This window comes from Cryptomeria japonica, chromosome 3 (assembly GCF_030272615.1).
Source record: "Cryptomeria japonica chromosome 3, Sugi_1.0, whole genome shotgun sequence".
NCBI classification, from domain to species: Eukaryota; Viridiplantae; Streptophyta; class Pinopsida; order Cupressales; family Cupressaceae; genus Cryptomeria; species Cryptomeria japonica.
This window is the reverse complement of record NC_081407.1, coordinates 99,972,815-100,261,172: the sequence shown is the minus strand read 5'-3', so window position 1 is coordinate 100,261,172 and position 288,358 is coordinate 99,972,815. Positions and strand designations below refer to the sequence as shown.

Below are 288,358 nucleotides of genomic sequence, written 5' to 3'. Positions count from 1 at the left end.
GTGATCATGCCCTCCACCAGGGGCTTATGGTCCTGGTTTATAAAATGCTAAAGGGGAAGTGCATCGAAAAGCCTATTAAAGGCAAAAATGCCAGAGATGAGACTACAGAAAGTAAGGATAGTGGTTTCAACTTTGATTCAGAGACCGAGGGAGAGTCAGAGGAAACTAGCAAAAAAGGGAGGATTAGGGCCAAGAAGAGGAGGATTCTTGTGGAATCTGAAATGTCAAATTCTGAAACTGAATCCTTTGAGGAAAAACCTGTTAAACAGAGGAAAGGGAAAGCCACTGGAAAGAAGGCTCAGAAAAAGAACACCAAAAAGGGTAGCAATTCTGATTTCAATTATGTTCTGGTTGAATCTGAGGAGGAGGATGAAGAAAATAAGAGGATCGATAGTAAGGACAAAGAAGGGGAGGGTAATCCGGTTAAGGACAATTTGGAGACCGTGAATACAACTAGTCTGCATAAGGAGGAAAAAGGGGGTCAAAGTGATAGTGGTGACAAAGATACTATTAAGGCCTTCTGTGAGACCATTGTTACTATGGTGAAGGATATTAACAATTTGAAAACTAATACACAGGCCATGGTAAGAATTACAGTTGGTGACAAGCCCTTAGCGGAGCATGTTAAAGAGTTAGTGGTCATTCTGCATAATGGGGAAGCTATTGAATGTATGGTTGGAAAAATCTTAGCAACGGAAAAAAAAATCAATGAGATGGGAGATAGAAATGAAATGGAAAACAAAATGAAATATTTTGGCAGCAGAATTGACAGGTTGGAGCACAACGTCAAGCAAATTGCTGATCAAAATTTCCAAATCCTCAAATCTTCGATGGACAACATGAACATCTTTATCAACAGGTTCGAGAATAATGTAGAGAAGGATGGTGATAAAGAGCAAGTGAACAAGAAGGGTCATGAAAGGAGGACCAGAGCTAACACAAAGAATAAGGACGACATCGAAGGTCGTGAGCTGGAGGATATGAAGACCTCAGCGAACAACATGAAACAAATGGTTGCTCACGCTGAGGAAATTCTGAATAGTATTTAGTTTCAGTTGTTGTCCTTGGTTCAGTCTCTTTGTTGTCTTTGTACTTTCCTTTTGTTGTCTCTTCCGAGTTTTTAGTGTAATGATGTGTTAAATTGTCCCCTTCCGGTGGGTTCCTTTTGTCTTTTTGAAGTGATCAGGCACTTTTTTTAGCAGTTCTATTTTCCTGGCTTGTAAACGGTTCGGGTACCTTTCAAATACCTGCTTTTACTTAATCAAAACTATTTAATAGAAGAATAAATATTAAATATTTATTTAGTCGCTCATAGCCAATTTTTATGTGTATGCAATCATAAATAATGAAATTGAGAATCTGTTTCAACCTGTTTGCAATGATCTTTGTTACAACCTTGTATACAGTATTGCATAGTGCAATAGGCCTGAAGTCCCCCATCTCTTGAGGGATGCTCTTTTTTGGGATAAGAGCATGGAAGGTGTGATTGATAGCTCCCAACATAGTCATCCTCTTTCTTGACTCTTCCACCACCCGATGAAGACATTTCCCTAAGATGCCCCAATATGATTGGAAAAAGGCTGCAGGAAAACCGTTAGGACCAGGGGCCTTATACGAGTTAAGATGGAAGGTTGCTTTCTTAACTTCCTCCTCATCAATGCATCTGTATAACTCTTTGTTTTGATGTTTAGATACTATCACTGGGATGGAGGCTATAATCTTATCCCTAGCAACTCTGTCCACTTGATTACCCCTATTTAGAATGGATTCAAAAAATCTTACTACTTCATTATTGACTTCGTCCAGGATGCTACGATCTGCATTCTTTATTTGTTAACGCTTTTGTTTCTATTAGCTATTGCTGCTCTGTGAAAGTATTTGGTGTTTCTGTCTCCTTCTTTGAGCCATATCTCTCTTCATTTCTGCCTCCAATGAATTTCTTCCCTTTTCATAATCTCACTGAGCTCGTCTTTAAGCAATTTTTCCTTGAGAAAGTCATCATTGCTCATGCCATTGCAAATGACAACTTCATTGATTCTTTCAAGTTCATCCATCACCCTCCTTTTTTTCTGCAAATATTTCTTGAAGTGTTTCTGGTTCCATTCTTTGATCTTCATTTTAATGTACTTCAACTTCTTACAAAATTTATACAATTGTGATTTATGTCCTACATCAATCTCATTCCACCAGACTAAGATCAAACTTTGTAGATTGGGGTCCCTGCACCACATCTTCTCAAATTTGAAAGGGATGCCCTCTCCAGGGTGGCATGGGGAGATATCCAATTGAACAGGGTAGTGGTCAGAACCTAAGAGAGTAAGGATAAGGGCTTTAATCAGGTGATTCTGTGGTGTCCAATCCTCGCACAACAAAAATCTATCCAATATTTTTGCAATATTGGAGAAACCCGCCCTCCTATTTGTCCAGGTAAAAACACCATTCTTGGGGACAATGTCCATAAGTAGATTGTGGTCAATAAAATTTTGGAAATCTCTTTGGACAACGTTGGGTCTCTGAATATCACCCGCCTTCTCTTGATCATTTAGGGTTGCATTGAAATCCCCAACAATGATACTTTTTGCCCTATTACATCCATCTAGTTTGCTTGAGATGAGATTACACAACTCCCTTTTTTTTAGAACGACAGTGGGCCCATAGATATTGAAGATAAAGAAGGATTCATTGCAACTTAGCAGAGTTATTCTGCATTGCTTCCAATGCTTCCCCTCATCCACTATTTCTCCTTTGACCAATAGTGGATTCCAAATGATGCCTATACCTCTCAAGGCACCCTTAGCTTCCACAAATTTCCCATTCCATTGCCTCCACAATCACATTCACTTATCAATATCTGATCTATTCCACTTTGTTTCTTGAAGAACCCAAATGTCTCCTTTTGCCTCATCAATTTGATGCTTGATCAAGTGCCATTTGTCAAGGGCATTTAATCCCCTAACATTCCAAGTCATGATCCTCATTGCTGCTTGGGAAGAGGAGCACCCTTCCTTGTTAAAAGTTTGGTTTGTCTAGCAGCCATTTCTACTAGTTTCAACATTGTTTTGTTTGATTTGCAACCTCTCCTGCCCATGGGCTTGATGTTGGGCTTGCTGATTTTGGACATAGAGACCTCAAAACCTTTCTTGCTGCAATCACCCAGTTCTTCAACTTCCCCAACATCTTCCTCCTCCTACTCTGATCCAAAATCCTCATCCCCAATCTCATCCTACTGAAATTCCTCATCACGAGTATATGTGCCTTCCTCCCGATCTCCTATGATGTGCTCAATGTGCATGCATCTTACCTTCTATAGAATCTGATTCCCAGATTCAAATCTAGCCACGGTGGTCCTCTCTTCCTTATCCCCATTGGGGAATATGGGAAACTCCTCACCATGTGAAGTTGGCAGGGTCTTCATCTGTGATTTTATTTCTGATTGAAGGGATTTTGCCTCCTGAAGTAGTGAGTACAATTCTGCCATGTTGCCTTCCACTGATTTGTTTGCATGAATCTGGGCTAAGTCGCTATGATGTATAATCCCTTTACAAGATCCATGTGAAGGGATGACAAGGGTCTCAAAAAATCCCAAATTTTCCTCAACCAATAATTTCCTATGGGGCACAACGTTGTCCATCATATCATTCATTCAATCTAATGATTTAGAATCAGGGGGGGAACCTTGCTCTATTCTTTGATCCTATTGTCTACCTGTGGCGAATCAAGAATTTGTGTGCATGAGTATGCTTTGGAGATTCTTGCTGACACAACACACTCCACTCCAATATGCTCCCTCGAAAAACATTTAGGACAGATGAACATTTGGTCTTCTCTGTCAATTCTTTGTGTCCATACCTCTCCATTGCCCATGATCTTGATTTTATCCGACACGCTTGAGATTTGATCAACATTAATGCAGATCCTTGTAAAAATTCTCCAGATCATGTCTTCCAGAATTTCATCTATAGATATAAAGGATCTGAAACAATTGCTAATTTATTTCAAGGCCTCGGTATTCCAATATTTTGATGGTATATTGTATAGCCTTACCCACATCGGACATTCAAGCAAAATGTGGATCCTGGGGTTGAAGTTCGGTCCCCAGTCTATTAAATGAACTCCAATGTCGTCCAACATATAGGGACCATTGTTAAGGGTTTTCCACTTGGGTGAACTCACAATGTTGGTTCCCACTTTTTGGTACATCCTGGTTTTTGCTGAAATCATACATTTTTAAAAAAATATTACGATTTAAGCTCTAAGAGGTCCCATTTGAAGTAATTAATTGAAGAGAGTTAGATCAAAGGCTCTTAGATCAAACTTTTTTGGATATAACCTCTCTACTTCTAAATCATACTTGTAATGGAGTCCCCTTTGCATCTATCAAATGCTGATAAAACACCAATTTTACATTAGCTTTTGGGGGATTAAATGAATTCATTTAGAAGTTTTTAAAAAAAAAGTATTTAGTCCTTATTATAAGCTTTCAAAATAGTATAATTTTTAATATATTTTGTAGACACCTAAAATTGTCATGTCTAATTAAATAAATATTTTATTTATTTAATTATCTAAGCTTAATTCTTCTATTAATTAAATAAATCTTTATTTATTTAATTAATTCATATATCCTCTTCTAGCCTTATTTCTTATTTAAATAAATACATTTATTTATTTAAATTATCCTTTTCCTAAATTAAATAAATATCTTATTTATTTAATTATCCTACTTCTTCTATTAATTAAATAAATCTTTATTTAATTAATTAATTCATTAACCTTTTCTACCCATGACACATGTCATTCATCTCTTAATTCATACACTACCTACCCCTTTCATTATTTTATTATTTCCTCTACCTACCCTCTAATCATAGCCAACCTCTTTTTACACCTCTCAATCTTATCCCTCCATTTCATATAGTGTTTTCTATATAAGGAGATGCTTTTTTCATTATCAACCCCCCTTCCCCCCCCCCCGTTGACTACATGACTACACTACGCTTTTGAACATAGGTGATCCTACTTGCAACCACATTTTCGTTCTTTGTTGAGCTTTTGTGCACACATAAAATCTGAGAGCAAATATATCAAGCAAGATCAATGGAGATAGGAAGAATGGAGATCCAAACCCTATTGGACATGTGATGGTATAATCTGTGTGATTTCATTTGATTTGCATTGTCTTAGGTAATCTTCATATGTTATGGTGGATCTTTGTTGTTGTTAGGCTAGGGTTTTGTGGTTGAATTCATTTAGCCTTTCAATATCGTTATTATTGTTATCCATTTTCACCACAAACATTTTGGCGCCCACCGTGGGGCATGGATTTTTGTTAGATCTATGTTTTTTGCAGATTTTTTTAACCCTATATTGCTGTTTTGTAAAACAATTTGGAGAATAACCTTGTGCAGCTAGGGTTTTGGACACAAAATCAAGATCTTGGAGAGATTTGATCATATCTCACAAACAGCTTGAAAATTTTGCACCAAATCTTTTTTGCAAGTTGAAGAAAGTATCAGGAGCTGTCAATCCAAAATTTAGAAATTTTGGAGCACATTTTCATTTTCTATGAATTTTTCATGATTTTTCATAAAAAATTAATTTTGAGAGCAAATGAGAGAATTTTTTGGATTTTCTTACATTTTTGGAAATCTCTCATAATTATACACAGGATTTGTTCTTTGTGATTTTAATTTTGATGCAAAATATTTCCCTAAAAATCGGATCTTTAAAAATTAGGGTTTTTCCTTATTTTGATCATATCTCACAAACGGCTTTGAATTTTGACATCAAATTTTTTATGCAGGTCAGGAAAAAATCACAAGGATTCAATAAAAATTTCAAATTTTTTTGGATCACTTGTTCAATTTATATGAATTTGTTATGATTTTTCATAAAAAATTAATTTTGAGAGAAAATTAGCAAATTTTTTGGATTTTCTTACATTTTTGGAAATATCTCAGAACTATACATAGGATCTATTCTTTGTGATTTTAAATTTGATGCAAAATCATTTCTCAAAAATCAGATCTTTGAAAATTAGGGTTTTGCATTATTTTACTCGTATCTCACAAATTGCTTGGATTTGTTGCAGAAATTTTTTTATACAGGTTTGGAAGACCATTAGGACTCTCCAGTAAAAATTTTAGATTTTTTGGATCGATTTTGCATTTTATATGAATTTTTTATGATTTTTCATAAAAAAATAATTTTTGGAGCAAATTAGCAAATTTTTTGGATTTTCTTACGTTTCTGGAAATCTCTTGAAATTTTACAAGTGGTATTTTTTTTATGATGAATCAGATCTTGGAATTGGTCAACAGAAGGCATTGTTGAAGGCCCCTATTTCACAAAGTTTTTTGGATCTAAAATTTACCTAACTTGTGTGCTTGTAGGAAGGGGTGATTATTTCAAATAATCCAAACTACTAATAAATCTTTGTTGCAGGTCCTTGGCAAGGGTTTTTGGATTTTTTTTGTGTGCCTTGTTTTCATAGACTAGCAAACACTTCAATTGGTGTACTAAAATTGAATCATTGTTTTTTGTGTCTTGAGCAATATGCTCTTTTTGTTTAATCTTTAGAGGGTTTGTCTTTCCGTGTGGTCATTAGGACTACTAGTGAGAAGAGAACGACCCAAGTGGTAGCGAGGAAAACCCACCTCTTCCGAACCACTATAAACAACTGTATTCATGGTGAAAACTATGGATAACGTGTGCTGATTAGTTCATACCGACACTATGTCTCCCCATAAACCCGTTTGATCAAATTTATTTGATCAATTGTAGGGCGTAACCCCTACCGGTTGAGAGCCTTCTGTATTTACAGAGCTGAAAGTGTCGCATGTATGGCCACACGAGCAGATGCCCTTACTAGCACCTTTTTATTTTAGAAGCCAAAATCCTTCTAGTTGTTGAGGCAGGAGGTCGAACCTCTGGTAGTGACCCACACACATATGGTTCTTAGTAGAGATACAAAGTTCGCCACGGGGAGTTTTCATGGGGACTGATGCTTGGCTGACCTGAGAAGTGAGTGTTGAGGGTGGAGCCAATGAGGTCAAGCATCTAAGTATCCGCTCTGAATAGCGTAGCCTCAAGGATAAAACCTCGTGTGGGATCAACAACTATTGTCTTGGCCAGCCATAAGAATTGTGCTTGACTTATTTTAAACATTCAAAACATTCAAGACCAAACAACAAAACATTGTGTCTTTTGTGTTTTCAAGTGTATGCAAAACATTTTTACATCAAACAACACACTTTTCTTGGAGTCATTTTGAGTCTAAACACTTGCAAACATTGAGTCCTCATCAACATTGTGTCCTCTTGTCATGAAAAACAGTCAAACATTCAGATTTGGTCACAACCAACAACTTCACAAATTGGAAAAATTTTACAGTCCAGCAAACAAGAGCAATCAGTTTCAGAATTCTTGAGCTTCCTAAGCTATCTCTTCAAGTTTTCATCTAGCATTCAACCTATCTTTGGGTCTCACAAAGTCCATCATTGCTTTACATCTTGCATTAAATTTACATTTGTCTAAACTTGAGTCAAAAGGTCACTTGCTTGTCCTCATCATACTTTGTCAACACACTACATACAACAACATTTTGCTAAGTGGTCCCTCATCAAGATCTATCACCTTTGGGTCTCATTTGGTCTTACTTAGAGTCAAGGTCAACTTACCTCATCAAGAGAAACTATCCTCTCTTTGGAAGTCACACCTACTCTACTACATACATACTTGGTCTTACACTTTGGACATTGCAAGTACACTTCAGATTCATATACATTCCATCCAACCCTTGGTCTTCCATACTTTTTCCATTTTCATCTAGTTTCACACATCTCAGTCAATACCTAGTTCATGGTTGAAACCTGTCTTCAAAAATCTAGGAGAGAAACTAAAGAGGCTCAAGAGTCCGCAAACATGAGTTCTTATGAGTTTGACAATGATATCTTTTTCAATTCTGATCATACTACATTACCTGACATGGATGCCTATAGAAACACTCCAAGTGTTGATAACATGGACACTACAAACAACAATGATACACACAATGATGATATGGACAACTTTTCAGTACATTCAGCAGATGTGGAAGAATCCATTATGGATCCCCGTTTCAATCGATTGGTTGAGGAAATAATGAGGAGGGATAGACAATACTTCTTACAAATGATGGCACAAAGTGGAGCCAAGATACCTCATGATTTTGACATGTCTCAAATAATGGAAAATCAACCTTTGCAACAACCTCACTCCAACATGGATCAAAGGAGGCCTAATAGTGGAGGCAATAGAAGACCACATCTTGTGCCTGAATCACCATCATCTTTGTTTCAAAAACCAGAGGTCCCACATACACATGGTCAAGCATATGATACCCACCTTCGCAAACAATTATGGAAGTCTTATGCAGAGAAATATGCTCAATCACGTATCAATGCTAAGGATTAACCACTAAAGCAATTGGATATTCAAAGGCATGCTCAAAATTTGGACATAAGGAAACCCCGTGTCAAATTTGGGGGCAACACATTAGAACATGACATGCCTTTAGAGTATGGTATACATGGACAAAATAGATATTTCATTCCTCAACATGAATCTATACCAAGTGGTCCATATATGCAGCATCACTATTGACCTCCTCCATATGAACATGTGTATGATCAATATCATCCATATATGCAACATGCTTCTCCTCCAATTGATGCCTCAAGCATGGGGTATGGTCCAAGAAGTCGATCTCCACCGAAGAACAATTTGGAACAACAAATCAAGGACTTACAAAAGAAAATGGAGGACATAAATACACCGAAGCCAACATACACAATGAGAGACATATGTCCTTATCCATTTGACAAGAGCATTCCAATGCCTCCTTTTCCTACACACTTTGTGACGCCTAAATTTGATAAGTATAGAGGAAAAGGGGATCCTAAGGCACACATAAGACAGTTTTTCACAGCTTGCATTGAGATAGCAGCAGACGAGACATATTTGATGAGATTATTCCCACGGAGCCTAAGCGATCAAGCTATGGAATGGTTCTCCCAACTTCCACCTAGAATTAAGTCATGGGGTGACTTAGCAGAGGCATTTATTCAACATTTCTCCTACAATATAGAGACAGACATATCAGTCACTACTTTGTGCAACACCAAGCAAAAAGAGGGAGAGTCTTTTGCATCATTTTTACAAAGATGGAGGAATCTAGCCAACAGATGCTCTTGTGAAATTCCACAAAAACAAATGGTAGAAATGTTCACCCAAAATGTTAACAAAGAGATTGGTTATGACTTAAGGAAAGCTTGTTTGTCCACCTTCAAGGACGTCATTGAAAAAGGCTTAGCAACAGAGAAGGTCCTAATTGAACAAGGAGTCATTAAGATATTCAAGGAAAACAAAGATGACTTTAAAGGAAAAGACAAGCCAAGATTTTGGAATAAAAACAAGAACACAGTCAATGATGGTGTTGTTGATGCCAATACAGTGTGACCCAAATTCATTTTTTTCGGATCAAATCAGGTGAATACTCAAACAACTTCTAAATCACGAAGGAAGTACACTCCATTGGGAGAACCACTTGAGTCAGTTTTCAAAAAGCTAGTGGCAAACAAGGTAATCACTATTCCAGATTTTCCTCCATATGAACCAAAGGTTAAACCAAATTGGTGGAATGATGATGAATATTGTGAATTTCATAAGAGCAAGGGTCATAAGACAGGATATTCCCATCGACTGAAGAACATCATACAAGATCTCATTGATAGGGGTGACATTGAGATTGAAGGGCACTCATCCAATCAAGAACATGAGATGTTTAAGGAACCATTCCCAAAACATGACAAAGGAAAAGCTAAAGTCACAAATGATCAAACCAACTATACCAGAGCATCCTACAACTATGACTCAACTATCAATCACATCTCGATGGATAATTACGTCTCTACCATTATCATCAAGGACAAAACCCCTGAGAATTCTACCCAGAGACCCAAGATCGTTCTGAAAGGTGTTGGATCTTCTTCCGAACCTACTTATAAATGTCATGTTACAACCCACCAAGGTAAATTCACTTGGCAAGGTGCTCTAGCTAAAAACACCACTTCCTCATCAACCAAACCTGAGTATGACCTTGTAGAACAGTTAGGGAAGACACCCGCGCTCATCTCCATACTTGAACTCTTGCGCATATCCCCCGCACATAAATCCATTCTTGACAAAATCTTGAGAGAAACTCCTGTCCCTGCTGATCTGAACGTGGACCAATTTCAAGCCATGGTGGGATACCTTTCTGTTCCACACTCCCTTACATTCACAGAAGCCGATGACGCCTCTGTAAGTCAGCCACATAATGCACCATTACACATTGAAGCCTTCATACACAAACATAGAATCAAACGAGTCCTGATAGATGGAGGAGCAGGTCTAAACATTTGTACATTGAGCACTATTAAACAATTGGGATATTCTGATAAAGCTGTGAATTCTACAAACAAAATTACCATCAAGGCATATGATGATGAAGAGCATTCATCCAAAGGCACAGTCACCTTGCCTCTCAGAGTTGGGCCAGTTACGAAGGATGTGGTTTGTCAAGTCCTAGACCTTGATCTCACATACAACATACTCTTGGGACGTCTTTGGATTCATGAGATGAGTGCAGTACCATCTACATATCATCGATGTATCAAGTTTCCACACAATGGAGTTGAAGTGACCGTCAAAGCGGATCCAAATCCATTCATATATTGCAACAATCTGTGACCTATATCAGAAATAACAATTCCAGTCAATCGAGAAGCTATTCCTTCATCAACATATGTGGATCCTGAATCATTGAAAGCTTCGACATCAACACAAGCAGGGATCAAAGAAAAATTCAAGTTTAAAGACCTAGGATGTGGTGAGTATATCTTTCATGTTGATCAACTCCCACTATCTCCTAAGACATTCAGTTGACAGGAACAACCTACAAACAATTTGCAATGCCAAGGAATTGGGTGTGAACCACCTAGTGTTGTGGCTACTAAGTCTGAATGCAAATCTCCTCTAGTGGTGCAAGCATCTCTTGATATCAATAGTCCTAAGAGTGGTTCCAACAAAGAATTTATTGAATATATCGCCAGCCCTCTTGAGAACTCACATAGCCTTACCATTTCATCCACTCATTCCATTTCCACTCCTCCCCCAGACTTGGATCAACAAGAATTACAAAAGCCCTTACTCATTGGGGATCAAGAATTAAGCTTTGAAAATAAAAATAAAGAAAAGTCCTTCAGTCCAAATCAAAATCAACATCTATTGGACTCCACAAAAATCAAAGTCAAGGATAAAAATCCTATGAAGAAAAAAGAACAAGAGATGATCTCCCCTAATATCAAAATAACTGGGGGCAAAAGTTCTACAATTTTAAGTCAAAAAGCATACTTGTTGATCCTAAGTCTCCATCATGCTATCCTACTTTCACTTCTTTTCACAATCATAAGCCTTTATAACTCATCCACTTGTTCCACACATCCTTTCCCTTTTGGTGATACATCATGGACCTTTAATGGAGCTTCCTTGAAGGACTTTGTTATTAGGGATGCCCAAACTTCTTCAAGTGACACGCATACGGGCCTACGCAGTCCACACATTAAAAAGTCTATCTCAGTTTCTTCATCAAGGAAGGCAGTCACTCGAGCTACACATCATTCAGTTAAGGAACAATGCAGTTACAATCATAAAGTCAAGCCTCACACATTTGAGGTAGGTGACTTAGTTCTCAGATAAAATCCTAAAAATCAGCAAGATAGAGAGAAGAAGGGCAAGTTCGAACCAAACTGGCTTGGTCCCTACATTATCACAACAACCTATGGATCTGGTGCATATCAGCTCTCAACCACAGAGGGTGAACCTTTAGAGGATCCTATCAATAGTATGCACCTTCGCAGGTTTTACACATAGCTCTTCAGAGTACCCCAATTCAAAAATATAAAAAAACCAAAAAATTCAAAAATACAAAAAAAATCATAAAACATCAAAATTGTTACTTGGTGAAAACCTGACAAATAGGCGCCTTGTGACAACAACAAAAAAATCAAAAAATCAAAAAAGTAAAGAAAAACATTTTCGTCCAACGGTGAAAACCACTTCGGTGGCACCCTGAGCAAGTACCATGGTGAAAACCGGATCACCGGTGCCATGCATAGAGACATTGCTCCTCCCTCCTTCAGGATTCACTTTCATCCTTTCACTTTGCACACACTCACAACCTCTTCATCCATAATAAACTTTACACATTCCCACCATGGCTTGTTATTGATCTACCCAAGATTGGTTAGCCATTCATAATAATCCTTTCCTTTTCATCCCTTTCCATCCATAATAAATCAGTTCCTATCTGTGGCTAAGGCAAATCCCACGTCTAGTAATGGGTGTGGAACTGAGAGCATCACATGTTTTCGAGGAGTACAGTTTTTTCCAATTTTCTTCAGTCTATCTACGCACAATCCATAATAAAACAACATTTGCATCGCGGATCCACAGTAAATTTTCGCTTTCTCCGCAATAAAGTATCAGTTTCATGGATTCAGTCAGTTTCAGATGAGACACAACAACAACAATGGGCTTCAACAAATCAAATCTTTCAACAGACTCAGACAACATATGGTTCAGTGCTATCTATCCTTTTTGTGAAAGTAAACATTATGACCACAATCAAATAACTTATATAAGTGACAAGAGACACTAAACTTGAGGACTACAATGGATATTGGTGCCGAGTCTTGGTGTTATTTTGATTTTATCTTTTGGTGACATGTCTTTTAGCTTTTTCGGGATGTCTCTAACTAGAGATTTTATCTCCAGGATGTCTTTGACTAGAAAAGCGAGGATGGGATATTGTCACCTATTTTTCTTTTGCTGTCTATGGATTGTCTTTTAGTAATGCTATGACTTGTCCAAGGATATGAGGACACTGTAAGTCTAGTATGAACTGGGGCATTCCTTGTTTGTGACTGTCTTATCTCCATGCAAACGGGTACAATGACTTTTTGGGTCGAACATATGCCTCGATTATCATAACCTACTTGCCATAATAAATCTCAATGATGATAACACACAAGAAACTCTTTCACTTTCATATCTTCTATCTTTCATCCCCCTTTCTTGATTGACTTCCATCGTTCTTCTTGAGTCCATGTAGCCTGCTATCACATGACTGAATATAATGACACGCCAAAAATATTTGCATTTCATGTAGTTTGCACCTGCATTATCACATGTTAGTATTTCATACATACATATAGATATCACAATTGCATCACACCTTGCACACAACACATATTAGCACATTTTACATTTTCATCATGTAAATAATCATTTGCATTATCATATTCATTTGCATTTCACACATTCACATTCACATTCACATTCACATATGCATAACATATTAAAAACATAAAAGGACAAAAAAAAATATTGCATTTCATCATGCACATATCTGCATCCATATCATAAGAATTACATAGAAACATACATCACATAGGTACACATGCATATAGCTGTCGCAAAGATGAATCATGTCATATATATATATAATCATGGGTGTCATGATACAATGATGTCAAAATACATATGGCTACACAACCAATCCTCGTCTCGCCCTATCCGGACAGAGGAACCCACTGATCTCTCCTCCTAGCACTGCTGGTAGCGCCAATCCTGTCTGTGTCATCGTGTCCCATGCCACGTGTCCAACCCTCATCTCCAGTCCTGGATCCTGAAACACTCGTCGCAGTGCATCCCTATCTCCATCTCGATCGTAAGGAGCTAACTCCCCATCGATCGATATCCTCATAATCCTATATACATCCTCTAAGGTGACTGTCATCTCACCCATCGACAAATGGAAAGTGCAAGTCTCTGAGTGCCATCTTTCAGCCAGTGCAGTTAGCAACCCCATGTTCGCCCGAAACTCAGGCACATACATAATAAATCACAGACCCATAACCTCAATGGCAGCTCAGTCCTCAAATGTCAGCTCTGGTTGTAACCTCTGAGTCAATGGGAATTTCTCCCGTGACTCCAGCATAGGCAAATACTCCTGCAGTCACACAAATCAATCATCTCAGTCCTAGTGACACTCACTGTTCATCACAGAGCGTTGCTATTTATCCTAGTGGTACTCCCTGTTCATCACAAAGTACTACATGTTTTTGCACTCACTGTTCATCACAAAGTGCTGCTCATATTTTAGTACTCCCTGTTCATCACAAAGTACTATATCTTGGTATTCACTGTTCATCACAAAGTGTCTTGATCTATCCTATCCTAGGACCTCTGCTTGAGTGAATCCTCTTGAGAAGTTTCCTAATTGGCAACGTATGTTCTATCACAGAATTGTCAATCCTAGCCCTATTTGTTATCCTAGTCTTCCCTAGAGGACCTGCTTGAGTGCATCTTCTCAGCAACTTATCCAATCGACAACGTATGTTCATCACAGAACTGTCGATTTGACCTAGAAGACACAAATTCACATTTTTGGACACAAACGTGCTTTCATGACATAAACGCTCTTTTAGACTGCACAAATGCACCTGGCACCAACACAGACGCACCTACATGTTTTTGACATTTTTTGGACCCTATTCTAAGCGTATTTATTACTATACCTAGCATGCATTAATGACAACAATAAATGCATCAGAGTACAAGGAGGTTTTGTGGTACTTACTGGCTCTCCTGCCTCTGTTGGCCTCTGAAATCGACGAACATGATCGAATCTATGCACCAATGCCATTGCTGCTGACTGTTGCTACTCTATTCTCTCTCTGCACTCTGATCTCTTGGATGTGTAGATGACAATGAGGATGTATTTCCCTCGTGGTCTATCTTATAGACTGCCCTAGCCCTCGTTTCCCGAGTCAGTCTTCATTATTCCGTGACTCTGTCACTTTATCTGGTCAGTCCATTCTAGCCATTCTTTCTTATTGAGAGATTGTTTGCGATCTTTCTAGACATTTTTTCATTCAATCTCTCGAGGGGGCATATCATTCCCATCTTGGGGCAACTCTGTATCAGTTCATCTTATCTTCTTTGAAACAACGCGACAAGCCGCATTATCTCAAAGAGGGGCAAAATGTAGATACCTAAAATTGTCATGTCTAATTAATTAAATATTTTATTTAATTATCTAAGCTTAATTCTTCTATTAATTAAATAAATCTTTATTTATTTAATTAATTCATTTATCCTCTTCTAGCCTTATTTCTCATTTAAATAAATACATTTATTTATTTAAATTATCCTTTTCCTAAATTAAATAAATATCTTATTTATTTAATTATCCTACTTCTTCTATTAATTAAATAAATCTTTATTTATTTAATTAATTCATTAACCTTTTCTACCCATGACACATGTCATTCATCTCTTAATTCATACACTACCTACCCCTTTCATTATTTTATTATTTCCTCTACCCACCCTCTAATCATAGCCGACCTCTTTTTACACCTCTCAATCTTATCCCTCCATTTCATATAGTGTTTTCTATATAAGGAGATGCTTCCTTCATTATCAACCCTCCCCCGTTGACTACTTGAATACACTACGCTTTTGAACATAGGCGATCCTACTTGCAACCACATTTCCGTTCTTTGTTGAGCTCTTGTGCACACATAAAATCTGAGAGCAAATATATTAAGCAAGATCAATGGAGATACGAAGAATGAAGATCCAAACCCTATTGGACATGCGATGGTATAATCTTTGTGATTTCATTTGATTTGCATTGTCTTAGGTAATATTCATATGTTATGGTGGATCTTTGTTGTTGTTAGGCTAGGGTTTTGTGGTTGAATTCATTTAGCCTTTCAATATCGTTATTATTGTTATCCATTTTCACCACATACATATTTAATTTCATTAATATATTTTTATTTTATTTCTTATGAATGTAGGCTTTTCATCAAACATGAACTTCTTTGTTCAATGCAATGGAAAAAATAGTAAACTAATTCAAATTTTTTTGAAAAATATCTATGCACTAGGTATTGATGTCTTCTTTCTAACAAAAAAAATAAAATTGAATTTTGATATATATAGAATAAGTTATGTGTTCAAACATACACCTATATTTAAATTATAATTAGTCGGATTTCAAAACTTAATAAAATAAAAAATATTCAACGTATCACTATCAAACCAACTGCATGCCCTGGGTATTAATGTTACAAACCAAAATTCAAAAGAATTAAGTTTTTATCATTTATTAAAAAAAAGTTATGCATTTCGAGATGCACATCGCTCTTAAAAATGATGTTTGTTGCAAAAAACTACTTTTTGAGAGAGATGGAAAAATCAATAAAAATTAAAAAAAAACAATATTTAAAATCTACAAACAAGACGTTACAAATCACTAGTTTACATCATCTTCAAATTCTTAACAGTTTATAAGTTATAGGTGTCTGAAAATGAAGGTTTTTTTCAAAATGTTCATCTAAGTGTCAAAGTTGTTCAAAAAGTGGGACCCTGTATTGTGAGTTCACCCACCTCTCATTTCCATCCGGGAATTCAACCAAAAAGTAATCATTGGGAGGCGAACATGACCTAATCCCTTCCCCCCATTGATCTCTACACTAGGTGGCAAAGTTGCCCCTGCCCCAGTGTCCCCCACCCCATTTGGTGAAAAAACATATGTTTCGAAGATCTTCCCTAATTTCATTAGTTCTGTTATCATTCAAAAGGATTGTCAAAATGGAGGGGTCACTCACCTGGTTTTGAACCTCCGTTTGTTTCCAAGAGCATTCACCAGTGTCTTTGGGATCTCTTTTTTTTTCTTTTCCACATTTCGCTTGTTCGGGCGACGATACCTAGATTCTTAGATCTCCAATTGTGAACCTGATTCACTTTTGGAATATTTGTTTGCCCGAACCACCCACTCCTGCCTTTAAACCCCTGCTTTTGAAGATGCTCAACTACACTAACAGTCATAAAGGTATCCTGATTCCTTAGGTTCTACTGCGGGAATGGCCTCTGTCTTGGCCATGAAGGCCCTAATTTTTCTAGTTGTCTCTGCTACCTTGCGCTTTGATCCCTTCTCCGGGACAACCCCACTTGATGTAGTTTTGGAAGAAAGGATGGCATCTGTCAACCCATATCCCCCTTTCAAAAACCCATTAGGCCGTTACTCCTTTGCATGAAAACCTTCCTATGGCTCTAATGGGTTCAGAGGTCTTTCAGAGTTCGCAACTCTTTATTTTTCTTTGGCCACCAGATCACGAATGGTCTCCATAGGAATGCCAGCCTCTACTTCGTGCACCCAGATGCCAGTGCCACCAAGCTTCACTCCAAGCCCAACGCCATGCTCAGCTTCACCTTCGCCCTGTTGCACCCTCAGAAATTGCTGCCGATTCAAAATTTTGATAGTTCGCACCATCGAATTAATGATAATTATATATGTACACACTATACAAGATTTTACAAAATATATAACATCTTTAAATATAAAGTTTTATTAATGTCTTCTCTATTTACCTATCGGCTACCCTTGCAACCCCAAGACTGCAAGTGCTAGTTTAACCTGCTTAAATTTCTCTCAACATGATAGTTTCATTCCGAAGTGATTCACTCAATTTTTAGTTTTCTTGAACATAAGGCTTTTAAGTTCACGTTACGCCACTGCACTTTAACCACAGTAAGATTTTGGAGGGTTCAATCGCAGTTACAATTCAGGCACTTCAGTTACATACTTCTCTTCATTTCCCACTTTATTTTCTTTGTATAATATAAAAATCTGACCAGGTTCAAACCAACTAGCTCTGTTCCAAATCCCTCGCTATACAATGTGGAGCACAGGTGTAAGCTTAAGTGATACGAATTACGTAGAATAAAGGGCCCTCAATATGGGCCTGGGGCTTATAGCGGGCTTCAGTTGCTCCTTTACGCTATGGCTTATGCTCATTCTCTTCTCTTCTTTTACATACTCCTCACCAGTGAGTGAAGTTTTTCTTATTTTTATGCAAAATTGCTTACTTTCATTTTTTGTGCATCTATGCATTTTTTTGGTTCTTCATAATGTTGTTGCTGTTCTTCTTTATATTTTGAACTGGCAGTGACTGTTCCATTAGAGTTACCTGAATGAGAAAGGTTTTGACATCTGGTTTATTTTAGCTTCTGTGAATAAAGATTTATTGAAAGATTGCTGCCTGTTCTGCCTGTAGACTAAGAAGTTATTGAAGTTGCTGTCTGTTCACGAACAATTTAGTTCAATTTATAATAAAGATTGATTCCCGTTAACTAAGGATTTATTGAAATCGCTGTCTGTATTCTAAGAAGTTATTGAAGTTGCTGTCTGTTCACGAAGAATTTTGTTAAATTTATAATAACGATTGATGCCTGTTAAACTAAGGATTTATTGAAATCGCTGTCTGTAAACTAATAAGTTATTGAAGTTGCTGTCTGTTCACGAACAATTTTGTTAAATTTATACTAGCTTGCAAAAATTATCAGGGACGAATGCTGTCTGTTAAGGGAAATTTATTGATTTGACCGTCTGTTAAAGGAGGGTTTATTTTATTTGTCGTCTGTTTACGCGGAGATTAATTGATTTTGTAGTCTGTTTAAGGATAATTTATTGATTTCGACGTCAGTTAACCTAGATTTAGTGAATTTGCCATCAATAAATGGAGATTCTATAGAATTTTCTGTCCACCGTCGGATAATTGAGCAAAGTTTACAAAAATTCCGAGGTCTGTCATTTTATTAAACGAAGGAAACTGTCTAATTACCAATAATTTGTTGATATTGCGATCTCTTAACGAAGAATTTACTAAAGTTAAAAATATTGCCACGTCTTTGCAGTCTTTTAATTTGACTTAATATAGATTTTGTCACCTGAATGTTATGTGAGGGGTTTGTTGGTTCTTTGCAGTTTCTCAAAGTGACAAGCAAATTTTTAAAATGAAGATTCCTCACCGTTGTCAAAGAATTTGTTAGAACTTTTGGATATTTTTAGGTCTAGAATAGTTTATTTCGAAAATTTTAAGAAATTATTTATGAAATTGATTGTCCTATGGATATTTAATTTTTTATATTTATTTTTAAACTGTCATCTTAAATTTATATTAATAATATTAACAACAATTTTTACAGTTAAAATTTGAGAAAAAAATTGAAGACAAATGTTAAAAAAATTTGTGGACTTGAAAACAGTCCACTGCTACTTATCAGACTTTTTATGTTCCATTTATGCAATGTAATAGCTTTCGACACTTGAATAGTACATTGGGATTCTGTGGTGTCTATTTTGGTAGTTCCTTTAAACTTGTTTTGCAATTTTTTTTAATAAATGCTCTGATAAGTGATGATGAATAATTTATTCATGCAGTCTGCTAACGTGGAATGACCAGAATTCAAAATTTTTATAGATTTTATTGGTGTATTTAATTGAGCTCAGTTTATAAATTCAACTTTATCGATGTCTGTTAACTTAAAATAGCAAGGTCTTTGTCATCTGAATGGTATGTTTGGTTTTGTTGGCACTGTTCTTTGTAGTTAGTATTGTTCCTACATTTGACCTGAAAATAAGAAGAGTAACGGAAAATTTACTTAATTACCATCTGTTAACCTAGAAATTTGGAATGTTTAAAATATTTCTAAATTTTTTCCACTTACTTAGATTAATTTAATACAATGTTTCCCATTTTGAAAGTATATCAGGCTCTCTATTGGTCTGTTCTTTACAGTTTTGCTAAGTAAGGAGGTGAATTTATTTAAATTATGCTGCTGTCTGGTAACCAGAAGTTTAAGTAAAAATAAATTATAAATTATAATAAATCTTAGAGGTTCTTGCACATTGTTTAAATATTATACTCTTTGAATAGGTATGGTCTTACGTTAAGATTTTATTAATGAAAAATTTGTTTTTTAATAATAAATAATGTTTTATTATTTTAAATTTATGTATTTTTTATTTTTGTTGTTCATTTATTTAAAATTAATTTAATATTATTTTTTATTAATTTTGGGGAGTTAAACATAACTATTGTACTTGGAATTTATTAAATTTTGAATCAAATATTTCTCGTGATTATTACAAGTCTTTTTAATTTATGTTGTGTTATTTTAAACTTGTAATGGGGATTTTATTTCCCTATTACAAGTCTTTATGTTCCTTTATGTTTGTAAAACTTGTATTGGGGATTTTATTTCACTATTACAAGTTGTTTTGTTATTTCTTTTTGCTCTTCTTCCTTTGAAACCCGAAATTGTTCAAGTGAAGGAAAAGTAATGCAATTTAAAACTTGTAAAGGGGTTTTAAAAATCCGATTGCATCTTTGGAGGGCACATTTGCTTGTAGTTGGAGAGGAAAAACCCGATTTGCATTCTTGCTCTCACAAATCTGATTTTTGTGGCATTATTCCCTTGAATCCATCCCACATTCTTGCTATGCTGCTGGAGATCGATGGTTGGTGCCACGTTTTTGAGATTCAACAGTTTTGGCAAACACGTTTTGCACACTAATGTGAAGTATTTAGCTCCGTTTTTGCTGAGTGTTTTGGGTGCCCATATTCCGCCATTGTTGCCACATTTGCAGCTCATTTTGCATCCTTAATTTTCTTAGGAAAAAAGAAGCTTTATTAGAATAAGGATTGTGGTTTGTTAATTAAGAATTTATTGAACTTTCGAATCTGTATTAGACCTTTTATTACAGACTGTTTAAAGTATTATAATATTGTATTTTTAATTGGAATAAGCTTATAAAAAATTTACAAAGTATCACTGAGACAGCATAAAACCAATAGAAATGGAGCAGCCACATCTACAAAGGAGATGTAGGCATGTACAAACACAAATGACTGTGCAAAGAAGGCAGATATATAAGCCACAATGCATTGATCTGAACAATGCCTTGGCAAATACCAGACAAAGCAGTCTTGAGAGCATAACAAGAAATACAATGTGACATTAACACTGCTGTAATCAATCCATACCATTGCTGTGCTGGAGGGCAGTGGGAACACATACAGCCCCAATCAATACATAACACTGATATGCTGGAGGGCAGTGGGAACACATACAGCCCCAAAGAGAACAGAAAAAACTTGTAGCAGCTGTATACCAGTTCATGAAACAAAAAATAGCTAGCACTGAACAAATTTAAGTTTACCACTTGCTGTAGACGCCTGGAGAAAATGATCTGATATGGATTGTGTTGCTGGAGACAAAAACTTTTCCATGAGCTGGGTGAGAAGAGCTTCGGCCTGCTGTTTGATAGCAACATTGCTAGTGCCCTGTTCAGTTGAAGAGATTATAAATTTCATTTGGTTAAGAAGACTGGATCAAATGATATGAATTTCAATCTCACGTGGGGAACAGGAGTGAGATAGTGCAGGAAAACATCTGAACTTCCAAATACGTTTAATGATGGTAAGATGACATGAGCTGGAAATTGTGTTATGGGAAGCTGATAAACCAAGAAGAGCGGCTTTCCAAGACCAGGGGCATTGAAAAAGGGTAGGTATGGAGGCAAAAAATGAACAAAAAATGAAGTCCATAAATGCTTAGCATGGGGACAGAACCAGAAGCAGTGCTTGAAGGATTCCTTTTTGCCGCAGAAGGGACAAGAAGCAGGCTGACAAAGGAATTTGAGGCGGGTTCCAATTGGGAGTTTTGCATGCAAGAGCTGCCAAGTTGTAAGTTGTGATTGAGAGTCAGCTTTAGACTTCCAGATTTGCAGACTAAGCTTATTCCAGCAAGCACATCTAAGATTACATTTCCAGGAAGCATTACGTTGGTGGGAAATGGACAAGCTAGGCACAAGTTGAACTTGTAGATAACTTTGAGGGGGAAAGTTCTGAGGTTGCATCTGCTAGGCCACCTCCAGTGCTTAAGGGAATACGAATGGCAGTTGGAAGAGATTAAAATAACTAAGCTGGGGGGCACAATTTTTTTGTATTTCCAACACAACACCCTTGTCTCTATAATTTAAGTTGAAACACTGTTTGATTTGTCCCGAATATCCAACTGAATTGTGAGGAATCCCAAAGATCACTGAATGTTTGGATGCCTTTCTTGAACAGGCATTTAGCTTTGAATTTTGGAATCATGGCAAGCGGGTTGTTATTTTCTTGGATCAGACGATTCCACCAAATTGAAGAAGTTGCAAAGCTTGATCCATGGCTAAAGGATTGATCATAACAAGACAGCTTATGGGAAACCAATTGCCAAGCTTTCCAAATGCAATTGAGAGGGGCTGATCCGCGGAGCTTAAAATATGGAGCTAAAAGAATCTTGTCATACCAATGCAAAGTGTTTTATGTTTTACCAACAGTAGCTGTTTGAGTACGGTATCGAATCAGGAGCTTCCAAGGCAAATCCCCTTCCAAAGATCCGCTAATCCATTTAGCTGAAAGACAAACTCCTTGCGAGTGAGGATCAATAATGCCCAATCTACCCTTCTCCTTTGGGAGAATACAATGAGACCAAGAGGTAACTGGCATGCCTTTTCTATTTCCCCATTTGGACCAAATAAAACTTTGTATAGGTTGCGTTAGCTGATTGTAGTAGGGTTTAGAGGGCAGCCAGCAAGAAGAAATATAGACTTGACTAGCCAAGAGAATTTTATTAGCTACCTGAATATGCCCAACCATAGACAAAAAGTGATTTGTCCAAGATAGCAGTTTGGATTTGAATTTGTTCAAAAACCATCTCCACATATCTTTCAACGGAAATCCAATTCCAAAAGGAATGCTAAGGTATCTAGTCATGATGCCATGTTTGATTTCTTTCCATTCTTTTGGGATCCAAGGTAGATGAGGGTTGGGACGTGTCATCCAAAATTCAGTTTTGCACATTGCTAATTGAGAGCCAAAAACTACAAAAAAAATAATCAAGGGTATCAAATAGATTATGACATTCATCAATAGTATTTTGAATGAAGATCATGCTATCATCAGAAAAATAGGAGTTAAGAGTAGCGTAATTACCTGGAAGAGTGATGCCATGAATGAGGTGATTTGATTGGGCGTGATGTAGAAGATAACCAAGGGCATCAGGTGTAAGGACATGAAGGAACGGGGTGAGAGGGCAGCCTTGGTGAATGGATTATTGTAGATGGAATTGAGGAGAGAGGGTTCCGTTGATATCTATTCTTGCATTGGCATCCATGAATAACGTTCGAACATGAGGACAAAAATTTGGACCAAATCCCAATCATTCAAGCATTTCAAGGATAAATGGCCATCTTATACGATCATAAGCCTTGTCAAAGTTGAGTTTGAGAATCAAAACATCCTGGGCCGTTTGTTGAGTCCATTTTGACAATTCCCAAGCTAGCACTAGATTGTCTAGAATAAATCTGTATCCAAGGAACCTAGTTTGTTCTGGTCAGCCAATCTCTTGAGAAATGGTTTTGATTCTTTTAGCTAAGGCTTTAGCTATGATTTTGTAGGAACTGTTTAGCAAGGTTATGGTGCACCAACCATTTACAATATCTTCTTGCTTCCCTTTGGGGATAAGCTTGATAAAGCTTTGATTGATATTTGCTCCTAAAGACCCAGTTTCAATGACCTCAAGAAAAACATTATAAAAGTCATCTTTGATATAGGGCCAAAGTGCATGGTAGAACTCCATAGGTAGGCCATCCATCCCTAGGCTCTTCTCCAAAGATAATTGGACATAACCTCTTCAACTCATTTAAGGTGATACAATGATTTGGTATAATATAGTTTTTGGGATTATATTAAAATCTATTAATAGACGATTCACAATTTATTAACAAATCTTGATTAATTTTTATTGACAATAGAAGAGTTCATTTGGGATTATATTAAAATCTATTAATGATTGATTAATTAAAATTTATCTAAGTTACCGGTTCGGGATCGGGCACCGGTTTGGGTTCGAAGAACCTGGTATGCCGGTACGGCAAAATTTTGAAAAGGGGTTTGGGTTTGTTTGGGTTCGTTAGTACAAAAACATGTAAATTATATATATATGCAACCTATAAGCATGAATTAAGATTAGCATGTCACATAGCATCATATAAACAACAAAACTGACATAAACTTGTAATCGTAGCATCATGATCATACCATAACAGCATCATATACATCAAGTCTAATATCAAAATGATAAAATATTCAAGTATCATTGTTTCAACTTTCAACAATTTAAAGTTTGATCATTAAATGGATTCAAACTAAGAACATTCAAGTTTAATTTTTCAAATTGAGGACCTGGATTTTGCTGGCAACGCCCCCAACGCGGTCTGGGGGCAGCGCCCCTTGCGGGGTCGAGGGGCAACGCCCCTTGTAGGGTCCCGGGGCAGCGCCTAGGGCGGGGTCGAGGGGTAGCGCCCCCACCGCCAACACCAAATCACAACCTTCAAACCCACACGGAACTCCATGGCGTGCATCAGTTTTCTGTTTTTTTAAGACGTCTAATTTTCTGCTTTTTAAGGTTATAACTTTCACTTTTTACAAGGCGGAATTGAAAAAAAAATTAAATTTGCATTGTTTTTTGACTTTACGGGCCGCCTAGCCGCCCAGGTTCGATTGGGTCCGCTCGGGTTCGGTTCGACTCTGGGTTTTTCGAACCCTGGTCGAACCTAGGTCGAACCGGACCCGTACCACGGACCCGGTCGAACCCGGACCCGTACCAGGGGGCCTAGAGGCGAACCCGGTAACCTAGAAATTTATTAACAAAGATTGTTTGTTCAAGGGGATGGAAGAATTAATTCTCCTCCAATCTAGAGAGATAGTATAAAGTATAAAATGGCAAACCCCTCTTGCTGGTTGGCAGAAATTGAATCTCAATGGGGCTAAGAGAGGCAATTTGGGCACTTCTAGTGTGTGTAGCATTATCAGAGATTTAAAAGGTACCATGATCCTTCATTCAAAATGGAGGTGATTTAATGATCCTTTTCACTGCCATTAGAACAAGAGGAACTCTTAATTTGAAAATCAATAACATTCTACACGAGCTGTGGCCTAATGTTGACCCCTTGCATCATTCTCTATCTAGCATGTGTATAGAGAAGCGAATATGGAGACAAGTCAGCAATAACATGGATGGTTTGGAGTTGTTTGGCGCCACCTTTAATTTCCCAAATCCTACGAACATGTGATTTTTATGATACACAATAAAATATTTTCTTAGTTGTAATGACAATTAAGATTGGTGGTCGAATAAGATATGTAGATATCACAATAATTTGATTTCCAATAAAGAATTGTACAAGATTATTTCCCATAGCTCTCTTATGGCAATTGATGAAGTTATTTGGCTCTCACTTCTGCATTGTTGGCTTTGTCTCTCCTTACGAAATGTTTGCTACAATGGACACCAGTGTAAGATTAAATTCTAAGAAGAGGTAGATTACTTTTGTGGGAGTTGTCACTGTTGACGTTTTTTTAATGACTACGTCGAACACAGAATAAAGTTGCCTAATGGTCACTTCACTCTCTCTTGATCAAAGTACGATTGCATGCTAAGATTGCAGAAAGTTCAAACAATCGACCCCAAGGTTCCTTTATGTTACGGACGTGACTCAGTTGGTTGACGTGTTTGTTGGTAATCCAAGGGGCCTTACGTTTGCATCATTCTTTCACTTATTTGTTGTGGCTGGAACTCCATCATCAGATATGGCAATTCTGTGATGCTTCTACTTCGGATGGACTAAAATGAACTGAAAGTAAAAAGGAAAGGGTTTAGAAGGATCTAAATCTACTCCTAAGGGCAGTGATAACAATGAATAGTGCTTTGGTGGACAAATTCCAAATAAACCAAGCTCTGCTTCGCCAAGCTCAACTACAACTCTGCAAGAACCAGTGCAATCTTCTGGGGATGCTAGAGGATTTTCAAATCGAGAAAGTACATTTGAATACCCAAAAACGACGCAATCCAAACGACTATCCACAATCGAACTTAGCACAAATTTAAGGGGCTCAGACTAACTTTACACTGCAAGTCTCAATCAGCAAGATGCAAAAAGTATGAATCATGGAAATTCATCAGACACCATTACATTCTCCATTGAAATCAAAACACTTCACTATTTCTACTCTAAGTGAGGAAGGTGAAACCATGCAAGTTTTGAAAAAATAACTTTAGTGGACACCATCAGAGAACAATGTTTCACTATTATTTTCTCAAAAACTTATTGCAACAATTTCATGCAAAGCTCTCTCCTTTGTTCCTAGGCGGCATTTTGACTTGGCCAAGGAATTCATGATTTTCAAAGTTTTCTGTGAGTCATCCATTTTAGCGCCCTCCCTCATGTCTAGGCGCTATTTCTCTCTGTGGAAGGAATTCCATTCCTTGCACATCTTCCCTGAGCATTCCATTTTGGTGCCCCTCCTTGGTGCTAGGGCTCATTTTGCTCTTGGTCATGGAATTCATACTTTTTCCATCTCTCCATGCATACCTGTTGATGTGTCTTTTGTACACGACCAAACACAGAATAAAATACCTAAAGGTACCTTATCCTCTCTTGAATAAAGCTTCTTCGAATGCTGAAGACTTCGCCGAAGGATCAATCGGAGCAGCTCCAAGGTTCTGATATGTAGGTTCTCTACTTGTGGATAATCACCGGTGTTCATTGTGTTTTCTGTTTCATCAAGGGGCCTTACGTACTTTCTATGAAAGCTAGTTCTTGCAACTACTTTTTCAATGAGGAACTAGATTTTCCTAATATTAAATAATGTTTCAAAAAAGGGCAAAAGATAGGGGATTCGAGAAGGCTTTGCTAAACTAGGCCTAAGAATGACTAAATGGGGAGTGATCTTGGTGAAACTCTACCAATTTCAGTATCGCCAAAGAATAACTCTACTGGAATTGGTGCGATCTTCTAAAGAAATTCAATGATTTTCGAATCATCAATGAAATGGATACTATCAATAAGATACACATCAATATCTCAAATAATGATTGAACTCTTAAATTATTTTAATATCTCCAGTTGACCACACAAGGCATGCTTACAATTAGTAAGGGGCTAGTGGTTTGGACTATGAGTCTTACCAAAAGATCAAACACAACATTCATCTAGTTCTAAAATGTAAGCACTTATCTCCACTAAGAGTGATTCAAGAAGATAAACAACCATGTAAAAAGCCACAAAGATTGCAATAAAACACCATAACTTAAATATTTCATTGATCTCATAGCAAAATATAACAACAATTGTTTAACTTTCTCTCTTCACTACTTCTATCTCTGCTGCTAACAATCTTATTATTCTTCTCTCTTTTCTCTAACTCTTTAAAATGAATTGAGTGAGGGCTTATATAGCACTCTCAAATACAATGAACAACCTGGATCTAAAGAAGATCAAAGGCTGAGATTTTGACACCTAAACCCTAATTAGGGTTTATTACAAAATAACCCTATTTAGATAAGTACTATCATTCCATAGCCAATAGAAATTGGCACAAATAACGAGGAAACATAGCCCAATAGGAATTTAATTGCCACATCATTTCATAACAACTTTTCATCTAGAATTTTGTTCCCTTTTCTATGTTCTTTTCTGGCATATTCAATGAATTTGGACGTAAACCCTTCAAATTCTGCAATGGGAATCTCATGCAGGTTCTTCATCCGCTCCTCCAAGTGAAGGACCTGATCAAAAGCTGCAAGAAGGGTCATCTCCCATCCATGCTCTAGTTTTTTTGTTTTCTCGATCAGGAACATAGTAGCATACATCTGATCTCGCTGCTTTTCTGTGATCATGTTCTCTTTGCAAAAAATAACCTTGATCCTATCTTCCAATTCTTGGACATCCACATCTGTTTCGATCTCTATTCTTCTGTCAAGGATTGTACATAATACATCAAACACCTTATCCTGAATAGGATGGATAGTATCTTCGACTCGACTGCATTTGCTATTGATGTCCTCGAATAGAACTTCCTTCATTTGGAGTAAAGTTGACCATTGTAGAAGATTATGGGTTCCTCCATCAATTATCTTCTCTTGTGCTAAAACCTGTCTTGATGTCCTTCTTACCACCTGTAATACAGGGATGACAATATCTCTAGTGTGAGTGAAGGCATCCACAGTCACTACTAGATTATGAATTATCTCAAGGACTTGGATATCTCTGTGGATTGTCTTCATCATTCTTGCTACAAACTCCATGGCTACCTTGTAGGATCCATCTATCCACGTACGCATGAGTTGGGCTAAGTTCTTCATCTTTTCTGCCTCATTTATTGACTCAGGAGGGAGTGCCTGCAAGGGTGAGATTGTTGGATCCTGTCGTCTTAACAGTTGATTAAGGTGGCTAAAATAATTCCTCCAAGCATCAACCTCCTTTTCCTACCTCTTATTTTTTTTTCCATTTCTTCCTTTAGTTTATCATTACTAAATCGGTTGCTTCTTTCATAGCTTGCTCGGAGGTAAGTGGACCAAGATCAAAAGTCTCTAAATCATATTCTTCTGCCATAATCTCATCTTCGTACTTGTCCACTGCTGGTGTAGCTACCTGTATCTTCCTGGATCCTGCATCATCTTTAATTACTTTTGACATCTTTGTAGCCTTCTTTCTTTCGATTTCTTCTTGAGAATTTCCTAGAAGACCTTCCAAATCAAATACTTGCTCTTCATCTTCAACCACAACTACCCTCGTAAGTCTTTCTTTTACCCAATCTGGAATGGAAGATTTTCTCTCCCTTACCTGTATTTCCTCAGGTAGAGGTCTCTCGGCTTTGAAAGGGGATGTTGCTTCATCATCGTTCTTTTCTTCTTGTTGCTCATTAGCACCAACTTGGAGAGGAAGAGACTGACTTGATGAGTGCTGAGGTGTTCGTCTTTTGCTTTGTTTATTATTCTGCACTGTGGATTCCATAGACTCATCTACTTCATACACCTTCTCTCTTTGATCCTCTCCTTGACTTATCTCCTTTTCATGTCTAGAAGAAGTACTCGATGGACGATCATGATTCACCTTTTGTTTCTTCTTGGATGGTTCTCTCTTCTCAGGTCCCTCCTTTCTCTTTGACCCCTTGGAATGAGAAGTGTTCTCACTTACACTTGCTTCTCCTTCTTCTGTTCTTGCTTCTAGGTTGAATGTCATGGCTATATTTTGTTCCTTCAATTTTTGATGTTGGACATCTACCCATTTGCGAGTACAACTCAAAACTGGGTCCATCAATGCTCTTAAGTCTGCAACTTCTTGTTCATCCCAATCTATCTTTACTTCCTTGTCTTCCTTCTCATAGGAGGATTGGAGATATCTACCACTGTCCTGTGCTTGGTCAGCTACTCTATAAACTTTCAATTTCCTGATAAGATCCAAAGGTAACCTAGAGTGCATCTTCCTTTTTACTTCTACATCATCCTGAACATTCATCCAGAAGTCCTCTACTTAAAACACATGCCTGTACTTCTTCCCAACTGTCTCTTCCATATGACCATTAGGATCAAAATTCCCTCTCGAGGCGAAGGATGTAAATGAATACAAAGATAGTTCCTTTTTTGCATCTTCGGCTACTTGAGAATTAGGACACAATTCAATTGAACTTCCCAATGAAATAGGTATGGCGATACCATTCCCATGCTTATTGTTAGGGTTTCAAGCAGATCCGAAGCAAATATGAACTAACAATTATATGCAGATTTAAATATGAAAGATAAAGAAATAAAACAGGACACAAATAACACAGAGATTTAACGTGGTTCACCCAGAATGGGTTACGTCCACCATACACAGCCGTCCAATCTTTCTTATTATCCAACAAAAATAGTACATCAACCTTACAATGCCTTAAGCATCCCAACCGCTTATAACATGCGTTTTTAGGGCAACAAACAAAGTTGGCCTTTTTAGGGTTTTATTACAATGTCGGTTTTCATCAACGAAAAACGGCAAAATTTTTTTTCAAGGGGGCTGCCGCCCCGAACCCCCACATTTCTCAGGGGCTGCCGCCCCCGAACCCCTGCCCGGGGCCCAGCCCGGCCCCGGACCCCAGCGAGGATACATGCTGAGTGTACAGTACTTTGCTGATCAGTCGCCACATTTCAACAATCTCCCACTTGGAGACTAATCAGGCTCCACACCGAACAATCTCCCACTTGGAAACTGATACTACATGACACCACTGTACATGCAACATCCGCTGGATAAAACACTAGGACTTGACTGGTATAAATTCCACAATTATCAATCAAGAAGACCAACAGAAACTGATGAAGAAATCAGCTTCTCCTATGGAACTACCTTTGTGAACATATCGACAGGATTCTCACTTGTGTGAATCTTCTCAAGCCGTAACTGACCCTCCTCCAAAATAGTCCGGATGAAGTGGTACCTGAGCTGAATGTGCTTTGTCCTTGAATGAAAAGTAGAGTTCTTTGCAAGATGAATGGCACTCTGGCTATCAGTATACAATGGGCTATCCTCTTGTGTCTGACCCAATTCCTTCAGAAAACATTGCAACCAAATCATCTCCTTGCTGGCTTCTGTAGCAGCAACATACTCAGCTTCAGTGGTTGAAAGTGCAACAACCTTTTGCAGCCTAGAAATCCAACTGATTGCAGTTCCCCCTATAGTAAAAACATACCCTGTAGTACTCCTCCGTGAATCAATATCACCCGCCAGATCAGAGTCAACAAATCCACTCAGAGCAACATTAGATCCTTTGAAACATAATGCCTTCGTAGTAGTTCCTTTCAAATACCGAAGAATCCATTTCACAGCATTCCAATGTTCCATACCCGGATTACTCATAAACCTGCTCACAACTCCCATTGCATGTGCAATATCTGGCCTTGTGCATACCATTGCATACATCAGACTACCAACAGCTGATGAATACGGGATGTTAGACATTTTATTAACCTCTTCCTGTGCCTTTGGGCACATCTCCTTAGTCAATTTGAAATGACTAGCCAAAGGTGTACTAAGTGCTTTTGCATCCTGCATGTTAAATCTTTTCAACACCTTCTTTATATACTCACTTTGGGACAAATTCAAGGTTCTATTTTTCCTGTCCCGTGTAATCCTCATACCGAGAATTTGCTTAGCTGCACCCAAATCCTTCATAGCAAATGACCTGGCTAATTTCTGTTTAAGATCATTTATATGTTGCATGTTAGACCCAGCAACAAGCATGTCATCAACATAAAGCAACAGGATAATATAACTGCCATTATCAAATCTCTTAAAATATACACAATGATCAGAATGACATCTATGATAACCGTGTTCAGCCATGAAACTATCAAATTTTAAATACCATTGTCGGGGTGCTTGCTTTAGGCCATGCAGACTTTTCTTCAACCTGCACACCAAGTTCTCCTTACCTTTGACCTCATATCCCTGTGGTTGCAACATGTAAATTTCCTCCTCCAAATCTCCATGGAGAAAAGCTGTTTTGACATCTAATTGTTCAAGATGTAAATCATCTGCAGCCACAAGACTAAGTACAGTTCTAATTGAAGTCATTTTTACAACTGGAGAAAATATTTCATCATAATCTATACCCTTTTTCTGTGCAAAATCTTTTACCACAAGTCTGGCCTTATATCTTTTCTGACCTCCTTCCTCCTCCTTCAGTCGATAAACCCATTTGTTAGGCAAGGCTCTTTTTTCTGCAGGTAAAGGGACTAAGTCCCAAGTCTTATTTTTCATCAAGGAGTCCATCTTCTCTTTCATGCCTAGTTCCCACTATTGTTTGGCATCTACTTGCATTGCTTCTTCATATTCTTCTGGTTCACCAGAATCCGTTAATAAAATAGAATACAAAGAAGGAGAAAATCTTCAGGGGGTCTACTTGTCCTCATAGAACGTCTAACACTTGCAGGAGTTTGTGGGACAATCTGTTGTTGCTGAGCATCAGGTACCTGTGGCATTTCATTTTCAGGAATCTCATCCAACACCACATATTCTTGTTTGTCCTGTTCATGCTTCTTTTCCTGCATCTGTTCTTTATACATAACCTTCTCATTAAATATAACATCTCTACTTCTAATTATTTTCTTATTTTCAAAATCCCATAACCGATAGCCATATTCATCTATCCCATATCCAATGAAGGTACATTTCTGAGATTTAGCATCAAGCTTGGTTCTGTTTTTTTTATCAACATGGACAAAAGCTTCGCAACCAAAAGTTTTTAGAAAAGAATAATTTACCTTTTTACCAGTCCATGCCTCCTCTGGAATACCACCATCCAAAGGGGTTGAAGGTCCTCTATTTATCAAATAGACAGCAGTGTGTACAACATCTGCCCAAAAATGTAAGGGCAATCCAGCATGCAATCTCATGCTCCTCGCACGTTCCATGATAGTCCTATTCATTCTCTCTGACACACCATTTTCCTGTGGAGTTCCTGGAACTGTCTTCTGCTTTCGAATCCCATTTAAGAAACAGTAATCTTCAAATGCTTTGCTGCAATACTCACCTCAATTATCCGATCTGAGACACTTCAACTTTTTTCCTGTCTCATTCTCAACCAAAGCTTTCCATTTCTTAAAAGTTTCAAAAACATCTTATTTTTGTTTTAGGAAATATACCCATGTTTTTTTGGTTGAGTCATCAATAAAAATAACATAATAACAAGAGCCACCAAGAGATGATACCTGAGCCGGTCCCCATACGTCTGAATGTACAAGCTCTAACTTCTCACTCTTCTTCTCTTTCCCAACCTTGAGAAATTTGAATCTTTTCTGTTTACCATAAACACAGTTTTCACAGAACTCTAAATCAATCTTCTTTAGTCCTAGCAATAGATTTTTGGAGTGAAGGATTTTCATCCCTTTCTCACTCATGTGCCCAAGCCTATGGTGCCACATTATCGAATCTGTTCTTGCAACATTTATTGTTGTTGTCCCTGCAGTAACTTTATCTGTAGCAGCTAAGGTAGAGTAAGTGTTACCAGTACACAGATATAATGTGCCTACCTTCGCACCTTTAGCTACTACTAATGATCCTTTAGTGACCTTCCACATATTGTCTGAGAAGGTAACTATGCAACCTTCACTACCTAGTTGCCCTGCAGAAATTAAATTTCTTCTTAAATTAGGAACATGTCTTACCTCCTGCAGAAACCAGTCATTACCATTCTGCAACTTGATCTTTATCTTTCCTTTTCCAACAATTTGACAGGGCTCATCATCACCCAAATATACCTGTCCAAAATCACCTTGAACATAATCTAAAAAATATTTTCTATGGGGTGTAGCATGAAATGAAGCCCCAAAATCTATTACCCAAGAATCATTAACATTATCCAAACATAAGATTAAAGCATCTTGTAAAGTATTACTTGCAATATTAGCTTCCTTACTGTCATTTTCATTTTTGTCTCCTTCTTTGTTTTTCCGAGACCAACAGTCTTTCTTTAGATGACCAGGCTTTCCGCAGTACCAACAATCTTTTTTTCCTCTAGATTGAGAGCGTCGTTTCTTTGACTTCCCTCGCGACTTCTCATTCCCAGGGCCTTTTCTTCTTTTCTTTGATCTTCCTTTGTTCTCCACATTCAAAACACTACCTGATGATGTTGAAGTCTCACCTGTGCTTTTCCTTCACATTTCCTCACTTAGGATAACACCAACAATATCATCAAATACCAAAGTGTTTTTACCAGAGACAGAGTTACTTACAGCCATAACCAAGTTATTCCAGCTTTCTGGCAAAGAACATAAAATCAAGAGAGCCCTAACCTCTTCTGCAAAGATAATTTTTACCGAAGACAATTGACTAGTAATTGTATTAAATTCATTTAAGTGCTCCGCTACAGATCCTCCCTCACTCATTTTCAAATTAAACAAACGCTTCATAAGAAATACCTTATTCGAAGCTGAGGGTTTCTCATACAACTTAGCCAATGTTGCCATCAAATCTACAGTCGTTTTTGTTTCTGTTATATTGAATGCTACAGACAACGCAAGGCACAATCGAATGGATCCCAGTGCCTTTCTATCTAAAATGTCCCACTCTTCATCTGATATTGTGGTGGGTTTCTTTGCCTTTCCTTCCAATGGCCGCCACAAATCCTTTTGATACAGGTAATCCTCCATCTGCATTTTCCATAACTGATAATTCTGGCCGTTAAACTTTTCAACCTTGAATTTGGAATCCTTCATTGCTCCCACTCAAATCTGAAAGTCCTGCCAATTTATAGAAAACCTCGCTCTGATACCAATTGCTAGGGTTTCAAGCAGATCCAAAGCAAATATGAACTAACAATTATATGTAGATTTAAATATGAAAGATAAAGAAATAAAACAGGACACAAATAACACAGAGATTTAATGTGGTTCACCCAGAATGGGTTACGTCCACCATACACAGCCGTCCAATCTTTCTTATTATCCAGCAAAAATAGTACATCAACCTTACAATGCCTTAAGCATCCCAACCGCTTATAACATGCGTTTTTAGGGCAACAAACAAAGTTGGCCTTTTTAGGGTTTTATTACAATGTCGGTTTTCATCAATGAAAAATGGCAAAAATTTTTTTCAAGGGGGCTGCCGCCCCCGAACCCCTGCCCGGGGCCCAGCCTGGCCCCAGACCCCAGCAAGGATACGTGCTGAGTGTATAGTACTTTGCTGATCAGTCGCCACATTTCAACACTTATGTCTTGATGCTTTAGCACAAGTTGCCAACTGTCTAGTCACTTCAAGTAATATTATTCTATCTGTAGGATACCTTGGCAACATATAAGGAGGTGAAGGACATCCATGGACCTTGATGTAGGTGAATTTTGGAAATTGGATGAACCATGCACCATGTTTCTTCACGAGCTCCTTTGCTTCTGGAGACAGTCGATGGTGAATCCCTCCTTGTAACGTCCTAGTGATATACATTGTGAAGGTGTCATTGACTAGCTTGTAGTAATTCTTAGGCGGATGGTGCAATTGAGCATAAGAATCACATACTCTTATCTCTCCTGTCCCTCTCCCAACAACTCCTCTATGTTGTAGCCCTGCATACTCAAAACATCTGACTAAAGAATATATAACATATGAACTCATGTGGAATGACTTAGTAGGGACTAGCTTCCTCAACTGCACATCTAGGTTGTTGCTAATAATTCTGGCCCAATTGAACATTCCTTTTCCTTGAACAATCACTTGTATAAAGAAGAACATCCACTTGTCGAAAAAGAAGGCCTGAGAGGCACCTATAACCGGATTGAGCATGGTTATCAAGTCTCTGAATTCCTCTTGGAAATCAATTCTGTGAGGCGTGTTGGGTATCTTATTCAAGCGAGGCCTACTCTTGAGTAACCAATTCTTATTGATGAAGTTCAGACATGCATCAGGGTCATCTTCGTAGACAGACTTAGCTCCTTCTAAGCTCTTGTAGATTATATCTCTCGGCTCTGGAAGATGAAAAGCTTCACTTATAGCTTCTTCTGAAAGATAGGCGAAGACAATTCCATCCTTGGCTACAATTGTCCTTGAATGTGAATCATAGTGCCTGGCACATTCGATCATTAGCTCATGACATCTGACTGCGAGAGGGAAGCTTGCGGCCTTGATGATGCCACTCTCAATTATCTTCTTGGCTATGGGTGATGGCTTGTCAATGTAGGGTGCTTCTCGAAACTTCTTCACATTGAAGTTTCCTAAGTTGGTGTCTCCAATACTGTTCCATTTGGATACGATCCTTGTCTCCATGTCATCATTCTTTTGATCTTCTTTAATGAGAGCTTGCCGGGTAGCGGATCCACTTGCCTTGGGGGCCGCCATTTGCTACCTACAAAAAGGCTTAAGTTAGGTTCAGGTATAGTACCCTAGCTAGGTCATTTGAGATCTTTTAAAGAAACAATTGAACTTTAATTTGAAAATAAAATGATAAACCTTTAAAATTATGAATTTTCAAATTGACATCACCTACAAATCAAACTAGATTATTGAAGACCTAACCTTAAGAAGATTGACATATAAATTTGAATCAGATCTTCAATACATCTTCAAAATCAGATTGTACATACCTTATCCTTGATTTCTAATTATCAACCTGAAAAGATGGATAAAAAGGTAGATTGCTGCTGGATTCGCCTTCCTTCCAAGTGATATTCAAAGGGGGTCAAAAGCTTCGGGTCTGCACCTCAGGTTCGCCTTTGCAGATTCAGACCTTGACCAGCCTTCCTAGATCAGAAATTTGTCTACACCTGCTGCAATTCGCTCCTCCAGTTCTGCTCCTCGAATTCGCTTAGGAAGAAAGTATGAATGAATGATTAATGCTTGCAAAATTTACTTACCTTTATAGGGCGCTTTCATCCTTTTTCCAAGAGGCCGACCTCTTAAATAAACAAATACAATTTAAAAAAATCCATCTCTAAGGTGGCCGACCTAGCAATAAAGCTTAAAAAAAATATTCTTAGGTGGCAAAGAGTGATTTTTTTGAATTTTAAAGCTCAAAGATCAATTTAGCCCATTTGACAAGTGTTTAATCAAGGAGGATTTGCATTATTTATTCAAAATGAGGTTTGATTAGCAATTTAGGAGAGGAATAATGTGTTTTGAATGTGACTTGCTTGTGAATCTTTTGAAGAGACATAGGCAACCCTAGGAGATGTTGAAGTTTCTTCAAGATTTAATGTTTGCCATTTTACTCCATTCACTCCATCTTTCCATTATTTCACCATCTTGATCCTTAACCTTTCAATGTTCTTGCCATCATGAACTTGCAACTTGCCTTCAAACAAGGTGAAAAAAATAGGGACTTCAGAGGACTTCGCCCTGGACCCTTTGGAAGGGTCAGGAGCGATTTTCATGATTAGGTCCAAATTGCATCATTTCTTTACCCCAAATTGCTTACCAAGGCAAGTATGCACTAGTCTTCTCTCTTCCAAGGCCTAGGAATTCATATTTTAGCTTCTATCATGAACAAATTAGGTGATTTTGAGAATTTCGCTCTGGACCCTTTGGAAGGGTCAGGAGCGAAATTCATAATTTGCTTGTTTTCCCTCACTTAGCTTCATTCTTCATCCCTTAGGTTATTAATAACAAGTCTTTGGCCTTTGAAATTGATTGGGAATGCACTAGCTTGTAGTCTGGAGCAAGGAATAGTGTTTAGTGAAGAAATTCGCTTTGGACCCTTTGGAAGGGTTAGGAGCGATTTTCTTCCTTTAGGTTGAATTCTACTTTCTTCTTACCTTGCTTTGTCATGATTTTCACCTCTGGATTCCTCTCTCATGAAGAAAACACTTGTTCTATCCTTAGGAAGGACTGAAAGGAGAAATTCACTCAAAACCATGGCTAGGGATAGGACCTATTTAGGATTTCGCTCTGGACCCTTTGGAAGGTTCAGGAGCGAAATCCATGCTCTAGCTCAAAATCTTCATTTTGGGTGTTCATAAGCCACTCAAAGGCATGCCTAGGGGTATCTCCAAGCTCAATTCACCTTGGTCAATGTTTGTCTTGACACAAAATTGGAAGAAAAAAGAGAAATTGGGAATTTCACTCTCGACCCTTTGGAAGGGTCGGGAGTGAAATTCATATTTTGAGCTCATTTCTTCATTCTTTCAACTCCAATCTACCTCAAAAGGCAAGAATACATCATTCCACTTCCATCCATGCCATAAGAACCAAGGTTTTGACCTCATCTAAAGGGGAAAATAGGTGTTTTCAAGAATTTCGCTCTGGACCCTTTGGAAGGGGCAAGAGCGAAATTCATGTCTTGGACAAAATCCTTCATTTCTTTCGCCTTCATTCATTTCCTAAGGCAAAAACATGTCAATCTTCTTCCAACTATGCCCAGGGAACTAAGATCTTGGTCTAATCAAGGAAGAAATGGGTGTCTTCTAGGAATTTCGCTCTAGACCCTTTGGAAGGGTCAGGAGCGAAATTTATGATTTGGCTCAATTCCATCATTTCCTTTGCTCCAAAATGCCTCCCAAGACAAACATACACTAGTCTTCTCCCCACCAAGGCCTAGGAATCCATCTCTTGATCTTAATTATGAGCAAACTAGGTGATTTTGAGAATTTCGCTCTAGACCTTTTGGAAGGGTCAGGAGCGAAATTCATGATTTGCTTGATTTCCCTCACTTAGCTCTATCCTTCTCACTTTCTTTTACTTGGACTCTCATCTTTGGATCCCTCTCTTATGAAGGCAACACTTGTTTGACCCCTAAGAAGGCCTGAAAGGAGAAATTCGCTCAAAACCATGGCCAGGGACAAGACCTAAAGAGAATTTCGCTCTGGACCCTTTGGAAGGGTCAGGAGTGAAATTCATGCTCTAGCTTGGGATCTTCACTTCTAGTGATCACAACTCAATCAAATGCATGCTTAAGGACATCTTCAAGCTCAATTCACCCTAATCAATACTTTGCTTAACATAAAATTGAGAGAAAGAGGAGATTTTGAAAATTTCGCTCTGAACCCTTTGGAAGGGTCAGGAGCGAAATTCACATTCTAGGCTTGATCTCTCATTTCTTGAACTCCACTCTCCATTGCAAAGCCAATATAAACCAATCCACCTTCAACCACGCCATAGAAACCAAGGATTTGACCTCATCTAAGATAGGTGTTTTCAAGAATTTCGCTCTGGACCCTTTGGAAGTGTCAGGAGCGAAATTCCTACTCTAGGTTGATTTCTCACTTCTTCCATTCAATCCACCTTCAAACTTGATCAAACTCACTTCTCCTCACCACAATCAAGTCTATTTGCCATCCACTTAGCTCAAAATCCTTACTTTTCAATGTTCTAGGCAAAATAGAGGGTTAAATTGGGAATTTCACTCTGGACCCTTTGGAAGGGTCAGGAGCGAAATTCCTACTCTAGGTTGATTTCTCACTTCTTCCATCGTCTCAATTCACCTTTCAAAGGCAAGAACACATCAAAGTCATTCCAACCATGCCTTAGAAGTCCAAAACTTGGCCATAACAAGGAGCAATATAAGGGTTATGTGAATTTTGCTTTGGACCCTTTGGAAGGGTCAGGAGCGAAATTCATCCTTGAGCTCATTTCTCACCTTTTTTCACCTTTCCTTGGCTTGGATATAACTTCTCAGGCCTCCCCCTATCATCATCCAGTTCAAATTGGCATTCACTTCAAGATTTTGTGAAGAAATAGGGTCTTATATGAATTTCGCTCTGGACCCTTTGGAAGGGTTAGGAGCGAAATTCCTCCTTGTGCTCAAATTTTGACTTCATTTCCCACATTTCCTCATCCAAATGAGTGTTTTGCCTTCACTAATGCCTGGGAATGAGCTAGTTCCTAGTTTGGGTCAAGGTGGAGTGTTTTATAGAGGAATTTGCTCTAGACCCTTTGGAAGGGTCAGGAGCGAAATTCCAATTCTAGGCCCAATTTTCCTTGAGATTAACTTGACTTTGCCTTAGACTCGATCTTTTTGATGCATTTCCTTTCATCTCCTTGCAAATTTGCTCAACCAATCTTTGACTTAGGTGAAATCTTAGGTCCTTTGTGAAATTTCGTTTTGGACCCTTTGGAAGGGTCAGGAGCGAAATTCATGATTAGCTCGAGTTTCTTGACCTTTTCCACCCATCATACCTTAGATTCATCTTCTTGAGTCTTCTCTTTGTCATTCAAGTCTATTATTTGCTTACTGGCTCCATTCAATTGTCTCTGACTCGACAGAAGACAAGACTTTGACCTAAAAAACCTACAACTTTGACCCATCCTGACTCAAACCCTTCAACTTCTTTGCACAATCTATACATTTTCCATCTCCTGAAAGGCAAGATCCTTCTAAGATTACATCAGTGTTCAAGGCAGACAACACATGACTTTCCCAAGCCCAGGTCAAATTTGGTTTTGAAAGAAACCCTAGGTGAGCTCTGTGAAGGAAACCCTAACCTACCCAGCCCAGGCAACCACTAACTCACTCAAAACACCTAGCAAGCAGAGGAAAAACTAAGCTAAGAGAAAGCAAGACCAAAAAATAGGAGGGGGTCCCCATCCTGATGGGGCGATGTGTGAAATGGTCACAACAATACCCTACTTTGGCGCCATGCAAATGTCTTGGACGGATTTTTCTCTTGGTCATGGAATTCATACTTTTTCCATCTCTCCATGCATACCCTACTTTGGCGCCATGCAAATGTCTTGGGCTGATTTTTACTAGGAAGAAGGAATTTTGACCATGGAGGAATTTTCCTTTATCAGAATATATATATGAAATATAACATTTAAGTTTAAGTGGCATCTTCAATATGTGTTTTTCCTTTCTTATACTTTTAAGTTATATTTCATATATATTGTCAGGATGTTTGAAAGTGGTTTCAGGTCCCTAGTAGCCATAATGCAAATTTTGGATTTTGGAAGATCTTTCAAATTTTCAGACAGCCAAATTTCAGGCCATTTTCGGATCAGGATGACATTGGTGGATTGATGTGAATTTTCAGACTTATATGATTTTGCATTGTTTCTTCTTCTGGAATAGGAGTTCTGTACTATACCATTTTTTTGATCCAACTTGTTTGCCTTTTGACTCTTCCGGATTTAGAAATGGTCTTTAGGAACGTTTAGTCTTTAGCGTCTTCAAAGATATTCAGCTTTCAGTGTTTTCCTGTGAAAATCCTGCCAAAAATAGATTTTCCCAAATAGTAAGTGTTTCAAAATGTTAGGGTTTGGACAAAATAGGTCAGGAAAGCACTTACTAAAAATAGAAACTTAGTAAAAATAGAAATTACTAAAAATAGTAAGTTTGATTTTTGGCAAAATGACGACATTCCGGGGCTCAGTAAAATCCCTAAAAAATAGGAACTTTCTAAAAATAGAAAGTTGCTTCGTTTTCGCCCAAATTTTACTGGGAGGTTCCTTGAGGGGTCCTGATTCCAGCGATATGTTTAGTTTTTCCAAAACCCTAACAAAAACCCCTAAAATCTAGGACTAAAGGCAAAAACCCTAAAATTGACAAAACATGCCCTAGACTTCATTAAATTTGCTCAAAAGAAAAGCAGACTTAATCAATATGACCCCCAAACACTTGCAAAGAAGAGAGACTAACGAGACTGCTGCGAAAAAGACCCAAAAAACAAAGCCAAAAGATCGGAAGGGCCAAAAAAGTAGGGGGTCTCCATTTGCAATGGGGCGATGTGTGAAAACGTCACGACAGTCACAAAGGTTCATTTGAAAATGATGATGCAAATGAAGGTTGGCATAATTTTGTTTGGCATACATTGAGTGCTCGGAGACAATTTCCTTTGTTTGGATCATCGGTATAGTGTAAACATAATCATAGTCACCATGTTTGTAGGGATGTCGTTAGACATTAGTGAAGACAAGGTCGTGTGTAGTTGCTGCTTATTTTCAACCCCCACTTTTTTTCATGGGGACCCTAGCCTTACTTTGGCTAGTAGCCACTGCTCAATATTTTGAGCAACAATTTGTGGAGTTGGTGGCCCCATGAATATTAAATTTTGTTGTTTATTTTTAAGCAATCATTTTAAATTGTATTTTGTGGGAGTTGTCACAAAGGTTCATTTGAAAATGATGACACAAATGAAGGTTGGCATACATTGAATGCTTGGAGACAATTTCCTTTGTTTGGATCATCGGTATAGTGTAAACATAATCATAGTCACCATGTTTGTAGGGATGTTGTTAGACATTAGTGAAGACAAGGTCGTGTCATTTTAATTTTTAAGCAGTAGCTACTCCATGAAAATAGGAAAATATTCCAATTTACCTTTTTCTCGTAATAAAAAATTTGCATGGAAACACTATAGCTGTTTAAGCAAAAATTGCACTTAAGCAGCCACATGGGAAGATGGGGTAAGACCTAGGTAACACTTAATTCGAAAAGTGTTTTTAAACACTCAGAAGAAATAAAGTTAATTAACGAACTAAAAGAAGGTGCTTATAAAGGAAAGTTAAGCACTCAAAACAAATCATCCATTTGTCATTGTATTGAATCTATTTTTAGATCTAAGCATTCAAGAATGAAAATCTTTGGCGGGAGATGAAGAGGGAAAAAACCCTCTTGGCTTCATTGTGGAGTTGAGGATGAACATTCTCTTTTCCTTGGTGGTTCTATTCATGGATCACATTTGAGCTTATTGTTGTGATTTTTTTTATTGAAACGATATATTTGCAAGCAAGCCATCATAGCATCAAATTGTTGGGGTTTGGAGATTCTATACTGCCACACCTAGTTTATGCTTGGATCCACATTTGAAATCAGACATTGATAAGAAGATTGACAGGGTTTCTAAGCATTTTCACTTGATAAGTAGGAGATATTTTCCATAGCAAGTCAAATTATGATATTGCTATGAGGATTCAATTGTGTAGTTTTAGAGTCAAACACATTGACCCATGTTTCATGAGTAGTGGTTCACAAGAATGAATGGCACATTTAGCACTCATTGCATCTAGGTGATGCTCAAAGAGGTGAAGCATTGGGCCTTCTCGAGAGGTCACCCATCCCAGTTTTACTCTAACTCAAGCGCGCTTAACCATGGAGTTTCCTCCAAGGTTTAGCCCACTTATCTTGCTACCCCATTTGCAAAACCTTCAGCAAGTCTCGTGCCTTATGAACCATTCATTATAGAGCCTCTTTAGCTCATTAAATTGACAAGTAGGAGATATTTTCCATAGCAAGTCAAATGATGATATTGCTATCAGGATTCATTTGTGTAGTTTTTGAGTCAAACTCGGTGATCCATTTTTCATGAGTTGCGGTTCACAAGAACCCATCTCTCCCCCTTTGACTTCAGTGGCAAAGGACAACAAGATTGGTTTTCTTTCTCCAAAATGACCAACTCTCCTGCACTTAATCTGTAATAATCCCGTGTGATCTTTGAAGCAAATCAATCAAAGAAATTAACATCGTCCAAAGGCATTCCAAGCTTAGGATGTCTCATGTATTAATCAATAAGAAATAAGGCTATGGCTGCCAAGAAGAAAATAGTAAGTTCTCTCAAATGTTGATTAGATAGTGATAAATGCATCGCTGTCCAAGGAAAAGATACAACAGATCAATCAGAGGCAAGTAATTGTCTCATACATTATCGCTGTCCAAGGAAGGATTGCCATGATCTGGCATTAGTTACTTAACTAATGCCATATTTACAAGGAAGGGGCACGATTTGGCACTTGTTTGCAGAGGGTTATGGATGTTGAGACACAACTTCTCACATTATGTCCCCTCGTGGCACATTTAAGGATGATCACGAGTTCTTCCCAAGGCATCGAATATTTGTCTTATATATTTATTTATACTTGCAGTGCTCAAGCGAGCCACAAGACAATCGAGTGAGAGGAGCGTGATTAACCATTCAATTGCTAGGTTAAGGACGCATGCACAAAGGAGACTTCTAGCAGAGATGGCGTCAAGGGTTGCATAAATACAAAGATATAGCAGGTAGAGAACAAATATCATATTTCAGATCAGACTCATAACCAATCCAATCGCATGATCATAAGGAGATAAGTCAGGGACAACAATCTTACCAAATAAAGATCCGAATCTATATCCTTGTAACAATAATACAATCAGTGGATCCCAATAATCTTAGTACATTCTGCAGATCCATTGCATATTGAAATTTATATCAGATAAGAAGGCTCTATTATCGCATTTTTCATATTCATACAAGACTCATGAATTTAGCCCTTCTTGATTTAAGTATTACATAACAATAATTCCATTACACAATTCCACTCACCCTAAGAATCATAAGCATAATTGTCTCATTAAATTATAAAGATAGAAGAGATCTCACAAGGGACATAACAAGTGTTATCAGAGCTGGTAAACCTGCCAGCCTATGAAGGTATATGAATGAAAGGGAGAGAAGATACTATAACAGGGAGATAAGAAGACAGTGGAAGCTGGCCTAAGTTCCAGAAGGAGAGACAACCTCCAATATTTTAGGTAGCCACCAAGGATCTGTTCCAAATACCAGCCCTAACAGTCCTGAATCTCGAAGTAGTGAACAAGGAGGTAGAAACGTGGGAGATAGAGGAGATATCACCAACCGTATGAATCAATTCATGGTAGAACAAAGAACTATTCAATAGAGAATGGCACAATTATTGGACATGTTGACTCAAACCATGATAAATACAAATAACAATAACAACCAAGGTGGCAATAATGGAGGCAATGATGGAAATGGAGACAATTCAATCAACAATAGAACTCCAAATTGACATGTTCCTACAACTAGTTCTAGACCAATGATACCTACTTTCCCACCTAGGGTAGAGCATCCTGAAGGCAATGAACCTACGTTGGTGGATTTACAAGATCAATTCCACCAAGATTGGATAGATGGAGGGTTGCAAATTGATATGTCCTTCAAAGACTACATGGATTTAAGAATGAGAAAATCTTGCCCAACAGGAGTAATAGAGACAATCACTTTGATCTGAGGAAAATTGGTAAGCTTAATTTACCATGCTATGATGGTTCGAGGAAGACCACAACATGTGTTTGGGTTCAAAAAGTTGACACATACTTCCAACTCAATCCAATGCCAGAGGAAGAAGTGATCAAGTATGCTGCCCTACACGTGAAGCATATATGTCTTCAATATTTTGATTTGTATGTCCCAGCTGTTAATTTTAAGACCAGACAGATAACAGTAAGCAGAAAATAACAAAGAAAACACACATAACACAGCAGTACCCTGGGAAAACCTCCCTCTTGGAGGTGAAAAACCCAGCAACAAGTTTCAGATGTTTATCAGGCAATAATCAGAAGTGATTTTACAATATGCTTCAGCACTTGAAGCTGTCAACACATAATGGACAATAATAGATTCAACCTAGGGAGTGAACTTATCTGCAATTCGGATGTTGCTGTCCCAAAGATGAAGTTCGCTGCCCTTTAAATGGAATATGCTGACCTCCCAAGGTGATAGCAGTGCTTCAGATAAGGTTCGCTGAGCTTCCAATAATATTCGCTGTCTTCTAATATTGTTTGCTGTCCCCTGATTGTGTTCGCTGTGCACTCAATGATGATCGCTGCCTTTAGATGATGTTTGCTGATCTCTGATCATAATATGCTGATCGCTGAAGTAACTCCAATGACGATCGCTGCCTTTAGATAATGTTTGCTGATCTTTGATCATAATATGCTGATCGCTGAAGTAACTCCAATGATGATCACTGCCTTTAGATAATGTTTGCTGATCTCTGATCATAATATGCTGATTGCTGAAGCAACTTACTTATGATAGATAGGAATGTATTTTCCAAAAAATGTATATATGATGTTTTTAAATTACTTTGTATATATATGGGACCAACTAACCTAGGAGCCTTAGGTCCGCCTTGCTAAATGATTTCATAATAATCTATGGTTAGCACCCAATATAGGGTCAGACCAATTTACAAGTTACATTTATATACATAGGTCTTGTCCTATCCACAAGTTACATTATACATAGGTCTTGTCCTATCCACAAGTTACATTATACATAGGACTTGTCCTATCCTTAGCAAGATATAATTACAAGTTACATGTATTTGATCCCAGCCCTAAGTTACATCATTTGCCTTCATGTTACATGTGTTTGGGCCCAGGCCTAAGTGGTTCGGATTGCATGAGAGATAATACATAGGAATTTTAATTGTCATTGACAACATTAAAAAATTCAATAGTCAGGTATCCGAGCTAGCTACAATTTTCAACACCAGCAAGTCTAGTTCCATTGATGGTTTGCAGGTATGCACTTTTTTCCTTTTGCAGGCCATGACTGAGTTATCCATTGGAGTAGGCGCTAGTCTAGAAGGTATAAGACCAAATATATTTCTATTTAATCATCCCACCGGACCCACTCTCTTGTAGCTTATGATAGAGTATGTCTTGCATGATTTCATGGTTAAGTAATATTACTCACAATCACATCCTTTGCAAACTGAAGAGGATGTTAGAGAACCAAGATGGTTTTGTCTTCTTGCACACATGTATGATAAGTATAAGGGGAATTAGATTTAGGAATATAGACTGATTTTTATTTCTTGATGTGTGTGCAAGAATATTTTCTATTTACTTATCAGAGGTCTTAGAGGTCTAGTTGCAGCCAACATTGACATGAACCAAGTGACATATTTTGAATTTCATAGTGCATTGGATGTAGTAGTAGCTAGGAATAAGGTGCCATTTACCTTGCAATTCTATGTATGTTTTATGTCTCTCCAACTCTCTTGGAAGGTGCACTTGGATGTCTAGAGTGTAATTGGAGAAACAATTTGTAATTTGGATTCCTCTAGAAGCATTAGTTGTTATATGAAGGAGGTGGAACACTGTAGTGGTGATTATGGTTGACTTGACTTCCTGTAAGGCACTTGAGGAAGAAGTAGAGAATCTTGTAATGATGGATGGGGCCCATGTGAGTTAGTGGAAATGGAGAACTAGACTTGAGGATGTGAGATGTTGGCGAGTTATTGGTCAAAAATACATTTTGCAGTTACATTTTCTATTTGGGGACTCGTTGATTGAGCCCATGTAACACTCATGCGAAGCCATTGATGTATTTATTATTCTTGGAAGATGCCCTCAAAGTTGGGCATGGGGTTTTTGCATGATATCATGGTTTTGTGGTTTTGGCCTCTAATTGCCTATATATTGGAGGTATGAGATAGTGGTTTCATATCATTGTTTACAGCTCAACAAGTGCCATTGTAATGTTGTTAGAGAGCAGAGTGTTAGTGTTGATTTTGTATCATGTACATTGAAGGCTAATACATATTTTTCCTCTTCTTTGGTGGATTTTTTTTTTGAGAAGATTTCTCCATGTAAATCCTATGTCTATATGGTTTGTTGATTTATGCATTTATATAATAATCTCGTATAAAGAAACTTATTTCAGATTTGCATACACTTTGAAGAAGATTTTATTGCTGTAGTTTTATGTTTTTTCTCAATATTTGGTATCCTTGATAATTCTTCTAGATACACTTGGATTTATTCTATACATGCTAAATTTGGAGTTTTCACTAAATTTAAGGAATTCGAGGCCTTAATTGAAAAACAAACAAATTATAAAGGTGTCGAGATTTGACTGGTGGTGAATTTTGCTCTCTGGAATTTGATGAGTTTTTAAAGTATGCAGGTATTGTTTGGCAGAAAACTACACCTTACACACCGTAGAAATAATGAACCAAATCTTAATAGAAGGGATTTGAAGTATGTTGAGAATCTGAGATGTATATGGTTGGATTGGTGCTTTTGGGCAGAGATTGTAACTGCTGCTTGTTATTTGATTAATAGATCTCCTTGCTTGAATCTTGTTGATAATTTTTTTTATGAAGTGCGAACAGGTAAAGAACTTTTGTTTCACGTTTAAAGGTCTTTGGTTGTGAGGCTTTTATTCATGGGCTTTAAGAAAACTAATCTAAATTGGATTAAGAAACTTAGAAATGCATCTTTGTAGGTGTTGACGTGTCTAGAATCGCATTGCTGCAAACTCTATACGGCCAACACAGAATAGAATAACCAGCTGAGTATCCTATCCTCTCTTGAGATAAGGAAATCCTTAGTGCTGTTTTTTTACGTTTGATCAAAGGGGATAACCTCAAGGTTTTGTTTGTCAGGTCTTGATTGCGGGATTTCTTAGTGGTTTGATGTGATTTGCTGGGAGCACAAGGGGACTTACGATTTGCAACAAGTTGGTCTGCTGCGATTCTCGAATTACGCAATAAAGAGCAAAAGGAAAGGGTTAGGAGATCTAAAACTAACAACACGGGTATGCGGGTAGACGGATTCAACATGATCAATTCTTGCTTGGCCATAATAGCTCACAACCTTGCAGGAATGGTACAATCTTCAAAGGGACTTGGAAGATTTTAGACTGGAGATGCACGACTAAGCACCCAATTCTGGCGCAGCTCAGACGGACACCTGCAATTGAACTAAGCACAATTAAAGGTTCAGGTTAACCATACAAAAGGATACACAATCAGTATATCCTCAATGGTATGAGCCTGAATCTATCAAATACCTGCACACCCAAAATAGAAAGATCTATCTAAAATGCTGAGAGAAACCATGCAAACAGGATGAAAACAAGACAATAAACACCAATTCAATGTTTATATATTGATTTCAGCTGCCTATTACAACAATTTCTGCAGCATCTCTATGCTATTGCTTAAAATCTAACCTATTCTAACTCTAAAATCTAACTCTCTAACAAGCTCTAATTAATTCCCCCTCCTTACAAAAGAAAGGCCTCTGCCTTTTATAGTTTTTACAATATTGAATCAGAGGCCAGGATGGACTGCATCCAAGGGTCCTGATCTGCCTTCTAGAAGTTGGCAGCTTTATCCTATGCCCAATTAATTCCCAGTTATCCAACCAACAAATATCTCAACTACCTGCCACTTTTGGCTTTAATTCAGGTTTATCCGGTCTTCTTGGTGGTTGGGAATAGTTTATCCACAAAAATATCTTGCGCGGGACCCATAGGCAGTTTATAATAAAGCAGTTTCAATTTTAAAACTGAATTTCTGGACTTAAATCCAGCTGTGCACTTTCTTGAGAATGCATAGACTGAGTGTTCTTTTGCTTTTTGTCTTCAATCTTGCCGATGGACTTCAACTCTGTGGTTCAGGTTGTGGTGCGCTTCCCAATGCTTCATCGCTTTGATCCTGCATTGCATCCTTCTCCTCTAGCTTCCAGCGCTTGGCCTTGGATTGTGATCCTTCCTTGATTTGCGTTTGAGGCCTTCTCCTGGTTCTTCGACGACGTCCTGCGATCAATCAACCAATTTCACTTCATTAAATTACTTTGAAAAATTAATTAATTTTAACAAATATTAAATTTAATTACGACGTCTGGCTTGAGAAGCTCTTTGTGAGATGTATCTTGAAAATGCTTCTCCTTTCTCTTCGAATGTGAAATCTGATCCTTGGTCTTGATTGTGTTTGGGCGTTTTACTTCTGTGTGATTTTACCTTTGGAGTCTTGGGCTTTTTGAATGGGTTTATGGCGTTTTGAAAACTTCTTATAGCGCGACTCGGGAGGTTTGAAGAGCTCCTGCAAATTTTAAAATCCTAACACTCATGCCCTTTCTGGTGAATTTCGGAGAATGGGGGGCGTTTATCAATTTCGAATTCCCTATATTTGGGCCCGTGTGTCGCGATTTTCAGAGAAGTAGGGGACTTTGGAATTTCAACTACGTTTTATCTTCCAACTTCGGACCCTTTGGTGAATATGGAGGCCCTTCCAAAACTTATACTTTGCATTTGCCCGACCTGCGTGAACTTCGGAGGCTGCATTCTTTTTGGACTTGGACGCCTTTTGGAATTTTCGGATGTTTTTAGACGTTTTTGTTTACTAAGGCGTTTTCGAACCATTTAACACTTTTCGCATCAAAAAACTTCGGACCCTAAGCCCCCTTTTGAAAATCGAAGAAACTTCGGACCATAAGGCGTGTTTGGAATTTCGCGATTTTTTGGCTCTCTTGGCGAATTGGAAGAATTTCGGACTATTTGCACATTTTCGCAACTTTTTCATATTTTCGAATTTCGGAGCTTAAGGCGCTTTTTACAACTTGTCCAGAATTTCGGACCATTTAGCATGTTTTGCAAATTTCGGAGCTTTAAGGCGTTTTGCGATTCTACCCAAATTTCGGACCATAAGGCGTTTTTTACAACTTCCACGAATTTCGGACCTTAACCACCTTTTTGCAAATTTATACAAAATTTTGAATTTCGGCCCCAGGGTTCGAAATTGGATATTTTAAAGTGAAATTCGGACCATTTGGGGGTTTTTGCAATTTGAAGGTAAATTTCGGACCATTTGCCATTTTTGGGAAATTTTGAATTTTTTGAAATTTAACCCCAGGGTCCGAAATTTGGCCCCTTGGGCGATTTTAGCAATCTTAAAACACTTTGCAGGGTTTACCTTTTTCGCGATTTTCGGAGCTTTGGAGCATTTTGCGAACTTCGGCGATTTAATGGCGATTGCAAGGCTTCTTAAAACCTCATACTTCGCGCAGTTTAGTTGCTGAACTTCGGCGTTTTACATGCTTTGGGAGCTTTTAAAACTTTCATCTTACCCTTGTGCTATTTTTGGCATTTTCGGGGTTTTGGCAACTTCGGATCTGTTTGGTCATTTGCAAACTTCGGACCTCTTACACCTTTCGCCAACTTCGGCGATCTCAGGGGTTTTGAAAATTTTGCACTTTAGTGCCTTTACAAACTTCGGCCCCTTTTGACCTTTAGCCAATTTCGGACCTTTTGGTCATTTTTCAAACTTTTAGACTTCGTTTTATTGGCAAAGACTTTAGGTGATGAGGACAACTTGGCAGTTTCCCTCTTCCACCGGGCGGATATAACCTAGAACGGGGGTCCCCGGTCAAAGACGGGGTGTGTGTGCGATACGCACAACAGTAGGTTATGGCGAGATTATAAAAAGGTTATAAGCTTTAGAATCCAGTAACTTAGAAAATGATCTATTCTAGAGATGTAATTTTTAAGGAGTTTAGATTTCTTTTCAGGTCTAGAACAACTAAAGGAAAACAAAAATAGGACAAAAATAGTACATTTTGAGTCTAAGGAAGAGAAGCAAGAAGATGGACATTTGGAAAAACAAATAGATGGATTTGAGGATGGAGAGGAAGAGGAGGGTTCAAATGAGGATGTGTAGGAGAATGTAAAGCCCCTTAGTCCTACTTTGATGAGGTCCATGAAACAATAAAATACAGTTGCTAGGTGCAGCCCACTAGATTTTTGTTCTGTGTTTGCTTTATTGAATATTGACAATGAACTTAGATCTTTTAGGGAGGTTCTCTCTCTATAGGATAGTGAGTTTGGATGTAGGCCATGTAAGAGTAGATAATGGTTTTGGACAGTTGTGAAACCCAAGATATTGTTAGTTTGCCTAGGGGAAGAAAGGTCATTGTTTGCAAGTGGGTGCATAATAAGAAAATCAATGTAGATGGCTAGTTAGAGCAATACAAGGCCATATTGGTGGCCAAAGGTTACTCCTTAAGAGAGGTAGTTCATTTTGGTCAATTTTTCTCTATTGTTGTTAACCTATGTTAGTTCCTATTATCTATTGTTGTCATTAGTTCCATTTTGAGATTGGGAAAATGGATGGTAAGATAGTTTTCTTTCATGGAAATTTTGAGGAGATTTATATGTGACAAATTTTGAAGGGGAAGGAACACTTGGTTTGTGAGTTAAAATGATCATTGTATGGTTTGAAATAGTCACCTAGTGGTACCAAAAGTTTGATGCTTTCACCTTGAGTATGGGTTTTGTTAGGAGCAAATAGGATCATTGTGTTATGTTAAAATTATTGATGATCAAATTCTAATCATCGTGTTGTATGTGAATGATATGTTGTTTATTGGTAACAACAAGGTGATGATTAATAAGTTCTTATTGGTAACAACAAAGTGATGATTATGAAGTTCAAAACTCAAATTTTTGATACATTTGGAATGAAAGATTTAAGGGCCGCAAAATACATTCTTGAGATGGATATTAACAAGGATCGAGTACACAAAAAAATTTGGTTAAGTTGGAGCCAGTACATTGCTGTCATTTATAGCGGTTTAGTATCCATGATTGTAAATCAATTGTAATTCATTTTTTGTTGACACTAAGTGTAGTGTCGTAAATTGTATACCCTTGCAAGTTCACATTGAATGGTGTTTCCTCTTTAGCCCTTGGCTCTAATATAAAATGTCTTGATTACAAAATGTTAACACCAAAATCTTCAATCTGTAGCAATTTTGTGACGTTCTTGGCTTTTTTAGTCTGAATTTTTCGTTGAGAGCACTACGTGTGGCCGTTTGTGCAGCATGCTAGCATCATGCAAGAACTGATGAGTCCAGTTATCGTTGAGTGTTACCTTCCCCTGGATTTTCCGAAAGTAACGCTCTTGCATGCAATTGTCTCAAAGAAAACAATCTAACTTTCTATTTGAAAAACAAGAAGAAAATAGAAAGTAGATTTTCTAATTTTTATGTGCTCGGCTCTGCAATTCTAGATTCTAGAAGCAACATTTTCATTCTCACTATGTAGCAAGATTTTAACTTTGCATGATACTTTTCTTGAAGCTCTTCTCTTGGTATTCTCATGAGGTTGTGTAGAACAACATTATCAAAGCAATCACATTTCTTTTGAGGTTTTACATAGCTTCCAAGTGATTTCATCTTATTTTGTTGTTCCCTTCCTATTTTATTTACCATTCTATACTAGCATTTGAAGATTCTTGATGTTAGCATACTGTAGATTGATCAGTTTTTATCATAATCTATCATATTTTCTTTATCTCTCTAAATATATTTCAAAAATCTTGGTGGCTGTGGAGGTAGAAATACCCAAATGGGGGCTTGATTGAGGCAAACCCTCAAATAGCCAAACAAAACATTCTTCTTCTTCTTCCCTTTGTGCAGGTTCTATATTAGAGGAGAGAAACAATCTTTGGTGATATTTTCCCTCTCCCCTTCGTGTTTTCTTCAATTTTTGCTGATTTTATATATTATAGTTACCTTCCTATCTTTTTGTTGTTTTAAACATTCCCTTTGTATTGTGAGTTTGGTACCTTTGTTTTGTGAAAGGAGTTTATATGTAATGTGAGTTTGTACCTTTGTTTTGTGGGTGTAGGATTTTATGCTATATTGTATGAGACTTTGTGTTCATGATTGTGTTGGACGACAACGTGACATGAGGATGTTCTTGCTACATGCTATTGTTCGTGGCTGAGGCTTTTGGAAAGTCATTGAATATTCTTTGAGATTATTACTTTTTGTTCTTGCATAAATCGGCAAAGATATAATTTCATTAGTTCTTTATAATCAAATATTTTTAAATTGTAATTGAATGTTTTATATTTCCATTTGCAATTTCCAGTTATAAGTAGTTATAAAAGGATAATCTAACCAATCTTCAGAGTTGTTGATTCATCCTAGTGTATATGATTAGTAACCTCAAAAGAACTTAAGATCTTTCTATTAGATTACTTTTTCATACAATACACTAAGATTTCCTTAGATGTGTCCCAAATCAGGTATTGCCCAAGCAGTTGAGTTTTGCGCAAGTTTACACCTAACCCTAATAAGGACCACTAGAATAAAGAGGGTTTTAGATATTTGTGTAGGACTTTTGGTTACTGTTTGTGTTACCATGTTATTGATAATGTGGATAAGTCATTGGACATATAGGGCTTTGTTGATGTAGATTAGGTAGGTGACATGGATAGTTGAAGGTCCACTAGTGGCTATGTGTTTGCTCTATTTGGTGGTGGAGTAGGTTGTATGAGAAAAAAATAGCCCATGGTTGTTTTGTTCACTACTAAAGAAAATTATATTGCTGCTGTACACGCCTCTAAGAAGATGATTTGGTTACAAAGACTTTGTCTAGGTATTGGTTTTGGTTTTAGTGTTGCTAAGATTAGTTGTGACAATTAGAGTCCTATTTGCTTTGCCAGGAATTCTATGTATCATGCTTGTACTAAGCATATTGATGTTCAGTATCACTTTTTGTGAGACATGGTAAAGAATGGTAAGGTCATGTTACAAAACGTTGGCACTTAGGAAAATGTTATTGATTCTCTCATGAGGCTAACAATCATGGATAAGTTCTCTTGGTGCATGAGAACCATAATCATTGATTCTTGTACGTAATTTGATTTATATTTTCTATGGATGTATTTGCAATGTATAATGTTAAGTGGGAGAATGTTAGGATTGAGGTGCCATTTGCTTTGCAATCCTATGTATATTTTGTTTTCAACACTTTTGGAAGGTATACTTGGATGCCTAGGGTGTAATTGGAGAAATCATTTGTAATTTAGGTTTCCCCAGAACTTTGGCATCAATTGTCATGTGCATTCATGAAGGAGGTGGAGCACTATGGTGGCAATTACATTACACTTTGAATTCATTTAAAACTCTTTTCCATTCCTAGGTGCAAGAGAAAGAATCAAATCTTGTAATAATGGATGGGTCCCATGAGTTAGCGTATTTAAAATGGAGTACTAGACTTGAGGGTCATTCATGAAGGAGGTGGAGCACTATGGTGGCAATTACATTACACTTTGAATTTGTTTAACACTCTTTTCCATTCCTAGATGCAAAAGGAAGAATAAAAACTTGTAATAACAGATGCGTACATGAGATATTGGACTTAAAATGGAGCACTAGACTTGAGGATGTGAGCCACCAAGGATTAGTTGGTCAAAGATGCCTCTATGGTTATGTTTTTGTATTTGGGGACTCATTGATTGAGCCCATGTGACACCCATATGAAGTCATTAATGTATATATTATTCTTTGAAGATGCTTCTCAAGGTGGGTAGGGGGCTTTTGTATAGTAGCATTGTTTTGGTAAAAAACATTTGCGGTTTTAGCCTCTCCTTGCCTATATAATGGATGTATGAGATAGTAGTTTCATATCATTGTTTATAGGTAGAGAGGGGTTGTGGGAATGCTGGTAGAGTGTAGATTGTTAGTGTGTTAATAATCTTTTGTGTACATTGAAGATTAATGCACACTTCACTTTCTTTGGTGGAGTTTTTTCTGAAAGAGTTTCTCCATATAAATCTTGTGTTTATATGGTTTTCTGAATTAATTGTTGTTGCTGATTTACATATCTACATAATAATATTTTATGGTGATCTTGTATAAAGAAACTTATTGTAGATTTGCATACACTTTGAAGAAGATTTTATTTCAGTAGTTTCACCTTGTTTCTCACTAGTTGCTAAGGGCCTAGCTTGTGTTTTTCTTCCATTTTCTTGTTTGGATACCTCTAGGAACAGCTCCGTTGGCCTAGTAGAGCCTAAAGTAGGAGAGTTTTTCCACTCTCATGAATTGGCCCTTAGTTGTCCACACTTTGTTGATGACTTTTTGCCTTTCTCTTGATGATAAATTCCCCTGGCCTTGAGGATTGGTCTTGCCTCTAGTGGTGTGGAGTTTGCAACTTTGAGAGCCAACGCCCTGCAATACTCTTATTATCTTTGCATGGTACCTCTTTCAGTCCCATGGAAATTTTGGTTCCGTAGGCATTAACACAAATTAAATTAAATTAAATTAATTTAAATTAAAGTAGGCTGCATGATTAGGTGGGATATTCTTGTAGCATGGTTTTCCTTTAGATAAATTTCTTGCTTGTGACACTATTTTTTTAGCTTGTCTTTCTGTTTAGTGCAGAACTAATGGTTCATTTCATTATTTATTTTATATTATTGTAAATGTGTTTTCATACTTTTAAACATAGTCTATGCTGTCTTCTCCAAGGTCATATTTGAGTGTGCCTGTTTTTAGCTCTTGGTCTATCTTTTTTTGTCTGTATTGATTTTATCCTCTCATTCATGATTGGCTGCAATTTTTTTAGATTTGAGGTTAAAGATTATGCTTTTGAGTCAGATTATTTTTGGATTCAGGTGTTTTTTGAATCTTTCGATAAGTCATGGGAAGGTCGCTGGATTCCTTCTGAGAAGAAAGATTATCAAGGTGAAGTATCTATGTTTCATCATAGTGAACTTTTTTTTGGGTATATTTACTTTGATATTTTGTGTAATCCCCATCTTGGTTTGGCTGAATATGATTAAATTGAATTTTGAGTTTTCTTGGTTCAGACTGACAAATTTAAAGTAAAAAACTTCACACAAGTAGTACAAATCCACTTTTAACCCAATAACTATTTGCTTGTTTAGTTCTTACATCCTACAAATTTCATCGAGCTAGATTGGAAGCATGTTGATTTTGTTTTGCTTGTACAGGAAAGTGGAAGCATGAAAAGAATGATGCTTATGATGACTATGGATTGCTTGTTAGTCAAACAGCAAGGAAATATGGTATAGCAGTTAAAATACCAGAAGTGCATTTCAAAGATGATCCAGTGGTTCTGCAATATGATCTGAAGGCACAGAATGGGCTAGTTTGTGGAGGTGCATATTTGAAGTATCTGATTCCCCAGAATGCTGGATGGGATCCAAAACATTTTGACAATCAGTCTCCTTTTTCTATCATGTTTGGGCCTGACAAGTGTGGAGCTACGAATAAAGTTTGCTTTATTTTTCGCCACAAAAACCCAAAGACAGACAAATATGTCGAGCACCATTTGAAGTATTCACCCCTACCTATAACTGATAAGATCACCCATGTATACACTGCAGTTATCTATCCCAACAGCACACTCAAGATTCTGATAGATGGAGAAGAAAAAAAGACAGCTAACCTTCTTTCTGGTGACTTTGATCCTCCTGTTCTTCCACCCATGACAATACCTGATCCTGATGACAAGAAACCTGAGGACTGGGATGAACGTGCTAAGATTCCAGATCCAAAATTAAAAAAACCAGATAACTGGGATGAGGATGCACCTATGGAAATTGAGGATCTAGATGCAAAGAAACCAGAAGGATGGCTAGAAGATGAGCCCAAGGAAATAGATGATCCAGACTCCCAAAAACCTGCTGATTGGGATGATGACAAAGATGGGAATTGGAAGATTCCTAAAATTACAAATCCAAAGTGTGAGGAGGCACCAGGTTGTGGTAAATGGGAAAGGCCTCTTAAGAGGAATCCTAACTATAAAGGCAAATGGTATCCACCTATGATTGACAATCCAAACTACAAAGGATTCTGGAAACCTCAGAACATACCAAATCCGGCATACTTTGGGTTGAAGTGTCCAAACATGGAAGCAATTACTGCTATTGGAATTGAGATCTGGACCATGCAAGACGGACTCTTGTTTGACAATATTTTGATTGCCAATAATGTTTCCATTGCTCAGGAATACAGGGACAAATACTGGAAACCAAAGTTTGAGGCTGACAAGGAGAAACAAAAGGGAGAGGAAGATGTTGAACCTAACATACCTGGGATGCTCACTGAATTCAAAGTAGTGAATTCTTTTCTTCTATTATCAGAATTTGTAAATGTTTCTGTAGGTCTTTGGGTCAATGTCTTGCATCATTGGCTATTTCCCTCAATTTATATCATTGTTACAGTGGTAGCAATACCTTGTGATAATTTTTTCCTTCATTGACAAAGTAATTTCTTGTTGTAGGGCAAGGTTTTTGATTTCTTATATAAGATTGCAGCCATTCCACTTGTGGCACCATACAAGGCAAAGATCATTGTAAGTTATGAAACTTCCATCTTTAGTGGGTTTTAAATGCTTTTTGATGAGCAATAAGTTTTTGGACAATTTCCTCAAACACTATGGGAAGCATGTCACCTAGAGTCCTACAAAGGCACACTTGTAAATTCTATATGGAAGCAATATCATGCTCTATTCTAATTGAATTCTGCAATTATGCATAAATAATGAATTATCGGCAATTACAATGTTATCTTCTTTTGCATCTTCTTGGCCGGAGACATTCCCCAAAATCACAGCACCCCTCTCAACAAATTCCAAGTTGAATTCTTAGGCCAAAAAATTGGTTACTAATGTTCCTAAGCTAATGTAAGGATGTTCAACATGCTTCTCCAATTCTTATAATAAGAATGGATATCATTGCAAAACAAAAAGGCCAAAACTTCAAAGATAACTGGAAAATCTAGATGACGATTAGAAAGTGGCTGAGGTATTCATAGGAATGATTGGCAAATGGCAACTAAAAATCATAGTGTAAATGTTGTTTATTGTGCATTATCTAATCCAGCATTGACGGAATATCGTTAAGTGAAATGCCATTATCTGGTGAGTTTTGTTAATAATGCCTCAGATCTGTAGATCTAGAATGGTGCAACTTGGAAGCACAACAAGAACAAACATTTGAAAGTGAGGTAATCACCAGTTTCTAGCTCTTGAAGAATGCAATCCCTTTAGTACTAAATTATTTTTAGATGCTGCTAACGTTAACTATACTTTCATATGGTTGGGGGGAATCTAAGGTTGTGTAGCTAATGTTAGCTCAAATAGTTTGGTCAGATAAATCTGCACGACTCGATATTCTTAAATGGGTTTAAAAAACCACAATTGTATTTATACTTAAAACTAAATGCATTTCGAACTAGTATAATCTTGATATACTATAGAAATTAGGTGCATATGTGATCACTCAAATTCACTGGAGAGGCCTGCTTTCTCTACTATATCTTGAAGACGCTCTAATTTCAAAGTTTCTAGTAGGATCGATAAGTTCAAAGCACCTTTGAGAAAATGCACAGAAGCTTGGATTTGGAAGGTTTTCTAGAGAAGGGAATGGGAATGTGGTAAAGAGATCACATCAGGATTCTAACAAGATTTTTTAAGACAGCACTGCTCATCAATTACCAAAATTGTTTTGATTCATGGTCACAGTTGACTGTCAATCCCAACACTTAAATCGTTATGAAATTTTTCTTCAATTTATTAAAACGCTCTAACAGGTTTAAGTTCCACATGAACACATTTAACTATAGCTCAAATAACTTAAATCTGTTTCTGCCCTTTTTAAAGGACTTTTTAGACGGTTCCTTTCATACTTCAAATGACTTCACTCTATGGTGAATTCTTTGTTTTTTGCTCTTTTAGGATTTGATTCAGGAGGGTGAGAAGGCTCCTAATTTGACAATTGGTATCTTTGTGTCCATTTTTGGAGCTGTCATCTCGGTCATCCAGAAGGTTATTTTTGGAAGAAAGAAAATTCCTTCTGTAAGTTGCTCTTTATAGTGTTTCAAGATTCTTCTATTAATTACTTGGGTGAATAATTAATAATCATTTCTCATTCTGGTGCTGAATTTTTCTTTGCAGGCCTCTTTGGAAGGTAAAAAGAAGATGCCACAGAAGAGTCCAGCCATTTTGAGAAGGAACAAGAAGGACCATCTGCCCTAAGGCATAGGAGGAGAAGGGAGACCTAGCTGGCACATCATCTCAAATATGCGGGTGAGATATCATTGACATAACTGATGTTGGTCGAGTCAATTTAATTCTTTTTTTCTATTGCTTCATATCTAGCAAGATTGCAGGCCATGGTCGAAACTTGGTCATGATATAACCATTGCTACATCTTATGGTTAGCAGGATAGTATCATGCTCATGAAATTTTACCTTAGGAATCCATTCTAACAACTTTTTCATTACTCGTATGTAAGATAGTAAATTTGTTGAATACTTTTTAGGGTTTTCACTCTACAAATAGTACTTCATCCGAAGGAGCTTTCAGCTTGGAACACTTTTTAAAAGATGTTTCAGGGGTGAAATGCTGAATTGTACACAAAATATTTGCTGATTTTTTCGAATGATTCAAGATGTCAATGTGTATAAAACGGCAGTTGGTTCTGCATTTTTGAATACTTCAACTGACATCTCGACTTTCTTTACCTCTATACATATACATTTTACTTGTTAAAAAAATGTTGATCTGAATTTTGGTGAACAAATATTTTGTGTGATCTGAATTTTCGGAAATTTGCTGGCTCTATTGTGGTCATGCAATGAGAAGATACACTTGCTACGATTTTTTTTTTTTTTGGTTGTGTAATTCATTTTTTGTTTAGGTTTATTATGCACCCAATTTAGTTTCATGAGCATTAGTCATCAGTTGGAAATTTCTTAAAGCTGCTTAGCAAATCTCTGAGGAAACAAGCAATTTTTTTGAAAGATTTTCTGATTTAGGACCTATATAAAAAAAAAAAATGTTCATGGAACCTTTTGTATGGATCTGTCTTTCAACTAACTCATAACCGATCCAATAAGCGTCGACATGTAAGGTGCATCCATTAATGTATAATGATTATTATGTATAGTGTCGCCAATTAGTACTTCTATAATTTATTTCATGTTTAGGTTTATTATGCACCCAATTTAGTTTCGTAAACATCGGTTGTCAATTGGAAATTCGTTGAAGACACTTAATAAATCTCCAAGAAACTAACATAAATTGACTCTCTAATATTTCTTTAATTGTTTAATTTAATAAGTTGAACATTGATTCTTCAAACAGGTTTCATTGGCTACTTTATGATAATTGATGAATTTTTTATGGTATTTGAATTTTTTATGAATTAATTGGATAATCTTGTCTAGTTAAAAAAATGTACATACATTTATGAAACTCGTTGAGTTATACACATATTTGATTGTGTATTTACAAAAATTAGTGGATTTTTCATAACATTATGAAAAGGTACCTAGATAGGGGTGTTACTAGATTTGTAATTAAATGTCGCAAAACAATCTTTATATCATGGTGGTTAGGGCAGCATTGTGTATTACCATTATTGTATGAAAAGAAAATTTGGAACAAATATTTAAATCTTCCTTGTTAATTTATTTGAAAATTAATAATTTGATATCTTTTTTTTTTTTTTTGGATCGATAATAGGCCAAAGCCGATAAGATGTACATACCCTACCCCCTATGGGATTTGAACTTGTGACCTCTCTTTCAAGAGCACAAGTTCTCCACCACTAGGCCAACTCAGGTTGTACTTGATATCTTATTTGTTGTATATTGGATTAACTTATCATTTTATTTACTTTTTCTTTAGACTATCATCATGGAATGAATCAACCTTCAAAATTCAAAAGAGGTAGCTTTTGCTTTCACATTTTGAACTTTGATATTCATGGATTGCATTTCATGACCATTACAAATATTGATGTTTAGTTAGGGTACAACTATCAATCATTATATTTATATTTTTATGCTTGAAGTTCTCATTTTATTTGAATTTTGTATCCAAGTGACTATACATATCTGTGGCTCAAATAGTTGCCAATGACAACGAGTGTTTATGCTGTCCAAACATCTATATGCCATGGATATGCTAGGTTCTTTGAGATATTTCTCGAAAGTTTTGGAGCCATTTGGTTTATAATTTATTTCATGTTATCATGCACCCAATATAGCTTTGTAAGCATCAATTGGAAATTCATTAAAGGCACTTAACAAATCTTCGAGAAACTGGCAAACACAAGGAGTATTGTGGTTAACATAAATTGACTTTGCAATATTTCTTTAATTTGTTTCATTTAATAAGTTGAACATTGATTCTTCAAATAGGGTTCATCGACTAATTTATGATGATAAAATTATGGCATTTGAATTATTTTATGTATTAATAGGATAATTTTGTTGAGTTGTTTAAAAAATGTACATATAATTATGAAACTTGTTGAGATATACACACATTTGATTATCTTATTTGTTGTGTTCAAACATATAAGATGCGAACTATTGATTGGATTAACTTATCATTTTAATTACTTTTCCTTTGGATTATCACTACATAATAATTCCACCTCCAAAACTCAATAAGAGGTGGCTTTTACTTTCACATTTTAAACTTTGATCTTCATGGATTGTATTTGATGATCGTTACAAATATTGGATGTTTAGTTGAGAGTACAATTATCAATCATTATATTTATAGTTTTATGCTTGAAGTTTTCATTTTATTTGAATTTTATATCCAAGGGACTTTACATATCCATGGCTCAAATAGTTACCCAATGCACACGAGTGTTTATGTTGTCCAAACATTGCCATGGATATGCTAGGTTCTTAAGATACCTTTCTCTTAAGTTTTGGAGCCACTTGGTATATAATTTATTTCATGTTTAGATTTATTATAGAGCTCCTTGGATACTAACCCACCTAATTCTAACATTGGTACAACAAATGTGTACCAAGAAAATGATATAAATCCCAAAGCAACAAACAATGAAGTAGAGAACGTCATATGTTCCAAATTTGAAAATATCTTATATTAAAGTTTTAAAATAAATAATTACAAAATCCATTACAAAACATGCTAATTGACTCAACTTTGCTACTCCCTTTCTTATTTTAAGTGCCTACACCTTTTCAAAAAAATTCCAATTCCATAAAATGTTTATAAATCCCTTTTTATAAGGAAAGACAATGCTCATCTCATGGATGATTGACACATGTCATAACCTTGTACAAACTCGAGTTTGTTAGGAAGTTAACACTTCCAAAAGTGCACTCCAAACCTAATTTCTCCAACAAATATAATATAGCTAATAATATAAAGAGAAGATCTAGGTTGTGGGAAGGCATTGTTAGAAGATTTCTCTACCATGAGCCAATTTCATGGATGCAAACATAATTGTAGACCCCTGACAGTGAAATGGATGTGTTGACGTGAACATGGGTGTTTCCTATCTAGTTTCGCCATTTGTAGTTTGAACAAGGTATGTTATCTAACTAGTTCCTAGCTAGCTCCTTTTCACACATGTTGATATGTTAAGTTTATTTAGTGAGTTAGGAATCTTTCTAGAAGTCTCTTGCAAACATGTGATCTTAGCCCCTATTTATCACATGACATAGGATTAAGACCCTTGTCATCATCCTAGTCAACCCTATCTCTCAACCCTACCTATATAAGCAATCTCTCATATGTATATTTCATTATATTGCATAGATTACATATGTACATCATTGATCATACTAATCTAATATATATTTTTATCTATTATTATAAATCTATGCTATTTGTTTTCTCTCTTGTACAATGTTATTTTGGTTTTGTAGATGATCTTGAGAGCTTAAGTCCTTGAGTAACTCTAACATGGTACCATACCTAACTATCAACTCTAAAATGGTATCAGAGCTTCAAATTTGCAAATACCCTTCTCAAATTTTGGTGTGATTTGTTTTCGAGTTATTGCAAGGTTGCAAATCTTTGTGGATATTCAAAATTTGAGTATTATGTTCTCTTGCATCAAATGATGATCTAGAAAATTAGTATAACTTGATAGAAGTACTAAATTTGTTTCCTCTTTGTGGCTTTGTATTGTGAGTTTGTTTTGGAGCATTTTAGGACAATAAAGACTCTACATCGAATTTAGAAGGCAAAAAATACCCATTTTCATATATAACATTTCATATTTAGGTGCTAGAACATTGCTAGAACATTTTCAATGTTTTTCACATGACTATCTTAAATTTGACAACCAAAAAACTGTCATGGAGAATGTCTTAAATTTGATGGACAACCGAATATCACCAAGAAGTGTCTTGAATTTGATTTCCAAATGATCATCAATAGGGAGTATATAAAATTTGATGGTCAAAAAACCATTAGTAGACCAGTCCTCCAATTTGTCCCTCTCTATCAACAATTTCAATTTGGTAGTCCATTTTTAGAAGGGCATATCTCAATCATTTGAGATTCTTTTGTGAGATTTTTTTTTGAGGTAGAATTTCATGCTCTTCATAGTGGTGTAAGAATATTTTTATTTTGGTGCTTCGATTTAATAGAAATTGCAAATTCTCATAGATTTTGTTGAGCGATTCTTGTTATGAAAGCTTTTTGGGCTTTAAGTTTGCTCCTATGATAACATTTTTCAGTGCATTTTTTGAAAGTGCATAAATGTTTGTGTACTTTGTAGCGGTGTGATTAGATTGATCTCAATTTGTCAGAAAAAGGTGTACTTTGATTATGCGGTCAAATTTGGCATCTAAATGCACTAAGATCAAGTCCACTTTGTTGTTTTTGGGAAGTGCAATCTATAATTAAACTAAGTATAAATTTCCAAGCTCATATCTTTATAGCGGGGTCTCATTATTGTATGAATTTGGTGGGATAGTATTTTTCTTTTGTTGGATTAAGTCTCTTGATTCATCTATTGTGTGACTAAAGTTGAGGAGTTTATCATGGCGATCACAATGCATCCAATTGTAATTGAATTGAAAATTGAAAACTATAATTCTTGGTGAGATGGTATGATGAAGCATTTAAAATGGCTTAGCCTCTTGTTTTACTTTAGTGGAGTGGCTCCAAAATGATTAGGTGAATAGAGAGTAGTATCTAAGACTAGTTATATTCTTGAAACTATGCGTCTTAATATAGACATCAACACAAGTAATATCTTGTCATTTTAATTCTCCTATTTCTTCTTAGATAAAAAATTGAGCATGTATGGAGATCTAAATTATTGTCCATCCCCAAATGATTTTGTTTTGGATATGTTGATTCCCCTAGATGATTCTAATAATATTTCACATTATGAAGATACATTTGAAATCCACTCCCAAATGATTTTGTTTTGGATATGTTGATTCCCCTAGACGATTCTAATAATATTCCACATTATGAAGATACATTGGAAGTGCTAAATTAATGAAAAAGTATTGAACATAAAAGGGCCATCAAATATTTTGCTTCTCCTTTAGAGACTTAATGCATTTGAACATTAGTTGATACATCATATGTTCACACTTAAGAATCTTGTGTGAGAACAACATCATTTGGAGATGATAAGTGTAGTCAAATGACATGCACTAAGATCTCATCTGCTTCATCTATTGTTGCATTTTATGATACAAGTATTGCTACAATCATGACTTCTTGTAATTCAATACAACATGATACTCATTATCTTTCAAATATGGCTTCTTGGGATGAGTACTTGATAGATATTACAAGTTTGTTTGTAGAGTCCCATACTTCAGATTTGAGAGACACCATTGACGATGTTCATATTCTCTATGATTGAGATGATTCTTCTTTAGTTGTTGAGAACGAACATGCACATCCTCTTGTTCATTCTCCACTTGATCATTCATCATAGTTTGACACGAGTGTGTATACTTTTAAGCTACATTTGGAGGAGGCATCTTTGTCTTCAGAGGAGATACTTGAGTCTTTGGATCTTGTTCTATATACATATCAACTAGATTTTGGATTGTCATTTTCATCAATGTGGCCTAGAATACCTAATTTGAAAGGGGCAACTTTCATACATCTTGACCTTTATTTCCTCATCTTCTCGTCAAGAATGAGAAGACATCATTCATACACCTTTGGTTTTGTTTTTTCCTAAGAGGAGGAATGCTATTCAACAACCATGGACCATATTTTACATCCAATTTTGAGCATTTACCATTGTTATAGATCCTACATTGAGTGGGGTTCCATGGTCACTTTTCTTCCCTTTTACAGGGAGTAATTTTTTCTCACAGGGGGTTTTGTCCTTTTCATCTACTAAAGAGTATTTTTGTAGTAATTTTTCTTTTTTGGAGAAGAGTTTTTTTTTGGTTGGGTTTTCTCCTTTTCTCTTGTGGTATGAGATCAAATTTGTATATGGGTACCTAACATGGCCTCGTAGCTGGGATCCATCCTTGCATCATTTGCATTTATTCATCATCTTTCCTAAGTTACACTTAATGGGGGGTGTGGGTGTGAAATTGTGTGTTTCCTATCTAGTTTCCTCCTTTATAATGTAAGACACATTATCTAACTAGTTTCTAGTTAGGACCATTTTACACATGTTCACATGTAAAGTTTCCTTAGCGAGTTAGGAATCTTTCTAGAAATCTCTTGTAGACAAGTAGTCTTATCCCCTAGATGTCACATGGCAAAGGATCAATATACTTGTCATCATCCTAGGTATTTTTTTTTGTTTTGTAGGTGATCTAGGAGCTTGAGTCTTTGAGTGACTCCAATATTCTTATGACCAAGAGATGATGGCGTGATGAAATTTTGCCAAGATGAGACCCTCCTAATTGATAGGAGGAATATGGTTGAGATCCACCCTTTGGTTCAAGTTACCCAACAATTTGGAGAGGGCTATCTAAACTATTTTCCTCTATTGGTTCTAGTATATAGGAGTATTTGAGATACCTTAAAGACCCCACTTGGGGATTCATAGTGGAATCCACTCACACTAGGATTCCCCATCACGAGGATTACACCAAGAGTTCCATAGACATGAGTGCATGCACTTGCATAGGTAGCCAACTATAGCCACCTAAGAAAGTGCATTGGCCATAAATCACAGGAGAAGACTTTGATCATGATGATGATAATGATGAACAATATGAGTATCAAAAAGAGGAAGCAGAAGAGAATCAAGGTGACCCTACATAAAAAGGAGCTAGGGGAGGGTAGCAATGCTTAGAGGGTGGAGGACAAAGATGAACATAGAGTAGATGAAGAGACACCTCATTATGAGGCCCCTAGATAACTATCACCTCTTGTGCAAGATGAATAATTGAATTAGTGGAACATAGAGAGATGGCCTTATGGACCCCACATGATGAGCTAGAGGCCCTCATAAGTACCTTTCATTTTGGTTTATTAATCTCACTACTCTTTGTTATATGATATTATCTTACTTTGACACTTCAAAATGAATTGTTGATTATGATCTAAAATGGTGCTAATATTGCTCTTTTGTTCTGAATTGATGATGCAAGCACAATTAACAAGTGGAGATATTTGATCAAGCTTTGGGGTTAGAGATTTTTCTCTAATCCTTAGGAGGAGTAGAGATGATTTTTGAGTAGACAATGTGATACCCTTAGTACACATTTTTCATACAAATTCCTTTAAATCTTTCTACCTTATTAGCTAGGAGATCACGACCATACATTAGAGCATTAAAGAGCTAGAGAAGAAGGTTAGTGTTTTAGTTTTGGTACTAATCATGTACACTCCTTATCATGAGCTAATACACTTACTCATTCCCAATCTCATTTATAAAAAGAACCACTATGATATCTAGGATAATATAGTGAGAGGAATTAAAGCAAGAACCTTAGGCTAGGGATTCCTCAAAGTTGATTGAGATTTCTTGATTAGGTTAGTTTTGATTCATTTTTCGTTGATATGATCCTTTACTCGAGGAGCCTAATATACAATGGAATTTTGATATACATATTGATTTGTTTTTGTATATTTCAAATAGGAGACCTTGTACTTAAATTTATAATTCATGATTTGTATGCATATTTATATTTTTACTAATTTAGTTATGACTTTCATCTTGTTGGATACAATGTATGTTACATTCCTATTTTTGCACATTCATTGTTTCAAGTAACATGTGTTATGCAGTTACAAATGTGTATGGAATTTTTTTTGTATTTTTTGTCACAACCCTCCTCTTTCACTTTTGGATTTAAAATACAATTCTATTACATTTTGGTTAAACTACTTAAAATGATTGAATAAATGTTATAAAAGAATAAAATGAACACACACACACATACTTGGAGAATATAATTCAAAAGGCATTATTTTTATTTATTTATTTTCCACTCCCAATTATGGCACATGTTGTAGGAAGAATAAGAAGCTTCTAGAGGATTCTCCACCACCTTGCATGTAACTCCCCCACTAAGTTTAATCAATTTGCATGAAGTCCAATATTGGAAAATAATCTCCTTTTTAATTAAATTTTCTAGATAGTGGAATGGAGGGATTTTTCTTATAAAATTGTATGCAAGTTTCAAAGAAGGGAGTTGATTATGTTTTGAAAAGAAATTCCCAAGTTTTTCTTTGGTAGTCTCTTTTTTTGTTGCAGGATTTTTTTAAGTTGTTGTTTGAAGGATCTCTCTCAAGTTGCAAGGAAGGATCAAAGGATAGCTAGAGGATTCAACATCAAGCTTCAGTAAACCAGGTTCTCTCCTTTTGACATATGAGGAATTTGTATTTATCAATATATATATATATATATATATATATATATATATATATATATATATATATATATATATATATATATAGTTTCTAGATTCCTTAGTTGAATATAGTTTCTGAAAGAAATCTTTTTTTATTTGCTAGATAGGAAGAAAATCTATTTTGTTTTCCTTAATGCAGTGATATAATTCTCCCTCTTCTAAAATACATATGCAGATTTTATTTAATCTATTTAAAAGGTAGAAAATCAGATTTTTACTTTTCTGCTTTCTCTTGAAAACTAGAGATGATATTGAATATAAAAATAAATCTCTCTCTCTCTCTCTCTCTCTCTCTCTCTCTCTCTCTCTCTCTCTCTGAATAAATAAATCTTTCTTTGTTAATAAATCTCTCTGTGTGAAGAAATAAATCTCTCTGTGAATGAATAAATAATTTTTTCTCGGAGAATGAATAGATAATCTCTCTATGAATGAATAAATAAATCTTTCTCGGAGAATGAATAGATAAATCTCTCTGTGAATGAAGAAATAAATCCCCCTATCTGGATATTAGTTGAGAAATAGAATATAAATCCCTCTGTGTGAGCTTTGTATTTCTCAGTATAAACATCTACCTACTTCTTTGATAATTTGTGCATCGCTGGAGTAAATTACTTCTCTGGTTATTTTATTTCTCTGTTATATTTTCGTCCCTGGGATTAATTTGTTATTCTCTCTTACATTAATATTCTCTTATATATACACATACCTGTTTATTTACTCTTCTTTTATGAAATTTAATAATATGGGAATGTAACCAGATATATATATATATATATATATATATATATATATATATATATATATATATATATATATATCCCAACGAAAATAATTTTTAATGTTGCAAGTGATTTTAAATTTAATCACGTCGTTTGGAATTATGAGTGTCGGGCAGCGTGCAGACTAGTGGAGGCAGTTTAGTAACCGTCGGGGAAGTGGTACCCTCCACTTCCCCTATGGTCACTGTCACGGCAGTGGCCGCAGGGTAGTGGAGGGGATCACGGGGTCCCCTCACCACTGCGGGCTTGCTTCCGCAGTACCCGCAGTGGTGATGGGACGCGTGGATCCCACTCCCATTCCCTCCATTTCATCCTTTTTAAAAAAAATGCCATTTCAATTAAATTCGTGGCAATTTGTATAATGTTAATATTTTTTTTTATATAAATTTTAGTTTAATAAAAAATTTTAAACTTAGGTAAATTTTTAGATTTATAATTAGTTTTAGAAAATTTATAAATTGTAAATTAAATTATACCTTCTTAAATCCGCTTAGCAATTTATCCACGTCAATATGAGTTGAAGCTAAATTCTATTTTTGGGACTAGTGACTTTATAGGCGATATTTTCTTGCATGTAACTTACACTACCTTCGCCTCATGCAAATTCCTTACATTGATTACATTTATTGGCATCTCCATCTCCATGCAAGTTACACATTTAAATATTATTATGCAAGTTTCCTAATTGTTATTATTATGCAAAGTTATACTTCAAGTTTTGAATAATAAATAATGTTAGTTATGGTTTTTATTCCATGTAATTCATCAAGTAGTTATTTCAATTAATTGAGCTTTGCAATGTCTAATTATACACGTTCAATTCATAATTATTTTTCAAGTATGATGTTTATCATAAGTTAGAAAATTAAATAAAGGAAGTTGGAAAACCAAAACCTAGTAGCGTTCGGTATATACAGTGCCTCTGGGTCACGCTTACGGGTAATGCCGTCGTGTTGAACTACTGCACTTAATGCCTAATAAAGCTACATCAACGACATCTATGGCATCGTCCCTATAAATCGTCGGGGAGTAATAAGGGACACTTGGAAGTTAAAATACAAGGGGCGGGTAATCCCCCGTGGATCGATAATTTAATAAGATAATTCTAAAATGATCTTTCATTCGCTGAGTTAAACTATAGTAAACCCCTATAGGGATGTTAAGTGAAATGCTTTTATGGAAATTGATTTAATCTCGAAGATTTGTTGTTGATTGACAATTGGTCAAGGGTGACGCTTATGATAAGAATTAGGATCTAGTGTTTTAGGCCACAAGCAATAGGCCATCTTGAGCCTTTGTTTAAGCGCTACCTCTGTGGGTAGCAACCGCAGAGAAACTGTCTGGGACATTGACCCTAGAAAGGGTTGTGTACCCACTAATCAGTTTATATCAAACCATAGAGTAGAAAATAGAACTAATACTTTGCGCCTTGATCCCGTGTCGAAGCGGGTATGTAGGCAGTCTTGGGACGGAGTTGTCCCTCGTACTCAGGCGTTCGTGGGTGGGGTCTAGGCTTGGTATAGAAGGATTGAATAGAATCATAATTTGAAGATAATTAAAATGGAAAAAATAATTCAATGCATACTCGGAAGGAATCCCGTATGGATTCGCTTGACTTCCCGAGGCTTTAAGCCAAATTCTGAGGCAGAATTCAAGCTTGTATTATGTTATTTAATTACTCCTAAGGACGGCGACCTCGGTGCACTTCTGTTAGAAGAGTGTAGTGCTTAGTGAGTGGCTCAGGACCCGAATGGTCCCGAGAAGTCTAAGTCTCTGGCCATAGCACCTCCTATCCCGATTGGATAGATGGCTATCCCGTATGGGTAGATGCCTATCCCATATTGGATAGATGAAATCTTATGTCCCATATGGACAAATGCCTATCCCGTATGGTTAGATGCTCATCCCGGATGGATGAATGCCTAATCCAAATGGATGGATACCCAGAGTATGCGATTGACCAAACGCAATGATTAAATTAAACAAAAAAAAAGAATGGTCAATTTTGTTGAGTTAATTATGGTGGGTCTTTACATGTGGTATCAGAGCAAAGGTTCAAATATAGGCCTTGTGCTCACTTCAATTTATACAACTAAGGGAATGTTTTGCAATGGTAGAAATTAAATTTTAAATCCTAAATCAAGAACTAACTACATAATTTAACTTTAAGGTAAAAACCTAGAATGGCTAGAGGAAGGGGAAGAGGAAGAGGAAGAGGAAGGGGTAATGGAAGAAGTAATACCACTAGGAGTCAAAGGGAAGAAAACCATGAGGAAAACCATGAAGAAAACCATGAGGAAGACCATGAAGAGGATCAATATAACCCAGGAAATAATGAAGATGGGGTCGAGGCTATAATCAACCTTCTAACCGAGCAAAGAGATAAAGTCAACTTCTTGGAACAATCAATCAGGACCTTAGGGAAAGGCAGAATGACTTTGAAAATAGAAGTTGTACCGAAAATGGAAACCCTGGTAGCAATCAAGGGAATATGATGGGTAATAGAAAAGAAAATAACATAGTGGAACTCTCCAAGGAATTAAAGAAAATCACCCCTCCTAAGTTCGATGGGAGGCAAATTGGTGAAGGAGTTGAGAATTGGTTAAATGAAATGGAAAAGTATTTTGAACTAAGAGATTTTAGCGAAACAACCAAAGCCTTATGGGGTTCCTATCAACTCACAGGGGAGGCAGCTAGTTGGTGGACCAACACCAAGGAACAAAATGGGTATAGCAGAGAAACGATCACATGGGATCAATTTGTCCACCACTTCCAAGAGAGGTGGCTCCCTCAATTGTTCTTTGATGAGAAGGTGACAAAATTCCATAATCTACGTCAAGGACCCCTATCCGTTCAACAATATTGGGATAAGTTCGCCAAGTTGCTTAAATATGTACCTATGTACCAGAAAGATGAAGGCGGCCAAGCAAGGAAGTTCATTTTGGGGCTAAATACCAACATAGGGTTGACATGCATGGACCCAAAAACATGAACAAAGTACTTGAAAAGTCCCTAAGGCAAGAGAGGAAGACTCAAACACTAGTAGGGCGGAACTATAATGGGAACCACTCATTTAAAGGGAAGCAGGAATTCAATGGGAACACTAACTTCAACAAAGATCAAAGGAATAATTCTTCCGAAAGAAGGCCACCTCCTAATCAATATCAGAGGAATGGAAATAATAATAATAATAGGGGTAATAATAACAGAGGCAATTATATCAGGAATGACCAGTAGAACAGGATAACTTATCCGCCCAGGGCTAATGAAACAAGAAATGATCCCCCTAGGAACCAAGGCAGGAGGGGCCCTCTAGGTGGATGCTTCATGTGCAGGGAAAACCATTTTGCTAGAGAATGTCCCAGGATGCAAGGTTAGATTAGGGCCAATCAACCCCAACAAGGACCCCAACAAAGAATTCATGCAACAATTAGGAATCGAAGAGGAAGATACTAGAATGTTCCCGTGGAAACTACAGGTACACTATTTGAACAACTAATTTCAATTCTAATTGACACTAGGTCATCTGAATGTTTCATCTCACCTGAATTAGTAAGAAAATATGCATTAAAAGTTAATCAAATGGAGTCATCATGGACGGTTCAATATGGGGATAAGGCAACTAGGGAAGTAACTAAGTGTTTGCCGAGGGCAAGGGTACAATTTCCTGAGTTTGAAACAAGGGTAGATCTCGATGTGGCACCCCTAGGATTATATGATGTAATTATTGGAATGAGTTGGTTAACAAACCACTAAGCTAATGTAGATTGCTATAACAAAGTTGTTGAATGTTTGGATGATGGGGGGAAAAAGGTCAAAATCCAAGGAAAGTTTAAACCCATTAATATAGAAACTATCTCAGCCATGCAATTAAAGAAGGAAAGGAGAAGAGGAGGCCTAATCTATATGGTTGAAATTGATGAAGGGAAGGAGCCGACCTTTGAAAATACCCCTTTCTTAAAAGAATTCAAGGATGTCTCTCCAGAAGAATTACCCGACTTACCCCCTAAAAGGAAGTTTGACTTTTCTATCAAAGTACTACCAGGAGCTGAACCAGTATCAAGGGCACCTTACCGAATGAACACAACTGAATTGCAAGAGCTCAAAATGCAATTAGAGGAACTCTTAGATAAGGGATTAATAAGGCCAAGTGTATCACCATGGGGAGCGCCAGTCTTATTTGTTAAGAAGAAGGATGGAACCTTAAGACTATGCATCGACTATAGGATGTTGAACAAGGTCACCATAAAGAATAGTTATCCCTTACCTCGCATAGAGGATCTTTTTGACCAAATGAAAGGAGCAGCAGTTTTCTCAAAGATAGACCTCCGGTCAGGGTACCATTAACTCAGAATTAAGGAGGAAGACATTCCGAAAACAACTTTTAGGACTAGATATGGGCATTATGAATTCACAGTAGTCCCTTTTGGTGTAACCAACGCCCCAGCTACATTTATGAACCTAATGAATAGTGTACTCCATGACTACTTGGATAAATTTGTTTTGGTATTTCTGGATGACATATTTATTTACTTTAGGAATGAGGAGGAACATTTAGTACACCTACAATTTGTTTTGCAAAGGTTGAGAGAACATAAGTTATATGGGAAATTGTCAAAATGTGTCTTCTTTGAGGAAAAGATTCACTACCTTGGGCATATAATATCAAAGGAGGGAATAGCAGTTGATCCAGATAAGATAAAGACAATAGTAGAATGGCCAATCCCTAAAAATGTTTCAGAGGTAAGAAGCTTTATGGGGCTAGCAGGTTACTATAGGAGGTTTGTGGAAGGATTCTCTAAGATAACAAACCCCATCACCTCATTACAAAGGAAGGGTAAAAGGTTTGTGTGGACAGAACAAAGTGATAAGGCATTCGAAATCTTGAAGGGAAAACCAACCTCAGCACCCATTCTAAAAGTACCAGATCCGAATGGACACTTCACAGTCATAATTGATGCTTCTATTGAAGGTTTAGGGGGAGTACTTGTCCAAGATGAAGGGGTAGTAGCTTACAAATCCAGAAAGCTAAAGACTCGTGAAGTTAATTATGCACCCCATGACTTAGAGTTAGCAGCGATTGTGCATGCCCTACAGAAATGGAGACACTTCTTACTAGGGAAGCCCTTTGAGTTAAAGTCAGATAACCAAGGACTAAAGTACATCTTTACACAACCCCACTTAAATGCCAGACAAAGAAGGTGGTTAGAGTTTCTAAGTGAATATGATTTTGAAATTGAATATATAAAGGGGAAGGAAAATAGGGTGGCAGATGCCTTAAGTAGGAGGAGACACTTGATGACTATAGCAACTTTCAAAACTTCTTTCAAAAGGCAAGTAATGGATGAGCAGGAACATGACCCATGGTATGAGCAAGTCAAATTGACATTAGAACACGATCCAACCGATCCTAAGATTGAAGGGTATACACTAGACGAAGATGGATTGCGCAGGTTCAATAATATAATCTATATTCCTAATTTAGGGAACTTAAGGGAAGTAGTCTTGTTGGAGGCTCACAATGCCCCTTATTTAGGGCACCCAGGAGTTAACAAACTTTATGCAGATCTAAAGGAGTTATACTTTTGGCAAGGGATGAAGAATGACATTGTCAAGTATGTGGCTAAATGTTTGGAGTGTCAAAGAGTAAAGGCAGAACATAGACATCCAGCTGGATTGTTACAATTACATGATGTACCTCAACACAAGTGGCAAGTTATTAGCATGGATTTTGTACAAGGGTTACCCATGTCACCTTTTAGACATGATACAATAATGGTGGTAATTGGCAAACTCACTAAGGTGGCACACTTTATACCAGGGAACCTGACGAATGATGCACCTACCTTGGCTAGGCGTTTTGTTAAGGAAATATTTAGGTTGCATGGAATACCAGAGAAAATCATATCAGATAGAGATGCTAGATTCACTTCAAGGTTTTGGACCACTCTTCAGTCAACTCTGGGAACTCAACTAAATTTTAGCACTGCATACCATCCTGAAACCGATGGTTAGACAGAAAGGACAAATCAAATTATGGAAGACCTACTTCGCATGTACTGCATGGACCAACAGAAGAAATGGGAAGAGTACCTATCTCTGGTAGAGTTTGCTTACAATAATACATATCAAACATCTTTGGGAATGGCACCTTTCAAAGCATTGTATGGTAGACCATGTCGAACACCTTTGAGTTGGGATAGTCTTGAAGATAGAATAATTATTGGACCAGATATGTTGAAGGAGATGGAAAGAAAAACTAAGGAAATTAGGTAGAGATTGAAGGAAGCCTCAGATAGGCAAAAAAGTTATGCAGACAAAAACAGGACACCAAGGGAGTTTGAGGTGGGAGAGAAAGTCTTCCTAAGGGTTAGACCACACAAGAGTTCCATAAGATTTGGGAAAAGGACCAAGCTTGCACCTCGTTATGTTGGACCCTTTGAAATATTGGGAAGGATTAATCCAGTTGCATACCGGTTGGCCTTACCTCCCCAGTTGAGCCGAATCCATGATGTCTTCCATGTATCTCTTCTTAAAAAGTATGTACCTGATGAGAAACACATTTTGAATTGGGATGCTTTATAGGTCCAGGAAATGGGAGGAATAATGATAGAGCCATTCAAAATCTTGGAGAGGTGCCAATGCCAATTGCGCAACAGAGAGGTTGATTAATGCAAAGTACAATGGAATCAGTATGATGAAAGGAATGCCACGTGGGAGGATACTAAGGAAATACAACAGTTGTTTCCTTTTTTGTTTTAAGCTAATCATGAACTATAGACTCTTTTGGATGCATTCAATAAGTGCATCGGGACGATGCACAAGTTAAGGGGGGGAGGATGTCACAACCCTCCTCTATCACTTTTGGATTTAAAATACAATTCTATTACATTTTGGTTAAACTACTTAAAATGATTGAATAAATGTTATAAAAGAATAAAATGAACACACACACACACACATACTTGGAGAATATAATTCAAAAGACATTATTTTTATTTATTTATTTTCCACTCCCAATTATGGCACATGTTGTAGGAAGAATAAGAAGCTTCTAGAGGATTCTCCACCACCTTGCATGTAACTCCCCCACTAAGTTTAATCAATTTGCATGAAGTCCAATATTGGAAAAGAATCTCCTTTTTAATTAAATTTTCTAGATAGTGGAATGGAGGGATTTTTCTTATAAAATTGTATGCAAGTTTCAAAGAAGGGAGTTGATTATGTTTTGAAAAGAAATTCCCAGGTTTTTCTTTGGTAGCCTCTTTTTTTGTTGCAAGATTTTTTTAAGTTGTTGTTTGAAGGATCTCTCTCAAGTTGCAAGGAAGGATCAAAGGATAGCTAGAGGATTCAACATCAAGCTTCAGTAAACCAGGTTCTCTCCTTTTGACATATGAGGAATTTGTATTTATCAATATATATATATATATATATAGTTTCTAGATTCCTTAGTTGAATATAGTTTCTGAAAGAAATCTTTTTTTTATTTGCTAGATAGAAAGAAAATCTATTTTGTTTTCCTTAATGCAGTGATATAATTCTTCCTCTTTTAAAATACATATGCAGATTTTATTTAATCTATTTAAAAGGTAGAAAATCGGATTTTTGCTTTTCTATTTTCTCTTGAAAACTAGAGATGATATTGAATATCAAAATAAATAAATCTCTCTCTCTCTCTCTCTCTCTCTCTGAATAAATAAATCTTTCTCTGTGAATAAATCTCTCTGTGTGAAGAAATAAATCTCTCTGTGAATGAATAAATAATTTTTTCTCGGATAATGAATAGATAAATCTCTCTGTGAATGAATAAATAAATCTTTCTCGAAGAATGAATAGATAAATCTCTCTTTGAATGAAGAAATAAATCCCCCTCTTTGGATATTAGTTGAGAAATAGAATATAAATCCCTCTGTGTGAGCTTTGTATTTCTCAGTATAAACATCTACCTACTTCTTTGATAATTTGTGCATCGCTGGAGTAAATTACTTCTCTGGTTATTTTATTTCTCTGTTATATTTTCGTCCCTGGGACTAATTTGTTATTCTCTCTTACATTAATATTCTCTTATATATACACATACCTGTTTATTTACTCTTCTTTTATGAAATTTAATAATATGGGAATGTAACCATATATACATACATACATACACACACACACACACACACACACACACATATATATATATATTTATCCCAACGAAAATAATTTTTAATGTTGCAAGTGATTTTAAATTTAATCACGTCGTTCGGAATTATGAGTGTCGGGCAGCGTGCAGACTAGTGGAGGCGGTTTAGTAACCGTCGGGGAAGTGGTACCCTCCACTTCCCGTCCGGTCACTGTCACGACAGTGGCTGCAGGGTAGTGGAGGGGACCACGGGGTCCCCTCACCACTGCGGGCCTGCTTCCGTAGTACCTGCAGTGGTGATGGGACCCGTGGGTCCCACTCCCTTTCCCTCCATTTCATCCTTCTTAAAAAAAATGCCATTTCAATTAAATTCGTGGCAATTTGTATAATGTTAATATTTTTTTTTATATAAATTTTAGTTTAATAAATTTTTTTAAACTTAGGTAAATTTTTATATTTATAATTAGTTTTAGAAAATTTATAAATTGTAAATATAATTATACCTTCTTAAATCCACTTAGCAATTTATCCACGTCAATATAATTTGAAGCTAAATTCTATTTTTGGGACTAGTGACTTTATAGGCGATATTTTCTTGCATGTAACTTACACTACCTTCGCCTCATGCAAATTCCTTACATTGATTACATTTATTGGCATTTCCATCTCCATGCAAGTTACACGTTTAAATATTATTATGCAAGTTTCCTAATTGTTATTATTATGCAAAGTTATACTTCAAGTTTTGAATAATAAATAATGTTAGTTATGGTTTTTATTCCATGTAATTCATCAAGTAGTTATTTCAATTAATTGAGCTTTGCAAAGTCTAATTATACGCGTTCAATTCATAATTATTTTTCATGCATGATGTTTATCATAAGTTAGAAAATTAAATAAAGGAAGTTGGAAAACCAAAACCTAGTAACATTCGGTATATACAGTGCCTCTGGGTCATGCTTACGGGTAATGTCGTCGTGTTGAACTACTGCAATTAACGCCTAATAAAGCTACATCAACGACGTCTGTGGCATTGTCCCTATAAATCGTCGGGGAGTAATAAGGGACACTTGGAAGTTAAAATACAAGGGGCGGGTAATCCCCCGTGGATCGATAATTTAATAAGATAATTCTAAAACGATCTTTCATTCGCTGAGTTAAACTATAGTAAACCCCTATAGGGATGTTGAGTGAAATGCTTTTATGGAAATTGATTTAATCTCGAAGATTTGTTGTCGATTGACAATTGGTCAAGAGTGACGCTTATGATAAGAATTAGGATCTAGTGTTTTTAGGCCACAAGCAATAGGCCATCTTGAGCCTTTGCTTAAGTGCTACCTCTGTGGGTAGCAACCACAAAGGAAATGTCTGGGACATTGACCCTAGAAAGGGTTGCGTACCCACTAATCAGTTTACATCAAACCATAGAGTAGAAAATAGAGCTACATACTTTACGCCTTGATCCCGTGTCGAAGCGGGTATGTAGGCAGTCTTGGGACGGAGTTGTCCCTCGTACTCAGGCGTTTGTGGGTGGGGTCTAGGCTTGGTATAGAAGGATTGAATAGAATCATAATTTGAAGATAATTAAAATGGAAAAAGTAATTCAATGCATACTCGGAAGGAATCCCGTATGGATTCGCTTGACTTCCCAAGGCTTTAAGCCAAATTTTGAGGTGGAATTCAAGCTTGTATTATGTTATTTAATTACTCCTAAGGACGACGACCTCGGTGCACTTCTGTTAGAAGAGTGTAGTACTTAGTGAGTGGCTCAGGACCCGAATGGTCCCGATGAGTCTAAGTCTCTAGCTAGAGCACCTCCTATCTCAATTGGATAGATGGCTACCCCGTATGGGTAGATGCCTATCCCGTATTGGATAGATGAAATTTTATGTCTTGTATGGACAAATGCCTAACCCGTATGGTTAGATGCTCATCCCGGATGGATGAATGCCTAATCCAAATGGATGGATGCCCAGAGTATGCGATTGAACAAAACACAATGATTAAATTAAACAAAAAAAAAGAACGGTCAATTTTGTTGAGTTAATTATGGTGGGTCTTTACATTTTTTTATGTTTTTAATATGTATGCAAACATGGATAGACACATAATAAATAATAGGCATGTTACATGTCACAATGTTCATACATCATAATGATCTTTAAAAACTCAATCATGCCCTGATTTACTTATGGTAACAACATTATGATTTCTCTTCACCATTTTCATTTAGAGGTGTCGTGGACTAGCTAGAATATATATGACTCACTAGACCATTGAAATGTAGGATTTAGAGGAGCACAAATAGGGATGGAAAATGTGGAAGGGGTAATTTGAAATAAACTCACTATGTTAGGGAGTTGATCCGAATCCAAGTTCGACTTAAGTTTAGCTTAAGTTGGTTTATCATTAAGAAGATTGAGATCTGGATCAAACTAGTTGACTTGCTCTTAGGGAGGTGGGTTTATGTGATGAAGGTATTTTAAATTAAACACCACTAATAAAAGTGCTTGATGGGCAAAAGAGTTCTATAAGAGATCTATACATGAAATCTTTATGAAGGTATTTATAAGGTATTCAATAAGTTCATGAGGATTCATTAAATTGGGAATTAGATCAATAGTAGATACCATGATTTTGTTATGCTCAATTTGCTCAACGGAGTGAGGTTGTTGAATTTATTTGTTTTGTACAAGTTCTATCAATCCTAGCATCTTGTCTTGCCTTTTTACATCCAAATGATTTGCGAATTTGGTTCCTTTAGGTAAGAGAAAGCTATTGATCTAGTGATAGAACCTAAAGTACCAACTTGTGTGACATTTTGTTGATGATCAAAGAAGAGGTCCTACTAAATATTTGTTTGGAGTTGAGGGGTGATCAACCCTTGATAGTTGTTGTGATTCAATATATTATGTAGTGTATACGATGAAAATATGATGATGAAAACCTATTGTAAATCCATAAAGATCCAACCACAATAATCTAAGTCCTAAATGAAACATCTGCCATACACCAATAGAGATACCTAAGATCACACAAATTCACAAAATAAAGCAATATTACCATTCACATGTCAAGTAGGGTTTCAATCTCCATTGTCTCCTATCTCCATTGATCTTGTTTAATATATTTGCTCTCATATTTTATGTGTGCACAAGAGCTCAACAAAGAACGAATTGTGGTTGATAGTTTGATCACAAGATGGCTTGATTGAGGCAGTCGTTAGGGTTGATGATGATGGAAAGCATCCTCGTATATAGAAGATACTTTAGGAAATGGAGGGATAAGATGAAGAGGATAAATGGTCGACTAAGATTAAAGGGTAGGTAGAAGAAATAATAAAAATAGTGAAGGGGGTAGGTAAGAGAGGATTAAGAGACAAGTGACTTGTGTCATAGAGGAAAAAGCTAATGAATGAATGAATTAAATAAAGATTTATTTAATTAATAAAGGAAGGGGATAATTAAATAAATAAAAGTATTTCTTTAATTTATGAGGACAATTTAGACAAACAAAAATATTTATTTAAATAAGAAAAGGCTTAGAAGAGACTAAATGAATTAATTAAATAAATAAAGATTTATTTAATTAATAGAAGACTTAGGGTAAAATAATTAAATAAATAAAAATATTTATTTAATTAGACATGACAATTTTAGGTGTCTACATGTAGTTGAAGGAAAATGTGTACGAATAAACATTGTTGTTCCATAAGAAGCCTGAAGACAAATCTTTATATTCAATAATGTTTTAATTTCATGCCCCTAGTCATGTGGAGATAATAGAACTTGCAAGGATTATAATCTTTGGGTGTGTGATAGAGATCATATATATTATCATCAAAGGAATTATTTTTTTATGATCTATTGTAGTTTTCTATAAGAGGAATTTCCACAATGTGGATTTCTTGATTTCCCTTATTTGAATATTTATTGAACATTCCAATGCAAGTATCCTTGTTATAATTCTAATTTTTGTTGCCACTAATTTTTGGCTAGAGGAGTTTCCATGATTTTTTCCATCATGGAACTCCTTTTACATTTAAAAAGAATTGGGACAAGGACCTACTATTGTTCTAATTTTGTTTATTGTTTTGTTTTGAATAACCAACCTCCCTTTATTATCATACAATTTTTCTCTTACTATTAATTATAGCTTCATCCATGCGAAGGACACTTTGTAGATATTCCTCATAGGATTTATAGTAGTTTTTAGATCTCACATGTCCCTATTTATAGTATGTAGAAAGTTATTCTCCAAGTTTTGCCTTGGTCCTTCGAATGGGGCATTACATCTAGTATCAAAGCCGAAGTTGCAACACTGCCTCAAAGTACAAAGTTGTGTCACACTTTTGGCCAACATATCATCGCAAGCAATTTAAGTATTTCTAACTAAAAACCAATTTTGGTCAAACATATGAGATGAATTTTAGGTAGGTTAGACGTGTCCACAACTTTGCCAACTAAAATTGTTCACTAAGTGCATATGTAGCACCACTTTGAGGCCAATTTACTAAAAAAATGAAATTATTTGAAAAACTTGTTGTTTCAACAACTCCTCATGTAAAAAATATAAAAATACCCTTTTGTAGATGTATAAATGTAGTTTAAAAAAAAATTATAATAATTAAATTATTATTTATATTTTTATTAAAAGTAGGTTATTAGCAATAAAATATAAGGTTGGTGATCACATAAAGAAAAAAAACTAAAATTTATTAAAAAATATCAAAAAATATGATGCACTATATAAAAGATTTCAAGTCAAGATGGTATGTTTTTTTTTCTATTATAGATAACTTGTTAAGTCAAAAGGCGGTGTCATAAGAAAAAGGTTTATTTTCGATGTAGTTGTGTTGTAACATTTTAATATTCATTTTATAAAATATTTAAAAATCAAAATTGAAAAAAAATCCATGCACTAAGATTTTAAGTTATAAATACACAAAAAATAAAAATAAATTTGCCTTGTAAAGAGTGATGTACCATGTAACTTCATTTTTCAGCTTTTTTATTAGCAAATAATTATATCTTAAATTTTATATAAGTATATTTATTATTACACCGAAGGTGTACCCTATATAAGATAAACCAATTAACTTTGCAGATCAAGGGATGAAAATATTCCTCCAACAATGCAAGATGATTGAATTTCTATGAGCCCTCGATTTTGTAACTGTTTTCATTTGCATCTTTCTATTTCGTCGGCTGTCACCTACCGGCATTGGTGAGCTCCAAAAATGTCGGAATTAATCTGGAGGATGGTGCTAATTGTTCCATTTTTTCTCAGGGACAAGACAGTCGAGTGTGTAGATTTTCCCAACGAGTATTAAGGGCATGGAGAACATGAAGAAAATTTGTGGCAGGCTGCCATTTTTCCGTTCTGACGTTGAGTCCGAACCTCTATTTTGCCATCACAATGTCCAATCTTCATTTTTTGGCCAACGATTTTATTTCCCCTTATTTTGGTTGCATCCATTTTTCAAAGTTTGAGGGTTTTTTTCAGATCCCAAATATTGTGGCAGAACGTGGGCCCAAATTTTGTTGATTATTTTAAGCCACATACGTCTTTCTGGAGAAAATAAATTTCCCCAATTTATTTTACCCAGGCACGAGCTTCCGTTTTATAAATTTAAGGAGACATAATATCTTATCATCTTTCATTTATGTCAAATTCTACTAATTAGAGCCAAAAAAATCATTATCATGAGATACACACTTGTGATGATTGGACGGTGAGATGCTAAAGTGTATGCATCGTGATAATTGTTTATAAATGTTGTTATTATTAGTGCCAACTATCGTAATCTTCTATTTTTGATAAATAAAGCAGCGATAACTAGGGCGCTGACCCTTAACAAAGCTAATAGGATAATTGAAATAAATAGACCAAGCAGGGGTGTAAACCCCAAACAAACAAAGTTAGATAGGCCAAACAAACCCACCTGTCAAACCATCAACAAACCAACCCAACTCAAGAGTGGGGAGAATCCACAACTTGACGAAGGGGGCGCTGGGGAAGGGGGGTAGATTTTCCTTTCCGCCTACGACAAACAACCGTCCAGGCAACACTATCATTAGGAATATTCAAAGACAAATCAGGCAGGGGAGACCCCATAGAGACACTATCAGACTGTTGCAGCAGAACACCAACAGACTGTTGCTGCAGAAACACAACAAACTGCTGCTGAAGAAGAACAAAATTGGCAGGAGAAGAGAGAAGTTGATGATCAAGAGCAACAGATGTAGGAGCCAAGGGGACATAAGAGTCTACACCAGTAGTAACCTCAGCAAAGGCATCATAGCAATAAGGGGCACCTCATCTCGAGAAGATTCAATCGAGATAGAGTCAGAAGCATTAATTGTCAAGTGATCTTCAGTAGCGTCCTTCCACCAAGTAGCAACACCTCTACGGCGGGAGAGAGAGCAGTTTGAAGCTAGGTGGCTTGTTGAGAAGCACCTTTGTCAGGGAAAGGGGAGGCCCTCATAATCCAGCGGTTGAGCCCATGGCTTATCCCCAACCATAAGAACCACATCCCTGGGGAGGGCTAGAGATATGTCAACATCAATTAATAGGTGAGCAAAGCTAGAGTGACCCATGGAGGTCGTGGCATCATCAACCTTCAAGAAACTGCCAATGGAGTTACCGATGGCCTCAAAGCAAGAAGGCTCCCAGAAATGGAGGGGGAGATTAGGGAGGCGGACCCAAACCAGACGAATAGATAGAGATTCAGTAAGGGGGTTGAAGGAAGAAGACCAAGGCTTAATGGAGAGAAAGTGATCCCCCAAGACCACAACTTTCCCAGAAACAAATCACGGTCAAGAGTAGAGGTAAAAAAAGCAATGAAAAAACCTTTAGCACAAGGGAAAAGCTCAATGCCATAAGCAACTAAAGGCATCCAAGAATCACTCACCCAATGATGAAGGTCAAGAAAGGAAGGCCAAAACCCAGCAAATCTGCAGACCAGAGCAATGTGTCGGTAGAAATCGATATTCTCCACATCTTGCTGGCCACAGACCACAACAGGGGAAGTCTTGGCACAAGGAAGAGGACGAACCCCCTTGGAAGGATGGGCAACAGATCTGGCCACACGAGCAAAGCTACGGTTCCTAGCAAAAGAAGGTCTGGGCAGAGCATTAGCAGCTGCAGGAGGGTTGTCAGGAGCATCACCAATATGAGGAGAGTCTCTATTAACCCGAGCATCAGCAGTAGCAACAAGGGCGTCCAAATCCAAAGATGGATCAGGGACACCAGTCGTGGGGTAACCAACACAACCCACCACCAGGGGAGCATCACGCACAGAACACTCAACAGAAAGGAGAGGGGAGGCAATGGTAAAGGGCGCAGAGCAACCCCCACCACTACCCACAACAATGGCATCCCCAACAATTGCACCATTCGCAACGGCAGGGGCACAGGGGCTATTTAAAAATGCCTGGGCGAGAATCACAAACATCTCACGAAGTACCATTTCCATTTTATCGTAATCTTTTGTTATAATTAATGCAAATGTTCTTTTTTCTTAGTAAAAAAAATTGCCTTGGGAATTGCATATGGATGTGAATGTTGAGTTTGGCTTTTGTGCAAATTTCATTTTTCTATCTAGTATTTTTTTTATTTTCCATTGTGGTTTAATGAGGCAAAATAAAAAATTGATTAACAAAAGCTATAATAAAGTTGTAAAGGTTTCATATAAGGCTAATGATTGGTTATAATTGTAAATATGGAAATATAAGATATTCGTTTTAAGTAAAGTTTATTGGAAAATGTTAGCATTAGTATTTGTATTGTTAAAAGGGTAGTGGGCTTATTCAAAATTTGATAGCTTGCTCTTTTTTTTTAATATTTTATCAACACAAGGTGCAATTGCTAGCGATCACACCTTCAAACCCTACGATCTATCATATTAGTTTGAATTGATCATCTGCCAAATGCATTGATCAATTTGTTTTTCTTCCTCTATGCATGCTATTCTCTATATGAATTTACCATAGCAAAATTTGACATCAAATGAAGAGGTTAATAATTATTATTAAGGAAAATCATTAGATTGCAGTGGTCTACCAAGTGCACCAAATACATTTTGTGGACCATTGAAAACTTGATATTCTAGATCTGAAATATGTCACACTTCAACTCCTTCAACCTCGATCTATATGCATGCATATAAAAGATGCCTATCTCCTATATTTTCTTTGCCTTGCAAATAAATGTTGACTTGATTAACCAACATTTATTTAATAATAATTAAAAATTCCTAATTCTATAACAATTTAAAGAAAAACAAGATAATAATCCACCTCTCTCTCTCTCTCTCTCTCTCTCTCTCTCTCTCTCTCTCTCTCTCTATATATATATATATATATATATATATATATATATATATATATATATATATATCCCTCTTGTTCCCTTATCTCTAAATCACTACCAATATCTCCCTTTCTCTTTTCTTATATCTTTTTCTCTCCCTCTCTATTGGCCCCTTGATATCTCTATGTCTACGCTTAATTTTTCTCTCTACTTATCCATCTATCTCCCTCTCCCTCTTCTTCCTCTCTATGTCTCCATCTATCTCTATCACAAGTATCTCACCATCTATATCTCTCCCTCTTCCTCTGTATATCTCTCTCTCAAACTTCCTATTTGTCTCTATCTTTATCTATCCCTCTGTGTCTCTCTATCTCTTTATATATCCATCTCCCTCTTCCCCTCTAACTTTGTATTCATCTCTACCTCTGCCTCTGCCTCTCTCTCTCTCTCTCTCTCTCTCTCTCTCTCTCTCTCTCTCTCTCTCTCTCTCTCTCTCTCTCTCCCCTCCCCTAGACACCTATATCTATCTCTTCGCCTCTCCATCTTTATTTCTCCATATTTGTTTATCCATATCTCCCACTATCTCTAGCTTATTGTTTATCCATCTCTTTTTACCCCTAAATATCTCCCTACCAATCGACTTCATTACAACACTTGAATGCAAACAAATAGACCAAAATTTTCGTTAATTTACTTTCCAAACCTCTTCGGTGTACCCATTGCGCACGAAGGTGCGATTGCTAGTATAATTATTTTTTATTTTTCCAAAAAAAGCAAATATAAAATACAACTAAAAATACACATTTAATTAGTTTACATCATTTTAAATTTCAAAACATAAAGTGGCTAACTATGATTTTTAGTAGTTTTTAGATATCTTGTCGTGTGTCCCTAAAAAGTGGCTAACGTATTTGGCATCCACAAGCTTGAGGATTTCCTTCCTCAAAAAAGTCCTAAACATAGAGAGTGAGGTGTGATGATTGCAAATGAGCATCTAAATGCTTCTAGCTATTGAAATCACTACCTTTACTCAATTTGTATTTCTAATGTTTTTTAATGCATGAATAGAACATGGGGTCCAAAAAACGTCCTTGAAAGCAACCTCCACCATCAAATCTAGCCAATTTACATACATGGGCTAAATTAGTCAAAACTTCTATAGCATTAGAGGGTCCAACTTTTTCTTTGACATCCTTGAAAATTTGCTTGCATTTTTCGTCTTCCTCAAACAATCAATGACTCAAAGAATATAAGAGTACGTTGTACATGTAACAATGGCATTGATGAGTGGATGATGTCTAATATCAATCCACCCATTCGTAATGATAGATTAACCATCCCTTATCAAAACTTGTCTCAACTCCACAATCATTATACTCACCTTGGAATACTCCATTGAGCTACAACTTAGATGGAACAAATATGACTCCAACTTAGGAACTTCCATTTGTTTTTCAGGGTGCTCAACCAACTGAGCTCCTATGTCCTTTTTGGCTAGCCCATCATTGGTCTAGGTGTGGCTTATTTCCAAAAATCCCCTTTATGCTACACTATAGGTGCTTGGGGCTCCTAGCCTAGCTCCAACATATGTTGAGCTACAACTCATATGGACTAGCTAGGACTCAAATCAAGAACCTTTCATTTGTTGCGAGAGTGCTCTACCAATTGAGCTATTGGCCCCCTTTTGGCTAGCCTATTGTCAGTTTGGATGTGGCTTATTTCCAACATACTCCTTATCGAGGAGGGAGGCGCATAACTTATGATCTCCATAGGGAACATATGAAAGACCGATAGTAAGCACATCTTTGAACATTTGTTTAAAATATGGAGAGCTTGCCACATGAAATGGTATGACATTAACATAGAAAAGTTTGACAACACAACTATTAACAAAATCTCATGATTACATGTTAAACATGCTTGCAACACTTGTGTACCTTTTCTTTCCTCTTTGACTCTCAAGCTCAATAGTAGCAATAGCACTAGACAATGACCCATTAGATTGCAACGACCCATTTGCATTCCTTTTTTCTTTGCTCCACCTTCCATGTGCAACCTAGTCACCTTGGCCTTCTCAGCTACTGTTATAGTTTTACATGCTTTCACCCTTTGAGAAGGTATGCCTAAAAGATGAGAATAAATTCTTGTGTAGCTAACCTTATGGTTCTCCTTGCAAATATGACATAACCATACTCTACTCTCCCTTGAATTTTTTCCTAACAACTATGGTTGTTGCAAATTGTAAAAGAGTTTTTTTGGGTTAAAACGATCCCTTTGCGTAATCTTTCAATAGGTTATAAGGGCATTGAAATGGATTATTTGAGACACTTACACTCCTTGAAGAACTTCCACCATGGAATGCTTGTTTAATTTCAATTTCTTGACTCTCACTACCCTCATTGCTATTGATGCTCATTGTTTTGATTTTTTTGGTTGAAAATGTAAATGACAACTACAAGTGCAAACATAAAATAGAAACAAACAAAACAACTGTCTTAAGTATTTAAAATTTTGATTAAAATTAAAAAAATGCGAAAGAATTTGTAAAAGTAAACAAAAAATAATGAACTTACTTCAAATGATGGAGACTTGGTCTTCTTTTGCCCTTTGCTTACTTCTCTTTCCTTTTTTCACTCTGTTTCTCACAATTGTGCTCTTCTTTTTTCTCTTCACACAAATGAGCTCTTCAATGTTGTTTTTAGGTTTAAGTTGTATGCAAAAAGGTCCCTACATCCCTTTATTTTTATTACTTTTGTGCTTCTAAAAAAATGCAAAAAAATAGTCTGAGCATCCCCTAATGTTTCTTGTTCTTTACCACCTCAGGACATTTCCAAAATTTGGCAGATTTTGGAAGATGGTGGGGGAACATTTCCGACCTATCCCCATATCCTTGGGATGTTTCTTGCCAAGGAGGCCCCCAATTTGGCCAAGGACGTGTCCTCAACTTACATAATTTTTTATCAACCATAGAGCTAAGTACATCTAATGGGCTTACTTAATTTTTGTACTTTTTTTTTTTTTCAGTATTGTCTTATCTTTGATAAATATATGTTAATTTATGCTTAGATGTAGATCTAATTTTTACGCTGAGAGGCGTAACACTACAATGGCACTACCCAACTTTTTTATTCGTGTAATATTAATGACTAGATGGTGGATAATTTAAAAATAAGTTAAAGACTAAAATCTAAATTAAAAAGAAAATTTCTATTATTATTTATTATGACTACACGACGAATAATTTAAAAAATAAGTTAAAGACTAAAATCTAAGTTAAAAAGCAATTTTCTATTTATATTATTGATTAAATACAAAAAATATATATTTTTAAATCTGAATTTAAAAGAAACAAATCTAAATTAAAAAACATCTCCCTATTATTATTATTTATTAAATGTAAAAAAAAATTATATTTTCAAATCTAGATTTAAAAGAAACTTCTAATTTAAAAAAATATGTTTTTAAATCTAGATTTAAAAGAAACTTCTATTTATTTTTCATACAAATCATTTCACTAAATTCTAATAAATATTAACCATATGACATTAATTAATCTATGCTAAAGGTAAAGATTTTTTAAATTTGATATCTCTCGAGGTTGTCTACAAAAATCTTATTTATAAAATATAGGCATGCTAGTTATAGAACCTTCCCACCAACAAAAGTGATCATGTAAGGTCTTTTGTTTGGTATTATTTTTCATTTATCAACATTCTAGTTGCCAACTCTTGCAAAAGATAATGGAGGCTTTACTCTCTACTCTTAAAGAATATATCATGATTACTTATTGTAATATATAATTTATTTTTTTGAGATTTTGTTTTTGATTAAGAAAGAAACAAAACAAGGGTGTTGACCCTTTATACAATACCCGCAGGTGGCAAGAGAGAACAAAACAAGTGTGCAAACCCCGAACAAAACAAGGTTGGACAGACCAACTGAAAAACTTGTCAAACCTGCAACAACCCAAAACTCAACTCAAGGATGGGGAGAACACCCAAGCCCTAACAAAGAGGGGTTTGGGGGAGCGGGGAAAAATTCCTCTTCTACCTGCGACAAATCATAGTCCAAACAATACTGTCATTAGGGTCATCAAAAGAAGGATCAATCAGGGAGGACGCCACAAAGTTTCTATTAGCAACAACAACAGGTTGTTGCTACAAAACAACATCAGGAGCAGATTCAACAGGAGCAGATTGGAGCAGCAGAACATGAGCAACATGAGTGGGAGCCTCAAGGACAGAGGAGGCCACAATAGTAGTAGCGAGATGATCGACATAAGCTTCAACAACAATAAGAGGTACAACTTCATCCTAGGAGGAGACATCATCCTTTTGGGAGGAGCCAACATAATCAAAATCAGAAGCATTGACAATCAAGTGATCAGTAGTAGCATCCTTCCACCAAGTAGCATCACCTTTGTGATGTGGAAGAAAACAATCCGAAGCTAAATGACACATTAAGAAGCATTTCCGACAACGAAAGGGGAGACCCCCATATTCCAATGGTTGAGTCCATGGCCTATCCCCAACCATAAGAATCACATCCCCAGGAAAAGGTGAAGAGATGCCAACGTGATATCATCAACTTTCAAGAAATGACCTATAGAGTTACCAATGGCCTCATAACAAGAATGCTCCCAGAAATGAAGGGGAATATTATGAAGGCAAACCCATACCGAACGCACATTAAGTGGTTTAGTAAGAGGGTTAAAAAAAGTTGTCCAGGGCCTGATAAAGAGAGAGTGAACTCCCCAAGCCCACAACTTGCCCAAAACCAAGTCACTATAAGAAGAAGAAGCAATGGAAGTAACGAAAAATCCTTTAGCACAAGGAAGAAGCTCAATGTTACGAGTAACCAAAGGATTCCAGGAATCACTCACCCAATGATGGAGGTCCGAGAGAGAAGGCCAAAACCTAACAAATCTACACACCAACACACATGGTTGGTAGAATCCAATATTATCTACAACATTCTATCTACAAACCACCATAGGGGAGGACTTGGCACAAGGAAGAGGGCGAATCCCCTTGGGGGGATGAGCAACAGATCTAGCCACATGAGAAAAGTTGTGGGTAAGAAGGTTTGGGTGGGACCTTAGCACCCATAACAGGGTCACCAATAGTAGTAGTAGAGGCAAAGGCAACATCATCAATCTACGCATCCACAACATAATCTCCCACAGGAAGGGCACCCGCCAGGGGGGGGGGACCCAACCCACCCACAACCACAAACGCTGATGGCAATACAAAAGCTCCACACCGCGTGGTAATAGTGGCAGCAGTCGGAAGGGACTTGAGCGCACAAGGGCAGACGGAGTAGGGAGGGCAAGAGAGTCATTAGGTAGCGCCATTCAAATTAGGCCGAGTGTGTGGTTTCTTGATGACAAATTTATATTGTGAATGTTTTTTGAAATTTTGTTGCCCCAAGTCTTTTTAGACTTTTAGATGAACCTCACTTATTATCAATTCAAAATATTCTTCTCTGTAATTTTTTTTTAATTACAAATAACTTATATTTCCAAAAGAAGAGATTGAAAAAAGAACATGATACATCAAAGTGATATAAAGCTAATTTAAACTATAATATAACAAATATTTTAAATATATGAAAATTATTATTATTGAAGATAGATAATTAAAGATATAGTATAAAAATCTATTAAAAAATAATCGAACCACATGGTTAGTTCTCCCATTTTCAATATCAAGGCAACAACATCTTATCTTTGATAAGGTGATTAACAAATTAGTAATGTATGGAAATAGATTTTTAAAACCTGAAGGAAAGATGCATATCATAAGCTAACTTGGATTAACAAATTAGTAATGTATGGAAATAGATTTTTAAAACCTCAAGGCAAGATGCATATCACAAGCTAACTTGATTTCTAGTAGTTTGTTGTTGTCTATGGTTATTGTAAGTCTTTTGAGCTAACTAATACATTTCTTGATTTTCTGATGCTACATCATATGTTGCTTTTTAAGGCCAAAATGTATTTTTTCAAAGGTTTCTGAAGATTCGGAAGTTTGACATGCAAGAATAGTGTATGTGGTAAACCAATAATTGAAATTGTAAAGCAGTTGTAATAAACATTATTTAAAAAAAATAATGATTAAAATTTGGCTGAAAGGAAATCTATAAAAGATCATACAAGTTTGCTTACATTCATATCAGACATATATTAAGAAATTATGCAGTTTTTAGAAAGGAAATAGATCATAGTGAATCTCTCGATAGGAAATTATACAGTTTTTAGAAAGAAAATAGATCATAGTGAATCTCTCAATATTAAACTTTTAGCTTCTAAATTTTGTACTAACTCTTTACTGAAAAGAAATTTTTTGTGATGAAAATGAAGAAAGTCTACACTTTTTTATTGGTGAATTTGGAAAAAAAAGACAAAAGTATAGTCAAACTGAACCCTAGAGTACAAGCAATTTATATACATTGCATGACAAACTTTTAATAAAATAGCCTTTCCTACAAAAGTAAAGTCAAAAGGTAAAACTGATACCTATTGATTTAAGGAAAGCTTTCTTGCCCTCATGAGTTCAGTCATCTCTTTTTCCAATCAGATACATTTTATGAGGAAACACTGAAATAAATACTGGACTATCCATTCTTACCAACTCCCCATCTATTCCACATGATATTTTACCTTCCAGAGATTTGAGCCTTGCACAATGTACCTGTATTTTTCATTAACGGAAAGTTTCAGTTGCTTGAACATAATATTCAAATAGAGCACTAAGCTTTATATCAAAGAATATGTGGAGGCAGGAAGATTGATACCTTCATATATTTGACAAAGGGAAGTGAGATGTGCCGACCATATTGCATCAATATTAGAAACCAAAGCAGTTGAATAAGGTTGATCTTTTCTACCAAAAGAAGATCTAGAAAACCATCGTCATGTTTTGCATAAGGAGCAAGGCTCTGTGACTTCAGGCATTGTACTGTTTTACATTGATGGTTGCAAATAATGATCCCAAGAAACAAACCTTCACTTGATTTCCAATTGCTTTTTTTGTTGAAATCACATCCTTGTACTGCTGTTTTTCTTGCGTTGTTGGTTTCCCTTCTACACAAAGCTGAATCACAACTTACTGTTTCTTCCTGTGCTGGGATGTATTCGATCTCACATTCGTAGTATCTCAAATGAAGAATCTTAATCAACCCAGCGATGAAATATCTCAAAGGACCAAACCTCTGGCAATTGAAAGAGATTTCAAGCACTGCATTTTGAGAAAAGTTTCAGTACTTACAATCATATTAGCCTTGTATTTACATGGCATAAGTGTAAATGTTTTTCAAACACCACAGGCTTAATCACAAAACATAGCAAAATAATATAATATTTGTAAAATGATCAAAAATGATTTTGTTATTTCAGGTCAAATATTATTAGATATAAAAATAAATTTATGAAATTTATAAAACATAAAGCTTAACTATAAAGCTAACCACTTCTCTCATTCGTGTCAATCTATTAAGAAGAAGCACCATATTCATGTCAATCTATTAAGAAGAAGCACCATATTCAGAGAGAAGTATCATTTGTTGAGAATGTGAAGTCTGATGGCTACATGATCTTACATGATCTTTCATCTTCTCCCGTCTTTTCATTTGATAGCTGTATATGTTTGTATAAATGGATGTGTAGTGGTCATGTATGATGTATTGGGTATAACAGTTAATACAAGATTTTCCTCTCGTTTTCCATGGATACTTAATTCTGCTATGTTATGTGTTGTTTTCTGTTTGTCTCTATTTTTAATTTAGCTGCTCACTGTTATTTTCTCTGCTCTTTGAATTTAACATCATTCCTTTTCCTTATCATGAAAAATATTTTAAATGTTCAAGAGAAACTTTTAAGAGTAAAGAGCACTATGCTATGAGAAACAAAGGGAAGGATTTGGACATTACAATTGTGGCTCCTGTAGGAAACACACTGGGGTCTCTCATTAAGAACAAGTGGCTAAGCCTATTATTTTTTTTTATTTTTATTTTTTCTATCCTTCAAATTTTTTGAAAAGAGGTAGGATAGTTTTTTTTTGGAGGCTTGGTTTCAAATCTCTATGAATGTTGTTTTAACTTTTGGCTTTTTTTTTTGTTTAGTTCTTGGATCTCTTTTGATTTTAAGGTCCGTTTTGTTGTAAGTTCTGATTTTATGTTGTTTTAAGTTATTTTTTATTGTAAAAGGTTTTAAGATCCTTCAAAATCTTTTTTTAATTCGTAATTTCAATTAAAAGTATTATCTAATAAAAAGTATAAAACTTATCTATGATAATAATCTCAATATACTATCAAATTTCAAACACCATCCCAAAAACTATTGAAAACATTTTATAAATAAAAAACCGCCAATAAATATAATGATTATTATTTTTTTCATCTTTCCATTCATTTTATGAAATTTTACAACATTTATAAATAGAAAACCGCCAATAAATATGTTGATTCTTTTTTCTGTGCATCTTTCCATTAATTTTATGAAAATTTATTGAATATTAAGGTTACAAATGAAAAGGGAATAGTGACCAAGATAATGTTAAAATTCCGCGTTTCTCTGAGTTCCCAGCATGAGAGAATGCAGGGACAGGTTTTCAGGGATGGTTATATATATATAAAATTCTAGTTTCTATTTGGCTCAGAAGTTACGTAGAAACATTCTCTATCGATGATAATTTAACTACTCCCATGATAACTATGATATATATGATAAAAATCAATTAAGATGGTCTGGATTATTGCATAGCAGACCTTTAAATTACAACACAAATGATGGCTTCGTTTCAAGTTTCAAGTTTATCGTGTGCTAGTTTTAAGTTTAATAGGATTAGGGTTTTAAGTTTAATATGGTCTGGGTTATTGCATATGATTGTTCACAGGAGATTCTCTATATGCCGAGAGCTTGTTGCAAAGCCCCTGTAAATATTCCGACCATCAAAAGCATGACAATCAGACAAACATGACTGCTACTCCCGCATTCAAATGCCCATATTTTTGTTTGCTCTCATGATATTTTTCTTTGCCCTATCACGAATTCTTCACCCGCTGCATTCACGGCTTCAAAAAATCCTGAATGCACATTCAAAGTAATGAAAATGCCACAATTCCAACGCAATGTGCAGCGACTAGGGGGCGTCTCTCCTGCGTTTGTGCATCCCATGGAACACTCTTATAAAGCTAAACTAGAGATAACTTTTTTTAAATTGGAACATTGGATAGCAGTTTACAAAGGCGGCACTAAAAGTCAATACTTTAAAAAATTATAGTGAAATTGTTGATAGTAAAATTAGTTGTAGCTTTGATTTTTCAAAAATTTTAGATGGTAAAATTAGTTGTGGCTTTGATTTTTCAAAAATTTTAGTCAATAATATTAATTTTATAACAATTACGTAAAATTGAATTATTTAAAAATTATGAAAAAGTTGTTGATAGATATAATTACTAATTAATTAATATTTAATAAAATAAATTAATAATAAATCAAATCTAATTTTAGTTTTATACATTAAGATAATTAAAAACAAATCAAATAATTTCTGTTTTATAAGGTCTATTTTTTTTTTTTTAGGTAATTCAAATATAATATCTACTTTGCTTTTTTCTTTATACAGTCTACATTGTTTATTGTTAACTACTTCAAATCTAATTTCTGCATTATGCATAGGAACATTGGAATCTAATATCTGCTTTGCTTTTTGTTTATACAATCTATTTTGTTTATTGTTACGTAATTCAAATCTAATTTCTACTTTATATAGTGGGTCTTCTTTGTTTATTATTAGTCTTTATTTTTTCTATCTTTCTTTTGTTTATTTTAGAACAACACCTATCCCATAATAACAAGGGTACAGTGCAATGAAGTAATAAAACTATTTTGTTATAATAGTATAGGATACCAAATAATTAAGCAACATGCTATGTATTGGTAAAGATGTGGGCAAAGTTTGTTGGCATGATTGACATAACTGATGTTGATGGAGAATGTTGATGAACCGATCAAGGACTGTTGGTAATGATATAGTGATGAAGATATTGAGATTATTGGCTTAATGACTTTGATCAGTTATTTGTGTTGTCGTTGATGGCAAACTATATGACAACTATGTTTTTCATGTTTATTTTGTCGTCTAAGTCTTTTTGGTCTACTGGAAATGCCTTACCGATAATGAAGATAGTGAACTGGGAATTAAGACCTTAACTAGTAAACGAGGAAATGTTTTGATTGGTTATGGAGATTGGCAATGAGTCAAGTGTTGAGGTTTGGAACATGTATTTGTATCATTGTAATGTATCTTTGACAGGACCCACATCATGCTTTGATTACTGGAAATCATATTTATGATTTCTATTGTAATTTTTGTGAGGTTTAAGAATCGGTATTCAATTCTTATAACCGGTAATGATTTTGAGTTCGACAGTGTATTACATTATGTTTGTAAGTTGGAAAAATTGTAGGTTTAAAAAGTTTTTGTTGAAGGTAGTGGAGTTTATTTTTGTCAAAAAATTGTAGGTTTAGTTGGGCTTAATGATCTAGATTTTGGGGTTTTTGATTTACTTTTGCACATGTAAGTTTACTTTTCATTTCTACAAGACAATTTACTTTTGCACTTTTACACCAAATTTACTTGCATGTTAGTTTCAATTTCTTTACAATATTCTTCCATCTATATTGAAATTTTACAACTATTTATTTAAATTTATTGACCATTCACTATTGTTTGACCTAGGTCATATTTTTTAACCATTGTGATATAATTGAATTGCTTAGTATTTGAATAAAGCTACTTTTAAATTATTCATACTAATAAAACCCAAATTAATTTCAATATTTGTAAGTTATTAATTTCAACATTTGAAAGTTTTTAACATTTAAAATATATTGTCCCGTTAATAGGCTTGGTAGGGTGAATCCTATTTGCGTCCCACATCAAGGAACAGTCTAGAGTACACTTGAAGCATGATGGGTACAAATCAACTTTGATGGGGCATTGAGAGGTAATCCAGGAACTTCAGGTGTGGGATGTATAACATGTAATGAGGATGCAGAATCGTGGGCAAAGGAACACAACGATTGCCAGATGGTACAAACAATGAAGTAGAGGCGAATGCGACTCTCCTGGCAATTACTTTGGCAGAAAAACTCTCAGTTGCAAAATTAAATCTGGAGGGGGATTCAAAAATTGTAACAGATGCAATTGCCAAAGGGATTTCCCACTATTGGAGAATAAATAAATTAATTCAAATCATTGGAGAAATATAAAAAATTTGCAAGATTTCAAAATCTCGCATATTTGCAAAGAAGGAAATATGGAAGCAAATGATTTATCCAATGTGGGTTGCAAGTTGGACAAGGGAGTAGTGAAGTGGTGGGAGGTAGGCGAGGTACACATGGAGTACAGTGAAACCCAAGGCATTTGTTAACACTTAAAAAAAAAAAATCTTTATGAATTGTGTGTTGGCATGTTTCTTGTCCCACTTCGAGATGTTGCTAGGTTGGCTCTCCTGCACGCATTTAATGCGTGAGGTGGTAGTACGCCGCCATTCTTTGCCTGATCGCATATGTGGTGCATGCTCATGGGATGTGCGGGTGGTGGTACGCACAAAACACTCATTGAATTTACACGAGCAAAGAAGGATGTCCTTGAAATGAGGATGCATTTATGGAAATGCGATGGATATTTTAGACGTGGCTCATTAAAATTAAGGGAAGGTGAGTTGTTATTTTTTCATAGATTTGGAGAAGAATTATTTGGAGAGCAACATAGGGCAAACAATATTCTCTATAGGCGGCTTCCATGGAGGCGAATGTTTCGCTCCATTCTATCAATCACAGTTGGCTTTTTTTGGGAAGGTTTCAGAGAAGCAGTTGGGAGGGATATTTAAGTTTGATAATGACCTGGTTTTTCAAATAATTGAAACCTTACTAGGGGAGGAGTATCTTCTTTTTGAATTTCTGTACCGCACCAACATGGACATCATCTCCATGTTGGTGGCGTGAGGTTTGCAATTTGGGATGGAAGAGGAGGTGGTGTGGGTTGCCAAGGCTTGTGTGTCAGATCATTCACTATGTGGGCTCACGTCTTTGATGGCTTGGGCCGTGGTGGGTTGAGGGTTACAGTGGCCCTTTGGTGAAGGAATAATGCCAATCAACAATAATGTAGGATACATGCCTTTCCTGTTGTGGAGAGATGGAGCAAACCAAGAAGCAAGAACTGAAGAAGCTTGTTTGGGTTGGAAGAACCTAAATGATTACATTTGGGAAAAAGAGGCGGAGCTACGAAAAGACAGGAAACCAAGAAGGATGCAACCAAGAGGACGAACTTCGCACCAAAAGACTACTGGATCAATGGACTAGGCAAGAAAAAGACGAAAATTTGAAAGTTTCATTTCTTTGTTTTTACTTGTTAAAATTTTGAATTATAAACTTTGTATGGGATGGTCACATGTTGTCATTTTCGGGGTATTAATAATTATCTCAGTTGGGTAGTCGGGGTTGATGTAGTTTACTATAAGTGTAAACAGTTGATGGGGTTTATTCCCATTTTGACAGTTTAGTTTTTTGGATACTTAGTCTGTGGGTTAATTCCCATTTCGAGGTATTGTTGATATGTTTGCATAGTTTATGGGTATACTTCCCATTTTGGACTTCTAATAATTGTATCTTTTTATGAAGTATTAATATAATTAAACATATTTACCGATAAAAAAAACCAGCTAAAATATATTAAGATATGTAACTTGAACTATTTTAAAATACATTTATATCAAAACCTTTATGTCTTGGGTCACATTAATTAATAATAAATAAAAATTAATACATAAACTAGTCTTTAAAACCAATCACAGAAATTAATAATAAATAAAATTAATAGGTAAGATAACTCTCAAAATAAATAATCAATAACATTTTTTTATGTATAATCTCTCAAGCATTAAATCATTTTCTACACATAAAATAATCCAAAAACTCATTTTCTAAACAACAATTTAAAAATTAAATTGTTCAACATACTAATGATATCTAAAAAACACATTTCACCTAATACAAAATGATATCTAAAAAGCCATTAATTTTTTTTAAAAATATATAAGTATTTAAGTATTAAAAATAAGTGGAAAAATCATTAATATTTTTCAAACAATTAAAATTCAATTATTTTAGAATTCTTTTAAAAAAATCTTTTTAAAATTAAAATTAAAGATTATTCAATTTAGTCATTTGAGCCAATATTTTAAGGGTAGAAAGCATAAAATGATTTTGCAATTTTTAAAAAAGATTCAAAATAGAAAGTTCTCTCATATAGACTAAAATTTAAGAACCAATTAAATTGAAGGTAATTAATTAATTGTCAATTTTAATTTTTTAATTTATTTTTTATTAACAACTAGTTAAAGAAGGACCCTTGCCAATAGTTCTATGACTATGCCAATAACTAATAAATATTGTTTTATACTTAAAAACAAGTGCCACATAGTGGTTGGGAGTACTTGCCTAATAAAGATATTTGTTGTAATTTTAAATTATTATAATTTTAATTATCGTTATTTTAAAATTATATTGTTTTATCAATACCAAATATTAATAATTATAATATAATATAACCATAATAGTGAAATTTTTTTTTTCTTAAGAACATAATTTTAATTTAATTATAATTATAATAATAAAATTAATCTTAATCTTAATTATTAATTATTAGTTTAAGATAACATACCATTTAAATTAAATTTATGTAATATCAATTATTGATCTTAATAAAATAACTATTAATAATTACTAAAAAACTAAAAAAAAGGCTCACAAGGAGCAAGAGCAAATAAGTAGCGAAAATCTTCGCAAGGTGCAATTCAAGGCTCTCAGACAACTCTGTCAAGCCTTTGTCCAAAGGACAAGCGCGTGGGTATGGGACACCAGCATGACACACTGTCGTCCTGTACGGACGAGGTACAAAGTTTGTACAGAAAGTTCCAAGTGTGATTATAATGCAATAAAATACAAAAAGTAATGAAGCTAAACTAGTAAATGCGATATACAAAATAACCAAGATTAAATGGAAGGAGAAAAGGGAAGAGAATATACAAACAATAGGTCTACGCTATGAAGCCTCCGGCCAAATGAATCTTCTCTAATACAACCAACACACAACCAAGAAGGAAAATGTTGGGGGTTGTGTTTTGGAGTCTACCTCAGTTAGACCCTCGTTTTTGGTGTTCCCACCTCCACGGACAACCTAGATAGATTGATAGAATAAAAGATAAATGCAAGATAAAATAAATGATAGATGATAAATGATAGAAGAGGGATGTCATAAATCCCAAGATGCTCAAAGACGAGATATATAGAATGATAGAAAGATATTACCAAGGAGGCTTGAAAAAGCCAAGAGAGTTGCAAGAGATATCGTGAGAACTTGAGAGTGTTGTAGCAAACTAGAACTATTGTAGCAAGTGAGTGAGAGAGCAAGAGCAAGCTATGAGAGCCGAGAGAGAGAGTCTAAGAGAGGTTGAATAACCAAGAGAGCTTGAATGAAGTGAAAGATGGATTTAAAGAAAGAAGAGGAGGGAAAGAGAGGGTCGCGAACTATCTAGAAGATTTCGAGCCATTTCTACCGACATATGCAGGTGACAAGTGGAAAGGTGCACCTAGAATCGACATCTGAACGTTGAGATGTCGCGGGACATGTGTGGGGCACAGACGTCTGTGCAGTGCGCTAGTGTCCAAATGAATCATGCTCGAAAACAACATGAGACAAGGGAGACATGAGGCTAACTAGACTGATGCCACAAGGGAGCTGCTAGGAAGGGTGTCTTGAGTATCTTGAGAGGGAAAAGGTTGATGCAAGGGTTGAAGTGAGCCTACTCAGGTGCTAGGGGAATGGACACCGAAGTGGTTACAAAAGATGCAGGTCGAATTACAAAGGGGTATGCAATTTGTGACACTACAAAAATTAGTCAAGGATTTTAGAAAAAGACAAAGGTTTGTAAAATATTTAAATAATATCGTCATTGTTCTTAGTGAATGAATGCTAGAGCATGGCAGAATATGCAACACAATTTATAAGATTGTGTCCAAGGCCACTGCTAACAGATTAAAACATGTGCTCAAAAAATTAAAACAAGAAGAGCAAAATAGTTTCATGCCAGACTAAGAAATCACTAACAACATCATACACACTTTAGAAACTATTCATTTGATCAAGTTAGGCATAATAACATGAATGATTATCAAGCTTGATGTCAAGAAAGCATATGACCACGTAAACTGGGATTTCCTCCTGATCATGTTGAGGAAATTTGGCTTTGTTGATGGATAGGTTCAAGGAATTAGACATGCATATCCACACCAAGATATTGCATCATGGTCAATAGTTCATTAAACATTTTTTTTAAAGCTACAAACAGACTCAGATAGGGTGATCCGATCTCACCATTTTTCGTTTGTATTAATGGTGGAAGTCCTCCATAGGTAGATTAGGAGTAGGAAACTTCATATCTGGAAAGGCATCAAAATCAATGAAGACTTGGAACAAATTACACACTCCCAATTTGCATATGATATTTTGTTTTTTAGGATAGCCAAGATCGAAGATACTAAGACCATCAGAAAATCGTTAGAGGAATATGAGGTTGCCTTTGGACAATAAATAAATAAAGATAAATCAAAAATATTTTCCATTCACTCCCAAGAATACTCAAAAGAGGATTGCAAGCATTTTAGACTTCTAGATTTCTCAACTTCCCTCCAAATATCTGGGGGCTCCAATATTTATCGGAAGGAATTGAACACTTCGCTAGGATGAAGTAATACAAAGATGCCACGCTAAGGTCGCTGCTTGGAAGAATAAATGGCTCTCTCACATTGGCAAGATTTTGATGATCCAAAATGTTCTTTCTACAGTCCCAATCTACATAATGTCATGTTTCAAGCTCATGAGTAAAGCTATTAGCACACTTGATAGCTACCTAAAGAAGTTTCTATGGGAGAGCACCAAGGAGGAGAAGAAAATCCCTCTCATCAAATGGGATATGACATGTTTAACCAAAGAGGATGGCGGAGTTGACCTAAAAAAAATGGAGTTACAAAATCTTACAATGGGTGCTAAGTTGACATGGAGAATGTATAGAGACCCAGACAGATTATGGTACAAAATCATGAGGAAGAAATACTTAGATTTAGAGGACCCTACCAGGATACTCACAATTGAGAATTCTTCTAAGGGCTTCAAAATTTCAAAAATTTTGTGGGAAAGAAGGCGAATCATCACTTATACTTGACATGAAAAATTGGAAACGACAGGAGGGCAAAATTTTGGAGAGACTCGTGGAATGGGGAAGTTGCCAGTGAGTATCTTGTCGAAAATAAGGAATGAATTGACATGTTGGAAAGTAGACTAGGAGAATTTGTGGCAGACTATGTGAAGCCATCTAAGACTGAAGACACAATTTTATAATGGTGCCATATAGAGGAACTTGCTCCCTCAGACCCCATTAAGCCATTACTTGTCAAGATTTTCGATAGTAGGAAGATAAACATAACTTTTGAGGAGGACAAGATTATTTGGTATGCTTAAAAGACTGGGGAATACAAGGTTAATTTGGAATATGCAGTGTAACGTAAATCTATGAATCAAGATGATTGCCCAACAAAATTATGTTGGCATAGGAGTGTCTTTCTCCTATGTCGAAGCTTTCCTGTGGATTGTTCTTCATGGATGCATTCTTACTAGAGATCGTCTTAAAACTATAGGTATTGAGGGACCTAGTGTCAACCCCCTATGTTGGTTAGAGGAGGAATCTATAAATCACCTTTTATATTGGTGCCTAATGGTCGCACAATGCAAGGAATGGTTTTTATCTTCAATTGGGTGGAGTATGTTAAGAAACCAAACATTATATGATTTTCTATGTGGGGGTGGCCTATTGAGGGAGTGTGTTTTGTTTGGGGTGACATTTGAATTATTGGTCTGTCCATCGTGGCGTGCCAATTGAAGAAATAAAAGAATTGTAGAATATTCTGTGATGAGATGCTTGAGGTATACTTTGCTAATTCCAGAATTAGAGATGCAATATGTGAAGTGGTGAATGTGAAGGTGTACAATAAAATGATGTATTGCTACTCAAAATGGCACAAATAGATTCAAGACACTTGGAAGTAGTTCAAGTCAAATAGGATAAGCATAAAGAGAAAATCAATCAACAGGAAAGATGCCCACAGGATGGTGCCAAGAGACAGACACTATAAATTGAATTTCGATGGTGATTATATCAAGGCAGCCTGTGGAAGCATTGGGATTGCCTCAAACAATGAGGCAGAATTCGTAGCTCTAGATAGGGGTCTGAGACTATGTTTGGAGTTTGGTATAAAAAATGTAGAAATTGAGGAAGATTCGCAGTTGACAATCAATGTGATTACCAAAGGGTTGATTGCAAATTGGAAATTGAAGCAATGGATCCCTAAAATTAAACACAATCTTAACAAACTTTCTTCATTCAACTTGACTCATGTATTTAGGAAGGCAAACATAGTGGTGGAATGAGGGAATTGATTTCAAAGATGACAACAAAGTCCCAAATCCCTTTGACTTGGGCAATGCTTGAAAGATATCATTGATTTGGACAAGGCGACTTCCTCTTTTCCCCTGGTAATAGAATCAATTGATTTCTTTCCTTCTTTCAAGCGATGTTGGAATTAGAAATCACATCTAATTGCATATTCCTATGGTACTTATGAGTAAGAACTGATAGTCACGAAGTAGGAAGATATTCGATATAAGGCATTGAAGTGATAGAATGGGACAGATGGATAATGTTCAGTCAAGCATCTTTTTGGGGATCACAAGACATAGGCTATTAATAATTGATAGATAAACCCCCAATTTGGATAACGGATCTATGGGTAGTATAAAATGTGAGATTTACTATCCTACCATATCATAAGGATCTTAGACTTCTACAATTATGGTCTGAAAAATATCTTATCAACAAAGAATAGTTATTTCCTCTGACACTATAACAAGACCTGTGAAGAAGTAAAAGTGTAAGTTTCTATTATTTGGTATACCATTGCTATGGTTAAGAAGAATCGGATTAGAATTGTGTGCGATTGCTTGGACGAGTATTTGGATACCCAAATTTGGAGGCTCTTCATTATGGAAGAGGATTATATCCTTCAAGCCATCAAGGAAGTGTTGGGAACAGATTCATCTTCCAGGCATCATATGCATCGCAAAGACTTGCTGGAAAGATTCTTCAGCACTGCAATATAGGCAACTGGGTTGGATTACAAGGCAACAAGGTATGTGAATAAATTAATCCAGCCTAAGCTCAAAACTACAATTATCCCCGAGGCTTTCAAACTAAAGGTCACCCCCAAAATGGGTTCATTGCAGAAGTTTTTGACGCAAAGGTTGTTAGAAAGAAAAAGATAATGGAGGAGGCTTTGAAGTTGTTTCGAGAAGGTTTGGCAAATTTCAATACAATTTTTGGCAACTATGTAAGTCTGTATGGAGATCTCTTCTCTGACTCTCAGATTGAGAGGATCAATGTAATGTTTGAAGGGATTATCACCCTTGGCCGCTAGATGTACTAAGTTTTTATATTTCAATAAAGGGATCTACCCCTTCAAATAGAAACTTACATAAAAATAAATATTAAAAATTATTTAATATAAAAAACAAAATGAAAATTGTAGACACTTAAAATTGTCCTTGCCTAATTTAATAAATATGTTTATTTATTTAATTATCACTTTTTTTTATTAATTAAATAAACTCTTGTTTATTTAATTAATTCAGTCATCCTCTTCTAAGTCTTTTTTCTATCCTAATTTAAATAATATTTTTATTGATTTAAATTCCCTTTTCACTAATCAAATAATTTTTATTTTTGTTAATTTATGTGGCCTCTCTCTATTAATTAAATAAGTTCTTTAAATTATTTAATTAATCCATTTAGTTTTGTTCCCCTCATTTATCTTAACCACTCCCTTTATTTAATTATTTCCTCTACCTACCCTTCAATATTAGCCGAGCATCTTTTATCCCACCTCTTAATCTCAACCATTTGTTTTTAGGATGTTCTCTATATAAGAAGCTTTCTCCTCTCCTTTTCTAGATAGCAACCTTAGAGCATACTTACATTCTATCGAATTGGCTTTAGCTTACATCAAGCTACATCATCACAACCACATTCGTTCACCTTTAAGCTCTTTGCAGGCATAAAATATGAGTGCAAAATATCATATCAAAAACAATGGAGATAAGAGAATAATGAAGATCAAACCCATTTAAACGTGTGAAGGTATCATTTGATTTATTTCATGATTTTGCATATTTTATGGTTCTTCATTGATGCTGTGTTGGATTTCATTGTAGATCTAGGGTTTTTGTGGTTGAATCTTGTTAGGATTTACTATATGAGAGTTCAAATTCAACATATACAAAACCATGCATTTTTAATGACTAAATAAAACAAATTTAAATTTATGATTAGATGTGATAAAATTATATTGTATATATTAAAATGATTTAAAAAATATTATGTTTTTAAAAAAATATTAATATAAGTTAGAATAATTTTTAAAAAATATAAATTTATAGATTGTGGACTCATTTAATGTCATTATTTGTTAGTGTTTTAATGTTTTTTTTGGACAAAACATAATTTAGTAGAAAAAAAGGAACTATAAGGGGAAGATACCTTTAATAAAAACCAAAATGTTAGAATGCTCAAACTATGTTCAAAACTTGAACTTTTCATAGTATATAAAGTTTGTTTTTAGCAACTTTAATATACAATGAAAAATAAATGAATCTATCACCTATATGTCTACTTCTCAAGTACGAGTACAATACTTAACTAGTATGTATACACAAATGGGAGAATTTATAACTTGTATAGCTTTACAAAGTAACTAATCTAACACAAGCATAAGCTTTCAAGCTAAATTTTTTGAAACTAGAAATTGCATGCAGACAATTGAATAAAAGATTGATGGCATACCATAGAAAAAAAATTCACAAACCGAATGCACAATTGTTAATTCACAAATATTTTAACACAAATTAATAGTAATCATAACACAGTTTGTAAACACTATTAACTTGCATTCAATTTGCAAAATAATTTACATAAGAGCAATATTGCACATGCATGAATAACAAAACTACAGAAATCATAACAATTTTAAAATTCACAACGGATGAATTTGAACAATAAACTTTTGCACAATGTGAACAATCAACTTTGAATTATGGATAGACTCGAGGTATAGATGTGATATGTTAGTTCACACAAAAAGACTTACACAATTGTTCTACAATTCTATCAAATTCCTTTTCCTCAAAATTACTTATGATTTTGCAATAGGCCTCTTTTCAATTAAATCTATGAAAGTTCCTAACAATAAAATACAAAATGAATGAATTTTAGGAATCTAATCTATCTCTACCAACACAGGAACTATTGATACTCTAGTGAAACCAAATCAAGCTTTTCTTTGCCATTAGAAATAACTACACAAAGATGATGCCATCTTCTATTGTAAATGATTTTCAAATTGCCCACACACATTAATGCCAAAGACAACACGAATCAATGAGCATAAAGCATTTGAAATTAAGTTTTAATGTGGTTCAGTATAACCATGCATTGCAACTTGCAATCAACAAATCACAAATGGTATGAACATTTAAGCTTCACCATTAATGAACAATAAGATATTCCATTCAACTAATCAACTCCATATAAACAAATTTGAACTTGAGAAGTAGAAACCATGCAATACGTTGAAACAACACACAAAATCCACCATATCTTCAAAGAAATCATATGTTTATTCCAACATAGCCTTGACAACAATCTTTGTCTTCTCTTCCTACCCTACCATACTTGCTAACTATCTATTAACCTTTACAAATGAGAAGATTGAGCCTTATATAAAGGTCTCAATTACATATGAATGACTCTAATTGATTTGAAATCAATGACCAAGACAATTCAAGACAAAACCTAAATAGCGTTAGTTACAACTAACAACTCATTAACCAATGAGAATTACAATAGATTCACATAGATTAGACACATGTCCTCCTTTTAAATGCAAACCAAATGAGAGATTAGGTTAGGTATATTGAATTTGGTGCCCTCCACATGCAATTGTTGATTAGTCAACTACACTAAACTTGGACATGTCAAGGTGGCATCTCCTAATTAGTCAATGATAAATAAGTTCCACCTAGTCGTAGATATCTCTTAACACTCAACATTTCCAAACTTGATTGATTGTGATAGTTCATATTTCCAAATTGTATCAAGTTTCTAACTTTGCTTAACTCTTCTAAAAGTATCTTCTTTCCTTGATCATCATTTTGCATTTCATCTTCACATTTAAGAATCCTCTTTGAGATGTCGAAGATACACTTGAACTTGACTATGATCTCATTTATAGTTCTTTGACTCCATATCGCAATCATCTTATGTATATGCATTCTTAACGTCCTCTTGAGATGTGGAATATGTCTTTGATATCCTCATCTTCACTTCGGTCTTGAAGATCCTTGATTTCCTTAACGCAGAGCAATCTCACATGTTGTAGAGTCCTCATGTTGATCTTGGGTTTTCAAGGGAAATCCAAGGTCAATGTAAAATTCTTCCTTGAAGAACAATGTTTTTTTATATTAAAAGCAACAAAACAAAGGGTGTTGATCCTTAATACAACAACCCACAGACAGTGAGAGAAAAACTGGCCATAGGGGCAAGCCCCTAGACAACTAGGTTAGATAGGAAAATAGGAAAACTTGTCAAACCAAAAAAAAAACCGAACCAACTCAAGGAGGGGTAGAAACACCCAAACCTTGACAAATAGGGGTTAGAGCGAGGGAGGAGGATCTCCCCTTTCACCTGCGACGAACCACAGTCCAGGAGATACAATCATTAGAATTATGGAGTCACTCCCATCTAATCATCAGAATTTTCAAGAGAAGATTAGATGGGAGTGACTCCATTGGGTTACCATCGGTAGCAGCAACGGTGTTGTTGTAGGGCTGCAACAAGTTGTTGTGAAACAATGATAAGTTGCCGAAGAGGACCAACATTAGGAGTAGAGTCAGCTGGAGTAGAACGGGGTTGTGGATCCATAAGAGTAGCAGGTGCAACCATAGTGGCATGGGTCATAACAACATCAACCATAGTATCAACAGTGGTGAGGGGCTCCTCATCCTTGTGAGAGGAGCCAATCGAATCAGCATTAGAAGCATAAATGGTCAGGTGATCAACAATAGTATCCTTCCACCAAGTAGCAACACCTTTATGACATGAAATAGAGCATTATGAAGCCAAGTGACCCGTAGAGAAGCATTTTCAACAGTGAAATGGGAGGCCCTCAAAATCCAAAGGTTGTGTCTATGGGCTATCCCCAACCATGAGAACCACATCTCTCGAAAGAGGCAAGGAGATGTCAATACTAACTAAGATGCGAGCAAAGGTGGAATGGCCCATAGATGATGTGGCCTCATCCTCCTTCAAGAAGTGGCCAAGAGAGTTACCAATGACCTCATAGCAAGAGTGCTCCCATAAATGAAGGGGAAGATTCGGAAGGCGGACCCAGACTAGATGCACATTGATTGGTACAGTAAGAGGGCTAAAAGTTGTCCAAAATTTTCCTAAAATCAAATCCCGATCAACCGTAGATGTGAAAAAAGTAATAAAAAATCCTTTAGCACAAGGAAAGATCTATATATTATAAGCAATCAAAGGCTTCCAGGAGTCACATACGCAGCGATGGAGATTTGGAACTGAAGGCCAGAACCCAAAGAATTTGCAAACCAAAGCATAGCATTGGCAGAACTCAATGTTATCCACAACATCTTGTCCAAATACCACCACAGGGGAGGACCTGACACAAGGAAGAGGACGAACGCCTCTAGAGGGCTAGGTAGCAGATCTAGCTACATGAGCAAAGCTACGTAAGCCAACAGAAGGAGGTTTGGAGACCCACAACGAGACGCTTTGAAGTGCCAACAAAAACTCCACCTGGTAGGGCACTAGTAGCAACCCTAAGAGCCAAAGGTTCAACAACAACAATACCCACTAAACGAGTGTGAGTAGGATCATCCACTGACAGAGAAGGAGCACTACTAGTTAACACAAAGGGACTTGAATCATATGAAGGCAAGGCCCCAACGACAACAACGACTGAGAGAAAAGTAGGGCCAGGACAAGCAAAACCATGGTTGTCCACAAAACCAGCGGGAGTCATTGCAGCAAAACCAACATTGGCAAGAGTAGCCAAGGTTGTTGGTTTTGAATTGTAATGGCGGGAGAATGAGCCAGAGCTATTTTTGCCCCTATTTTTATGTTAGAACCATGGGGTTGTCCCTTGAAGAACAATGTTATCTTTATCTCTTGTCTTAATTTCTTGAGGTGTTCCTCAACTCCATCCTTGTTGTATCTTGAATGTGAATTCCTTTCTTGAAGTGTGGATATTGATACGTAAGTCTTCTTCATGATGTTGGGTTCTCGCTTTTTGTTATCGACTCATTCATTTACATCATTGAATGTGAACACCTTTTTGATTCCTTCGTCTTCACATGTTGGAGATATCCTTCTTGTCTTGAAAGCCTTTGTCATGGTTGAGTCATTCATGATGTTGATTGGCCTCCTAGTGCATCTTTGTAAAGTCCTCTCCAAGTTGTATCTTTTCCATCATCCTTATCATTGAAACACGAATCTTGTCTTTGGAAATGTTAAAGTCTTCTTTCACGCTCCATGCACCTTATTCCTTCCTTCACCTATGCATCAAACCTAAAAGACGAAAAAATGTTGCATCAAAAAATTAAGGAATAAATGAGGGTAATACTAACAATAAATTAAGGAATTTTCAAGTCTAGAAATGACTTTTTAGCTGATGTAAATTGTCTTTAATCAAGTCTAATCTGAAATTTTGAATTAGGCCTACTAATTTGCATTAATGTCTGCCTCAAAACCTGGTGTTAATCGCCTTAGATCTGCTTTGAAATTGCTCCTCAATTTGATCTAAATTGCCTCCTTTATGTTGATAGAATTTGCTCCAATGTGCAATTGCTTGAAATTTGATGAAATTTATCTCAAGCCTACTTATAATTCACCTAGGTTCGCTCCTTGAATATTTGTTTGGATTGCATTTGTTTTGATGTTGAAATGAAAATTTGATATGCTCTTATAGCCTCCCTCACACTTGAATTCACTCATACCTCAGTAAACCGACTTGAACATTTGATTGTTTGAATTGAATTAATTAAATTTTCATTTAGGTTAGCTAGCATTAGTAATCAATCATTTTGCCTTTCATTTTTTTGAATTTCCCTCAAAGAGGGCTGACCTAGACACTTGATCTCCTTGAGAGGGTTTGAGGGTATGTACAAGACAAATGGTGAGCGCAATTAAGGCCTTCTCAAGGACAATGTTTGGTAGTAATTCCATGTTGTCTTGGACTAATGCAAGTTAGCCAAGTTCACTTGAGTGCCTACCTTCACATTTTTTAAGGTTGTTTTATTGTTTTCCTTAAACTAGATTGAATATTATGTTAATGTACCCTTGAAGGGGTATAAATAGGAGTTGAGCGCTACTCCTCAACAAATCATTCATCCTTCACATGGAATTTGATTAAGTTTGCTTTGCATGACAAACACATTTATGATTTTAGGTATGATTTTAGATATGATTTTTGCTTTGAGTTTTTACTACTTGTTGGGCACATTTAGGGGCTCCTTAGGGACAAAGCTAGGTAGCTCTTAGGTGCACTTAGGGACTCAAAGGTGAGTGGTGAATTCATGTGCACAAGGACAACCCCCCTAGGTCAATTTAGCATACATGGAGGGACAACAATAGGTCAGGTTTGGAGGATGCTAAGGGACAAGGTCTTATGTGTTGGGCAGTAATTAGGGGTTTCCAAGGACTAAACATTAATGCAAGTAAAGATGGAGAAACCTTGGGGGCATTTAGGGTGTCATGAAGGACTAAAGATGAATGCCATTTCAATGTAGTCTAGGGCTAATGTGCAAGACATGATTCCATAGTGATAAGGGCTAATGAAAGTAAGCCTTAGGTGAACCAGAATTTGATCAAGTGAAGGGCATCATTTGATGGTGTGTAAGGACTAGATCCTTGGGCAGGATTCAAGTGGTATGAAGGACATACCACCATGATAGCAACATTGAGGAGGTCTGAAGGATTATGTGCTAGGGTAGAATTTGGTGTGATTCAAGGACCATGAAGGGCGCCTTTTCAATGCTCACAAGGACAAGTATAAGGCGAGAATCAAGTGGTGATAGGGACTAATGATGAGCACAATCCCTTGTGGAACAAGGACTAGATGAAGGGAAAGGTGAAATTCCACCCAGGTTAAGGACAAATAAGGTGCTAATCCTTCATTATCAAGGACAAAGTAGTGGTGATCAAGGGCGCACAAAAGAACTGAACGAGGTTTCATGTGTTCCGAGTACAAAATTTGATGCACACCCAAGTTGCCTAAGGATAATGTGGCACCAATGTAAGGTATACAAGTATAAGTCAAGGCGATCCCCTAGGCAATGCAAAGACAACTTTTGATTGCATTTTCCATGTTGTGGAGGACAATGTGCTAGGATGAGCGCAAGTTCAAGATAACCAAGGACAAAAGAGAATGCCCGAGCGGAATTCCCTACCTGTTAAGGACAAACACAGGTGTGATTTTAAGGTGTCATGGACAAAGAAAATAGCAAGTGAAGGGTAGTTAAGGACAAAAATACATTCCACACCTCAACATAGGATCGAATTCCAACCTTGAAATACCCAAATTTAGATAAGGCTTTCATAAATTTCGCCTCATTTCATCTTGTCAAGGTAAAAAAAAACTAACTTTGACAAGGAATTTTCCTTGTCAGGACATTGAATCGTCAATTATTTCATCGTTCTTCAACACTTAGCAATCTCAAATCCTCACTCATCCTGGCAACCCTCTTGAAAACCATATTGATAACTTTGCAATATTTTTTGCATTTTTGTAATATTGACAATATTTTGTAGTTTTGACAATTTTGACAACTTTTCACTTTTTTTTGACAGTTTTTCTACAATATTGACAACATTTTACAAATTGATTGTGCATTTCACCCTCAACTCATAGCCTTGATGCTCATTCATGAATTTTGACTCAAATGATACACTAAGGACAAAACATTGCACTTCTAAGGCATTCCAAAGGTCACTCAACACTCACTCTATCATAGACTAACAAGACATACCCTTCTCACAAGCAAAAAGAGCTAAAACATGTTGTCAAGCTAAGACAACTTAAGCTAAAACACCTAAGCTAACAAGCAAAAAGTGGGTGTCCCCATTTGCAATGGGTTGATGTGTGAAAATGTCACAACATGTAGCGCCAATTCAAAAAAGTATTCCTGAACATTTCAAAGATAAGAATGATTATGCACCTAGAACCTCCAAATAATTTCTTCCAACGTATCAAGTGACTAGAAAACATACTCGAAAGGGAAGAAAAACCACAAATTGGATCAGGATATGCCACCTTTGATTACCCAGGTGTGTGTGAATGTATTCATTCCATCTCATAAGACCATTGTGACTCTTAGAATCCATCATGATGAGCTATGTTAGTGTGCTAACTTCAAAATCATCCTAGATAAAGCCTCGTTGGTAGTCAAGCATCTATAGCCTTGAAAAGGTTATCACTATAATTCTCACGAATATTGCTACATTGTTAGTTGAACATCAATAGCCTCTATGGAGTTATTCGCATGTTCCCAAAGCTAAATATTTTGATATTTCTCTTCATTTTTTTCCTTTTTCTTTCTGTTTGATATTGTTTTTCTTTTCATACATTTTGCAATTTGGCTCATAAGCAGTGAAGCTCACATTGGGTTTGAGAATTACAGTGGCACTGAAGTAGGATTTAAGATTTTTCACAAGTCACTACTTCACCTGAGAAACCACAATGATTAGAGCCATTTAATTATGGTGTAAAATAAAATAATCAAAAGATTTTAGTATCAAGACACAATAAGTGATTCCCTTCTAAGTTGAGGACAAATCGTAACCAAGTGATAAATTTAGAGAAGAATAACCTCATATTCTAAAGCACTTTATAAATAATTATCGAGGAAATGGCCCAAACATAGAATCAAAATTGTGTTAGCATATGCAAAAACAACACCACACCTTTCTCACAAATGAAGTTTCCACAAAACTAAAGCTAAACACACTAACTAAGACAAGAGACTCAAAGAAAACTAAACTAAATGACCCGAACTATTTGAGTCAAATGACTCAAGGCAAGCAAACAAACAACCAACAACACAAAACAAACTAAACTAAAATACACAAAAAGAAAATCTACTCTAAGGCTAAACTATTACAGGACACCTAGAACAAACAAGACTCTAAAAAACCTAAGAACATACATGACTTAACATGATTTCTCGAAATGTTCAACAACAACATGGCACAAGTCATGGTTTGAAGTTTTGCAAACTCATTTTTAAATTTAGATAAATGATCTCGCACAATGCAACTCTCATATTCAATTAAAACTTCATGGAATATTATCAACTAAGGCAATTCGTTAGGTCCATGATTTATCCATGCACAAGTTGTTTTTCCTAAATTTCTAGTCAAATTCATAATCTTCAAATTTAGTGGTAAGGAAAGAGACAACCTAGGGTGCTTTGTCCTCCAATGGAGATTCTTGCTTGTTGTACACCAACACATCATATGATAAGAGATCCTTTACAACTTCCAGAGGTTGTAATTGATGATGTATCATTCCTTAGGCATCAATGATGTGCAACTCTTCACCCATTAGTTCTTGAAACTTCTTTAAAAATAGACTTAGCACCGCTTCGAATTGTTCTACACCCTTCGCCTCGATGGCGACAAGTGGCTCATCATTTTGCATAAACCACATGTCCTTGTGTAACTTTGTAAGCATATCCACAAAAACATGAGTCTCCTTGATTGATTGATATTCAAAAAAATTCTCTAGTTGTTCATCGAATACAATCTTTGGTGGTTGTGCCCCTTCAAGTTGCTCTTCATTCTCTGGCTACATTACAATGTTTATTTGATCATTCTCTCCAATTTTGCTTGAAACTTCTTCCTTTAGGACGACTTGAAAGTCTTCATTTGAATTTTCTCCTTGTTTGAATGAATGTTCACCAAAAATTTCTTCCTCTTCTTGTTGCACGACTGAAAATTCATCAAGGATTGCTTCCTCTTGAAGCATATTGGAGTCACTCCCTTCTTCTTTGATTAGTGAGGTGAGGCATCAATTATTAGTGAATTATAACAATCCTTCTATTTGCTTAATCCTTTTGCTACTTCTCCCATTTCAAATTCTAGATGATTATCTTTACAAGTATCCATGATTTGTGCCTCTTCATGCTTTGATGTTTCCAAACATTGATCATCTCTTGCTACCATCTTGCCTTCTTAAATATCTTCCATTTCAACACATTCCTCCTTGGCTACAAGGTATGCAAAATCATCACTCACTCTAATGCATCGATCATCAAGGTCAATTGAGCTATTGATTTGTAATTGACTTCTTTCACTGTTAGAGGATGTTGTAATACAGTCTTCATTTGTTCTTCTATACTCCTCGACTGCAAGATATTCACTCCAAATTTTGTCCATAATGCACTCATCTAATGACTGGTAACCCAAACTAATATTTAACTTTGTTGGTGGTCTCTTGACACAACGAGCACATAAATTCTGAGTGGGGTGTGTAATGAATCCCGCACAAACAGGGTAACAACATACTTACTAGGCATAATTCATCATCAAGACTCGATTATCAATCAACCCCTTGAATCTTGCGAATGCGTCATTACTTTCTGGAACATTGAAATTGTCAAGTTCCACGAACACCTCTAGCTTGGGAATATCCCAAAAGAAGATTTTTCGTTGCGGTGCTAACTCAACTCTCGACAAGAACGTCAAACAATGCAATTCATTGTGTTCAATAGTCTCATGGATTCTACGCTTCCCTAACAATGCAAACTTCGTGGATGTAGTTGTCCATTCACAATCTACCAAAATTGAAGAATATCAATCAATTGATCATCTTGGTCATACGATCCATGAAACTATTGCCCATCCATTGAGAAATCTCTTTTTGGATTTTTATGATTTTTTTGAAATTTTGGATTTTTCTAATTTTTTACTTTTTTTGGATTTTCAACATATAAGAGATCTAGCATATCTCAAATTTAGCACTTGAAAGCTCATTATGGTTCCAACCTATGCTAAATTTGAACGTGGACTGCTTCCTTTCTTTTGCAAATCCAGTTGATGATCCAACGTTCCCAATGCTGACTTGGATTAGAACACGGATGCATAAGGTACTCAGTGTGACAAAAAGGGGGGGATCGGGGAACCCTCCCATATCTGTTGCCACCTTAAAGCTTCAAGGAAACTTCAAATAAATCACAGCAACCTTAAAAAGGAATCGCGCCATTTAAAGATGAATTGTTAAGTTTGCACGGAGTCATAGGAAGTCAGAAGAAACAGCGCAGTAGCTTGGAGAGTAGTGGTTTATGTACTAAAATATTTCAGTTGTTTTAACTAATTCGGCTACAGTTCAACAATCCTTTTTGAATTAGGTTCCTTTTTTATATTACTTGAAAATAATGAGTATTATTTAAATATGTTCCACAACAAGATTTTGTGAATAACTTAATCACTGTTACTGGCTGCAATGATACATTCATTTAGTATTTAGTTATTTAAATATAGCATCGAAAAAACAAAAAAAAATTAGAAAGTCAGGTAACACAATAAAATTGTAAAAATTGCTGGAAATTTCAAGGGATACTTAAGACATCAAGTCTTTCCTTTACATGGATATATTTATATTATCAATGAAGAACAAACCTCAATGTGTCATTACAATCAGCATGGTACACAGCCTTACACCATGGCCCACACTGACAATTTTTCCTTGCAAATAATAACCCTACTTCAGCATTTGTCTATCTCCTAAGCTAATGATGAAGGCATAGTACGGAAATGTAATTTTTTTACACAACGATTATTCCTCTATCATCTCTCATCAAGATGTATGATCAATGATTTAATGTTATAGATATTCATTTCAGTACCATCATTTAGTGACTTTTTTCTTTGATAAAGGATATGAACAATGCACTCAAATCGGCATAAAAAGCAATGGAAGAAATGCAACATTTATGAATTTCAAAATAATGTAGAGAAAAGCATACCATCACTCATGAATCCATGATAAAAGGTTGTATGACCTATATGCATTGCACCACCTCTGTTACATTGGGCTGCAATTACGCCTGTAGGCACAATGTGTCCCTAGAAACTCAAAAATAGGGTGTCTGAATATATGAGAAATTTGTGTGAAAAGAAATAGGAAGTATTTATTGGAAAAATAATCTCAAAGAAAGCAATAAATTTAGTATCGCAGTAGCCAGAACAAATAAGAGTTCAAATCTGGTGGTAGGATACCAACTCAAATGGATGAAAAACATAAATTAAACATCGATACACTTACTCCAGACTTGGTCTCACATGCCTAACTATAGTTTGACACTTATTAACGATGTAAGACCAGGGCAGGTAAGTTACTCCGAATTGGGCATAAAAACAATTAGGTATAAAGAAAGATAACAAACAAAAAGTAGATTTTCTCCAATTCAATTTCTACGGGATGTGAAAACAATCCTTTAAGAATTCAGCAAAACAGTTTAGCCAGACTTCAAATACTAGCAATACCGTGAAAAGTTAAAAGAGGATACATGTAACCCATATATGCAACAGAAGAGCTTCACAACTTACACTAAAGACAAAATAAAGCACCATCGTATCCAGAGTCCAATAGTTATTGTTCCAAGGCACTGAAAATCACTTTAAATTAAATAAACATCAATATGGCAGTAATGGATGCAATAATTAATTATGTTGAAGTAGGTAACCTCCCTTATGACTACAAAACAAAGAGTCTATGCTTCAACACGTGAAAATATCATTTAAGATGAGGGATTTGGAAGTTGAAAGCCCTCATTAAGCTTCTTACCTAAGCATGAGCTGTGTTTGAGGCAAATTATGAGGTTATATATTCCATGAAGTAAAGAACAAAAATTTACTTCACTAGAGACAATTAATAAGGTGGTGATTGGGGCATTATCCAAGCTACCCTAACTACAATACATCATGTCACTGCAGAGTTGTGATTTACGAAGGATAGGGACAGAAAGATAAAGGTTGATTTCAAAGTTCATACATTTTCATGCCTTTCCTTGACATCCATTGATTTGTGATTACTTGGATATTCCAATGTATAATTCTTCAACACAGACTTCATGATTTTTTATGTCCTACTGAAATCAACATATCTAAGACTGAAAAATTGATGTAAGGTACCATGATGGGCTTTCATCTACATCATTTACTCAAAATTGCAGTCTGCGCATTCCCAAACTTATGCCTACACTGCTACAAATCAATATTATATACTAGTTCGATTCCCTTGTACACAAATTCTATAGTATATGACTGATTTTACTTCTAATTGCTGCTGTACATTAAGAGCTGTGATTAAATTACCTTTAACATGGATTTGGAATGTTTGCTTACATGCTGGAAACAAAATCATCATTGAAAGAAATGAATAATTGAGCAAGTAATGAACACAAAGATAGCCTTTGACAACAGGAGGGGCACAAGATACAGCTAGGAGAAACCCCTCATAAGTCAGAGAGATTACAATACAATGCTTTGCTATGGAATATTTCTTCTTTCTTGCTCTGATCTGGAATTTACTCAAATTATCAAATATCTTCTTTTAAAATCAGCTGCAATGCATATAATATTTCCAGATCTGACTTTAGATGAAGATAGATGCCATTGCAAGAGTGCAATTGGCATATTTGTGCACAAAAGGATCACCAAGTTAAGAAAAGGTGACCCAATCAACACTTCACAGATCATGGAGTGTGATCCGAAACGTTGATGAAAAAACGCTCACACAATCGAATCCAGAAACAGTTCATTCAATCAACACTTCATCGACTGTTGAGATCTTCTCTTCAGTTTTGGACAGTTAATATTCCTATTTATTGCTTTCAGGAGCGTTCACTGCATACCAAAAAAAATTCTTTTTAATTCATTGCAGGTGATGAATTTATTGGTAGCTGAATTCTTCCATCAAATACATCGAACATTGAATGTGTTGAACTTAATCTGTTTATAGGCAGCAGATTTGATGATCAATAAATACATTGCCTGTTCTTGTTTTCCAAAATAAGGAAAGTAGGAGAGGATCCCTAAGGATTCAGAGTCTTAGACAATCCTTAAGGCCTCTGTCCCTCTACAAAATTGTTTTCCACCTGCAGCAGCCCTTTACATGATTCTATGGTATTCTTTTTCAAGTGTGAGTTTCTCAGTATTTGTTTGTCTTAATCATAGTTCAACTAGTTGCAGCAAAAACCAGGGCTGAGTTACTTCAGGATACAGCTTGAACACAGATGCACTGAAACTCACAAAATTGTGCAATTTTTATGTGTTTGGTGTTCAAAATGCTCATCACATGAGATACAGACTGCTGCCATCTTGAAGTCCTAAAGTGTGCAAGTTACTTACTGCTGTCCTCATTTTACCTTGTCACACAAATATGTGACATTTACTGGCATTTTAAACCCTAATCAGAGAAATTTCACTCATTTACCATCATGAAAATGTTTTGTCGCATGACCAGAACTTATTTAGCACTTCTTCCTTTTCCTATTGCAGATTTTGCCGTGTTTTAAGTTTTAACTTTTGACACCATTATCATGGTTGTTCGTGTGAGATAGATCTCTTTGTTGGCAGAAACTCTTCAATCACAGATTGCAAGGTTTCTGCCACTAAAACATTTCCAGATTCAATGATTGCAAAGTCTTTTCGCTGACAATTACTTTTTAAATTTACCAATTTTTTCGCCAAGCCAAAATATTTTGGTGTGTCAAGTCTAAGTTGAGTTCAAGTATGCAAACTATGGTTACACTAACATAGAGGCATGCTAGAAAGAGGCTGACAAGATTCAAGTACATCAGAAGTATGTGTTACAGGTAAGCTAACACATATCAAATTTTGCTTATATTTGCCATAGTAACCTACTTATACAATCTCTTTGAATGTGATCAATAGACAATATTTCACAACAAGCCAAGGACTTGGACAAGGGAGCACCTTTAGTCTATCCTTGCTCATAACAATTGGTGAATGATTGAATTTGGCTGTTAGATGCTGCTATGGGCAGAGGAAGTTATATGATTGCCAGTGGTGATTGTTGGTTCAGCATACAAAAACATTCATTTTGCCAATGGTATTATCCTTTTCACTTGTTCCAAAACAATCAAGCAACCAAATCAATGTTGTCATAAGGAATTTCTTGCTGAGGGAAGTTCTCTTTAAAGTCCGATTGGTCACTTGGCCCCAAGTTTGCAACAAAAATATGTTAAGAGGATCGCAACTTAAAAAATGGGCTTCGCTTCAATCATGTGCAATCAATGAGGATGGCTTGAAGGCTATCATGTTCCCTTCTCAAGATTGAAGATTTTGGTTGAAAACTTGTAGCCTATATTTTTTCCCATAGGCTAAGGGATTTGTTAAATAAAATATTTATAATTTAGGGCTTGTTGATGTGTTTTTTATGCACTTCATACACAAAATTAAATACCAAGGTATCTTATCCTCTCTTGAACAAAATCCTCTCAATTGCTGCACCAAGTGATCAATTGAGGTGACTCCAAGTTTCCAAACGCCAGGTCTTGACATGTGGATAAGCTCAAAGGTTTGATGGAATCACAAGGGGACATACATTGATACTTGAATGCTAGAATGTTGCTGGAACATGTATATATATATGGAAGTTAACTTAACTTTAAAACGAAAGTCAAAAGAGATAGGGTTTAGGGGGTCTAATCTAATCCTAGGATATAACAAACTATGAATGATTTAGTGCAATTCTACTAGACTTTGCTTTGCCATGCAAAGCAACAACTCCACAAAGCTAGTGCCATCTTCTAAGGTTGCTTTATGATGTTCAAATCACTGCCTACAACATAGCCACCATCAATGGGATGCATATCAATGGGTGAGTAGCAACCGAAGTTAAGCTTATAAAGAGTATAGTTGACCATGCAAGACACTTCACAATCAGAGAAATACTAGTAGAATGAACATGCGAATTTTACCATTAATCATCCACAATAGCTTCCATTTATCTAATCAACACCATCTAACATGAGGATATAACAAGAAACCATGCAATATATAGAAGAAACAACACATTCCACCATAACTTCAATGAAAAGGATGTTTATTTACAAGCTTGGCAACAATTTTTGCCTTCTCCTACTTTACTCCTAACTACTACTTGCTTGCTACCTATTAACTATTGACTATTAACCTTTACAAATGAGAGAGTGGAGCCTTATATAGATAGCTCTTTACAATGAGTGGCTCAGATTGATTCACCATCAATGACCGAGATTACAAAATGAAAACCCTAATTAGGGTTTGTTACACCCATTACATAACATTTAATGCTTAACCAATAATAAAATAACAATAAATAGGACACATGTCCTTCCTTGAAAATCTGACCAATGAATGACGAGGTTGGGTACATCGAACTTTGTGCCCACATGTGCTAGCTATCCACCTCATTGGATGAGTTACGTGCATTGAATTTGGACACCCAAACTTGGAAGGATGTGATTGGGTAGTGTTGTGACCATTTCACACATCGCCCCATCGCAAATGGGGACCCCCTCTTTTTGCTTGTTTTTCGCTCATTTTCGCTTTCGTTTTTAGGGTTTTGTTAGTCTGTTGGTTGTCTGGATTTAGGGCCAAGCCTTAGGGTTTTAATTATCGTCTTTTCGGACCAAAATCCAGTCTGTTTTGAGAGCTTTTTGAATTTCCTTTTCTAGAATGCAAATTTTGAATGCAATAAATTCGCCAAAGTGATCTAATTTTCAATTGGAATGTTCATGCAAAGCTTAAATTTGTCTAAGTGTTGACCGTCAATGTGAATTTTTGTCCGATTGAATATTTTGACCAAATTTTGACTTTTTTGAATTTTGATCCTGGGCATTGGAATTGATTTGTTTTCGCCTCGTGAAGTGTTAAAATGTGAAAAATCTTGTTATTTTGGCCTGTAGGAGCAAAATCACCCCTGTCCCTCAGTGAAGGATGGGAGCTCATTTTCAAATATCTCATCGTCCCTGCAGAGTCCAGACAAATTTTACGTTTGAAGTGATGGAGAACGACAAGATCTTTCCATTGAATATAAATTGAAGATTTTCGTGAGCACAGAAATGCCTCCAGGGGGAAAATCGCTCCTGTCCCTCAGTGAAGGACCGGAGCTACAATTCAAATTTCGCCTTGTCCTTGCAAGATTTCGAGAGCTTAATGATTTGAGGACGTCCAAGGGAGGATGCTTTGCCAAATGAATATAATTTGATATGCAAAAACGAAGGAAAATGACCTATATTGACTAAATCGCTCCTGTCCCTCTCCAAGGGACCAGGGCGAGGTACCTTGTAGCTCTCGTCCCTCTCCCAGGGACCAGAGCGATTTCCTTCATTATGCAAAATCCAGACAAAGGTCAAGGCGGGTTTACGTTCAAAAACAGGGGAAAACATGAGATGAACGCATTGAATATAAATTGAAGATTTTTGGGACGTCCATAACAGTGTTAAATGCCTAGTTCGCTTCTGTCCCTCAGGAAGGGACCAGAGCGATTTTTGATATAATTGCTTTTCTTGCAAAGTTACAAATGATGTCAAGGCATGAACGAATAGAGGGAAGAAGGACGAGTCCGTTGAATATAAACTTGGAACCTGGCAAAGTGAGATAGTGGCCACAAGGGAAGGATCGCTCCTGTCCCTCTCCAAGGGACCAGGGCGATACAATGATGATAATACTCCCCACGCAAGTTCAAGGTCGTTCCTCCAAAGTTCAAGGTCGACACAAGTCAAGACAAGGTGGCGAGGGACATTTCAAGGCATCTTCATCATGCGCAAACACTCAGGGGACGTTGAAATGAAGAAAATGACACCATATAACATAGATCGCTCCTGTCCCTCAGGAAGGGACTAGGGCGATGTTAGATGTATTGATCATTTTGAGCAAGATTTACGTAAGGACAAGATTTCGCAAGGTCTTAGAGGGTCCACGGAAAGGTAGAAAGGTGATGCATGAAGATTTCAAACGTTAAATAATCACCAAAATGGACCTAGGGACCATATCGCTCCTGTCCCTCTCCAAGGGACCAGGGCGATTTGCTTTGGATTCCTTGTTTTGCTTTAAGATCAAGCTAAGTCAAGACGCCCTAAGATAACATATGCTCCAAGACATCGTTTGAAGATAATTTGCGAGGGTTTGAACGTCTAAACATCGCCAAATAGTGTAAAAGCCCCATATCGCTCCTGTCCTTTGGACAAGGACCAAGGCGATACTATCAAAACACTCACGTTCCTTCAAAGATCAAGGCGAAGCGAGGTTAGGAAGCGCGAAGGACGACGTTTGAAGGACATTGCAAAGGAGATCGAAGTTTAAAAGTCGCCAAGATCAAGGAGAAATGATGGATCGCTCCTGTCCCTCTCCAGGGGACAAGGGCGATGGTCCCTTTAATACGTCCAAACACATAATGAAGACAAATGGAATAAGCGCGAAAGGAATGAGCATAGATGTTGTTCGCCCTACAATTGAAGTTCGAAGGTCAAAGATACAAGATGAACGTGAAGACATGGAGATCGCTCCTTTCCCTCTCCAAGGGACAAGGGCGATGTCAGGCAAAACACATGATATTCTTTGAAAATCACGTTAAGACAAGGACGCACAAGGTTTTAAATAGCATTTGGAAGATGATACAAGGAAAGGATCGTACCAAAATGGAGAATTTCAAGCAAAAAACTTAGGATCGCTCCTGTCCCTCTCCAAGGGACCAGGGCGATAATGGTCATGAGATGCACTTGCTCGCACAAGAAAGAAATTCAAATTCGAAGGACCACCAGATGATCGATTTGGAACGTGGAAATGAAGGAGTTGAACATTGAAAACGCAAGAATCAAGACCAAAATCATGGATCGCTCTTGTCCCTCTCCAAGGGACCAGAGCGATGAGGTACGTCCCTTTATTTTCATATTTTTGGCGCCAAATTAAACAATTCAAATTTCCTTAAATGCTAAATCGATTTTAAAATTTGAAAATCTTATTTATCTAGCATTTAATATGGCGTTAAACATTTATTAATTATTTTGCCTTTATTAGAATCGAAATTTGCAAATTAAAAAAAACGCAAGGCATTAATAATTAATTATTTAATTAATAAAAAATCGATTTGAGCGCTCAATTAGGTAAGTCGGCCTTGTCATTTCATTGCAAATCATTTAAAAAAAAAAAGGGTTTTATTTTTATCAAGTCGGCCTAAGGGGGGAAGGATGAACGCGCTATATAAGGGGGAGTGGAATTATCATTTTCTACATCATTATTTTACCTTCCTTCATGCGAATTGAGAAGAGGCGAATATAGTGCGAGTTTCATTCATCCAAGGGTGGCGCGCTTAGTTATCAAAAGGTGGTGCGATTTCAAACCAAAGGTGGCGCTAATATCATCAAGTATAGAGTGCGAATTACGTTGAAGACCAAGGGTGGTGCGAATTTGAAGACCACGTCCAAGGCGATAATTGAAGATCACATTCTCTCCAGAGGTGGCGAAGTCAATTTTGAGGAGATCATATTGAAGATTATCTTATCCCTCAAATTTCGCCTAGGCGAATTTTGTTTTTGCATTCTAGAGTTAGCTCTCTATCGAGGTATGGCGATTTAATTGTTATTGCTTTATTCATTCATCGTCATATTTCAAATTTTGAAATTTTGAATTTTAAATCTCTTGGCTCAATCGTTGCATTTTAGGAAATGATAACTCTAGAGACTTATCATGAGCTTTCCTAAAATTTATCTCTCTTATTTACGTTATTTATTGCAAAATCTATTTCTTATAATGAAATGTTGTGTAGGTATGGCGACCCCAAAGGCGGGAGCATCCACCAGTCGCTCGGCTCTCATGAAAGAAGATCAGAAGACCGAAGAAGTGGAGACCAAGATCGTGTCCAAGTGGAGCAACATTGGAGATACCAACTTGGGGAACTTTAGCACAAAGAAGTTCCGGGAAGTCCCTTACATCGGCAAGCCATCACCTGTCGCCCGAAGAATAATAGAGAGTGGCATCATTAAGGCGGCCGGTTTTCCTCCAGCCATTCAGTGCCACGAGTTGATGATCGAGTGTGCTCGTCATTACAATCCACAGTCCAGGACAATTGTGTCCAATGAGGGAAACACTTTGGCGTACCTTTCAGAGGAAGCCATAAGTGAAGCCTTCCATCTTCCAGAGCACAGGGACATGATATACAAGAGTATTGAAGGAGCCAGATCAGTGTATGATGATGATCCAGATGCTTGCCTAAGCATAATCAACAAGAACTGGCTACTTCAGAGTCGTCCCCGTCTGAGCAAAGTACCGAACACACCACACAGGATTGATTTCCAAGAGGAGTACAGAGATTTGATTACCATGCTCAACAGAGTTACAGGAGCACCTCATGCCTTCTATTTTGAGAAATGGATGTTTTATTTCATCTAGGTGATTGTTCAAGGAAAGGGTACAATACATTGGGCTAGGATAATTAGCCATTGCTTGGACGTACAGTTGAGAAGACTCAGGGCTACTAAGTCCTTCCACATGAGTTCATACGTCATCTATGCCTTAATCAGGAGCGTTGAGTACGCAGGACTACCTCACAGAGGAGTGATTGGAAGAGGACCCGGCGAGGTCAGAGTTTGTGAATCCTATACCTACTTGCATCATCCACCAGGGAAGAACTACAAGTTAATCAATGATACTTTCACGATGAACATTACAAGGACGTTGCAAGGAGGGATTCACAACAGATTATCTCAGGATGCCCAGGAATTCATCAAGAGGTACGGTGCTTGGTTCATTCAGTTTCCCAAATTCACTTACATTAGAGTGTATGGATGTCCTTTACCTCCATACATGTTGCCGAGGTACCCGACAGATAGAATTGTGTTACTTGAAGTAACAAGGCAGTTGGCAGCATATGTGAAGGCATTCAGACACAGACATCAGAATGGAGTTCAGGTACCTATTATTTTGGGTAATTCAGTTGAGGTATGTCCTAATGTCTTAGCCATGGATGACGCAGAGAAGGAATTAGCCTTGTATCCTTTTTCATCTTTTGCTTGGAGGAATAGTTTTGATCCACATGGACACTTAGAGGAGACGGTCGGTAGAAGATTTAGACATGAGTACCAAATTGAAGATTTTATGATGAATCTCCTAGATGATCTTGAAGTGAAACGTAAGATATATTCTAGATTGCCTTTGGATTTCATCAGGAAATGTAAGATTTACAGAGTAGCCGACCAAGCTCAGGACAACGGCAGGCACATCCAATCTTCATATGATAGAGAAAGCAAAACAATAAGTTTGAATTGGAATGAGCCCGAGGCCGTGGATTTAGATGATTTGATGACACCAGTCTTGTCTTGTACTCGCAGATGGGTAGACGTTCAGCATCAGAAGTTGAGAGAACAAGGCATAGCCATGTCTTTTACTTTGGAAGAGAAACCAGCCGAAGGTGGAGCCAGTGTTAGTGAAGGCAATCCTAATCCTAGGAATTCAGGTGAAGGTAACCTTCGATGTGCCAGTGAGGGCAATCTCCATTCGAGAGGTTCGAAGAGAAAGGAAAGATCAGAAAAGAAAGAGTCTTCCAAGAAAAAGCAAGGTGCCAACAAAGATCAAACACCAGGTACTTCTTCCAGGCCAGAGGATAGAACAGTTCGAGTGGAAGAGTCCATGGAATCGATGGTACAGAATGACAGACAGGAGGAAGAACAGGCACAGCATGTTTCATCCGATGGATCTCTCCAAGACTATGATTTAGATAATGATAATGAAGTAACATCTCCTCCCAGACAAGAAGAAATAGTACATAAAGAGATTCAAGTTCAAGAGACAAGATCGAATATCCCAGATTGGTTGAAGGAAAGATTGACTAAGGTGATCGTAATTGAGGACGAGGACAGTGCAATTGATTTAGAGAGCCTCGTGGGACGTTCACATATGACAACAGAGAAAAAGAAGGCTACAAAGATGTCCAAGGTGATTTGAGATGAGACTGGATCTAGAAAACTGCAGATAGCTACACCGGCAGCAGACAAATATGAGGGTGAGATCCTAGCAGAAGACTATCATATACAAACTATTGAGTTAGGCCCATCTACAGCAGAGCAGACTTTAGATGATGCCACAGACACATTTGAGGCATTGAAGGACAAGTTTAGAGAAGAAGTAGAAAAGAATAGAAAGCTTGAGAAAGAGGTCGGTGCATGGAGGACATATTTCAGTCACATCAATGAACCTTTGGGACGTCAGGATCCAGTTAGATCACCATTGCAGGCATTGCCCCTTCAATCAATCAATGAAGCAGAAAGATTCAGGAACCTGGTCCAGCGTACATGTAGTTGGATGGATAGATCTCACACGGTGGCCATTGAGTTTGTTACAAGGATGTCGAAGATCACCCATCAGGCTATCCAAGTTCTTGAGATTATTCACAGATTGATGGCAACAGTAGCTGCATTTGCTCATACCAAGGACGTTGTCATCCCTGTCTTGAAAGTTATAAGACACACATCCAGAAGAATTTTAGCACAAGAGAGGATCTTAGAAGGTGATTCTCACAGTTTGTTTCAGTGGTCAACCTTACTCCATATAAAGAGTGTTCTCTTTGAGGACATCAGTGTTAGATGTGGTCAAGTTGAGGAGGTGATCAATCCGATCCAGGACAGAGTATTTGAGGTACTTCGTACCATTCTTGGCAGAAGGATCGAGGTCGAGATAGATGTGGATTTACAAGAATTTGAGGATAGAATCAAGATCATCTTTCGCAAGGACGCAGACGTTACAGATGAGCAGTATGATCAGATGTATGCCACCATGCTCCTGATTGATAGAACAAAGGAACTTGAACCTACTTGGGACACAGCTCTTCTAGATGCATTCGATCAGGTTATCCACTTAGAAGAGAGTATCAAGAATCTTCCCGAGATTCCAAGCACAGAAATCGAAGGAATCGTGACAAAATTCATTGCATATGCTAAGAAAGAGAATTGGAAAGGGAATAAGATTCTAGATGAAAGGTTGTTACAGATGACATGACATCTTGTTTCTCATTGGTTGATACCTCCTAGATTTTTGTGCCAAATTTAATATTTGGCTATGTATTTAATGTTGTTCAGTAAAAAGGAGGTCATTTGTAACAAACCCTAATTAGGGTTTAGGTGTCATGATCTTGTCCATTGATTTACTTTCAATCTGGACCTTTCATTGTAACTGGGGATGCTATTTATACCCCCATTTTTCATTTCATTTGGTAATAGAAAAATAGTGAATAAGTGTGAGAGATAATAGTGGATGTAATAGAGAGATTAGAGTTGGAAGCAATTTTTATTTTGTAGCAAGATTGAGTCTTGAAGAGAGAAATTCAAGCAATTGTTGTACATGATGACTTGGAAATCAATAAAATATTGAAGTTATGGTGTTTTGTTGCAAATTTCTTAAGTTATCTTCATGGTTGTTGGATGTACTTGAATCACGCTCAATCAAAGTAGTTTGTTAATTTGAAAGGCTAAGTGTGAGATTTGATATTTGGTAGGATTCGCTATCCAAACCACTAGCTTCTTGCTGATTGTAGGAACGCCTTGCGTGGTCGACTGGAAAACATTTTGAGTCCTTAACCTTCAAGCATTTTCGCATCTAGGATATGTACCTTCGTAGTAGTGTCCTTGGTCTTTGATGCATTGAACACCATCATTACCTTAGAAGATCGCACTAATTTCAGTTGAGTTGTTATCTTATGGCGAAATTGAAGTTGGTTGAGTCTTGCCAAATCTCATTCATGCTAAGTCATTCATAGGGTTAGGCTAGATTAGACTTACTTAAACCCTGTCCTTTTGTCATTTTTTGAAAGTTCCTTTTAGATTAGTAAAATCTTCGAGCCTTTGAATCCGTAAGACGCCTTGGAGGAAACAGCAAATCACATCATACCACTAAAAAAGCTTGTCCACACGTGGAGATCCCACTAAAAGAACCTTGGAGTCTATCTAACTGATCCTTTTTGCAGATCTTCAGCAGTTAGAGACTATTTTCTCAAGAGAGGATAAGATGCCTGTCGGTATTTTATTCTGTGTATGATTGTGTACAAAATACACGTCAACAGGTAGGTGATGACTAGGTGCCACCTCAGCTTGTTCCTTGTAACTCATCACAAGTTGTCAGTGATTTGAGGCATATCTCTTGATACTCAACATTTCCAAGCGCTTGAGGAATGAGATGATGGTGGGAGATATTCCCAAATTGCATCATCTCTCTGACTTGATCACCTTCACTTGAAGCCTTCGTCTTGGAATACTTTCTTTCTATACTAGCAATGATTCTTGGATTTCCGGAGGAAATTCAAGATTGCCTTAACATCTTCCTCATCATCCATATGATGTCTTTGAATATCTTAATTCTTGATCTTGCATGCCCTTTGCTGTCTTCTTCATCTTTCATTCAACGACATCTTTGAAGGTGCTGATAATTGCATGTGCACAACATGAGGTCCTGATGCCTCTCTCTTGCAAGGTTACAAATGTCCTTCATCTTTGGAATTCTTCTCATTGCTGGATCATCTAACCTTCCTTCTGATGTTAACTCGCATGCAACCTTCAAACCTGAAAAGAAAACATAAATTAATTAAGACTTCAATCTTTGAGAACAATGCCCTTTGAGCTCTGATTTCTGATCTTATCCTCCCCTAGTATGATCTGATTCCTTGTTCTCAGTCTAAGATTTCACTTCTTCTTAAGCTCCTTGTATCAAACCTGAAAGACTGGTCACAATATCTTGAATCAAACATCAAGAGAAACACATAAATAATCAAGTGCTTAATCTAGAAATGGTATTGAAATGAGGATTGATTTCTGATTTCAGGTCCTCTTAAGTTCTGATTTATTTATTTTTAAGGTTTGATCTTAACTTTATAGGCTGGATTCTTATCTATTTGCCCTTGGCTGTGGATTCAAGGAGTATTGACAATGACCTTAGATGGGCAGGCTTTTGACCCCCAATTGGAAATCATCCCAAGAAGTTTGTGGTTTTTGGGTGTCACTGGAAATAACAGCAAGGTGGTCGGGCTTTTTGGGTACCACTGACAATGACCATAAGGTGGTCATGGATTTGCCCCCAACTAGAAGTGCCATATGCTTGGTCAGGCTTTTGAAGCCACACTGGAAATGTTATATGCTGGTCATGTGTTTACTTCCAATGGGGTATGTTCTTTAACTACCAGAAATAAACAAGAAATACACAGCACATAGAACTTTCAACAACATATAGCAAAAATGATATATCTTTGTTCGCACATGAATTTATTACAGAGAACAAGACTAGAAATGGTTGGCCAAGGATTACAATTGACCCAGCTATTCCCTCCTACCTTCCTTGGCGATGCCCAACATATTTAAAGGAATCGACGGTTGCCAAGAGGTACATAATTGGACACATAACTACTTGAGAGTGACAACCCACTGAATACAAATAATTAATACTTTGGCAGATAACAAATATTATCAAATATAACAATAGGCATTTTATGCCGACTACATCATCCCCCCCAAAAGAAAAAGTTCTCTTCCAAACGACAAGTAAACATCAAGTAATATCTAGAAAGACTAATGACAAGGGCATAGGCGATGAATTGTACTGGGCAACTCCAACTTCTAGTATACTTGCCAAATCAAATGGGAGTTTGGGGGCAACGCCCCCAACAAGGTCAAGGGGCAATGCCCCTTGTGGGGATCTGGGGGTAGCGCCCCCAGTAGGGTCAAGGGGCACCACCCCTTGTGAGGTCGAGGGCAGCGCCCCTTACGGGGCCCCTGCTGCCAACACAAAATTTAGACCTTCAAAACCACACGAAACTCCATGGTGCACATTATTTTCGTTATTTTTTAGGACACTAGAAACATTGTTGATGAAGCCAAAAAATGGAGATTCCACTCCTACCACCTGCTTTTTCTGTCCTCCCCATATAGCCTAATAGACATCACGTATGAAAGAGTGTTGTTGTCATATGAGAAAGTCTTGTTGTGGCTGATTGTGTCGTCCATGATGCAAGAGGAACTGTAAGGACAAGGCATGAAATCTTCGTACGGTGGAAAACTGTCGTACAATACAGATTGAAGCACATAATCGTCGTACGGGGTAACGCTAAAGCCGTATGAAATGACAAAAACGTTGCCCAAGGAGAACTACTGATTGTCGTACGAGATGACTGGACTTGTGATGCCATACAAAATGAGAAATACAATGTCGTATGGTGTGTACACTTGAATGTCGTACTTTGCAAGTAAAATGTAGGACACATAGGTTGACTATTGACCGTACAGGAAAAAGTCCTTACAAGGTCCATACGAGAGGATGGGATGGGCGTACGGAAAATAGGCAGGTCGTACGTGATGAATATCGTGCGCGATAGTTATGTTGTACGTGATAGATGCCAAGACGATGCCAAGGTGCCAAGATGCCAGATTGCCATACGAGTTCAGGAACAACTTGCCTAGCATGGAAATGACCACCTTGCCATACAAAATTCAATGGATGTGACCATACGATTACATGCCCCCACTGTATGGAGTGGCCAAAGACGTGTCGTACAAGCTGCCATGGTGATTAGTAAGGAGTTCGTACGGGTGCAAGATGTCGTACACAATGTTGTCGTATAGGTACAAAATGAGACTACTGTATGGGTGCAACCTGAAACTGTCGTACAGGTGCAAAATGAAACTGTTGTATGGGTGCAACCTAAAATTGCCGTACAAGGAAGTTGGGAGTATGAATTTCTCCGTAAATTTCTTGTGACGTTGATTTTTCTTCACAAGTACCTGTACACTCCCCATTACATATTTTTCTCTTCGTACCTATACACTCCCCATTATCCTTCATAACCTTATATGCTTTCATTGGTTACTCTTCCCCGAGAGTTGTAGCTTCAAGAAAATTACATGTTGGTGAAAATAGCTCGTAATCTTCCATTTGCCAGTGGAATAGTTCATTTAAGGAACTCAATTCATCTTCAGAGCAATCTTCCAGTTCGAGCACCCCTTCATTGTTAGGTTCCATGCTTTTCCTCACTTCATCCATACCTTACTCTCTACCCTCGAACTCTAAGTCGAAGGCTGCCATTTCTTTACTCACTGCTTGATTCCTCAGGTTGATGATTACTTCCTCTCGTCACTCTCGATCGAGAGTGTGTTCCGCTTCCAATTATGATTCCCCTTGGCTGTAATCAACCATCCCCTCCCAAGGAGTGCGTCGTACGGCTTCTTCTGTAACTAGATGACTACGAAGTCCACGGAAAATTGTCGTGTCCCAATCATTACTTTTTGTGCCATCAATGTTCCCAACGGCTCGATGCCGTGTTGGTCAGCACCTACCAAGTGGAAGGTCGATGGCCATAGTGTCAGCTTTCCCAAACATTTCCAAGTGTCTTCGGGTGGCACATTAACTCCCGAGTCCTCGTCGATGATGGTGTTTGCCAACTTTTGGCCCATTATTTCCATCTCGACAACAGTCAGCTTCCTCCCAATGCTCACTGTCAACAACATTGGATCACTGGCCTCATTCCCTTCAGGTGGTGGTTTTCCCGTCAGTTCCTCCTCTTGTGGCTTACATTGTTTCTAGATGACTATGTCATGTGTTGGTAATTACAGTTCTCAGTTGTGACATAGTTTGAAGCAAAGAAATGGGACTCGGAATCGGCTCATTCTCGGCAAAGACCAAATCGTCTCGGGACTCGGAGTCAAAACTCGGCCCAGACTCGACTGGACTCGGCAAAGTGAAAAACTCAAAAAATTTAGAGATTTTTAAATATTTAAAACTTGTTTCATGTACCCTTTATTAAATACACCTTAAAGACACAATAACATCATCAAATAGAAGCTAATTTGATTATATACATGTAATGTCCCTACTAGCTAGAGAACACTATCCTGCAAAAACGGATTATTAGAATACAACAGACATATAAATATATATATGTAATCTAAATTGCATCCGAATTTTAAAATACTTAATTAACATAATCATAATTTTAATCTAATAAAAAGGATACGATGCCATACAAAGTATGTCCTTAGGCGGTCGTGAAGCTCGCCTTCCTGGAACCCATCTTGGTTCCAAGCCCTCCAGGAAGTCGAAGGTGAATTCGACTCCTGTCTTGAATGTAATTTCTTACATCCAAGCCCTCCAAGAAATTGAAGGTTAGTTCGATTCCTGTCTTGGGTGTAACCTCTTACACCCAAGCCCTCCAAGGAAGACCATGTGTCATTCCTTGCCTTGGGTGATGCATCCCATCACCCAAGTCCTTGGAGTGGACCAGCCAGATCCATCTCCTCTTGGTTGAACTTAATCAACTAAGCCCTACATATGCATATCAATAATCAGTATATATACTGCCCTAGGGATTATCATAGTCCCTCCATAAGACTAAGGTAGTTTCCTCCCTATAGCCTCCAACATGTGATTACATTTATAATACATTTTTGCCTTTTATTACCATTTTCCTATTCCATAATCCACATGTACATATTCCTGATTTAACATGTATTTCCTACTTATGTTTATACACATTCCTTATATCTAAGAACCATTCATTAACATATATATTAAAATGTTCGTTACTTATATTCATCAACATATGTATTAACATATTCATTATTTATCTTCACCAATATATATATTAAAATATTCATTATTAATATACATTAATATATATATTAAAATATTTATTAATAATATTCATTAATATATATTAAAATATTTATTAATAATATTCATTAATATTCATTAATGTATATGAAAATATTTATTAATATATATATTCTAATATTCATTAATATATATATTAGAATATTTACATATACTTTGTGATATCCCTTACTTGTTGGTAGATCGCAGCCTGCTATTGGAGTTTGCCACTGTAGTGGCCATCTGCAAAATAGAATCCGCAGTTCCTGATTCATGTCCTAGTTAGAATCCTATGTAATGGCTGGGCCCCACTTCTGAAGATAGTTTTCCTCTCCTCTTAAAATATTCTTCCCTTCTCTATATCCTCTTTGACCCACGCATGCTTACCTTTATTGTAAAGGAAAAGGCACGCTCATTGGGGGAGACATGACTTAGTCTTGAGTCACGTCCTCCCAATATTAAACGGTATCTCTTTACCCAATAAGAAATCGTGGCATTCATAATTAGTTCATTGGGTGTTAATAATATTATTTAATCTATTTAGTTATTAACACATTCTTCTTTATTACATATATTTAACAACACATATTAAATATTCATATTATTATTTAATTATGTTTTAATTTAATTTTTACTTCTTTATTCTTTTGTATTTTAATTTTATTATAATTATTTATTATTAAATTATATTTCAAAGTGGGGACATTACAATACACAAGTATACATCAATCACATAAGCATAAACGCAAATTGTAGCTGAAGGAAATAACAAACATAGATATATAAATATTGTCAAATGTATACAATATTACAAAACTCATGGAATAAAAAATCCATGTCATCATATGATCAAATGAGATGCAAACTCTTCCTTTCCAACTCTTGATGCACCAAATGAAAGTATATGTTGTTATATGGAATTGGAGCCTAATCAAACTTGGAGGTTAAAATTTCCCTACTTTTATCGGCACAATTCCCCCCCTAATTTTATGACGGGGGTTTGGGGGCAGTGCCCCCAAGTTGGGGTCAAGGGACAACGCGTCGAGTGTTATTTTTCTATTGTTTCTCCTCTCAACTCACCTTTCTCCTCCTATTTTGCCAACTGAATGAAATCAAGTTCACTTTTAGGCTCAAAGCATAATATAAACCAAAAAAATCAATTCAAAACATTTAGTTGTGTTTTTTTTTTAGTTTTAATTTAAAGTTACATGTCGTCGATCGAGTTTGGGAGTCAAGACTCACCAAACTCAGCGATTTTGGGCGAGTGCGATTTTTTGACCCAAACTCGTTCAAGTCCGAGCCCACAGGACTCGGGGAGCATGACTCGACTCGAAAATCGCCCAAACTCGGCGATTTTGGGCGATTCTCGTTTCTCTAGTTTGAAGAAGGTCTGCCACCTTGATGGGTAAGGTTGTCTTTAGCACCTGCCGAACTATGTTCTTCTCTGACTCCCACAATGACGTACCTGCAGTTCCATTGGAGGATACTCGTTCCTTCGCCAACACTTGTTCTACTTTGGCTCTGGCGTCGGAGTCGTTCCTTCTCCCTACAAGCATCCGGGTACATCACCTTCTTCATCTGTGCTCTTGTGATTGCCAGAACTGCCTCATCTTGTTCCTCTACATCCAACATATTAATACCCTTTTGCTTCAAGTAGTCCATGTCTTTGTGATTTCCAGGTCCACACCATTTGCACAATAGTTGTATGTTGTCTTTCTTATTCTGGCAGTCTGCAAAGTGTCCCCATTCACTACATTGTTGGCACTGTATGATAGGACATCCTCTGTAGTTGTATAGTATTTGATTTCGCCCTCATTGATTTCCATAACCGCCTAGCGATACATTATGTGGTTTTGATGGGCTAGACTCCCCTTGTGTGAAGAGTACCTGGGTACTTCTAGTCTTCAAATTATATGGGCAGTCCTTTATTGAATGACCCATCACCTGACAAATCTCACAAAACATCTTTTTAGGACAATTACCTTTTGTGTGCCCCTCAATTTTACACTCAATACACCATGGTTCATTACTTTCTTTATTGGTTCCTTTCTCGGCCTTCAATTTTTTCATCATTCTCAACATATCCCGTCGAAGGGCCTGCACGGTTTTGGATTCTTCATCACTACTACCTTCGGTGCTCTCATCCTCGGTCTACCTCTTCCCTCGAGAGGATGTTTAGTTTTACCTATCGATGTCCATCACCCGATTGTAAGCATCGGCGTACGAGGACAGAGGCACTACTTCCATCTTGCGTAGCGAAGAAATCTACCCCTTAGTTAACCACCTCTTCTTCAACCCGTGAGCTGGTTGGTTCTCCATCTTGTTCAACAGTTCTTTGAGCCTAAAATTGTAAGCGCGAACACTCTCATTTTTACCCTACTTGGTATTAAAGATTTTTGCTACAATTTCGTTGTCATCCCTCAAGAGTTTGAAATCCTCGAACACCTTCTTTAGATTAGTCCATCCCGCCTTGTGCTTAGCATTGAGGTCTGTGTACCAGTCAATGGCAATCCCTCGAAGGGTTGCAGGAAATGCCTTCAACCAGTAGTGTTGGCATTTGGCATCACTGATGCAGATCAGGTCATGCAGTTGAAGTTGGATGACTGCACCGGTAAACAATAGAAGTCTATTTGTGATGAAGAGATTGAGATTCTATGAATCAGAGTTCCGTGACTTGCGGTGAGTCACGCGAGTCAACAGGCCGGGTGACCCTGACCCGGGCTCGGATGGGTCAGGGGGCGTGACTCGCCTGACTCGCCGAGTCAGCGAGTCACTCCCTGACTCGCTGAGTCTGAGGGTCATGACCCGGCCAAAGTCACTTAAAACAGTGTAGTAAAAAAAAAAAACATTTTTTAATGATTTTTTGGCCTCGCGGGGCGCTGCCCCTCGACCCCACCCTGTATCGCGAAAGGGAACGCGCAAGGGGCGATGCCCCTTGACCCCAACTTGGGGGCGCTGCCCCCAAACCCCCGTTGAAAAATATAGGGGGAAACTGCGCCGATAGAAGTAGGGAAAATCTAACCTACGAGTTTGATTAGGCTCCATATAACAACACAACTTAGAAATCTTGGTAATTGGTAATTAGATTTAGTATTTCAAATTTCCTATAGTCTCATTTGACAATGTAATTCTTATACTGTAATAGTGTCATACATCTTTTCAAAACTAGTTTTTCAAGTACTAAATGTATATGTATAACTATATCAGCACCACCACCCCACCACCCCCCGTCGCCGTCCCCCTGCCGTCCCCAAACTTAGGCCCTTGGTCCCCCCGTCCTGGAAATGCGTCCCCTCGTCCCCAACGCCCGTGGAACACTGGAAAAATAGGAAGCCATAGTTTTGCAACCAGTTGAGAGGAAGAGGTAAAAAGCTTGCACAAATCACATTGGGGCAACACTACAGTCCGATTGGCTCACTGAGTCCACCGATCCAGTCTTCACTAATGAGGACCTTGAGTGGGTTGACCAAGCAGACAGAAAGGCTGAGGCTGTGGCTATGGCAGAGGAGGAGGATAGAGCACGATCAGGCACAACACCTATGGCTACTCAGACTGGCATATCATAGGCAGAGACTATGGCTACTCAGTCATCCAGGACCTACCTTAGACGCCTTTCTAGGAGGCAGATAGACGAGGCTGAGCCAGAGCCTGAGCCATAGACTTTTTTTTGTTTACACTTTAGAGTTACATATATGTTTGGGAACATTTGAAGTCATGAATTTTATATATATTGGACAACATTTATAACTCTATATATCTATGTTTTCTAATTCCTTCAACTACAATTTACATTTCTACGCATGTGATGGATGTATGTTTATGTATGTGATCAAATTAGCTTCTATTTGATGATGTTATAGTGTCTTCAAGCTTAATTCAATAATGGGTGTATGAAACAAGTTTTAAATCGTTAAAAATCTCTAAATTTCAAGGGTTTTCTTATTTTGCCGAGTCGTTGCCGAGTCCGAGCTGAGTCACGAGTCGAGTCAGCCTTGCCGAGTCAAAGCGGAGTCCGAGTCTGGGAACTTTGCTATGAATAGATGACATGATCAGTTATTTGTGTTGTCATTGCTGGCAACTAATGTTCTTGATGTTCCTGATGTTTTGTTTTGTCATCTAAGTGATTTGGTTTACCGGAAGACAGGGTTTACCAACAGTGAGCTAAAGTCTGTGAAATAGGACTTTAACCGGTAAAGCATAATTGTTTTGATTGGATTGGTCGATTGGCGATGATTGGTGATATGCGGTTTGGATGGTGAACTTGTATCATGGAAAGGTGTATGTGACCGGAACCGGAACTTGTGATGATTTCCAGAAGGCGTGTTTAAAATTTCTGATGAAGTTTTGCTAAGGTTTTAGTAGGGTTTAAGAACTAGTAAAGAAATCATCAAACCGGTAATGATTTCGGTTATAACGGTGATCGACAGCGAGTCTACTTAAAGTTGGTAACACGACACAACCCGCATGAAAGATTTAATAGCTGTTTTGGCGCGATTCAAGGAAAATTTTCTTGGGAATCAGTGAAATGCTTAGTAGAGTATTTTGAGGATACAGATCGAATTTTTGTGATGAGTTAAGATCAACCAACGGTTGATATTGCATTGTAATTTGTTGTAATGATCTGGATAGCGATCTACGATGATCTTATTGTAAATTCATGATGTAATTAGGTTTTGTGGCCAACCTAGTTGAGATGGCTATTTAGGTTGACACAGTTGATGTTTATTGTGTCGGTGGTCTTAGAGAATGTGTTAAGCCATCCAAGTGAAGTGTGAAATCTGCCTAAGAGTTGCAGAGTGTTGTGCATAATTGGATCTGATCAAGCAAGTAGAGAAGTGCAAGAAAACAAATAATTTTCTTACTGTTGTTCCCTAACAGTTGCAACAGGTTAAATCCCTTGACCGGGTAGGTTCTAACAGACCTTAAACATTTAAGTCCCCTAACAGGGCAGCTCTCAAAAGAGTGTTAAATCCTCTCATGAAGTTGATCCTAACAGATCATCAAACTCCTAATCGAGTTGCAAGGCAAATACCTTAACCGGGTCACTCCTAACAGGGCCTGCTCTTAACCAGGCGTATTGTAAGCTTCTAACAAGGCTAAGCTCCTAACAGGGCGTACTTCAAAAGAGTACAAATATTTGTGGGTGCCAACTCGCACCGTGGTTTTTCGCCTATTTGGGTTTCCACGTCAAAAACTTATTGTGTTCATGTGTGGAATGTTTTTCATGTGATGTTCTTGTTTATATTTCATTTCATGCATTATTTCTAAGACACCGGTTATGATGTTTTATCAGAAGTTTATCAGAGGTTACCGGTACTGATAAGAAGTTGTTTGAGAAAGTATTTGATCTTATTGATAAGGTTAATGAGTTGGTAATTGATCAAGTTTATATGATTACTTTGGTGGTGAAAGTATTGGTAAATGGTTTGATTTTGTGTTAAAGTTTGAATTGGTCTTAATACTAATTCACCCTCCCCCCCCTCTTAGTATTAACCAGATCCTCGTAGGATTAAGAATTGGTGTCAGAGCCTTGGTCCTCTGTGTGCAGAAAGCCTAACCACTTGAGGAAAAGATTATGAGGAATTAAAGATGATGAAGAAAGAGGGTCCCAAGTTCAATAAGAATAACTACAAGATCTGGAATGATAGAATGAAGATCTACATCAAAGGTCTTGGTGCACAATATTGGAAGCAAGTTGAAACAACATATGTTGCTCCTACCACTACTCCCTTGACACCAGATGAACTCAGAGAACAACAAGATAACATGCAAGCCCTAGAAGCTATTGTAAGTACTTTATCTGATTCAGAATATATTGATGCTGAAGGATTGGAAACTGCAGGTGAGGTTTGGGAAAAGTTAGAGACAATCTATGGAGGAGATGAGCATGTTCAAAGAGCCAAAGAGGAAAGCTTGAGAGGAAATTTCGATGACATGAGAATGCTTGAAGGAGAGAATATTGGACAGTATGGTCAGAGAATCAAAGAAGTTGTTGGCGGCATTAAGAGTGCTATAGGCAAAATAGAAGATGATACAATAGTAAGTAAAATGCTCAGAACTCTTCAACCTCAGTATGCTATAAGAGTATCGGCAATCCAAGAACTTAGATCTATTTCAAAGGATAAGTGTCATGTCCCCTTTCGAGAGTGGACATCAGAGACGGAGGAGTTGGCCTATCATTGGAGTCTCGTAAGCTAGGAGAGGTCTATTGGGACTCATTCAGTGCATATAGTGACTGGATTTTGGCTTTACAGGCAGTTTGGAGCCAGTTTGGAGCAGTTCCTAGATTTTAGGGGATATCCCTAAATTTTAGGAGGTCGTGACAGTTGCTAGTCATGAGGTTATTCATGACCTTTCAGATGGTTTCAGTTTCAGGAGATTTGGGTGTGTTTCCTAGTTTCTAGGAGCATCCCTAGATTTTAGGGATGAGACTTCCAGTTGATCCATGATTTCCGACATCAGTCACAGACAGGTGACAGGGTCAGTTTCAGGCTTTTGGTGTGTTTCGAGCTTTCTGTAGCTATTTGGGTTATATTTTTTAAAATATTTAAATATTTCCTAAGTTAGCGTTTTAATATTTTAAATAAGGCTATGTCTATAGCCATTTCAGAGTAATAAGGGGTTTTTGGCTTCATCTGGATTCGTATGCCCATGTGTTATAGCTCGTTGAAAAGGTCTTGAACTTTTCTAAATGATTTTCACTTGCTAGGGTCCTTTTGGCGCTTGGAGTTATTTTATATTGAAAAAGTGGTGTTTTTTCTATACTTGGGTGCCCAATATTGGGAAATATGACTTTATATTAAAGCGCACTTTTCATATATCTTTAGGGTTCGATTTGGAAGGAAAGAGATATAAGGAGAAGGAAACCTAATTTCTCATTATCTTTTACATATTGAAAACTTGTTTGGTGCGATATTGCTTTGGTAGAGCAATTCTTCAATCTGGGACGCAAACCCCATGATTGGTACTGGTTGGGACGTAGCCCTCAGCTATTGATTGACAGTGGATTCTTTTGGCATTGGCATTATTGGTCAGAGTGTATGCGCTATTCCTTGTGGAGATTCAGATTGCTTGGTGAGGGTTTCAGCAGGGTGGTTGAATTTCCCAGCTGGGGCGTGATTGTTTTAGCTTGATGCCACCATTACTGCAGATACACTTTACGCTGGAAGTGGTGAAGACTTTCATTCAACCATAGCTGGTGTTCTTGGTTTGTGTTCATCATCTACCCTTTAGTTGGCGCCATTATTGGATGTAAGCACATCCCCAGTGCATAGGGAATAATTTGGATATTATAAATCAGAAATCTGCCTGGTACGATTTGTATCAATTCTGATTTAATTGAATGTTCTTACTTGTTTCAGCTTCCTTCCTTATTTGCTGTTCTTTATTCATTACTTCCTTATATATTCAAAAAAATACAAAAAGAAACCAAACATTCTGCAACTTCTCTCTATTCTGTAAGACCATCAGCAAAATCACAGGAAAAATATAGTTTATTATTTTAAAAATTACAGCGGATCAGCAAGGGGATCCATTAGGGATCTTTCAATAAGGTAATTGTTGATTCATTGATTGGTAAGCTTACAGCTTTTGAGTTATATAGTTTTGACAATAGTGTGACAAAATGTACCGAATCTGCCTTTAAAGCTTCTGTTACCAGTTCATCTGCTAGAAAAGGAAAAGATATATGTCAAAATCATGAGTGCAAGACAAGTCATGGAAGCAACCGGGGAAATGAAGACAGTGAAGATCAAATGATGGATCTTGATGAAGAGCACACAGTTATACTGAGAGGGGAGGGGGGGGTGAATCAATATAATAACAAATTTCACCAACTTAAACTTTTTCAACTTCCATTACATGTATATAACTTATCTTATAAACATATTCATTGGTGATCAACATTCACATGTAATATAACAAAATAGAATACAAGATATATATGTGGAAACCCTTATGGGAGAAAACCACGGCAAAATAATGCTTTTATATAATTCTTCTATTACAATATTTGTAGGCACCAACCTACTAGAGGCACCAACCCCTAACTTTGTTTGTGAGCACCAACCCACTGGAAGCACCAACTCCCAAATCTGATTTCGTGAGCACCAACCCACTGGAAGCACCAACTCTCACTTCTGAATTTATGAGCACCAACCCATTCGAAGCACCAACTCCCTAATCCAGAATTAGTGAGCACCAAACCACTGGATATAAATCTGATTTTCCATCTTTTAATGTTGCTTCAACAACGGATGATGGACATTACAATCTTTCCAAATCTGCACATATACTTTCTTTCACATATATATATATATATATTTCTTTTCACTACTGTATATACTCTCTTCCACAAATCTGCATATATCTACTCCTCAATTCACATCTGCATATACATTTCCTTTAAATCTGTATACAAACTAGTGAAAATTATTTCTTAGAAATGCTTCATAAGCCTGTGATAGTCTTCTTTATACTTTTCATAAATTTGTTCATGCAGATCTTCATAAATCTGTTCATATAGGCCTTCACAAATCTGCACTTTATTCTTGGTGTAGAAGATAATCTTCAAGGCTTACACACAACTCTCTTGATAACCTCATTTATTTATGTCTGCTGTGACAAGTTTCCTCTGCTTTATATTACTTTACATCTATTCTAATTGAACGGTTATCTTACTGTAGGCACAACACACCCTTTTTCAGAATTATGACTTGAATTATATTTTCATAATTCACATCTTCTTTTTGCTTCTTATGTATGTGCAGTCTTTTTATTTTCTTCTACATCCACATCATAGTCTGAAAATAAATTCAGACTTATTAACTCTACGTACTCTTCTTCTTATTCATATAATTCACACCTGTATTTTTCTTTTCAAAATAATAACCGCAGCACCCAACACTATACACACTCACTTGCTCCTTTCATAAGTTTGTTCTCTATTTAATATCTTCTTTCTTGGAGTGAATGACTCTTTCGAAAGGAGTTGTCTTTTTGTTATAATAACAAATTATATTAGTTCAAAATGAATCGCACCCTTTAAGCTTCCGTTGTTTCTCTTAGTTATAATAACTATTTGTTATATCATTAGGAACTTTCTTTTTAATGATTTTATCTTGGACGTCAAACATGGGAATCTGAAATAAATATTGATTTTCAAAACTTCTAATCCCATCGTAGTTTCTCTTATGAAATCCACATAGTCAACTACTATTAAAATCACTCTCACGGCTAAAACACTTCGACTTTAATTATTATTGGAGAGTCGAATATGTGCGCTATCTTCTAACATAGTCGCATCTTCTTTCATACTTCATTCTCAATAAAGCCAGAATGTAATGAAGTCGACTTTCTGCTGCTATTATAATCACTTCATGAATAATCACGATTCCACCTTTAATACGTATTCATCATATTGTGTTATTTTCTTGATACATATTGTATTATAGTAATTTTGTTCACTACAAATATAAACTTATTATTATTCTGTTTGTCAATGTCGTGGTTAGTTCATATTCATTTCACAAGTAAACCGACTCTCTATTATCTAATCTTCATTGCACTATATTTGCCAACAGTACAAATCCTCGTCTCCTTTTTCTTTTACTTATCACTTCTTGCCCAATTCTTCAATTTCTTCTCCCGTAGTCCTTTCCGGTGTTCTTAATTTGATCACTGCATTATATAACATGAATCGCTGTCTTCAAATTGATTTAAAAGTCTTTTATTATAATCGATTCTTCCACATAATGATCGATAATTATGAATCGATCAGAACCACTGCTAAGTGAATTGATAATTATTTATAATCTTTTGAGTCTGTTCAAAGATAATGAGCGCTGCGCCTTATAATTCGTATCAGCAATGGAAGCAAGGATCAGGTTTTTAATAAATCTCATAGACCCACGATAATCATTCACCATTGTTGGTTTGGTTTGCTAATGATCTGCTATGTATTACAGTAATACTGTGGACCTTCGTATTGACTCAGCTTTGTTATTTGCAATGAAACCATAATCTGCCAGGAAATAAAATCAGAAGTATGATCTTCCATATGTTGTGTGTTCTCCTTTTTTTAAAATAATCTTTGCTCCCTTAATGTTCTTTGACCGCCTGATCATATGTTTTGTATACTGAAGTCTGCAATTCTCTTAACAATCTCTATTCATGGTCATTTGTTTAATTGCTGAAGAATACTTTCTCCCTGTGATAACAAACCTCTATTCCCGGCTGGTGCACCAATGAAAGTGCTGCCTTAAGTAAAGAGAGTCTCTTAATGAGATCGTTGAAAATTTTGTCTGTACATGCTTCATATTATAATTGCATGTAATTCCTTTGTCTATACTTTCTTCCTTGTAAACAACTTGTAGCTTGTCTTATAACTCCTAATCACTGAAATTCATCTCATAAGTGATTTCAACCACAAACAAGAGAATTGGGACGATGTGCCCGCATGTAATGTCTTTTTCAGAGTCACCACAACACTGATATTTATCTTTCTCCATCGATTGCTACACCGCTGTCTTCCAAGGTTCAGTAGATGATCCTTTGACGATAGCATTTCCATTTGGATTGTGTATTAAGCTCTTTTATTTAAATCACAACTATCCAATTCCTTAACTAATCATCTTTGACATCAATGACAACATTTCCATCACTTGAAGCATTGTTAACAAAGAGATTTCCAAGAGGCATTGGTAAGTATAAAGGAAAGCTACTTTCAAAGTGTTTCTCTTGTAATAAAATTGGTCATATTGCTGCTAACTGCCCTAACACCGATAAGAAAGAAAAGTTTGGAAGATTCAAAGAAAAGGGCAAGAAACATTGTTATGTTGCAGTAGATGAAGATGTGACAGATGAGGAGTCGGAAGAAGAAGATGACAATGAAGAAATTGTGTTTGTAGCTATGAAGGAGGATCTGTCTGATAAAAAGGCACTAGTATCTCATATGGAGAATAGTGATGAATGGATTATAGACAGTGACTGCTCACACCACATGACCGGAGACAAAAGTAAATTCATAACCCTTAATGAATTTGATGGAGGTGTTGTTAGATTTGGGAACAACTCTCCTTGAATGGTGAAAGGTAAAGGTGCAATCTCTTTAAATGGAAAGAGTAATGCTGATGATGTATTTTGGGTTGATGGTCTTAAGTATAATCTTTTAAGTGTTGGTCAGCTCAATGATAAAGGTTATTTGCTTGAATTTAAGAGTGGAGTCTGCAGAATTCTTGGAGGTAATGGTGAATTGATTGCTACCGGGAAGCAATCTAGAGGTAACTTATTCCATTTGAATAGTAATGTTAATAATTGTCTGGTTGCAAAAATGGAAGACAGTTGGTTATGACATAAAAGATGTTATGTTAATTTTGATAATTTGATTAAGATAAGCAAGTGAAGTGTTGTAAGAGGATTACCCCAACTTGTCAAATCGGATAGTGTGATATGCAAAGATTGTCAAATCGGTAAGATGACCTCTATTTCTTTCAAGAACAAGAATGGTATTTCTGAGAATGTTTTAGATTTGGTACATATTGATCTCTATGGCCCCACGAGAACAAAGAATTATTATGGTAATAGGTATTTCATGATCTTCACCGATGACTATTCTAAAATGATGTGGGTAACATTTTTGAGAGAGAAATCAGAAACATTTAATAAATTTAAATCATTTAAAGCTCTGGTTGAGAAAGAAACCGGTAAGAACTTGAGGTGTTTAAGATCAGACCAAGGAGGTGAATTCACATCTGATGAATTTGTTAAGTATTGTGATGAACAGGGTATAAAGAGACAAATGTCTACTCCGAGGACACCACAACAGAATGGCATTGCAGAAAGGATGAACAGGAAAAATAGTGGAAGCTGCAAGAACCATGTTATTACAAGGTAATGTATCCAAAATGTTTTGGAGAGAAGTGGTCAGTACTGTTGTATACACTTTTAACTGGGTACTGGTAAAAAGAGGTAACAATAAGACACCCTATGAGCTATGGTATGGAAAAACTCCTTGTGTTAGTTATTCTGAAATCTTTGGAAGTCAATGTTTTATCAAGAGAGATAACTACACTAAGAAGTTTGATACAAAATCTGATGAGGGAATTTTTCTTGGTTACTCTTCTAAGAGTAAGGCATATAAATGTTACAATAAGAGAACTAAGAAAATTGTTGAAAGTGCTAATGTAAAAGTTGATGATTTATCTGATAAGTCTAAAGGTACAAGCAAATCTGAACCTGAAAAGGATGATAATGAGGAAAAGTTTGTGATTATTGAACCGAAAGCAAAGAATAATGCAAAACCGGCAAAAACAAAACCGGCAAATACAAAACTAGGTGCTCAATCGGTAAGCGATGACAGTGAGGAAGAAGATGAAGAACCTGATGAAGAAGATGCAGAATCGGCACAAGCAATACCTAGATATGTCAAATTGAATCATTCACAAGAGCAGATAATTGGTGATAAGAATGCAGGTGTGCAAACTAGGAGAAAGATCAGAGAGAATTCATGTTTGATATCTACAATTGAACCCAAGACAGTTAAGGAAGCACTAAAGGATGATGATTGGGTTAAGGCAATGAATGAAGAATTAGATCAAATTGAGAAGAATCAAACATGGTCACTTGTTCCTAGACCAGAGAATAAAAATGTAATTGGAACAAAATGGGTCTTCGGCAATAAATTGGATGAAGAAGGAAGGATTGTAAGAAACAAGGCAAGGTTAGTCTGCAAAAGGTATGCTCAAGAGGAAGGAGAGGATTATTGTGAAACATTTACACCTGTTGCTAGATTAGAAGGTGTAAGGATGCTACTGGCATTTGCTGCATATAAAGGATTCAAAGTCTACCAAATGGATGTCAAGTCAGCCTTTTTGAATGGGATTCTAGAAGAAGTATACATTGAACAGCCGGATGGATTTTCCTTGACCGATGATAAAGACATGGTGTGTAAATTGCACAAAGCTTTGTATAGTCTTAAGCAAGCATTGAGAGCATGGTATGAGAGATTACACGCACATTTGATCAAGATTGGATTTCGTCCTACCAGTGAGGACAACAACATTTATTTGAAGACTGATGGAGACAAGATGCTGATAGCAGAAGTGTTTGTTGATGACATAATTTTTGGTGGCAATGATGATATGTGTATGGACTTTGCTGATATAATGAAAAAGGAATTTGAAATGTCTCTAATCGGTGAAATTAAGTTCTTTATTGACTTACAAGTTCAACAACTGGATGGTGGTATCTTTATTTGTTAGACCAAGTACATCAAAGAGGTGTTGAAGACTTTCGGCATGGAAGACTGCAAACCGGCAGGGACACCGATGGTGACTGGTTGCAAGTTGTCAAAAGAAGATGATTCCCTTGTTGTTAGTGAAAAAGAGTACAGATCTATGATTGGCAAACTACACTATGTTGTCCATAGCAGACCAGGCATTGCTCATGCTGTTGGATTAGTGGCTAGATTTCAAAAAGAGCCTAAAGAAAGTCACATGGTGGCTGTGAAGAGATTTTACTTTAGATGTCTTTATTGATGCTGATTGGGCAGGTAATGTGGATGATCGGAAAAGCACAACCGGTGGAGCTTTTCTACTTGGAGGAAGATTAGTGGCACGGACGAGCAAGAAACAAACTTGTGTTTCTCAATCTACAGCTGAAGTTGAGTATGTAGCTGCATCCATGAATTGTACGCAGACAATATGGATGAGACATGTGCTAGAAGGATTCAAGATAGATATGTTAGAACCGGTGACTATCTATTGTGATAATACAAGTGCAATCAATATTTCTAAAAATCCTGTACTTCATGCTAGAACCAAGCACATTGAATTGAAGTATCACTTCCTAAGGGAAAGAGTTCAAGATAAGGAGGTGAAGATGGAATATGTGAAGAGTAAAGATCAGTTAGCTAATATCTTTACTAAGCCCTTACCGAAGGCTACCTTTGAGTTTCTTAGAGGTAAACTAGGGGTTAGACCCCTACACCGGACGAACTAAAGTGATGGAGATCCATCAATCCTGTGGATTTCATGTTTATTTTTCTAAGGATTGATGAAGGTTCATGCTACTTCTTTGGGAAGCAAGTCTGATGTAAAATTCTGATTGAATGCTCTGTTATAGTTTTTCTGATTTATGTAGCCAAGATGATGAAAGAAGCAGCAGCAGAATCGAAGACAAGTGATGCATTTACATCTTTGGCATTGTTGTCAAAGGGAAAGCAAAAAAGAATAGAAATCAGATATGGCAAACATGTGAGAAGTTGAAGATCAAATTGAGTGAAGCATTGGTTTAGGGCGAGATGACAAAAGGAGAACCGACAGAGATGTGATATCGGCAACCAAGTTGATGATGATGATGTTATTCTGATTGTATATCTGATTAGTGTTGCCATCGATGCCAAAGGGGGAGATTGTTGGCATTTGGCATAACTGATGCAAATCAGGTCATGCAATTGAAGTTGGATGACTGCACCAGTAAAGGATAGAAGTCTATTTGTGATGAAGAGATTGAGATTCTATGAATAGATGACATGATCAGTTATTTGTGTTGTCATTGCTGGCAACTGATGTTCTTGATGTTTTGTTTTGTCATCTAAGTGATTTGGTTTACCGACAGTGAGCTAAAGTTTGTGAAATAGGACTTTAACCAGTAAAGCAAAATTGATTTGATTGGATCGGTCAACTGGCGATGATTGGTGATTTGTAGTTTGGATGGTGAACTTGTATCATGGAAAGGTGTATGTGACCGGAACTGGAACTTGTGATGATTACTGTTGTGCTCGCACACCTCACCCCATCATTGACAGGGGACCCCCAGTTTGCATCAGTCTATCCAATAGAGAGAAGGGCATATGAGGTCGCAGAAGCAAAGGGAAAATCACAGAATCTTCATAATATCCAAATTCGCCCATAGGCTTAAGTTTAACAGAAGGTGAATAAAACATTAAACTCTCACAAAATAACCCAACAGGCCGAAAAGCTTCCAAGGGCTCAAGTTACCCCAATCGGGCCAATAAACAAAGGAGGCCAAAATACACCAAGCCTGTCAAAATCGGCTTCTAGGCCGAAATTGGCAAGGAGCGAACTTGTAAAATGGCCCATTTACCCGAAAATCTCACAGCTTGCAAAAGAGGGCTCAATTGGCCGAAAGGATTAGAGGGTAGAGAAATTACGAAGTTCAAATCACGTCCTCATTACCCGAAAAATGGAGCAAAGGTTCGTTTCGCGCTATTCGCCAACAAGCCGAAAATCTTCAAATAGACAAAAATCGTGCATAAAGCCTAAGTAAGCCGAAAAACTCCTTAAGTCTAAAATCGCGCAAAAGGTCCTCATTGGGCCGAAAACCTCTAACATCTCGTGTTTTCGTCTAGAAGCCCGAAATGCAAACTGAAAGCTTGCGAAAAATCCTTGTAGGCCGAAAACCTATAATTAAGTGCAAATTCGCGTCGAACACCTAGTATGCCAAGAATGACAAGGAACTTCAAATTCACGCAAAGGCTTCATAAACTTAAAACATACAGCTCACAAAATGCCTTAAAAGGCCGAAAAGAACTTAGAACGTAAATTTTGCCGAAACGCGAAGTCAGTTTATCGGCCGAAATAGGTGGAAGGAAAACAAAGGGCGTTAAAGCTTTCACATACCCCTCTTAGACCGAAATATGAGAAGATTCATGCAAAAGGGCTTCAAAACCCAAAATCGTGAAAAAAGAGCTTTCAAAGCTGAAAGGGTTAAAGCAAAATCAAAATCGCACCATTTCAATAAAGTGTGCGAATTTCACAGGCGAAGTGAGTAAAATCTCACAGAGAGTCTTAATGGCCCGAAAGTGAAGGCAAAGACATTTTATAAACTTTTTTCACTAAGTCTCGCATTTTCACTCATGAAGCCGATATCGCCAACCAAAGAGGAGAGACATTTAAAAGATACATCTCACACAGAGCTTCTCAAGCCCGAACTTCACCGAGATGAAGTCGGACGTCGCTAAGTTAAATTTAATATTTGTCAAATTAATTTAATTAATTTTTCAAATTGATTATTAAAAGTGAAATTGATTGTTTGCAGGACGTCATTGCAAAGAACCAAGAGAAAGCCTAAAACGCAAATCGAAGAAGGATTGAAATCAAGGCCAGGCGCTGGAAGCTGGAGGAGAAAAAGATGTAGCGCAGGATCAAAGCGATGAAGCATTGGGAATCACGTCATCACCTGAACCACAGAGTTGAAATCCACCAAAGCGATTAAAGACCGAAGAACACTTTGAATGCTACCAAAGTATACATTCTCAGAAAAAATGCACAGCTGGATTTAATTCTAGAAATTCAGTTTTTAAAGACTGAAATTGTTTAGTGTAAGGCTGCCTGTGGGTCCCGCAAGATATTTTGAAACAAAGTGGGAAACAGGTCAGTTGTGGATCAGTTATGTTCAACTACCAGATAGACCCAAATTAATGCAAAACAGTGATAGGTAGTTGACATAGTGGTTGAAGGGATAACTGAGAATTGAGTGGGCATGGGTTAAGACTGCCAGATTCTGGAAGGCAGATTGCAACCCTTCGATGCAGTCAATCCTGACCATCAATTCAAATTGTAAATTCTATAAAAGGCAGAGGCCTTTCTCTTGTAAAAGATTAGATTTTTAGGCAGTTAGGCTGTTAGATTTCAGTTAGAATAGATTAGATTGTAGAAGGTTAAATTTTAGAAGTAGCATAGAGATGTTACAAAAATTGTTGTAATGGCAGCTGAAGCAAATATATGAACATTGAAATATGGTGTTTATTGTCTTTGTTTTCTTCTGTTTGCATGGTTTCTTTCAGTATTTTAGATAGATCTTGTTTTGGGTGTACAGGTATTTGATGGATTCAAGCTCATACCATTGAGGATATACTGATTGTATGTTCTTGTGTATGGTTAGTCTGAGCCTTTAATTGCATTTAGTTCAATTGCAGGTGTTTGTCTGGGCTGCGCCGCAATTGGGTGCTTAGCCATGCATTTGCAGTCTAAAAATCTTCCAAGTCCCCTAGAAGATTGCACCGTTCCTACAAGGTCGTAAGTTATTCTGGCCAAGCAAGGATTGGTTATGTTGAATCCATCTACCAGCATACCAATCTTGTTAGTTTTAGGTCTCCTATCCCTTCCCCTTTGCTTTTTATTTCGCAGTCCGAGAATCGCAGCAAACCAGCTTGTTGCAAAATGCAAGTTCCCTTGTGCTCCCAGCAAAATACATCAAACTGTTGAGCTATCTTGCAGTCAAGAACTGACTATTGGAACCTTGAGGTTGTCCCCATTGATCAACTAAAAACAACAATAGGGCTTCCTTATACAAGAGAGGATATGATACTCGGCAAGATCATTCTATTCTGCGTTGGCCAGAGAGAGTTGCAGCGAGGCGACTTTAGCCACGTCAACAATTACCGGAAGGCGTTTTTCAAATTTCTGATGAAGTTTTGCTAAGGTTTTAGTAGGGTTTAAGAACCGGTAATGATTTCTGTTATGACGGTGATCGATTGCGAGTCTACTTAAAGTTGGTAACACGACACAACCCGCGTGAAAGGTTTAATAGCTGTTTTGGCGCGATTCAAGGAAGATTTTCTTGGGAATCAGCGAAATGCTTAGTAGAGTGTTTTGAGGATACAGATCGGATTTCCGTGATGAGTTAAGATCAACCAACGGTTGATATTGCATTGTAATTTGTTGTAATGATCTGGATAGCGATCTACGATGATCTTTTGTGATCTTATTGTAAATTCATGGATGTAATTAGGTTTTGTGGCCGACCTAGTTGAGATGGCTATTTAGGTTGACACAGTTAATGTTTATTGTGTCGATGGTCTAGAGAATTTGTTAAGTCGTCCAAGTGAAGTGTGAAATCTGCCTAAGAGTTGCAAAGTGTTGTGCATAACTGGATCTGACCAAGCAAGCAGAGAAGTGCAAGAAAATAGATCATTTTCTTATTGTTGTTCCCTAACAGTTGCAGCAGGTTAAACCCCTTGACCGGGTAGGTTCTAACAGGCCTTAAACATTTAAGTCCCCTAATAGGGCAGCTCTCAAAAGAGTGTTAAATCCTCTCATGAGGTTGATCCTAACAAATCATCAAGCTCCTTATCGAGTTGCAAGGCAAATCCCTTAATTGGGTCACTCCTAACAGGGTTTTCTCTTAACCGGGCGTATTGTAAGCTTCTAACAAGGCTAAGCTCCTAACAGGGCGTACTTCAAAAGAGTACAAATATTTGTGGGTGCCAATTCCCATCGTGGTTTTTTCTCTATTTGGGTTTCCACATCAAAAACTTATGTTTTTCATGTGATGTTCTTGTTTATATTTCATTTCATGCATTATTTCTGAGACACCGGTTATGATGTTTTATCAGAAGTTTATCAGAGGTTACCGGTATTTATAAGAAGTTGGTTGAGAAAGTATTTGATCTTATTGATAAGGTTAATGAGTTGGTAATTGATCAAGTTTATATGATTACTTTGGTGGTGAAAGTATTGGTAAATGGTTTGATTTTGTGTTAAAGTTTGAATTGGTCTTAATACTGATTCACCCCCCCCCACTCTCTGTATTAACTGGACCCTCATAGGATTAACAAGTAGTCCTTGTCATCTTGTCCATTCACCTCCCATACCGTTATACATGCCTTGCAATGGCGTACGGGGTCCTCTAATCCATCCCCTATGAACTTCGAGAGTTTCTTCTTCTCCTAGGTGTTCATCATTGTTTTCACCCGGAAGGTATGGAGGAGTCTTCGACTCAGGCCCCCTAATTCTTGGTTCCTCGACGAGGGACAAGTTCCCGCAAATTGGTTTCTCGCCTACTTACTCCCTTGTGTGCTAGACCTAGGGGACAATTCTGACCACTACATTCTGGTGCTTTCCTTGCACTCTCGGCCATGCACGCATCCTCTACATGTCCACCTCCAACGTCTCCAACACTACTAGTACTTCCAAGTGTGCTAGACCTGGGTGGACTATTTCGACCGCTACATTCTAGTGCTTTCCTTGCATTCTCAACCACGTGTGCATCCTCTACACGTCCACCTCCACCGTCCCAACACTCTGGGTACTTCCAGGCTCTGATTCGTCCCTATTCTCCCTTCGACCAAGGGTCGGTGGATCACGTAATCACTTGGTCTTGACCATCCTGTGGCCTCTTCTCACCTTAATTAGGGTCTATGGACATGAATCACTCAAGGCTAACCAAATTTCTTTCAAGGTAACAACACCAAAATGTTTACTCCCTACGGGGTATGTTCTTTAACTACCAGAAGTAAACAAGAAATACACAGCACATAGAACTTTCAACAACATATAGCAAAAATGATATATTTTTATTCGCACATGAATTTATTAGAGAGAAGACTAGAGATGGTCGGCCAAGGATTACAATTGACCCAACTATTCCCTCCTACCTTCCTTGGCAGTACCCAACATATTTAAAGGGCTCGACGATTGTCGAGAGGTACACAACCGGACACATAACTACTCGAGAGTGACAACCCACTTAATACAAATAATTAATACTTTGCTAGATAACAAATATTATCAAATATAACAATAGGTATTTTATGTCGAGCACATTGTGGAGTTGGACCCCAAGTGGAAATGGTCATCAACTAATCATGCTTTTCACCACCAAGTGGAAATCCTCACTAGTTGGTTGTGGATTTGACCAAGTGGAAATGGTCATCAATTGATCATGCTTTTCACCACCAAGTGGAAATCCTCACTAGTTGGTTGTGGATTTGACCACCAAGTGGAAATGGTCATCAGCTGGTCGTGCTTTTCACCCCCAACTGGAAATGATAGCAAGCAGGTCGGACCTTTGGAAGGTAAGTGGAAATGATGCCAAGGTATCAGCATTAATTGTTCAATGAATTGCTCAAGGCATCTTCATTCCTGCTTGGTAGACTTTACCAGCCTTAATCAACTTCTTCCCTCAAAATAGTAAGTGTTCCACTTCATCAAGCATTGATCTCAGCAAATGGAAGGGCATGCAAATCCAAGTCGGGCTTTTGATAGCCAAGTGGAAGTAGTCCAAGGTGATCAAACTTTTGGAGGGTCACAAGAAATTGATGTGAAGGCAAGTCGGCGATTTAGGCAACAACTGGAAGTGAAGGTGAACAAGTTCGTAGATTTGGGGAGTCATTGGAAGTGATCTGACTTGTTCTAATTTGCTGATTGCACCAACTACTTCATCCATTTCAAGAATTCCACATTCACTCATCAAAGTAACCTCATCATCAACAAGGCTTCTTCATTATTGCTTATGCCCTGACTACCCTCTCACCAAGCATTTCACTTCGTCTATCAATTCTCCACACTTTAGACTCAACATTCCTATCCTATAACTTGAAAGCCACATGGTGATGATCATCATAAATCATTCATCACCAAGGCATTGAGAGCTGAACTAACTCAATTCCATCTTAAAGAGAGAGACATGACTTGCTCACTTCCTAACAACCTAAGGCACTACACTTCCTCAAGTAGAAGGTTGAGAACACTAAAACTATTGCCAAGCCAGACAACTAAACTAAGACAACTAACCTAGAAAGTGAAAGAAAGTGGGGTTCCCCATTTGCAATGGGGCAATTTGTGAAAACGTCACAACAAGGCCCAATTATTGTTTTCAAAAAGAGCAAATCAAGTGTTATTTTTTTTAGGCAATCTAATTGAGACTTGAGGCCTATTCATTTAATTAATCAAAAGTACATTTTTTTATTTTCTTTTGGAGGGAAAAACAATTAATGAAGGACCCAAAATTGTAATGCATCTATATGTAAAGCCATATGCCCCATTTTGAGCATCCATTAATTCATTATTTCAAATTCAAATATAAAAAATTGTGCATTCAAAGGCGAAACCCTTGGTTTGTGAATTCCTAATGATGAAAAACATTGGATTTGGGTAAAAAAATCATTTTACATAAGGATCACAATTGTGCTAGAAACGATTGTCATCAACCTTGGGCAAGTTTGTGCTCATTGTCTTGTGCCAAAATTAACCAAGGATTAATTCTTTTTTAGTTGCCATCGTACAGTCAACACATACAATTGACAATTTATATAAATAATATTGCTTATTCACTGCCTTCTTTATAATTGCTTTTAATTACAAATCATATATACCTATAGCGCTTGTTATTCATTGATATTTGAAAATAAAAATATGTTTATCTTGGGCAATCAGGGTTAAGATTTTACAATTAATCACTGCCAATCATTTTGATGCCGTTGGAACTAATCACTACAACATGCTGATATGATTTATTGATTTTCCTTTGTAATAATTTTTGGCCATGATCGGTCATCAAATTCATTTATTTTTTGCTACTTCTGATGGAAGGATGTTAATATCAATTAATGTGGAATCTTGTGTTGTTATTCTATAATATATGCAATTTTAATAATCTTAGTGTAGGGCTGTTTACTTTTGTTTTGCCTCTTAGATACAATTATATACCTAGGGTCTAATCATATAATTCTGCAATTTCTTCAGCACTTACTTTTCAGTCTTTTCTACAACAAAAACCACAAAAAAATTGCATTTCTTAAAAATCCTAAAAAGGGACATTATAATGGTGTCAGAACTTTTGTAATGTCCCTAGTGGGTAAGTTGCCTATTTGAAATTTAAGACCTGCAACAAACGTTAGTACTCCATAATATGCAAGATAAATGAATATGTGTGTCATTAATATAAGTAGTAAAACTGTGTTATTCTACATACTTAACAATTAAATACTCATTGATTGGTTACTAACTATACAAGATGAAAGCATTCCTTAGGTTGATCTTACCATGGATTGACCCAACTCTCTATTGAGAACTCTTTCTCAGTTAAGACAACCCAGGTAATATCTGCCTAAGGTCTCTATGGGATCTCTATATTACTGAGTAATCTCATTAAATGTTTCCATAACCTGGCAGGGATCCCACCCCTGTCCAAGCTTCCCTATCTCTAACATATGCATATGATTAATCTCTACACAATATATATATTGCCTCTAGGAAATTCATTACGAATCTCCCTCTAAATTCCAATCACTGCTTAATGCAACTCTGGTAACTAGACTCTTCACATTTAATATTTTAAATTACCTATGGCTTATGGAGAGTTGCGTATACCCTTTGACCTGGGACATCCGTACTGGGGTCTTCTTCCTTCACCGTTTACTGGTAATGATAAGGCTTTCATAGTGTTGATGTCTTTCTTACGTACCTGCCTGTACGCTGGAGCTACAGGGTATACTTCCCAAACCTATATCGTGTGGCTTGTTTTATGGCAATGTTTTATCGAACTTCTGAAATTCGCATCTCCACACCTCTGCGTCTCCTCCTTTTTCCCTCCTCCCTCCCTCTCGTGTTTGCCAGACGATATATATTTCTTCGGCAGCCATGACCCGTGGACGTGACTTTTGGAATGTCACGATTTGGTTTTATTTGCTATGTTGTTAATTGATCCTTATTTGCTATGTGCGTTTTAATCTATCTTCATTTGTTTGAATAATTCGATGAATGATGGTTTTATTTGTTAATGTTTTCTTTTTATTATTCGCTACCTTAATATTATATTTTAATGATTTTTTTTATTTATTATTTATTACTAGTTACTCTTATTTAGATAATCATGATTTATTATTTATTATTGATTTGATTTATAATAATAGTTATTATTTATTATTTATTTTACTTACAAATATTTTATGATTTGTAATAATAATTATTCTTTATTATTTATTATTATTTACATATAATAATTTATGATTAATGGTTTATCATTTATTATTTACTTGATTTATAATAATACTTATTATTTATCCCTTATTAATATTTACAAATAACAATTCATGTTTAATGATTTATTATTTTAATTGGCAATGATCAATGTGTCTTTGACAAATTTAAGTACCCGGGTATATTTATTAATCGAGGGTCATTGCAGTCCTTCCCTCCCAAATTTGCTTGTCCTCAAGCATTTTAAGAGCCTCTTCCTTCTCCCAAGTAGCATCTTCATTGGGTAGTCCTTTCCATTTGATTAGGACCTCTTTCATGGTTCGGTTCCTCAACTTTTTCTCTCTAGTATCAATGATGACTTTTGGTTCTAGGATAAGTTGTCCCTCATCGTCAAGTGGGGGCGATGTTTCACATGGCACCACTTGTTGTCCCAAAACTCTTTTTAATTTGGATACATGAAACACATTGTAAATTTGGCTATCTTTGGGAAGCTCTAATTCATAGGCCACTTCTCCTACCTTCCGTGTTATACAGTATGGTCCATAGAATTGGGGTTTGAGTTTCTCTGTCCCATTCTTTTTGATGGATGTTTGTTTATATGGTTGCAACCGCAAGAAGACTAGATCCCCTATTTCAAATGATCTCTCCACTCTTTTCTTGTTTACATAGAATTTTTGCTGATTTTGGGCATGATGTAGATTGTCTCTGAGTGCCTTCATGAGGTCAATATTCTTTTGGATAAACTCTTGAGAACTAGGTACTTTGCTATCTTGGGTGTTCAATCCCCCAAAGAATGGAGCTTCATAACTGTATAGTGCTTTGAACGGACTCATCCCTATAGACAAATGGCGGGTGGTATTATAACAATATTCCCCCAAATGCAACCATCTAATCCAACTTGTTTGTTGGCTTGTGACATAGTTCCTTAAGTACCCTTCTATCCATTTATTTACTATCTCTGTCTGCCCATCAGTCTGGGGGTGATAACTGGTGCTTGGTGTTAATGTTGTTCCTACTAACCTGAAAAGTTCTTGCCAGAACTTGCTGAGGAATTTACTATCTCTATCACTTACAATGTTCTGGGGAAGCCCGTGGAGGCGGAAAACTTCTCTAAAGAATAGTTCTGCTATTTGCTGTGCTTTAAACTCTAAGGAGGTAGGGAGAAAATGAGCATACTTTGTGAGTCTGTCCACCACTACATAAATGTTGTCTTTCCCCTGAACTTTGGGTAATCCTGTTATAAAATCCATAGATATACTTTCCCATTTCTGGTTTGGGATAGGGAGTGGTTGTAATAGTCCTGCCGGATGTGATAATTCCGTTTTATTCTGTTGACATGTCATGCATTCCCGCACATATTTGTAAACGTCCTTCTTTAGTCCCTTCCATGAGTATTTTTCTCTTATATGTTTGTATGTTTTATAGTACCCTTGGTGCCCAACTAGAGGGCTATCATGATACTCCCTCAGAATGGTGTCTTTTACTTTAGATTGAGGGGTTAGATATACCCTACCTTTGTAGAGGATCACACCATCCCAAACTCTAAATTCTTCACTAGGCATCTTCCCTTCCATGATCGCGGCGATTAGAGGGTCTTTGGCGTATTCTGCTATTATATCTTTTTTCCAATCCTTTGTAATCGGGATAAGGCGTCTGCGGCTCCGTTATTCACCCCTTTAACATATTCTATATCAAAATCATATGCTTGGACTCTACTCACCCATTTTTGTTGTCTATCATTTAGGTCCCTCTGGCTCAGGAAGAAGCGCAAGCTGTTATGATCTGTTTTCACCAGGAACTTTCCACATACCAGGTATTGCCGAAAATTTGCTAAGGCGTGCATTATGGCCAGCATTTTTTAATCATAAATGGAATAATGTTTCTCTGTTTCTGTGAGCTTGCGGCTTTCGAAGGCTATCGGGTGTTTCCTTTGCATAAGAACAGCCCCTATACCTTCCCCTGATGCGTCACACTGGGCATGAACTCATGGCTTCCTGGAGTTGTTCAAAGGCTTGTTGGGCTCTGACACCCCATCAAAAAGCTCCCTTTTTGGTCAAGTCTGTGAGTGGGGCTGCTATCTTGGAGAATCCCTTTACGAATCGTCTGCAATAACTGCATAACCCCACAAAACCTCTAAGTTGTGTGAGAGTTTTGGGTCTGGGCCACTCCTGGATGGCTCTGATTTTTTCTTCATCCACACTCACCCCTTTTGCATTAATTTTATGCCCTAGGTAGAGTATTTCTTTAAGGCCAAACTCACATTTCAAGATTTCGGCATATAGCGACTTTGTCTCTAGTATATTCAGCACTTCCTCAATGTGTTTGAGATGTTCCTCCCATGTTTTTCTGAAAATGAGAATGTCGTCAAAAAATATGAGAAGAAACTTTCTTAATTGTTGCCTTAAGGTGTGATTCATACAAGATTGAAAGGTGGCTGGAGCGTTCGTAAGTCCAAATGGAAGCAATAAAAATTCGAAATGCCCATAATGACATCTAAAGGCTGTTTTCTGCACATCTTCCTCTCTCATTCTGATTTGATGGTATCTTGACCTTAAATCAATCTTGGAAAAATAACAAGCTCCATGTAGTTCATCCATCAGCTCATCGATCCTAGGAATAGGATATCTATTTTTTATGGTTTTCTTATTTAAGGCTCTATAATCAATACACGTCCTCATGGTTCCATCTTTCTTTTTGACTAACACTATTGATGAGGCAAAAGGACTGCTGCTGGGCTGAATGTGACCCATTTCCAATAACTCCTTAACAGTTTTCTCGATTTCCTCTTTAAACTTGTGGGGGTGTCTATAAGGTGTGGTAATCATTGGTTTTGCTCCTTCTTCTAATTCAATAGAATGTTCAAAACCTCTTTTTGGGGGAAGGCCAGGTGGAATGTCTCCAAAAACCTTTTTGTATCTTTCAAGGATGGGTTGGATGTCTATATGGATTCTTTGTTCATCTGAAGGAGTTTTACCCAGTATCATACATTGGGCTACCCATCCACCTTGATCATGTCTAAGGATTTGTTCAATTTTATTACAAGACACTAGCTTGGGACACCCATCCGGCATGCCCTTTAAGATTACTTGTTTCCCTTCGTGCTCAAAACATATCTCTAAATTAGGGCAATCCATAACGAACCGCCCCAAACAATTTATTCATGGCATTCCCAGGATAACATCATTTTGTATGTTTGCTACATAAAAATCTCTTTTGATTGTATGTTTTCCAAAAGTGATTTCTACCTAAGGGACTATTTTTGTACATTGATTTATGGATCCATTTGCAAGGGCGACCTTAAATCCGGGAAAGTTTTGGGTTTTTAGTCTTCTTTTTGTCACCAAGTGTTGGCTAATGAAATCATGCAAAGCGCCTGTGTCTACTAAGGCAACCACCTTCTGTCCTTTAAGAGTTCCTTTAATTCGAAAAGGTCTGTTCATGTTGGGAGTGATGACTGCCAATGATCCCTCTGTTTCATCGGTTTTAGCCCTCTTGCTAAATTCTTCTATTTGGTTTACTCTGCCTCTCTTACATTGATGCCCTTTTTCCCAAGGCTCTCTACATTTGAAACATAATTTTTTCTTCATTAATTCATCCCTCTTTTGGCACCTATGTCCTACACTCCAGGGCTCCATACATAAATAACATGGCTTTTCTAAATTGTTTTTCCTTGAGTCCTCTCTTCAGTAGGATGGTTTGGAGGGGTAGACCTTTGTCTTTTCTTTGGATTGGTTAGACTCAACCCTTCTCGCTTTCCTGATAGCCTCGGCTAAATTTTGGGGTTCGAATGGTTTCACTACATTTTTGGTTAGGTCTTTGAGCCCCTCTATAAACATATGAGTTAGCCGCTTTTGGGATAGGTCAGGAATCATAACAGATAATTCTTGGAATTTGCTAATAAATTCATCCACTGTGCCAGTTTGTTTGAGGAGCACTAATTCTTGAAAATACCATTCGGAGTCTTTTTCGTCAAATCTGCTGGTCAGTTTTTGAGAGAATTCCCCATAGGAGTTAATACTCTGATGACCTAGGGAAATAAGTCCATTATGCCACCATTCGTGAGCTGCTCCTTCTAGATGGAGAATCGCAAATTGGAGAGCGTTCTCTTCTGTCATGGGGCTTAGAGAAAAATAGGTATTTAGTTTTTGTAACCATGCATGGGCTGTGAGTATCCCTAACCCGTCAAAATTGGGAAGGGATACTTTGTTCACTTTGTGTTGGAGTCCTTTATTCTTATGCTTCTGGGGTGCTTCCCTTCGCTTGTCCTCACAGAAATCTCTAAAGGATACCACTTCCTTGATATGAGGGTCTAGATCGGCATATGCTCTGGCAATGTCCTCAATGCTAATTCTGTGTTGTTCTATTCCCTCCTCTTCCTGAGATGGTTCATTGTGAGGTAAGAATTGGGGTTGAGGCACCCTGGACGTTGAGCATTCATTATTATTCTCTGAATGATTAGAGCTAGTATCTCTTTTATCGGTAGTATGGCCTTTATTGGTTGAGTTTCCCATGGATTTCAAAGCTTGTAGGATGGCCTGATTGGATTCTTTCATCTCCTTAATCAGGGTGTGATTTGTTTGTTCCAAATAAGATCTCATCTCATTGGTGAATTCGTTCATGTTGGGTTTCTTCTTCCTCTGGTAGACTAACATAAACTCCATAGGATGGCAAGATTATGCTCTGATACCACTGTACTGTCCCTAGTGGGTAAGTTGCCTATTTGAAATTTAAGACCTGCAACAAATGTTAGTACTCCATAATATGCAAGATAAATGAATATGTGTGTCATTAATATAAGTAGTAAAACTGTGTTATTCTACATACTTAACAATTAAATACTCATTGATTGGTTACTAACTATACAAGATGAAAGCATTCCTTAGGTTGATCTTACCATGGATTGACCCAACTCTCTATTGAGAACTCTTTCTCAGTTAAGACAACCCAGGTAATATCTGCCTAAGGTCTCTATGGGATCTCTATATTACTGAGTAATCTCATTAAATGTTTCCATAACCTGGCAGGGATCCCACCCCTGTCCAAGCTTCCCTATCTCTAACATATGCATATGATTAATCTCTACACAATATATATATTGCCTCTAGGAAATTCATTATGAATCTCCCTCTAAATTCCAATCACTGTTTAACGCAGCTCTGGTAACTAGACTCTTCGCATTTAATATTTTAAATTACCTGTGGCTTATGGAGAGTTGCGTATACCCTTTAACCTGGGACGTCCGTACTGGGGTCTTCTTCCTTCATCGTTTACTGATAATGATAAGGCTTTCACAGTGTTGATGTCTTTCTTACGTGCCTGCCTGTACGTTGGAGCTACAGGGTATACTTCCCAAACCTATATCGTGTGGCTTGTTTTATGGCAATGTTTTATCGAACTTTTGAAATTCGCACCTCCACACCTTTGCGTCTCCTCCTTTTTCCCTCCTCCCTCCCTCTTGTGTTTGCCAGACGATATATATTTCTTCGGCGGCCATGACCCGTGGACGTGACTTTTGGAATGTCACGATTTGGTTTTATTTGCTATGTTTTTTATCAATCCTTATTTGCTATGTGCGTTTTAATCTATCTTCATTTGTTTGAATAATTCGATGAATGATGGTTTTATTTGTTAATGTTTTCTTTTTATTATTCGCTACCTTAATATTATATTTTAATTATTATTTTTTATTTATTATTTATTACTAGTTACTCTTATTTAGATAATCATGATTTATTATTTATTATTGATTTGATTTATAATAATAGTTATTATTTATTATTTATTTAACTTACAAATATTTTATGATTAATGATTTAGTATTTTTTTTTTATGATTTGTAATAATAATTATTCTTTATTATTTATTATTATTTACATATAATAATTTATGATTAATGGTTTATCATTTATTATTTACTTGATTTATAATAATACTTATTATTTATCCCTTATTAATATTTACAGATAACAATTCATGTTTAATGATTTATTATTTTAATTGGCAATGATCAATGTGTCTTTGACAAATTTAAGTACCCGGGTATATTTATTAATCGAGGGTCATTGCAACTTTGATCTTGTTTACTTGCAAGTTATACAACTTAACAATATGTTGTAGATCCACATTTTCTTTTTGTCACATGTCAGCTAATGAAAAGGAACTAAAATATTATATAAGGAAAAGAAGAAAAAATTCTGCAGATGAAGAGCTCAAGGGGGGATAGAGAGTACAAAACATCTATTAACACAAACTCCTTGCATGAAATCAAAGGAAAACAACTAGAGAAATTCAAATATCCATGGGTGAAGGAAATTCTCCGGGTCATTATCAAGTTCCAATCAATCCTCCATCCAAGATCTTCCAAGCCAAATTCTTGCAAAGGGAAGAAGAAAAAACAAATGAGAAGAAACCCTGCCACTACCAAGTAAGAAATAATCTCCATGCATTAAGAGAAAAGTGTGGAGAGTTGAATGCCGATATCTGCGGTGATTTGTCTTTTTAAGGCTTTTGTGATTTAAGAATGAGGGATAAACTGAGAAGAAAAAGAACTTAAAAAGAGTAGCCACAGAAAGACATCCAAATTTGTTAGGGTAAGATTACCATTTCTGCCTATAATAGATCTAACAAATGTTTGTATAGCTCATGGTTACAAAAATTGGACACTCCAAGCTTTGAGGAAAAGATAATTGAGTTTCCAGCTCTTTATTTAGAGGAAGTAGCTCATGAATGGAAGTATCATGGGATTCTTAAAGATTCTATTTACACCATGAACAAATTTAGTCAAAGGCTGATAGATAGTTTTGATAGGAAAGATCCAAAAATTCACTTCAAGGAATTTGCACAACTTAAACTTTATAGGACAATGAATAGTAATGTAACAGAGTTTCAAAGGATTTCAATGATAGTTTTTTATGTCAAAAAGGAGGCTCATGGTTCTATTTATGAAAGAGTTAACCAAACTACTCAAAGAGTTGGTTATGGATTTCAAACCACTATTTTTATAGCAGGTTTTCAAGAGAGCTTTGAGTTTGGAGACTTCGGTTACAAAGAACAAATTTCACTCTAAAGGGATCGTCAACCTTTGGATTTTAAAAGAAACCATTCGAAAGGGTCTTCCCCTCCAAGGAATAAAAAAAAAGAACTAACAAAGAAAATGACTTCAAGAACAAGCCTCAAATGAAAAAGTTGTGTTTCTCTTGCAAGGAACCATGGAAGTGTATTCATCAATTCCTTGACAAGTACATGTGCATTATATAGAAGTGTTATAAAAGAATTGGAATAAAAAGGAGAGGATATTTATAGAGGTGCCTTGCGATGCTCTTAGATGTCCTTCGTACCATGTTTTACGGTCTGTGGAGTCCTACATGGACAAATTGATAGTGGTGTCACTCAAAACTTCATAAATGAGGGTTTGATATCCAAGAGAGGTTTATAAATAGAAGATTTTCAGGGATTCAATGTCATAGTAGTTGATTGCTTCACCATTCCTTGGAACAAGAGGATAGAAGGATTTGAGATCACTTTGCTTATGCACTAAATGCTTGATGACTTTGTGGTTGGCTTAGGAGAAACCGATATGGGCTTAGGAATCAATGGTTACAATTGGGAAATGTACACAAAATTATTGGACTATGAGATTGAAATTTAAGTTTGAAGGTAATGAAGTAGTCCTTCATATTTTTTTCTGGTGGATCTCCAAGTTGTCTCAACTAAGAGAATATAAAATTCATTTTACAAAAGCCAAGTAGCTTGGGCAGCGCAATGCTTGATAACATCCAGAAAATCTTCTAGTGGTGAGAAATCTTATCATTTTGATATTCAAACTGTTTTGGATAATTTGGTGTAGTTGTTAGTGTTGCCTAAATTTTTCCGTTTCCCATGAAAAGTTTTATTTATACTTCATCATTGAGTTTGGGTGTATTATTCATGTGTCTCGGTGCTTGTACTCTTTCATAAAGTTTCAGTACTTAGTCATTTTTAAAGCGCGTCAGAATTTAGCTTTGATTATAAACCTTTGTCGGACTCTGACACAGTTTCCTAACTTTGTCGAACTCCAACATAGTTTCCTAACCTTGTCAGAGTCTAACAAGCCTCCCTGTACTCACCTAGACTCTTGCATTTTCACTTATACTTTCCATGCATCGGGTTCTTCATTTTAAAGTGTGTCGGAATTTTACTTTGGTTGCAAACCTTTGTCGAAAGGTATGATACAGCTTAAGGGAAATAATATTTCCCAAAGGTTTGGTTTCACTTGAATGACTATTTGATTGGCATGATGGGTATATCAAAAAGATGGCTGAGTCGACCAATGCTTCTGGTGAGTATGAAACAGTAAATATCGAGAGCCCAGACGACCCCAAGCTGGCATGCATTGGAAAGTGTTGTACACCTAAGGAGAGAGATAAATTGGTCATTTTTGATAAAGCATAAAGAAGTTTTTGCCAAGTGTTACGACAACCTAAAGAATTTCATGGGCGGACAACTTCAACATCACATACCACTCAAGCCAGGAAGTACTCCTTTCAAGCGAAAACAAAGTAATTATAATCCCAAGATTGCTGATGCCATTTTCAAAGAGATTGATAAGATGTTGAAGGCTAGGATCATTTACCCCATCCATCATTCAACGTGGCTAGCCAATATTGTCCCAATGCACACAAAAATGGAGAAATACGAATATGTGTGGACTTCAGGAACCTGAATCAGTCCCTGCTAAAGGATAACTATCCCCTGCCAAATATGGATCGTGTCCTCCAAACAGTTGTTGGCTTGAAGATCATGTCAATGCTTGATGGTTTTTCGGGATACAACCAAATCAGTGTGGACAAGAAAGACCAGCATAAAAATACATTCATTACACCTTGGGGAATGTTTGCATATAATCGTATGCCCTTTGGTCTAATCAATGCAAGTGCCACCTTTCAACGAGCTATGGACCTATCTTTTGGTCATTTGAAGAATAAGATCATTGTGATCTATTTAGAAGATTTGACTGTGTTCTCTAAGAGGAGAGAGAATCACTTGCAAGACCTAGAGGTGATCTTGCAAAGATGCAGAGAGCATGGCATCTCTTTGAATCTGAAGAAATCTATCTTTTGTGTGACCGAAGGAAAGCTCCTTGGTCATATAGTATCTAAAGAAGGGATTAGGATTAATCCTAAGTGAGTGAAACTGAAAGTAATCCAACAACTGAGCCTACCATCCAATAGGACAGGGGTAAGTCTATTCTCAGTCAAGTGAACTTTCTAAGGAGATTTGTCCTTGATTTTTCTGAGGTCACCAAACACATAGTGAACATGATGAAAGAAGGGCAAGGTTTCAAATGGAATGATAATGGCAAGCAAGCGTTCGAAAACATCAAGAATGCTATTGCAGATGCTCCTATTTTAGTACATCTAGATTTTGGTAAGGGCTTTATCATTTACCATTACGTGTTTGAACCAAAGAAACGAGATTCGGACTCGAGACTCGGCGTCAGACTCGGCTGGACTCGGGAAAGTGAAAAACTCAAGGAATTTAGAGATTTTTAAAGATTTAAAACTTGTTTCAGACACCCTTTATTGAATACACCTTAAAGACACAAAAACATCATTAAACTCGGCTCATTTCATTACATACACAAGTATACATCAATCACATAAGCATAAACGCAAATTGTAGCTGAAGAAAATAAGAAACATAGATATATAAATATTGTCAAATGTATACAATATTACAAAACTCATGGAATAAAAAATCCATGTCATCATATGATCATCATCAAATGTTTCATACAAATACCAAAGGTAAATAGTAAATGCTAAATACAACTACAAGTGTACAAGCCTATGGCTGAGAGGGCCATGCACCCTCTCGCCCTGGCCCCCTGCGAAGGCGTTTAAAGTAGGTCCTGGATGATTCAGCAGCCATAGTCGCTCCCCGTGACACCATGCCATGCTCACCAACATCGGGAACGGCTGTGTCATGCTCACCAACATCAGGAACAAGTGTGTCACTCTGAGTCTCAATATTTCCTGTCTCTGCTCGTGCTCTCTGCTCCTCCTCTGCCATGGCTACAGCCTCAGCCTCTATATCTACCTGGTCGATCCAATCAATGTCATCATCACTAAATATAGCTGTAGGAGTCCCAGGAGCTATCTGATTCTCAGTGGCCCACTCTGCTTCAAGATCAACCTCATCTAGAATGATAGGAGACATGTCAACTATTGCATTCTTTCTCATTCTCAGGCGGAGGTTGTAGTGAACAAAGATGAGATCATTCATCTTCTCCACAGATAATCTATTGCGCCTCTTGGAGTGTATGTGCTCAAACATACTCCAATTGCGCTCACAACCTGATGCGCTACATGGTTGGCTCAAGATACGAATGGCCAACTTTTGAACATTTGGTGTCAATGGGCCAAAAAAGTTCCACCAATGATCTGAGTTTGAAATGAGAAAAATAAATAAAATCAGTCTCACTCATGAACTCATTTAACATGTTACAATATAGTATTGAATAAAACTAAAATTAAGCCTAACAATTTATTTTTACCTGGCATCATAGTTGTCCTACCGTCTTTGGCGACAGGACGAGAGAAGGTCTCCCCTTGTGCATCTGAGAACATCTGTAGCTCTCGAAAAAGGTCTATCTGAGAAGTACCAGCAGGTCCCATCTTCTCCATGATTGCATATAGCCCATTAAGGACCTCCGCATCAGCCTTGAAAGAAAAGATAAAACGGAATGCCGGATTCAAATAATAGGCTGCCGCATGGATGGGCCTATGTAGCTGATGATGCCATCTCCTATCAATGATCTCCCAAATGGGACCATACTTGCTCTCATCTGCTCCATAGACGAATCTGATGGCCTCCTTCGCCCTATCCATGCCCTCATATATATAGCCCATTGCGGGCTTATCTCCATCCGCAACTCGCAACAAAACCACCAAGGGCTTAACAAACTGCAAAATTGAAAATATTGTGTAATTTAGAAAAATGAGCAAATAAGAGAATACATATAATAAGTTATAAAACATGAAGCTAAATTGTAGAATTTATAAAAAAATTACCTTCACTATCTCATCACAAGGGACCCAAAAGCCTTGCTCATCAAAAATGCAGTCTGCCATCTCTATCCCTGCAAGGGTGGTAGCATAGGATGAGGAAGACCACTCCTCACCAACAATCATACGTCTCAAGGCAAGCTTAGACCTAAGCATGGACTGCAATGTGAGGAAGTTTGTGGCAAATCTTGTGATTCCTAGACAATGCAACTCCTTCTGCTCTGTGTATTGTCTCATAAGAGCCAACACCCATGAATGATTATATACAAATTTGCAAACATTTCTTGCCCTTTCTACACATCTCTTAACCCATGGGATTTTTCCAATATCCTCCAACATGAGGTCAATGCAATGAGCAGCACATGGAGTCCAAACTATAGATGGGTGCCTCTCCATCAATAGTCTACCTGCAGCAACATAATTTGTTGCATTGTAAATTGTAATTAATGGAGGTGCAAACTACAAGATAGTAATTAATTTGCAAACAAAATTAGTTTGTAATCAAAAGTTTACCCGCAGCAACATAATTTGCTGCATTGTCGATCACCACCTATACCACGTTCTCCTCACCCACATCTTCAATCACCTCCTCTATCTTCTCACATAGGTAGGTGGCATTCTTGCAATGGGCGGAGGCATCAATGGACTTGATGAAAACGGTGCCCCCTGAAATAAAAAAATAAAGCTAGGTCAATGATCATTCAATAAACCATTAGATAAAAAATAAAAAATTAAAGACTATATGAAACTAAAATTAATCAATCACCTGCGGAAGAAACAAGAAAATTAAGGAGAGTTCTATTTCTCCTATCCGTCCAACCATCAGTCATGATGGTGCAACCTTTAGTGCTCCATATGTGGCGTTGTTCATCTAAATCCTTTTTCACATCATCCACCATTTGAGACAAAATGGGTCCCCTCAAATCACCCTCACTAGGGGCTTTGAACCCCGCCCCGCATATGGTAATGGCATCAACCATTTGTTGCCAATAAGGAGACCTGTCGCAAAGAAACTCAATGAGATAAGTTAAGTATAAAAATTCAATGAGATAAGTTAAGTATAAAAATTAAAACAATCAAAGTTATCAAACATAAAAGTTAGTAAAACATTCACCTGGCTACAAAGAATGGAATACAGCTGTAGCTCCAAAACCTGCCAATTGCCATTTTAGCAGCATCATGGACCTCCTTGTTCCAACCCATGCCCTCAAGCGACGGTTGGGACCTAGGAATAGTGCGAGGCACAAGGAAGGAATCCAACCTAGATTTACGAATCCTAGGTCCAATGGTAACATTCCCACTACAACTACTAGTGGTAGGAGCATGAGAAGTGGCGGTGGCACTGCCACTTATAGAAGTAGAAGCAGAAACGGAAGCACCAGCAGTACCAAACTGAGTGGGACGATATGGAGGTAAGGAAGAAGGGCCTCCAACACAACCTAACTGTGTCCCTCTTCCTAAAACTGTCTCTCTCCCAATGGCCGCTTGATCCTCCTTTTGTTTCTTTTTTCTTTCAATCTCCTCAACCATTACATAACAATCACGTATGGCCTCAAAGACTGCTTTTAGGCATGGTTCGGCATCATGTCCACGCACACCAGCAATATGGTATTTCAGCCTATATATACCTCCATGGAATATTGTTTTGCAAAACATACATTTTGTTTGCCCCTTTCTTTGCCCTGGAAAATCCTCATGATATTTCCAAGCAGGGTCCTTTCTCATGGGGGGTCTAGAAGCTGAAGTAGACATTTTAGGATAGTTTTGTGAAAGTTGAAGTTGAGGCAAATAATAAAGTGAAGTTTGCTGCAATAAAACATTACAAATATAAAATAAAATTAATACATACATTCAAAAAAACTAAAGGAGGGTTTGTAAATTTATTTTTTTTTAAATTGTAGGGTTTGTCAAGAAGGGCCTCCAACACAACCTAACTGTGTCCCTCTTCCTAAAACTGTCTCTCTCCCAATGGCCGCTTGATCCTCCTTTTGTTTCTTTTTTCTTTCAATCTCCTCAACCATTACATAACAATCACGTATGGCCTCAGAGACTGCTTTTAGGCATGGTTCGGCATCATGTCCACGCACACCAGCAATATGGTATTTCAGCCTATATATACCTCCATGGAATATTGTTTTGCAAAACATACATTTTGTTTGCCCCTTTCTTTGCCCTGGAAAATCCTCATGATATTTCCAAGCAGGGTCCTTTCTCATGGGGGGTCTAGAAACTGAAGTAGACATTTTAGGATAGTTTTGTGAAAGTTGAAGTTGAGGCAAATAATAAAGTGAAGTTTGCTGCAATAAAACATTACAAATATAAAATAAAATTAATACATACATTCAAAAAAACTAAAGGAGGGTTTGTAAATTTTTTTTTTTTTAAATTGTAGGGTTTGTCAAACCCTACAATTTAAAAAAAATAAAATTTACAAACCCTACATAGTACAACTACATACTACATGCTACATACAAATTACAAAAATACAAAAGATCTTGCATACAAGAAAATGTAAAACTTTCAAAATAAATGAATAGAAAATGGAATTTTTGCATATAAGAAACAAAATTATCTTAAAAAAAACAATCTTACCTCTTACAACAAGTTTGAAATGAGCTGCAGACTCTTCCTATCCAACTCTTGATGCACCAAATCGAAACACAATGCAGCTCCAATGTGACAAATTGAAGAAAACTTGAGCTTCCTCCTTGCTGGTTTTTCTTCTATGCACCCTTGTTTTTCTTCCCAACTCACTTTACTCTTCCTTTTTTTGCAAGTGAATGAAATGAAAGTCACTTTTAGGGCTAGAAGACAATTAACATTAAAAAACGGATTTAAAAAAACTTTCCAAACTTTTTTTTTTTTGACTTTTTAGTTGTGCCAACGCCGGCCGAGTCCAGGGCTCGGGACTCGCCGAGTTTGGTGATTTTGGGCCAAAATCGCCAACTCGGCGAGTCTGGCGAGTTTACTCTCCAGACTCGGCCGAGTCCGAGTCCGAGCCCCTGGGACTCGTTTGGCCTGACTCGGACTCGGACTAGCCGAGTTTGGGCGATTTCGGGCGAGTCTTGTTTCTCTAGTTTGAACATACAATGTCAGCCATCTTGTTGCAAGAGAATGAGCAGAAAATTAAAGCACCTATCGCTTTCATGGATCTTTCTCTGAAGAAGCATGAACTCAATTATTCCTAGTTAGAGAAGCATGCGTTTGTGGTGGTGAAGGGAGTAAAGCAATTTAGGTTCTATATTCTGCATTCACATGTCGTAGTGTTTGTACTAGACCCATCTGTTAAAGTATCCTTACGCAATAGGAAATTGGCTGCAATAAATGTGGTGTGTGGGTTGCCAAGGTGCAAGAATATGATCTTGAAATTAAACCAACCAAGTTGATTAGAGGTTGGGGGTCATGCAAGATGATAGCTCAAAACGAGCCTGTTGCAGAAGAAGTAACTCCTTAAGTACTACTGGTTAGTTTGTGGGATCCTTGGTTTGCTAATATCGCCTTCTACCTTACCTATGGCAAATGCCCTCCTAGCTTCCCTCCCAGAGAAAGAAAAGAGATAAACTAAAAGTAGCAAAATATGTGATCTGGAAACACTTTGTATAAAAGAGGCTTAGATGAGACATTTTTAAGATGTGTGGATAAAGAGCAGCAACAAAAGCTTTTGATAACCTTTCATGATGAGGCTTGTGGAGGTCACTATTCACCTACTGTAACAGCCTTCAAGATTTTGAGACAATGTTACTACTGGCTAGGTATGTTCAAAGATACATATCAGTGGGTAGCTAAGTATGAGAAATGCAAGCAATTCACTAGAAAGCCATAGTTAGCAGCATTGCCATTAAAACCAATGGTGATTGAGGGACCTTTTCAATAGTGGGGCCTGTATTTTATAGGGCCAATCAATCCTTCATCCAGTGCAGGCCATACACACATCTTGATTGCGAGAAACTATTTCACAAAATGGGAGGAGGCTATCCCAATAAAGCGTTCCAACTTTAGGTGGTTTGTAATTTTATTAAGGAAAACATCCTGGTATGTTTTGGAATTCCTCTAAAGTCAATAACTAATAATGCTTCAAATTTCTCTTCCTTAGAAGTCGCACTCTTTTGTCATGAACATGGGGTTACTTTGGATCATTCCTCAAATTATTATCCTCGAAGGAATGGGCAGGTGGAATCTGGTGACAATAATGAGGAATTAGTTGCTGAGTTCCAGGGAAATTGCCATAAGAAGTTGTACAAAGCCTTATGGTATGACTATACAACTCCAAAAAGACCCATAAGTATGTCACCTTTTGAATTAGTCTATAAAATCAGAACTGCATTGCCTCTGCCGTTGGAATTAGCTACATCAAAGCTGCAAACTATGGTCGAAGATTTGGAATTTCAAAACTCTTTGGAAAAGAGAAGTATGTACCTAAATAAAATTGAAGAACAGAGGGATGACATTGTGGACAAAATTACTCTACATCAGGCAAGGGTGAAGAAAATTTTGATAGGAAGGTGAGACCCTGAAATTTCATGGAAGGGTATTTGGTGCTACTATGGGATAAAAGAACAGAGCCAAGGGGAGCACATGGCAAGCTCGACTCATTATGGAAGGGCCCATTCAAGATTCATCAAGCTTGTAGTAGTAATGCATTCAAGTTGGCATACCCAAATGGAACTATCTTACCCCTCCCTTTCAACAAACAAGATCAGAAGTTGTATCAAATGTGAAGCAAGTAACCCCTGCCTTGTATTATAGTAGTTAGGTGTTGTCAGTTTTGGTTTGCGTCCCATTTTTGGTGTGAGTTTTGAGCCTTGCTGTGTCTAGTTTTTATCCCTCTTTTTGTGAACCAAAGATTCTAGGTCCATGGCTTCATCCTTAGCAATCTTCATCCCCAATCAGATCCAATTGTTGCCTAAATTTTTCCCTTTCCCATGAAAAGTTTGATTTATACTTCATCTTTGAGTTTGGGTGTATTATTTATGTGTCTCGGTGCTTGTACACTTTCATAAAGTTTCAGTACTATGTAAAGCACATTGGGATTTTGCTTTGGTTAGAAACCTTTGTCGGACTCCAACACAATTTCCTAACCTTGTGGAGTCCAACAAGCCTCCCTGTACTCACCTAAACTCCCACGTTTTCACTTATACTTTCCATGTGTCAAGTTCTTTGTATTAAAGTGTGTCAGAATTTTACTTTTGTTGCAAACCTTCGTCGGACCCCAACAATCCTTCACATACTTGGCCAAAAAGTTCCTAATCTTCTTACTTGAAGTGTTTTTAATCATTGTTAGACTTCGTCCCAAGTTCTAGAACTCACATTGGACTCTGACACAGTTTCTTAACCTCATTGGAGCCCAACACTTAAAATCATACTTCAACATTTCATTTAGTTTTTATCTTTCAGGTTTGAAGTTTCAAAGTACAATTCCTAAGTCCCTTATTGGAGTCTGACACCCAAACTCAAACTCGCTTTTATGATGATCCTTGTGTTCAAATTGCCAAGTCCCTGAAGTTTTAAAAAAACGTCAAACTCTGACGCAGTTTTTTAACTAATTTGGAACCTAACCATTCAAGTTGTACTTAGAGCTAGGAACCCAAAAGGCTAAAGAAACAAAATGAAACTAAGACCAAGATAGGTTGTGGAAGGAGTTAGTGAACTTCATCGAAGCCTGATGCTCATTTTCAAACAAACGGAGATCAAGGTAAATAGAGGTGGAGATTTTCTTGTACAAGGCAGAGTTAAATTGAAGTTTTAGAACTCATGTCAGACTCCGACAAAGTTTCTTAACCTTGTGTTGCTCTTGGGAACTTAAAGCAAAAATAAATTCTGAAGAGGTTTGGAAAGCTAGGCAAACTCCGATGCTGGTCTTCAAATTAAAGTGATTGTTCATTTTCTTAGGAATTTAGTTGGTGCTTTAATCTGTCAGTTGTTCTAACTTCTGTCCATACATTGTTTGAGTTGGTGCTTATGTATGGGATCTCTTTGATGTCATGATAATCTTTGTGCTATCAAATTGCAGTCCTGAAGCTAAATATATGATTTTTCAATTCATTGTTATTGACATTTGTTTCATGATGATGGGCAAATGTTAGTGCCTTCACTACTTTTAGGTTGAAAGTATACCTGAGTTATATATTTTCAAGAATCCAAAATTTTGATCATATGGAGCTGTACCTTTTTAAAATTTACAGGGAAATTGTTTCTTAGTTTACCCAACTGTTGTTTAATAGATTGGTATTGTTTTTTAGCAAAAAGTCTTATTTTGTTAATCATTAAAGAAAGACAAACCTGTTAACCAACAGTTAGTGATATTTCCTCTAGGATTGCTTCTAGATGAAGTATTCAGTAAATAATAGTTTGAGACGAGGTCCAAACCCATCATCACTACACCACCACCCTTGAAGACACAAGGAGAGAGAAGAAAATTAAGGAACTCTTAGTTATGGGGTACATTTGATCAAGTTCAAGCCTATTTGCTTTGTTAGTAATTTGGTGTAAAAGAATGACACAATCAAGATGTGCATTGATTATAGAGCCCTCAATAAAAAGGCAATCAAGAATAGGTATCCCACTCCTAGGACTGATGAATTAATGGATAAGCATCATGGGTTTGTCGATTTCTCTAAATCGATCTTTGTTTAGGATATCACCAAATTAAGGTAAGAGTAAATATTCACAAGATAGCTTTTAGATGTCATTATTGAAATTATGAGCTTTTGGTCATACCTTTTGGCTTGACCAAAGTTTTCTTGATAAGCAATGAAGATATAAAAAGAGATCAATATATTGAATTGTGAAGAATGATGGAATAAGTAAGAAACATATATAAATAAGATCGAAAGAGGAGAAACCAATGTGAAAGATCCCTGATGGATCCCTTCGCTGATCTGCTGTAAGTCTTTTAATTATTTTTAATTGAATTTCCTATTTATTACTATAATCTTCCAGAAATAGACAAAAGTTCCAGAAGGTTGAATTCTTTTATGCTTTGATAGTTTTTCAGCAAGTAATAATTGAAGAACAAGTACATGAAAAGAGTACTGGAAATAATTGTTCATACACAGCCAAATCAGAATCGTACCAAGCAGATTTCTGATTATTTAAATCAAATAATTATCTAGATAGTGATTCCAATCAATTCCAAGAAGATTACAATAAGCAATGAGTCCAACCTAGATGAAGAGTGAATACTGTAATAAATAAGGAGGCTGCCGCAAACGTCCAAAGCTCTTACATAGCTCCAGGTGGGAAGAGAAATGACTGCAAAGTACAGCCATACGGCTGTTAGGTGATGCCAAGCTGGAAACCCCAATCTCCACGCTGAACCCTAACTCTGTCCACTGAATCCTCCAGAAAAGATGTCGTACCAACTCTAAGGCACTGAAAACTGAATGCAAGAACCAAATAACCACTGTGCTGGGGGCTATGTCCCAGATAGGCAAGACCTTGGGGTTTTCGTCCCAGATGTTGAATCGCTCTCCAAAGCAAATTCTCCAAATCAAAGATGAAAATGTGTAAAAGATGCTTGATAATTAGGTTACCATCTCCTTATAACTTCTTCCCTCTAGCTCGAACCCTAAAAGTGTATGAAAAGTGCGCTTAGGCTTATAAAGTCTTATTTCTCATTTTTTAGTCGCCAAGTATAGAGAAAACGCCACTTTTTTAATATAAAAGAATTTCGTTCATCAAAAGGGTCCCTGACAAATGGGAAACATTTAGAAAAGTTCAAGACCTTTCCAACGAGCTATAACACGGGCATATGCATCCAGATGAAGCCAAAAACCCCTTATTACTCCAAAATGGCTATAAACATAGCCTTATTTAATTAATTAAACGCTAACTTAGGAAATATTTAAATATATTAAAAATATAACCCAAATAGCTGCAGAAGGCTCAAATGACTCCAAAAGCCTGAAACGGAACCTGCCACCTGTCTGTGACTGAAGTCAGAAATCATGGATCCACTGTCAATCTTATCCCTAAAATCTAGGGATGCTCCTAGAAACTAGGAAACATACCCAAATCTTTTGAAACTGAAACCAAGGAATAGTCTCATGGAAACCCAACCCTGGATACTGTCATAACCTCCTAAATAGTAGGAATAGCCTCCACAAATGTAGGAACTGCCTCCTAAAATTAAGGAACTTCTCCAAACTGGTCTACTACTGCCAGAACACCAAATCCCAAACACTGAATATCCTCACTGAGTCTCTATCCACCACTGTCAGCTCCAATATGGAAACTGCCACAACCTCCTAAAAAGTAGGGAATCTCCCTAAAAAGTAGGAAGCTCTCTCCAAACACCTGTAACTGCTCAAAAGGATCCTGCTCTACTCCTTGGTCCCCCAGGTGGTCATTCAGTCAACTGCCAGTTCTCCCTAAAAAATAGGAGACCTCGTCTGAAGGTCCGAAACGGCTCACAGAACCCCTGCAAAGCTCCGTGACCCTCAAAATGAGTCCCCTAACCATGTCGTTGACCTACGGGAACTCGAATGGTAGGTCAACCCCTGCTCATCTCATGTCACCTAAACAAGGGGACATTACACAATGGAAGATATATCAATAACGGATTAGATAAGAAGAACGCAATTATGGAGTGAATAAGAAGAAGATTTTCATTAAGTTAGATATGACCATCATCTGTTGAATTTGCAGCATCCAAGAAGGCGGAACCTAGCTTTGTTTCAGAAGTTGGTGCTTCTTAAAGTTGAGATTGGTGTCTCTTGCTAAGTTGGTGCTAAACAGTGGGCATTGGTGCCTCTAGTAAGTTGGTGCCTACAAATTGTGGCGGTTGGTGCCTATGAATTATGGGAATTGTTGTCTCCAGTGGGTTGGTGCCTACAAAGTTTGTAAGACAAGTGTTGCCGAGAATAATCATTATATTATGTTGTCATATTATGTTTATGTTGTCGTCGATAATAATGAGTTACGGCAGTCAGTTAGTTAGTCGTCCCGAGGGGCAGTTGGACGCGACGGTTGGTCGCACCCCTTCGGGTATTATATATTGCATACTGTTCCTTCTTAGTATCATCATGATAGTCGTATCTGGGTTTAATGTTATAAGCACTTGATGTACATGGACTATTGAATTAATAGAGAGACTGGTTATTTAATATATTTCCATTATGTTCTGTGCATTTACTTTCTGCATTTAATCGTTTACCCATATGGGGCAAACATTTGGCGTCGTTGCCTAGACATACTCGGGAAAGGAAGGAGCGGATGTGTTGTGACCATTTCACACATTGCCCCATTAAAATGGGGACCCCCTCTTTTTGCTTTTGTTTTGCCTGTTCTTCTCTCTGCTTTTAGGTTTTTGAGTGAGTTGTCTATCTGGGCTAGGGCTAAACCTTAAGGGGTTTCTTCCAAATGTTTTTCAAGCTGAGTCTAGTCAAATTTTTGAAAGTTATTAAGCGTCCTCCCGAGGGTTGAGATTGTTGAAATAAGGTAAGTCTGTCAGGAAGTCAGATAGGTCTTAGGTGATGTCTAGTCAGGGTTTTTGAGGTAAAATCCAAAATTTTGTCTAAGTGTTAGCATTTTGAAGGTGAAATTGTGTATTCTCGCCTAGATAAATTTTGATCAAATTTCAGAGGTAAAATGATGCCTGAAACGGAGTTTGCTCCTGTCCTTCACTGGAGGCCCAGGGCGAAATACATTCTAAGTGCAATTTCTTGTTTTTGACAGGCGTGCTAACTGGTTCTCGGCCTCGAAAATGACCTGACTCTGCCTTGTGAAATGTTTAGAGACTTAAATTTTGAATGGATTAGCCAAAAAGGATGAAATCGCTCCTGTCCCTTGCTCAAGGACCAGGGCGAAAATGCTATTTAATGCATATTTGACACTGACTTTTCTATTTTGTTTTGTGCAGGTTCTCCAGGAGTGATGATTGAACGTGACTTGATACTTTTGAAGATTTTGAAGGCACGAAAATGGTGAATTTTGAAGATTTAGAGAAGTTCGCTCCTGTCCCTCTCCAAGGGACCAAGGCGAAAAAGACTTATTTGAGTCATTCCTGACCTTGTTTGGTCAAATTGAAACATCAAAGGCATGGTGGACGGCGAAATGAATGTGATAGAGCATCCAGACTTGATTAAAAACAATGAAATGATGAAGTTTTTGCCTAGAAGGTTAAATTCGCTCCTGTCCCTCACTGAAGGACCGGAGCTTGAATTTCAAATTTGCACTGTTCTTGCAGGATCAAAACAATTTTATGATTGGAAGAAATCAAGGAGGGCATGTTTTGTCCATTGAATATAATTTGAGTGGTCCACAAAGGAGGAAATCAACCCAAGTGACAATAGGCGCTCCTGTCCCTCACTGAAGGACCATGATGTTTTTTCAAAATTGTCCTCTTCGTTTGAGATTTTGAGGCAAAACCTGACTTGGATGGGAGGGAAAAATGATGTTTTATGCCTTAGATGTGATTGAAGGTTTAAAGAACAAGGAAATATACCTAGAAGGCAAAAGGCGCTCCTGTCCCTCTCCAAGGGTCCAGAGCGATTTTCCAAAGGTGCAAATTTCTTGCAAAAGACAAGGCAAGTTTGTGATTGAAATGAATGGAATAAGGCATGTTTAGCCCGTTGAAGATAATTTGGAAGGCTAGCAAAGGACGGATAAGCTCAAAAGTGAAAAATCGCTCCTGTCCCTCTCCAAGGGACCAGGGCAAAAAACCTAATATCTAGCCTTTCTCTCCAAGTTTGGACAAACCTAAATCAAGGCGCAAGTTTGAAAGAGTGTTTAAAATGCCTTGAAGTGGAATTGAGATACAAGATTTGCAAATTTTGATGACAATAAAGAAAATCGCTCCTGTCCCTTGCTGAGGGACCAGGGCGAAATTTCCAAGTATGCCCATTTACCTTACATTTCAAGATGCTATTTTTGTTCCCAAGACTCAAGAGGAAGTGAGGTGTGATGTTCTACGCCTTGAGGGTAATTTGAAGATTGAAGCGATCAAGAATTTGCACAAAAAACTCAAAAGCGCTCCTGTCCCTCACTGAAGGACCAGGGCGATTTTTATAAAATCAACAATTTCCCTCCAAGATTACGCTAAGGCAAAATTGTGCAAGATGAGAGATGTCTTCTAAAGCATGGTGAACAAAGGTTTGACTCCAAAACTTGACAATCCTAGCTTAAAATGCAAAAGTCGCTCCTGTCCTTCACTGGAGGACCAGGGCGAAAATCTTTGGAGAATCAATTTTGCCTTGCAAAAACAAGTTAGGCATGCATGAAATGAATGAAAGGGATCATTGCTTACCCCACAGCGAGAATTGACAAATAAAGGTGAAGGATTAAGACCAAAAATGGAAAATCGCTCCTGTCCCTTTCCAAGGGTCCAGGGCGAAAATGTCCTAATACACTTCCCTTCTTAAAATCAAGCGAATTAAACTCAAGACTCCAATTGAAAATGCCACTTTAGATGCCTAGATGAAGTCTTGGCGATTAAAAATGAAGAACGCAAGGTTTAAATTGCAAGTTCGCTCCTGTCCCTCTCCAAGGGCCCAAGGCGAGGTTATTGGCATTCTTTATTTTTACCTTATTTCAACGTTGATATCCTCTAAAATCGCATTAGATGCCAAAATTGCTAACTTCGGAATATTTGGAAAAATTTAAATTAAATTGGCATTTAATAAAGGCGCATTGGTATTTAATAAATTAATTTTGAGCCCTAGAAAATCGAATTTTTGGTATAAAGGCATTTAAAATTAATTTTTGTGAAACTAAAATAAAAAATGGAGCGCTTGAGGTATTATTTTTATTTATTTTATCAAGTCGGCCTCTTTTTTTTGCAATTTTATTTATTTTTTAGGCCTATTTTGCCAAGTCGGCCTATGGGAGGCAAAGTGGTGAGCGCCCTATATAATAAGGGTGTTTTGATCAAGTTTAATCAATCATTCACTCATTACTTTAAGTGCAAATTTGGAGATCAAGAAGAAGGTGCGAAAGCTGGTCTAGTTGGAGCGAATTTATCTTAAGTATTGAAGACTAGAGATGGTGGAATTGATGCTTATGAAGACTAAAGGAGGCGCATTTTGCTAAAGGGAGTTTTGGTCCACATTTTGCCTAGCGAATTCTCCTATTTTTGCATCATTTCTTAGAGTTAATTCTCAAGAGGAGGTATGGCGAAATTACCTTGACACCATTATTGAAGATTTGAATTTTGCGCTTTGTTTTGAAAATCCTAAGTTTGACGTAGTTGATTAGGAAATGATAACCCAAGATTTATCATGAAGTTTCCTAATGGATATCTTTTATCTTCCTTTTGAATCTTCCTGTCTACTCTATATTTCTACGCTTCAAAATATTTTACTCATTATGAAATGTTGTGTAGGTGTCAAGATGGCGACTCCAAAGGCAGGAGCATCTACTAGTCGTCCAGCTCTCATGAAGGAAGATAAGAGGAATGAAGAGTTGGAGACCAAGATCGTGTCAAAGTGGAGCAATATTGGAGATACCAACTTGGGAAACTTCAGTGTCAAGAAGTTTCGAGAGGTCCCTTACATTGGCAAGCCATCACCTGTTGCAAAGAGAATAATTGAAAGTGGCATCATCAAAGCGGCCGGTTTCCCTCCAGCAATCCAGTGCCATGAGCTGATGATCGAGTGTGCTCGCCATTATGACCCACAATCAAGATCGATCGTATCCAAGGAAGGGAACACTTTGGCGTATCTTTCGGAGGAGGCTATAAGTGAAGCTCTCCATCTTCCATAGCATAAAGATATGATTTACAAAAGCTTAGAGGGAGCCAGGTCAATGTATGAAGATGATCCAGACACTTGCTTGAGCATCATCAATAAGAATTGGTTACTCAAAAGTCGTCCTTGCCTGAGCAAGATTCCCAACACACCACATAGGATCGACTTCCAGGAGGAGTACAGAGATTTGATAACTTTGCTCAATCGAGTTACAGGGGCTCCTCAAGCCTTCTACTTCGAGAAGTGGATGTTCTACTTTATCCAAGTGATAGTTCAAGGGAAGGGAATGATTCATTGGGCTAGAATTATTAGCCATTGCCTGGATGTGCAGTTAAGAAGACTAAAGCCTACCAAGTCATTTCACATGAGCTCATACGTCATATATGCCTTGATCAGGAGTTTCGAATATGTAGGACTACCTCACAGAGGAGTGATCGGAAGAGGACCCGGAGAGGTGAGAGTTTGTGACTCTTATGTTCATTTGCATCATCCACCTGGAAGTAAATACAAGTTAGTCAATGATACCTTCACGATGAACATCACTAGGATATTGCAAGGCGGGATTCACAATCGACTATCTCCGGAAGCACAAGAACTTGTAAAGAGGTATGGTGCTTGGTTCATCCAGTTTCAAAAGTTTACTTATATCAGAGTTCATGGGTGTCCTTCACCTCCCTATATGTTGCCAAGGTATCCAACAAACAGGATAGTGCTACTTGAGGTGACTAGGCAGTTGGCAGCTTATGCGAAGGCATTCAGACACAGGCATGGAAATGGAATTCCCGTGCCCATCATATTGGGGAATTCAGTTGAGGTATGTCCTAATGCTCTAGCCTTGGATGATGCAGAGAGGGAGTTGGCATTATATTCATTCACGTTCTTTGCCTTGAGGGAGAATTTTGATCATTATGGGTATATGGAAGAGATAGCTGGTAGGAAGTACAAGCATGAATTTCAGGTAGAGGACTTTTGGATGAATCTCTCAAATGATTTAGAAGTAAAAAGAAAGATGCATTCCAGATTACCTTTAGATTTCATCAGGAAATGCAAAGTCTACAGAGTGGCCGATCAAGCTCAGGACAGTGGCAGACATCTCCAGTCATCCTATGACAGAGAAGACAAAGTAGTAAAGATAGATTGGAACGAGCCTAAGATTTCAGACTTGAGAGCTTTGATGGCCCCAGTTTTGTCATGTACTCGCAGATGGGTGGATGTACAACATCAAAAGTTGAGAGAACAGAACGTACCAATGACTTTTACTTTGGAGGAAAAACTAGAAGGAGGAGGAGCAAGCGCAAGTGAAGACAATTCTTATCCTAGAGGTGCGAAGAGGAAAGAAAGACCTGAAAAAAGGGAACCCTCCAAGAAGAAGCAAGAGGCCAATCGAGATCGCTCATCAGGCACATCTTCTCGACATGAAAAAAGGACAAGTCAAGTTGAAGGACAAGAGAAGATGGTACCAGAGGTTGATGAATCTATGGAGTCAATGGTACAGAATGATAAACCTGAAAAAGGGAAGGCACCTCAGCATTCGTCAAGTCGATCTCCCCAAGTCAATGAGCTACATGAAGACAAGAATGATGATGAAGTGACATCTCCTCTCCGAGAAGACGAACCATTACCTAAAGAAATACAAGTTAGAGAGACAAGATCCGCCATTCCGGATTGGTTGAAGGAGAGACTGACGAGGGTGATTGTGATTGAAGATGAGGATGATGTAATTGACTTAGAGAGCCTTATAGGAAATTCTCAAGAAGTAACGGAGAAGAGGAAGGCCACCAAGATGTCCAAGATGATTAGAGATGAGACAGGGTCCAGGAAGTTGCAGATAGCTACACCAATAGTGGACAAGTATGAAGGTGAAATCCTTGCGGATGAGTATGATGTGGAAACATTTGAGCTTGGTCCACTCACTGCTGAGCAGGCACTAGATGAGGCAACCGATTCATTTGAAGCACTTAAAGACAAGCTTAAGGAAGAAATGGAAAACAATAGAAAGCTTGAGAGAGAGAGAGGTGCTTGGAGAGGTTACTTTAGCCATCTCAATCAGCCCTTGGGACGTCAGGATCCAGCAGTGTCTCCTGTGCAAGCACTTCCCCTTGAATCAGTTGGCGAGGCAGAAAGAGTCAAGAGCTTGGTTCAGCTTATGAGCTCTTGGATTGACAAGTCCCACACAGTAGCCGTTGAATTTACAACAAGAATGATGCAAACAATCCATCGAGCTATCCAAGTCCTTGAGATTGTCCACAACCTAATGATAACAGTAGCCGCTTTCACTCACACTAGAGATGTTATCATTCCTGTTCTGCAAGTGATCAGGCAAACACCAAGAAAGATCCTGCCACAAGAAAAGATAATGGATGGAGGAGCTGATAATTTACTTTAGTGGTCAACTCTACTCCAGATGAAAGAGGTTCTTTTCGAGGACATCAGCACCAAATGCAATCAAGTTGAGGGCGTCATCCATCCAATTCAGGACAAGGTGTTTGAGGTGTTGTGTACCATTCTTGGCAGGAGGATCGAAGTTGAAACAGATGTGGACCTTCAAGAGTTGGAAGAAAGAGTCAAAGTCATCTTTTGCAAAGATGAGAATGTCATCACAGATGAACGACGAGATCTAATGTTCACTACTATGCTCCTGATTGAGAAGATCAAAGAACTCGAACCTGGATGGGATACGGCTCTCCTCAAAGCCTTTGATCAGGTTATCCACTTAGAGGAGCGAATGAGGAATCTCCTCGAGATTCCTATTGCTGAGATTGAAGGAATTGTGTCCAGATTCGTTGCATATGCTAAGAAAGAGCATTGGAAAGGGAATAAGGTTCTAGAATAAAATGATGTGGCATCTTAATTATCATTGGTCTATGTTCCCTCGATTTTTGTGCCAATTAAATATTTGTCTATGCATTTAATAATGTTCAACTAAAAAGGGAACTTTTTGTAACAAACCCTAATTAGGGTTTAGGTGTCAAAATCTCAGTCATTGATCTTCTTTTGATCTGGGCCATTCATTGTAATTGAGGATGCTATATATACCCTCACTCTTTTTCATTTTGTCATAGTTAGAAATTAGAAGATTAGAGCTTTTGGAGAGAAGAAAGTTATTTTGTAGCAAGATTGAGCATTGAAGAAAGAATTTCAAGCAATTGTTGTCTATTTTGGCTTTGAGATCAATAAAATATTGAAGTTATGGTGTTTTATTGCAATTCTTGTGGCTACTTTCATGGTTGTTTACTTTCTTGAATCATTCTTAGTCGAAGTAAGTATTTAAGTTTGAAGGACTAAGTGTTGGGCTTGATCTTTGGTGAGATTCATGTTCCAAACCACTAGCTTCTTACTGATTGTAAGGACGCCTTGTGTGGTCAACTAGAGATATCCATATTGCTTGAACCTTCAATCATTATTGAACTATTGATATGTATCTTTATGGTAGTATCTATAATTCATGATGATTTGAAAATCACTAATCACCTTAGAAGATCGCATCAATTCCAGTAGAGTTGTAATTGCTTGGCAATACTGAAATTTGTAGAATCTTATCAAGTCTAGCCTACATTGAGTCATTCTTAGGATTAGATTAGAATTCATCTCTTGCAAACCCTATCTTTTGATCTTTTTTGAGAACTTGTTAGTTTTAGGAAAATTTTGTTCTTGCAATTCGAAAACGTAAGGCCCCTTGAAGAAACAGCATTCACAACAACCATTGGTGCTTATCCATATGTAGAGATCCTACAACGAAGAACCTTGAAGTCACCCTGATTGATCCTTTCTCGCGATATCTTCAACATTCAGAGGCTTTACTCAAGAGAGGATAAGGTACCCTTGGGTATTTTATTCTGTGTTTGATGGTGTACAAAATACATGTCAACAGGATGGCGTACGAACACGATGGGCCTACCCATCGGTGAGATTAACCCAGAGGCCAACAACGCACAAACAGAACAATTGCAGTGGGACGCAGAGCGTGATGGCAAGAGGCGAGGGGGAAATTGAACCCTATAATAATCCCAACACATTGTTGATATAAATCGTGGCCGAAAGGCAAAATAAAATTAAAAAGTTTTTTTTGTGTACATGGTGTGTGCTTGCTATGTACCGAAGTGATTTATGCCAAATATACTAAATAAAAATAAAAAGATACAAAGTGACGAATGGGAAGTGGCACAAAGAGCGTTGAATCTCAGACAGCAAATAGAACGAAGGCGTAGGCTAAGGTAGCTTGCCGAGGGACGACCGGCCGAGGGGTTGCTCGAAGGGAACCCAGGAGGTGTCACGGAGGTTGCAGAGGCAGAGATAGACGGAGAGACTTACACTCTCTACACTGTCGTAGGGTTGCCCGAAGGGAACCTAGGAGTTACGGAGGGTGCCAAAGGAGAACTCTACAGTTTGCCAGAATACCACCATAGGGTAAGAAGTCGCGAAGAGTTGGTGGAACAAACAAGGCCAAGTCTAAACCTGATCGATGCTACCAGAGACCTACTAAAGAACTTGTCCATTTCGGAGGACAACCGGAGGAAGACGACCGAAGGTGACGGTACAGCCAACGATGCCGAGGGAGCACAAGGGTACCATATGGGAGGTAATTTGTTCGGTTCGGGGTCAACAACCTTCTCTGGAGGATCCACGAGTGGAGGGTCAAGTGCAGGAGGCGGAGGCGGAGGATCACCAGGTACAAGCACACAAGGCACCAGAGGAGCAAGACCCAGCGGTGGGATGGCAAGTAAGCAGAAGCTGCGGAAGTTCAACGGCGACGAGAAGGAAGATCCCATCCGCCATTGCCGCACTTGCGAAACCATATGATCAGCGAACGGCGTTACCGACCAAGACGAATGGGTAGCATAATTTCCAGCAACCTTAAGGGGAGTGGCCATCGACTGGTACTCAGATATGGATAAGGCCAAAGTCGGCACATGGCCTGACCTGAAGGAGTTCGGGATAGAGTTCCGCCTCCTCAGAGACGACAATGAAATAGTAGCCGAAATCTATGGCACAAAGCAGAACAAGAATGAGACTGTCCGAGCCTATAGTCGGCGACTCAACGAATTGTTGGGGAAAATGGAGAGTCAACCAGCGGATGGGTTGAAAAAGAGATGGTTCGTGGAGGGACTAAAACACTCCATCCGGAAGAAGATGAAAATTGTTCCACCAACCTCGTACGAAGATGCATTTAATAGAGCGATGGATCTCGAGAGCGAGACCAAGACATCCAAGAAGAAAAAGAAGAAGGATAGCTCGTCCGAGGATGATGACTCTTCCGAGGGAAGCAGCAACGATGGCAAGTCCGGCAAAAAGGTGCAAGCCCTACAGAAGGACATGCTGAGGATGATGAAAGAGCTGAAGGTTATGAAGGGAGGTCCGAGCAAGACCGACGAAGGGGAGCTTTGGTATACGGAATGTAAGACGGATGGCCACACGAAAGGCTCCTACCAAAAGAAGGCCTATTGTGATATATGCCAGTTGATGGGGCATCCCACCAGGGAATGCCCCTACAACATGAAAACACGAAACCAACAAGTATTGCTTACGCAGGAACAACCGACTACATCGGGCGGTACCGGCAGCTCCCAGGTGAACAACAATGCAACATCGGGAGGCTACCGAGATAATCGGTGGGGAGGACGAAACAACAATAGCAATACAAGGAGCTGGATCCAATACGACTCCAAAGGTCGACCGATGGTACAATGCAGAACGTGCAACCAGTGGGGGCACTTCGCCCGAGATTGCCCAAAGGGAGAGGCCACACAATATTTGTGCAAATGGTGCGGACCGGGAGACCACGAAGACGCCACCTGCCCGAAGTCCAGCGTCAACTTGCTCAATATCGAGGAAACCAAAGAAGAGGAAGTGTTGGCCGTAACGCGCGCCCAAGCCAGACACGCAATGTGCCCAGACCCGGAGACGGAGAAGCGAAGTGTACGGGAAGCACGAGAAGAAATTGAGAAAGAGATATGAGAAAGGGCAAAGGCGAAGGGTACGGCGGGTACTTCCAGCCGACCGAAGGCGGAGGAGGCTATACTAAATCAAATTTTAAAATTGGAGGTGCCTGTGAAGGTACACGACCTCCTCCAGACGATGCCTCAATTACGAACGGCGTTGCTGAATAATCTCTCCCAACCACACACCAATACCAACCACCGCACAATTGTTCCTGGGGGGTCTGCAATAGACCCCAGGCTGCTGGCAGTTAACACTGGAAGGAACTCGGCCATTGTGGAGATGGGTATCCTTGGCACCAATCTAACAGATACCATCGTCGATGGTGGATTAGGAGTGAATGTTCTTCCAGAAGAAACCTGGCCGAAGCCGACGTTGTGGCCATCTACATTCAATTTGCTGGGAGCAGATCAACATGTAATCAAACCCATCGGGACACTGATGGGCCAACAAGTTACCATCGGGGCACAACCCTTCATACTGGACTTCGTGGTAATCCCACTAAAGAAAAAAGGGTATGATGCGATCTTAGGGAGAGGGTGGCTGGTGGCAGCCAAGGCCACCCACAACTGGAAGAAGAACACTCTGTCTATGGAGAATGGAGGAAGGAAGTTTATCATAGACCTTGGGACGCAGTTGGTTAGTGAGGAACTGGCATCATCTTTGGAATCAGAGGGTGAAGGAGAAGGCGACCTGAGGGACGAAGGACGGGGCTGCAAGGAGCCCAACGACGAAGGTATTCTCAAACTAGGAGAGTGCTCCGAGGATGAGACGGGGTCATTGAACGGGCTCTTCCACTGGCAGATGGAGGATTACGAAATGTTCCAGAGCTACAGGCTCGAAGTAGAGGAACCAGAGCAAGTAACAGAGGAGGTGTACCTGCCGGAATACAGAGAATATTGGAAGGGAGACGCCCCAAACCTCAGTGACGTAGATAATCCCAAGATTATTCGTGTCGGCAACAATTGGAACCTTGTGTGGAAGGTCGCAACCCTCAAAATCTTTATTCTTCTTCTTCTTATGTACGGGAAGGAGACCGTGGTCCCTGTAGAATTTGTGGTTCCAGGTCTTCGAATGGCCATTGAAAATAGACTTGCCACCAACAGGTCCAAATTGAAACCCTACCACGAGAAGCGCGCAGGGGACCCGAGAGGCAGGAAGGACACCTGAGAGTTCGAAGGGGAACCCGATAGGATGGAAGGGGACTTGAGAGGCCGGGCAGGCAACTCGAGAGGCACAGGACCAAAGCAGGAAACTCTCGAGCGAGGCAAACCAAGAAAGGGCAATCCCAAAGGCACGAAACCCGAGCCGAATCTAGAAAATTTTAAAAATAAAAAAATAAAAAAAATTAATTGATTAAAAAAAAAGAAAAAAAGAAAAAGAAAATCGTCATTGACAGTGGTGGTGGGACGGTTGGTCGTGTATGAGGCCCATACGGTGTGTATGGTGGACGGTTGGTCATGTATGAGGCCCGTACGGTGTGTATGGTAGACGGTTGGTCATGTATTCCGTATGGGGTGATCCGTACGGTGGAGGGGTGTTGACCGCATGGGAAGGTGGTCGTACGATTGGAGGTGTCAGTGTTGTTGTTGGCCGTACGGGGTGGTTGTATGGCCGGGGTGCCATTGGGGACATTACAGTGAAAAAAAACTGACGATCAGATTGAAAACTCATTCGATGGATACAAGAAAATTAGAGTGGAGAAGGTTTTTGGTATCTTAAAATATCACAAAAATGATGTGCGCCATGGACTTCCATGTGGTTATGAAGGTTGTAAATTGGTGTTGGCTGCGCTGCCCCTCAACCCTGCTGGGGCACTGCCCCAGACCCCCAGTTTATTTTTTGAGCTACAATACACTTTTTGGAGTTGGGCGAAGGGCATCCGAGAAGTCATGGTAAGTGTTGGGGTTGTTCCATACTATGAGAAAGAAGCTTGAAGCTAAGCATTGGCAGGGAAGCCATAAGCCGTAGAGGGAGACGGATTTGGAGGTTGCGAACATACAGAGTCTGAGGGAAGGCATTGTAGGCACGCGAAGTCATACGGCACAGGGAGTTATTCAGTTCAGTTATCAACCTTTGGGGAGTGTGATGGAGGATTTGAGGCGTCTCCTAGCCTTTGTGCCAGAGGGTTGTGGCCACTTTCCGGCATGAATGGTATGCTTTGAGGAACTCGGAGTATGTCTCGACTGGACGAGAGGTTGCCTTGGTGGATGCACAGAGGGCTTGGGAGGAGCTGACCACCAGGTTGGAGGTTGGAGGTAGGAGTAGCGTGAGACTTAGCTCAGCGTACCCAGGAGTTGGATGCCGAGAGGGCAATGCGGGTGGCTATCGAGGACAAATTGGCTAGGGAGACGGTATCATTTGAGTAGCAGTTGGTGGAGGCTGAGACTGAAAAGCATGTTTTGCAGACAAGTTTGGTTTAGGCACAAGAGGACTGTGATGTCAAAGGAAGCACTAATGGTGAAATCCGCACTTGATCATCGGATGGCAGCAGAAAAGGGTTTTCAGGCGAGGACGCAGCAGGTGTATGAGTTTCACGCTCGACTAGCATTCGCAGTTCCTGCAGTTCTCTACCTTGGTTTTGTTTAATGTCATCTCTATTTTGTATTAAGTCGTCCGGAGACAACTACTTTTCTTGGGGGGGATGATGTTGTCGGGAATAATCATTATGTTATGTTGTCATATTATGTTTATGTTGTCGTCGGTAATAATGAGTTATGGCAGTCAGTTAGTTAGTCGTCCTGAGGGGCAGTTGGACGCGACGGTTGGTCGCACCCCTTCGGGTATTATATATTGCATACCGTTCCTTCTTAGTATCATCATGATAGTCGTATCTGGGTTTAATGTTATAAGCACTTGATGTACATGGACTGTTGAATTAATACAGAGACTGGTTTTTTAATATATTTCCATTATGTTTTGTGCATTTACTTTCTGCATTTAATCGTTTACCCGTATGGGGCAAACAACAAGTTTACATAAGCATTTTTTTGTCGTAGTTTTCTCCCTAAGGGTTTCCACATTAGGGCTATTCTTCTTATTAATATTGTGCAATTGATGTTACTGTGATTGTTAAGTTGGAAGAGGTAAAAGATTGTATTATACAGATTCACCCCCTTCCTTTCCATATAATCATATGCTCATCAAATATTGCTAGTACAATAGGTACAGCCCACAAAAACGTCAAACATCCTCCCAGAAAATGTTATATTCTTCAACAAAATTTCATCAATAACATTTAGAAATCAAAACTTTGTCAAAATACATGAAATATTTTCATTTTACCAAACATACAAAGAGAACTCATCTTGCCGCACCAATGTGATCTCAAAGTGAAATCACCATATCCAACTAGGTGGTTTTTCATACTTGAAATTGGTATTTCAAAAGGGTTTTTATCCTCAAGAAATATGAACTCAAGTTCCTGCTTGGAGAAAATGAAAATGAAAAATAACTTATTAACCTTTCTTCTTAAGACCCAACCTCCTTTTGTAACCTTTTTAGAGCTATTTTAGAAAAAAGCATTTTATTTTTTTTGCTGCTTTTTTTATAGTCCTCTTTGCTTTTTTCCGAAAAAAAACTTTTTTTGCTTTTTATTTCTTTTCTTTTTTGAAAAAGCATTTCCCCTTAATAAAATAAAATAAAATTGTAATTATGACCACTTTTCATCACCTTGAGCCTACCAACACTTTATCTGCACACTTTAAACACTTCTTTTAATACTTAAATGTAAGCTATCAAATAAAACATTGAAAAGTAACTTTTTGATAACTTAATTATTTAATTTATTTTTCCTTTTCCAATGCCAATTAACTTAGGGGGAAAATAAACTAGTGGCTAAACAATTGCTCACGTGTGAGAAGGGTACATTACATATGCCTATACATTGGTTTTGACTCTTTACATTTAAATTTGAGTTTTCCTTTATGAGGTGCACCCTTGCCCTCAAGTGTGCATGTACACATTAAGCATTGAATTTTCAAAATGAACTCCTCCTTTATGAGGTGTGCCCCCTAGGTTAAAAGTGTGGATAATAATCAATGGAAAATTTTGACAAAACTTACTCTTTACATAAGTGCACACCTAACGAAGGGTTTTTGCAAAGCCAATACCTTTTTCCCTTTATGAGGTGCATGCTCTATCTAAAGCATGCACCTGTAAATAGAATTTTTGATTTCAGAATATGATCTCCATTATGTGACACACACTTTTACCAAAAAAATGTATTATAAATACACTTTTCTCCAAGTTTTATAAACTAAATTTTATCCTTGGATCAAATACATGCTTGGCCCAAACCTAGGTGCACACCCTCCTACGCACATATACATTGATTTTGGATCCTTGCATTTAAAATTTAAAATTGAGTTTACCTTTATAAGGTGTGCCCTTGACTTCAAGCATGCACATATACATTAAGCATTAAATTTTCAAAATGAACTTACCTCTTTTACAAGGTGAACCCCCCCGCCCCCCCCCCCACACACACACAAACAAATATGTGCTTGATAATCGATTGCAAATTGTGACAAAAATCTTTACATAAGTGACAAAACGCACACATTTATATTGTGAGGGGACCGGGTGGTGAATCAATATAATACAACTTTTCACTTATTAAAACTTTTTACTTTTAGCAATCATAGAGCAATAATCAAAAGTAAGATCTAACAATAGAAAACACAAGATGTGTACACGATTTACGTGGAAACCCTTGTGTGAGAAAACCATGGCAAAATATTGCTTACATTTGAATCTTCTACAATTTCGTAGGCACCAACCCAAAGTTGGCACCAATCCCCTCCACTAAGCACCAATTCAGCAAGAGACACCAATCTCTTCGAATGAGAGGCAACAACCTTCTGATCTCTCAAATACAAGGTACCAAACTTCCAGATATAGTAAAACAATTTGTTTGTGACTTCTTCTTGGATCTACCCTAAACCACCTTCAAAATCTGCTCACTTCACAAAAATCTTCCTTAAAGCTCTGCACTCAAATCTCCACTCAGATCTGCACTATGATCTTCAATACATGCTCATAAATCTGAATTAAATCTTCACAAAAATTTGCTCTATATCTGCTCCAAGAATGTCTAATTTTTTGCTCATAAAACTGCTCTTTTAAAGTCTAATTTTCACTCATAAATCTGCTCTTTTTTCTGCTCTAGATCTGCTCATAAAATAGGAAAGATATTTAATGAGATTTTTGTTTTGTTATCCTCAAACAACCCTTTGTTTCCACAACACCTCTTCACCAATGGTCATATCCCCTCAAGGTAGGTCGGCCAGCAGCAGGTAGTAAATATTTAATAATTTTCTAGTGCTTTAATTGACCTTCCAAAGTGGGTCGTCCATCTTGGGGATATTTCAAAAATATATTTAAAAAACAATTTAAAGCCCTTTCACAAGGGTCGGCTCCTATGAGGGGTCGTCCCAAAATACAATATATTTTTTACATTTTTATTTAATTTCAAGCATGGACGCCATCATTAGTGCATTTTAATAAGATAAATCGCCTTTCTCTTGATCAACGAAATCTCAATCTTAGTGCCATAAATTTGGCACAAGGTAAAACCCACACACCACTGATTGGCCTTTTGACATCAATGCAATAAATCCAACAGTAGGTGCACACCTAACAATCGATTTTTAACCAATCCTTTTTTTCCTTTATGAGGTGCACCCTTAGCCTAAAGCATGCACCTGTAAGGTTTTTTTATTTCATAACATAATCTCCATTATGTGGCAGACACTTTTACCCTAATTACAAACCTATGAATACACTTTGCTCTAATTTTTATAAACCAGATTTTATTCTTAGATCAAATACATGCTTGGAACCCAAGTGCATACCTATGAATGGAAAGTTATTGAACACTTGATTTTCCTACCTGGAGGTGTATCTTCCTACTTGAGCATGCACTTATATTGACAACTTCACATTTTAAGTTAAACTTTTATGTCTTCCTTTCAAAAAGTGTGCAGCTGATAGCATGTAGAAAATATTTAAAGATCAAATCCTATTCCCTTTCGGTGAATATGTGCCTAATCTTCACACTTAGAAAATATTTAACATTGAAAGTTTTTGTTTCAAAGGTGCACCCTTGCCCATGTTCTTTAGCAGCAACCAATCCTCCTTCACCTGAACAAATGATTTGAACAACTGAATTCTACCACCCCATGAAGATTAGAAAAGGATGAAGGACAACAAGACAAAGAGAATAGACAAGACCTAAACCATATTTAAGACTAATTAGGATGATGAATTTGGCTTGAAACTTGACACGATACAAAAATATTGTATGGTACAACAATTGATAACCCTCATTTATACTACATAAAAAATCTCTCACACACATTGTGCAGCGTTACTCATTGCTTTTGCATTCTCATTTCTTGTTTGTTGATCGTTACCAACGCAAACCAAATTTCTATGTTCTGACATTCATTAAGCCATAACTTTGAACCAAAACACAGTGAATACACATTAAAACCCAACAATAATTGAATAGCTGGGGATGACATATGACAAAAACTAGCATACACAGACCTTCTCTCTGCCTCTCTCTCTCAAGCTTATCCCTTGTTAATATTGGTTAGTAGTGTTAATTGAACACAAGACTCGGCTTCTTTGGGCTTCACCTTAGCATTCTTTAGCTCTTGTCAAGTACTGTCTATCTCCCACTTCAAACCTAAAATATGAGAATGCCGATCAATTGCATAGCTTTTAGTTTTCCCTACCCAAGGAGTCAGTCATTTTGCTACTTCTTCCTGTCCCCAAAATGTCATTTTAGATCCACTAGAGCCCTAATAGGGAAGTCTAAATTGTCAGATATTTTCCCTAATCCCAGTTGGACTTCATTACAATATGGTTTGCAATCGTTCTATCCATCAACACATTCAGGTAGCATTGCATCACTATTAAGAGAAAGGCTTTTGTTTCTGATATCAAATAGAAACCTATGAATCAGATTAAATAATTTAATAAATGTACCTTGATAATCGCTAAAGCTGCAGTAACAGGATCCCTAATACCAAATACAGTCCATATCAGTGAATTGTCAGATCCGGCAGGAATAATGCCAATTGGTATAGCTCGAAATTTCTCATTTGTTTGTTTTTTCAGACCGTTTATGACCTGAATGAAAAAATGAAATGACCGTATTGAGCTTAACATAAGAAAATATAAATGATGGAGAAATCATTTTTATCATTATGCAATTAAATGTTTTGCTCACCTCATTGACGATTCCATCTCCTCCCACACATACAATACCTACAAATGAAAGGAAAAAACATATTTGAAATTGAAATGCAGAGTATCCAAAACAAAATTATCAGGATTAATCCCTTCACAAGAAGTTTGTAATATGAGGACTAATTTTTACAGAAAAAAGTATAATGTACTGACAATAAAATTTGCAGATATCCAGTTTCTTAAGGTGCTTATATTATCATTTGTAGGTCCTTGTCCATGGAAAAATTGAATTAGATCCTAGGTATTGCCAGTGTCTTCATAGGGCGTCATAGTTTAGAAGCATCTAGGTTTTTACTAGTTAATTAAACTTGATACAGACATCCTTTTAGTGATAATTCTCGTATCTTGATGAATCATAAAAGATAACATTTGGCAGGCTTCAGTTTTATCACCTTCTATTAACAGAGTGAAACTGCAAAATAAGAGGAATATATTACTAGAAGATGGTATATTTCAATTGTACAGTAAGTATGGTCACACCAGATGCCACAGTAGACCATATGTATATCAAAGAAGAAACTACAAAATCACTCAAATTTCAAACAAGAATAAAATAGTTCAAACCATAGTAGAAAAAATTGCTTGCGGAAAAAATTGGCAAACCAAAAGTATAAGATTTTTTGAAAAAATCGGGAAAAAATTGGATTTAAAAGAAAAACATAAAAAATTGTAGAAAGAAAGAAAAACTATTTTTTTAAAAAATTTAAGGGCATTTCCATAGCATAGAGATATAGAGAGCAAATAAAATAGAGTTTAACCCATGAATTGTAAAAAATAGTTTTTTGTTGTTTATATTCATATTGCTGATTACATAGGTGTAAACAGCAAATATGCCACTCATAAACAAGTAATACTTTGTTAATAAAGTAGTGTAATTAGTTCCCAAGAGTTGGGTCGGTTGCCAACGGTTGGCAGTCTTAACCAACCGTCCGGTACTATTTATATTGTTTTTCGTATCAGGAACAATTCATGTTGTTGATATACAAAATTACACATGGTAACAAAGAAACATCATTCTGCCATATGCTGTGTTAAATATTCATTTACTGTTATTCTGTTATGTTGTCCTGTTCTGTTTATTTTCTGTAAGTGAAAACTATTCCATTCGAAACTAAACAATAGGCAAATATTCAGTTAACTTTTTAAGAGGGCAGTCACCAAATAAACCAAATATTTGTCTAGTCTGAGATCAAATATTAGCTAAGTCTATGACATAACTGGGATCAAAACTTAACAGAACAATCCAACTACTGTTAAAAATTTAGTAAAAGTAGAAGCCATTTTAAAGTGATCCCAGAATTTCATTGTGATTGAGGCAAGGAGTTTTGTAGTGTTAATTCAATATTTAGAAAGCTTATTAAATCATATCCTACAATTGCAATGCTTTATCATAGCAGCAAAAATCGTTTGGGTAAAAAATTGATAAACCAAAAGTACAAGACTTTTTGAAAAAATGGGTAAAAATTTGGATTTTAAAAAATCATAGAAAATTGTAGAAAATAGATTTTTGTTGTTTATATTCATATTGCTGATTACATAGGCAAATATTCAGTTAAATTTTTAAAAGGGCAGTCACCAAATATACCAAACAGTTGTCTAAGTCTGAGATCAAAGATTAGCTAAGTCTACGAAGTAGCAGAGATCAAAATTTATCAGACAATGATAGAGCTATTGTTAGGAATTTAGTAAAAGTGGAAGTCATTTTGAAGCGATCCAAGACTTTCAATGTGATTGAGGCAAGGAGTTTTCTAGGGGTAATTCAATATTTGAGAAAGCTTATCAAATCAAATTACACAGTTGCAATGCTTTATATTCCCTAATGACAATTGGTAAGTCTTTTATATGGGGTACGTTGATGTGTTTTTTGTGATAGACCCTAACACAGAATAAAGTTTCCCAACGGTCACCTTGTCCTCTCTTGATCAAAATCAAATGTATGCTAAGATTGCAAGAATATCATACATTGACTCCAAGGTTCCAACTGCGTACTAGCAACTTTACTACGGATATAGACTCGTTTGGCTTTGATTTTTGCTGGTAATCCAAGGGGACTTACATTTGAATCGTTCTTTCACTTCTTTGCTATGGCTGGAACTTCATCATCAGATACAGCAATTCTATGATACTTCTACTTCGAACGAACTGAACTGGAATGAACTAAAATTAAAGGGGAAAGGGTTAGGAGGATCTAAATCTACTCCTAAGAGCAGTGATATCAATAGATAGTGCTTTAGTGGACGAATTCCAGATAAACCACGTTTTGCTTCGCCAAGATTAACTACAACTCCACAAGAACTGGTGCAATCTTCCAAGGATGTTAAAGGATTTTCAAATCGAGAAAAGTGCATGTGAATACCCAAAACGGCGCAATCCAAATGACTATCCACGATTGAACTTTGCACAAATTTAGTGGCTCAAGCTAACTTTACACTGCAACTTATAATCAAGAAGATGCAAAATATATGAACCATAGAAATTCATCAAACACCATTACATTCTCCATTGAAATCAAAGCATACTCTACTTCTACCCTAAGTGAGGAAGGTGAAACCATGCAAGTTTTGAAAAATAACTAAAGTGGACACCATCAGAGAGCAATGTTTCACTGTTATTATCTCAATAACTTATCGCAACAATTTCATACAAATATCCCCCCTCTTTACAAATGAGGTGATCACCCCATTATATATGCCTCAAGCCTCGATTACATGCAAAACCCTAATTAGGCTTTTCCCTAAACGATTCCACACACGTGATGCAACAAGGTGGGAATATTCAATAAATGTCTATTATACCCACTACAATTAATTCCTGCATGCCCAAAACAACGTCCACTTGTGCATTAAATGCACCAATTTCCATCAAATCTGCCCAATATGTCACAAATGCAATAAATATTCCTCCATGCAAAATAACCCATGATGCCATAAATACCCCATCATCTCCCAAATGTGACGGCTATGTGCAAAAGATGCTCCACTATTTCATTAATTACGACGGCTAAATGCAAAGGATGCTCCATTATCTCACCATGCATTGACTCAGCCACTACTTGGTCAAATATTCCAGCAATGAAGGAATTTCTTCAATCCTTAGCCAGATTTCACATTTTCCAGGAATCCTGTCCTGAAGGAAGGAATTTCCAACACTTAGTCAACTATTTGCGTTGCTGGAATTTTGTCTTAAAGGAAGCAATTTCCAACACTCAGTCAATCCTTAGCCAAATTTCACATTTTCCAGGAATTTTGTCCTGAAGGAAGGAATTTCCAACACTTAGTCAATTTTTTGTGTTTCTGGAATTCTGTCCTAAAGGAAGCAATTTCCAACATTCGGTCAATTTTTTCACTTTCTTGGAATTTTGTCTTGAAGGAAGGAATTTCCAACACAGTCAATTTTTTCACTTTCTTGGAATTCTGTCCTGAAGGAAGGAATTTCCAACACAATCAATTTTTTCACTTTCTTGGAATTCTTCATCTTGGATGTAACTTTCTCCTTGGGATGAAAATTTTGATCAATTCATCACCTTTCCTATTTTTTAGGAATTTTTCCCATTTTGAGCTCCGGAATTCAAGAGAGAAAATTCTCTTCTTTGATCAATTTTGTCATCGCTTCGAAATTTGGGCGAATTTTAATGCCTGAGAGAGGATTTTTTGAAATTTTTCCCAAGGGGATTTTCCTTTTCTTCCTTATCCTTGACTTCAAATTTCCATGCCTTGGAATTTAACCTTCAATCTTGGGCACTAGAATGACCCTATGGAGGAATTTTTCTTTGGAAGGAAAATTCCTTCCCTGATGCGCACACTTGGGCGGAATTTCTATGCAATCGAGGAATTTTGTTCAAGGAGGAAAGTTCCTCCTAACCCTCAGTTTGGCAACCTAAACTGGCCTTGGGCAGAATTTTGGTAACATGGAGGAATTTGTGTTCCTCCACAACCATGTTTTAGCGCCCCCCCTTGCTCTTGGGTGTTGTTTTGGTGTGGTCATGGAATTTTGGCGGTGGAGGAAAATTCCTCCACCAGCCCATTCTAGCACCCACTTCTCCTTTTGAGCACCAAGTTCACCTTGTGCTAGAAAATTCGCCATGGAGGAAAATGGACCTCATTTTGGTGCCCACTTGCATTTGGATGCATTTCTTTGGTGAGGGATTCTTGCTTGGTTTTTATCCAGACTTAGCCATTTTTGCACTTTCCAGATCGAGATGCCATATTTGATATCGAAGTGATTTTCTTGCCTTAAGAGGATTTTCAACGCCTTTCCTCTTTTGGAATGATTTCCACACAGCCATTCTTTTGCTCAGAAGCCTTCTTTTTCAAACTTTCCGGATTTAGAAAAGTATTCAGGAATGCTCAGTCTTCAGTGTCAGGACCCCTGCCTGTGAATAACCTGCCAAAAATAGGCTTACTAAGAATAGTAAGTATTTCAAAATGTTAAGATTAGGGCAAAACAGGACAAGATGACACTTACTAAAAATGCTAAAAATAGTAATTTTAATTTTTGGTGAAATAAAGACAATCTGGGAGGCAGTGAAATCCCTAAAAAATAGGAACTTCCTAAAAATAGAAAGTTTCTCAGAATTCACTCAAATTCCACTGATGGGTTCCTTAGAGGGCTCTGATTTGAATGCAATGTTCGGCTTCTCCAAAACCCTAACGGAAAGACCTCAAATCTAAGTCTGAAGGGCGAAACCCTAAAACGTATTGAACAAGTTCCAAACTTGGCCAAATTTACTCAAACGACTTGCAGACTTGATCAAATTCACCCCAAAACATTTGCAAAGCGAGGAGACTGAAGAGATTGCTACAAAAAGACCCAACGAACCAAAACCAAAAGACCAAGAGGACCTGAAAAGTACGGGGTCAATGGGGCGATGTGTGAAAATGTCACAACAGGGTAGAATTCAACAAAAGGCATTTGTTTAGTTGAAGTAAAAGATTAGCAAGCCACTGGTTTTGGCAATACCTAGCTTGCAACTGCTATTTTAGGTAGAGACAAATTTTAATGATTATGTTGGAGGTTGTTTTACAAGTATGTAAGTTTGTTTGTCGTCACTTAGATTTATTTCATGGAGCACTTTGGATATATTGCCCACATAATGAATTGTTTGTCTTTGTTTGAGCAAAGATTAACTATATCAATTATAAATTAAAAATCACATATCTATATCTATATCTATATATATTATATATGTCTTTGGACGTTTAATGCCATGTTAGAAAAACTCCATTGGTGAGGCAGCCACCAAGATTCAACCAAAGTTCCCAGACTCGGACTCGGCTCGTGACTCGGCTCGGACTCGGCAATGACTCAGCAAAATAAGAAAACCCTTGAAATTTAGAGATTTTTAACGATTTAAAACTTGTTTCATACACCCATTATTGAATTAAGCTTAAAGACACTATAACATCATCAAATAGAAGCTAATTTGATCACATACATAAACATACATCCATCACATGCGTAGAAATGTAAATTGTAGCTGAAGGAATTAGAAAACATAGATATATAGAGTTATAAATGTTGTCCAATGTATATAAAATCCATGACTTCAAATGTTCCCAAACATATATGTAACTGTAAAGTGTAAACAAAAACAAGTCTATGGCTCAGGCTCTGGCTCAGCCTCATTTATCTACCTCCTAGAAAGGCGTCTAAGGTAGGTCCTGAATGATTGAGTAGCCATAGTCTTTGCCTGTGATGTGCTAGTCTGAGTAGCCATAGGTGTTGTGCTTGATCGTGCTCTATCCTCCTCCTCTGCCATAGCCACAGCCTCAGCCTCTCTGTCTGCCTGGTCAACCCACTCAAGGTCCTCATCAGTGAAGGCTGGATTGGTGGACTCAGTGAGCAAATCGGACTCGGGATCGACTTCCTCTAGACTGATCGGAGAGGAGTCAGCGTCCAAAATCTGTCTGGTCCTGAGACGGAAATGGCAAAAAAAATCATTAAAAAATGTTATGTTTTTTTTGTTTTTTTGACTGCACTTTTTTAAGTGACGTCAGTCGGGTCACGACCCTCGGACTCGGCAAGTTAGGGAGTGACTCGCTGACTCAGCGAGTCACACCCCCTAACCCGTCCGAGCTCGGGTTAGGGTCACCCAACCCACTGACTCCCGTGACTCGCCGCGAGTCACGGAACTCTGATTCAAACACTCACTGGGTCATTGAGCTCACAAACCTTCTACCTTTGTTGGGTCATTGAGCTCGTGGGTTTGAACATGTGAAGTGTGGGGAATGATGACCCCCCGAAAATGGCCTTGTGGGAAGAGATCCTCTGTAAGTGATCTCTCTAGGATAAGACCAAGCTAAAAACCTAAGTTTCTTCCATCAAAAAATATATATATTATATTAAAAATCAAATTTGTACATAATAAATTTGACATTATTTTTAAATTATAGTTTATTATCTAGCTATTAATATATATTCATAGTCTATAATAGTTTAAATTTTAAAACTAATTTATATTATTAATTATAAACTATAGGGGTTCGCTCCTTCCCCGTCAAAGTGCCATCTATAATAGTGCATAATAGTTTTAATTTTAAAGCTAGTGTACAATGTTAATTATATACATGTTCGCATCAGAATCCATTGGGTGGGGTGTGCAGAGGGCTTCAGTCATATCAAAGTTGCAATCTAGAGGAGATTTGCCAGCTACTTCGACACTATCTCATATGCCCCCCACAATTTTGGATGATTGAGGCCCTTTCAAATTCAGTTGATGACGGCCATTGCTCCTCCCACTCCTTTATTTAGGGATTTTCAAAGTCGAAAATAAAACTAAGGGACAAAATAACAAATTGTTTCAACATTGATTCCACATTGACTCCGATTTTGTCTCAAATTGGCCCTATTTTTTAGCAATTCAGTAATTTCATGAATTTTTCTAGGGTTTTGTGAGTTTCTAAAACAATTTTTTCACCTTTTTGCCATTTTGGGGGGTTTTAACATGATTTTAATGCAATTTAAATTCAAAAAATCGTTCAAAATTGGGTCAAAGATTGGTCAACGATTTTCTTGTGAATCAAGATGTTTTTAGGGAATAAATCGACTGTCTCCAAGATTCAGGATTAATCAGGTATACTCGCAATTTTTTGCAGACTATTACTTCTTTGGTTCCAACTAATATATGCTATTATATTTGCTTAATATTCTTGCCATAACTTTGAAAATTTTAGAACAATTATTATATAGTAATGGTCAATTAGCTTTTAGTTATAGGCATTAATAAAATTGTTTTATTAGTTTATTACTTTCATCCCACATTGATAAAGTGGCTTGTCACCTTTTATTGCAAATCTATATAAGATAGCTTTTGCTTCTTATTTGATCAATGAATATCTTGTTACTCTTTGTGTGCTCAATTTTTGTAATATGGTAATCCATAATGTCCCCTTTTCTATGGGATGTTATTCTGTAGGTATTTGGCCAGTTTACAAGTTTTGCCATAAGCTTTTGGGTATGTTGAGGAGAACTCAAAAGATCTTGGAAAGCTAGGGTCCGATTTTTCTTAGCATCTGATTTGGATTGCAGTACCAGTTTCGGTAGCATTTTTGACCTTTTAGACTGTTCTCCACACTTCTTATAGTGCACGTCTATTTTGTTTTCCCCTATGGGTGTGTGTGTGTTTAGTGCATGGCAGATAACCAGAATATGACAATATACACAAATGCAAACAAATAGATGAACTCAATACTACATTCTCATTGATAACATGTGCCAATACATCTGATAACATCAAACCTGTACTATCCCCCCTCAAACTGGAAACAAGGACGACTATATAGGTGTCGGCACGGTTACCCGATGCCAACTGTCGGCAACCGTCAGTTAACTACCGACCTTTACCACACAAATTAACACATACGTAATTACCCGACAACATCATCCCCCCCAAAAAAGAAGGGTCGTCTTCAGACAACATACAACCAAAATGGGAATGATGTAACATATACAACAAAAGGAACTCAAGACGGAGGAGGTACAGAGGGCATCCCTAATGAAGAAGGTGCGGGTGCTGGTGTAGTGGTGGAAGCCAATCGCCCACGCAACTCGTACACTTGCTCACTCCTCTTCAGATCTCGTTCTACCATCATCTGCCTCTCCATTGCAGTCTTAACCATATAGGCTGCCTCCAACACCTCCTTCTCCTTCGTGTCGATGGTCTCCAATGCACTAGCCAATCGAGTCTCTAACAGAGCTCTGGATGCTCTCTCCTCCTCCAACTACGTCTCCATCCTCGCCCTGGTTGCCCTTTCCTCCTCCAACTGTGTCTCCATCCTCGCCCCGGTTGCCCTTTCCTCCTCCAACTGTGTCTCCATCCTCGCCCCGGTTGCCCTTTCCTCCTCCAACTGTGTCTCCATCCTCGCCCCGGTTGCCCTTTCCTCCTCCAACTGCGTAACCAAGGCAGACTTATCTGCTACCAAAACGTCCGTCGCTGCTTGAGCATGTGCCAATGTAACCTCAACCTCCTGAAAGCTAGCAGCCATCTCCTCCCGAGCCGTCATTGCTGCTACGCACAAGGCCTCAACAGTGGATGCCATATGTTGTGTCCTCCTGAGCTCATAGTAGCCTTCTCAGAAGGCCTGCTCCACTTGTCTCAATAAGGACTGCATCTGGGTCTCTCCAACTCCCTCAGTGAGGCGCCAAGCCTCCAGCATCACAAGGTTCTCCATCTCAGGCCACCCGTCAGGCTCAAAACACCTCACAAACTCTTCTTTGCATCCAATGCTGACAAAAGTCAACAATCTCTCCATCTGATCTACCACCGTGGCATCCTCTGGAGTCTCGCAGAGGTCACAAGCCGCTGAGCTCCTAGAGTCATATCGGCAATGAATCGCTCAAACTCTCCCAAATCCTTTTGTACTTCAACTGTCACCCCCTCCTCTCTGTGAAGACTCATCACTACATCCGTGGGGGGCGAATCAGCCCTCTAAAGCTCCCTACTACTTGGAGAACTCTCTCCCTCGAGATCACTAACATCCAGAGAACACATCTCCCTGCATGGAGATAGAGCAGCCTCGCCTACAGGTGCCACGGGTTTGAGCTGATAGCAACTCAACCAAGCACTGAGATCATCCTGGAATGTGTGTCTCCACCATTTCCTCCTCTATATGACTCGGCACATCCTGTTGAATGGAGGCCCCCGCCCCCTCCAACATACCCGACTGCTCTATAGAGTCCACCACAAGGACTGCAATGGTAATAGAATCGGTCCCTGGTGTGGTCTCGGCCCTCGGTGGTGTCATAGCGATCGTCACCCGAGATTGCCCAAAACCAGGTACTGGCACGGTGGTGACTGTACTGACTGTCCCCAATGAACATGGCACCGCCAATTGGCAAGTCACTAGTAGGCGTGCTGATGCAAACTCGACCATAGTCGGACTCAATGCTGGAGCAGTGCTTACTGGTGAGGATCCTTCAACGCCAGTGGATTCCATTACCTCCTCATCCGGCAACTAGTCACCCCCTCTACCTGCCAACCGGAAACTCTCTCCGCTCACTTGGGAGGTGTCGGTGGATTCCTCCTCGCCACTATCAGCATTCTCCTCATCTGCGTCAGACTCCTCCATCTCCAACTCCGTTTCTGACACAGCGGGCTTCTTTCGTTTCTTGCCCAAACGTGCTTCAGCGTCGTGTGTCAAGACATCCAAATGCGACCACTAAAATATAGGCAGCTGGTCAGGTGCAACACGACCCTGTGGCTCCAATGGCTGGGAGCCTGGGGAAATCTGCGTGCGAACTGCATCAAGAAATAGCCTGATGGCGTGATGTGGCATGTAGAATTTCTTATACTGGAGGGTCATGAATTCCTCCATCCTATCCGCCAGCAATGATGCCCAATCGTACACCACTCCATTGCGCAGCCCATTCATTAAGACAATTTGTGCAATAGCTATATCAGACGCACGACTGGCTCCTGTAAAGCGACTCTTCACCACGGACAACAAGCATCTCCATACTCCCTTCGCCAAAAATGATTTCTTGACCCCCCTTCCCTTACTAGCACTTTTGAGGCTATCCTTTTTTGCTTGTGTGAGGTTATCCCACAACATCAACTGTAGCAAGGTGGCACGAACGTCTAGAGTGATTTTCTGTGAAGTATCAATTTTTTTTCCCTTCACTCCAGGTATCCCAAAAAACCCTTGTGAAATCGCTTGCCATGAAGGAAACAATTATCCGCTGATGCTGGTATTCAAATACAGACTGGCGGCGATGTCTATCATAGGTGCCAATCATGGCACGCAAAACTACCTCAAAATCTTTTATACAAAAAACTGGCATTTGTATAGCCCAATGTACCTATGCCTGGCGGAGATGTTTCTTCATTGGGTCGTCATGAGATGTCTTCGGCCACCAATTCCTGCAATCTAGTCCATTAAGACTCTCAAACATGATGTTGTCCACTGTTACCTCTTCCTTCTCCTTTATCGACTGGGTCTTTGGACGATGTTTCTTGCCTTTCTGAGTGCTTCTCATCCCCAGGCTACCTGCAACACGCACACCTGATGGCAAAACTCTCTTGCCTGTGTCCTTACTTGATTCAGCAATTCTTCTCCCTGCCTGTAACCTTCCTTCTAACGGTTGCAACAATTTTCTCCAATCCACCTTATTCTTGTTTGTGTCCATTGAACCGAGATTAATCACTTAATCTGGTTTTATTGCTCTTTAATCTTCTTGCACGTGCCTCTAGTACGGTCCGATCTTTTCTAACTCCCCACCGTACGGACCTGTCTCTTCTTGGTTGCACTATCCCCACACACCGTACGAACCTGTCTTGTTGGTCGTACTGTTTATGTTTTGGCAATATAGATTTCCTGCTCCGATTGTACAGTCTCTTTTGTGTATGGCCTTTTTCGTACGGTCGTGCTTTCTTTTTCTTTCTTTGTTTTCTTAATTATTTTTTATTATTATTTTTATCCGTACGACCCTTTTCGTACGGTTACTGTTCTTTTCCGTACGACCGTATGACCGTGCTTTTTTAAAAATAAAATAAAAAATTGTTTTTTTGTTTTAATTTTAACTCGCTCACCCAGCGGGATCCTTCGAGTGCCTCTCGTGATACAAATTTTAGTTTCGACCCGTTTACGTCGTCTGGCACCTCCTTCCCGTCGAGCGTCCACAATTTAATTGCTCTGTTGGTATTGACCTCGCGCACCTTGAAGGGACCTAGCCATCGTACTTTAAATTTTTCGGGTTTGATTTCGTTCCGCCCATTAAATTTCAACACTAATTGCCCCGAAGTAAATCTCATTCGCCTAAGATGCTTGTCGTGCCAAACCTTCCGTCTTTGCTGGGCCGCCTCTGTGGCCCATTGTGCCATCATTCACCATTCGTCCAACTTGTTCAAGGCGTACAGCCTCTCCCTTAGGCTTTCCATGTCACCCAGTCGATTCTCAATGGCAATCCGAAGACTCGGCACCATGAACTCCACCGGCACCACGACTTCTTGTCCGTACATCAACTGAAAAGGGGTCTAGCCGGTGATCACTTTATACGTTGGCCGGTAGGCCCAGAGTACTGATGGTAGTCGTTCCTCCCAATCATCTTTTTCGACCCCACACGACTTATAAATGACAGACACTATTATTTTATTGGTTGCCTCAACTTGCCCGTTCGCTCAAGGGTAATAGGGGCTTGACAGGGAGTGGAAAATTTTGAACTCTGTGGTTAGGAGTCAGATGATGTGGTTTACGAAGTGGCCCCCTCGATCGCTCGTCAGCTGGATACGAATTCCATATCGGGTGATGATCTGTTCATAGATAAACTTTGTCATGCTGATTGTTGAGTTGTCTGGGAGAGCTCATGCCTCGACCCACTTTGTTAAGTACTTTGTCACCGCCACGATGTATCTGCATCGGCGCACTCTACTTGGCTTCAGGGGTCCAATGAAATCTAGCCCCCATCGTTTGAATAGCTCCTGCGCGTGCGATGGGTTGAGCAACATGAAATCCCTCTTAAGTGGCCTTCCAGCCCATTCGCATGTATCACAACTAATCACCCATTCTCGGGTATTGTTATAAAGTGTCGGCCACCAAAGTCCTGCCAACAACACTTTCCTAGCAGGAGTGTCTGACCCCATATGTCCACCTGCCGGCCCTTTGTGTGCTTCCCTCAAGACACCCTGAACCTCTTCTTCTACAACACAACGCCGTAGGACTTGCTCAGATCCCATTGTATACAAGAGGCCGTTGATTAATTGAAACATCTTGCTGCGAAGCACCAGCTTCCTTCTTTCTCCTGGCGGCATCTCCTGAGGAAACTGTGGTGTTGGAAGGTACTCCCCCACGCTGGTGTACCAAGCAGGCAAGACAACAATTCGAAATAGATGAGCATCCGGAAAGTCTTCGTTGACTCCCTTGGCCGGCTCCCCAGACCTATTCCTTGACAATTGATCAGCGATCACATGGCTTTTCCCAGGTTGGACAATGATATTGAATGTAAACTCTTGCAGGAGGAGTAACCATCGGTTGATTCGTCCTTGGATGATCGGCTTGTTGACCAAGTACATCAATGCCAGGTGGTCCACATAAAATGTAAATGGCATTCCCAAAAGATAGTGCCGGAATTTCTGGACCAAATACACCATCCCCAGGGCTTCTCTTTCCGTGGTGTTGTAGTTCTTTTCGGCCTTTGACAGCAACCGACTCGCAAAGTAAACCGAGTGGTCCAGTCTGTGGTCCCCAACTTGTGCCAGTGTGGCTCCGATTGCAAAGTTGGACGCGTCCACGTGGACATGGAACTCCTTGTCCCAGTTCAGGTACGTAAGAATTGGCACACCCACTAGCCGTGTCTTCAGTTCTTGAAATGCTTCTTCCTACACCGTTCCCCATGCGTACGGTTCTCCTCTCCTTGTCAGTTTGTCCAGTGGGTACGACACTCGAGAGAAGTTCTTGATGAATCTCCTATAGTACCCGATGTGTTCGAGAAAGGACTTCACTCCAGTGACGTCTGCTGGTGCCTCCATTTCCACGATCACCCGAACCTTGTCCGGGTCGGTTTTCAGTCCAGCCATGCATACGATGTGTCCCAGTAACTTCCCTTGGGGGACCATGAATCTGCACTTTTTGGGATTTAGTGCCAGTCGCGCCCTCCTGGCATCTTTCCATACATTCCCCGAGAGCCGCTAAATGTGCATCCTATGTGTTGTAAATTGACCAGTTGTCTAAGAAAGCCTTGAAGTTGCCCACCGACATTTTGTCAAATATGTGGAGGATTATTCTTTGAAAGGTTGCTAGCGCATTGCATAGGCCAAAGGGCATTCTGTTATATGCATAGACGCCATCTTCCACCACGAAGGTTGTCTTCAACTTATCCTCCTCTGCGATGGATATCTGATTATAACCAGAAAATTGGTCCATAAACGAGTATATTTCGTGCCCGACCACTTCCTCCAGAATGATGTCGGTGAATGGTATAGGGAACGGGTCCTCGATAGTGACTGCATTGAGGCACCTGAAGTCGACACAGATTCTGATCTGATTAGCCTCTTTCTTCAGGGATATCACTATCAAGGATACCCACTCGTTGGTTTGCACCTTAAAAATGATCCCCACTTAAAGCATACGCTTAATCTCGTCATTTACCCTTGCCGCATAATTCTTGTTCATCCTGTACGGCCTTTTCCGTACATGTACGGCTCCCGATACCAAAGGAATCTAGTGTACACAGTTCTGGTGGTATGCCCTTCAAGTCTTTATAGCTCCATGCAAACACGTCCTTATATTCCATGAAAATTTTAAATGCGGCAGCTTTTAATACAGGGTTCCAATCATCACCTACCAGATTATTCTTAGGCACAGCTTCTTCACCGAGGTTCGTGGCTTTTACGGAAGGCTCCTCATACCGAATGGGTTTTGCCATGTTGAACTCATGTGTCAGTGCTTCATTTACGAGTGCATCCCCTTCCGTGTACTCTCCATACACTAGCGGGAACCTGTTCTCCTCTAGCTCCTCTATCTGGAGCATGTTACACTGGAACAACTCATAATCCTCCATCTGCCAATGGAAGAGTCCATTCAATGAGCATATGTCATCCTTTGAGCAACCATCCAGTTCAAACACTCCTTCGTTATTTGGTTCCATGTTGTCTCTACCTTCGTAGGAATCCCACTCCCATTTGTTCGAGTCTTCTGAATCAGAGTCTAATGTGAGCTCCTCGGTGACGGCCTGGTTCATGAGGTCAATGAAGTACTTCCATCCATCTTTCTCCATGGAGAGGGTGTTCTTCTTCCAATTGTGATTCACCTTTGCTTTGACCAAACACCCTCTCCCTAAGTTGGTGTCGTAGCCCTTCTTCTTAAGTGGGATCACCACAAAATCCAGGACAAATGGTTGTGTTTCGATCGTCACTTGTTGTGCCATAAGCGTTCCCAGGGGGTTTTATCCCATGTTGGTCCACGCCAAGAAAGTTAAAAGTTGGTAGCCATAGTGTCGATTTGCCAAGCTTCTTCCAGGTTTCTTCAGGAAGGACATTTACCCCAGACCCACCATCTACAATGGTGTCCATTAGGATGGTCGCGAGTACGCCCATTTCCACGACTGCTCGATGCCGACCATTGTTCAATGTCAGGATCAAGGGGTCTGTTGCCGACCCCCATGAGGCATCCGTACCCTGGGTTATCCGACTCTGCGAGGTTATTTGTACTGAACGCAAGAGTGTCGTGCGTAGTTGAGGCATTGTTTCCAGAAGGTCCTTGACTTTTACGGGTACTTCTATCTACAACATTTGCTTCAGAATATTTTCCTCTACCTCTGAGCAGGAGGTACTTAGCACCTCGTAGGTGTCCCTTTGTTGTGCCATCATCTCTTTCTCCACTTGGGCTTTCGCCTTCAGTGTTCGTTGTTTCTTCGTACGTGGGTCAGGGTAGGTGGCTTTCTTCGTCTTCGACCTTGTGAGAGACAACACCGGCTCCTCTGTCCCCGTTCCCTCGATGTTTAGTAGGTTGACCCCAGATTTTGGGCAGTTTCCATCGTCATGATCTCTTGGTCCACACCACTTACACAACTATTGCGGGGTTTCTTCCATCGTGCAGTCTCTGGCGAAGTGCCCCCACTGGTTGCAGGCCCTACACTGGATCATTGGTCACCCTTTTGCGTCGTACTGGATCCGACTCCGGTTGTTATTGTTATTGCTTTTTCCTCCCCACCAGTTGTTTTGGTACCCGCCAGATGATGCATTGTTATTGGTGGGCTGGACATGCCCGCTACTGTGGACGCTGACGGCTGCTCTTGTGTAAAGAGGATCTGTTGATTCCTCGTCTTCATATTATAAGGGCATTCCTTCGTCGAATGTCCCATTATTTGGCAAATGTCACAGCAGGCCTTCTTCGAGCAAGAACCTTTCGTGTGCCCGTCAGTTCTGCATTCAATACACCATAAATCACCTTCCTCGGTTTTGCTCGTGCTCCCCTTCATTGTTTTAAACTCTGTCATCATTCGCTCCATGTCTTTCTAGAGCGCCTGGACCTTCTTGCTGGATTACCCGTCGCTGCTACTTTCTTCTGAGGAGTCGTCTTCATCGGACAAGGATTTGTCCTTTTTAGATGTTTTTGTTCACTCTCCAGGTCCATCGCCCTGTTGTACGCATCGTTGTATGATGTGGGTGGTACAATCTTCATTTTTTTTCGAAGGGAAGCCCTCAATCCTTCCACAAACCATCTCTTCTTCAGTCCGTTTGTTGGCTGGCTATCCATCTTCCCCAACAACTCTTCCAGCCTCCAGCCATACGCACGGACCGTCTCCTTTTTGCCTTGTTTTGTACTGTAGATTTTGGCCACAATTTCATTATCGTCTCGTAGTGGCCGAAACTTTGGTTGAAATTCTTTTTGTAAGTTATCCCATGTAGTCACCTTTTGTTTATCTATGTCGGAGTACCAATCAATGGCTACTCCCCTCAGTGTGGCCGGAAATTGCAGCACCCACTCAGCCTGGTCCACCACCCCATTGGTGGACCAGATGGTCTCACATGGACCAAATGGTCTTCCTTTCCGTCCCCTGCGAACTTTGGCAATTTCTGTTTGTTTGCCATCACACTTCTTCGTTGTGCGATGCCTGTGCCTCCCGAACCCGACCCTCCAGAGGTTGGTCCTCCAGAAACTGGTGCGTTGGTTCCTACTACATGACTCTGACTTTTAGGATTGGATGCCGCCAAGCCAAACAGATTGCTTCTCGTACCGTGCCCCTGTGTCCCTCTGACACCTTCGGCCACACTGGTATCCCCGACCTCTCTATTCTCAGTTTCGGTCCCCTTCTCCCTTCTCGTCTCGTTTCCCCTAAATGGTGTGTACGGATCGACCGCACTCCCGTCACCGATCTCCTCCAACATGAGGGACAAATCCCCCAACCGTTTCCTGGTGGTTTCGATTAGCACCGCATCTTGGCCCTCGCTAGAGCCATTACTGCCATTTCCGTCGCTTCCTTCCTCAACAATCCTCTTGAATCTTCTTCTTCGTTTTGCTTGTTGTTCAAGAATTAATGCTCGTTGGGCGGCTTCAGAGTCCCCTACGTATTCCTTTTTGTTTTTGTCCTTATTTAGCAGATTGGGCATTAATTAAAAATTCTCCTTATGAAATAGAATAAGACATCATATTAAAAAGAACACTTTTATTAATTCATCCCTCGTATATAATGTATGTCACTGACATACTCATTACAATGGGGGTGTTCTTGTTTATTCTCCTTCGCCCGTACACAATTCAGGGACTATTTACCCCTCGCTCGGTTTCATCATGCTCCTCTTCTTGGCACTCATAAAACTCCCCTAGGATTTGTTGTCGTCGGTTCTCCCGATAGATGTCTTCCTTGTGGTTTTGAAGAGCCAAAAATGCCTGTGCCAGAAGGTTGGGCAAGTTGCTCATCAAACGATTTACCGTCGGGCTTATACCAAGCGCATTCCACACAGCATCCTCTGGAACATCCTCGGTGGTGGCTTCTCTTCGTACATGTGTTTCGATCGCCGCCTGGAGGATGCAAGAGAAATCTTTCGTAAGTGCTAGTTCTCCCTCGAACAATTCTTTAGGCTCTTCGTCAAGGTTACTGCTCCTCCCTTCGGACAATGGTTGTCCCATTTATCCACGTGCCATGTAGTATATTCCCGTGCTCCAAAATAATTTCAGCAACGGCGCCAGATGTTTTCCCCTACGGGTGTGAGTGTGTCTTTAGTGCATTGCAGATAACCAAAATATGACAATATACACAGATGCAGACAAATAGATGAACTCAATACTGCATTCTTATTGTGAACATGTGCCAATACATCAAATAACATCAAGCCTGTACTATCCCCCCTCAAACTGGAAACAAGTACGACTATATAGGTGTCGGCACGGTTACCCAGTGCCAACTACCGGCAACCGTCAGTTAACCGCCGACCTTTAACACACAAATTAACACATACGTAATTACCCGACAACATATTTATAGTATGAAATATCCCCCCCTGATTTTTTATTTTATTTTTAAGTATTTCATATGAACAATATGTTGGCATAACTGATGAAGATAATGATGGGGAGATTGTTGGCATATGGAGATGTTGATGAGATGAAGATGACCGGTAAAGTTGATGGAAATTGTTGGCTAGATGATGATGATATAGTTGTAAGTTGTTTGATGACTTTATTTGTGTTGTCATTGATGGCAACCATGTTTGCTTAGTCATCTAAGTCATCTAAAACTACCGGTGTAGCCTAATCGGTAGTGGAACCAGTTGACACCAAGGTAAAAAGGAACAGAGCAAGGATCAAGTAACTGGTACGGACGATTGGTGAAGAGTTAGATGTTGCGGTTTTATAGGAGTGTTGTAGACAGGAACATGCACCTATGTTCCAAACCGCATCAACAGATTCGGTATATTGAGTGAGTTACGATTGAGTGTTGTGAACTCTGTGAAGAAGAATGTATACCGGCAACAGATCTTTAACCGGTAATGATTTAAGGTTTGGCGGTGGATTTTATCATGATCATAACTTAGTGATGGCATGTCAGAATCCGTGTGTAATGATAAGATGGTGTTTGAGCGCATACAGGGATCGGATTTCTTGGGAAACAGCAAAGTGCTTAGTAGAATGTGACAAGGGTTTGTTGCTTATCAAATCGATGTGTGGTGATCATTCAACAATGGAAATTGTCTAGAAATTTGTTGTAATGATCTGTAATGTATTTTGGCGGATTATTTTGCCACACTAAATGTAAATTCATTGTATTTTGAATGTAGTTAGGGTTATGTAGCCGACCTAACTGAAAAGTGTATTTAGGGCTAGTTGGAGAAGAGATTGTGTGTCGGTAGTTTGAGAAGAAGGTATTGCCGAACCAGATTGAAGTGTCTGCATGTGTGTAGCAAAGTTGTGCTGAAAAGGATCTGTATTAGCAAGCAAGGAAGTGTTAGAATCAAATAATTTGCCCTGTTGTTCCCTAACAGTTACAGCAGTTTGAAATCCCTTAACCGGGTAGATCCTAATAGGTCTTACATTGTAAATCCTTTCACTGGGTGGCTCATTAACTTGAGTTTAAAATCCTCTAACAAGGTTACTCCTAACAGGGTAGAGCTCCTAACAGGGCTAAGGCAAAATCCCTTAACCGGGTGACTCCTAACAGGATCAGCTCTTAACAGGGCATATTGTAAGCTCTTAACCGGGCTAGGCATTTAACCGGCGAATTCCAAAAGAGTGCAAATATTTTGTGGGTGCAATTCCCACCGTGGTTTTTCCCATTTGGGTTTCCACGTGAAAAATCTTTGTGTTCGTATGGTGGTTGCATTGTTGATTTGTGCATTTGATATCTTTACATTGTTTGCATAATGATGAACACTTGAGTGAATGGTTTGGTAAATCTGCTTATGAAGATTGTTTGAGTAGTTACCGGTACAAATTTTTTGAAGTATTGCAGAATTGTGTTACTATTGATTCACCCCCCGCCCCTCTCAGTAGTAACCGGATCCTCATAATAACAATTGGTATCAGAGCACTAGGTCCTCTTTGTGCAGAAGTTTAACCGCTTGAGGTAAAGATCCGAGATGATGAAGGAGGGTCCCAAGTTCACAAAGGATAATTACAGAATCTGGAGCAACAGAATGAAAATCTACATCAAAGGTATGGGGCCACAGTTCTGGGAGCATGTGGTTAATCAGTACACACCTCCTACCGGTACTCTGACTGCAGATCATCTTAAGGAGCAGCGGGAGAATATTCAAGCATTGGAAGCCATTGTAAGTACACTTTCTAATTCTGAGTATATTGATGTTCATGGTTTAGAAACCGCTTATGAAGTATGTGAAAAGTTGAAGTTGATTTATGGTGGAGATGAGCATGTGCAAAAAGTTAAAGAAGAAAGCCTAAGAGGCAAGTTTGATGACATGAAGATGATGGAAGGTGAGAACATCACCTAGTACAGACAGAGGATAAAAGAAGTAGTCGGAGGAATCAAAAGTGCTGGTGAAACCATAATAGAAGACAAAGTGGTAAGTAAAATGCTTAGAACCTTACTGCCTGCTTATGCTATTAGAGTATCTGCTCTCCAAGAATTGAGGTCAGTCAACAAAGATAAAGTTGTAGTTAATTCATTGATAGGCAATCTTACTGCTTTTGAATTGAATAGCTTTGACAATAGTGTACCTAAAGTAGAATCTGCTTTCAAAGCATCAATATCTAATGCACCAGTACGAAAAGAAAAGAATGAATATAGGTCAAATCATCATGGCGGTGGTAATGAAGAAGTGGATGGTGAAAATAACCTAATGTAAATTGAGGCTTTATTGGCAAAGAAACTTCCTAGAGGCACCAGTAAGTACAAAGGCAAGCTTACTCTTAAGTGATTCTCATGTAACAAAATAGGACATATTGATGCTATTTGTCCTAACAGTGATCAGAAGGAAAAGTTCAGAAGGTTTAAGGCAAAATGTAAGAAAAAATGTTATGTTGCAGTTGATGAAAGTGTTATTGATGAGTAACCAGAGGATGAAGATAATGAGGAAATTGTTTTTGTAGCAATTAAGGAAGATCTCTCTGACAAGAAAGCTTTAGTGTCCCATATTGACAGCAGTGATGAGTGAGTTATTGATAGTAGTTGCTCACACCACATGACCGGTGACAAGAACAAGTTTAGATTACTTGAAGAATTTGATGGTGGAGTAGTGAGATTTGGCAACAATACACCATGCTTGGTAAAAGGTAAAGGTTCAATTTCTTTAAATGGAAAAAGTAATGTTGATGATGTGTATTAGGTTGAAGGATTGAAGCATAACTTGTTGAGTATTGGTCAGCTAAATGATAAAAGTTATCATCTTGAGTTCAAGAATGGAGTGTGCAGGATTTTAGGAAGCAAAGGAGAACTAATTGCTACCAGTAAACAAACAAAAGGTAACTTATTCCATCTGAATACTAATGTTAGCAGTTGTTTGGTTGCAAAAGTTGAGGACAATTGGTTATGGCATAGAAGATTTTGTCATGTAAATTTTGATAATTTGGTTAAGGTCAGTGAGTCAAGTATGGTTAGAGGTATGCCACAACTAGTCAAACCAGACAATGTGATTTGTAAGGAGTGTCACTTGGGCAAGATGACTACTTCCTCTTTCAAAAGCAAATCATTTTCTTTTGAAAATATTTTAGATTTGGTGCACACTAATTTATGTGGTCCTATGAGGACCAGGAATTTTCAAGGTGATAAATATTTCATGATATTTACTGATGATCATTCAAGAATGATGTGGGTTACATTTTTTAAGGAGAAGTTTGATGCTTTCAGCAAGTTTAAGGCATTTGAAGCCTTAGTGGAGAAAGGAACCGGTAAGAATCTGAAGTGCTTGAGATCTGACCGGGATGGAGAATTCACATCAACTGAATTTGTGAAATACTGTGATGAGAATGGAATCAAGAGACAACTGTTTGCACTGAGGACACCACAGCAGAATGGGATTGCAGAAAAGAGGAATCGGACCATAGTTGAAGCAACAAGAACAATGTTGATACAAGGAGATGTACCTAAAATGTTTTGGAGAGAAGCAGTTAGCACTGCAGTATACACAATGAACTAGGTATTGGTCAAGAAAGGTAGTGACAAAACTCCCTATGAATTATGGTATGGTCGTACTCCTAATGTTAGTTATCTCAAAGTCTTTGGCAGTAGGTGTTACATAAAGAGAGATGAGTATAACGGAAAGTTTGATCCTAAGAGTGATGAAGGAACTTTTCTTGGTTATTCAACTAAGAGCAAAGCATTCAAGTGCTTTAACAAAAGAACCAAGAAGATTGTGAAAAGTGTTAATGTGAAAATTGATAAGTATTCTGACAAATTTGATGATACCAACAAGTTTGATGCAGTAGATGAACAGAAGCTAGTGATCATTGAACCGGAAGTTCAAAATGATGCTGAGCAGAACAGTGTGGAGGATGGTGCTCAACCAGAAGACGAAGATGAACAAGAAGAACAAGAAGAAACTTCTATACCGGAACCGGTTATACCTAGTTATGTAAAGTTGAATCACTCTACAGAACAGATAATTGGAGACAGGAATGCTGGAGTACAAACAAGAAGAAAGATTAGAGAAAGTGCTTGTCTGATTTCCACAGTTGAACCTAAGACAGTGAGGGAAGCTCTCAAGGATGATGGTTGGATAAAGGCTATGAATGTAGAGCTTGATCAAATAGAGAAGAACAACACTTGGTGACTTGCCCCCAGACCAGCTGATAAAAATGTGATTGGTACTAAGTGGGTGTTTAAAAACAAATTGAATGAAGATGGTGAAGTGGTTAGGAACAAGGCTAGACTAGTTTGCAAAGGATATGCACAAGAAGGTGAGGATTATGGAGAAACCTTTGCACTAGTTGCTAGACTTGAAGGAGTAAGAATGCTACTTGCATTTGCAGCATTCAAGGGACTCAAGGTATACCAAATGGGTGTTAAGTCTGCATTTTTTAATGGAATTCTAGAAGAAGAGGTTTACATTGAACAACCGGATGGGTTTGCATTGACTGAAGGCAAGGACATGGTGTGCAAACTTCTTAAAGCTTTATATGGATTAAAGCAAGTTCCAAGGACATGGTATGAGAGACTCCATTCACACCTAATAAAGATTGGATTTCAAAAAACCAGTGAGGACAACAACATTTACTTGAAGACAAAAGGAGACAAGTAATTGATTGCAGAAGTGTTTACAGATGATATCATATTTGGAGGAGATGATGACATGAGTTTAACTTTTGCAGAAGAAATGAAAAAAGAATTTGAAATGCCTTTGATAGGAGAAATCAAATTTTTCATTGGTTTGCAGGTCCAACAGATGAAAGGAGGAATCTTTATCAACCAGTTCAAATATGTGAAGGAGGTATTGAAAACCTTTGGAATGGAAGACTGTCAACCAGTTGGAACCCCTATGGTTACAGGTTGCAAATTATCCAAGGAAGATGATTCAGATCCAGTGAATGAAACTAAGTATAGGTCAATGATTGGTAAACTACACTATGTTGTTCATAGCAGACCGGATATTGCTCATGCAGTTCGTATAGTGGCTAGATTTCAGAAAAATCCTAAAGAGACTCATATGGTGGCTAATGAAGAGAATTTTCAGGTATCTTAAAGGAACTATTGATTATGGATTATGGTATCCATACAAAGGAAACTTCCCTTTGAAGGTGTTCACAGATGCTGATTGAGCAGGTAATATAGATGACCGGAAGAGCACAACCGATGGAGCATTCTTTCTAGGAGGAAGACTGGTATCCTAGACTAGTAAGAACCAAAGTTGCATTTCTTAGTCTACAGCAGAAGCAGAGTATGTGCTTGCATCTATGAACCGTACTCCAGCAATATGGATGAGATATGCATTAGAAAGATTTAAGGAGAATATGACAAAACCGGTGGTCAAATATTGTGATATTACAAGTGCAATAAGTATTTCAAAGAATCTTGTATTGCATGCTAGAATAAAGCATATTGAACTAAAGTATCATTATCTGAGAGAAAGAGTGCAGGAAAAGAAAGTCAAGATGGATCATGTGTCAAGCAAGGAGCAGTTGGCTGACATCTTCACTAAGCCATTGCCTAAAGTGACCTTTGAGTATCTCAGAGGCAAGCTAGGGGTTATACCCCTACCGAAGGTCAACTAAGATGTTGTTGCAGCATCAATCCAATGGACTAATTGAAGATATTTCACTGTGGATTGATGAGAAAAGGGCTACTCCTTAGGGGTAGCAGCAGAGATGAAGAAAACACTAACAGTAGAAGATGAATTTGACACTTTACACCTTTGGCATGTTGTCAAAGGGGGAGAAGTAAAGCAAAGGGGGAGAAGAAAAGTAAAGGAGGAAAAGAACAGTAAAGAGCAGGAAGAGAAGAATTGATGAAGGTAGAAGGAAAATCAAGTATAGCAGTCATAACAGTTAGAGTTCCAGTTTTGCATGATGAGCTTTTGGTGAGCTTTTGGTATTGCTATTTTGGTGTTGCCATCAATGCCAAAGGGGAAGATTGTTGGCATAACTGATGAAGATAATAATGGGGAGATTGTTGGCATATGGAGATGTTGATGAGATGAAGATGACCGGTAAAGTTGATGGAAATTGTTGGCAATGATGATGATATAGTTGTAAGTTGTTTGATGACTTTATTTGTGTTGTCATTGATGTCAACCATGTTTGCTTACTCATCTAAGTCATCTAGAACTACCAATATAGCCTAACCGATAGTGGAACCGGTTAACAGCAGGGTAAACAGGAATAGAGCGATGATCAAGAAACCGGTACGAACGATTGGTGAAGAGTTAGATGTTGTGGTTTTACAGAAGTGTTGTAGACAGGAACATGCACCTATGTTCCAAACCGCATCAGCAGATTCGATATATTGAGTGAGTTATGATTGACTATTGCGAAATCTATGAAGAAGAATGTATACCGATAACAAATCTTTAACCGGTAATGATTTAAGGTTTGGCGGTGGATCTTATCATGATCATAACTTAGTGATGACGTGTCAGAATCTGTGTGTAAATGATAAGATGGTGTTTGAGCGCGTACAAGGATCGGATTTCTTGGGAAACAGCAAAGTGCTTAGTAGAATGTGACAACGGTTTGATTGCTTATCAAATCGATGTGCAGTGATGTGCGGTGATCATTCAACGGTGGAAATTGTCTGGAAATTTGTTGTAATGATCTATAATGTATTTTGGCGGATTGTTTTGCTGCGCTAAATGTAAATTCATTGTATTTTGAATGTAGTTAGGGTTATGTAGCCGACCTAACTGATAAGTGTATTTAGGGCTAGTTGGAGAAGAGATTGTGTGTCGGTAGTTTGAGAAGAAGGTATTGTCGAACCAGATTGAAGTGTCTACATGTGTGTAGCAGAGTTGTGCCGAAAAGGATCTGTACCAGCAAGCAAGGAAGTGTTGTAATCAGATCATTTGCCCTGTTGTTCCCTAAAAGTTACAACAGTTTGAAATCCCTTAACCAGGTAGATCCTAAGGGGTCTTACATTGTAAATCCCTTCACCGAGTGGCTCATTAACTTGAGTTTAAAATCCTCTAACAAGGATACTCCTAACAAGGTAGAGCTCCTAACAGGGCTAAGGCAAAATCCCTTAACCGAGTGACTCCTAACAAGGTCTGCTCTTAACTGGGCATATTGTAAGCTCTTAACCGGGCTAGGCCTTTAACTGGGCGCATTCCAAAAGAGTGCAAATATTTTGTGCGTGCTAATTCCCACCGAGTTTTTTCCCATTTGGGTTTCCATGTGAAAAATCTTTGTGTTCATATGGTGGTTGCATTGTTGATTTGTGCATTTGATATCTTCACATTGTTCGCATAATGATAAACACGTGAGTGAATGGTTTGGTAAATCTTCTTCTAAAGATTGTTTGAGTAGTTACCGATACAGGTTTTTTGAAGTATTGCAGAATTGTGTTACTACCCCCTCCTTGTTTGCCATCTCGGGTGAATAACTTAAGGCATAAAGAACATAATGCAGAATAATGCCGTAAATATCAGACAAAGTATATCAAATGTGCTATTCATAATAAGTGTATTTTACAAGTTACATTCCAAAGTATAAAAGGGTACCGAGGGGGTGCGAGCGCCAACCGTCGCACCACAACTTCCACCCCTCGGTTGCCAACTAACCAAAACAATTACACATAATTAACTAATGTTATTCCCGTGTACAATAATGCCGCCAACATCATCCCCCCCAAAAAGAAAAGTCGTCTCCAGGCGACTTACAAAATGGAGATAATGCAACCTATACAACATACATATCTGAAAGACTAGGGAGGGGACTGAGAAAGCGTCCCTGAAGCAGAAGGGTGAGATGTCGGTGTCTGGGCCGCCAAGCGGGCGCGGAGCTCATACACCTGCTGAGTGCATGCAGCCACATCCCGTTCCGCCACCAATACTTTCTCTAAAGCTGTCTTCACCATGTGTGCGGCTTCCAGCAACTCCTCTTTTGTATCCATTGCCTCCGTCGCACAGATCAACCGAGTCTGCTCGGCTGCCAGACGAGTCTCTACCTCGGCCTTCACAACCTGGGTCTCAGCCATCTCTGTGCGAGCCATCTCTAGCTGTGCCAACAACTGCGCGCCCTCTCGGCTGCCCATGAGGCCTGCTGACTGGCCACCTCCTTCTCCAACACTGCTCGGGCAACCTCCCTGACTGCAGACTCCTGCTGTGTACGCCTCAATGTATAATAGGCATCCTGATAGACCTACTCGATCTCGCGAACAACTGCCATCACCCGACTCTCCACAACAGGCTGACGCAGCCTCCAAGCCTGGAGCATCTCCTCTGTCTCTGCAGTCGGCCACCCCTGAGACTCAAAGCAGGTAGCAAAGGTTGTCGGACAACCCACCCGCATAAACTATAAGACCTGCTCTAACTCCACCACCACCTGCTGCAATGCTTGCATCTGGGCAGCGGCCACCACCCGCCTACCCCTCGTTACCATATCAGCCATGTCAGCTAGATAGGTCTCAACATCCTCCCCCGTCTGCGCCGAAAGCTGTGAAGTCCCTGGTGGAACGGTCACTACTGTATCCTGCTGTGAAGGTATCGCCTCCGCCACCGAAGGTGCACCATCTCCTGGTGCCTGCCCAGCAGAGGCGACCTCCCCCGCCTCGTTCCCAACTGTGAGTCCATGTGCCTCCCCTGACGAGTCTTCCAAGTCGACTACCTCCGCTCTAGTCTCTCGACACGGTGAGAATACAACAGCTCCCTCCGGCTATGCCAGTGTCGTCTGAAACCGTTGTGTGAGCCAACTCTGCATAGCCTCGAGGTCAACACACATCTCCGTGACCGGGGGGTGGTTCGCTGTCATCGGCTCCTCCAACAAGGAAGCAGAAACAGTCACCACTGCGTCACTACCCACGACGTCCAAGCGCACGTGAGGCTCAGTATCCACCACCTCCGTCAGCCCCTGCTCCTCAGCGACCACTACCCGATGCGTTGACTCCACCCCTGACTCTGCCATGTCCTCGGTAAGTGCCGCCCTGGTTGGGCCTGGTGATGCTCCTTGGTGCTCGTGCTGGAGGGGACCAAGTGTAACAGGCGTATGGCTCTGCCCAAAGGCCGGAATACAGGTGCCGCCCACTCCAGATGATGGCACAGGCGTGCCCATCGGTAACAGGGGTGGGGCAAACAGGACTCGTACAGGCTCCTCCGTCGCCTGGCTGCTATCGTCCTCCTCATCGTCCGCCTCTGAATCCTCCGCGCTGCTGGAACCCCTCCCGCTGTCAGGTTCCCCTGAGGTCGAGGCCCTATCTACTGCCTGTTTCCGCTTCGCGGAAGAGTGCCCAATGTCCAAGTGCCTCCAATACATTATTGGAGGCTCTCCTGCTGTCAACGGTCCCTGCAACCGTACCTCCAACTCGTCCTCAAGCACTGCTTCCCACGTGGCCTCCAGGAATAACCCTATAGCGTAGTGAGGCATATAGAATGTGCGATGCTGAAGCGTCAAAAACTCATACATACGCTCTGCCAGTAACGCGGCCCAGTCATAGACGATGCCATTCATCAGCCCATTCATCAGCATAATCTGAGGGAGGGCAATGTCCGATGCCCTACCCAACCCTGTCAATCTGCTCTTGATGACATCCATAATGCATCTCCAGTGGCCCTCTGCAACAAAAGTCTTACGGATTCCGCGACCCTTCGTGGCTCTAGCCACGCTGTCCAACTCTGTTGTCATCAAGTTCCAGGAGACTAATTTAATCCACCGCTCCTCCTCCCGCGTCATCTTTTTGGCCTTCAAGTCTATTTTCTTGCCCTGGCTGCCTGGAATGTCGAATACCCTCGTGAAATCCCCTACTTTGAAGGATATAGTAACATCCCTCCGGAGGTGTTCAAACGTGCTGGTGCATGTATGCCTGTCGAAGGTGTCCGCCATGAAGCGTAGGGCACCCTAGTACTCCTCGATAGGGAACACGGGCATCTGAACAGCCCACTCTACTTGTGCCTTACGGAGGTTTTGCTTTACCAGGTCATTATCGGGGGTGTCCTGCCACCATTTCCGGCATTCCAATCCATTCAAGCCTTCAAAAGTAACATTCTGTGGCGTCACTGTGTTTTTCGCACTTGTAGCAGCCTGTGGTGCCTTCTGTTTTTGCTTTTGTCAGGCACTGGCATCCATGGTGCCGCCTGCAACACGTACTCCTGATGCTAAAATCCTGATATTGCTATCCCTATCCCTCTAGCTGCCACTGGAAGAAGCGTGCAGCTGTTTCTTCCAACTTCTTTTCCCTGCTGAATCCATCAATCTCTATATAACTGATTTCCTGTAAAAAAAATTGTACCGTCTTAGGCACCTTCGTAACGACCCTTTTCGTGCGGCTGCTTGGTCTACCTGTGGCGGTCCTTTTTCCCTTGCGTGGCTGTGTGGTTTACTTTTGGCGTGGTTGCGTGGGATTGTGCAGACTTGGTCTCTTTTTTTTTTTTCTTCCCTTTTCGACTGCTGCGCGTTGTTATGCGTAAACCTTGTTGTGCGTGTTGCGTGGTCAGGCTGTGCGGTGTGTGCGGCGTCTTCCTCTTCCTTTATCCCTTGCTGTGCGTGGTGGCTGGGCTGTGCGGTGTTGTGCCCTCGGCGGTGTGCGGTGTTGTGCGGCTTCTTCCTTGTTGCACGGGGGTGTTTTGTTCTTCGCTGGCGGTGTTTTAATCTTCCGCGAGCTGCTTGGTGACCACCTTCAGTGGCTTCCACCTTCGGTGTGACCACCGCACGGTGGTCCCACCGTACGGTGGCCACTTTCTTCTCTCTTTTTTTTTAATCAATTTTTAGCGGACTGACTGACTGGAGGGTCCTGGTTCCCTCTGTTCGTGATAGACCTTTAATTTCGACCCGTTGACTGCGTCTGGTATCTCCTTCCCGTCCAGCGTCCACAACTTAATCGCCCCGTTCGTATTGGCCTCGCATATCCGGAAGGGCCCTAACCATCGGACTTTGAATTTCCTCGGTTTAATTTCGTTCTTCCCATTGAATTTCAAAACTAGCTGTCCGGGAGTAAACTTCAGTTGCCAGAGATGCTTGTCGTGCCACACCTTCCGTCTTTGTTGGGCTGTCTCTGTCGCCCACTGAGCCATCATCCTTCGTTCGTCCAATTTGTTCAAAGCGTACAGCCTCTCCCTCAAGCTTTCCATGTCGCCAAGTCAATTATCGATGGCAATCCGTAGACTCGGCACCATGAATTCAACTGGCACCACGGCTTCTTGTCCATACATTAGCTGGAAGGGAGTCTGTCCAATAGTTACCTTGTAAGTTGTTCGATATGCCCAAAGTACTGACGGTAGGCGTTCCTCCCAGTCATCCTTCTCCACTCTGCAAGACTTATATATCACCGACATTATTATTTTATTGGTCGCCTCGGCCTGCCCCTTCGCCCGTGGATAGTAGGGGCTTGATAAGGAGTGGAAGATTTTAAACTCCGTTGTCAGCAATCGGATTATGTGATTTACAAAATGGCCTCCTCTGTCACTCGTCAGTTGGATTGGAATCCCATAATGCGTAATGATGTGTTCATAGATGAATTTTGCTGTGTTGACCGCCGAATTGTAGGGTAAGGCACGTGCCTCCACCCACTTGGTCAAGTATTCTGTTGCCACTACAATGTATCTGCATCGTCGAGCTCTACTTGGTTTTAATGGTCCGACGAAATCCAATCCCCATCTCTCGAACAGTTCCTGGGCATTCGATGGGTTGAGGGGCATAAAATCCCTTTTTAATGGCCGCCCGGCCCGTTGGCATGTATCACAGCTTGTTACCCACTCCCTAGCGTCATTATGTAGTGTCGGCCACCACATTCCTGCCAACAGGACTTTCCTCGCCGTGGTGTCAGGCCCCATGTGTCCACCTACGAGCCCTTCATGTGCTTCTTTCAAGACGCCCGGAATTTCCTCTTCTAGGACGCATCGCCATAGGATTTGATCGGGCCCCATTTTATACAATAGGCCATTGATGAGTTGGAATGTCCTGCTCCTCAGTACCAGTTTCCTTCTTTCTCCCGGTGGCATCTCCCTCGGGAACTGTGATGTTGACAAATATTCCCCCACGCTTGCGTACCAAGCGGGGAGAACCGCGATGTGAAATAAGTGAGCGTCTGGAAAATCTTCATTCACTCCTTCGGCTGGTTCTCCTGACTAAATTCTCGATAGCTGGTCGGCTATCACGTGGCTCTTCCCAGGTCTTACTATAATGTTGAATGTAAATTCCTGCAGCAGTAGCAGCTATCGGCTGATTAGTCCTTGGATAATTGGCTTGTTTACCAGATACATTAAAGCCTGGTGGTCCACATAAAATGTGAACGGGGTGGCGAGCAAGTAATGTCAAAATTTCTGGACGAAGTACATCCCGAGGGCTTCCCTTTCTGTGGTGCTATAATTTTTCTCTGCCTTCGACAGGAGTCTGCTTGCAAAGTAGACCGGGTGATCTAGCCCATGGTCGCCAACCTGCGCTAGTGTGGCCCCTATGGCAAAGTTGGATGCGTCAACGTGTACGTGGAACTCTTTGTCCCAGTCAAGATATGTTAGGATTGGCGCACCCACCAATCGTGACTTCAGTTCTTGGAAGGCCTCCTCCTGAGCCGTCCCCCATATATATCGTTCACCTTTCCTTGTCAACTTGTCCAAAGGGCAGGATACTCGAGCAAAATTTTTGATAAATCGCCTGTAATACCCTATATGTCCTAGGAAGGATTTGACTCCCGTGACATCTGTGGGTGCCTCCATTTCTACTATCACTCGAATCTTGTTTGGGTCAGCCTTGAGTCCAGCCTTACACACTGTGTCCTAACAGCTTCCCTTGAGGCACCATGAATCTGCATTTCTTGGGGTTGAGTGCTAGGCGAGCTCGCCTACATCTCTCCATGCATTCGCCAAGTGCGGCCAAATGTGTATCTTGGTTGCTGTAGATGGACCAGTCGTCCAAGAACGCCCTGAAGTTCCCTACTGACATCTTTTCAAATATGTGAAGGATTATCCGTTGAAAGGTCGCTGGTACGTTGCATAATCCAAACGGCATTCGATTATACGCGTACACGCCATCCTCCACTATGAAGGTAGTCTTTAATTTGTCTTCGTCGGCGATGGATATCTGGTTATACCCAGAAAATCCATCCATGAATGAATAAATTTCATGACCGGCCACTTCCTCCAAGATGCTATCCGTAAACGGTATTGGAAACGGGTCTTTTATGGTGACCGCATTAAGGCATCTGAAATCCACGCAGATTCGTATCTGGTTTGCCTCCTTTTTAAGGGATATCACTATGGGCGATACCCACTCGCTGGTCTGCACTTTAAAAATAATCCCGGCTTCGAGCATACGCTCAATTTCATCATTCACTCTTGCCGCATAGTTTTTATTCATTCTGTATGGCCTCTTCCGTACAGGTACGGCCCCAAGTACAAGTGAAATTTTGTGTAGGCACAATTCTGGCGGTACCTCTTTGAGGTCCTTATACGTCCAAGCGAATAAATCCTTGTATTCCATGAATATTTTAAAGGCGGAGGCTTTCAGGACTGGGTTCCAGTCGTCGCCAACCAGGATGTTTCTTGGCTCTTCTTCCGTACCAAGGTTTGTCGGTTTTACGGACTCTTCGTACTGGATTGGTTTTGTAATGTCAAACCTGTGTGTTGGTACTTTGTTGACCGGGGCATCCCCTTCGGTGTATTCCCCGTACGCTGGCGGAAATTCATTCTCGTCCCGATCCTTGTCAATCTGCAACATGTTACACCCATACAGCAGCTCGTAGTCCTCCATTTGCCAATGGAAGAGCCCATTAAGGGAATCGGTCTCGTCCTCAGAACATCCTTGGATTCCGAGAACGCCTTCCTCGTTCGGTTCCCTCCCGTACTTTCCTCCGTCAACTCCGCCTTCGTCGTCTGATTCTGACTCCGACGCGAGTTCTTCACTCACAAGTTGTGTCTTCAGGTCGATAATAAATTTTCTCCCGACTTTTTCCATTGACAACGTGTTCCGCTTCCAGTTGTGATTCACTCTGGCTGCCACCAACCACCCTCTACCCAGAATGGCGTCGTACCCTTTCTTGGCTAGCGGAATCACCACGAAGTCGAGGACAAATGGTTGTGTCCTGATGGTCACTTGTTGCGCCATGAGCGTTCCAAGGGGTTTGATACCATGTTGATCCGCTCCCAGTAAATTAAAGGTTGACGGCCATAGTGTTGGTTTGCCAAGCTGCTTCCAGGTTTCCTCCGAAAGCACATTCACCCCAGACCCGCCGTCGACGATAGTGTCAATCAGAATGGTTCCCGGTATTCCCATTTCTACCACCGCTGGGTGTCGGCCACTGTATAGTGTCAGGACCAATGGGTCTGTAGGTATTCTGCCGGTGCCATCCGTATTCTGGGTTGCCTGACTGTGTGGGGTTATTTGGACCATACGTAGGAGTGTCGTACGTAATTGCGGCATCGTTTCCAGGAGGTCCTTCATTTTCACCGGCACTTCAATCTGCAGCATTTGCTTCAGGATATTCTCCTCCGCCTCAGATCGGGAGGTACTTACCGCTTCCTGGGTGCTCCTTTGTGCCAACATTTCCTTCGCCACTTCCGCCTTGGCCTCCAGCACCCGTTGCTTCTCCGTGCGAGGGTCCGGATATGTGGCCTTTTTTGCCTGCAACCGCGTGATTGCCAATACCCGTTCCTCCGTCCTGTCGATGTTGAGCAGGTTTACTCCAGACTTTGGGCACGTTCCATCATCGTGGTCTCCAGGCCCACACCATTTGCATAACTTTTGTGGAGTTTCTTCTGAGGTGCATTCTCTAGCAAAGTAGCCCCATTGATTGCAGGCTCGGCACTGGATCATTGGCCGTCCCTTTGCATCATATTGGATTCGACTCCTATTATTATTATTGGTCCTCCCCCCTCGCCGGTTGTTTCGATATCCGCCAGATGATGCATTATTGTTGGCAGTTTGCGACATTCCAACGGCTGGCTGCTCTTGCGTGACGAGAACTTGTTGGTTCCTGGTTTTCATATTGTAGGGACATTCCTTTGTCAAATGTCCCGCAATCTGGCAAATGTCACAGAAAGCCTTCTTGGGACAGGACCCCTTGGTGTGTCCGTCACCCCTACAGTCGGTACACCACACTTCATTTTCTTCCATCTTACTTGTACTCCCTTTCATGGCTTTGAATTCTTTCAGCATTCGTTCCATGTCCTTTTGGAGCGCGTGTACCTTTTTACTCGATTCGCCACCGCTACTGCTCTCCCCGTCAGAATCTTCATCATCGTCAGATGAATATTTATTACTTTTCTTCTTCCTTGATGTTTTGTATTCGCTTTCTAGATCCATCGCCCTGTTATAGGCATCGTCATATGACGTCGAGGGTACAATCTTCATTTTTTTCCTTAGGGAGGATTTCAATCCTTCCACGAACCATCGTTTTTTCAAGCCCTCAGCCGGTTGGCTTTCCATTTTACCCAACAATTCCTTCAATCTCCTACTGTATGCCCGTATTGTCTCCTTGGTACATTGTTTGGTACTGTATATCTCTGTTACAATTTCGTTGCCATCACAGAGCAACCGAAACTCCTCCGTGAATTCCTTCTGTAGGTTGGCCCACGTGGCCACTTTTTGCTTATCTACATCGGAGTACCAATCGATGGCAACTCCACGTAACGTGGCTGGGAACTGCTGTACCCAGTCATTCTGGTCTGTCACTCCGTTGGCAGACCAAATGGTTTCACATGTACGGCAGTGCCATAAGGGGTCTTCCTTGCTTTCCCCTGTGAACTTTGGCAATTTTTGTTTACTCGCCATCCCTAGTCGTCTTCCTGGGGGCGGTTGTGTCTGTGTCTGTGGCCCTGCGCTGCTTCCTCCGGTGGCGTTGGTGGTGTGTCCTGGAGGTACGGTGTTTTGCCTGTCGTGTGTGGCACCTACACCCATACTGTTGCCCTCCCCTTCGCTCTGACACGCGCCTACTCCTGCTTCTCGTTGGTGATCTTCAGTTCGTGGCGTAAGGGATAAGTTCCTAAACTGATCTCGAGTCTCCTCGATTAGATTTCGCCGTAACCTTGTTTCTTCTAGAAATTCTTCGTGGCTCCGCGTCCTACGATGATCTGGCGACGCGTAGAAATTTCCGTCAGCCTCTGCACCTTCCGTGACACCTCCTTGGTTCCCCTCGGGCCCCCCTTCGGCAGGTCGTCCTTCGGCAAGTTGCCTCAACCTCCGTCTACGTTCTACTTGCTGCTCCAGAATCAAAGCCCTCTGCACGGCCTCCCACTCGTTCGTTTCTGGTTTTTTATTTCTATCTTTATTCACTAGGTTTGGCATTAATTGTCGCACATTTCCATAACTCTCAATTCATAAATCAAAACATGTCTTTATTAATTCATCTGCTCAAGTACAACTCGTGTCAATGACACTTTTATTTGAAAATAAGAAGTTCACGGTTCAATTCCCTACTGGCCTGGCGCCATCTCTTTCCGTTTCCCGTTGGCTGTTCTCTTCGTAGCGTTGCAGAATTTGTTGTCGTCGCTCTTCCTGGGCAATCTCGTCCAGGTGGGCCTGCTGTGCCAGCGATGCCTGTGCAAGCAGCCGGGGGAGGTGGTTCATTAACCGGTTTACTGCCGGGCTAAGCTCCAGCGCTGTCCACACGACACTTGGTGGGATTTCTGCCTCCGCCGCCTCTCGTCGGACGTAGGTCTGAATGGCTACCTGGAGCAAAATTGAAAATTCTCGTGTTGTCATGTCTTCTCTTGTGTAAAGTTTTGTCTGTGCGTCGTCAGCCTCTGGGTTTACTTCACCAACGGGTAGGCCCATTGTGTCTGTGCGCCATCCGTGTCTTCCATTCCCGAGTACGTCTAGGCAGCGGCGCCAAATGTTTGCCCTCTCGAGTGAATAACTTAAGGCATAAAGAACATAATGCAGAATAATGCCTTAAATATCAGACAAAGTATATCAGATGTGCTATTCATAATAAGTGTATTTTACAAGTTACATTCCAAAGTATAAAAGGGTACCGAGGGGGTGCGAGCGCCAACCATCGCACCGCAACTTCCACCCCTCGGTTGCCAACTAACCAAAACAATTACACATAATTAACTAATGTTATTCCCGTGTACAATAATGCCACCAACACTCCTCCCTCTCAGTAGTAACCGGATCCTCATAATAACACAATAACACAACCATTAGAAAAGTAATTTGCTGATAATAAAATCAGAATTAACTTTTTCAATACAAAACACATTTGCTGCTACTATTTCAAAGTTTTCATTTGATTTTTCACATCCATTATATAATACATAACTAAGGCAACTAGCTATCAGCTTTAGTACTGAAAGAACATGGAAAAAATTAAGCAATACGTACTGTTTCAAACCTGCAACTTGGATCAGACTGACTAAGATCAAACTGTCAACTCAAAACTGCTGCTATGGGACCTAGTGCTGCTCGAGCAGGGGCAATTTTGATCAAAAATTCATATCTATTTCACTTCTTCGCAAAACCTTTCCAAACTGCAAACAAGGGTACCTTATACCAAGGCATCCACTTCAGAAAAGATATTTGCAGCCTTTTAACTCCCAAAAACCCTAGTACAATTCCTAAAGTCACCTCAAAACTCTACGGCCTGCCTGGGAAGGGTGATTTCTCTAGAAAAATTTTAACTCACAAAACTTTGCAAACCTGTCAATCTTGGCCGCCCAACTAGGGAAAGAAGATAGAAACGATGCCCAGAACCATTCGATCAATATTTGTAAAATTATGAGCCAAAATGTGGATTCCAGAGTAGCTGGAAATTGTACGGAAAAACTGGAAATCTTCACCACACACTCTGCAACTCATAAATTTGTCTTGTTCACAAGATTTTCACAGAGTTAACCTTCGACTTGTACCTGCAAACCCTTTGAAATAATTCTGCAAAGCATTACATTGAAGCGCCAACATAGTTATTGCGTGAAACTATCAACAAATCAACCCGGGAGCATCTTTCACCACCAAGGAAGATAATCTTCTTGAAGGTTTTTGTCTTCAGGAATTCTTGGAGAAAAAACCCCACAGCATACCAACAACATAGAAATCCAAGCATATGAAAATAAGCTTCAAAAATGCCCTTTTATTTTTGATAATTTGCCTCGAAAACTCAACACCCACCTTTTGGAGAAATAAAATGAACTTTATAAAAATTAAATACTTATGTCTCCAAGCACTCAAGTAATAAATATAAAGTCACTTTCATAATTTAAATAAATATTTAAGTGTAACTTTATAATAAACTATTATAACTTAGGCATTTATTAATTTTTTCCATCTGACCCACGGAAACATCATCAGACCATAGAATCCCAAAACTAACTATGTTGGTCTGAAACCAACAACAAAGAATTATAATTGAGGCTATTATGTTGACTTTTTGAAAATAGCAATAGGCTCCTTAAAAAGTAGAGGACGAACCAAATGTCAAAAAATGCTTTTGAAAGTGTCATCCCAAAGCATGTTGACAACAGAACTCAATGCCATGATTAAAACCTGGAAATAAGCTGAGCAAAAACCCCTTCAAGAACTGTGGAGCTCCCTAAACACTCAATTAGCCTACAACAACTAGTTGAATAGGCTAACGGTCAACAAAGTTGACTCGGCTCAAGATGGGGACATTACATAAAGTTCTTGTTTTGGCACCAGACATCTTCCCTCAACTTCAGTTACTCCTTAGCACGATCAGTTTTGGTATCTGAGACCTTGGCAGCGGTTTCCAACAACATGGTTGAAAATATTTATATGATGCACTAAAGTCTAATGGTCATGTTATTTAGTGTTATTTTAATAAAGTAACTTTGTGTCCCCTCAAGTGGATGCCTAGGGAAGGGGAACTTAGACATAAGTTAATTTTCAATTCTCAAAAAGGACATTTAAGGGAAGATGAATTATTTGAATTTAAAATTGGATTATTTTCCCCCCAACTCTATAAAAGGAGATATTGGGCTCTCATTTGCATTATTCAGAAAAGCATACAAAACTGGATATTTTAGAATTAAACGGAGAGTTCTTCCAAGGATTGATCAAGGACAAAAACCCTCATTAAATCACTAGTTTCAAATTTGAAAGATGCTCCCTAGCTGGTAGAGTTCTTTCACACAAGAATCACCTTTGTTTCATCGGTTTTTGGAATTCAAGGTTTCAAAAAAAATGAAGATTTTTGATGCTTTTTGAGTGCAGATTTCTGATTAGTATTATGAAAGTTTTCTTTAGAGATTTCCAAAGATAGGCCCTGGCAAGGCCGTACCATCCTATAGTTGCTTGTGAGGGTGTGATTAAGTAGCAGAGTTAGACAGGTTATTCATCTAGTTGTATACTCTACTTCTAACTGCTAGTTGCTTGCTATCTAACATATATCAACTATTAACCTTTACCAATCAAGAAGTGGAGCCTTGTATAGTTTTGTCAAAACAATTGAATGGCCTATATCAAATCCTCATCAATGGCCAAGATCGAAAGATAGAAACTGTTAGTTTTAGGATCAGACTGTAGCAAATAACAGATAGACAATTCAATGCACACAAAGAACACCTAACTACCCTGGGAAAACCTCCCTCTTGGAGGTGAAAAACCCAGCTATAATCTCAAATCTTATTATGACAAATCAGTATGAGTCTTTACAAATCTGCTTCAACACTTGAAGCAATCAGAACTGCAGAATATGAACAGTAGTATGGAGTACTCAAACTAGGGCATACACTAATGAAATGACTTATCTGCAGTACACTTGAATGCTGATTCAAGACACCATTTGCAGATCAATTCACTGCCTCAAGAAGGTTCGCTGTCCTTTGTATCTAGTTTGCTATCCTCTGAACAAGGTTCGCTGTCCTCTGAATAAGTTTCGCTGTCCTCAAGGTGGAGTTTGCTGTTTCCAGAAAGCAGTTCGCTGAGCATAGAAGATGATTCGCTGCTGATAAGAATGTATTCGCTGATGACTGCATGGATTCGCTGATTACTGCTGAATGAATGTATTCTCTGATTGTCGCTGAAGGAGATCACTGTGTGGAAAATGAATGTGTAATAAGCATGAATGATGCTTTGTATATATATGTGACATAGCCTCCCAATTTACCTAGGTCGGCTTTATTGTTTTGGCGCCAAGAATAGGATCAAACCTATAGATTACAAGTTACATTCATATAGGTCTTGTCCAATACAATTGCAAGTTACATATAGGTCTTGCTTAATTACAAGTTACATTATATAGGTCTTGCCCTATCCACAAGTTACATTATATAGGTCTTGCCCAATATTCATAGCAAGCTATAATTACATGTAATCCGAACTTAGCTATAATTTCAACAGAAACCCTAATTAGGGTTTGTTACACCCATTACATAGCATTTAATGCTTGACCAATGATAAAATTACAATAAATAGGACACGTGTCCTTCATTGAATTCCAACCAATAGATGATGAGGGTAGGTACATCAAACTTTGTGCCTTCATATGGTAGTTATCCTCCTTGTTGGATGAGTCAAGTGCATTGAATGTGGATGCCTTGACTTGGAATAAAGTGATCAGGTTGAAAAATGAATAAGCGCCACCTCAGCTTACTCCACACCTTGTAACTCATCACAAGTGTTTGTGATTCAGGCAATATCTCTTGATACTCAACATTTCCAAGCACCTGCAGTGATGATGATGGGAGATATTCCCAAATTGCATCATCATCTTCTAACTTTGATTAACTCTTCTAGAACTATCTTCTACCTTGATCACATTTGCATTCTCTTTCTCTTGTGTGGAAACTCCTTCTTTATGATGTCTAGAACTCCGTCATGCATTGCATCCCAGCCTTGAACTTGGAACATTTCCTTGTTGTACAGGCCATAATTTGTGGATTTCTGGAGGAAATTCAAGATAGTTGAATAATTCCTTCCTTTAGTGCTCTTTCATGATATTGATCTTTACTTTGTGATGCTGAATCCTTATGCTTCCTTTGCAATGTTGATGAATGTTGAGGTGTTCCTCATGTAAAAGTTAAAACAATCAGCCTCCCTGCTTAGCTAGATGATCTTGATACCAGATTCATCAGCTCCTTGTGAAGTTCCCTCCCTCATGTTCATTGCAATTGATCTTCATGTCTTGACCATCTTGATTGAATTCCCTTGAGACTGATCCTTGATTCACTTGCAGCAGTGCAATATCCTTCTCCTTCACTTGTTCATCAATCTACAATCCTCCTTTGCAATGGTAAGCTCCTTAATGCTGTATTTAATCTGCGCCTTCATCCCTTTACTTGATCATTCTGGCAACATTAACAGAGAAGACATGAAACATACAAGATATAGACAGATTTCTCAACATCCTCAATCTGATATGCATCCTAGGCGATGGTACTATGGTGATTTGATCCTTGATTTTTTGTTATGTTTCAGGTCTGATTTTATTTGAAGTCTGATTGCCCATGCCTTCAGTCTGAGGCTTCACCTCCTAAAGGTCTGATTGATGTTTTCACCAAGTGGTAGTCAGACTTGCTGCACTTCATAACTTACCTAGGTCGGAGATTATGGGGGGAAAGGAATGTGTTGGGCTTTTGAAGGGGTCAGGAATGTCTTAAGAATGTGCCGTGGATTTGGAGTGATGAGGAATGTGTCGTGGGGAAGGAGTCATGAGGAATGTAGAACATGCCGTGGATAAGGATGCATGAGGAAGGTAGATATGCTATGTGCCACGGATCATAGGACGCAAGGAATGTTGTTAAGGAATGGTCAGACTTTCAAGTGCAAGGAGCATGCCATGGGTAAGGAGGAATAAGGAATATGTCGTGGATTTGGAGGGATCAGTCATGTGCTCAAGGAACGTGTCATACTTTTTGATGGGTGAGGAACATTGTCAAGAATGTGCCAAACTTTTGAGGCACTGAGGAATGTGCATCTTCATTGTCTTTCACCTACAACGTCGGGGTTTCCTTCAGTCAATTCTCTTCAAAAAAAATTCACCTTCAGCGATCACATCCTTGTTTTCAAAACTTTCAAGTCACCTTGCTAGGTCGGGAATTTGAGGGAGTGAGGAATGTCGGGGTTTTTGGGTGATGAAGAAGGTGCATTTCTTTGGAAGGTCAGGGATTTTAGGTAGTGAGGAAGGTCGGACTCTTTAAGGCATGAGGAATGTTGTTCACTTAGATTAATTTTAGGCCTAGATTAATTTAGGCCTGATTTCACTCATTTCAAGTCTATCTTCCTCCTTCCTTTCATCAACTTCTCCTCTTGCTTGATCCAATATCAGTATTGTTCCTTCCTTTCTCAAGACATTGATCACAAGGACAAAAGCATCACCTTCCTTCCTAGCCATGGATTTGGGGTGGTGAGGAATGTGTCGGGCTTAGGAAAGTCGTGGATTTGGATGTGTGAGGAAGATGTCGAGGGTAAGGATGAGTGAGGAATGCATTCACTTAGACTTCTCCAAATCAAGCCTGCCTCAACCACTTCCACTCTTTCATCAACCTCTTCACTTGCTTTCCTATCACACCCGAGACCTATACTGTGACCTGACCTAGAAATTGCACTGCATCCCCTCTCAAGCAAGAGGTTGATAGCTAAAGAAATTATTGCCAAGCTAGATGACTAGTCTAAGACATCTAACCTACGAGCAAAAAGTGGGGGTCCCCATTTGCAATGGGGCGATGTGTGAAAATGTCACAATAGGTATCTAAAGTGTATCCGGGCCATATCAGATACGCATCCATTTTGGATATGGGGATACGCGTGCCCAAGGAGGGACAGAGGAGTATCTTGCTACTTTGTTATTATATTTATAAAAACTTGCAGTATCATTTGATAATGATTCTAGCCAAAACAATTACTATATCTGTGGTGTTGCTTGTATTTTTCATGTTTTGGTAATCTTACCTTTGTTCAGCTCACTATTGTAGTAAATTTGCAAGTTGGGTCTTTGCTATTGCTTCCATTTATCTATGCTATTTTGAACAACGTATGCATGAGGGTTTTAGTTGTAACTTTGATATTCATATCTGCAATTTAAAAGTGCATGCTTGCTGCAATTATAACGGTGCTGATGTGACAAGGATTCCAATAATAAATATTGGTCTTTAGTTGCAGTTGTTAAAAATTGTTAAGTCCCAAACTAAAAAATTTCCGATTTTTCACTTTGATGATGAGCAAGAATGAAATATTAGCATCTTTTGATCACCAAAATTCTCATGAAGGCAAAATGAGAGCACATGGTGAAAGGGTTAGAATGATATTACAATTATATGCTTGTCAGCAGCAAGCAACACAAGCACAATATTGCAACCATTATCACATCTAGAAGTTAAGAATGTTTTATTTGGCAGCAAGCTTTCCAGATGAATCAAAAACTGAAACTCAAATGAATGAAACCAGATCTAGCAATAAGCCTTCCAATAAAAATACAAAATTTAAATCTGGCTGGCACAGATTAACAATAGAAATATCAATGCTGAAAATTGAAAATGATTCACTGGTGTCACGTCATGTCCCCTCCTTGATCGTTATATATATATATATATATATATCCTAAATAAAACAATTATTATTAATTAATATAATAATTACCAAAGAATTATTATTTGAGATTTATTTATATATTAAATATTATTATTTTATTAATATTTATTACTAATTAAATCTTGAAATATTCAAATATATTATAAACATATTTATATATTATAAATCATAAACATAATTTATTGTAAACACCATTTATTTATTTAAAATAATACACATATAATTTACACAATCAATAATAAATAATAACAATACTATTAAAATACAATAGAATAGACAATGACTAATAAGAAGCCTATTTAGGCATCACGTATATATTGCGATCCTAATAAGATTCCCCAAAGGAAAAAAACTGTATCATTAACCCCAAATCATTTTGTAGAGGATGCGATTTGTTTATATTATAGGGAGATGCGATCTGTTTGGAACGATGCAACCCTTTCTCTGGCAAGATATAAGAAGTCACTCAAATCGTCCACAGCAGGGTGTGTGGAACTAAGACGGGATTAACTATTTAGGGGAATCGATAGCTGACTGGACAAAGACGACAAAGAAGAGTGGTGAATCCATCCTTGTAGACCATAAGACCCGTGAAATATATAAATTGATAAAAAGAGACAGCATCATCTTTCTCACAGGAATTAAGAATTAAAATCAGTCATAGCGATTAGACTGAGACTAGTATCTCTCGTACAAATTCTCATGTGATTACATTAATATTAATCTAAGACAGTGACTATCTATATAATTCATAGATCTGTTCATATATAGATATACATTCACAAATCCACACCACAGTATTGGCGTTTAGGAAGGATTGATTGGTAGATATATTAGTCATCCTTCCCTTTCTCAGATTGCGATGCATATCAGATTTCTTCTTGAGAGCAGAATCTATATTAAACTCAGATCTTGCCATCATAAGTTCACTTAGCGATAATATTGATTGAATTCATCATTCATTTACTAAGCCATTAGTGAAACACATTTAGATATTCATATAATCATTTGTACCAAGCAACACAACTCTTGGAGATCACTGATTCATTGGCAATATTAGACACTTAACCATTAAAAGTAAGGTAAACATAAATTGGCTCAACAAGGGGCAAATTGAATGATTTGTTTCTGAGTTTAGAGTAGATTAGGAAAGGGAATATATATGATCTGGCAGCATCGATCAGATCAGATCAGAACTGTTATTGAGTTACAGGCAGTAGCATCCCTGTTCTGGGTGGTATGCATGGGGGATGTGATTAGTAAGTATGCTTAATATATGTAGCCCGAATATGTTTGTATGCAGAATTTAATAATAATATTACATAGACTGCAACATGTACAATAGTAATACTTAATTCATAACAGTGGCAGACCAGATCTGTCATGCGTCAGATCTGTCTGCCCTGGTACCAGCCATTAAAAATATTCATAACTAATGTTTTAAGTAGTGATAGTTTCAATACAGTATATAATAGGTATTTAGCAAATACTTCAATAATTGGTTATATTAATTAATTAATATATGTATTTCTGAGTATATATTCAAACCAGAATAAGGACAAGTATATATATATATATATAGTAATGATGTAATATCAATAATGTTATATACACACATAATGTTTTAATCAGACAAATAACATTATTAGATTGTAAATCAGAAAGAGCTCAGAAGATAATACATGCTAAGCAGAATATGTTTATATGCATAATCCTTTTTAGTAAGTTACTACTGTCAGTGTTTAAGAACTTGGGAAAGGAGGTGTTTTCGTGTTGGGGACATTACAGTTGGTTTGACACTTGCATTAAGAATTATGGTGTATGATAGATGAACGATTTATTTATAGTTAATCGAGTGAGCAGTGGAATATCACTGATGGATTCATGTTAAGATGGAAATGTCTCTTAATATATTTAGTGTGAGTCATAAGTATATTGAAATGGATTAATTATGGTTAAAACATAGTAGGGGACATTACATGTCATGGCAGCATAATCTTCCAAACTTACAATATTGAAATCAACAATAATTCTTCTAATATTTATGGCGGTAAACCATGAAAAAATTATAATGAGAATATAATTCTAATGACTTGAAATAGAGATTTTCAACTACAAAAATTTTTAATTTCTCAAGAATTGATTACCATCAGCAAAAATATCATTTTAATCTAAAAACCAAACCACACCCAAGTATATGCAACATTCCCTATATGGTATGGCTGCCTTTGAAGATATCTGACAGGGTGAACAAATACTTATTTAGCAGCTTTTAAAGGCTGTGACTTCCCTTAGCACTGCACAGCAGCATTATTTAAACATCCAATACATATTAATATTCACTCAAAATGATTACTACAAATATTGATTAGTATGGCAGCCTTTCCATTCTATTAAGTACAGCCAAGAAAGAATAACGTTGTGGGCCATTTTGAGGATAATAAAAGCTGTGAATAAGTTAAAAACTTAAAATGGTACGACTATACCATACAAGAGCTGCAATCTTGTAAATAATAAAAAGATATAATATAATATGGCAGATGCAACTTTATATAGCTGGAAAAATGGCCAGTTCAATCAGCCAACAAAATAATAATGATATTTGTCACTAAATATCAAAGAAATTAATCTAGAATCATAACAAAATGATAATAAGAATGAAAATTCATAAACACACTAACAACTAGAAACACTAAACTAATATTGAAGAATAACTGCAAACCGTTAGCTCACTGGTAATCCCTAGATGAATTACACATATGAATAGGAGAATTTCAATCTCAAATCCATTTGCCAATAGAACTTTTGTCCTTATGAAGGAAGATGAATGAACATTTAATTTCGAGAAAAATGGGTTTGGTGATATGTAATGGATAACCCTATCCAATGCTCAAGTCCTCCTTATATAACATTTTGAGGATATATATATATATATATATTTTTTACTCCTTTAACTTCCAAAACTTTACTTTATTTTTGGAAAGTGCTTAGAAATTCATTTTAATTAACATTACTTTTGGACCCCGTTCTTAGCAATGCTTTATGTTGCTCTTTTTTAAAATAATATTTTTAAAATATAACATAGGTTGCCTTTTTATGAATATATCATAAAATTAATATTGGAACAAATTAAGTTAATTTTTTAAATTATTCCCTTTACACAAATGCATTAGCCTACAAGAATTAAATAATAGGCTAAACGTATCCTTATGACTTACACTTGGAAAGGGGACATAACAAAAATTTAACATATATTAAAGTATTGCACAAATAGGAATCTCAAAAAGTTGCAGAGTTTATAAAAGTGTTGGAAAGGAACATTACATACATTGTTTAAAATTAAAGTTTTAAAACTACTCCTAAAGCACGCCTATATCCTGAAACATGCATTTGTATCCTAAAATGTGCATATAAAAACTAGAATTCATTCGATGTCATCAAAAAAAAAAATCTTTGTATAGGTGCATTTACACTCTCAAGCGAGCGCTCAAACATTAACTTAAAGATATTTTGAAATTTTATAAACTTTGTCAAGGCACACACTTTCCCTAATGTATGTACTTATATACTAATGAAAAGCTTTTCGAAAAAAAACACTTTCTCCATTAAAGTGCATGCCTCTATTTATCAGCATTCTTATACACTAATTAAAGAGTATGAAAATCTTCCTAAAGCACACACATCCTCTTTGACACATGTCCCCGTATTAGTCTTTAAAACTTTTGAAACTTCTTATCCTCTCCTAAGGTGATCCTATTCCTCCACTCATGTGCTTTTGTTTAGAGATCAGAAATTCTATAACTTTGAGTTATTTCCTTTGTAAAAGTGCATATTTTAGCTCCTATGCGCCTATAACCAAAGTTCTCATCAATTTCACAATCTCGTGAAGACTAGAAAAGGACTAAAGATGACAAGACATAGCAAACAAAATGAGTCACAAAGGATTTGCACATAAAACAACTTGAAATTCAACACACAAAAAAATTCCAATGGGTACAACAAAAATGAATGATATGAACTTGCACAACATGAGTTAATTTATAATTAGGAGGAATAAGGTGTGCTGTTGGGATGTTTTGATGTTGGCTACATGTTTGAAGTAATTTTGATCACTAAGAGGATAAGGTTTTATAGCATATGCTAGTGCTTTTATTTCATCCTCATGTAGGATATGCTACTTACATTTGAGGTTCCCAAAAAAACGCACAAGCAATACTATTTGGATTTGAGGTTGTTGATTTTAACCCTTTCAGATTAATGTAAGCTCAGAAAATCAGAATTTGATTGCTAACTAAATTAATTAAATGAAAGATTTATAGTTTTCCAGATTTAAGCATAACCAAGAAATGAACAAATGAGAACAAGACACAGTTACTCTGGGAAAACCTCCTAGGAGGAAAAACCCAGCCAGAAAAGATCCTCAGATCTGATTATGGATTATATTCATATGGAGATTACAACACTTATCTCAAGTACTTGAAGGTGATTGCACTTAGGGCTGATAATATCTTTCACAAAACTGCACTTTCACAAGCAAGAAGTTGTCAAATCTGCTCCCTTTAACACTTCCAACAGCAGTCAGATCCAAACCCTAGGTCTGTATTATATTGCACATGAAACCTGCACTTTGCTGGTCGGCAGCCTTTAGTAGTTCAGTTCACTCTCCTTATGGATGAATTTCGCACTTTAATGGCAGATGTAATTCGCTGGTATAGCAGACATATTTTGCTGTAATATTTCTCCTTCAATTCGCATAAGGCAAATATGAGTATTTCACATGAACATGAATAAGTGAATAATGATGTGAAGTTTATGTTTATTTATATGAGGAGCAATACTCCTAATCATGTCGGCTTGCCAAATAAATTAAAGACCTTTTAATTTATTTAATCCGAAATGCATTGGGATAGGGTTGGCCCTATCATGTTGGCGTGTTAGCTATAGCGTGGAGTTGTAGTGTGGAGTCTTTAAGAAATGCCGTGAGGTATAGGGCCCAGCCCTACACGTTGGAGAAGGGGCTGGCCCCCTTGGGCGGATTCCAATGTTGCCCAAGGCAATTGGAATCCGCCATCCCTAATTACAACCAACAGAGGTCCTTTAGTGCTAGACATTCTCTTGCCTCAACTGCCAATACTCTTCCAATGGTTCAAAAGTGTTCCATTATGCCTTTTGAAATAATATTGTGTTTATGACATGTTCATCACTGCCATAAAACATTTTTGAAAATGTATGTGTCTGGATCCATGTTACTCTCGTAGCGAGTAGGGGTGATGCTTGAGGGAATCACATTGGTCAGAAGGTAGCCATACCCCTCTTGGTTTTGAATCATGGAAGCCACGGAAACATGGAGGATACTTCTTACCTCATTTTGGGAAAAATATATATCAAGTGGTGATGAAAATTTCTTCATTTACTTATGCAAACTTGTATCAAATAAGAGTTTATTGAATCCCATATGTGGGAACGAATATTGAGATCCTATGTATTTACTTTCAATGCATGAAAATTATATATAAGGACATTTTATGAACTTTCATAAAAAAAGAGGATTTGAACTATGTTTTCAAAATAAGTTTTTTAATTTTTAGAATTGGAATTTGTTGCTGAGAAAATTTGCAATCCACTGAACTATAGTGCAGGTCCATATCCATTTTTAGTCAAAAGATATGTTTTTGATAATATTAAGCAGCAAAACCAGGGTGCTGACCCTATAGAAACAAAATGCCCGCAAGGCAGATAAAACGGCCAACAGGCCACTAACAACACTTTAACAGCATATAAGTAACAGTTTTATAACATACATATTATCAAAAACAGTGGCTAAATAGAAAAGCAAAAGACTATCAAAATAACTAGCCCCAATCCTCCATGAGGAATTTAAAGAGCTCCTTATGGTTTCTTGAACTAGCACCTTTGTCATCTCCATGCTTTTTGAATTCCTTCTCCTAAAGCAGACAGAGCATGGTCGCGGACCTATGCATGACCTTTGAGCTAAACTTGGAGAGGGTGACCATCTTTTCTTCTAGATCAATAACTTTGGCTTTGAGGTTAGTAAGCTCCTCTTTGTCGTCTTGTCACATTTCGAAGAGTTGCGGTGCACAGGTTGAGTAGATTAAGGCATAGGGGTAGTGTCCATACTCTCCAAGTCCGGCTCATTCATCTCCAATAAGAGGCTAGCACCAACATTGTTGTAGTCCTCCCTAGTATCCTTAGTGTCCTTTAGCTCTTCCTCATTTTCAATATCCTCCTCAGCCTTCACAACATCCTTTAACTTCTCTTCATTGGTATCATTCTTGGGGGTGGAGCAGCAAGCCAATCTATTAGACCTCCTCATATGAGTGCTCACTACATTGACAATATCATCCTCCCTATCTTCCATGGTCTTAGCTGAACTGTCTCATCCTCAAAACGGACCTCCTTTGCATAGAACTGAACTGAAGCTTTTTTCACTTTTTTAGATTTAAGGTTTTTGGACTTCCCTATGTTACCTCTTTTATCGGAACCATAAGTTGTAAAACGGTTGTTCTTTAAGACACAAAGACTTTCGGCTGCTGTTTTTTTTAAAAGAGGGGGGAATTTTAGGGGAGTTAGAAGGTACACGGCCATGAGAGCTAGGGTTACCAAAGGCACCAAAGTAGGGGTCAAAGGAGGCTTGCGAGGTGGTGATTTTGAGCTTACCCTTGGTGGGTAAAGGGGACAACTAGGGAGTGACTTGTGGTGGGGTGTGTTTATTTTTTCCCTTTGCAGATGAACTTTTATTTCTAACACCAAAGTACCCCACCGGAGGAGTAAGGGGAGGGAAGTTGGCCAATGGAGCGTTCTCAACAAGCATTGCCTTAATGGTTTTTGGGGGCCAAAGAGCCAGGTGAAAATGATACAGATGAAGGATAAGCCCCTAGTGAAGTGGGATTGGGGTTTTATCAGAGTTTTTGGATGACAATCGCATAGCTTCTTTGACCAAAGCCTCCAAAGGAGAACAAAAAAAAGGGGAAGCTAATGTTGACATTGTGACAAAAGTGGTTAAGCAGTGGAAAGTGATAAAAATGACAACATTCAAACCTTCCCTCCAAAGAAAAACACTTCATTATCAACATACCTTGTCCCAAGACTTAGGGAGCTCCTCTTTGTCTAAAGCACCTTAGAGTTTAACCAACATTTACTCATCTTTGAAGAGAGTGAGGTTCTCATTGTTTGGGACTTTACTATTTTTTTCAGCTTGTGACCCTTTGAGGGCATACTAGTAGCCTAAACAATCACTTCTTCATCGACCTCAAAGGAAATCTCGCCCACACGCACCTAGCTATTATTCCAAGCATTGGCGAGTTGGATTGAAAGGTTCTCGACATGCCCGTTGAGGCATTCCAAAAGCAAGGAGATCCCACCTCACTGTGAATGTGCCAAATGGTTGTATCACTGTGGATTTCCTCACAAGACCCTAGCTTGGTTTTGACCCCGTCACACCCATTGTGCAAAACACGGAGCAATGCAGAACAAAAAGTATGTGTGTTTTGTTACTAGCACCCTAACACAACAAAAGCCCCAATTGAAACTACAAAAGCAACTCGAAATCACTAGAAACTTGTTTAATAATAACATCTCCATGCACAGAATTTGATTATCAAACACATTAAGATGTGTGCCTGGGTATTAATAGTTATTACCTGACACCATCATATCTAGAAGCAAATATTTTTCACACATGCAAAGAGTCCTTTGCATGAGCAAAAAATCAAAGCTCAAACAGAAATTGACACCATTAGTCACCATCAAAAGTTCTTCATTTAAACATCGGGTCGTAAGATGGGGGATGTCATTATTTGGGAGTACCATCTCTGGGACTCCCCAAGTACCATCTTCATCATTATTAGGTAATCTCCATGCAAGTTTAACAAGCCAATTCAAGGTCATGGCCACAATGACACCTTGTGAGTTCAAAGTCCATGCTAGAGGTAATTTCCACATGGACTTTTGAAGCCTATTCCAAGTCACTGACACTTTGACACCTTGTTGATTCAAAGTCCATGTCACTTTTGGCCCCATATGGATGAGGTCAAAAATAAGGAGAGAGAGCATAAAGATAACAAGGGCCATAGAATCCCAATTAAGGAAGGAAATATCAGCTTTCATCATTAAAGGAGGTGGTGTTTTGCAACTCCTTGGGGAGGATTTTTTTGACATTCTCTAGGAGATGTCTATTGTTTCTCTAGCATCTAGCCCCCAAATTAGCCACGACATCTACTACGCTATTTCCTTCTCTATAGATATAAGTTAGCTATCAAACTCTAGGAGGAGTTCTTGGATATCATAAATTATATTGTCAATAGTCAATGGTTTTTTTTCCTTGAATCATGTCATTGGTCATTGGTATGCATTTGTATTTCATTTTGCACTTTTAAGAGTTATTTTGATAGCATATGGTGATCATAATGTTAATATTTAATGTGGATGGATAGTGGATTGTGTAAGAAACCTGTGTTGAAAACTTCATCACTAAATGGCAAATATTTTGTGATTATTAGACTTCCATAGTAGTATTTGAGCTCTTGAGGTGGTGTCTAGCTGTCACAGTAGCATCCTTGACCTATGTAAATCCAAAACCCTTTTGGGGTCTATAGGGAATTTCACTCTTCTGTTTTCTACTTTTGGTTTGTGTAATTCCCTATTTTGTTAGAGTTACGAATCTTTCTTTCCACAATTTTGCAACACAATTCCTGCTTGGAAAAGCATGTTAGGATTTCCTTTGTTGCATGGTTCAGAAGGGTATGATATGCTCTAGGGCTATATTGAAGTGTTTAAAACTTTAAATAATATGATAAGATTTTATATTGATTTGAGAACTATTTCTATAAATTGGCCATTCTTACCTTAGTACCTGTAGAATGCTTGATAAAGAACGACTACTTTGGTTAAACAATGAATGAATAGTAGATTAAGCTTTTATGATAATAGGAATGTGGTCAACAGACTCAACACTCTCTATTGTTCTCTAATGTTATAAGTTTACATCATTAAGAAAAGGGATAATTAAGGGTGAATCCACTATTTTTTCATAGTTCATTATGGTTTGGAAAGAGAAATGATTATCTTTAGTGAATCTAATTCATCTGGTCAATGCTTAAAGGACTGGAATTGATTTTGTTATGCTTCTTCCTTTAGTAGCTTGCTTGTGTATAGTTTGAACTTTGAACCACATTGAGATGTGTGCCATTTTTCACAGATCAAGATGGTGTCATCTATCTATTTGTGCACTTTCTCTATGTATCTTCCCCGTGTATAGGATGTGTATGTAGTGTTATCGTGTGTGATGCGAACATTAGTGCGTTAGCATGTGTTGCTTTATTGTTATTGTGCAATTGTTTTAACTTTTACACAGATAAAATTGTTGGCCTTGTTTTATGTATTTTGTCCATAAAATTTGGACCTTGCAGCAATAAAATATGACCATGAAATGTTTGATTTGTAGTAGTATTGTTTACCTACAGCATGCTTAATAAAAAAAAACTGAAATAATTCAATGAATTTTGTTTTGGATATACTGAGGGAACCTGGGACATGGCTGCAAGGATGGGCTGTCGTTGGTTTGACACCCCCATCCTTGTCTACATGAAGAAAGTAACTCACCATCTGGATAGGCATAGAAATTAAATGATGAAATCAAAGCTTGGGCATGTTGTGGACCATTCGTCTCAATCACTTTGCAATTCAAGCCTGCCCACTGCATAAAGTTGAACCATCAGTGATAAATGACAATGGAGTATAGAACCAGAAACATGTTACATGGATATATTATTATATATACAATATCAAAGTACTTTGTAATTTTATCGATTAATTGAAAACTTGAACTTCCAACTGGACAGAGCTGGACTCTAAATGCCCAATAGTTATTAACTGGAGAATTTGACACTTGTTACAAAATTACAAACAATACTTAAATATAAATAGTTATATTTTACCATAAACAAGAGGGAACCATTAAAATGACATCAATTAAAAGGAAAATATATTAAAGTTCTCACTAGACAACATGTACAGTACCTCGATGGAGTATCTAAGACATTTAATAGCTTAACACGAGGAACATAAATGAGGTACCCAGAAACAGTAGTCATGAAGCAGGTGTTGTGAGCTAGTTCAAAACCTTGAATAACCAAGCTACCTCCTCTCTCAACAGAATGCTCGCCAAGAATTTAACAATGTGAATTTGATAAGTATGTAAAACTATGAGCTGATTAGCTTAACTTGTCTAATGATGAAGTAACGCCCAACAAAAGATCCAATTGCCATCCCATTCAGAGTTGAGCCCCTTCCTCCAAAAAAATAAGTAATGCTACCTGGTTTAGAATATTTAGAAAATTTTGTAATTCTTCTTTTGCAAGGTAAAACCAGAGAATATTGTATAGTTGTCATTGACATAATATATGCATAGACTCACAAATATTATAGATATTGTCATGTATGTTATCTAGTACTACTGTGGACTGAGTTGAAGATCATCTAACATTTTCATCAAGGTAGAAAGATAAAATCCTTGGATATACATGAAATCCCATGGGTTGTAGGCAACTATTTATCTTGCAGATAAAACATAATTACCTATAGATTTTCTACAAAACTCCACTGCTGTACCTTCTTCTATAAGTTGGCATATATACATTTGGTAGCCTTCCATATTTAAGATTCCATCCACAAAACTAGTTTAAACATCAATCTGATTGATAGGGAGAGCAACAGCTTTGTCTCCTGACCAGTCAATCTCTTTCTAAAAAGTTCAATTTTCATCTTGATCTTATTCTTAGAAAGAAAGTATAGTGACCTAGTTTAGAGTGGTACTTTCAGTATCATTTTAGCCAGTCTATTGCAAAGACTAAAAGTTAAATCATAACATTTTCAATAATATAGTTTTACTTGGGACTGATATGACCTTATATGTCATGCTGGCCACCCATGAAAGTGGCAATATAATACCATTAAAATTTCAGTCTTCCTTAGTTATGATTGAAATATGTCGTGTATATTGTTCAAAAAATATGGTTTCATGATGAGCACCTGTAGTTATTTGTGAGTTAACTGAGATAGTTAATATGCATGCATGTTGAGTTTGCCACCATAAACTCGTACCAGAAATATTTAAGGGTGTTATAGAATTGGACAATATCATGAGACAAGATGGATCATAATGGTTACATTCATTGCATGGCAACTAGTTGAGTATGCATTATTGATTCTGCTATCAGAACATGCATATTTGGTTCTTCATTATTCATTTTTAATATTTATCCATGTCGTCTGTTTGGGTAAGGGTGTGCCCCTCAAAATATCACTACTTGTATCCACCAAAGGCAATATGTGGCAACTATTATTGTGGCTATTAGTTTGAAAAAGTAAAAGATTACCTAATATTGATTCAGCCCACCCACCCCCGTATAAGCATGTGCTCATCAGCTAATGATGATTATTGTGCTGGTCATACAATTCATAAGGAGCAGATTGTAGTTATCTAAGGAGGTTGTACATCCTCGTTTGTTGGGTCATACCTGCTAGCTGGCTGTGAGAATCCTAGGATGAATTGCTGCCCTTTTTTGAGGATTTCTCTCACTGATTGGTAGTGCCTAGCTTTTGTGAGTGCGGAATACTCAATTTTGGAGTGGACTTTGTGATGGGCGTGGCCACGTGAGCTTTAGTGATGATACTATCTACTGTTATAAGTGCATCGGCTTCAAACATAGCCATTTTAAGACCTGCACATGTTTATTTTCATTTATCAGCCTAACATATTCTTCTTCCAGTGTGTTGTGGTGATGTTTGGGTGTGCTAGGAGGTGGTATTTCAGCTTATGTTCATTTGTGATGTGTTGGGTGTAAATTGGTTGAGTTTTCCAGGTGATTTCCTTGCTGTCCAGACCTGTTGCAGTGTGTTACAGTTGATATCAGACCTGCAACTTACTTAATTTTCATCTATTGTATACTTTGTTGGGTTCTTGATTTCCTTGATTATCCATGTTATTCAACTTATTATGGAGCAGCAGCAGTTATATGAGTCATGTTGCTTTCGATATATCATCATAAAACACTGGATGATAATTCCGCCAGTGGACTTGATCATTTCTCATTGATGAATTTACTCACCCCGCTGAACAAGTGGATAACATTGGATTTGCTCACCCCACTAAACAAGTGGAATCATTGTATTCACTTATCCCACTGAATAAGTGGTGAGTTATGAAGTTGTTACCAACTGAATAAGTGGTGAGTTTGTAATTGTACTCCACTAAATAAGCATGAGGTGCTTGTTTTTTCTATTGTACTATACACTCCGCTGAATAAATGTGAAGCATCTTTCTTTTCATTTGCATTTCAACTGCAAAGATGTAAGGATTGGACGGTTAGCCACCAAGTGTATTTCCTTTCTAGCTGCAGCATTCTAGTTAATTGTTTAGTCCTGAACACTGTATGCTCTCACCTTGCCCATCTCAGGAACTGGGTGATCAGAAAGTGGAAAGGACGTTGCTTTGTATCTCATTTTAGTTGAAGTAATTTTCAAAAAAAAATTAGGGGTGTTTATTACATGAATGCTTTATCATATGAATAGTTGAAATATTCTTTTTTTTTCAATTTTGAAAAAAAATTAGCTGTCATCCACTATTGTCCCTTAAATACCCTGCCATACTGAAAATGCACCCCCTGTTTCCTGCCATCCCAGAAACAAACCCCCCATTTCCTGCCATCCTCATCCATAAAACTTGGTGGAACAAAGAAAAATACTCAAGAGAAGCCCTTGGGAACATGGACAGTGATAGAAAATTTGCAGTTGACAATGACATCTTGGCAAGATAATTTCTCTTGGTTTCAACAAATTTACTGGTAAAAACTGTATGCTGAGCTGCTTTTCAAACTAGGAAGATTTATAATTACTTCCAAACTGCATTTGCTAGTTCATATTATCCCCAAAATATCATATGAATTCAAAGGAATATTGTTTTGTTAACGAGATTTAGGGAATAAAATGTTCTTTGCAGTAAGTATTATGACATATTTTCTTGCTTTCTTCTTATAACATTCCTGTTGAAATGTGGCGACTGATCAGCAAAGTACTGTACACTCAGCACATATCCTTGCCGGGGTCCGGGGCCGGGCCAAGCCCCAGGCTGGGGTTCGGGGGCAGCAGCCGCCGAGAAAAGCGGGGGTTCGGGGCGGGAGCCTGCGAGAAAAAAAATTTTGGGTATTTTTTTTTTATGAAAACTGACATTGTAATAAAACCCTAAAAAGGCCAACTTTGTTTTTGCCCTAAAAACGCATGTTATAAGCAGCTGGGATGCTTAAGGCATTGTAAGGTTGATGTACTGTTTTTGCTGGATAATAAGAAAGATTGGACGACTGTGTATGGTGGACGTAACCCATTCTGGGTGAACCACGTTAAATCTTTGTGTTATCTGTGTCCTGTTTTATTTCTTTATCTTTTGTATTTAAATCTGCATATAATTGTTAGTTCATATTTGCTTTGGATCTGCTTGAAACCCTAACAATTCCTAGAGAGAAATCATATTTCATCCTACGTTGCAAAATAAGCACAAACACAAATGCCTTGTATGCATGCAAATATTTGAAATGCATAATATGTCAGATGAACACACATTCTGCTTACCTACATTCTGCAAAAGTAAATACTGTTGTACAGAAATAGTATTCAAGTTTAAAAAATAACAAACAAAAAAATTAGTTTGTATATGGTCTTTGCTAATTAAGAACAAGAGAAGAAACACTTCAACGAATTAAGATAAATTACCTCAAATTAGGTATCATTTGGTATATTCCCATTCCCCAAGTTCAAGTAAAATATTTTGTTTAAAGGAATGAATTTTGGATAAAACACAGATTCAATTCACAATGCATTAACCTCGCTAAAATTTGACTTTCTAGTGCTTTTATAAAGAAATTAAGAATCAATGACCACATAAACTTTAAATAATTATTCATTGCTCAAACATTAATCAGACATCCATGGGAATTTGAGATGTGCAAAATGCAAGATAAAAGGCATGGAGAATATATCCCACCTTGAACAATGGCTCAACTTTATCATAGTAAATTTTCCTTGCATGACCATTACCAGAGCAAGGATTGAGAATGACAAGAAAAGACTTTCTTGGCTGACGAATCATTGTTGCATCTGAAACTGAGTCAACTGCAACACTTGCATCGCCTTTTGTTCCAACCAAAATTCGAGTACAATTCACATAGCATCCTTGTTTTTCCAAAAAACTTTTCCATTCTGCTAATTTTCCTTTATCTTGGACAGTGAAATCGAGACAACAATGCCGCCTTCTAGCAATACCAAATAATGCTGGAACCCACTTTGTGTGAAATGTTGTATAGGAATGAATAAAAACCTGAAATATATTAAAATCACAAGATACCTGCATAATTGCAGTTCACGCTCTTAGCATTCATAGAACAAATAACACATTATTAATGCAAGCTATAGTTACTTGCCAACCACTGTTTCTTAGTGTTAAATCTGAAGTAGAAAGAAATATTATATCACTTAAATGATAAAAACATTAAACAAGAGACATGGATATGATTTCCCTATTATCATAGAATTATAACCCTTTGTTTCCTTTACTGCTTAGCACATTATTTGCTACACACCACCTCTGAAAACTAATCAGAAGTCTACTATTACATAGATTACCGAGTTTGAAAAAATCTTAAGTATAGACAAAAACTGAAACCTGTTGCACTACTGTGATGCCACTGTTGTAGATGGCATTTCTGCTGTTATAATTCAATTCTGGAGCTGCTAGTTAAAGCGGTGACCAATAGCATAGTTGAAATCTATTTTTTCTTGGATAATATCAACAAAAACAATATCACAAAAAATTAAATGCAAAAATTGGAAATAAACATTCTATAATCAAATAGCATCTCCAATTAGAACATTAAACAAACATGAGGCTTCAAAAGAAGAAACTTCTTGCATCGAGCCACGTTTTCCAAAAAATACTGTAAATAATGCTATTATGTCTTACGGAAAATACCCTACGTTACCCCAAGTTTCCGGGACGGCAATTTTTTTTGCCAAATTTGGGGACGGGGGGGGACGGCAAAGGGGACAGGTATATAAAATATATAGGAAAATTCTAAATGTTCATATGAAAACATGGATAAAGCATGCATCTATACATTATATTCATATGAAAACATGGATATAGCATGTGTATGATACTATGAAAACATTTTAGAATGCAAGCATCGAACATACAACATTATCAATATACTCAATACTCAATATGCACTCATAATTCAGAATTTCAATTCATTCACATTGTCAATATGCATATCATAATAGATATTAAAGAAATAACATTCAAAATGCCCAAAGGCCACACTGCTGCCATATTGTTTCATTGTCAATTGCGATATGGAAATCAAAAGAGTACTAAGTAAATACTAAAAAGAAAAGTATAATATTTATTATTTAATATTTTATTATTTAATTTATTTTCTATTTATAAATTTTAAAATTTATAATATGAATTGATTTAAAATTATAAATATTTGATATGAATTAATAAATTTAATGTTGCCTTTTAATTTTTGATAGAGGGCCCATGTTAGAAAAATAATAAAATATAGATAGTCGTATTTTACTATTTTGATTTCATAACTATTCAAATTCAATAATAAAAAAATTGATAGTCGTTTTTTAAATTTTTTCAATATAGAGGGCCCATGTTAGAAAAATAAAATAAAAATTGAAACTACGACTATTTTTTTTAATATTTTTCCCTAGCTCTAGATGTGGGGGACGTCTAGCCGTCCCCAATCCGTCCCCAGCTGTCCCCAATCCGTCCCCAGCCGTCCCTAGCCGTCCCCCCGTTTCGGGGACGTCCCCTCAAAATTCTGACAATTTGGGGACGGGGGGGGACGTCCCATGGCCGTCCCCAAGTCCCTAAAACGTCCCCAAGACTAGGACGGGGGTTTTTCAGGTAGGGGCCCGGGTTTCGTAGAAAATACCTTAAGGCCAAAGTTTCGACAGTCTTCGTAACTTCTTTGTAAAATAAGTTTCACTGACTAATTCAAGCAAACAAATCCCCAAGGGCAGCAAAGGCACTGCTCTTTGCCAAGAACTAATCTTCTACCAACTATTCCATCTACTTTAACCATTTTGCCGTTGAGTTTCACATCTCCTTTTACATGTGAAACAATCTTAATGTTTCCAAATTAAATGAGGTTAGGTACAACAGGAAAGTAATTTACAACTAACAAACAGATATTGCAAAAGACTGTATACTTGAGAGTTTTTTCTTACATATTGTAGATGGCATTATCACTCATCCTAATTATGTCAATTATCACTAAAAGGCATGACCTTGTGCAAACTTTTGACAATTCTAGCCAAAGGTTGCCAAATAGATTTGACCAAAAGGATGAAGAAAAATATTTCAGAGAACTTTCTAGGATTAAGCAACAAGTCTTAATAGAGCAGAACCTCCAAAGAGTTGCAATTATGATACTAAACATATCAGAAAAGACAATCACTTTCCTATTTATTGAAGTTTATATGAGCCAGGTTCTTATTAAGGCCTTTGACAATCATTACTTCAGGTGGCTATCAAGAGAGCCTTAACACCAGAACCATCCATGCTAAAGAACAAATTCTCATCACAGCCAAAATCACCCATTACTAGACCTCAAAAGGAAAAGTTCTAGAAAGGGCATTTCAACTCACAATCTCAAAAGACTACACACAGCCAAATGTAGAAAAGACGACGGATGATAACACAAGGAATGAACTTTGAAGGAAGATTGTGTATCTTATAGAAATTCATGGGAACCTGATCACAAATGTCTGGGAAAGGGCCAAGTCCAATTAATTCAAATTGAAATTGTATCTAATAAAGAAGATGAACTTGAAAAACCAAAGCTATATAATGCCATAGAGGAGCAAATCATTGTGCATGACTTGTGGATGGTAGCAACAGCACCATTGCAACAATTTTAGGAGCACCGCAATATCACCCATTCAAGGTTATGAATATGGGGTGTCATCCAAGCAATGAGTAATGATGTTGATAACAATGGGGCTACTGACGACTTCATTGATGAAGGCTTGGTGGCTAAAACAGGGTTGAAAGTAGAAAGCTTTGTTTGGTTCAATGTCATTGTGGCTAATGAATTCACAATTCCATGCACCAAGATTATGCTAAACTAAAACTATCCCTTGATGGCTACAATGTATGCAATGATTTTTGTGTTGTGGTATTAGGGGAAGCAAATATGATTATTAGAGTACAATGGTTGCATTCCCTTGGAGAATTATCAATCCATGGAATTGAAATTCAAATCTCAAGGGAAAGATATGGTTCATAAAGGTATTTCTAAGGGGTCACCATGAGTGATAACAATCCATAAGGGACAAGTTGCAAAGGCAGAAACCTGTTTGGTGACAAAGGCATGCACCTTGCTTCATCTTCTAGTAAGCACTGTGTACCATGCTAATATTCGAACCACCACAAATGAAGCACCAACATAGACTCTAAATAATCTATCAATAATTACCCATGGACGATCTTTCACCACCATAGATGATATCCTTCATGAAGCTTTTTGTCTTCAAGGAGTTCCTGGAGAAACCCAAGCAACGTTTCCTTCTCACAAATTTTCATGCATAATCCAAATGAGCTCAAAAAGCCCTTTTACATTCATCCAAATCCCAACACCCCTTTATGAAGTCTAATGTTTAATAAAATAAAATGTTTTCCCTTTTTTCTCAACATGGACACTCATTCCAAGAAAGCTAAAGTCACATTTTAAAATATTAAATAAACACTTAAGTGTATTATAAAGTCAAAACATTACAACAAGTATTTCTTCAAAAGAAACCAGCTGACTTGCGGAAAGCATCGCGGAGACACCAGATCTAGAAATTGAGTGTCAAAATGAAACTGGTGCCACATGATGAAGACGGTGCATAAACGGTGACTTGCTAAAAATAGCCATGGGATCCAAGAAGTGTGGGGCACAAACTAAGTGGCCAAAAACACTTCTAGAAGCATCACCGTGAATCTCACTAACAACAAAGCTCAATGTCATAAATAGAAATGCTAAAAGAACAGTTCCAATGTCTCCAAGAAAAGTGGAATTCCCTAAACACCCACATTAGCCTACGAGAACCCTAGAAATAGGTTGATGGTCCCCAAATAACTAGGCTTAGAGAGGGGGCATTATAGTCCTCCCTCCCTAGAATTGCTTGTCCCCAAGCAATTACAAATCTGGATGCTGCAATATTCGCTCACTCTCCCAAGTATCTTCCTCAATCGACAAATTTTTCCACTTCACTAAGTACTCTTTGATAGTCCTCCTTAGAGTACATTCCCTATAATCAATGATGGCCTTTGGAATAGAATCAGTTTTCCTTCCTCAACCAGTGGTGGCAACTTGGAAGAGGGAACTACATTATACCCCAACACCTTTGAGGCAAGATACATGAAAAACATTATGCACCTTGCTACCTACCAGTAGCTCCAACTCATAAGCTACTTCTCCAATCCTCTTGGAGAACTTGAATGCGCCCAAAATTGTGGCTTCAACTTCTCTAGTCCACTCTTCTTGAGTGAACTACCTGTAAGGCTGCAGCCTCAATTAAAACATGTCACCAACCTCAAAGGTTTGCACAATGCAAGCTGATCTACATACAATATCTGCTGATGATGAGCTTGCTGCAAGTTGGCTTTCAAGGATTTCATTATATCCTGACTCTACTGTAATAAATCCATGACTTTTGGCACCCTACTATCTCCAAACAACGAGTCAATGAAGTTGGGAGCTTCATATCCATACAAAGAGACAAATGGTGACATCTTAATTGACATGGGGTAGCTAGATTTATAGCAATACTCACCAAGGTGCAACCATCTCACCCACGCCTTCTGCTGCCTTGAAATGTAATTACAAAGATACCCTTCCACCCACTTGTTTACAATTTCAGTCTATCCATCTGTCTATAGGTGATAATTGGTACTAGGAGTAAGCTAAGTCTCACCCAATCTGAAATTTCCTACCAAAATAAGCTCAAGAACTTTTGTCCCTATCACTTATAATGTTCTTGGGCAATCCATCCAATCTAAGTATCTCTCGGAAAAACAAATCTTCTACTTGTACTACTATGAACACTATTGAAATAGAAAAGAAATGAGAAAATTTGGTTAATATATCCACCACAACAAGGATGCAATCCTTACCTTGCACCCTCGATAGCCCTTGTAATAAAATACAACAAAATACTTTCCCCATTTTTTGACTGGGAATAGGTAGGGCCTGAAATAAACCAGTTGGATAAGTATGTTCATTTTTATTTTGCTGACATATGGGACACTCCTGAACATACTTCATTCTTAAGTCCTTTCCACATAAACCTTTCTCAAACAATCCTGTATGTCTTAAGAAACCCCAAGTGACCAGCCATAGGAGTATCATGAAAAGATCTCATAACCTTCACCGTAAACTTTGAAATGGGTACCAAATAATTATATCTTTGTAAATGATAAGCTCATTGATTACTGCATACTTGTTATCCTATATAGTGTCCTCAATGATGCAAGTAGCCCAAGAGTGCTTAGCATACTTTGCTCATATCAACTCTTTCCAATTTGTTGTAATCTCCACTAAAGAGCATAAATGCGGTCTCCTAGATAAAGCATTAGCCACAATGTTTCTCTTCTCTTAGACATAAGAAATGCCAAAGTTGTAAGCTTAAAGCTTACATACCCATTTATGTTGTCTATCATTTAAATGTTTCAGATTCAGGAAGTACTTAAGACTTTTGTGGTCGGTTTTAACAATGAACTTACCTACCACAAGATATGGTCTGAACTTGGCCAAGGCATGCATAGTGGCCAGCATCTCCTTATCTAATTATCATATATAGAGTAACTCCTCTCAGCACTCCTTAGTTTCCTGCTTTCAAATGAGATGGGATGCTTAGCCTGCATCAAGACAGCACCTATTCTTTCTCTCTAAGCATCACACTCAAGCTCAAAAGGCTTGGAAAAATCAGAAAAAGCAAGAATTGGGCATGAACTAATAATTTTCATAAACTAATCAAAGCATTGTTGTGCTGCATTAGACCACACAAAGGCCCCCTTGTTGGTCAAAACAGTAAGTGGGGCAACCATTTGTGAAAATCCCTTAACAAACCTCCTATAGAATCTGTTGATGTGTTTTTAGGACACCTCGAACACAAAATAAAATACTAGGTATTCTATCCTCTCTTGAACAAGGAAACATTGAATGCTAAGCTTTGTGATCAAACAAGGTGACCCCAAGGTTTACAATGCGAATGATCGACTTTAAATTAGGGATAGCCTCAGGGTATAGATGTGATATGCTGGTTCACACAAAGGGACCTACACGATTGTTCTAGGATTCTATCAATTCCTTTTCCTCAAAATAACTTATGATTTTGCAATAAGGCACTCTAACTAATTCTATGAAAGTGTTTTGAAATAAAATGCAAAAGGGATAAAGTTTAGGAGTCTAATCTATCTCTAACAATGTAAGAAACTATTGGTGGCTCAATGAAACCAAATCAAACTTTGCTTCACCATTAGAAAAAACTACACAAAGATGATGCAATCTTCTAAGAAAATATAAACGATTTTCAAATTGCCCACACACATAAACACCGAAGACAATTGAAATCAATGAGCATAAAGCAACTAAAATCTAACCCATGCACTGCAATTTGCAATCAACAAATTCCAAATGGTATGAACATGTAGGTTTCACCATGAATCAACAACAATATCTTCCATCCAACTAAGTAACTTGATGTGAATAACTCTTAATCTAACTTTAGAAATAAGAAACCATGCTAACACCCAAAACAACACGTAGACTCACCAAGCTTCAAGGAGTTTGTATTTATTGTGGCAGTATCTCAGCAACACGTAGTCTCTTGCTACAAATGAAATGAGCAAAGTCTTAGATAGAGCTCTCATTACAAATGAGGGCCAAGATTGATTTGAAATCCACAGCCAAGATAATTCAAAACAACCCTAATTAGGGTTAGTTATAACTAACTACCTAATCACCGAACTTTTATTAAATGCCAACCTATGGAAAATACACACCCTCCTTGGCACAAAATGCAAGGAGCAAAAGCAAATAGGAAAATTCCATGCCATCTAGGACTGTAACAAGCTATCATCTAGGAGAATGTTCCCCTTATCCTTTTCCTTGATGGCAAATGCAATGAATTTGGACATGATGTTAAGACTGCATTTCTTCATGGTGACATACAAGAAGAATTGTATATGTAGCAACCTGAAGGTTTTGAAGGAGAAGGGCATAAAAACTTATTTTGCAAATTGAGGAGAAACTTGTATGGACTCAAACAAGCTCCATGACAATGGTATCTCATGTTCAATTCCTTTGTGGCTGAGCAACACTTCACTAGGTGTGAATTTGATCCGTGTGTTTATTACAAAGTGTTGGGAAATGGTGAGTTTGTCTATTGTTGTTATACATTGATGATATGCGAGTGACCGGCACTAAGTATGAATGTTGTTAGTAATCTAAAACAACAATTAGCTCACAAGTTTGCAATGAAGGATTTGGGAGCAGAGAAGAGGATTCTTGGAATGACAATAATCAGGGATAGGCAGAAAAGACAGATCAGATTATCACAAGAAAAATACATTAATTAGGTCTTGGATTTGTTTAACATGAAGGGTGCAAAGGCTGAAAGCACACCACTTGCTGACCACTTTGACTTATCCTATGAGATGTGTCCCAAGACACACAAAGATCAAGAGTATATGAAAGGAATTCCTTACTCATCCACTGTTGGGAGCCTCAAGTATGCGATGGTATGCACTAGACCCGACATTGCTCATGCAGTGGGAGTAGTCAATAGATACATGAGCAATCTGGGTAAAACTCATTGGCAAAATGTTAAGTGAATTTTGTGATATTTGAAGGGCACTTTTGACTATGTTTTGTGCTTTGAAAGAGATGCACAACTGCAAGGTTTCGTTGATTCAGATATGGCCGGTAATTTGGAAAAATGGAGATCAACTACCAGTTACGTTTTTACATTTGTTGGGTCAGTGATCAGCTGGGTTTCTAGATTGCAACAAGTGGTTGCACTCTCAGCTACTGAAGCCGAATACACTGCTCTCACTGAAGGTGCTAAGGAAATGATATGGTTGCAGAGTTTATTGGGTGAATTGGGATGCAAACAACTTGATTTTACTCTCTTTTGTAATAGCAACAGTGCTATTCATTTGGCCAAGAATGCAGCATTCCACAATTGAACAAAGTGTATTGAGCTGAGATATCATTTCATCCAAAGTATTCTTGAAAAGGGGCAAACTGAAAGTCGAAAGGATACATTCAAAGGTGAATCCAGCTGATGCATTGATGAAGATAGTTTCAAGGAAGAAGCTTGAGTTTTGCAAGGCTTCTCTTGGCATTGTCAAGATGTGACAATATGCCTGGAAAAGAGGGAGAACATCTTTGAGCGACTTTCTTTACAGTAGTGGTTGGACTTCAAGTGGGAGATTGTTGGATCATGAAGTCCAATGGTCAGACTCTTTCATCTTATCATTTGTTTCCCTCCATCGGTTGTCCATTGGTATTCCTTTGGATTGATGAGAATGGATAATGTAATTATTATTGTTTTGCTGATGCAGCAAGTTGCTGTAAATGTAATTGGAAGAACAGAAGTAATAAACAGAGATTTCCCCTGCGTTTCCCGTGGATGTAGCCATTACGGTGGACCACATATAGCTGGTGTTCTGTGTGCATTATTTGTTTATCTTGCATTTGTTATAAATGGTTTTGTAGTTGTTTATCTGCCCTTTTTATCAACAGAATCTAGAGACTAAGGAAATGCATTGCAAACTTAAGTCCTTCCCCCACCCCCTGAAATCACATGTTAAAGTTTTGTTTCAAAGAAAGGTATTTTAGTGGCTCCCATCATTTCTATATTAGCTCTGCAGTGTGCCAAGGAAATACGACAGCAGTTTTTTGAGCTGTTATCCAATAGCATAGGGCGAATCCTCTTGCCAGACATGCAAAGGAGGAACCATTGCAAAATTATACTTTGTAGGACTGAGGTAATTCCTCTAGATATACTTTGTAATCTCAAGATTACTATGATTGCCTAGACTCCAGTGATTGATGTATTTTCCCTGCTAGAAAATCTTCCACAGCCGAACTTTGAACTGGAGCATTCTAATAAATGTCAGCTGGCATTTGATAGATAGCCTCAAGAAAACAAATTAAAAAATCAGATAATTGTTTAAAAAGTTGTTCAACAGAGGCTAATATTTGACTAACTCGTGTTTGAAGTTAAAGGGTTTTTATTACTTTGGACGAAAAGGATTAAGTTTTGATCAAAATGGGTGCCTCTAAAGAAAGCTGTCGCTACGAATGTACAAAATTGGGCACCCAATCCTGGTAGACATGTGAAGATCCTAAAGCTACTTACTAGTCATGCAATAATCTATTCAGTAGCACAATAGCCAACCTAAATCTAGCCATCGCTTCATTGTTGCATTTTCAAATAAGAATGAACTAGTCAGCTTTTGCAAACAAAGAAACAAATCAGAATTGCATAAATACAAGAAAGAAAGAAAAAAGTAAACCAGGATGCTTATATAATTATGGCATATGGAGGCTTACACTCAGAATATCTTCGAGTCTGAGATGATTCGAATCCAGTATAAGTGAATTCTTAGTCAGGATAGCTCTACTGGGTACTCTACTTTTCCCACAAATAACCTTGTCCTCGAATAGAATCTTCTCTTCCTTTTCATGAATTTGTTTGATTGCTCTTCTTCTGTTCGCTGTTTTGCTGTTGTGCTCTCTCTTCATTTTCATCTTCATAAGACCCCAGCCATGCATTTCACGTTCCATGCAATCCATACCCACCTTAATTCCTGTGTTTGCGCGAATGACATTGGTACTTCAATAAATGTCTAGTTGCCTGTCTTAAAATTTTCTCATTCATCAATCTTTTTCTTCCATACCTATCATGTTTTTAGCAAAAAAATAATAATAATAATAATGGTAAATATAAGGCACGCGACAAGAAATGAATTATACTAAATCGATTCAAATTAGGATTTTACACGGTTACAATTTCCTAAGATATAAAAAACATAGGAAAGTTATCAAATAAAAAAATAATAATAATAATTAATTATAATTTGGAGATGGGTAGTCTAAAAAATAGCTATTTGAAGAGCCAAGGCTTCACAAAATTGTTGGCTACTTAATCAAGGTTCATAATAGAAGAGTCAACATCGAAAAGAACTTGAAAATGGTTAAAGATTTGACTCTCAATCTTTTAGATTGATGGTCTCGTGGATGTTATCAAAATTACTTCATTCATTCATTCATATTATTTTCCAATTGATATTATATTAGTAGGCAACTAAAGAAACGAGGTTCAAGAAGGAGGTTTCACATTTCTATTGTATTGATCAAGAAGAGTTTGATTAATAGGAGAATTTAGCTATTAAAAATATTAAACTAATGATATTATTGTCAAATATCAATCGCATAGTCTTTGAGTCAAACTCATTGGCCCACGAACCCATCATTCATGAAAATGAATGGTCCACATAGCATCCATCGCATCTAAGTGATGCTCATAGAGGTGAGCATTGGAGCTTCTTAAGAGTCATCCATTCTAGTACTAACCCAACTCAAATATGCTTAACCATGGAGTTTCCCCCATTATTAGGCCCACTTAGCTTTCTAATTTGTAGAACCTTTAGCAAGTATTATGTTTTATGAACCTATAGTGTTGTAAATTGTATCTCTTTACAATTTCACACTCTATTTGGCACCTACTTTATTGTGGTTTCCCATATGTCATTCTAAGCCTATTCATGTCCTATTCTATATTAAAACTTCATTATTAATCTTGCAACTTAACTATCATCAAATGCTAAATTTGTCAATGGGCCCTTGGTCTACTGGTGAAGTTGAATGGCTCCAAATGAGCCCACCAGGGATCAACTCTTGTTCAGTGCAAGGCTCCGACATCATAAAGGATGGGGTCGGGATCCTGCCCCGAGCAGATTTGGCAGAATGGATACCCCTCAATCCTTGGCTCTTAGTTGAAGAGGTTCAACCTATTGGCTCGTGCCCCCGTATCGGGTGGCAAAAAATACTTCGTGAAGGCCCTCGCTGAGCTGGCAGCTCGCGGGCTTCATGCCCTTGCTAGGTTGTTGTGCTCGCGGGTCTGGACCTCCATCAAAAAAAAAATGCTAAAATTAGGACCAAATCTAACATCACAAACCTTGGCACTCGTGTTCCCCTCTTAGAGGGCCTATTTTGATGCAATCAGGACATCCAGGTCCATGCTCTCATCAAAATCTCTCAAACTTGTTGCCATTGTAAGTGTTGGCCTTCACAATTTGAAATCTAGTCTTGATTTTTGTATTTGACCATTTTATGTCAATGTTTTATCAAAAATACCTTATGAACCATATGTAAAGCACTTCATCTATCATTCAAAAGGGCTAATGGATTCTAAGAGAATTCAAGCATTCTAATTCTTAGTTGTCAATGTGCATTGAGTAGCAGATACAACTTCCAACATTATTTGTCATGTTTTATTATTATATTATTACATTAACATTTGGAGGTCTTCCATAAAGAGCATTCCATCACCACTTTTATGTGGATCTCCACGAGGGGTTTCATACCTAAGGTATAATCATTTCATTTCAACATTTCCATTGTTGATTTACCTTTGTCCTCCCTAGGGCACAAACTCTTTATCATCATTGTAGCTATTATGGAGGTGGTAACACCAACATAAGGTTTGAATTAAGAAAGCCCCCATACACTAGAACCATTCTTCCCTATTTTTGTGTGTGTGGGTTCAGATGCGATACCAAAAGTGTTACACACAAGTAGAGCAGGCAATGATATACACTTCCATTTTTCAAACAAATGAAAACCCCTAGACTAGGGTGCTTAGCACACATGTCCAACTGAATTTGGATGATTTTTTGGTAGACAAACTTAGAGGACCTCCTTAATGCATTTTTGTTCATTTTTCTCAATCACAAGCACCTCAAACTAAGGTGCTAAACAAACCAATCTAAAAACTTTCAACTTTAGTTTGCATATCTGGGTTCCTTTTTATCTCTTATTTCCAAATCTATAGCTCTTTGATGCATTTATGTTTTGTGCTTTTTTATATTCTACCAATCTTATTTAATTTAGCCTTCTTAAGCCTAGTTCATTACACACACATAATCAATTCCAATCACATTACAACCTACAACAAAGAGGGTGAATCTAGGATAGCTTAGCTCTTCCTTGTGATGATATTCAAGCCCATTCATTCCTCTTTGATGTTGTGTAGGATAAAGGAATTAATCCTAGATCAATGGATGTATAAGTCAAGATCACTTTTCCTACACTTCAAAATCATTCATTATAGAGCCTCTTTAACTCATCAATTGATGATTGTAAATCACTACTCATGAAATATGGGTAAATGAGTTTGACTCAAAATTTAAATAGTTAAATATTGATAGTAATATCATAATTTGACATGCTATGGCAAATTCCTTCTACTTATCAAATAGTAAATTTGACATTTATTAAAAAATGTTAAAAAAAAATAGGGCAAATTTTATAGGTTTTATAATTAATTTGAATAGAGAGAGAGAGAGAGAGAGAGAGAGAGAGAGAGAGAGAGAGAGAGAGAGAGAGAGAGAGAGAGAGAGAGAGAGAGAGAGAGAGAGAGAGAGAGAAAGAATTTCATCTCTTTAGTTAATTTTTTATATAAGGTTTTAATAAAAATAATTAAATTCTAGGGCATTCGCACCTAAATATTTAGATTCAATAAGTAATATAACAATCAATACAAATTAGAAATGAATAAAAATATATATTTTGTTGAGTTTAGCAAATGTAAATAAAAAGGCTAAGATCTCTTAGTTCCATGAAGATTTAAAATATCAATGTCTCTAATTGGATTGTGAAGAATGTTCAGTAGTCAAAGTTGGACCTTAGATATCATATCTAGAATGTAACTGGATCGTAGTTTATTTGTCTTAGTGTTAAACACAATCATACATGGCTCTATCTATTCTTATGTGGTTATGTCATTGTTGTGGTTCTTGTTATAAAAAGCACTTGTAATACCCTAAAAATGGTCATCTAAACCATGGGCCCCTAATCTCGACAATGTCACCAAGGTCCTAACCAAAGGCAATTAAATCAATCTTGAGCACACAATTAATTCTTTAAACATCAAATGTCACATGTCAAAATTAATCACTCAATATTAATTAAATATTTATTTAATTAATTGATCATTCCAAGTAAATCATTTTAAACAATTATCTTGTTTATTTTATTAAATATCCTAGCATATTTAATTAAATAAATAAAAATTGCCATAAATCTTCAAAAAAGGAAACAAATCAAGAAAGAGGAATTGGAAATTATGAGCACAAATCTTCAAAATAGAAATAAATCAAAAAAGGAATTAATTGACAAGAAAGATTTAAAAATTGAGAAAAGAAATCAATTGGAAATAATCTTGAAAAATAAATTATAAATTGATAAATAATCTCAGAGAAAGCAACTAAAACAATTAAATATTAAAATTGAATGAAATAGAGAATAAATCAGTTTTTTTCTGATTTTATCTTAATTTTAGTTTAATTTCCTTTAAAACTGAGAAAAGCATCCAATCACATCAATTCACCTGGATTGTGCTTCCTCTTGGAAAATCTTGAGCGCTCATCATCATTTGATCTCAACCTTTGGTTTCTTTTTGAATTTTCTATAAATTCAGGCCCTCATCTCTCATTCAAGGATCCTGAAGAATATATTGTTATTATGTTGATTTTGCTCTAGGTTCATTGAGAATATTGCATACATATTTAGATCATTTATCTCATTTATTGCTTAAATCTTGTTAGATTAATCTTGCATCCATCTAGCATTAATATCATGCTCATATAGATTAAAATCCTTCGTCTTGGTGTTGTCTAGTCACTGGATTTCTTATGCAAATCTGAGAGCAATCTTATACTCGCATCTTTTAGAAGGCAATGGGTCGATTTGTTATGGTTTTCATATTCATGTTTATATCTGTCTAACCATGCATGTAATGACTTGGTTGAAGTGTTGTGTATTACAGATACAGGTCCACTTTTCACACACACAGCACCTACAAGGTCCTTATTATTCAAATCAAATTTAATATAATTACTAATCATTGCAAATATTTTCATATTGATCCTTCGAGGATATTATTGTAGCAATAAAATGTACATTTTTTTAAACAATTATAAAGAATATAAACAACACTTCAAAAAATAAAGAATGAGAAAATTAAAAGAGAAATCAACCATGAGAAAGAGAATGGCATAGATATACCTCAGAAAACCATTTCAAAAAAAAAAAACTCCATTTCATCAAACTTATATATTATTCAACAACAATAAACCTATTAGAATAACAATTTAGGCTCTTACCTCCATGGAGATCAACATTCTCTTCCTCTAGTAAAAATTTAGCAGCATAACCAACAAAAGCATCTCTCTAGCACCTCCTCCTTACCACTGTCCCAAAGTCTCAATATAAAGGTGAATTTAATACAAGATATCACAAGTGATATTGTAAATTAAGTGCTAATGTCATGGCCTAATTAGTCGAGAGTTATAAGCATCTTTCTAGAAGCTTCAAGACCTTACTTGTGAACTCAAACATCCAACTTCACAAGAAGACAAAAATAACCAGTTAGAGAATAAAAAAATAACTCCTCAATTCCCAAAAGAAGAACACACTTCTTACATGTCATCAATGATTCCTTCTTACACCGTTTATAATGTCATAAGTGTTTCTTTTTTATCCATAAAATGCAATACAAGGTGGCGAAAAATAGTATTGAAATAAAAAATAAAAACATAAACAATTAGTTTTACATATGTCATAAATGCTTCTTACACATCACAATGATGGTCAATATTCCCAATCCACTTTGTAAATCACTAAAATCTTGCTCTTGCATGTGTTATAACCAGATCATGCTTGTCATTGAATCCCTTACATACATCATAACCACTATCCTTTGTCATGTATTCTCTTACACATCGTTCATAATAGGATATTATTTTACAAATATATTTACACACATTAATACCAAAACAAAAGTAATCTACACATGACAATAATGGCCACATAATAAAGTGGGATGTCACATTTCATGAGGATACATAAAATAATAAATAATTAAATATTATAACTTGCAAGGTCTATGACACACCTATTTCCAACAATTTTTCTTATTAGATAGCATAATTTTTCCATACTTTATGAGGAATTGTAGGATTATTTTTTGTTTTAATTCTGTACATTTTTCATATCACACTTGTTGATCTATCATCAAGAAGAGGAAAGTAATGAATTGGATTGTAGAATCAACTTTAAAAAGAGGTAGGATGAGAAAGTGGGTTGAGGACAAAAAATGAAGTGCAAAGCAAGAGAAAAGACATGGGCAAAGTAGGATGGACACGAAAGATGACATAACCAATTAGTAATAAATAAGATCAATATAATAAGATAGCAAATATCTGTATAAGTCAACAACAATTAAAATGATAAAAGGACCAAAAAAAGATTCTCGCTTACTAAGAATTAGAATAAAAAGAGGATGTTGGAAGATAGTGCGTCTTCCTCTTAAAACTTGCACTCCTACATTGTATATTTGTTTTTGCACTAATGTGTTATTAATGAATACCTTTGGGACTCTATTGTGATAAGATTGAAGTTTTTAAGAGGGTTAAGAGATATAGATTATGACAGATGGTGAGCGCATGTGGCTACAGTGAGCAAGCTTTTGGCGATAGGAGCTTGGCGAATTCAGGTGATCTGGAGCAGATCCTACAGGGGTGAAACCAACAGATTGACCACTATCCCGATGGGAAGTGCGGACGGCAAAAGGTGGCCTCCTAGAGTGAGGAGATCGACCATGAAATCCCCATGGAGACGATCAAGGCAAAAGTCAACAATGGGTGGCAGTTATATTGCACCAATAGCAATGCTTCGAATCATAGAGCTAGCGGGTGGCCCACAATTCCTGCTTATCGTGGGATCAATACAGACCACAATGGGTCTTTGAGAATGGTCGTTGGTTCAATAAGCTTTATTGGGCCGATACAAACAAGCAATTAGCGAGCTTTGGATCGAGATGGTTTTAAGGATCTGGGCAGAGACACAAGGATAGGAGACCAAACTATAGAGGCCCTCCCTGGGTTAGGAGAAGGTATCGTCATGATCCCCAGCTTGCAAAGCCTCCTCAATGAGTGTGGTTGACCACCTCAAAAGAATGGAGAGATAAGGGTTTTCAGAGGAGCAATAATGGGTGGTTCAGAAAAATGTTGATCTCGGAGGCGGAGGCGACATCAAATCGGAGGGTGAATCGATATAAGGCAGGGACCACGAAGGATCCCACTGATCTGAGGAAGGACAGTAGTGGCTAGGGAACTCAATCTGATGATTTAGGTCATCCTCAAGGTAAGAAGCTTGCTACTAGTAAGATCCTATCAACCACCCCTTGTTCGATCTCCATCGTAGATGAGGTGGTCAAACAAAATATAGTTTTTTGGAGCAAGTAGGGTTTTTCATTAAGAAAGGAGGGTTTAGATGGAAAAGTTGAGATGATATTAGATTATGTTGTCCTGGTCAATGGGGAAGAAACATCATGATCAAACCAGTTATAAATGGCTTTTACTTGGTTTCCTTTTCCTCTAACAAGGAAAAATTGAAGGCTTTGGGATTGGGTCCCTTCTTCGTGGATGGGGCTCAAATGCATCTTTTTGACTGGAAACTAGGCTTCAATACAGAAACCGTTGTGGAAACTTCGATATGGTTTCGGCTCTATAATCTACCAATGCAATTTTGGGGGGATGAGATCATCATAGGTATTGGTAGGAAACTGGGAAAATTTATTTATTTAGATCAACCTCTGGAAGACCAGAAAATGGGAATGTATTTCAGATTTTGTGTAATTGTCACAAAAGAGGTTGAGATCCCCTCAAAGATCAAAATGTTATCTAAAGCAGGTAACTAGACTCAAGTGATCGACAAGGAAGACAATCTGAGTTTATGCTCCCACTACAAATATTTGGTACATGATCCAGAGAGATGTCATTCCTTGGCCTCGGTGAATAACCTTCACAAATTTGATCAAACTATTTTTAGCTTTGGGTAGATAGGCAATCAGTGTGGGGTTCTACTTTCAAAGATGGAAAAGGAATTGAAATGATCTATATAGAAAGACCAAGTTCGGAGGATGGACAAAATACTATGGAGGGGAGTGTTGAGGTTAAGTAGGTGGAATTAGGCAAGGCAATAGATCTGCAGACAAATAATAACTTTAGCTGCTCTGCGGAGCCTAAAGTGCAAGATGCAGGGGCAGGGTGTGTTGACGGGGCATGGGTAGATCTAGAGCAAATAGCTTGCAAGGAGGATGGGGATGTGGAAAAGGATCCATAACCACTAGGATTCCATAGCCTATTGGAGATATCATTCTTAGGACAAGGAGGGATTGTTGTTGATTTTGTTCAGCCAATCAGGGAGGGAGTCTTGGACTGTGACAGCCTTGAGAAAACTCGAGCAGGGGATGAGGAGATTCAGGCAATTGAAGCCCCTCCAAATAATGTGGAGGTTGAAGCGGATCTTAACTCAAATTCAGAATTGGATGATAGCTTTGAAGAGTTCCAGGCTAGAATTATGGAGGAGAGAGGTCTTGAGAAAACTTCCTCGCTCCTAAAGACCCCCAAACTCAAAGCAAACAGGCAGAGGGGTAGAAATTCCAACAAGGCTAAACTGACCTTGGTAGGTTGTGCAAAAGGGAAAAACAAGATCTTTCAAACAATTCTTAGAAAAGGAAAGGAGTTATTCGTTCCCGAGGAGCCATGAGGATCCTAAGTTGGAATGTTAGGGGCTTAAACACCCCTAGCAAATGGCGCATTTTCAAGTGCCAAATTGATGGTAGTAAAGTAGTTCAAGAAACAAAGTGGAGTAAGTCTGAGCAGGAAAGTAAGATGAAGTTTTGGAGGAAGTGGGATGGTCTTTTTGTAGAATCAACTAGTGCCTCGGGTGGTATTGGGGTGCTCAGGAACCCTTTAAAGTTTAGATGCTCTCTGGAGGTTGCCCATAATAATTGGATGAAAGTAAATTTTCACTACCTTTAGAGTAACAAACTCTGGAAGTTGATTAATGTTTATGGGTCTATGGCCATATCAACTAAGTGAGAAGTGTGGCAAGAAATTACTAGGGTTCTCAGTTTAGGGGGAGAAGACGGTGTTATCATTGGAGGTGATTTCAATGTAATTCTAAAAAATTCGAAGAAACAAGGAGGTATCATGCCAAATAGTAGAATTCGGCAAGACTTTAAGGAATTTGTGGATTCCAGTCACCTCAAGGAAGTATTCTCAAACAATGGAAAAATCACATGGACTAATAGGAGGTAGGGTTTCACTTGCATTGCAAAGAATCTAGATAGATTCTTCCTCCACAAGGACTGGTCGAAGGTTGCAAGTTCGGTGGAAGCTTCAATTTTACCTTATAGCGGGTCAGATCATTTTCATATTCAACTTGTCTTCACCTTGGATCTATATTCTGGGGGATCTCCTTTCAGGTTTGAGAAGATGTGGATCAAAGCTCCTTCTCTTCATGATCTTCTGTTGCAGTGGTGGTAGGAATGTTGGGTGGGAAATCACTCAAAGATGTTCATTTTCCACAAAAAAATGTCATATATCGAAACCAAGTTAAAGGAATGGAACAAGGTGCATTTCAAGAACATTTTCTCAGAGAGGGAAAGGATTGAAGGTGAGTTGAGGATGTCATTGCAAATGGCATGAGGGAGGAAGATTTCAAGAAGGAGAAAAGCCTAAAAGCTGAGTAAGCATAAATCCAGCTAGAGAAGAACAATTCTAGAGGCAGATATCTAGGGAGCTTTGGTTTAGGGAGGGGGATAGAAACACAAAGTTCTTCCACAATGCAACAATAACCAGTAGAAACAATAACATAATTCTAGAGCTAACTAGAAAAGATGGGCCAGTGTAAAATTATAATGAGGAGATCAATGTGGAAGCAATTAGCTACTTCCAAAACCTTCTAAATTAAAACAATCTAAATGTAAACCAGAGAGCTATTAGAGAAGAATTCCTCAATCAAATTCCTAGCATCATTTCAGAAGAGGACAACAAGGAGCTCACAAAAACCATTTCTCTAGAGGAACTCAGAAAGGTGATTTTTTAGATGGCCCTAGATAAGGCTCTTGGGCTAGATGGCTTCCCAGCCTACTTCTTCCAATCTTTTTGGGATATCATCAAGGAAGGCCTTCTGAAAGCTATGGAGGAATCTAGGAAAAAATCTACTATTCTAGATGCAGTTAATCACACCTTTGTAGCTCTCATTCCCAAGAAAAAAGATGTAACAAGCATAAGTAACTATCATCCAATAGCCTTATGCAACACTTGGTACAAAATTATCACCAAAATCATCGCGAATAGACTTAAGAAGATCATAGACAAGATCATCTCAGAGGAATAGAGCAGCTTTTCCCCTAGCAGATCAATTGTAGAAGGCATAATAGTTGCTCATGAAGCGGTCCATACAACCACAAATCTCAAAAAACCTTGCATTATCATCAAATTGGACATACTAAAAGCCTATTACATGGTGGATAGAAGTTTTCTACTAGATGTTCTATCTAGATTTGGGTTTGGGAATCACTGGGTGGATTGGGTCAGAGGATGCATTGAAACCCCAAAGTTATCAATTCTAGTCAATGGGGTTGCCAAAGTTTATTTTAGTACCAATAAGGGGCTTATGACACCATCCTATTTGGGGGAATGGTGTGGAATAGAAATAACTCTAGGTATAGAACCAGTCACGCACCGACAATTTGCTGATGACACCATCCTATTTGGGGAAGCTTCAAGGGGTGAAGCTAGGTGCATCAGATCTTTGCTAGACAACTATAGTAGGGCATCGGGGCAATCTATTAATTAGTGCAAGTCAGAGGTCTTTTTACTCAATGTTCAATCGAGTCTTCAACAATGACATTGCTAGAATTCTGGGTCTCAAAGTGGCAAACTTAGATTCCTAGGGCTTCCCCTGTTTGGAGGTATCATTAAGAAGTGTTATTGGGTCTTACTATTATAAAGATACAAAAGGAAAATGGAACTTTGGAAGGGTAAGTGGCTTAGGTTGGCTGGTAGGCTCCTCATGGTCAAAGCGGTCCTATCGGCTATGCCAATCTTTTCAATGACCTGTACGAAATTGTCATCATCAATTGAAGACAACCTCAACCAAATTATGAGAAAATTATTTTGGATTGGTCCTCATGATAATTAAAAATATGCATTATTGGCCTGGGATAAGGTATACAGGCCTCAAGAAGGTGGTGGAGCCAAGCTCAGGCAACTCAACATCATGAACCTGACACTTGGAGCTAAGCTATCATGGATGATGTACAAATCCAACTTGAAATGGGTTCATATCATCAAAAGAAAGTATTTATATTTTGAAGCCCCAATCAGTTGTTAGATAGTTCAAATAACCAGAAGACAATTGAGAGGGGGGGGGGTGAGTCAGTTGTCGCCAAATTACCAGAACTTTAAGCAATTAAAAAATTGTTACCGGAACACCTAGGATCAATATCGAAATACATAAACCAATTACCAAAATAGCAGATGTATCAATTAAGCACAACCAACAATTAGAGAATAAATACCATCCACATGACACCAAGATTTGTACGCGGAAAGCATGGTAAAGGGAAAAACCACAGTGGGAAGCCTACCCACAGTCAGATAATACTTTGTAGTAAGTATGTGATTACAAATTAAGGGGCTTGCACTTGCAAGAAGGTCAACATCCTAGAGCACACTGCTCATTACAAAAGGAGTCTCATTGATTACATAAAAATCCAGACTACAATTCGAAAGGAAGAATGAACTGCAATAATAGCATCTCCTATGCCTGAGTATAGTTCTAGTTAAGCTCAATATCAGAGGACTTAATCCTCTTGCATAAACCCAACTCAATCACCAATGGTCGACCAAATCCTCTGCATGAATGATTATTACATTATTCACTTGCATACAATACACATTCTATTACCATACCATGATCTACAATGAGATCATACACACATATATACAAACCCTCGACCTTAAACAATTAGGTCGGCCAGCAGACAATAAAACATATTACATAATTATAAAACATGTCGACCTGAGACCAAACAAATAATATCCAACTCATAAGTCATCCTGGAAACACATCGAGAAGACCAATCAACACGTTACATTAAGCCGGTCCAAAACCTAGATAGAACATAATAGGTCCGGATTTAAATGCAACACCACCAATCAACTGGAACACGAACATGATAACCATCAGCATCCTAAAACTCTAATACAAGCCGTACCAACACCACTTATGCATAACATCAAAATATCTTCAATCAAGCTCTGCCAATGAAACCCTCACCGGATCAACAAACCGGGCTTACCAACATATAAGAAAGCATCTGATCACCAAATCAAAACCAACTGTCTGAACATGTATCTGAGTAGCAGATCTAAGCCAATCCCATAAGCCAAATCATACCAGAGTATACTGGATCATCATGCTCTTACCAAAACATCCTATCGAGACCAAAAAGATACCGGTAAACAGCCTAAACAACTAGTATTGACATCAATGACAAAACATCAATGCAACACATAATCAATTCCTCCAAATGGCCAACATCAGTATCCTAAGGGTTAGAAATCCCCCGAGAGGATTGACCATTTGGAATTTCATCTGTGAGAGCAGGGATATAGTGACGAAGCACATCACTTGGGAATTTTATAAAGAAGCCTCTGCCTCCTTTTGGGAAGATTCATGGGATGGCCATCAGAAACTGTGTGTTGACCCTTCCTTGAGGGAAATCAAGACAGAGACCACCAAAGTATGGGGGACCAAGGTATGTAATTATGGAGAGGTAGTCAAGATCAATGGTGTTGACAAGTGGTGTTGGAAAATCTTTGGAGAATATAAATGCCCCCCCCTAGAATCAAAAGGAAATTCTTGCAAATATTCTCAAAGAGAGACCCATTCCTGTCTCTCTGAATAATGACAAGATTAGGTAGTATGCTTCCAAGGATGGAGAATATAAAGTAAAACTTGGCTATTGTATAAATAAAGCGACAAAATCCAACAATCAATGGCCAGTCAAACTCCTATGGGGGAAGGACATTCTTCCTAAGGTAGGTGTCCTTTCCTGGCTTGTCATTCAAGCCAGAATTTTGACATAGGACAAACTAGCAAAAATAGGCATCTGCGGCCCCAGCAGATGCACTTTGTGCAAGAGCAACTTGGAAACTGTAAATCACCTACTGTGGAATTGCCCCTTTTCTCTATACTGCTAGAAATTCCTATGGGAGAAATTGCACTTCCAGCATGTAGAGCCTCAGAGTTTGCAAGAGTGGTCCATTTCATGGCCCCGATTTGTCTACAAGGGAACACTTAGCAACATATGGTAGGTTCTCCCCTTAACAATAGTTTGGGAACTCTTGTAGGATAGGAACAGAAGGATATTTAAGGATCAGGTGATGCCCCGAGAAGTGTTAGTGTAAAAAATAGAAGCTTCAATAGTAGAACTAGTCAATGAAGTGACCACAAAGAAGACTAGAAAATCCATTATTTTCACAAATAAAGACAATGATGTTTTGGAGAATTTTTCTATTTTAAGGTCCCAAGGGGTCATGATTTGTCCTAGTCAAAAGGCTCTGTAAGAGTATGGGCTACTGCAGTATGACAGCCCCCTAAAAAAGATTGGATCAAAATAAATTTTGATGGTGCCTCTCTGTGCAACCCAAGGACCTAGGGAGTGCAGGGGTAGCCTATGCAACCCAGAATGATCAAGGCCTCATTGCAGGGAAATCAGCTGAGTATATTGGAATATCAACAAACAACATTGCAAAGTTTAAAGCACCTTCGAAAGGAGTCAAACTTGACAAAAAACTAGGGGCTACAAAGATTCATCTCGAGGGTGATTCTCTCCTAGTGATCAATGTAATAAAAAACAAATGGGTGGTAAATTGGAAGCTCGAGAGATGGCTTGTTCTCATATTAGAAACACTAAAAGTTTTTTTCAAATACAAGATTAGTCACGTTTTTCGGGAAGTAAATGGGACGGTTGATGACCTAGTGAAGCAATCAACAAAACACAAGATCTCTTTCGAATCATTTCATGTTGGAGCATGAGTTGGGGATAATGATTGATAGGTTTGGAAAAGATCACGAGGATAGTTGTAGTATGTAGAAACAATCTACCACATAACCCGACAAGTGTGGATGTGACAAGGGTAGTCACATTACTCGATCTCCCATCTCTAGATTCCTAGCCAAGTGGCGAATTAATCATAACCCAACTTCCCAAGTAGAGGAGATGTTGAGTTGGAAACGGTATGTTTTGTGAGGTAGAAAAATTTCAGGACTACATTTCATTGCAAAGTGATCATGGGAAGGAAGGGTTATAATTAGGTCTTTTATAAGGTACGACTCAAATGATGCGATCATTATGGCAAGTGCTCATTTCGCCCTACAGTCTTTTTGGGGAAAGACTCATTTACATAGAGTTTATGGTGGAAGAACCACTTCATTTCCTTCTGCCTTTGTGTGACCTGGAAGCTGTAGTGAGGGATACTCATGTTCTCTTAGAGGAAACCAAGCAGCAGATGACTTTCCTAGGAGAAATTTCAGAAAAATGTTTGTTAATGGTGATGGAGTCGAAACATCCTCTGATTTTGCATGTGATAAAGAATTTTTTGGGAGCATAGTTCCTAAGAGTGGTGCACAAGTACAAAGTGAATACAAATATAACAACAATATCCTTGGTGTTATGTACCCATTTGGGTATCTGCAAGCCCAAAACAAAAAAAAGTGTGCCTAATGCTTTTTCAACATTCCTTTCTCAAAGAAATCGATGCAACTCTGGATAATATTGATGAGCATAAATGTATTTTGTTGGCTAACCAATATTACATGGCTCAGGATGCGAGGGGAGATGTGAGGAAACTCTCAATTGTTCAAACCATGGAAATGAAGTAGTTCAACCATAGTCATGCGGAGAGGGATCGAAATATGGCCTTTTTGCTCTTTGTGATGAACAACCTGACCAGGGTGGAGGCAGATTTGGGGAAGATTTTGAGGGAGGAAAGTTTGCAAGATCGAAGGGATATCAGGGTGGATGAAAATGGTGTGATTGAGACAGGGAATGACCAAGGCCTTGGCAAAGGGACAGGAATTGTGGATTCCAAATGATATGAAAATTATTGAAGAGATAGTTGCAGGGGAGGCAATGTGGTCGGGACTGATCGGTCATTGCTTAGGCAACGACTTCTTAGAGTTTTTATGAGACTCTTTTGAGATCTTCGGAGAGTGAGTGACCTCACTCTCCTGCTTTCTAGTATATAGTTTCCTTTTTTTGTCTACTTCCTCTAAGGCATGTACACAGTACCTTACATACTGATGTTGTACATGTTTGATATCAAATAGCTATATGTTAGTGATCCTTCCCCTCTGTTCCAGATTTTGTTGTTCTTGGGGCAGAGGATGCTTAGCGGACATAGTTTTCCCTTTTGTTTCTTTTGGCTCTATGTCTGCATTTTGATTGGGAGGGTAATGACACATAGGCACCTCCTCCAATGTACCAACTTTATTATCAATATAGGTGTTGGCCTATCTAGCTATTTATCGACTAAAAAAAAAGATTGGAGTTTTGAACTTCTTAAACCTTGCTTAAACCCACTTTTTATTTTTTTACAAGATTTAATATGGAATACATGCAAAATTCAAGATTCCTAATGTAGTATATGTTGATTCAAATGTAGAGTATTATATATGATTTTAGATGCTCTCAAATTGAAGATTCCAAGATTCTTTAATGATGATTAGATGATCTTGCGATGATCTAATCTTGTGCCTTGTGACTTGTATTTATATATGATATACTATGCACATGCAATTTGGTGGGAAATGATCCAAATTTGAGAAGGATCAACTTAGAATGACCAGAATGACTAAAATAAGTTTATTTAAGTTGGGCATGATCCAAGGCACATAATCACACAATAGTTCAATCTAGGGTGCAAAAGTTAACAAAAACTATATTCAATGGGGACCATTGAGGTTCATATGGTTAATGAATAACAATTTTGTCAAATTTTGTCAACTTATGTGCAAAAATATGTTGAATTTAGTACTATAACAACACATCTAAAATAAGGCTAAAGTGGGTGTAAAAATTATGCTAGACAAGGGTAAATTTTTTTTTATCTTTTATAACAGCTTAACATAAAGTTTGTATCTTATAAGATGAGTTTTTTTTTTCATTTGGATAAGTTCAATTCTCAAAAATTTAATATATTTTCTTGTAACATATATTATACTTAGCATAACATGGAGTTTTTATCTATAAGACTAAATGTTGATATAAGCAAGGCATTCTACAACAAAATGTTTATATGTTTGCACTACTTGTGTAATATGTTATAGTATCTACAAGTATGGAAAGACTATAGCTTTCACTTCTCCTATTTTATTTGGACTCATTTAATCCATTTGCCACAAATGCAATGAATAGCATAGAAGTCACTTTTTTTTTTATTAAAAGTGACAATCAAGCAAACCCTTCATTAATCTTAACTCCATAGATCCCAAGGATTTGGACCTAAATTGCAAACTCCATTTTTTAAACTTTGGTGAAATGTATAGTTTTTGCATTGAGCCTAGTTTAATATCACTCATTTAAATTTGCATTTAATTACATGATCAATCCAACCCCCTTCTAAATAGTCATTAATTTCTAGCTTGGGCATGAAATATTCAATGTAATAGGAAGTTGTATAAAAGATAAACCTTAATTCATTTTAGACATATAATAACTCCCTCCAAGCATTCATGATATCATTAGAGGATTGAGACATTAATTAGCATCTACATAATTTTTAATGACACAAATAGATCAGGAATCTTGCATGGTTACTTGACTTGACTTCAAACTTGTTTAAATTATTAAATTGATTATAGAGGTTTAACTATTATGAAAGTCTTAGCACAAAAAAATTAGTGATATCTCTTGATACCAACAAGTTCAAATATTAAAGGTGAACCAATTTCTAAAGATCAAGTGCCCAAATTAAAGTTGTGATAAATGATCAAATGTGTAGAATTAGGATCAAATTTCCACATGCAAGAATCAAATGTATAACCATGACATTAACTCAAAGCATTAAATGTTATAATCTAATAATTAAATAAAACACCAAATTGGATCATTAGGGATGGTCTATAGTAGAATATATCCAAATCACAAATGAAACTACATGCTCTAACCATTAGGACCCCTTTGTCACAACTCTTTTTTCATTGTACTAGAGGCTTTGAACACATATGCTTTAGAAGTAATCCCTTGAGCTATTCTGTATAACCTCACGTTCTTGAAAAATGTTGGTTAGCTTGACTTTGAGTATCCATGAAATTGTATTATATTAAACATCGTTCAAAGGTGGTTGCCCTCCTTGAAGAGGCCCATGATATTTGGAATTAAATTCTATCAATTAATACAATAATATTTTTTACTTTTCAAATTTTAACACTTGTTTTATAGTATTTCACATGTGATTAATTGTTTATTGAAATGTGTTGATATTTAAGTTTGTACTTTCATATATTGGTGTGAATTAGGTGTTTTACCTAACTATTTCATCTACTAGATCCTATTCACATGTTAAGTTTACTTAATTCTAAGGAATATTTCTATAAGTCTTAGCTTCCAATGATATCTTATCTTATATCATCTCATTTAATTCTTGTGTCCTAGGTCATTTAATATTTGTTAGGTGAGTTGTCTCATGTTATAGGATTAAGAAGTATGTTGTGATCTTTTCTAATCCTATCTTTCACCTTGCCTATGTAAGCAAGTCTTTTATACACTTTGTATCATTAGATTGGGAGTGTAGATCACAAGGTTATGTATTGTCATTGACCCATTGAGTATTATACATTTTTTCCATCCTTTATCATAGAAAACTATTTTTTTTTTCATATCCTCTCATGGAAGGTTATATTTTGTTTTGCAAGTCATTTTCAAGCTCCTACATGATATGAGACTTTGAATGATTCCTACATGGTATCAAAACTCTAGATATATAAACTCCTTCTTGAATCTAAGGGTGATTTGAGCATGATATTTTTTTTGGTAGACCTCACCATTGAATACAAAAGGCCCAAAAACCCCCTTTTCATATATAACACTAACTTTAGAGACCAAAAAACTTTCAGCCTTTTTTGGAGAGTTTGGTAAATTTACAAGTGTAGGTGTTTGGATAGTTTGTACACTATATGGATTGTATAATTGCTTACATTACTTAGCATACATTATAATCAATAAAATCAAAATAATTACAAGGAATATTCCATATTTCATTATATGTGCAAAAGGTATAGTTTGTAGTTTTGTTTTGTTTGTTTGTTTTTGTTTTTTTTTTTCAATTTTTCTGTCACATTCCATATTTAAATTTGGCAATCAAGCACTCATCGCAATGGTGCATCACACAACCACTACTAGATCAACATTGATGCCACTTGTTAATGTGGGGCTCCTTCTCTTCTAAAGACCTAATTGGGTAGTTTTATTCAAGGAGCCATAACTTTTTACTTGGGTGCAGAATTTTAGCAAACAAGATATTATTGGTAAGATGGTTTCAATAAATTTTTAATGGTAAAGGTCTCATTATCAAATTTTGTTGCTAGTTATTTTCATTTCTATTTGAAATCATATCTTATATTTGGAATTCTAAGCTCATAATGTTTTTCCCAAATATCCAACTTTTATGATTTTTGTAGTGTTCGAAAGTTATTTAGGAGCTCTATCATTGTGTTCATGCAATTTTTTAGATCCATCCCCAAGTACATTTAACTTAGTTTTTAAAATTCATCAAATTGTGATTGATTACTTGGAAACCCTAACTCCTTAAGAGGTTTTATCTTTTTGGTAAGGCTTCATTTTTAGTATGCATTATATTTAGGAGTTTCTATTTTTTATTGAGGGTTTTTGTATTTGTATTTTTGGATATATCTAATAGGTCATTATGGAATTTTTATTTCATCCATCTTTGATCATCTTGAAAAGGAGAAACTACAAACAATTGATATATTGCATCATAAAAAAAAAACTTCATTGTTGCCACATTTATATGGTCTTGTTCCCGACAAGGTACACCTAGTAAGAAATTTGCTTGAAATTGCAAAATGGGTCGTGTATTAGGAGTTAGAGATTTACATGTTGATAATGCAAGATATTTAATGCTATTTTTCATTTTGAGTGTCCTCGTTCTCTTTGGAAAACTATTTGTGAGATATATGGAGATCTTGGTGCATAGTCACTCCCAAATTATCACATTTTAGACTATCTCCTACCTATCCATGTTTCAAACAAGATACCATATTACTATGGTACTATTTGAGAGTTTAATTTTATAGAGTTCTTTTAATATTTATATGAGGATAGCGAGTTTTCTTTAATTTTTTCTTCTCCTCCTTCAAAGGGAGTTGTTGATCCTTCACTTTCATTGGTTCCTTGTGCAAATTCATCAATTAAGGCTCTATTCATTCCTACATGGTAGGACCATCCATCATGTGTTGCTACTTCAAATTTAAAAGTCACTTCTCTAAAAGCTTCCAATGATTCTTTTAAGTAGGTAAATCACAGTCTTTCAAATATATCTTTATGGGATGATTGCTTGACAAGTATTCCAAACTAATTTGCAGAATCACATTTCAAATTTGGAGGACATATTTAAGGGGTTATCTCTCCTCTTTGATGATAATTATTGCACAAATATTAATTCATCATTATCTTTGAGATTTTTTAACACAAATCTTTTCATATTCATTTTTTGTCACCTTCTTTATTGATTGGGCATGTACCTAACTTGACTATGACATGATCATCTACCATGACCAAGGTGACATACGAGAAAATTAAAAGGCATCATCATACATATTCATGCTTATTCCTATCAATTTATATCCAGAATGGAAACATTGTTGCATGTATACTTGGTTTTACTTCTTCCTAAGGGGAAGAATGTTGTTTATAGGCATTTGAATGTTTTGTCTTCAATCCTTAACCATTTTTGTAGGAGATTACATATTGTGAGGGGTTTCATAGTCTCTCTCTTTCCCTCTTATGGGGGGCTATTGATTGTATATTTGTGATGGATGTTTTCATTGGAAGGTTATGATGATTCCTCCATTCATCATTTGTATATGATTTTTTTTGCATTCTCTCTTTTGGAGAGGGATTTCTTCTCATGTGGTTTTTCTCCTCTGCTATATTTATGCCAGATAATTTGTAAAATGGTACCTAACATAGCCTTGTAGTCAAGTTTCATCCATACATTGTTGCATCATTTTATTTTTCCACTACTCCCTAAGTTGTACTTAAGGGGACAACCTATTCACATGCTAAGTTTTCTTAGATCCTAGGAATATTTCTAGAAGTATTAGTTGTTAGTGAGGTCTTATCTCATTTACTAATTGTGTCCTAGTCCATTTAGTACATGTTATGTTATTTGTATCGTGTTTCATGATCTTGTCTAATCCTTTTTTTATCCTTGCCTATATAAGAAAACCTCTTGTACACTTTGTATCATAAAATCAAGAGTGTATATAATTGGGGTATGTACTATCATTGATTAATTGATTATTTTATATTTTTAGCATCCTTAATCATAATAAGATATTTTTTATCATACTCTCTCATGGAAGGTTATTTTTGTTTTGTAGGTGATCTTGGTTTGTGTGTGCTCATTTTCAAGATCCTATATGATATAAGACCTTGAATAAATCCTACAAATACACTTTAGCAACATAAAAAATATTGTAAATTCATGGATTGATTTGTAAGATAACTTTTAGGGTTTTAAAATCTAACTCTTTATATGATTTTCAATAGATTTATGATTCAAAAAGGGAAAAGTGGAAGAAATTGCATGAGATGAAAACTACACTACTAAATTATTTTCCAATAAAGGAATTTGTGTTAATGTTGCATAATTCTCACAAAGACGACAATCACAAATAAATAGAAAAGACCACAACCATACATGGTGACAACTAATTTACACTAAATCAAGTAAAAATATATTTTTTCATTAGTTCCTATAGTTTATTACAACAATTCTCTCTTACTACAAGTGTGAAGGGCCTATTGGCATAGTCACAAAGATTATGATTTATTGAATCAAAGAAATACCATTTACTACTTTGAAAACCAAAAAACATGAAAACATATTTTCTTTGGGTACATGACAATTATCCAAACTTCTATTAATTGAGAAAGAATTACCTTATATAGAAAGATTATTCCTTGGTAAGATCTAATTTCTCAAGTCCATCTTCACCAATGATAAAGATTAGGTTGATGTCAATTATGGTGAACAACTCTAGCATGACAATGTACAAGACATGGGTAATCCTACAAGACCCACTATCTTGGAACCTAGGGTAAAGTTAAATTGATTCTAGAAATTGAAACTCATATTGAAAGAAAAATGGGCACTCTTCTCATTTTGTGTGAACTGATTGAGAGCCTAGATTATAATGTATGAAGATGGCCCCTTGTAGGCATTTTATAGTTGAAGAATTGAATATTACACCTATCAAAACAATAACACCTTCCATGGAATGTAGAGATGATTCAATCAAAATATGATCCAAACATTATCTATATATGTAAAAAGATGGCTAATGGTGCAACCAAAAATATCCATTGACTCACATCCTTGAAACTTCACTTAGTATTGCAATATAGTTGATATAATATCTTCACATCTTTTTAAAACCTTTTTAAAATATTATTAGAGCCCATTGTGAATGCTAATTGGTCTTTTTTAAATTTATAGTACAACATTATAAACCAATGACTAATAAGTCTTAAATTATGAAATATTTTCATGTGTATCTCCCCATATCACAATGATTTTGGAGAAAAGAAAAATGAACAAGGGTAAATAAATAATTCAAATGCATACAAATGTAACTATTTACCTTGTTTATCTTCTTTTTCATTGGATTGAGCTAGAAGAAGAGTTGCACCCAATACTCTCTTGAATACCTCCTTTGATGTACGAAATGTAGTTTCTAATGAAACCAACAACATAATGATAGGATTGAGATGATGATAGATTAAATAGATAGATCAAGGAAATGATGAATATGAATGGAAGCATAAGGCTATGTTAGAAGTATATTAATCAAATGGGATGAGCGGCCTCTTATTAATAGAATTTCTAAGAGCTAAATCGGGGGCCAATATGCATTGGTTAATGGATAGCTAGGATTGAACAAGATTTAAGGTTTGGATTAAGGTTGCAGTCATGTGACACGCATCTCATGAGGTGTAAGAGCTATGTGGTGAAATGGAGTGCTCATAGTTGATGAAATGTCTCAAGAAAGGGGGATTGGACAAATGTCATTATAGGATTAATTGACAAGGTGGCTAGGAGATCAATGATGGGGATTGGACATTGAAAATGGTGGGCATAGACGGTTTGGTTGGATTAGATAAAAAAAGGTACCTTGGGAGGCAAGATTTATAGTTTTGCATATTCTCAAGGAAGTGAGGGAATTTAAAGTAAGATTTAGTTAAAAATGGAATCTTGTCACATATGCACAAGATTAGGGATTAATTATTTTAAATCAATTAATTAATTAATTTAGTTACATAATTTTGGGAGATGAGGTTGACTTAATTAAATAAATATAAATTTAAGGTTGGGGATAAAGGTGAAGGTTATATTATTTAAATAAATAATAGCTTATTAATTTTATTAATTGTTAGAATAAGGCATAAATGAGTATGGTTAGGCATAAGCTAGTTTAGGTGTCCATAAGTTCCTTAAAATACCTCAAATATGCCTTCTTTGACAAAGGGAAAAACCCATTATTTATTGTGCTAGTAACATCAACTAATGGTGCAATTACCTGGCCTATTATTCTAACAAACTTTAAAACCATGTGTAGGCCATTGATTTGAAGGAGTCTCAATGACCAAAATGAGACTAGTTCATTTAACGAGATAAATTACCATCAATTCACCACAAATATGATTGTATCAAGTCAATGCATGTGTATTTTTATAACTATGATACCATATTCATCACCAACTTTGTACCTTCACTCAAATGTCACCCACACGAGACTCCAAATCTCAAATCATGTTAACCAATGTCCTCAAACTAGAAGACAAACACAATACTTCTCACAATCAAAGTCTAACTCTAAAAACACTTGTAAACTTGTACCTAGAAGCATCAAATCTGGTAATCAATCGTACCATCATAAATTTCATATAAAAATGTATACTACCTCAAGGTTTTGACTCTTGACTTGTCACCCCAAATCCTAGGCACCTACAAATGATAAAATAAGTACTAAACTCTCTATAGGCATTAAACTAGAAACCTATTAACATTACTATGTAGTACAATGCAAATTCTCTCCATTGAAAAATCCCTCTGTATGCAAAAGTTATGTCTAAAATTGTGTAATAAAGAACATCTAACTTTTAAGCCTAAAAAAACATATCAAATTAAAAAATCATTGAACCAAACCGGTACCACTACGTAGTTTTCAAAGAGAGATTTTCATCCACTATAAGAATTTGAAAATCTAACTCCTCATATGAAAGTTATGCCCATTAGAAAAAATAACCAATTTCACTATATAAGCAATTTCAAAGTGGACCCCCACAAAAATACAAATTTAAATTTCCAAGATGGGTGGCCTTTTTAAACTTAATCTCACAGTTTAAAGTGGATGATTAGAAGGGGTGGCAAATATATTCATATGGACCTGATTCACTTTTATATTTTTGTTTGTTTAATTTTTAAAACATTTAAAGGCTAATTTAAACACGAACTTGACTCGACATGCATTTGAATTTAATTTTGATTTCTAAATTATAAAAGTTTATTAATGTTGATGGATAATTTAAAAAATGTACAATATTTAAAAGATTTGGTGATGATTTAGGTTTAGACTGCAGTCGGTAGACATGGGTGGTAGGGCCACTAATGGTAGGTCTATCAGGCTCAACCTTGTGTATGTATGCCATTGACAGATTCAAAAATCCCTTCATTTTTTTTGTTTTTAATTATTTTTGTAGGTAAATATTTTTTTATGGTACAATAGAGGTTTTATTTTTTGACAATGTTCTTGCAGACCCATACGACAATGCGATGGGAGAAATTTTTTTTTTCCAAAATAGGTCAAATTTTATATCAATCTTCATTTCTCAGTCAACCTAGATCCAATGATGAGATTCGTTTTGTCTCAAGTGGTCATATGTGAAACTTTGTCTACAAAACCCTCATATGAAAACCCATTTGAGGAAACCCTTTTGACCCATTTCTCTCAAACCCTAGATCTACAATAAACCCAACAAATCTAAAAATCCCCAAAACTCAATTTTTTTAAACAAAAACCTACAAATGTGTTTCATACCTTGTAATGCCTCAAATTAACCTTCCTAGTCATGGCTTCAACTTTGCACCATATCTACTGAAGCTAGGATTATAACTTAAAAACTCGGGAGCTCACACCTCCCATTAAAGCTCAAATAACACTTCAATAAATATTTCATTTAATCCATTTCTAGCATTACCCCATGAGAGAAAAGCGTGTATACAAGCTTACAGATTAATCACAATGTATAGATCAAATAGACAAGCCATAAGATAATACAAGATATACCTTGAGAAAACCCTTCAAGAAGGAAAAAACTAACCTCCAAAAGTATCCATACTCCATCTATTATTCAACAAATAAATAATACATGTACTTACAGAGTTACGATAAATACTTTTGAAACATCAATTATCTCTATTACATCATCCATGTGTCTACATGAATTCACACTTCCCTGCATGCCATGCTACACATATGCACTCCTCACAAAGACTCAATAATATGACAACTTGCTTGCCCAACCAACCTTAACCGCTATGAAACATGTGATTTCCTTTATAGAATAAATCTCACACAAATAAAATTAAGTGGTAAAGTAAAGCCATGTACACCAAAACCGAGAAATGCAAAAGGTCATTGATGCATTGTTGATCGAAAAACAAGATACAAACACCGGTCCAAAGAGATAAGGGTGTAGTCCAATAACAAAGTTTCAAAATATGTAACTTATGAAATAGAGTAGTCTTTAGGGATACCATCTATGGGTTGTGTCCCTAATAGAATATATAAGAAAAGATAAGATACCTAGTTACCATATATAAGAAAGAATGTGAGAATAATATGATAGAAGAACATAAAGTATAAAGGAGATATAAGGGATATACTTAATATATTGAGATATTAATATAAGAGATCTAATTATCCATCTTAATATTGTATGCAATGTTTTGTTTTTGTTTAAGTAACTAGACTAGATTTGGAATAATTTTGTTTACTACCTCAATAGGATCAAGTCTAGGGTTATTGGATTACAACAGTAGAAATCCTTTGGGAACATAACTCTGGTTTGTCTCCTTCAGATTTCTTGCTAAAATTGGTTTTGTTGTCAGGACCTTGATTAGGTTTTGATAGGGATTTTACTAAGAGAAAAAAAGGAGGAGAACTAACAAAATTTATGTCTTCTTGACATCTACCATGTGTTGGTGCCCAAAACCACAGATTGGGAGACCAAAGACTTGCCTAATCCTCAGTTGATCCAATCAGCCTTGGCCAACGAACAGGGATGGTCGAAGACCAAATCCCTCTACACTTTAGGCTCCACTAAACCTAGGTGGGTGTACCTTACACTCTCAAGCACAAAAGAGGTTTCTTTTGAGTGAATTTAAACTATGGGAACTAGCAATTGCGGGGATGGCAAAAGGTTTTCTTGCAACTATGCTAACATTAGTGCTTTTTATTTAATGTCTTTAAAACTGATAAAATAAGTGTGAGTATAGTTGTGTTATGCAAAAGATTACTATTAGGAATTTAAGCAATTATGAAAAGAGCGGTACTTATAGAAATTAGAAGATTTGTTTCTTTGATAAGGACCTAATTGGTGCAGGAGCACTCTTCTAAGGGCTCCCACCATTTGCTTTTGTTGTGATTTTGCTTCTTTATGAAGCCATGTAAATATAATAAGAGCCAAGAGCTCATTGGTTTTGTTTAGGTCCTAGTTTAGGTCTAGGTTCACAAGTCTAGGTTGAGTTTTCTCTTGGAGTTGAGGGAATGTGAGCCTATTGATGAGTTTGGGGTCCTTTTGGCATGGTTGTGTCCAGAGGATGGCCTGATAAAGGCCTAAAAGCCAAGAAAAGCAACATTGCAAAAGTTGCTTAAAAGTTGCAAAAAGTTGCATGACAACTTTTCAAAGTTGCTCAGCAACTTTTCCACCAAATTGGTCATAACCTTAGCTTGGCGTTGGGAACCTTAACCTTGGCACACAAACTAAGGCAAAGACATTATTAATTGTGGCAAACCCTAAAATGAGTGGTTGGATGTCAGATTGTATGACCAAAGGAGAAACACCTTGACTGTGACTGAGTTTTTGTTGCCAGTCGACACAAATGGAGCATTGAAGGATTGATAATAGATTGTTCCAGAAACTAAACTGTGTTGAGAGTCTTATTTAGTGTTAATACTTTCATTTTGAGCATTTAGATCAGGTTTGTTTTGCAATTTTTGTGTGCTTTGTAAATATTTTGTAATTTCTTCCTCACTGTCTAGTTTTGGACTGTTGTGTGAAAATGTGTTGGTAACTCCTATCCCCACTGTGGAAACACCATGAAACCATGCGGTATAGGAGTAAAGACCCTGTATAGTATCTCAGAGGAAGCAGGGCCCTGGAAAATGTAGGAAAACCCTTTAAAGACCCACTCCTAGGTGAGACTGGACTGTGTTCGACTAGGAAGGGTCAAGGTTGCAGAGGTCCATGAGAGCAAGGAAGGACAAGGAAGGAGGAACCCTTTGGAAGAGTTGAAGAGGGGTGTGTGGAGCATCATTGGTGAGAAGGAGGAGCTTCCACCAATCCAGACAAGGTGGTGAAGACAAAAAACCATCTCTGTGTCCCTAGCAGGCCTAAAAAACCCTTAAAAACCGTTAATTTCACCTAGGGCAGTGTACAGACACTTGGGGTCCCAAAACTAGGAAAATCCTTGAGATTTTGACAAATGAATAGCAGTCCCTTTGGGAAGTTTTCCAATTTTTGGCATCATTTACAGGTGGAAGCCCTAAAAGTCCAGAATGGAGGCCTAATAAGGGCTCATTCCTTGTAGCCTTATTTTGTAGGAAAAAAGCAAAATAGTGAAATCGGTAACAAGAAGGAATGTCAAAACCTCTTGGGGGCACATGAGTGGTGGCAGAAACATCTTAAAGACCTGTCCTATCCTTGCTAGGACCTGAGAAGGTGTAGGAAGAGTTAAACCCTGATAAGCCTATGTAAGGGTTTTTGAAGCTTGTGAGTAGGTGAGAGCCTAGGAGAAGAATCACTTGTTGTTGGTGGGTGGATTGGGCAAGGTCAGGGGATCCCACAAGCAAGGGAAGTCCTAGAGACCCTAGGGTGTGGTTGGAACACCTGGTGATCCAAGAAGAGGATCAAAGAGCATAGACTAGGCTAGTCTATCCCAAGCCCTTCCCATTAGATTGGTATCAGAGCCAAGTTAAAGATTTGGTGGACCATGCATGTCTCTATATTATGGTGAATTAGTAGGGGAGAACATAATGGTCACCAATGTAGAGCTGGCTAGGGAGGTAGAAGAACAAAAGGAGAAAAATAGACTCCTTGAAGATGCGATGAGTGAGATAAGGGGCAAGTTGCAAGAAGTGGTTGATCAGAGGGCACAAGAACTCTTGGGTGCGGACACCAATGATAGAGGCAAGAAAGCTATTGATATAGATGACATCATACCTGAACCAGACCCCTTAATCAATGAAGAACCTTTTGAAAAGGCCATTAAGACTTTGAATACAAAATCTTTTGAAGGATTGCCACTTTTCAGTGGAAGGAAGGATATTGACACCGTCATGGAATGGATTGAGGGTATGGAGAACCAGTTTGAGTGTGAAGGTGTGACAGAAGCCCAAAAGGTTAAGGTTGCCAAATCAAGACTAAGGGGAGCAACCTTGACATGGTGGAAGTACCTGCAAGAGGAGAGAATCAGCATGGGGAAGCTACCTATTGCAAACTAGAAGGCCATGGTGAGTAAGATCAAGGAGAACTACTTGCCAGAAGATTATGAAGTCCAACTTCATAAGAAAAGATAGGGATTGAAGCAGAAAGATCTTGATGTGGCCTCTTACACAGAGGAGTTTCAGAAGCTTTGTCTTAGATCCAAAGTCCAAGAAGAGGAAACTATCAAGGTGGCTAGGTATCTAAGTGGTCTAAAGTGGAACATCCAAGAGGAGATAAGCCTATGGACTCCTACCATTGTCCAAAAGTGTCATCAGCTTGCTGCCAAGGTGGAAGAGAGGAACAAAATGAAGGGAGACTCCAACAATAGGGGTAGAGGCAGAGGTAGAGTTCAAATGAGTCATTGAGGTGGTTACCAAAGCAAGGCAAATGAGCAAAGGAACCAAGGAGAGTCCAAGTTGACTGAGCATAACAGTGAAACCAATCTCAGAGGAGGCCATTCTAGAGGAAGAGGCACAAAAGGAGGCCCAAATAGGGGTAGAGGTACCGATAGGGGTAATTCCTACTTTGCAACCATGAAATGCTACAATTGTGGTCAATTGGGACACTCGGCCTTTAGATGCCCTGACAAGCCTACCTCATCAAACAATGGAAAGAGGGTTGCTTATGCCCATGAAGACACATCAAGCAACAAAACATTTGAGGTGGACCATATTGAATCAGAAATTGGAGAAAATCTGATGTTCAATAGGGTCTTGATAAGACAACCGGTTAAGGATGAACCTAAGCATAGGAGAGCATTGTTTAGGGTGAAATGCAAAATCCTTGGTAAGGTTTGCAAGGTGATAGTTGATTCAGGGTCAACTGATAACATCATATCGGATGAGGCAGCCAAGAAGTTGAAACTCACAAAGATACCCTACACTAATCCTTACAAGGTGACATGGTTGAATCAAGAGCAGATTGTGCTTGTCAATGAACAAACTTGGGTGGAGTTTTCTATTGGAGGGTACAAGGACAAGATCCTTTGTGATGTGCTACCCATATATGCTTGTCATCTGTTGCTAGGTAGACCCTAGAAATTTGATAGGAAGGTGATCTGTGATGGAGAGGAGAACTCCATTTCCTTCAAGAAGGACAACGAAACCTTTAAGATTCAATTTCTGACAAAGAATGATGAGGGAACCTCAAGAACACCCAGTGTCTTACTTAACACTGGTAAAGAGGAGGCAGTGGGATGTGCCATCTTTATGAAGCCAAAGGAGGAGGAAGGTAAGTTGCAGACAGAGGTACCTAAGGAGGTAAAGAAAATGTTGCAAGAATATAAAGACATAGTGTATGATGGAGCACTTGCAACACTTCCACCAAGAAGGTCTATAAGCCATCAAATAGACTTTGTACCCAATGCATCCCTGCCCAATAAAGTAGCATATAAGCTCACACCTAATCAAAACAAGGAGGTGGCAAGGCAAGTGCAGGAGTTGTTAGATCAAGGACTGATCAAGAAGAGCATCAACCCATGTGCAGTCCCGGTAGTGCTAGCATTAAAGAAGGGAGGCAAGTGGAGACTTTGCACTGATTCAAGGGCAATAAATAGGATCACCATAAGGTATAGATTCCCAATTCCTAGAATAGAGGATTTGATGGACTATTTAGGGGGTGCCATGTATTTTACTAAGTTGGACCTTAAAAATGGTTATCATCAAATTAGGATTAAGGAAGGTGATGAGTGGAAGACCGCTTTTAAGACCACAAAAGGGTTGTATGAATGGCTTGTGATGCCATTTGGACTTACCAATACCCCAAGCACCTTCATGAGGTTGATGAATGAGGTGATGAAGGACTTCATAGGTAGATTTTTGGTGGTGTACTTAGATGACATACTCATCTATAGCAGAACCAAAGAGGAGCACCTTGAACATTTGAGGTTAGTCCTAGAGAGGTTGCATGAAGAGAAGTTGGCAATCAACTTAGAGAAATGTGAGTTCTTGAAGCAAGAGTTAGTCTACTTGGGGTTTGTGGTGTCTAAGGGAACCTTGAAGATGGACCCAAGCAAAGTGGAGGCAATCTTGAATTGGCCTGCCCCTAAAACAAGGACTGAAGTTAGGAGCTTCCATGGTTTAGCCCAATTCTATAGAAAGTTTGTGAGGAACTTCAGTGGCATATGTGCACCAGTACTTGACACTATAAAAGGAGGCCTAAAAACTAAGTTCAAATGGACTGAACAAGCTAATGAAGCATTCCAATTATTGAAGCAAGAAGTAGCCACAAAACTCATCCTACTCTTACCTACTTTTGACAAGCTATTTACATTGGAGTGTGATGCAAGTGGAATTGCAGTAGGGGGTGTTTTAAGCCAAGAGGGAAGGCCTGTGGCATTTTTTAGTGAGAAGCTTAATGAGGCAAAGAAGAGGTATTCAACATATGATCTAGAGTTGTATGCACTAGTTCAATCTCTCAAGAAGTGGAGGCATTACCTACTCCGAAAAGAATTTGTGGTGTTCACGGATAACCAGGCTTTGAGTTACATTAACACTCAAGAGAAGCTTAGCAACAAACATTTGAAGTGGATGGAGTACCTCCAATCCTTTACTTTTACCATCAAGCACAAAAAGGGGCAGCTCAACAAGGTGGCAGATGCTTTAAGCCAGAAGTTATTGACTGTCCAAGAATTGTAATTGCAAAGCATAGGGATAGAAGGTTTCAAGGATCTCTATGAAGAAGATGAAGACTTCTCATTAGCCTACAAGGTCTGCAAGGAGTTTGAGAATCATTTTCATGGTGAGTATGCAGATTATGCTCTTCAAAATGGTCTCTTGTTCAAAGGCAATCAGTTATGTGTGCCTAGAGGATCCATGAGAGAAAATCTCATACAAGAGAAACACAATGGAAGCCTAAGTGGACACTTTGGAATCAATAAAACTTTGGATCTAGTACAGAGATACTACTATTGGCCTAGGTTGCCAAGGGATGTGAGAAGGTATGTGGAGCAATGTGGTGTGTGCCAAAGGGAAAAAGGAGGATCAAGCAATACAAGCCTCTATCAACCATTACCGGTTCCAAATAGGCCTTGGGAGTGTGTGAACATGGACTTTGTGGTAGGACTCCCCAAGACAAAGACAGGTATGGATAGCATCTATGTGGTAGTAGACAGGTTTTCTAAGATGAGCCACTTCATTCCATGTAGAACTACTCATGATGCTAGTTATATTGCACATCTCTTCTTTAAGGAGATTGTAAGGATTCATGGACTCCCACTAAGTATTGTTTCAGATAGGGATAGCAAGTTCATGGGCCATTTTTGGCAAACCTTATGGAGAAGACTAGGAACTAATCTATCATTCAGCTCAGCTTACCATCCACAAACTAATGGTCAAACTAAAGTCATTAACAGGGTGTTAGGCAACTTGCTGAGGTGTCTAACCAAGGAGTATGGGCAGACTTGGGATCTAGTTATTCAACAAGCTGAGCATGCCTACAATGATAGTGTAAATAGGACCACTGGAAGGAGTCCTTTTGAGGTTGTCTATGGCAGACACCCTAGAGGGGTGTGTGAACTAAGAGAACTTGGTTCAATGGAGATGAAGAGTGGGCAAGCAGAGGAATTCACCCAAACCGTCAAGGAAGTACAAGAACAAGTCAAGAGAGCCATCCTAGAGTCTACTCAAAAACTGAAAGCTAAAGTGGATGAGAAAAGGAGAGAGGTTCAGTTTAAAGTGGGTGACTATGTGATGGTCCATTTAAGCAAAGCTAGAATGCAAAGCGACATGCCTACTAAGCTGCAAATGAAGAGGGTAGGACCTTGTAAAATTCTGTCCAAATATGGTGAGAACGCCTACAAGGTGGATCTTCCTTCAGATTTGGCTATATCACCAGTCTTCAATGTTGTTGATTTGATATTATACAAAGGTGAAATAGTAGGGCAGACTGAGAATCAATCCAAGGTGCTGCAGGATTTAGATGTGAATGCCTTACCTCAAGTGAAGCAGCCCATAGCAGAGCAGATCTTGGAGTCAAGGGTGAAGAAGTCTACTAGACACTAGGTCTAGATAGAACACTTGGTGAAGTGGGCAAGTCAACCTGAGTCTGAAGCCACTTGGGTTGAAGAGGGCAGGTTAAAGAAACTTGGTATTGATCTGGTTCTTATCTCTCCCCTAGTTCCTTAGTTTTGTGCAGAGGGGGAGTATGGTGCAGGAGCACCCTTCTAAGGGCTCCCACCATTTGCTTTTTTTGTGATTTTGCTTCTTTATGAAGCCATGCAAATATAATAAGAGCCAAGAGCTCATTGGTTTTGTTTAGGTCCTAGTTTAGGTCCTAGGTTCACAAGTCTAGGTTGAGTTTTCTCGTGGAGTTGAGGGAATGTGAGCCTATTGATGAGTTTGGGGTCCTTTTGGCATGGTTGTGTCTAGAGGATAGCCTGATAAAGGCCTAAAAGCCAAGAAAAGCAACATTGCAAAAGTTGCTTAAAATTTGCAAAAAGTTGCATGACAACTTTTCAAAGTTGCTCAGCAAATTTTCCACCAAATTGATCATAACCTTAGCTTGGCATTGGGAAACCTAACCTTGGAAGAAAAACTGAGGCAAAGACATTATTAATTGTGGCAAACCCTAAAATGAGTGGTTGGATGTCAGATTGTACGGCCAAAGGAGAAACACCTTGATTGTGACTGAGTTTTTGTTGCCAATCGGCACAAATGGAGCATTGAAGGATTGATAATAGATTGTTCTGGAAACTAAACTATGTTGAGAGTCTTGTTTAGTGTTAATAATTTCATTTTGATCATTCAGATCAGGTTTGTTTTGCAGGTTTTGTGTGCTTTGTAAATATTTTGTAATTTCTCCCTCATTGTCCAGTTTTGGACTGTTTTGTGAAAATGGGTTGGTAACTCCTATCCCCATTGTGGAAACACCATGAAACCATGGGGTATAGGAGTATAGACCCTGTATAGTATCTCAGAGGAAGCAGGGCCCTGGAAAATGTAGGAAAACCCTTTAAAGACCCACTCCTAGGCAAGACTGGATTGTGCCCGGCTAGGAAGGGTCAAGGTTGTAGAGGTCCGTGAGAGCAAGGAAGGACAAGGAAG

General features: G+C 37.8%; 4 protein-coding genes across 8 annotated transcripts; 1 reads left to right on the top strand and 3 right to left on the bottom strand.

Moving 5' to 3' along the window:
• The first annotated feature begins 17,579 nt into the window (after window positions 1–17,579).
• On the top strand, window positions 17,580–59,193 carry LOC131046020 (calnexin homolog). 5 transcript variants are annotated; one of them, XM_057979655.2, is made up of 7 exons: window positions 17,580–17,686; window positions 17,794–17,984; window positions 55,271–55,340; window positions 55,610–56,736; window positions 56,905–56,976; window positions 58,360–58,479; window positions 58,579–59,193. In XM_057979655.2, the coding sequence occupies exons 2-7, from the start codon at window positions 17,895–17,897 to the stop codon at window positions 58,657–58,659; spliced, it is 1,560 nt and encodes a 519-aa protein (XP_057835638.2). In that variant the 5' UTR covers window positions 17,580–17,686; window positions 17,794–17,894; the 3' UTR covers window positions 58,660–59,193. The 5 variants fall into 5 exon arrangements, 3 of the variants coding, with proteins under 3 accessions (XP_057835638.2, XP_057835640.1, XP_057835639.2); XR_009105910.2 differs by having other exon boundaries at window positions 17,615–17,984; window positions 58,427–58,479; window positions 58,579–58,710; window positions 58,947–59,193; XR_009105909.2 differs by having other exon boundaries at window positions 17,616–17,984; window positions 58,579–58,710; window positions 58,947–59,193.
• Window positions 59,194–90,805: 31,612 nt separating this feature from the next.
• LOC131046026 (sphingoid long-chain bases kinase 1) lies at window positions 90,806–256,049 on the bottom strand. The gene is made up of 8 exons (XM_057979670.2): window positions 255,707–256,049; window positions 246,070–246,429; window positions 241,635–241,728; window positions 191,045–191,082; window positions 190,801–190,944; window positions 114,753–114,852; window positions 91,276–91,718; window positions 90,806–91,172 (listed from the first exon to the last, which is right to left on the bottom strand). The coding sequence occupies exons 1-8, from the start codon at window positions 255,947–255,949 to the stop codon at window positions 91,035–91,037; spliced, it is 1,560 nt and encodes a 519-aa protein (XP_057835653.2). The 5' UTR covers window positions 255,950–256,049; the 3' UTR covers window positions 90,806–91,034.
• On the bottom strand, window positions 163,855–165,596 carry LOC131874572 (uncharacterized). The gene is made up of 3 exons (XM_059218094.1): window positions 165,191–165,596; window positions 164,674–165,082; window positions 163,855–164,560 (listed from the first exon to the last, which is right to left on the bottom strand). Exons 1-3 carry the CDS (start codon window positions 165,578–165,580, stop codon window positions 163,965–163,967), a joined length of 1,395 nt encoding a protein of 464 aa, XP_059074077.1. The 5' UTR covers window positions 165,581–165,596; the 3' UTR covers window positions 163,855–163,964.
• Window positions 165,707–166,630, bottom strand: LOC131874573 (uncharacterized). The gene is made up of 2 exons (XM_059218095.1): window positions 165,951–166,630; window positions 165,707–165,850 (listed from the first exon to the last, which is right to left on the bottom strand). Exons 1-2 carry the CDS (start codon window positions 166,162–166,164, stop codon window positions 165,735–165,737), a joined length of 330 nt encoding a protein of 109 aa, XP_059074078.1. The 5' UTR covers window positions 166,165–166,630; the 3' UTR covers window positions 165,707–165,734.
• Window positions 256,050–288,358: the final 32,309 nt, after the last annotated feature.

Coding starts and splice junctions, on each gene's coding strand:
- LOC131046020 (XM_057979655.2), top strand. CDS start 17,895: ATGGGCCTGGGGCTTATAGCGGGCTTCAGTTGCTCCTTTACGCTATGG. Junction 17,985..55,270: donor CTTTTACATACTCCTCACCA/GTGAGTGAAGTT, acceptor TTTTGGATTCAG/GTGTTTTTTGAATCTTTCGA. Junction 55,341..55,609: donor TGAGAAGAAAGATTATCAAG/GTGAAGTATCTA, acceptor TTGCTTGTACAG/GAAAGTGGAAGCATGAAAAG.
- LOC131874573 (XM_059218095.1), bottom strand. CDS start 166,164: ATGGTTGATGCCATTACCATATGCGGGGCGGGGTTCAAAGCCCCTAGT. Junction 165,851..165,950: donor TTTTCTTGTTTCTTCCGCAG/GTGATTGATTAA, acceptor TTTTTATTTCAG/GGGGCACCGTTTTCATCAAG.
- LOC131046026 (XM_057979670.2), bottom strand. CDS start 255,949: ATGGATTGCATGGAACGTGAAATGCATGGCTGGGGTCTTATGAAGATG. Junction 246,430..255,706: donor GACTCGAAGATATTCTGAGT/GTAAGCCTCCAT, acceptor GCAATTATGCAG/GTATCTTGTGATTTTAATAT. Junction 91,719..114,752: donor TCATGGATTCATGAGTGATG/GTATGCTTTTCT, acceptor CTCAAAATGCAG/TGCTTGAAATCTCTTTCAAT.
- LOC131874572 (XM_059218094.1), bottom strand. CDS start 165,580: ATGGAGAGGCACCCATCTATAGTTTGGACTCCATGTGCTGCTCATTGC. Junction 165,083..165,190: donor CTTGTGATGAGATAGTGAAG/GTAATTTTTTTA, acceptor TCAATTTTGCAG/TTTGTTAAGCCCTTGGTGGT. Junction 164,561..164,673: donor TAGGACAACTATGATGCCAG/GTAAAAATAAAT, acceptor TTTCAAACTCAG/ATCATTGGTGGAACTTTTTT.